The sequence below is a fragment of the Lissotriton vulgaris genome, chromosome 1_1 (assembly GCF_964263255.1).
Source record: "Lissotriton vulgaris chromosome 1_1, aLisVul1.2, whole genome shotgun sequence".
Taxonomy (NCBI): domain Eukaryota; kingdom Metazoa; phylum Chordata; class Amphibia; order Caudata; family Salamandridae; genus Lissotriton; species Lissotriton vulgaris.
The window spans coordinates 1,292,940,639-1,293,228,996 of NC_141685.1; the positions used below are offsets into that span (position 1 = coordinate 1,292,940,639).

General features: G+C 46.5%; 1 protein-coding gene across 4 annotated transcripts; it reads right to left on the reverse strand.

The window, feature by feature from the left end:
• Positions 1-44,286: 44,286 nt before the first annotated feature.
• Positions 44,287-228,292, reverse strand: PRR13 (proline rich 13). Of its 4 annotated transcripts, none has more exons than XM_086965365.1 (4): positions 227,977-228,292; positions 94,099-94,159; positions 92,814-93,292; positions 44,287-46,564 (listed from the first exon to the last, which is right to left on the reverse strand). In XM_086965365.1, exons 2-4 carry the CDS (start codon positions 94,115-94,117, stop codon positions 46,529-46,531), a joined length of 534 nt encoding a protein of 177 aa, XP_086821491.1. In that variant the 5' UTR covers positions 94,118-94,159; positions 227,977-228,292; the 3' UTR covers positions 44,287-46,528. The 4 variants fall into 4 exon arrangements, with proteins under 4 accessions (XP_086821491.1, XP_086821472.1, XP_086821481.1 ...); XM_086965346.1 differs by lacking the exon at positions 227,977-228,292 and adding an exon at positions 193,982-194,091; XM_086965355.1 differs by lacking the exon at positions 227,977-228,292 and adding an exon at positions 181,274-181,487.
• Between the last annotated feature and the right edge of the window lie 60,066 nt (positions 228,293-288,358).

The following is a 288,358-nucleotide window of genomic DNA, read 5'->3' on the forward strand; positions in this document are numbered from 1 at the left end:
ACCTTCTAAATACTCATGATTTGTAAATTTTGCAGACATTTCTAAGTCTGACATCATATTATTAACAGTCTAGAAGTACCAATCATCAGAAAAGGTACTAGATGAAACAAAGTCATTTAAGGAAATCTTGAACTGGTGTAGAATCTTCAACAGCTCTGCCGGGCCAAAAATGTCATAATCAGTTCTGTCCCAAGCTATACCCACTGGTATTGGAACAGCTGTGATGTTCACTGATAAGATGATTTGTGTGGCTTGAGTTGTAAGTTGGTGTTCTTACTTGCTGTGTCCTTTTTTACATATCTTCCATTAATCAGCATTCCTAAAGTTACTACCATAGTCAACCAAAGTTGAAGAAAAAGTACACCCAACACAATCCAAAGTTCAATCCATGGTGAAACCAGATAAGTATTTTCCAGGTGATGAAAAAGGTCTGTTGCTTGTTCTTTGAAAGTTCTTTTTTGACTGGCGTGGTTTCAGGTTCGCTGGGATCCTCCGAAAACATATCAAAGTTACTGAAATAGCCAGAGGCAGTTCTGTCAATTGTAGGGATTGCATCAGGAATCGTTGAAATGGCCTGAACCACTTGATCACTTGTTACATTTGTGTATTCAGATGATAGTGCATTGTGGACAGGTGTTTCTTGACGATCTGTAATTTGGGTCTCAAAAGGTACAAGTTCCATAGCTTTATTGCTTAGTCCTTCATTTCACACTGCAGATTCTTCAAAGGTAATGAGTCTCTCAGTTTGAACCTCTTAGATAGTAGCTAGATTAGGGGGTCTGCTACATTGTCGGAGTCCGCTTGGCCTACTGCTTATGATCGGCCACATGATGTGGTTTGACCAAGTCGATGGACATAAACCTGTTCTCCTTTTTACCAGCAAGGGGCGGTAGTAATACTGTTCTTGATCCGTGGATTGCTAGGACAGGTACTGATTGTCTGTAAGAAGGCCCAAATTCCTTCTTGTCCGCGATCTTTTCTCTGACTAGATCCCCGAGCTTAGGAATCCAGACAGGCCTTGCTGGGATGGTCAGTTTCTCTTCAGTGGTTGTTGGCTTCAGGGACACGTTACTTTGTTTCGTTCTTATTTCATTTAAGTCCTGAAAAACAGCCAAACGATCTTTGATATCAAAAGGTTTTTGGTCTACCACTGAAGTCTGACAATCGAGATCCGATATTATCATTCTGGTCCCAAAAAGGACTTCATATGGAGTGATACCCCCTAGAGAACTTCTTGGCAGGTTATTAAGACTAAATTGGACACTTATTAGATGTTTGACCCACCCGTCACCCGAGCCTATTACCCTAGCTGTTATAGATTGCTTTATGTCCCGCTTTTTTCTCTCCACTATCGAATTTCCCTCAGGATGGAATGGACTAGTGGGCTGCTGGCAAGATGGCCGCTGCTAGATCGTAGCGCCCAGTCGCAATCTCTCCTTCTCCCTCCCTGACCTAGGATGGAGCTTTGGTAAGGATGCTGTGGATCTCTGGAGGCTCGGAACTTCTGGCGGCAACGAGGCAAAAGGATCTTGGGACCGCAAGGTGGCCAGCATACCCAACAGCCTCACTAATCTCAATCATCAAGATCGGCTTTATAAGGATTGCCACATTTCTTTCTAGAACGAGTGCAGCAATCATAATGCCCCAGCGCGCCCCCAAGCAGGTGAAGGACTAAAAGGAACTGGGGAACACCAACGAGAGACTGACAAGTAAAGACACGCCAGCCCCGGGCACGGCTCAGCGCTCTTCAGGCACAGCTCGGAGGGCTCCGATTACAATTTCAAAGAAGAATGAGGAACAGCGTGGAAATGTCAGCGAGGCCGCGACTACGGATAATACACGAAACACCTCGCTACAGAAGCTCCCAAAAGACAGTAGCAAACCCAAGGACGCCTCAATGCTACAGCCTTGAAGCCTTCACCGCCAAAGTGCTGGAGCTGTTAGACGCTGACGTGGGGAAAGGGAAAAGCGAAAACGGCGCCGTCCACGAGGACGCTCAAAGCACGATTGCCAGGCAACGCCTGGACTCAGCAGTGCGAGCTCCGTCTGGTGAGCAGAGGAGCGGCAAAGCAGGCACTGGAAAGGACGGAGGAGCCCAGAAGGCGCTCCCTGATAACAATGGAACCCTGGCCATATCTCTTGCAGGCAGTAAGGATGAACTGAGAGTGCAGATCATGGTGGGAGCCGGATTTGACACACCATACCAAACTGTGAGTACTTGGGGAAGCGACCCCCTCCTGGCAAGTCAGGATGATGTGAAAGCTCTGCAGCAGCAAGGGTTACCGGGGAGAGGGGGGGTGGCACACCTGAGGGGGACTGTTTTTTCTCTCTGAACGAGGACTCTGAGTCTATGTTATCTAGTGAAGCAAGCTCAGTTGAGGACTCAGACTCAGGGACCAGTGCTTCTGATAGAAAGAACACTTAGAGGAAGCGAAGGTCTAAAATAGGAGTCAACCCGCTTGGGAGCCCCTCGAATACTGCTAAGAAATTAGTCTGGGACGACTCTGCTACCTTACAAATGTACCAGGATGGTACTAATCCACTCAGCCTAGAAGTGGAGACTGCACCACCCCGCAGGCCTCAGCCCGCCTAACTGGAGCTACTGTTTAGCACTTTAAAGCAGATGCAGGGGGAAGCAAGGATGGAGAGCTGCAGGGCTAGGCAGGCAACAAAAAAGATACAAAGTTCACTGAGGAAAATGAAGAAATTGTATGAAGAAGTGGCGGACAGAGTGACATGTCGAGGGAAGAACGGGAAGGTTGGAGGATGACTTTAGCAGCTGGCAGACTTTTAAACAAACACAAGAAAAGATAACAGAGGACTTTCAGTGAAAGCTGGAGGATTTTGAGAATTGGCAGCGGTGGAACAATATAAGACAACTAGGTGTGGCCAAGGGGGTGGAGGGGCAAGATGCCAGGTTATTTGTTTTTAATTTACTGATGGGCGCTTTCCCAGATTCACCATCCTGGCAGTGGGAGAATGAAGTTCAGAGAGCGCATCGGTTTCCATTGGCACTGAGGAAAGGGCATGGGGGGTCACAGGAGGGTAGGCCCAGGGCAATCTTGGTCTATGTGGGTAACTACCTGCTTAGACAAGAAATTATGGACAAGGCGAAGCCGGAGTCTAAGCGCTCATTTAAAGACATTACTTTTTGCGCCAGACCCGACTTCTGCCACGCTACTGTTGAGAGAAGATGGAGGATAAGGCAGTTAATAGCTCCCTTCCAGGCCCTAGGGTCGGAGGCTTACCTACTATATCCCGCCAGGCTCAAGGTGATTACAAAGGGGCAGGTTGAAATGTTTTTTTCAGAAGTTAAGACGCAACAGTACATGGAGGAATTAAAGGGACAGAAGGGTGGTTGAATTGCTTAAGCTAAGGCATAGGGCAAGGGACTCTGGGCTACACAGGGGGCTTTTTAGGCCGGGCTATAAGTCAGCCGTGCTGGTTGTTTCAGGGGTCAGGGGGTATCCACAATGAGGCTTGATTGGCATTTGGGAGGGAGAAGGATGGGATGGCTACAATCCAAAAGCGGTCACTCATAGGTCATGCTTGACCTATTTGCCTGTAAGGGGGGAGGGGGGAGGGATGCTGGGAGGGGCAGGAAGGGTGGGGGGTTGGGGGAGGGAGGGGGCTTAAGGGGGGGAACACCCAGCACATACAGCACAGCACAGCGCACGTTTCTAGTTCTTTCAAAGTACGGCTGGGAAAGGCAGGATAGCAATATGATGTATTCTAATGAGTATCCGGATTGCATCAATAAACGTCTGCAGTCTCAATGATGGCACTAAAAGGCAGCGGGTGGCAGCACTCCTTAGGTCAATGCATTTAGATCTCGCTTGCCTACATGAGACACACATAGAAGGGACGAAAGGCTACCTCCTGGAGCAGCTGGGACTCTCGGTACTGGTGCATACAAAGCAAGGGTCAAAAACTCGGGGAGTGGCTGTACTTGCTAAAAGAGGGGACACAATACTCAAGAGAAAGAAGAAGGATCAATGGGGGAGATGGGTCCTACACAAATGTACTACTAAGGGGGAGACATTCACCTTAGTACCAATCTACGGGTCTACTGAAGATGACCCTGATATTTTTGAGTTTTTGGGTTCGGAATTACCCTTATGGCCAGAACCTATCATTTGTTGTGGGGATTTCAATATTGATGGGCTGACTGGTTTGGGCACAGAGGTGGGGCAGATATATACCAGCTGTAAGAAAAAGACATGCTGCGCAATAGTTAATTTGGCATATCATAACTCATTAACAGACCTTTGGGCACGGATTAATCCGGTAGGCACTGGCAGTACATTTTATTCAGCACCACACAGGATCTCCGTGAGATTAGATAATTTTTTAGTATCTATTTCCCTAATTGCAAGAACCCGGATAGAAAAACAGCCATGGATCATAATCCTCTAATAATCACTCTTAAGCTAGGGAGGGTCGCTAACAGGGAAAACAATTGGACTTTTGAGAGGGCATTATTAAAGGATGATGAATATGTTAATCATATGAAAGACTGGATTAGAACATACTGGGAGATTAATAGAGTAAGTATCTCCTCCGGTATTGCTTGGGATGCTTTCAAAGCAGGGGTACGAGGGGAGACTTTGAGCTACACATTATATAAGAAAAAACAGGAAAAGGGTAGAGTTGAAAAACGTTTTAAAATGTTGGCAGAGGCAAAGGAGGAGCCGAATGTAGCTATACAGAAGAAGGCGACCCTAGAGCAAATCCTTCTTAAAATTGCAGTCGGTAAAGCTGAGGCAAGCAAGAGCATCGCGAGCAAAGCGGCAGCCAGTTTTTTGGTTAAGAAAGAAATGTGCTATGAATTAAGTGAGAAAGTAGGGCATATTCTGGCAAATACGTATGAGGCAGAAGATGGCGGCAGGGGAAATAAAGGAGATTTTAGATGATAAAGGAGATGTAGTCACAGGCTCCGGGGCAATACGGGAGGTCTTTAGACTTTTTATATGTGGCATTGTATAATCAAAATCAGATAAATCGATGTAGCATCCATTCAGGAATACTTAAAGGACATTCTACATCCGGTCCTCCCTGAAGAGGGGAAGGCGGCTCTTGATCTCCCTATAACTCTAGATGAGATGGTTACTGCACTAAAAAACCTCCCCTCGGGTAAGGCGGCAGGTCCGGATCAGATTCTGGCCGAATTCTACAAAGTTTTTCAAGGTGTGTTAAGTAGGGATATGCAGGTTACAATGGCACAAGCATAACCAGGAGTCTCCATACCAAGCTCCATGGGCGGGGCGATATAGTAGTAATCTGGAAAAAGGACAAACCACCATCAGAACCCAGGATCTTATAGGCCCATAACACTTATGAACACTGATGCGAAGACTGTTTCCAAAATACTCGCTATGGGGTTAGGCAGGGTGATCGAGGGCATGGTTAGCCCCACGCATCATGGCTTCATACCGGGAAAGGGCACCACACAACATATTAGGCAAATGTTTACCCTCTTTGATGCAGCGGAGGTCTCGGGGATCATATGGCCGTCTTGTTACTTGACACAGAGAAGGCATTCGATAGGGTCTCCTTGGACTAAATCTGGATGACCGTGAGGTGGAGCGGTATAAGGGAATGATATATAAAAGCTATACAGGCTCTTTATAGGAATCCTTCAGCCAGACTGAGAATCAACAAAGGATACACCACCCTTTGCAGATCAAGCGAGGGACTAGACAAGGGTGCCCATCCTCACCTCTTCTATTTGTTTTGTATATGGACCCATTGCTACGCAGACTGGAATATAACAATAGGATCTTCCCTTTAGCTATGCTTGGGCAGGAGTTTAAAACCTTTGCCTACACAGATGACGTCGCAATTGTCACATCAGCACCAGCCACTGCTATTGAAGAGGTAGAGACAGAAACCTGGGTATTCGGGCAGGTTTCAGGGTATGCGCTCAATAGGGCTAAAACCCAGATAAATAAAAATGCAATCACGGTCTGCAAGGTTAATAAGGTGATTAGGTTGTCTTTCTATCTAGGGATTAGTATCTCAGCAGATTTGAGCAGTTCAGTAGACCAGAATATTGAGCCATTGATCAATAAAGTGAAACAGGATCTTAACATCTTACGTAATCTCCAGTTCTCATCAGTGGGCGTACAAATGTGATAAAGGTGATCATCTTGCTTAAATTCCTTTACTTGTTCAGGGCGATTCCATTTTTCTTTGAGGCCAAATGGTTTCGGGCACTAGAACATATTCTGAACAGATTCATATGGGCTCACTGCAAAACCAGGAGGGCGTATGGAAACATTACCCTTCCCAGGGAAAGAGGGGGATGTGGGGCCCCCAATTTTAGAATGTATTACTTGGCGGCAGCACTTCAGTACATGCAGGGGCTACTGGGCAGAGCAGAGAGGGATTCTGAAGATAGATCTAGCTTCACCAATGTATATGCGACGGTGCTGGGGGCAGAAGCGGGGAATTGCTTTCTTAATTGCACAGATTTTAGCTATTATAAAAGAACAAGGTTCAAGACACTGCAGGTGGCGTATAAGATATGGGTAGCCTTCTCAAAAAAGTTTGGCCTTGGAAAATTCAACAGATATACTCGTATGCTTAAGAATGTATCCCTCCCAGGGGAGATATTTATGATTCCAGTGATGGTGGATTGGGGGGGAACATGGAATCCAGAAATTAGGCAACCTAATGGGCCCCAGTGGGGTACTTCAGTTCTCTGAACTACAGGCCGTTTATGGTATTGATAGGAGAAGGTTTTTTTTAATATTTGCAGGTACGGAGTTTCATCTCCAATAAACGTGGAGGGCCATTAGGGTTCAGTAATAATAAAATCTTGGATGTTATTGAAAGCGGGGTAAATTGTACTATCCGTAGATTTTATGCAGAACTTGCCACAGCTAAGCCCGATGATCTAGGGAAATTTGGCACAAAGTGGGCAGAGAAACTAGGTACTGATCAGGATTGCTTTCAGGATTAACTCTACCTGGGACGGACAATACTTTGCTCAGCAGCACTGCAGGCCCAGCACTATAAGACAATACATTCCCTATATCATAAGCCTGCAAGGATAGCTCAGTAGGGTGGTACCTCAGGCATTAGTTGCCCTCGCTGTGATTCAACGGAGGCAGACATAATTCATGTATTCGCCACTTACCCGCAGTTGTATACACTTCATAGAGCAGTTGAATTGTTTCTTGATAGGTCCTTGGGGATACAAATTACCCTCATCAGTTTTGATCATACTTTGGGTCAATGCAGGCTCTGAGGGACCCCATGAGGAATTTTTATTTATGGCCAAGTCTGTCCTGCGAATGTGTACTGCTAAGGCATGGCTAGACAAAGTGCCCCCTACGGTACATCAGTGGTTAGCCAGGCTGCTTGCTGTCTATAATCTAGAGAATGGAATTTATGCAAGGAAAGGGAAAAAGGGCAAACTACTTGGGAGATAAATTTTGAGGCCCATTGAGCAGTGGAAAGAGAGCCTTAAAAATACACCTTAGGCGTGATGTTTTTCTTTTCTTATATAATTTTTTGCTTTTTTTGTTATTATTTTCTCTATATGATGCCCTTCCTATTAGTGTATATCTCAATAGTGTTCTTTGGAATGTCTAATTGTGCGGAAGTAATGTATATATATAATGGTAATTTGATCTTTGCTGTGCTTTAACACAAAATCTTAATAAAAATATTTAAAAAAAATAGGATGGATGGAATGGACTAGAGTACCGCAATGCAACGCCCAAACTGGCCATGGCCTACTTCTAAGCTCGAGAGCTAAACGCAGGACCCTGGTCAGAATGTAGCGTGCCGACTGAGTATGTGCCGAAAAAGACTCGCAAATCTTTTATAACAGTTTGAGCGTTAGCCGAGCGCCGAGGCCACATCCAAATGATTCTTGTCCTAATATTTGTGGGACCGCATTTGTCCATAGGGACGTCTGCATGCCGAAAGTCTAATGCTGTCTAACAATGGTGTCTGTACTGCGCTGCTACACTGTAGTCAGGTATCTGGCGGCTTTCTCTGCTGCGATCTCTATTGCAGTCATGACAGTTAATTCCAAATGTGTGAATGTGAGTATTCATCCCTGGCCACCAGTACATCTCTTAATTCTAGTATAGTCTTAGAGATCCCCTGATGTATCAGACCCTCTCCCAAATGTGCTTTGTGTATCAAAGCTACTCTACGTTTCCTGTTTGGAATGAACCTATCCCCCGCTCCAGGGATTCGAGCAAAAGGAACGGAGTATGCCTTAATTATATCTGAGTATTTGAGTGGAAACGTATTAGGTAACGCTACACCGCTGCCTTTGCTTGTAGCATTGACAGCTTGCATTATTTCGCCATCTATTTTCGTTTTTGAACGAGTGATTGCAGCTACAGAAGCCGTTTGCACAGCTGCCTTCGCGGCTTCATCAGCCAATGAATTCCCTTCAACGTGAACACCATCACGTTGATGACTCAGAGTATGTATCACGTGAGTGTTTTGTAGTTCCTGTTGTAACTGAACTTCTTGTTCCCAAAGCAGTTTATGCTAGATTGTGCCACCTTTTGCATCTTTGTAACCGTTTTGAATCCAGTTCTGCAAGTATTCATTGTAAGATTGAACACATTATTACAAATCGCACACTATGAGTGTGGGGAATTCGCGATCAGTATTTTCAAGCGCCATCTTAAATGCTTGTAGTTCAGCTCGCAGAGCTGTACAATCTCCTACAGATTGAGTTTTAGTGACCATTGGTCGGAATTTGCCATCGCGCCAACAATCTTTAACGACAAGCACTATAAGCTTGTTTACCCCCGTAGCGGGTTGTGCTGATCCGTCAGTATAAATTATACATCCATACATCTCTAGAGGCAGAATTTCAGTAAGCAGAGGCATTCTTGTTCGTATTGTAGAAATGCTTGTGTTTTTAAATATTGGTCAAAAACGTATTCAACGTCTGTTGCAGCAAGAGAATTAACCCATTGTATCCATCTCGGATGTAAAGCTTTAGTATTTGGAATGCTCGCTTTTGCCACTGCTTCTAAGGCAGGTACAGGTGTAACGACCATAATTCGCTTTCCCTATGCGAGGGCTCTCTTTTTTGCTACTGCAGTTTGAACCACTGTCAGACTTTTTTCTGTAGAAGTGAATTTCTTTTCAGCTTGTGTGTACAAGTCTGATTTGTAAGCTATTGGTACTTTTTCACCTTCATTAAAAGTTAAGTACATGAATCCGCATTGTCCTGGTATGATTCGGATCACTAAGTTGCGTACGTTTATGCATGTTTGTAAATGTTTAGTTGCTAACATGTTTGTTTGCAATGAACGCAAAATTTCGGTGTGTTTTTCTGTCCAACTAGTTGTTTTGAAATCAGGTTTGATTAATTCATAGAGAGGTTTAACCCTTTTTACGTAGTTTAGAATGTATGCTCTTCCGAAATTCAGGAAACCTAGAATCGACTAAGTTTTTCAGGGTTTTGGGAGTTTAGAGCAGTGCACATTTCTCTAGAAATTTTGCTGCCAGGCTTTTGCCTTCACTTGAAAGTTCATATCCTAGAAAAAGGAAGTTGAGGTGGGCAATTCTTGATTTCTTAAAATTGAATTTATACCCTTCAGAGGCGAAGCCATGTATGATGGTGTTCACCCTGTTCAAATGCCTATCCAAGTCATCGTCTGTTAGATAGATGCCATCTATATATGATAGAGCTTCGTCATCATATGTTTGTAGTAACTTTGTTACCCTGGCTGAAAATAACCCAGGACTATTCTTGAATCCCTGTGGGAGACGACAGAAATGATGCTGTGTCCCCATAATTGAGAAAGCGGTCAAAAAGCTACTTTCGGGTGCAATCTTTTGACAGAAGAAACCATTAGAAATATCTCATGTGGTTTTATACTTTTTACGCACAATGTTATTCATTAATGCTGCACTGTGTGCATTTTGTGCTGCAAAAGTTTTGCAACAAGAGTTTAAATGTCTGTAATCCAATACTAGACGATATGTATTGTCTAGTTTGGAGATAGGAAACAAATGATTGTTCATTAACGAGGTGCATGTTTCAATCTTCCTCTGGTATTCAAGTAGATCTAATATCTCCCTGACCTGTTTTTTAGCTTCTTGCTTAACTGGGTACTGCCTTTGTGCAGTTGGTTGATTTTTTAACTGGATTTTATGGTGATGAGAATCTTCATCCCATCCTACATGATTTGCATATAATGCAGGAGCCTGGGCTACTGCCCATTTCCTGGCATAAGTATATTTTAAATGAATTGGAATGTGGTTGGAGAAGGCTGGCATAATGATGTCTTCGCCATGTGGGCACTCCCTGACAAATTGTGGTGACCAGTCTTGTTTAGCGAGAAGAATGTCATAACCCTGACAGAGTCACTCTCAAAAGAGTACTCTCACTTTTCTTGGTATGTCCCACTCCATACGGAGTGTTATTTCATATAACCTATGTGGACAACTAACTCTGGTGTCTGCAGTTTCAACTTGAATAAATTCTTTCAAGTCCACTGTCCCTAGATGATCCTTCAAGTTCTTGCGAGCTATGGTGACTTGTACTGCGCTGTCCAATATTGTCTGAGATCATTCCCCGTTCTTAAGTTGTGTCCTCAAGATCCTCAGCATGTCTGATTTTTAGACCTGCTACCTTATTTTGGTGAAATTAGGTTTCTTGTTTTTCTGAACGTGTTGATCGTCTTTGGACTTCACACGTTCTTCCTTGTTTTCTGACCGTCCTCTTCTTTCGGATTTCTGTGACGAAGTCTGAAAGGTACGAGAGGAACGTGTATCAGTTTCTTGATATCTATCAGGTTTTCTCAAATGATCCCTATTCCTGAGGTTATACCTCCTTTGAGTGGGCTCCTTTTGAGGAGACCTACCTCTGGATTGAGAACGCTTCTCCTTAGAAGTTTGTTTACTATTTTCCCACTTCTTTTTAATACTAGTAGGAGTGTTTTTATTAAAGACCTTTTCAGGACTTTCTGACGGTTGGGGTTTAACTGGTTTCCCACCCAAGCTGTCTCTGCCTAATTCTTCACAGGATTTTTCAATTATTCTGGCCAGTTCTTGTGGTTGCTCAGTTACATCAAATTTCCTTAACTTATGGCGGATCGCCACGGATGCTGCTTCACCTTTAATATTAGCTAATATTATTGTCGAGACCTGTTTGAAATCTTTCAGTAATTTCATACCTAGATTTAGAGCAGGCTCTGACCCATATTCATTCTGAATCTGTTTCAGGACGTCTGGTATTACTGCCATAGACGGAACACCATGTGATTTAGTGTAAATTGCAGCAAAGACTGTACCCCAAGTGTCGCAGTCCTCCAGGTGTGGTGCGATCCCCATTGGTAAACAGATTGTTAAAATTCGGTGTTTCTCATGAGGGGTAGTATTAGGAAATACTGCCTCGATTTGAGTAATTTTTTGAGCTATCCAGAATAGAATTTGTTCCTGTTTTGCTGGTAATTTACCAACGACCAAATGTAAAGTCTGTGGTGTCATTTTGTGTTCCCCTGTTGGGGAGGATGTTGTGGAATCATTATTGCTGGTTGGACTGTGAAAGTCCACATGGCATATTGAACCAATTGTCTATAGATTTTGATTAGCTCTTTGAGTTGATCTCGTAGTTCCACATCTGTCATTTCTTAAATTCCATTATGTGGTACATAGTTGGCTAAGACCGGCCATGTTGCTCCTGGTCTACCTAGTGGACCAAGCCTGGTAATGTGATTTATATGTTTTAGGGTGCCTTTAACCCAGAGCGCATGCTCTTGGTAAGTTAGTGGAATTTCAATATTCTCGAAAGGAATGTATTCCGCTGGTGGTTCATCTTCTTTGTAGAAGTGAAACACACATGTTCTTGGATCTGCTTCAGGGAAGATTATCCATGAATAGAATACCTCTGCCTGATGATATTCATGTGCCTCTATCACAAAAACTGCCCTACCACCTCTTGCTGATAGACCATTTTTTAAAAGTTTTCTAATGATGGCTTTCCTTAAATTTAGAGGTATGCTTATAGCATCCTCGTCGGTTTCTTGGAAACCTGAAATGTTAAAAGCTGGATTAGCTGCAGCTCCACCGGTTTCGGTGTTGTTATCCCTGTTTAGGGACGTTTTGTTGACTGAAAGTTTGCAGGGCAAGTTTCAAGGAAACAAAGATAAGGTGCACAATATTTTGGAACACTGTATCCTTCAACGTTGAACAAACCAAAAACTAATACATAGGATTTTTTCGTCCTACTCAGCTATGGCAGATATTATCCTTTTACCCACTCCAGACGTCTATTGGAGTATATACGGAAAAAGGGGTCTCTGAGAAAAGCACGACTGAGTTACTTTAGTATCTAGCATTAAATTAGTGCCTTACCAAACGTTGGGCGCCATGTAGTGTAGTTCCTATATTCCCAATAGGTTCTGCGCATTGGAATAATATATCCTATAGATTTGACGTAGGACTTATGTCAATAGACGTATGTCAATAGGTCTCTATCGAATATACTAAACTTAATAGTTAGTGCCAGCTAGCTCAGAGGTCCCTAGAAACGTTCTCGAATATACAAGAAGGGATTAGTTTCTGACAACCGCATAAACATGACAACTTTGTTTTCCAAGATTAAGAATATATCTCTCAGAGTCGTGGAAACAATAGATAACTATTTTACTCAGTCAATCGTGCATGCTTCGTTTCTACAGAGTTGAACTGGTGCTTCTAAAATACGCCTACCCCGATGTACCTAACCTCGGTCCAGTACGAAGGAAGAAGTAAGTATTGTTTAGCATAGGTTTTGTTTTTGCCAAGAATCTACCAAAGGTTTCTCTAGGTTCAAATCAACTCAATACCTTAGAATGAAGGAGGTCTGGTATCTCTGTCTCAGGACTCGATTTCCCAACACCCCGCAAGGGGAGCTGAAAACACTGGAGCTGGATTCTCGGCAGAGGACAGCTTCCTGATCAGTGCGTCTGCTGGAGAGTCGGCTTCCTTCGGCACTTGCTGTAGCGAGCTGTGTCGGGCAAGTAGGTCTTCAAACTGCTCAGAACCACCATATCTTGCTATAGCAAGTGAAGGTATATTTATACCTTGAAGGTGTTTAGGAATGCCATAGTTGACGTAAAGTCGGGCATATTAACGTCATGATTGAACCCCTGGGGAATAGTTGTTCATTGTAAAATTAACTGAGTTCTTGGAGAAATCAATATTCAAGCAAGGGGAAGTCCCTAACGGCTTAAGCTGGTTTTCCAAGAAATCGTTGTGACATTTGGTGAATGGATGGAAGTAGCCATGCCTGTATTTGGGTAGCATGGGCTATGCCTAAGTAAGGGCTTGATTTCACTTCCTGCATGACCAAAGTCTCTAACTGAATGCCAGCCAACTGTCTCAAGTTCAACACCAACAATACATAAGTAGTGATCTTCGACAATAACACCTCACCAAGGAACTATAATTGGTGGCTGGCTGAACTTGGACCCACACCCCACAAACATCAGAATAATCAGACAGCAAACTTGACACAACTACACAAGTCAACTCCATTACTGCATACTGTTTCCACACCCTGAAGATGTTGAGGAGGATCTTCAAATGGCTCCAAAGGAACACTAGAAAAACTGTCACTCATTATGTTGTCACCAGCAAGTTGGACTAAGGGAACACCTTCTACTCCAGGATCACCAAGCAACTCACTAGAAGACAACAAACCATCCAGAACTTTGCAGCCAGGCTTCTCCTCATCCTCCCACAAAGAACTTGCATCACACCACACACATATAACTCCACTGGCTACCGAAACACAAATGCACACAATTCAAACTCCTCACACACATATTCAAGGCACTACACAACTCAGGCCGACCTACCTAAACAGTTGCAGCTCCTTGCACCAACCATCCAGACCCCTATGCTCTGCAGGATCCTACTCGCACACATCCCAAGCATAAATAGAACCAGATCAGGACGGACTTTCTCTTACATCGCTCCTAAAGCACAGAATTTTTCCACTCCACATCAGAGCCTCTCTCCTCCCCACTTCTTGAATTCCACAAGAAGCTGAAGGTCTGGCTTTTCAAGTTAGCCAAACTACTATAGACAGGGCTAGGCACACACACACACCAGATTAGCACCAGGATACCCTGGCAGGTGAAAGTATGCTTTAGAAATACACATAACTGCCATGACCTGAATGTTCTGTCGGACCTAACGGTTGATTGTTTTTGTAAATCTTCCATTGTGAAAAGAAGTTACAGATGAAAATGTTGCCACCATTGGTTGTTTTTTGCTACTTAATTTCATGTTTGGTTTTAATTTAAACTTTTAAATTCTTTGGAAAAGCTTTGAGGTATCTACTCATAAATGAACCCAGCTGAATTTCGAATGTTGTCTACTTTTCAAAAATGTATAGCTTTCCGGGATCCCCCAAGGGTATTACATCTGTTTCCATCACAAACTGCAAATAGGTTGAATCCACAAAAATGAGAAAAAATGGGCTACCTCTTAGAACAATGCAAAAACAGTGGTAAACGAAATGTAGATTTTTTTATGCAGATGTGCTTGTTCCTGAAAGTGGGAAGATAGGTGGTCCAAGCACAGCAAACCTATTGTTTATGCCATTTTTAGAAAGAAAAAAATATGTATTTTGTTTGTGCAGCACTTTCTTCCCTACTTTTTGCCAAGAAAAAAAAAATCAAAACTTACCCATGTTTTGGCTATTTTCTCATTCCCCGCCAGGGGAATCCACATACCCTGTGTACACTCAGAATACTCATGGTGGTGGGAAAAATAAATAATGCTAATTTGGCATGGACATTATGTGGAAAAACGTTATGGAGGTCTAGGCTTGAACAACCCCAAATAGCCAAAAAAAGGGCTTAGGATTGTAGAGGGATGAGGCCTAGCAGCAAAAGGGTAAATTGTTATAAACCTCTGAGTACTAAAAGCAGTTAGGTACCTCATCCAACACCACTTGATGGTATGCACTTGCTAAATCCACTTTGAAAATGCAGCTATAGCAGCCAAGGTGGAAACTAGTTTTTTTAATAAAACTTTTTATTAACAGACATCAGCTCATTGATTACAATACAGAGGAAGAGATACGCCAGGCAACAGGAGACACTAGGTAAAATCAATTAATACAAATCATCACTTGGAAGATCGAGGGTGAAAAGGGGTCATCACAACTGACAATGAGGGGCGGCTGGCATATGTCCCGACAATATGAATTCCACAAGCCCCATATACGGGTCCACTTCTTAGGGCCACATACACCGCCTTCTCCCGGAACATGCACCAATCCAGATCTTTCTCCCAGTTTTCCACTGTGGGTGGAAACAACACTCCCCACAGCTGTGCGATGTTCCTCTTAGCGAGCATAAGCCCCAGAGTGACCCATTGTGTCGTGCAACCATTCAAGTCTGTCGGCTCCCAAACATTCAATAAGCATCTACGAGCTTCAAGGCTAAGTTAGGTGGATTGAACTGTGTTTATGACATCATGTATCTTATGCCAATAGGATTGAATACTGTCACATTACCAAATTATGTGCATAAAAGTGCCCACTTGGCCTCATCCCAGTCTACAATCCCCTTCACCTATTCTCCCCATCTGCACCAGCTAGGGTCCTGTCACATACACCCTATGGAGGATTTTAAGTTGGACTAGTCGGAGTAGCGCTGGAATTGCCACTACTCAGAGAGGAAATATCCATCTCAATTCCATCTTCTGACCATTTCTCCTGAAATCAATGAAGAGGGTCTGGCATATTATTTATCATTTTTTTATATATCAGTGAGATAGTTTTGTATGGGATGTACCCATCAAGTACCCTGTCTTCCAACTGGGAAGATTTGGGCAGAGTGACACCACGCTGCAAATGGGAACGCAAAGCATGTCGGACCTGTGCGTAACGGAAGTATCCCGTGTCCACTAGTTCGAATTGTTGCAGGGCGGCAAATGATTTAACATCCGTCTTGTCCCATAGATCACCTACACGCAAGATTCTTATAAGGTCCCACTTGTCAAACCCCTTGCATTTCCATAGGCTGCCCAGCTGTTCTGAGTCCCATAATGGGGTCGCTAGTGTAAGCCTGTGATCCCACCCAAGGCTTTTAGTAGCAGTGTGCCAAACCTGCACTGAGTGTTTGGTGGGGCCCGTGAGGCTGAAGGACTTGGAGTAAAGGGCTCTATTGTCGTTCCCACCAGAGAGAAGCCATCTGTCCATGGTATAGCCTGGATCCCGGGGATGAGTGTAGGTGCCATGATTGATGGCAATCATGTGAGCCGCCCAGTAATACGTTTTAATATCAGGGAGGCTGATGCCCCCATCGCACCAATTCAGGGTGAGCTTACTGAGAGCGATACGTGGCTTTCCATCCCATAACAGGTCCCGCTGAAGGTCTTCTACCTCCCTGAAATAGGACAAAGGGAGAGGGTCTAGGGAGTTCTGCAGGGCATATAGAAACCGAGGTAAGGATATAATTTCAAAAAGAGACGCTTTTCCCAGTAGTGAAAGGGGGAGCGACTTCCAATTGTTTATGTCTTTCCTCAATCTAATTAAAGGCGGGAGCAGGTTCTGGGTGTAACGGAATGTTGGATCTAAGGAGAGAAAGATTCCGAGATATTTGAAACCCCCCTGTACGTATTTGTATTGAGCATCTCTATAGTGGAATAGGAGGCTCTCCTGCAATAACAAACAGCAGGGATTTGATCCAGTTAATAGAATAACCGGAAAATCTACCGAAGATGGAAAGGATATCCAGGACAACAATCAGGGACCGTTTGGGAGAGGTCAGATAAAGTAGGATATCGTCTGCATAGAGTGAGATGCGATCCTCCCACTCGGGTCTCTGCGTATCCAGGCTGCCAATGTTTCCAATGCTAGGGCAAAAAGTAGGGGGGAAAGCGGACATCCTTGCCGGGTCCCTCGACACAGCTCAAAAGTGGCTGACTTTTTATTATGAACCACCACTTGTGCTAAAGGTTTAGCGCACAGGAGCTGCACCTATTGGATATATTTCCGGCCAAACCCTATTTTCTCCAGGACTGCTCAGAGATACGGTCATTCAATGGTGTCGAAGGCCATGGTAGCGTCAAGGGAGACTATTACAGCGGGCTCTTGGATGGAGGCTGCTATGCCTAATACTCCATACACCATACGCAAATTGAGAGCTGTGTTACGATGTGGAATGAAACCGGACGGGTCCGGATGGACTAGGGTCCCGATTACAGGAGCTTAGCCAGAATCTTGGGCTCCGCATTCAAAAGGAAAAACAGTCTGTAAGACCCACAGTCAGTTTTCGGCTTCCCTTCTTTGTGGATAGTAATTATGGTGGCTGTCCTCTGATCTGTCGGTAAGAACCCCTTGTTCCTTGATTCCTCAAACATGGACGGGAGATATGGGGCCAGTCTATCCGGCCGGAGTTTGTATAGTTCGATCGGAAGTCCGTTAGGACCAGAGGCCTTCCCTGAATTTAGGGACCTTATTGCTTTCGCTATTTCATCGTTGGATATGTCACTATCTAGAAAGTTACAGTCCACTAGGAGCTTAGGCAGCGTTATGTCCACTAACAGTTGACGGGAGTCATCTATGGAATCGGGAGCAATGGAAGAGTAAAAAGCGCCAAAATGGTCCGCAAAATTGTCAACAATGCATTGTGGATTTGTGAGGGGGTGCCCCCTCCCCACAAAGATCCGTGCACCAGCCGGCTTGCCCACTCTTTTTTGTCCAGCCCTGCTAGTAGTTTTCCCGATTTATCTCCCACATCATATAACAGTCTCTGCATGGCCCTCCCAAAGGTCCTGGCTTGGTCGGTCGCCAGTGCCCTATACTCCTGCTGTCGGAGCTTAAGATAATGGAGCTTGTCCGGTGTGACATCTGGTTCCAGGTCAGTTTCTAATTGGTGAATCTCGGCCTCAATGTCTCTCTGGTGGTCTTTTTTCATTCCAGAGATCAAAGGCAAGACCTGGCTCCGAATTACCGTCTTGAAGGCCTCCCATAGCGTAAGTAATTATCTATAGCTGCGAGAAGTTCCTTACGAATTTTGGGATTCCGGAAATACCATGGGTGGATGTGGGCCACCCTTCCCACCTGTTTATAGTTAAGAACTACGTGAAGCCAGACTGGGGAATGGTCAGAGATACCCCTGGCCAGGTGTTTAATCTCGTGAATGTGTGCGGCTTGAGATGCGGGAACTAAAAAATAGTCTATGCGTGAAAGGCTGCCATGGGCCCCGGAATGAAAGGTGTGTTGCATTGTGTTTGGGTGATAGTTCTGTCAGCCATCCACCAGCCCCATGGTCTCAAGGAATTCAGGAAGCCAACACGCTGAAGGGTCCACCTCTTGGGGAGGATGAATTTCTAGTTCTCCAGAGACTATAGAGTTTAAATCACCTCCAAGTACTAGCAGGCCCTCTGGAATAGCAAGTAAGATAGTCCCTAGGTGTCTGAAGGTGGTGGCTTGTAAGCCAGGCGGTACGTAAACTGATAGAAGAGTGATGGGGTGCCCATCCCATGTAAGCGGGACCCCAATATACCGACCCCGGTCATCTGTCCAGGTTACCTGTACCACCAGAGGAAAGGATTTTATCATCATAATACCCACTCCTCGTGAGCTAGAAGTGAATCCTGCATGAGCCAACATGATGTAACTCCCTCTGTGTAAGGCTTTGCAGGCATTACCAATGAGATGCGTCTCCTGAAGCAGTACAAAAGCTGGGGCTTGAAGCTCGATGTATTGTATAGCAACACTGCGCTTGATTTTGTCTCCCAGCGCATTGACTTTCCAGCTCAGAATCTTAATCCCACCGTCCCACCGTGTAGCCATGACAAATTAGAATACAACTCACCTTCTTCTAAGGAAGTTGCAGCGTGTGTTTCTATGTCCTCCATGGAAAATACAGTATAAGATTCTGATACAATGATTACAACTAAACTAAAACCAAACAACACCCCCCACCCAACAACCACCCCCCTCGCTGCCCTGCACTCTGGACCTAGAACTGCCCATCGAAAACTTGCAGAGTGCCTGTCGCCCTTGTAAGAAACTAAAGGTAGAATAAAAAGGGGGGATACAGCTCTCCGTTTCCCTGTCACCAACCAAGTCAAATGTACATCCCCAAAAAGGTCAAAGCGTCAAGTCCAAAAGAGTCCACCATCTTAAGTGATCAGAAACAAAAAAAGTCCCCCCTCCCAAGCCCAACCCGCTCCAGACCCCATTTACTCCGTTCAGGTTAAGCTGCCCGCCAGGCCTCCTCCTCAGGCAGGTCGATTGTCTGCACTCTCCCTGCCATTGCGGTCGTTTGGGCTCCGCAATCCACGATGTTCAATCTACTCCGCCACTGCTTTCAGATGTTCAAAGAACCATGCTCTTCCCTCTGCTTCAACCCGGAGACGCACTGGGAATAACATTGTGTATTTCAGTCCTCTTTCCCAGAGGTCTCATTTCACTAAGAGGAACGAACTCCTCTGCCTTTGTATCCTCTGCGTGAAGTCCGGGAAAAAGGATATGTCAGCGTTTTCGCAACGAAGGGGGGCCCCCGTCCTGGCCTTCTGAAGGATAATGTCTCTGTCTCTGTAGTTCAAAGCCCGAGCCAGCATTGGCCGCGGGGGAGGGCCCGGCTTGGGACGGCCGCCCGGTACCCTATGCGCTCATTTGATAACAAAGAATTTACTAAGGCCTTTAGGCTGCAAATGTTTGAGAATGAGGTCTTCAACAAAGAGGTCGGGGGACTGTCCTTCCGATTTCTCCAGAGCACCCAGAATGCAGAGGTTGTTGCACCGGAGACGGCCTTCATAGTCGTCCAGTTTTAGGTCCATGAGTTTACGGAAATCTTGGAGCTCACGGACTTCTTCTTGAAGCTGCGTGACATTCCCAATGAGACTGGTGGCAGTGATCTCTACCTGTTTTACTTTTTCGTTTAGTTTCGCCAGATCAGCCCTGATTAGATTAACGTTAATTGCCATAGTGTCCATTTTGTGCTCTAGGGAGGTTTTTTCTTCGGTGATGGCATCCATGACATCCTTCAGCGATAACTCCTGCTCCTTGTCACCCAAGCCACCTTAGGCGGCATCTCTGGACAACCGATTTAGTTGCGTATCTTTAGGTAGTGTAGCGGTCCAGTTTATTGGTTTGTGTCACCTTTATCCCCCGGGCCCCTGAGCCTTTACTGCGATCATTATGCCACTAGGTGTCCACTCTGCCCCTGCTAGGGTCACACAGGGCAGGCGGTGGTACAACCTCTCGCCGCACTCTCCCGGTAGGCGGGTCCAAGATTCTGATTCCAAAGTCTGGATACCGGGGAAACCCACACATTTTCTGGCCCCCCCAGGGGTAATGTCCACCCCTGCGCAATCTAGCCTCAGTCTGCGGATATAGTGCTGGCACAGAGAATCGAGACTTTCCAGTCCTGACAGGCCTTCCTTTCAAAACTGTCTAAAGTGTTACGTCCAGCCGCCCTCTGGGGGGCTATCAGCCCTGCTGCAGCCCCTCTGGAGTCCTTGGCAGCACCACAGGTCACAGCTCCAGCGCGATGGGTGGGCCCCGAGGGGTAGAGCCCGGCAATCAAGGCCCTGGATTATAGCCGCGGGTGGGGGAGCAGACCGAGGCGCCACAGGTCTTAATGGCGCAGCGCCGACATTTGCAGATTTTCGGCCCTATGCACGAGGCTAGTGGCGATGTCAAGGCCCCTCCTGCCCCACTGTGCCCTCTCACCGGATCTCCGCTTGTTGTAGGTGTCGACGGGCTTCAGTCCCAGCACAGGAACGCAGCACTCCACCGCTGATGCCTATGCTCACAGGGTCCAGTGCCGCTGCGGCCGAGCCTATCCCCCAGTCTCCCGCGGCACTGTGGGTCCCGGCCTCTGCTCATCGGGCAGACCTCGTTTCCCTGAGCTCCGTATCTCCGGCCTAAGATGTCAGATGCGAGCTGGGATGGGCAGGTTTGTATCCGTTACTCCTCTGATACACGGAACCACTGTCAGATGAATCGGATCAGGGAACAGGATAGATTTGGGGAAAGAACTCTACGCGGACATCATGGATCAATGCTTGGCCACGCCCCCCAGAAACTAGTTTGTTAATGTTGGGCAGCAGGTGCAAGTCCACCCTCTGAGCCTCATTTAAACCGAGAAGCTCAATGGAAAAGCAGTGCTTTCCAGTAACGTGAACTAATGGAGATACCCATGGAGTGTATTCTATGGATTCTATGACACCCCTGCTATACACATCCTACACATCTCCCTTTAGTTGCTACTGTAGCTAATGGGAAGGTGCATAACCCTATGCCTTATAGGGACAGTAGCATATTTCAATAAACTTCTATGCTTGAATCCCTTGTATTCTCATAGACACTCTCCAACTACTTCAGTAAATTCCTCCTTCAAGTGACAAACAAATATCTTCTTTATTTTCTGCCTAATTTTCCAACACTCCTTGGTGCAAAAATGGCCACCACGAAGGGTCTTCAGTACTGCTGTCATGTAGTTTCCACCCTATGGTAAGAACTGCATGTTTGTCGGCGACATAACCTTTGGGGTGGTACCAGATTGATTCTAGGCACCCCCTCAGGATATTCTGTCCTATAGGCCAGCTAGCTCACAGTGCCACCCTAAGCACCCCTAAACCTAGACAGGTAGCAAATGGTTATGGCAACCACTGAACATGACAGCCATGATCCCCCCAGTAGTTGTGGTAACAGATCTAGAACCCTTTTGGTCAGTCACTTGCGTTCTCTTATTCTCAGAGAAATATACAAGGAATATACAGCTGGACGTTTTCAATGTTTATTGAACCCACGTTATTCTTGTACAGAACATGTGCTGCAATGATAAATAGACAGAAGCAGTTGAAAGTTATTAGAAATACCAAGACAGTGAACAGAATAAAAGGTTCAACCATCATGCTAATACAGTGAATATATGCAAGCATATAAAACAATCTGGAAATCTGGCGTACTCCTACTATGCAGTCCCTAACCTAAGCTTCTAGGGCATGTATGTGTTCTGCCAAGAATCCCCATCCACCATTGCAATGTCTAAGCACTTCCACGGTCACTTGCACCAGAGCTCCGCATGGACTACAACTGTGACTCCAAACTACAGGCAGATATTAATGTGCTGCACCAATGGGTCACTGACTGTGGACCTTTCTAGAACTCCCATATGCTATAAGCGGATTCCTTACAGGCAAAACCGCTCCAGTCCCAATACAACAGGTTCTCTCTTGTCTTTGTACTTTCAGTCATCAGCAGATCTTCCCTCCTTGCTCTGTCCTCGTCACCATTGAGGAAACATCACCCTAGAAGCCAGGAAAAGTGAACAGTTAGTTGTCTTTTGCTTGCGTTTCCTCACTAGAGTGTTATGTCATGGGGTTCTGACCAGAATGTCAGGAAGCAAGAGAGGCAGTTGGAAGTGTCTGAAGAGTGGGATGGACCTGTTTGGTGCTGCATTGGAGTTAGTATTAAACTCACTTCGTTCAAACCTGGAACCTGTCAAGATTTTTCCTTACCAAGGACACAGCATAAGAATTTTTTGCGATGACTTGTGGAGGGGGCAGGTTTTGAGGAACACTGATCCCTATTGGTACTATGTGTGTTTGATCAACTTTTCCAGCCAACTGTGTGGACTGTCCAGAGATTGTACAAATTTTCGAACTTCAGCAAGTATTGGTGATTTTGAAATACATTTATAGTACTGGATGGTCAACCGTTTACCAGTGCATGGAGATGGAATGTGCAGCTGCCGTGAGGTGAGGTGAACAGCACTGTGCATGGTGAAGACTGCAGCACAACCAAAGTCCAGCCCTGAGTGAAATACTGTTGTGCTTTATGGTGACCAGTCTAGTAAACGTGGTGAAGACTAGAGCAAGTAAGTTGAATCGACTGGGATGTCGCGACATGATGAAGACTACAGCGAGCAGTGAATCAACTGGGACGTAGTGACGCTCACTTCCACGTCAGGTCCTGTGCATAGATTCTCAGGAGACAAGTAGACACCGAATTGGAGAATATTGTGTGCGTAGCTCGTGGTGGTTCTTGCAATGTCAGGATTTCGGGATGACCAGGTGTGAAGCATCATCACATGAACAATGCGGTGAGTCGCTATCTTGGTTAGGGCTTTCAGCGCCATATTAACTGGATTCTATATCGGTTTTGCCCATACCAGCGCATTATTGGTACGTTTGTGTAGCGCACTTTTGGAAACGGTGGTATCAGTACAACAGCATCCAGACATGCAGGGCATTCAGTACTGGATGGTATTTCTTTACGTCGCATAACTTCTCCTTGCATTGGATGAATGCTGTCCCTACTATTACTGACTGGTGCGAGCTGAACTGGAGGTGAAGAAGAACGCTCTGCTGCTGGTAGCCCTCCTTCCTGATTTTGTTTGTTTTGTTGATTAATAATTAGTTGATTTTCATAAGTTAACTGTTGTGTGTCAGAAGGGTGTGATGGCTACTTCAGGGGTGATGGCTATGATGCAGCCGCCACCATTTTTGAGTGAGATGGGAGAACCTATTTTGCCGTTGGTCAAATGGAAGAACATTTTTGATTCTTAACTAGTTGCCCTAGGAGGTGAAAATGTTCAACATCTAGAAAACAAGGTGTATTGTTGCATAATCTGGGTGTTGAAGGGAGGAACATATACAAAGCCTGGATGAGATACCTGTGGGAAAAGTGGAAGGCCATCCTAGAGACATTTATGATATGTCGGTGAGAATACTAGAACTACATTTTGGTACGCAAATAAATGTAGTATCTGAAAGAGACACGTTAGTGATAGATTTCTTACCTTAGAATATCCCCAGGCGTCAGACTGGATCCGGAAATTTTTGCGTAGCAATACCCCTGCGCGTCGGTAGGCGTCGTCTGCGGCTCCGCGTCCGTCGTCGGCGCCGTTAGCGCCGGAATGACGTCGTCGGAGTACTTAGACGCCGCCCATGCGCGCTGACGTCAGTTCTTCTTTTTTCCGCTAGCGCAGATCCGGAGAAGCTTTACCCCTAGTCATTTTTTGACTAAACTTTTGATCTTTTTGATCATTCTTTTTCTTCGAGTCTTCGACTCTATCGGTGCCGGTAGGGATGCCCGGGTTCAAACCCTGCTGGAAGTGCGACCGACTGATGTCGGTCACGGACCCCCATCGCCGGTGCCTGAAGTGCCTAGGCCTCGACCATGACGATCGAACCTGCTCCGACTGCCGGGCCCTGACATCGAAGGCTAGGCGGGAGCGGTCCCGCAAGTGGCTCGAGCTCCGGCAGTCGGCCCTGCGCCACTCCAGGTCCCGGTCCCACGGGAGGTCGAGGGACATGTCGCGAGGTCGGAGTCATCGCAGCTCCGGGAGTGAACACCGGTCGTCAGGCTCCAAGTCCTCAGGTAAGAGGCATGAGAGGTCGGAGAGACGTCATCGTTCCTCCGAACCATCCCGACGCTCGCACGATGCGGCCGGGGGCTCGGGCGACACCGTCCACCCGGCTCCGCGGGAGTCGCAAGCGTCGCCGCCTGCCCCACACCTTCGGGTCCCTGGGCACGGCGCGATGCCGGAGGAGATCGAGCGGTACCTCATGGCCATGAGGTCCCTCCCTCCTCAGTTGGGTTCCGCGGCGCCTTCAGGCCCAACGGTCCCGTCTGGAGGCCCTAGCGGGTCGGGTCCCCCGGCCCCGATGCCGCCGGGTGCTTCGGCCCCGGCGCCGCAGGACCTCACTGGATCCGCTTCCGGATCGTCGCCGGTCGACCTCACGACCTCGCCGGCGCCGGCCCCACGGGTGTCGCCCCCGGCGGCCGCCGACCCCAATGTCCCCTACGGTCCGACTCTGGCGCTGGAACGGCGCCGCTTCAGACAGCCTATGGAGATTTTTATTTCCAAGAGGAGACCCCGTCTGCTAATCCTGTTTTACAGGTAACGGGTGACGAGGAGGATTGGGAGGGGTCGGAGGACCCTCTGGCACTGGAGTGCCAGTCTAAACAGGACTGGACATATGAGCTTGGGGAGGCCAGTGGTCTTGACACATCGGCAGACACTGTCAGTCAGTCAATCACTTTTATTCGATTTTTTAAAAATCATAAAAAGACACAGGATACATTTCAAGAAAAATTACACACAAAAAGTAAAACAATCACAAGAAAAATATTTACATAACATATATACATGATAATTCATAGGTCATATCATCAGAGTGATGTAAAGTGACATGTGCATAAACAATTAATATATATATAATCAAAAAAGTTAAAACGATACCGTTAAAACATTTAAAACATTGATATTTCTATAATCTATTGAGGTTACACTTAAGAAATTTCGTTTATAATCAATCCATTATTGTTTTTACTGCGCTTCTTATTAATGTGTACTCCTGCTACTAAAAAATTTGCAACGTGAAAAGTGACATGTGCATTGTGCAAAAGTTGCAGGAATAAGAGTGCAGGTCTAACTTGTAGAAAGCGGGCCTCTTTAAGGATGGGAACAAGATATTTTCTTCTGATTTTATCATAGTGATCACGGAACATAATAAAATGTAAAGTGTCCTGGGGAGAAAAGTTGTCACAATCACAAGGTTTGTTATTATCAGGAATATCCCATCTATAGTATGTGCCCAATAAAAAATGTATTAAATTCAAACGAAATCTAACTAAAAGAAAGCGGTGGAGTGGATTATTTACAAATACCAGGTAAGGTTCTGGACCTGGGACAGTTTTAAGTGTAAAGTTCCTTCTCACTGTCATTTTCTTAAGTTCAATTTCCTCTCGCTGTTATAAAAAGGTTCATCAGTGATTCCTTGATTGTTTTAACATCCTCCTTCCGTATGCTCTCGGGGGAATTAAAAAGGTCGATACGTCCCACCTGCGCTAGCATATTTTTCACGTACAACATCCATGGGATCTTAAATGCTCCATCCATATTTAAACAATCTTCCAGAATTTTGTGATTTAAAGAAATCTCTTCATTTAGACAGGTTTTTAACCAGGAAATGACAGGGGCGGATTTTATGACGTCTGAGACATACCCAACCCCCAATTCTGAGTGGATGGTAAAAGTGGGGGTAGACTGGGGAACAGAAAGTAATGATCTTAAAAACCTTTTCTCTGCCCTTTGAATAAGGACAGGATTTGTGTATCCCCAGATTGAAGCCCCGTAGTTGGCGATCGCAATACTCTTAGCATTGTATACTTTGAGGATCGCGTTCGTCGGTCTTGACCCCAATTTTTTTGCAAAATTCAAGATGACTCCTGCCGATCTACTCACTGCTATTGATTTGGCCTTATGTTGGGCACCCCAAGTGCCTTTATCATCAAATAGGACACCCAAATAGGTGAAAGAAGGGACCCTCTGTACCTCCTTTCCTGTACAAACCAGGGTTATGGGTTTCCTCCCTTTACCTTTGAGTCCCATGATCATAACGTGAGATTTTTGCGTATTTATTTTTAAATCTAGAGAGGTCATGAAATCCCCAAAAGAGGCCAGAAGTTTGTTAAGGGCAACACCTGTTCTCGCCAAGAGTACCGCATCGTCCGCGTACAGGAGGACCGGAATATTAGTCTCTCCTGCACGTGGTACGCCGGCCCCCAGGGCGGAAAGCACCGGCTCCAGTGTGTTTATGTACAGAGTGAAGAGGAGAGGGGCAAGGATACATCCTTGCCTCACTCCTCTCTCGGAGCTAAAAGGTTTGGTGCATCTGCCGTCCCTAGTGACTCTAACTGACGCCTCCAAACCCTGATGCAGATCAGCCAAAAAGCCTACTAATGATTTTTCAATACCTATATCCAAGAGGACCCCCCACAGCCTTGACCTGTTGACCAGGTCAAAGGCTGAGGAGAGATCCATAAAAGCCATATATAAGGTCCCTTTTTTAACTACAGTATATTTACTAGTTATCCGGTATAAATTTAGACACTGATCCAATGTACTTCTTTTAGCCCTAAAGCCGTATTGGGCATTAGATAGAATTCCCCTGCCCTCCAGCCAAGATGTTAATCTCCCCAAAATGACTCTGCCCAAGATTTTAACAGCAGAGTCAATTAGGGAGATAGGTCTGTAACAGGCAGGGTCACTCTTTAGGCCTTTTTTAAAAATGGGTACGATGATAGATGTAGCCCAAGACTGTGGGATCGTACCTGTTCTGGCGGCATTAAACACGTTTGTCAAAATCTTTGCCCAGAATTTAGGTGCTGCTTTGTACAAATCTGCCGGGACCCCATCAGGTCCCGGGGCCTTGTTTTTGGATGTCTCGTTTATTGCATCTTCAATTTCGTCTGTTTGAAAGGCCTCAATTGGATCAGTGTTAAGATGGACCGACTTATCCTGTGATTGATTAGTTGGGGTATGTTCATAGATATTACCAAAGTGGGATAACCACAGGTCATCGGGTATGACACACTCTACTGGGTGGCTATCTGCTCCCGAGAAGTACGAGTGATTAATGACTTCCCAGAATTTGGAGCTATCCCGAAGGACCTCTGGTGATTGAAGGTCCAGCCATGCCTGTTCCTTAATGTCCTTCTTCCTTTTCCAAATGGCCTGTTTGTACTCCTTCCTTAGTTGAATTATTACGGGTTACGGCAGACACTGGATTTACCTCGCCTCCGACTGTGGCTTCAGAGGAGGGATCTACATATAGTGTAGTGTTGACGAAGGCAGCCAAGGCCTTACACCTTGAGCTTCCCGTCGCGGCCGTGAGGACTAACCTCCTCACTGAGGTCCTCAAACCGCAGTTAAGCTGCAGCGAGCCTCTGCTGCCGTTCAATGAGGCCTTATGTGACGTTCTTGTGGGCACTTGTTCCAAGCCCGCCACAGGCCCGCCTGTGGATAGGAACGTGGCCAGACGCTACCGCCCGGCCCCGGGCGACCCATGCTTTTTGTCCACCCATCCCACCCCCGAGAGCCTGGTCATCCAGGCCTCCAATTCCCAGACCGCATTCCCGTTGGCCCCGCCCGACCGGGAATCCAAGAGATACGAACAGTTCGGGAAGAAGGTGTTCTCGTCTGTAAGCTTAGGGCTGCGGTCTGTTAATACCGCCTGTCTCTTGGGCCGCTACACCCACACTCTGTGGGACATGGTTGCGGAGGTGCTGCCACAATGCCCGGAGGAGGTCCGGGCTAAACTCCCCTAAACCCTTGCGGAACGCCGAAATGCAGCGCGCTATTCTATCCGGTGTGGGCTGGATACAACGGACTCACTGGGCAGGGCAATGGCAACGACGGTGGCGGTTCGAGGCCACGCCTGGTTGAGGTCCGCCAACTTCTCGGCCGATCTCCAGGCCACACTTCTGGACATGCCGTTCGATGGCAGTCGCCTCTTCGGCGACAAGGAGACCATGAACTGGAACGTTTTAAGGACTCCAGGGCTACGGCCAAGTCCTTGGGCCTCTCGGCCCCACGCCAGCAAACGGGTGCCTTTCGCTCCTTTCGTGGCCACGGAAGGGGCACCCCCACATGTGCTGCCAGCCATGCGCCGCAAAATGTTCAACAGCGCGGTGGTGGCCGTGGAAACCGCCGTGGCGGTGGTCGGGGTCAACGGCGAGGCCAGTCCACACCTCCCTCCACAGCACCCGCCTCAAAACCTTCCTAGTCCGAGTTTTCAGGCCCATGTGACGCCTGTGGGAGGCAGGGTTCGCCATCATCTCTCCCGACGGGTGCACTATCACGTCGGACAGGTGGGTGCTGCAGATCGTCCGAAGGGGCTACTCCCTCCCCTTCGAGGCAACTCCTCCATCCATGCCACCGCAATGCCGCCGCAATGCCACCGCGTGTCGGGGGATCACTTGCAACTTCTGCAAGAGGAAGTCACGGCCCTCGAGCGCGTTCCTGGGCCAGAAGTAGGGTGTGGATGTTACTCCGACTACTGTCTGGTACCCAAGAAGGGCAAAGGGGGCCCACGCCCTATTTTGGACCTACGGAACGTCAACGGCTTCCTCCGGAAGGAGAAGTTCAAGATGCTAACTTTGGCTCAGGTCCTAGCTGCCCTGGACCCGGAAGGCTGGCTGGTAGCGTTGGACTTGCAGGACGCTTACTTCCACATCCCCGTCCTGCCGGCCCACCAGCGTTACCTGCGGTTCACGGTAGGCCAAGAGCACTTTCAGTTTACCGTGCTCCCCTTCGGCCTTACAAGCGCCCCACGGGTGTTCACGAAGGTGATGGCGGTAGTCGCAGCCCATCTGCGCCGGTTAGGGGTTTCAGTCTTCCCCTACTTAGACGACTGGTTGTTGAAGGCGGGCTCGCCCCAGACAGTCGTCAGCCACCTCCAGACTACGGCCGACCTCCTGCATGTGCTGGGGTTCTCCATCAATGTGCCGAAGTTGCACCTGTGTCCCTCTCAGAAGCTCCTCTTCATCAGAGCGGTTCTCGACTCGGCGCAGTTTCAGGTTAACCCTCCCGAACAGCGGGTTCGGGATATACAGGCTCTGATTCCCATCTTTCAGCCGTTATCCCGAGTCTCGGTCAGGTTGACGCTGCAGCTTCTGGGGCTGAAGGCCCCCTGCATCCTTCTGGTGCATCACACCAGGTGGCGGATGCGGGCTCTGCAGTGGGACCTGAAGTTTCAGTGGGCCCAGCATCACGGCAACCTGTCCGATCATGTCTTGATCTCGGAGGGCACTGTGAGACAACTGCAGTGGTGGCTCACGGACCGCGACTGGGTCAGTGGCAGATCCCTCTCCCTACCCACCCGGAGCACTTGGTTGTGACAGACACGTCCCTCCAGGGCTGGGGAGGCCACATGGGAGAGGCGGAGATCAGAGGCCTCTGGTCCCGGCTCCATATCAACCTTTTGGAGCTGCGGGCGATTAGTCTAGCACTGAAGGCATTCCTCCCCTTTGTCCGGGGAGTGTAGTGCAGGTGTTCACGGACAACACCACCGCCATGTGGTACTGCAACAAACAGGGCGGGGTGGGGTCGTGGACCCTATGCCAGGAGGCTCTGCGCCTCTGGCAGTGGCTGGAACATCAGGGCGTGACCCTGGTGGTTCAACACCTGGCAGGCTCTCTGAATGCCAGGGCGGACAAACTCAGCCGTTGAAGCATGGTGGATCATGAATGGCGTCTGAACTCGGACGTGGTGCAAGGCCTCTTTCAGCAATGGGGAGAGCCTTGGCTAGAACTATTCGCCACAGAAGAGAACATGCAATGTCATCAGTTCTGCGCGTTGGAATTTCCAAGGCGGCACTCGCTCGGAGACGCTTTTCGTTGCGAGTGGAGTTGCGGTCTATTGTACTCCTTTCCGCCTATACCACATCTGCCCTGAGTGCTGAAGAAGATCAGGCGCGACCGGGCCCAGGTTATCCTTGTGGCTCCGGACTGGGCACGAAGATACTGGTATCCCGAGCTACTCAGCATGTCAGTCGATCCCCCGATTCGTCTGCCTCTTCGGGAGGACCTTCTGTCGCAGCAGCAGGGAACGGTCCTGCACCTGAACCTGTCCAGTCTCCACCTACAAGCTTGGAGATTGAGCGGCGGCAGTTGAGGCCATTTGACTTGCCTCCCGAAGTCTGTGATATCATTCTGGCAGCCAGGCGTCCCTCCACAAAGTCGGTATACGCCTGCAGGTGGAACAGATTTGTGGCATGGTGCACAGCAAAGGCTGTGGACCCACTCTCTGCACCCCTTTCTGAAGTTCTAATCTTCCTTCTTTCCCTTGCCCAGCAGGGCTCTGCTCTGGGCACTCTTAAGGGGTATGTGAAAAAACAATCCCAGGCATACAATGAGGAAATTACACAATAGATTAAACAAACAAACTAGTTCAGTTAGAAAAATTATTCATATTTTAATTTGATAAAAAGGGGTACCTTTCTGCTCTTTCCGCTTTCTTACGGCTACCTGATCAGCCTTCCTTATTCAAGTCCCCCATTGTAAATAGATTTCTGAAGGGCATCACACACATGTTCCCTCCTGTTCCTTTCGTGATGCCCCAGTGGGACTTGAATCTTGTACTCACTTATCTAATGTGTGCTCCCTTTGAGCCGCTCCATAACTGTCCTCTCCGTCTTCTTACCCTGAAGACTGTTTTCCTGGTTGCCATCACCTCTGCCAGGAGAGTGAGTGAGCTCCAGGCTCTTTCTTCTACTATACCTTTCCTCTCTGTTCTTCCGGACAAGGTGGTGTTGCGTACACAACCTTCCTTTCTGCCCAAGGTTGTCACGGCCTTCCACATCGGGCAGTCCATCACCTTGCCCACCTTCTTTCCGCCTCCGCATCCCTCGAAAGAGGAAGAGAGGCTCCACCGTCTGGACGCAAAACATGTGCTCTCTTATTACCTGGATCGCACACGCCAGTTCTGGGTGGATGACCAACTCTTTGTTGGTTACGTGGGCACGAAGAAGGGAAAGGCGGTACACAAGATGAGCATTTCACGGTGGATCATCTTGTGTATTCAGGCATGTTACTCCATGGCCAAAAAGGAGCCCCCTGCTGGATTGTGGGCTCATTCCACTCGTGCCACGGCAACAACAACTGCCCTGGGCCGAGGAGTCCCCTTACAGGACATTTGCCAGGCAGCTACGTGGGCCTCGCTGCACATGTTCGCAAGACACTACTGCCTGGATAGTCAAGTCCGGAGGGATGGCTTCTTTGGCCGTTCCGTCCTCCAGGACTTTCTGGTGTGATATTGGTTCGCAGACCCTCCACCGGAGTTGGTATTGCTGGGGTATCTATTCTAAGGTAAGGAATCTATCACTAACGTGTCTCTTTCAGATGCACAAGTTACTACTTGTGTAACAATATATCTGTAAGAGACATTAGTTAGTGACAGATTCCTTACCGACCCACCCATCCTCCCCGTTCTGCGAACCGATATCTAGGGTTAAGGTCATCCCCTTTCAGGGCCCTAGTTTCATGGCACCAGTGTTGGTTCTATCATGGCTCTGCGTATCTGGCGCGGAAAAGCTGTGTATCAGAACTGACGTCAGCGCGCATGGGCGGCGTCTAAGTACTACGACGACGTCTTTCCGGCGCTAACGACGCCGACGACGGACGCGGAGCCGCAGACGACGCCTACCGACGCGCAGGGGTATTGCTACGCAAAAATTTCTGAATCCAGTCTGACGTCTGGGGATATTCTAAGGTAAGGAATCTATCACTAACTAATGTCTCTTACAGATATATCGTTACACAAGTAGTAACTTGTGCCTTAGAGCGTTACTAGTACTTTGCCCGTCAACAAGGCAAAGATGAAACACATTGGTAATTATGTAGCATGAGAGAAATCTAGCTAGAACGGGTGATCTTGGTGAATTGACCGACTCACTTCTCCATGATCAATTGGTGCATTGCACGAACAACGTGAAGATGCAACAGAAGCTATTGGCCAAAAATCCTAATCTGAAGGAAGCCATTACCATTATTGAAAGTGTTGAACACACAGCGGGCTGGATTAAGGATATGCAGAAGGATGATCGAGATGTTGGGGGTGTTTCCAAAGTCTCAGTTATAACGAGGGAGGATAAGAAAGAGAAGAGTGCAAAGGAAGAAAAGATGCGTTTTGATGTTATGTTATGTTAAAAGAACTTCTAGAGCAGACATACACCAATCGGTGTCATGGCGCTGAGGGCGGAGAGAAGGGCAACTTGAAACTAGATTAGGTCACCATACACTTGAGTAAACAGCTGAGTCTTAAGCAATTTTCTGAACTGTGCATAGGAGGTTACCGACCTCATCTTCACGGGGAGGGAGTTCCAAAATTGTGGAGCCAAGACGGCGAATCTTGAGCGTCCATGCTTCTTTCGTTTGAAAGAGGGAGTCACTAACAGGTTCAAGTGGGAGAATCGCAGGTCTCGAGAGGGGACGTAGCGTTGGATCCTGGTAGAAATTAAGGTTGGGCTATTGCCATGAAGGGATTTGAAGATGCATCCCAGCGTTAGAGCACACCTTTTGGCCACAGGTATCCAGTGTAGATTTTTTTAAAGAGGTCTAACGTGCTGCCACTTAAGTAAGTGGAAGATAAGTCTGGCGGCTTGAATTTCACACAACTGAAAGCGTCTCATTTGGTAGGCTGGGATGCCAACACAATGAATTGGCATAGTCCAATCGGGAGATAACCCAAGCTAAAATAACCAGGGTCAGAGCTTCCCTGGACAAGAATCTGCTGATCTTCCGTATTCTCCGCAGTTGAAAAAAACTGGCGGAAACCACTGAGCCAAACTGAGCGTTCAATGGCAAGTTGTTGGAAATCTCTATGCCCAAACTTTTGGCAGAACTGACTGGCACCGGGGACTTTCCCAAAGGGGATGGCCAAAAGTTGGAGTGCCATGGGTTGGCAGAGCCACCCATAAGAATAAGCTCAGTTTTATCAGGATTCAACTTAAGTTGGTTATTGTTCATCCAATCACTTGTAAAGATCACAATGACTTGAAAGTTGAATGCTGAGGTTGTTGAGTTGATGTCGAACACCAATTGAAAATCATCAGCGTAGTTGAACGTTCTTATCTTTCTTTCTCTCAAAGAACAAATTAGGGGAAGAAGGTACAAATTAAAAAGGAGCGGAGAAAGAGAAGAGCCCTGGGGAACCCAACAAGTCAATTCCCTTATGTTGGAGGAAAAGTTGGCAAGCGGCACCGCCTGCTGCCGGTTACTAAGAAAAGAAGAGAGACACTTAAACGCCAGACCCTAGACCCCTGCATTTCTGACACGGTCGATCAGAATGTCATGATTGAACATGTTGAATGCAGCTGACAAGTCCAGAAGGACCAGGGCCTGGGAAACACCATTGTCTGCTCCCTTTCTAAGTTCATCCAAGACAGTCAGAATGAGAGATTCCATAGAATGAGCAGGTCTAAACCCTGCCTGATGGGAATCTAAGACTTGGGAATGTTCAACAAATTAGCTGAGACAGTTTGTCACATGAGCCTCGAGAACTTTACCCAGATAGGGCAGCAGGGTAATGGGGCGATAATTACTAAGAACTGACGGATCCACACCTGGTTTCTTCAAGATAGGAAGGATTTACGCACTCTTAAATATATAAGGAACAATGCCAAGATTAGGCAAATTATTAAGGAATGAAAGGGGGGGATCAGGACAGATGGTAAAAGCTTCTCTAAGTACGTAAGGTGGACAGCAGTCAACAGGAGAGCCAAAGGCAACCTTTTTTAGTAGATTGAGAAAGGTCTCCTTTGAGATCGGGGGGATTAAATCCATCCGGGCTAAGTTCTGACAGGTGTTTGAATCGGGTGTGGGAAGGGTAGAGGAGGAGATGCTGGCTTTGATGGCAGCAATTTTCTCAGTGAAATATGACTTAGGAGAGTCGCAGAGGGACTGTGAGGGGGCTGGCTTCAGCATGACCCTCTCTGGTTTAGAGAGCTCATTTACTATAGAGAAGATCTCTCTGGATTTATTGGTCGAGTTAATAATTTTATTAGAGAAGTATTCTTCCTTAGTATGAAGGATCTCTTTTTTTATAATCTTTCAAGAGGGTTGAGTATATGGCCTTCTTGTCAGTAATATAGTGACGTCTCCAGCCGCGTTCTGCCTGTCTTAAAGAAAGTTTCTTGTTTTTTAAGTTGTCAGAAAACCAATGTTGTGCATCATGGAGTCTCAAGATCTTAATTCTCTTGAGGGGAGCGACAGTCACTTGCCCGCTCAAGCCACAACTTGATGCTCTCTGCCTGGGTCTGAAATGCCTCCTGTGCAGGGGGGGAGCTGTATCAGTTAGAAGTGAGCTAAAAAGGTCCATGTTCGCACGTCTCAAGTTTCTAAACATTAGATCCGCTTTATGTTGGGGTTTGGAGGCGGGAGCACCAGAGAGGGAAAAGTTATAATATAATGATCCGACCAAATACAGGGGGAAATCACAGGAATGGAGATCTCCAGGTTAGTTGTCCATATTTGGTCTAGGATATGACCTTTTATGTGTGTAGCAGCCCTCACATGCTGGGTACAATTTATCCCTACTAGGAGGTCCGTTAATTCCACCGAGCTGGAGCTCTACCTAGCATCGTTGGGCCAATAATTAAAATCACCAACTATCAAGATTCTAGTATGGTCGATAACAAGGCTGGATATCATTTCGCTCAGTGCCTGAGGAAACATAGGCATGTGATGGGGAGGTCTATAAAAAAAGAGTGCAAATAAAAGATGACAGAGGGGATTCAAATTTCAGGACCAGGCTGTCAACTGAAGGTAGGCCAGTGACCCTCAGAGAGGTGAACTGATGATCCAGACGGATAATGGCTGAAACCCCACCAACAGCCTTCCCTGAGGGGTGATTGGCCTGCAGGATGTAATGATTATCTGGTAATGCTGCTAGTATATCAGGAGCAGATTCCTCTGTAAGACGCATTTCAGTGAGGAGCAGAATGTGTAGCTTTTCGGAATCTAAAAGCTGAAATATTTCTAGTTGGTGTCTCACCATAGAGCGGGTGTTTAAATAGCAGACTTTAAGACCATTTGACTCCTGAGTCTTAGAGTTAACAGAGACCTGTGAGGATGTGGAGCAGGTCGGAGGGGCTTTTATATAAATTTCGGGGAAGATAGTGGACAGCACACAGCAAACTATCCTAAATAGTTATGCTAAGAATGGAATGCGGTGTGTCGCAGGTTTGGAAGAAGGGGACACTTTGCTCGTGTATGCAAAGGGTTCAGTTCATCATAATCCTCTAATGAAAGTAAACTAATGCAACAGATTGAGGAAGTCAGTGAAGGGGTTAGAATTTTGGTCTTATTGTCATGGAAAGGAATATGGAAAATGTGATCTCCAAAGAAGTGTTGTGTGACAGGGATGGTATGAGCATGCCCCACTGCAAAGTAGTGATTGGGAATAAAAAATTGACTGTTGGCAGACTCTGTCTCACCTTACACCTTGGTGGGTTATCCCGTTTGAGAGGAAGTGTATGGTAGGGATGGGGTTGAGCTAATCAAACCAGATATCAAACCTTTCAGGTATGGATGTGCCATGATTGATGTGTTGGGGTATGTGCCTATCCATGTTGATTGATTGCAAGGGAAGAAAGACATGGGGTAAGGTGTATGTGGCTAAAAGGGGGGATTGTTAGGGTGGGGGCACCAAATAGAATTGGGCATCACCCTCAATCCCAATGCACATGAGCAATTGATGCTGGTGGATTGTGGACAGGAGAACCATTATACTGTGTCAAGATTTCCTGGAGTTTTTGAAGAGAATCTAGGGAAATTGGAAGGGTTAAAACACTGTATCGTGCTTAAAGGAGCAGGACTGGTTGTGAACAGGATAAGGAAGGTGCCACATTTGATACTAGTTACAACAAGGGGTGGTGAGGGACAGAGTCTCTGAATTAAGCAGAAAGCTCTCACCCAGTCAAGAGATCAGGGCTAGATCCAACACCATTTTTTAGCTCACTGCACCATCCCAGTTTCAGAACCTGGCTGTATGCAAATTAGTCTGTTCCTGTCCCAGTGCATTATGGGAACAGGGCAAACCAAACTACAAAAGCCAATTCTTACACTGGGAAGGAAACAAGATCCCGGGGACCGGTTTCTGGCATTACAGCCGTCTTCGGCCCGGTTTGCTTGAATCCTGATGGTGCAATGAGCAAGGGTCTCACATCTGAGAATACCCTTCCACGCTTAGGGTGGACAAAAATATTTACAACAAGGGGTGGTGAGGGACAGAGTCTCTGAATTAAGCAGAAAGCTCTCACCCAGTCAAGAGATCAGGGCTAGATCCAACACCGTTTTTTAGCTCACTGCACCATCCCAGTTTCAGAACCTGGCTGTATGCAAATTAGTCTGTTCCTGTCCCAGTGCATTATGGGAACAGGGCAAACCAAACTACAAAAGCCAATTCTTACACTGGGAAGGAAACAAGCTCCCGGGGACCGGTTTCTGGCATTACAGCCGTCTTCGGCCCGGTTTGCTTGAATACTGATGGTGCAATGAGCAAGGGTCTCACATCTGAGAATACCCTTCCACGCTTAGGGTGGACAAAAATATTTACAACAAGGGGTGGTGAGGGACAGAGTCTCTGAATTAAGCAGAAAGCTCTCACCCAGTCAAGAGATCAGGGCTAGATCCAACACCGTTTTTTAGCTCACTGCACCATCCCAGTTTCAGAACCTGGCTGTATGCAAATTAGTCTGTTCCTGTCCCAGTGCATTATGGGAACAGGGCAAACCAAACTACAAAAGCCAATTCTTACACTGGGAAGGAAACAAGCTCCCGGGAACCGGTTTCTGGCATTACAGCCGTCTTCGGCCCAGTTTGCTTGAATCCTGATGGTGCAATGAGCAAGGGTCTCACATCTGAGAATACCCTTCCACGCTTAGGGTGGACAAAAATATTTACAACAAGGGGTGGTGAGGGACAGAGTCTCTGAATTAAGCAGAAAGCTCTCACCCAGTCAAGAGATCAGGGCTAGATCCAACACCGTTTTTTAGCTCACTGCACCATCCCAGTTTCAGAACCTGGCTGTATGCAAATTAGTCTGTTCCTGTCCCAGTGCATTATGGGAACAGGGCAAACCAAACTACAAAAGCCAATTCTTACACTGGGAAGGAAACAAGCTCCCGGGGACCGGTTTCTGGCATTACAGCCGTCTTCGGCCCGGTTTGCTTGAATCCTGATGGTGCAATGAGCAAGGGTCTCACATCTGAGAATACCCTTCCACGCTTAGGGTGGACAAAAATATTTACAACAAGGGGTGGTGAGGGACAGAGTCTCTGAATTAAGCAGAAAGCTCTCACCCAGTCAAGAGATCAGGGCTAGATCCAACACCGTTTTTTAGCTCACTGCACCATCCCAGTTTCAGAACCTGGCTGTATGCAAATTAGTCTGTTCCTGTCCCAGTGCATTATGGGAACAGGGCAAACCAAACTACAAAAGCCAATTCTTACACTGGGAAGGAAACAAGCTCCCGGGGACCGGTTTCTGGCATTACAGCCGTCTTCGGCCCGGTTTGCTTGAATCCTGATGGTGCAATGAGCAAGGGTCTCACATCTGAGAATACCCTTCCACGCTTAGGGTGGACAAAAATATTTACAACAAGGGGTGGTGAGGGACAGAGTCTCTGAATTAAGCAGAAAGCTCTCACCCAGTCAAGAGATCAGGGCTAGATCCAACACCGTTTTTTAGCTCACTGCACCATCCCAGTTTCAGAACCTGGCTGTATGCAAATTAGTCTGTTCCTGTCCCAGTGCATTATGGGAACAGGGCAAACCAAACTACAAAAGCCAATTCTTACACTGGGAAGGAAACAAGCTCCCGGGGACCGGTTTCTGGCATTACAGCCGTCTTCGGCCCGGTTTGCTTGAATCCTGATGGTGCAATGAGCAAGGGTCTCACATCTGAGAATACCCTTCCACGCTTAGGGTGGACAAAAATATTTACAACAAGGGGTGGTGAGGGACAGAGTCTCTGAATTAAGCAGAAAGCTCTCACCCAGTCAAGAGATCAGGGCTAGATCGAACACCGTTTTTTAGCTCACTGCACCATCCCAGTTTCAGAACCTGGCTGTATTCAAATTAGTCTGTTCCTGTCCCAGTGCATTATGGGAACAGGGCAAACCAAACTACAAAAGCCAATTCTTACACTGGGAAGGAAACAAGCTCCCGGGGACCGGTTTCTGGCATTACAGCCGTCTTCGGCCCGGTTTGCTTGAATCCTGATGGTGCAATGAGCAAGGGTCTCACATCTGAGAATACCCTTCCACGCTTAGGGTGGACAAAAATATTTACAACAAGGGGTGGTGAGGGACAGAGTCTCTGAATTAAGCAGAAAGCTCTCACCCAGTCAAGAGATCAGGGCTAGATCCAACACCGTTTTTTAGCTCACTGCACCATCCCAGTTTCAGAACCTGGCTGTATGCAAATTAGTCTGTTCCTGTCCCAGTGCATTATGGGAACAGGGCAAACCAAACTACAAAAGCCAATTCTTACACTGGGAAGGAAACAAGCTCCCGGGGACCGGTTTCTGGCATTACAGCCGTCTTCGGCCCGGTTTGCTTGAATCCTGATGGTGCAATGAGCAAGGGTCTCACATCTGAGAATACCCTTCCACGCTTAGGGTGGACAAAAATATTTACAACAAGGGGTGGTGAGGGACAGAGTCTCTGAATTAAGCAGAAAGCTCTCACCCAGTCAAGAGATCAGGGCTAGATCCAACACCGTTTTTTAGCTCACTGCACCATCCCAGTTTCAGAACCTGGCTGTATGCAAATTAGTCTGTTCCTGTCCCAGTGCATTATGGGAACAGGGCAAACCAAACTACAAAAGCCAATTCTTACACTGGGAAGGAAACAAGCTCCCGGGGACCGGTTTCTGGCATTACAGCCGTCTTCGGCCCGGTTTGCTTGAATCCTGATGGTGCAATGAGCAAGGGTCTCACATCTGAGAATACCCTTCCACGCTTAGGGTGGACAAAAATATTTACAACAAGGGGTGGTGAGGGACAGAGTCTCTGAATTAAGCAGAAAGCTCTCACCCAGTCAAGAGATCAGGGCTAGATCCAACACCGTTTTTTAGCTCACTGCACCATCCCAGTTTCAGAACCTGGCTGTATGCAAATTAGTCTGTTCCTGTCCCAGTGCATTATGGGAACAGGGCAAACCAAACTACAAAAGCCAATTCTTACACTGGGAAGGAAACAAGCTCCCGGGGACCGGTTTCTGGCATTACAGCCGTCTTCGGCCCGGTTTGCTTGAATCCTGATGGTGCAATGAGCAAGGGTCTCACATCTGAGAATACCCTTCCACGCTTAGGGTGGACAAAAATATTTACAACAATATTTATTTGATACTAGGTCTTTTGAAGACAGAACTTGAGAAGCTATTAAAGTTGGGTGTTATTGAGGAAATTGACGCCTCGGAGTGGCTTGCACTGGTGGTTCTGGCACCCAAGGACAATGGTAAAAGTTTGTGGTTATGTATGGATTTGAGGGATCGGACAGGAATATCTGGATGGACAGGCAACCTCTGCCAAACATTAGTCAAGAATTGACTTTGATAGAAGGGGCAAGGTTCCTCAGTACAATAGACCTTGCACCCGACTATGACCAGGTGCCCTTAAGTGAGGAGCCAAAACATTTTACCTCTTCTGTCACACCTCTGGTAGCTTATTGTTTTGTCCAGATGCCATTTGGTTTGGTGTCAGCAGCTGCATGCTTCCAGATGATGATAATGAAAGTACTTGAAGGGATTGAACAAGTTAAGATTTTTTAAGATGATATATTGATTTATGGTAAGGACAGAGTATACCATGACCGGAGGTTATTTGTAGTTCTTGAAAAGTTGAGTGAGAGTGGGTTAACAATGAAGAAAGAGAAATGTAGGTTCAGTGTAACCTCAGTGTCTTATTTGGGTCACACGGTTTCCAGTGATGGGATTAGTCCCAAGCCAGATTTAACCAAGTCCATTGTTGATGCCCCTGAACCTACTAGTAAAGATGAGATACGCTCTTATCTGGGGCTAGCCGAATATTACCATGCATTTATTAAGAAATTTGCAGCGGTTGTCCAGCCTAGAAGGTCATTGTTGAAAAAAGGTGAGAAGTTTGTTTGGAGGGGACAGTGAAAAGAATGCCTTTGAGTTGGTAAAAAAAAAACTATTGGGAGCATGTCTACGATCATGCATTTTGATGTTTTCAGGCAAACGATTTTGACTACTGACGTAAGCCTTAAAGGTTTGCGGGCTGCATAGTCTCAGGTTGTGGATGGAGAGGAGAAGGTGGTTGCATTTGCAAGAGGTGCTGAAGAAAACTATTCTGTGGTGGAAAGAGAGGCACTTGCGTGCACTTGGGGTGTTTTGCACTTTACGTTTTATCTGTGGGGGCTACCGTTTGTGGTGAGGTTGGACCACAAGCCCCTTGTGGTTTTGTTCACCTGCAAGGGTAAGAGAAGGCAACACCTCATATTAGCAGGTGGATGGAAGGTGTGAGAGATTACAAGTGTCAGGTAGAATATCTGAGTGGCTCTTGTAATATGGATGCAGACTGTTTGTCCTGCCTGCCTGTTTTGGATTATGGGGAGGAAGGCGAGGAAGCTAGTGTGTTCTGGGTGCAGGAGCAAGCACTCTTGGAACCAGAATGGAATGAAAAGATGGATGAGGATGTGACATTGAAGTTGTTGATGGGATATGTGGTTCAGGGTTGGCCTGAGATGAAGCTTTTGGAGCCTGATATGAATGATTTTTGGATATGTGAGGAACTATCCATTGCTAATGGGTTCCTGTGCAGGGGGACAGATTGGTGCCACCAGAAGGGCTGTGGAGGTACCTGAGAAACCGTGGAATAAGGTGGCGGTGAATATCGAGGGACCGTTTAATTCTCTTTCCCAAGCAGAGAGATACCTTTTGATTCTGGTTGACAACACATCCAAGCTCAACACTCTGACAGTGATAAGAGTCTTTGAAGGATGAATTTGTGAAAAGGAGCACCAGAGTGCTTAGTCACCGATAATGGAGTGCAGTTTGTCTAGTCTCTAATGATGGAATTTAAAAAAAAAAAGGTGTGTCTCAAGTATTGTAGAACTGAACTTTATTCTCCCCCACCAATGGCCTGGTGGAAAGCATAAATAGATTAGTAAAAGGGTGTGGTCAGCAGGCTGTGTGTAGTGGGGTTTCGATTATTAATCTTTAAGAAAAAAAGCAATGAGCACACAGAACTACACCCAATCCCATCATTAATCTTACGCCTTTTAGTGTGTTGAGAGGGAGAAGAGCTGTCACTAAAATGAATCCCCGCTGGTTAAAAGACAGGTTGCTGGAAAATAATGAGTGGAGTAAGGATGTGAAAGAGAAGATTGCCAGGCATCAAGGGAAGTATAAGGAGAGATTTGACATGAAACATTGTGTTGAAGCACATCAAGTGGTCAGTAGGTTATGAAGTGTGGATCGGGAAATCAAGGTTTCATGCTAAGGTTTAAAGTGGATATTTGTGGACGTTTTTGCATCACCGAGGTGAAATTGAATGTGGTGCGTGTACATACTGGAGAGTGGTGGAGCATGTCAAGGCTGGCAAAGGTATGTCCAACGGATGGTGGTGTGAGAGAGGATAATACTTGTGAAGGTATGGCTGAAAAAATGGCTGTGATATTAAAGAAAGCATCCGGAGTGAAGGTTTGTTTTAGACCATGCAGAGTCAAACGTGCCCCTGGGTGGATGAAAGATTACTGTGAGAAGTTAGTGTTCTTCTAAATAGTGGGTGGACATGGACTATTCTTGTGCTTACCTCCTTGTGTGGAGGTTTTACTGCAAATTGTAACTTTAATAGTACAACTTGTGTGTTCTCTATTTACATTTGTTTACAGATCGTGTAGTGTAATCTTATGACATAACATTTACGCTCTTCTTTTATTGTTCTCTTTTTATAGTTCCCCGGTAGCTTGTCTCCTTTCTGGTGAAGAATTGGCTTGGTAGTTTAGTCTGCCCTGTTCCCATGATGCACTGGGCCAGGGACAGACTGATTTGCATATAGCCAGGTTCTGAGCTGGGATGGAGCAGTGAGATAAATAACGGTGATGGATCAAGCCCTGATCTTTGGACTGGGTAAGAGTGGTCTGTTTAACTCAGACACTCTGTTCATCACCACCCCCTTTTTGTAAATCGTTTTTGGCCACTATAGGTGTGGCAGGGTATACTCAGACATGAGTCCCTTTCTCACTGCTCCATCAGGATTCAAGCAAGCCGGGCCGAAGAAGGCTGAAATGCCAGAAACCGGTCCCCGGTAGCTTGTCTCCTTTCTGGTGAAGAATTGGCTTGGTAGTTTAGTCTGCCCTGTTCCCATGATGCACTGGGCCAGGGACAGACTGATTTGCATATAGCCAGGTTCTGAGCTGGGATGGGGCAGTGAGATAAATAACGGTGATGGATCAAGCCCTGATCTTTGGACTGGGTAAGAGTGGTCTGTTTAACTCAGACACTCTGTTCATCACCACCCCCTTTTTGTAAATCGTTTTTGGCCACTATAGGTGTGGCAGGGTATACTCAGACATGAGTCCCTTTCTCACTGCTCCATCAGGATTCAAGCAAGCCGGGCCGAAGAAGGCTGAAATGCCAGAAACCGGTCCCCGGTAGCTTGTCTCCTTTCTGGTGAAGAATTGGCTTGGTAGTTTAGTCTGCCCTGTTCCCATGATGCACTGGGCCAGGGACAGACTGATTTGCATATAGCCAGGTTCTGAACTGGGATGGTGCAGTGAGCTAAATAACGGTGATGGATCAAGCCCTGATCTTTGGACTGGGTAAGAGTGGTCTGTTTAACTCAGACACTCTGTTCATCACCACCCCCTTTTTGTAAATCGTTTTTGGCCACTATAGGTGTGGCAGGGTATACTCAGACATGAGTCCCTTTCTCACTGCTCCATCAGGATTCAAGCAAGCCGGGCCGAAGAAGGCTGAAATGCCAGAAACCGGTCCCCGGTAGCTTGTCTCCTTTCTGGTGAAGAATTGGCTTGGTAGTTTAGTCTGCCCTGTTCCCATGATGCACTGGGCCAGGGACAGACTGATTTGCATATAGCCAGGTTCTGAGCTGGGATGATGCAGTGAGATAAATAACGGTGATGGGTCAAGCCCTGATCTTTGGACTGGGTAAGAGTGGTCTGTTTAACTCAGACACTCTGTTCATCACCACCACCCCCCACCCCCTTTTTGTAAATCGTGATATTAAAGAAAGCATCCGGAGTGAAGGTTTGTTTTAGACCATGCAGAGTCAAACGTGCCCCTGGGTGGATGAAAGATTACTGTGAGAAGTTAGTGTTCTTCTAAATAGTGGGTGGACATGGACTATTCTTGTGCTTACATCCTTGTGTGGAGGTTTTACTGCAAATTGTAACTTTAATAGTACAACTTGTGTGTTCTCTATTTACATTTGTTTACAGATCGTGTAGTGTAATCTTATGACATAACATTTACGCTCTTCTTTTATTGTTCTCTTTTTATAGTTCCTTGTAAAGGGGTTCTATGTTAGATAGTTTTTTGTTTTTGTTGTATTTGTTTTGTTCTTTTGGGAAAGAGATGTGTTGTGTTTTGTTTGCTTTGCCTCACTAGAGTTTTATGTCACGGAGTTCTGAGCAGAATGTTAGGAGGCTAGTGAGGCAGTTGGATGGTGGCTGAGGAGTGGGAAGGACCTGTTTGGTGTTGCTCTGGAGTTTATATTAAACCCACTTCGTTCATACCTGGAACATGTGTCGGGTTTTCCTTACCAAGGACACAGCACAATTCTTTAGTTCGACAGAAATGCACATGTTCCAGGGAGAAGCGCCAACTGCCACATCACCTAAAACCAACTGCTGACAGTATAATCTCCTCCCAACCATTCCATAATCCACTACTCACTCAAACTTTACCATGTTACCACACTTAGTACCTGGACACTCCCGAATTTTTACTCCTATACTGAAGGCATAAGAAACAGGCATCCAAAGAAAACAACACACAGTAATGAAATCAAAATTAAAAAATTATGTTTAATCATTAAGTCAACATATCCCAGATCAGAGATGGTCAACATAACAGTGCACAAAGACCAAGCAATAATTTGTAGCTGCGTAGGCTGTTTTAAAAGAGTGGAAACAGCTCTTCCTCCACCCTCTCCAATTCTACGATATCTGCCAAATAAGACCTAGATACCCTCTGCTGCTGGCATGCTTTTCTCCTGCTAAAGTTTGGAATCACAGGCCTTCAGCTGCTACAACTGCCTTTCAAAGTCGCTGTGAGCTAAACCAATAGAGTATCACTTCCTATAGATGTAGGTTAAAAAATGGTCTTCCTTTCTTGGAATTCAGAAGTCCTGGAGGCCACTTGCCAAACATTCGGGATTTACAGCAGTAAAACAAGGCTCAAGAAAATACACATAGAAATTAAAAAGAAATTAAATGTGTGCTAGCCAGGAGTTGTGAGTTAAAATAAGCCTCCTAACACCGAACGACATACCAATCGAAAGGGAAAGAAATCATAAATGACGAACATGGACAGAGCCTGGGATTACCTGAGGGTACATGTACATTCAAATATTAAAGTAATGTGTGCTCTTCTAAGCTGAATAGCAATTAAGAAAACAACATGCCACTCCCAACACAGCAATTGCACAATTAAAAATCTTCAAAATAGTGTATTGTTGCCTTTACACATCCACTGTATTGATTTAAGATCTTGATACTCTATTATGTCGTTAGTTAAAGTCCACTTCTATTTTTATTAAGAGTGAAAAGCAATCAAGGGATATTGGTGCCTAACAGCTTGAAGTCTAAAGGCTTGCGGGACATATCCAGTGATGTTTTAGAATACAACTAAAACACTTAGCTATGCACCTAATGATCTTTATGTACAAAGTAACTCTCCGAGGACTTGAGTCAGGCTCAATCATGGAAGTCTTCTGGCTGATGACAGCAGATCTGTATTTTATTTTATGTTGCTTTGTTGTTGGGCTCACTCGTGATGCTTTCAAAAGGATACATTTACTATACCAGCAATTTTTAAATTAGTGTATGGCATCAGTTCCATTAATGTGAATCGACTACAATACAAGGTTTGCTCCAACCTGCAAAACCAAAGCTCCGTACAAGATCAGTAAACATCAGCTTCGCAAACTGTCTCAATCTTAGAACGTCTATTGGAACACCAATAGTCCTGTTGCCACAAGTGACTTAGGGGGCTTCCAGTGAGGCTTGTTGAACCCTAAACAATGAGCAATATGTTCCTCTGGCTCCTTTAAGTTCATTCCGGAACTGGAAGGTTCTTCTGGTAAACACATAGTGAGCCATGTATAATAACCTTTCCTAAGATGTGACTATCACTGTTCGAAAAAGGCCATGCTCGCTATCCACATCTGTATGCTATTCTTCACTCCCAAACCTGCATTCACTGATCTAAGTTGTCTCAGGATAGTATGGATCTGTACAAAAAGGCACACTCGTAGCTGTTCTTTTTTTTTTGGGATGGGGGGGGGGTTAAGTTTCCTCCTAGACCTATTGAGGACATGGGTAGAGAAGCGGAGGATCACATTGGAAGATTAGAGAGGTACCAAAAGCAAGATCAAGCTGGCAAAGGGCTTGCTGGGAGTCTTGCAAGGCATTGAGTGACCTCAAAACCTGAGTGTCGGTTTAGAAGGAATGGATGCAGACAGACTAAATGAAGGGAACTTTAGACAGAGCATTTTTGTAGTACACATTGAAGCAAGCAAAGTGGAAGTTTAATAATATAATGTTTAGTACTATATACGGATACACCTATGAGCAAATGTAAGCAATTTTTGAGAGGGTCTCTGGAGCTGTATTTTAAATATGTATCTGCATGTATGGAACTGTAAAAAGGAAAACTCTAAGAGACTACTGACTGGTCCAGGAATGCTTCTAGGCCGGAGGATTACTGTGGGCAAGTTCTACTTTAATCAATATTTGGTACTTTGTCACCTTGGGTCAAAAGGAACACACATACAAGGTTCCCATTTCGGATCTATGCATACAATACCCATTAGAAAGCAGGAATCTGGAAAATGGGGATACAGCATGTTTCTAGCCTTGGCCTTCAATTACAAAGCAAGATTAATGGGTGGAGGGCGGAATGCCGCAACCGAGGAGCCTCCTTTGACCCATGCAGGTATTGATACTAAACACGGCAGCGATATCTGGAAGCTTCATACGGTATGGTATGTTTTGCGGAGCTTGCCAGGCAGTCTCTTGGTCCTAATCGCTGCTGGAGGAGGAGGAGGATGATGAAGACTGCAGAAAAAGGAAAGAAAAAAAAGTCAGAGAAATGCAGGAAGAAGAGTGTAACATTAAACAAACCTCCCCACCATACCAGGAGAAATCATGCGCTCCCACCAACCAAGTACACAACACTGCATTTTTGAGTGAAAGCCTTTGTTTGTGCCTCACTTGTCTATCTCAGAAAAGTACTTTCCAGACATCACTATCGCCTACCGATTTCCCCTCTCAAGAATTCCACTAATAAGAGCAAAATATTCTATAAAAATAAATGAGATTGAGTTATTATTATTGTCCACCCCTGTATCTCCAATATCTGTATGTGCATTTGTTTGCAGTGTACGCCTTATGCTAAATGAGTCAGGCATTTATGAAGAACTTTGAGGAGGCTTTATTAATAACTCTGAGAGTGTCTGGGCATTATGCAGAATGTGTTCCAAAGATTAATAATGTCTACAGCTCTACTCTGTGTTAATTATATCTTCCAGTCACAACATTAAAAATAGTATCGTAGACAATTTCATGTGATATTGTCAAAGGCAGCTACAACAATGACAAAAAAACACTTTTTTTGCCAACTGAATGGTCCACAACACAAAATCTCACAATCATCCAATTTTTAGGTCGAGCACGAGACCTCTTGTATATACTTTAGTATATACTTACTTGAATGTGGACACGAGTCGGACGCGCGCTTTTGCAGTGTCAGATTTGTCCTTGTTAGCGCGCTTTTGCTGCTGGCTGTTTGCTGTGAATGTGTGCGAGCGCTTTCGCTTTCGGTTATGTCCTTTCCCTCACCCGTAGCTGTTAAAACACTCTGCCCCTGGTTTTATAAGGCCATTGATATAGCGCTTCATTGTGACCCGTAGTTAGGCGCTTGAGCAATCGATGTTATTGGTATAGGTGGGATCTTGGGGCAGAGGAGGCTTGCTGCCGCGCCTCGCGTCATAGGTTGAGGTCAAGAAGAGCGCCTCGTGCGATCTACGGCGGATTCCTTTGTCTGCCTGAGGCGCTGCGAGAATGCAAGGATTGGGACAGCAGTGTCTAGAACTCCCCTGGGGCACCCTAATAAAGCTTGATCACCCCACCCCTGACCCGCCAGGCCCTCCCTGCACAGCACCTCCCGCCAGATGAATGCTTTTTCTGCAGCGAATGTGCCCCCTCCCGGCTCGCCCGGTTTGGAAATGGATTGCAGCATGTTCCCGCTCTGTGTTTTTGTTTATTTTGGGACTGCTACCGTTACCTCCTGGGTAGAACATTTCCAAAGTGACGTGCTCTTAAAAATGGAATTTTGAAATATTCAGAGGCCCGCGTTGCGTGAAATTTTGATTTATTTCTATTACCTTTCATAAATACTGTGTAAACATTGGGCGGGCCAGTGGAATTGATTCTGCGGCGATTCGAGGTTTATAACACACTTTTGCATTTGCCTCGCACACACACTATGCTGCCTCACACACACACACTACGTAGTCACACACTGCTGTGTCACTCACACTGCCCTATCACACACACTGCGCTGTTACACACAAACTGCACTGTGAGACACACACTGCACTGCCTCACACACACACACTGCACTGCCTCACACACACACACTGCACTGCATCACACACACACACACTGCCCTGCTACACACTGAGCTGCCTCACACACACTGCGCTGCCTCACACACACTGTGCTGCCTCACACACTGCGCTGCCTCACACACACACTGCCCTGCCTCACACACACACACACTGCCCTGCTTCACACACACACACACTGCCCTGCTTCACACACACACACTGCGCAGCCTCACACACACACACTGCGCTGCCTCACACACACACACACTGCGCTGCCTCACACACACACTGCGCTGCCTCACACACACACTGCGCTGCCTCACACACACACTGCGCTGCCTCACACACACACACACACACACTGCGCTGCCTCACACACACACTGCGCTGCCTCACACACACACACTGCACTGCCTCACACACACACACTGCGCTGCCTCACACACACACACTGCACTGCCACACACACACTGCGCTGCCTCACACACACTGCGCTGCCTCACACACACACACTGCGCTACCTCACACACACACAGCGCTGCCTCACACACACACAGTGCTGCCTCACACACACACACAGCGCTGCCTCACACACAGCGCTGCCTCACACACACACACACACACACTGCGCTGCCTCACACACATACACACACTGCGCTGCCTCACACACACACAGCACTGCCTCACACACACACAGCGCTGCCTCACACACACACACACACTGTACTGCCTCACACTCACACTGCGCTGCCTCACACACACACACATCGCTGCCTCACACACACACACATCGCTGCCTCACACACACACACACTGCGCTGCCTCACACACACACACTGCGCTGCCTCACAAACACACACTGCGCTGCCTCACACACACACACACTGCGCTGCCTCACACACACACTGCGCTGCCTCACACACACACTGCGCTGCCTCACACACACACACACACTATGCTGCCTCACACACACTGCGCTGCCTCACACACGCTGCGCTGCCTCACAAATACACACTGCGCTGTCACACAGTATGTAGTCACACACTGCTGTGTGTCACTCGCACTGTCCTATCACACACACTGCACTGTTACACACAAACTGCACTGTGAGACACACACTGTACTGCCTCACACACACACTGCGCTGCTTCACACACACTGCCATGATACACACTGTGCTGCCTCACACACTGCCTTGCCTCACACACACACTGCCTTGCCTCACACACACACTGCCCTGCCTCACACACACACTGCCCTGCCTCACACACACACTGCGCTGCCTCACACACACACTGAGCTGCCTCAACACACACACACTGCGCTGCTTTACACACACTGCGCTGCATCACACCCACACTGCGCTGCCTCACACCCACACTGTACTGCCTCACACCCACACTGTACTGCCTCACACCCACACTGTGCTGCCTCACACCCACTGTGCTGCCTCACACCCACACTGCGCTGCTTCACACACACACTGAGCTGCCTCACACAGGCACACACACTGCGCTGCCTCACACACACACACACACACTGCGCTGCCTCACACACGCACACACTGCGCTGCCTCACACACACACACTGCAGTGCCTCACACACACACACACACACACTGCGCTGCCTCTCACACACACACACACACAGTGCTGCCTCACACACACACACACACACACACACTGCCTCACACACTGCGCTGCCACACACACAATGCGCTGCCTCACACACACCCACACTGTGCTGCCTCACACACACACAACACTGCGCTGCCTCACACACACTGCACTACCACATAATTACACAGCTATCAATGCAACATACACTCCAAATACCACTCAGTGCCACATAGTTATATGCAACATAATTACACTGCACTCAATGCAACATACACTACAAATACCGCTCAGTGCCACATAACTACACACCACATAATTACACTCTACTGAATGCAACACACACTCCACACAATACCACTCAGTGCCACATAACTATATGCTACATAATTACACTGCACTCAATGCAACACACACTCCAAACAATACCACTCAGTGCCACAGAATTACACGCCACACAATTACACTCTACTGAATACAACATACACTCCACTCAATACCACTCCGTGCCACATAATTACATGCTAAATAATTACACTGCGCTCAATGCAACATACACTCCAAATACCACTCAGTGCCACATAATTACACGACACATAATTACACTGCACTCAATGCAACATACACTCCAAATACTACTCAGTGCCACATAATTACACACCACATATTTACACTGCACTCCATGCAACATACACTCCAAATACCACTGAGTGCCACACAATTACACACCACATAATTACACTGCACTCAATGCAACATTCACTCCAAATCCCACTCAGTGCCACATAATTACTCTACTGAATACAACATACACTCCCCATATTACCACTCAGTGCCATATAATTACACACCTCATACTTACACTACTTAATGCAACATAAATACACTCTATCGCACTCACTCTATCGCCATCACTCTATCTGTCCATCTATCTTTTGCCCTTCCTCTATCTATCTATCGCCCTCCCTCTATCTATCTATCTATCTATTGCTTCACCACAGCATCACTCAGCACCACCACAGCATCACTCATGGGAAATACAACATCACTAGGCGCTACCACAGCATCACTGAACGCCACAGCATCTCTCGTCGCCACCACAACATCACTCAGCGCCTCCACACAATCAATCTGTGCAACCATTCAACAACTGGTTCAAATATGTTCTCTCAATGTTTCAAACTTTATTACAAATGTCACAAAAAGATGTTAATATTTCACTTCTGTTCTTGGATTTTCATCACAATAAAATACAATTAACATAATCTTCACAAAAATTATTTACAAAAGTTTAAGCTATTGCCATTATAAATTACAATAACTTTTATTTAAGTATTAATTATTAAAAAATGTAAAAGCCATTGTTATTTGTAATATCAATACATCTAAATCACGTAAATACAACACATATTGCATTATAGATGCTATAGGTGTCACATTTGCAAAAGTTAAAACTATTGGCATTGTAAATGACAAAGCTATTCAGTTCGCTATTTTCAAAACCAACACATAAATAAAAAATGTGTCATTTACAATACCAATAGCTCAAACTTTCCTAATGCGAGACCTATTGCATTGCAAATGCTTGTTTTTTTGCCATATACCTTCTTTCACTATTTCCTAAGATTAGCACTGGTCAGCCATCATCTTTCTTCCAGCTTACTATTCTTTGGTACATTTACAGTGAAAGAGAGTTACATGTTGCTTTGTCACATTATGTGGTGCAGCCATGTGTATGTACCCACAGTAGACAACAAAGCAACGTAGTACCTGGAACTTCCGCTGTAATTCACAAGTCCTACCTAAAAGAAACATGAAATGTTGGTTGTTTTTGAAGCCGACAGTAGAGGATATACGTATGGAGAGACTTAAAACACTGTGGTATACTACATATTTTATATATGCTTTGCAGATGAACCACAGAGACCATATCAGTTTAAGATGGACTCAGACTTTGTTTTATGAAGACTATGTGACTTATCTGTAGTGGATGTAAAAAATGCACACACTTTAATGTCTGGGAGTCTTAACAAGAATTCTACATCATTTTAAAAGGTACAATGTGTTTAAAGGCTGTGAAATGGAACCTGTTTGGCGGAGAGGGGAGCACATCGCTTAATGTTCTATTCTGTTGCCTGAAGTAGGAGGGTTCACTTCATGAATACTGTTGAGGGTAAGTGAGAAGATGCTAATGTCAAGTGTGACATATACCATATGAGGAAGGTGTTCCATTACCAGTATTTCAGGTACTTATCGGAGTGTAGCATTCTGGTTAACTGTGAGACAGCAAACGTGCTTTTTGGGGCATATCGAGGTGAAGGCAGCCTCTATTGTGCTGGAGGTTCAGGTTTATGCTTGTTGGGAATATTTAACTAAATGTCATACAGATTGGAAGAAACTAACAATTAATCCAATCTGACCATTGAGTGCTGGAGAGGGAAGAAAGGGCGCTCATTCTTTTTTAATTTTTTTGTTAAGAAATCACAATTCTGTTTTGAAGCTTTTGAGGTCTTTTCCTGGGGGTCCCAAGGGCACTCAGGTGTTAAATGGCCTGAACTGTGACAGTTATTGTGTTTATCGCTGGTGTCACAAAATTGATGCATTCCAAAGAGCAAGTGCCCCATTTTATCACTTGACTCTTAGGTGGAGCAGTAAAGGCTTACTCCAGGAGTTGGTGGGGGTTTAAAAACTCATTAACAGTATGGCACTCCCAAGAGATGCCTTTAAAATCTTTCAAAAGAAGTTGTGGCCGAATATCAGGAATAATAAGGCCACGAGCATCCAGATCGGAGTTACATAGAACCCCATGGGAGGGCGGTTGGGAGTATCGGATGTATCTAGGTGTGTCCTGTCAGCCCCAATCAACCCCCAATCCCTGGGAACAGATGAAAAAGCTGCCTTGTAGAATTCTGCTAAAGCATCTTCTGTGCCTCCTGCTACGATCCCTCAAACTGATGACACTTTTATATTGTTCCACTACGACTACTCTATTCCGCTGACGGGAGGCAACCCACTCTGTCACGACATACCCCTCCCTTTACTCTACTATAATGGGAAAGCTAGATTTTCTACAGGGCAGGGTAGTATATTTTTGCAATGCAAGAGTAGTCATGACTTGACACCTAAAGATTTGCACATTGATGGTATGGGTGCAATGTGTCTCAGTCAGGACAATGTTTTTAGGATTACACAACTCCCACATTCGGCATGCCAATTCAACAGAAAGCAGTAAACTCACCAATATCAAAGAAATACGTGCAGGTGGAGACAAGAGAAAAGGGATATCACAGATCTACAGGGCACTTGAACATCTTAAACTGCCCCATGATTTCCACTTCACACAACATCGCAAACTGGACAACGGGCTTCGACACTGATATATCCAAAATCATGTAGATCACAAGTTGGCATAGGGCTGCTAAGTCACACAATACAAAGCAAGTGCCTATAAGGTACTCCTGCGTTAGTATCTAAATCCAGATCGCTTATCACATATCCAAGGAGGTGAAGTGTTGGAGAGGGTGTGACAGTTGAGGATCATACTTGCATATGTAATGGGACTGCCCAGAGATTCATCACTTCTGAGAAGAGGTGATAGCACAGATTTCCAAAATCACAGGGGTTAATTTAGAATCAACCCATGCACTATATTGATGGGTAGAGCCGATGACAAAGGTCTCTACCCTCTTAACTCCCTGCTATGTAAACTCATTTCCCAACTTCACCTCCCTGATAGATTGAAAATTGCACAAAAATGAAAAGGATCTGAAAAGCCCATCCTTACTCTGTGGGGGAATAAGGAGTGGAATCTCTATGCCATGGAACACCTCAAGGCAATAGTCAGAGACAAAATGCTACACTTTAAAAAGATTTGCCGCACCCCCTTCTTGCATTTGTTAAATTCCTAGACACTATCACCCACATGCATCAAGGGTTTTTGCATTCGCAAACGGTGCAAATCGCAATTTTCGGCCGTTTGCGATTGCAAATCCTTTTTTTGGGATGCATGAAGGTTTTAGCTATTTTCGCAATTTAAGAAATCGCAATTAATTTACCATTTCTTAAATTGAGATAGCATTTAAGAAATCGCAATTTTGCGATTTCTTAAATGCTATGCATGTTCATTTAGAAATTGCGAATTCGCACTTTGGAAGGGGTAAATTAGCATGAAGTTAAACTTCATGCTAATTTACCGAAAACTTTCAAACATACACTAGTTGCATATTTGAAAGTTAAAATGTACACACACACATGTCCTTGGGTCATGTGTGTGTGTAAATTGCATTTAAACTTACATTTCAGGGGTGCAGGGAGGGGTTCTTTGGACCCCCCCCTGCACCCTTGAAATTGCATTCACATTTTGCGAATCGCAATTTGAAATTCGGAAAATGTGAATGCCTTCCCATTGATTCCTATGGGCCTTTTGGCCCATAGGAATCAATGGGAATTGCGAAATCGCAAATTAGAATTTGCATAATATTTGCGATTCGGTAAAAATTGTGATTTTTACCGAATCGCAAATATTTTGCGAAAATATACATGCATCCCATTTTGCGAATTCCAAATTGCGATTCCCTATTTTTCGCAATTTGGAATTCGCAAACGGCCGGGATGATGCATGTGGCCGTATATATATAGAGGCATAATGTTGGATTCAGCAGGGTTGATAGACACTTCCTGATTGTATTCTATACGCACATGAATGATTGCTTCGATAGACATGTGATTGATTCAAATGTCTTATTCCATGGCAAGGAGAGTAGGAACTGTACAGTTGATCAGTACTTGATTCCAGCCTGTTGCTGCCTCAGCTCTTTGTCTTTTTGATTGTAAAACCCATACTCTCTCCTCAGCAACTGCAATGTCTCTTATGCTGGTTTCTCATGGATCCTATTGTTCAATTACTTGAAATAAATAAAGTTGTTAAAAAAGTAACAGTAGGATACTGTAAATAACAATGAATTGTAATGTCAATACAGTTATTTACATAACCAAATAATATGACTTTATAATGGGTGAATACACAGTAGATGCAGATCAATGTTGAAATCAAGCCAACACTGAGCCCAACGGCCAAGTTACTTAGCTTCGGTAACAATATATCTGTAAGAAACAGTAGTTAGTATTAGATTCCATACCTTCGAATATCCCCAGGCGTCAGTCTGGATCTGGAAATTTTTGCGTAGCAGTACCCCTGCACGTCGGTAGGCGTCGTCTGCGGCTCCGCGTCCGTCGTCTGTGCCGGGATGACATCGCCGGAGTACTTAGACGCCGCCCTCGCGCGCTGACGTCAGTTCTTATACACAGCTTTTCCGCGCCAGAAACGCAGAGCCATGATAAAAACCAACACTGATGCCATGAAACTAGGGCCCTGAAAAGGGAGGACCTTAACCCTAGATATCGGTTCGCAGAACGGGGAGGATGGGTGGGGCGGTAATGAATCTAATACTAACTACTGTTTCTTACAGATGTATTGTTACCGAAGGTAAGTAACTTGTGCATCTGAAAGAAACAGCTTTGTATTAGATTCCTTACCTTAGAATAGATACCCCAGCAATACCAACCCCGGTGGTGGGTCTGCGAACCAATAATCACACCAGAAAGTCTTGGAGAACAGAACGGCTGAAAAAGCCATCTCTCCGGACTTGGCTGTCCAGGCAGTAGTGTCTTGCGAACGTGTGCAGCGAGGCCCACGTAGCTGCCTGACTGATGTCCTGCAAGGGGACTCCACGACCCAGGGCAGTAGTAGCAGCCGTGGCCCGAGTGGAATGGGCATGCAGCCCCACAGGAGGCACCTTTTTAGCCAGTGAATAATAAGCCTTGATGCAGAAAACGACCCATCGAGAAATGGTTTGTTTGTGCACCGCCCGTCCCTTCTTAGTGCCCACGTAACCAACAAAGAGTTGGTCATCCACCCGGAACTGGCATGTGCGATCCAGATAGTATGAGAGCGCACATTTTGGATCCAGACGGTGGAGCCTCTCTTCCTCTTTCGAGGGATGCGGAAAGAAGGTGGGCAAGGTGATGGACTGTCCGATGTGGAAGGCTGGGACTACCTTGGGCAGGAAAGAGGGTCGCGTCCGCAACACAACTTTGTCCGATGGACAGAAAGGAAAGGAGGTTGTGAAGAAAGAACTTGGAGCTCACTCACTCTCCTGGCAGAAGTGATGGCAACCAGGAATGCAGTCTTAAGAGTGAGGAGACGAAGAGGACAGTTATGAAGTGGCTCAAAGGGAGCGCACATCAGATAAGTCAGAACAAGATTCAAGTCCCACTGAGGCATCACAAAAGGAACAGGGGGAAACATATGAGTGATGCCCTTCAAGAACCTATTTACAACTAGGGACTTGAAAAGAGAGGGCTGATCAGGGAGCCTTAAGAAGGCGGAAATGGCAGAGAGGTAGCCCTTAAGAGTGCCCAGAGCAGAGCCTTGCTGGGCAAGAGAAAGAAGAAAGAGGAGAACCTCAGAAAGGGGGGCAGAGAGTGGAACCACAGCCTTTGCTCTGCACCATGCCATACATTTGTTACACCTGCAAGAGTTCTGGCGGGAGTAGCAGACTGTGTAGGATCTGAGGTCACTACTCTGATCAATTGGTCTCTACAATCGGCAGTGGTACCTAAGCAGTGGAAGCAAGCCAAACTCTTGCCTCTCCTGAAGAAACCCTCGGCAGACCCTGCTACGGCAGCCAACTACCGCCCCATCTCCCTGCTCCCTGCACTGGCGAAAGTCTGCGAAAAGGTTGTCTTTCGGCAGCTGAATGCCTTTGTGGAGGAGTCTGGTGCGCTACATCCAGCCCAGTCGGGCTTTAGGTCATCTTTCAGTACTGAGACAGCCCTGGTGGAGGTGGTGGAAGCCATTAGGGAGTGTACGGATAGGGGTGGCAGAGCGGCGCTAATTTTATTGGACCTCTCTGCCGCCTTTGATACGGTTCCTCACCAACTCCTCCTGGCTCGCCTCACTGAGATTGGCATCACGGGGGCTGTGTGGTCCTGGCTGGAATCTTTTCTGGACTCCCGCTATCAGCAAGTCTGGATGCCCCCTTACTCTTCTTCGGCCAGGCTTGTTCAGACCGGGGTCCCACAGGGCTCTACATTGAGCCCACTTCTTTTTAACATCTATATGACCCCGCTGATCTACCTGGCCGAGGAGCTGGGTGCAAAAATTATGGCCTACGCCGATGACACCCAGCTCCTGTTTACATGGAGCAACTCGACTGTAGAAACTGATGTAGCACAAAAATGCCTGGCAACCGTTTTCACCTGGTTAGCCCATGCCAAACTGAAATGCAATGAGGGAAAATCAGAGCTCCTTCTATACGGTCAATTTCCAAGCCAATTTACTGAATTAATTTGGCCCCCTGACTTTCCCCGTCCCCTCACTGAAGGTGGCCCAGCCAAGAACCTGGGCATATGGTTCAATGAAGATCTGAGGTTCGCAGAGCAGATCAAGCGACTGACGGGTGCCTGCTTTGGGACCCTCAGATCTCTGAGCAGATTCTTCCCTCTCTTACCACAGCCAGCAAAAGAAACGGTCGCTAGGGCCCTCATATTATCTCGCCTGGATTATGCTAACGCGCTATATCTGGGCTCCCCTTCCTTTCTGGTTAATAAACTTCAGCTTATCCAGAATGCTGCCGCAAGACTCCTGCTGGGCATCTCCAGACGAAACAGCATAAGACATCAATTGGCTACCCTTCACTGGCTACCGGTGGCCCAAAGAGTCCAATTCAAAGCCCTGGTACTTACGCATCGAGCCCTTCATGATACAGGTCCTACCTATCTCAGGAAAAGAGTGACTTTCCATGTTCCAAATCGCCATCTAAGGTCAGCTTTCCAACGAAGGATGGCAGTTCCCCGCTTCCGGCGAACCAGATTGGGCGGGCAATCTTTTTCGGTCAAAGCCGCCACCCTCTGGAATTCCCTCCCATTCACTCTCAGGGACACCAGAGACCTTGGTTGCTTCAAGAAGCTCCTTAAGACCCATCTTTTTAACATAGCCTACTAAAGCTGCTTTGTTTGGCTGTTCAGCTCTCGACTTCTTTGTGGTTATGCTTCGCGCCAGGATACTCTTGAGTAGTTGTGCGCGCAATAAATATACATATAACATAACATAACCTGCAGGCGTATACCGATTTTGTGGAGGGATGCCTGGCTGCCAGAATCACATCGCAAACTTCAGGAGGCAAGTCAAATGGCCTCAACTGTCGCCGCTCAATCTCCACGCATGGAGGTTGAGGCTGAACAGGTTCAGGTGGAGGACCGTCCCCTGCTGCTGCGACAGAAGGTCCTCCTGAAGAGGCCGACGAATGGGGGGATCGACTGACATTATGAGTAGCTCGGGATACCAGTATCTTCGTGCCCAGTCCGGAGCCACAAGGACGACTAGGGCCCGGTCGCGCCTGATCTTCTTCAGCACTCTGGGCAGAAGTGGTATAGGCGGAAAGGCGTACAAAAGATCGCAGCTCCAATCGCGACAAATAGCGTCTCAGAGCGAGTGCCGCCTTGGAAATTCCAATGCGCAGAACTGATGACATTGCGCGTTCTCTTCTGTGGCGAATAGATCTAACCAAGGCTCTCCCCACTGCTGAAAGAGACCTTGCGCCATGTCCGAGGTCAGACACCATTCGTGATCCATCATGCACAGACGGCTGAGTTTGTCCGCCCTGGCGTTCAGGGAACCTGCCAAGTGTTGAACCACCAGGGTCACGCCCTGATGTTTCAGTCACTGCCAGAGGCGCAGAGCCTCCTGGCACAGGGTCCACGACCCCACCCCACCCTGTTTGTTGGAGTATCACATGGCGGTGGTGTTATCCGCGAACACCTGCACTACACTCCCCCGGAGAGAGGGGAGGAATGCTTTCAGTGCAAGCCGGATCGCCCGCAGCTCCAGAAGGTTGATGTGGAGCTGGGACTCCGCCGGAGACCAGAGGCCTCTGATCTCCGCCTCTCCCATGTGGCCCCCCCCAGCCCCGGAGGGACGCGTCCATCACAACTAGGTGCTCCGGTTGGGGTAGGGAGAGGGATCTGCCGCTGACCCAATCGCGGTCCGTGAGCCACCACTGCAACGGTCTTGCAGTGCCCTCCGAGATCAAGACATGGTCGGACAAGTTGCCCTGATGCTGGGCCCACTGAAACTTCAGGTCCCACTGCAGAGTCTGCATCCGCCACTTGGCATGATGCACCAGAAGGATGCAGGAGGCCATCAGCCCCAGAAGCCGCAGCATCAACCTGACCGAGACTCGGGATAAAGGCTGAAAGATCGGAATCAGAGCCTGAATATCCCGAACCCGCTGTTCGGGAGGATAAACCAGAAACTGCGCCGAGTCTTGAACCGTTCCGATGAAGAGGAGCTTCTGAGAGGGGCACAGGTGTGACTTCGGCACATTGATGGAGAACCCCAGCAGGTGCAGGAGGTTAGCCGTAGTCTGGAGGTGGCTGTCTACTGTCTGGGGAGAGCCCGCCTTCAACAACCAGTCGTCGGCATAGGGGAAAACTGACACCCCTAATCTGCGCAGGTGAGCTGCGACCACCGCCTTCGCTTTCGTGAACACCCGAGAGGCGCTGGTAAGGCCGAAGGGGAGCACGGTAAACTGAAAATGCTCTTGGCCTACCGTGAACTGCAGGTAGCGCCGGTGGGCCAGCAGGACAGGGATGTGAAAATAAGCATCCTGCCATTCCAACGCTACCATCCAGTCTCCCGGGTCTAGGGCAGCTAAGCCAGAGTCAGCATCTTGAACTTCTCCTTCCGGAGGAAGCCGTTGACGTTCCGCAGGTCCAAGATAGGGCGTAGGCCCCCTTTGCCCTTCCTGGGAACCAGAAAGTTGTGGGAATAACAACCACACCCTACTTCTGGCCCAGGAACGCGCTCAATGGCCCCCTTGGCCAAGAGGGCCTTAAGTTCCTCTTGCAGAAGTTGCAAGTGATCCCTCGACACACGGTTGTATTGCGGTGGCATGGCTGGAGGGGTCGCCTCAAAGGGGAGGGAGTAGCCCCTTCGGACAATTTGCAGCACACACCTGTCCGATGTGAGGTCGCGCCAGTGGAGGAGGTGATGGCGATCCCTGCCCCTCACTGGCGTTAAATGGGCCTGAAAGCTCGGACTAGGAAGGCTTTGAGGCGGATGCTGCGGGGGTGAATGGGGACTGGCCTTGCCGTTTTCCCCTGGCACAGCCACGGCGGTTACCACGTCCGCCGCCGCGCTGGATGTTAGTCTGCGGCCTGTGGCTGGCAGGACGTGTGGGGGTGCCCCTTCCTTGGCCACGGAATTAGCGAAAGGCAGCAGTTTGCTGACACGGGGCCGACAGGCCCAAAGACTTGGCTGTAGCCCTGGAGTCCTTAAAGTGCTCAAGCGCACTGTCTGCATTGTCGCTTAAGAGGCGACGGCCATCAAACGGCATGTCCATAAGGGTGTTCTGGACATCAGCCGAAAAATTGGCAGACCTCAGCCAGGCGTGGCAGCGAACCGCCACCGTTGTTGCCATCGATTAGCCCAGCGAATCTATGGTATCCAGCCCACATCGAATGGAATACCGTGCCGCATCCCGACCCTTTGCAAGGGCTTGGGCGAGTTTAACCTGGGCCTCCTCCGGGCATTGTGGCAGCACGTCCTCGATCGTGTCCCACAGAGAGTGGGTATAACGGCCCAAAAGGCAAGCGGTATTGACCGACCGTAACCCCAAACTAAGTGAGGAGAACATCTTTTTTCCGTACTGTTCATACCTTTTGGATTCCCGATCAGGAGGAGCTGTCAGAAATGCGGTCTGGGAGTTAGAGGCCTGGATAACCAGGCTCTCGGGGTGGGGTGGGTTGACAGGAAGCAAGGGTCGCCCGCGGCTGGGTGGTGGTGTCTGGCCACGTTCTTATCTACAGGAGGACCTGTAGCGGGCCTGGACCAAGTGCCCAACAGAACGTCAGTTAAGGCCTCGTTAAACCGCAGTCAAGGCTCCGAAGCGCTTGCTTGCGGTTTGAGGACCTCAGTGAGGACGTTAGTCTTCATGGCCGCGACAGGGAGCTCAAGAGCCAAGGCCTCGGCTGCCCTCGTCAACACCACACTGTAGGCAGCCCCCTACTCCGTAGCCACGGTAGGAGGGGAGACAAATCCAGTGTCGGGCGAAGTGTCCAAACCACTGGCCTCCCGTAGCTCACCTGCCCAGTCCTGAAAAGACTGGTACACCCGTGCCAGAGGGTCCTCAGACCCCCCCCAATCCGCCTCGCTCTCCATCTCCTGGTACTCAGGTTCAAATGATGGGGGCAGATCATAGAAGTATTGCACTTCTCTCGACGTCGAATGCGGCATCGATCGACGCCGCTCCAACGTCGGAACCGGATCGAGGGGGGGGGGGGACCTGGGACGTCGTCGTCCGGGGACGGCGTCGGGGGCGACACCCTTGGAGTCGACGCCAGCGGAGGGGTCGTTAGGTCGACCAGCGCCGACCCGGATCTGACAGGGCCCTGCGGCATCGGGACCAAAGTCGCCGACAGCGCCGGGACCGCGGGGCCCGAAGGCGCCGCGGAACCCGAAGGAGGAGTGAGCGACCTCATGGCCATGAGGAAGGCATCGATCTCCTCCGGCGTCGCGTTCTGCCCATGGACCGGCAGGTATGGAGCAGGCCGCGACATTTGCGGCTCCGGTGGAGCCGCATGGGCGGTGTCGCCCGAACCCCTGGCCTCGTCGCACGAGCGTCGGGGGGAGTCAGAAGAGCGGTGTCTTTTCTTCGACTTCTTGTGCCTTTTACCTGAGGACTTGGAGCCCGACGAGTGGGTCGACTCGCCGAGCTGTGGTGACTCCGGCCCAGCGACCGGCCCCTCGACCTCCTCCTGGACTGGGACCTAGAGCGGCACGGGGTCGACTGTCGGAGCTCGAGGCGCTTACGGGACCGCTCCCGCCTAGCTTTTGACATCAAGGCACGGCAGTCGGGGCACAACTTGTCATCGGGGTCGGCCCCTAAGCAATACAGGCACCGGTGATGGGGGTCGGTAACTGACATCAGTCGGCTGCAGTCGGCATAGGGTTTGAACCCGGGCATCCCTACCGGCACCAATGGGAGTCGTTCGACTTCGAAAAACAGATCAAAAGGATCAAAAATGTTTAGTCAAAAAATGACTAAAGGGTGCCACTTTTTCCGGATCGGCGCTTGCTTGCGGAACAAAGAAGAACTGACGTCAGCGCGCGAAGGCGGCGTCCAAGTACTCCGATGACATCATCCCGATGCCAACGACGCCGACAACGGACGCGGAGCCGCAGACGACGCCTACCGACGCGCAGGGGTACTGCTACGCAAAAATTTCCGGATCCAGACTGACGCCTGGGGATATTCTAAGGTAAGGAATCTAATACTAACCTGTTTCTTTCAGATTGTGTTTGTAACTCCTTACTGCTAGGCACTATACTTTTAACATTGAGCTCAATATTAACCAAGGGGAGACTGTTTTGGTTGGGCTTGGGCTTCTTTGGACGCGCTTGGCTCTCCTTTACCCTCAGTCTTTCTAGAAGTAAAATAAAGACAAAAACTAACAGTGCTGTTAGTTTCAATATGAAGAAATTTCTTCCGGGAATATGCTCAACAATGCACAGATTATCTAGAGGCTAACAAGAGCCTGGAGCCACCTCAATCTGGGTTCAGATCTTCACACAGCAGAGACCACTTTGGTAGCGGTTACAGACCATATCATGCTTTCTCTGGATGCTAATGCACCATCTATGCTTGTGATGTTAGACTTATCCGCAGGGTTTGACACTGTGTCTCACAACGGGCTTCTCCAAAGGCTGTGTGAGATCAGAATACATGGGACATCTCTGCAATGGTTAGGGGATTTCTACTGCCAGCATCTGCTTCTACGTGATATGCCTGTTGAGTAAAGCCTTTCCTTTCCTTCCTCTTTCGGCAAGAAAAACTTTGGTACAGGCTCTTATCAGCAGACTGGATTATGGCCATGCCTTGCTAGCCTCTGCTAATGAGATGTTGATATCGAAATTGCCGGTGGTTCAAAACACAGCTGCAAGTCTCATATGCAATCTTGCATCAGGTTTTGCCTCCTCACCCATGCTGAGATCTTTACACTGGTTTCCGGTCAAAAAAAGAATTTTGAGAAATTTGTTGTCTTACTCATAATTCTCTGATGGAGAAAGGCCCCAGCTATCGGAAAGCAAAGCTCAAATACTATTGTCCAGTTAGAATTTTAAGATCAAGCGACAAAGCTTTACTCATTGTCCCACATGTTAGAAGGTCTCAAGCAGGTGGCAGGTCTTTTTCGTACCTGGCACCCTTCTACTGGAATAAGCTGCCTCAGCACATTCAAATGTGCACAGATCATCTTAAATTTAGGAAACTGCTCAAAACAGTGTTATTCTAGCTCAGTAGTCTTCCTTGTGCCTGCAACCTGCCTTAGCGCCGAGATACCCCTCCTAAGGTGATTTGTGTGCGATATTGAATACATTTAGGATTACAAAACACACAAAGCACCTGCTCGATCCCTGAAAAGAAGATGCCAAAGAATCCACCATTCAAAGAAATTAAATGCCCAAGCTTTAAATCTTAAAGTAATAATGTTGTCTTTAGGTATTCCGGGTGATGTCTGGAGGTGCTATTGAGGGAGAGGGGTGACATAATGCCCTGCCACAGTAGTTCGAAGACCAGTAGGTTACTATGGGGACAGTGGCTGGCTAAGGTGCCAGTTCACTCTAGGTGTCCCTAGAAAGTCAGCAAGGACAGAGGGTCTGTATATCAGCACCCACCAGTTTCGTTTGGGATTTTTCTGACAACGAAGGACCCTCAAATGGTTCCATGTTGGACAAGGGATCTTGAGCACCCGGAGATTACACCTCAATATGCTTGTCCTCAGAAGATGATTCTAGCCGATGGTACAGAAACCCTGGTCAGGGGCAAAGCTATGATTTTTCAAAACCACTAATGGACAGCTTGAGAGGCACATATAAGCACCTCAGAAGTACAAGGATGTTGGAGGTGGATGATATGCAGGCTCGTGCTTCTTGGAACGCGAAGGCAATCAAGCAGTTCCTCAACCAGCCTGGTTGGGGTGACCTAATGGTTTTTAGGCTATGGTGTCTATCTTGAGTGTGCTGAGCCATCTTTTGGTGGACCAGGTCACATCTTCCTAGAAAGCACACTCCACCTACTCATGTGAGTGGATATGTTTTCCTGTCTCCCTACATGTACAGTAGCAGTTTCACTCTAGGTTCTTCTCTCTTGCGTGGTTTACTGGATGTAAGTAAATGCCTCACTCCCAAACCTCTGGACTGATGCTGCTGTTTTTTTCCACTTGGAGCGCATCAAGTACTGCAAAACATGCCTCAATGCCAGTGCTCTGAGGCTGTAAGTCTTATGCTTTACCCACAATTGTCAAAAGTTAACTTACTTATAAGTCCCTAGTATATCGTATCGGTGGTACCTAGGGCCTGTAAGTTAAATGTCTCATGTGGACTGTAGCACATATTCTGCCACTACGAGTGTGACATAGCAAGGCATGACCTCCCCACTACCCATCCTGGCAGATCAGTTTTAAAATGCTCACTCGACTTTAAACCAATAGCAAAGCACAAACCGTTCTTTTTGGTTGAGCCTGCAGGCAGCACACATGTGTGGTCACTGGCCATGACCTTTTATACCTATTTTGTTGAAAAAGGGAGTGGAGTATTTTAGCCCACCCATGTCTTACCATTTGTTCGCATCATTATCACTCTTCTGTGCTGCCTTCTAATTCCGCAGCTTGTGCGATGCGTCACTTCCTGCATCTTTGTGTGGAGCTTGAACGAAGTACACATTGATTTAACTTGATTAGTGTCTAGACGCTGCTCCGGCTTTGAATGAGGTACTATTTCTTATTTTTTTGCATTTTTAAATAGACCAAACTCAACTCAACCAGAATGTATTGGGGCACTTCACTTGATAACCAGTTGCACTACAAAAGTTCACATTCATATTTTTTTAATGTTGCGGAGATTAAGTGATTTGTCCAGAATCACAGGATGTTGAGGTAATGCTGAGACTCAAACCCTTTTGCTCCAAGTGCAGCATAAACATAGATAATTTTGAAGAGCAGCTTTTATTTAAACCCTATTTCACCTGAAGGAGGACTTCATTAAAATGCATGTTTCCTGCTAATCGCCAGTTTCCTTCTAGTGTGGAATGTCGATATATTTCTCATCATCACAACCTGCATTATCAATCCTGGTCTTGTGGGTGATATATCTGTAAAGAAAGTAGATCACCTCCAACATGCATGAATATGAATAATCGCAAAATATTGCCAGGATAGAATCAACCCACTCTGTTATCTAACCTTTTTAGTTGGATAAATGAATAGTTGAGTCTACAAAAGACTGATACTGAAATGAATAAACCATGTGGCTTCCACATTCGTTGTGGTGTCCATCGCAATCACCCACTGCAAGGTTCAACAAGCATTGGCAAACATAATAGGTCACACCTATGTGAAATGTATTGGCTTTGTCAATTTTTTTTATTTAGCCATGTTGTACGGCAGCGCTAGCTGCCACACAACATGGCTGAAAGTAAAGAACAAGCATTGAAAAGGCAATAGGTCTTGTCTTTTATTAAATTAAAGCCATTTGCTTTGCTAATGGTATCGTATAGCAAAGCAAATGGCTTTACTTTAATGAAAGGCGAGATATATATATATTTTTTTATAGTGCTAATCTCTGTTATGAAAGCGCCGCAAAGGCCGATCATGCTGGTACCCGATTCACTGTCACTCATGTCATGCCATCAGAGTAGAGAGTGAGTAGTAGAGAGTAGAGCGAGTAGTAGAGAGTGATTAGTAGAGAGTGATTAGTAGAGTGAGTAATAGAGTAGTAGAGTAGAGAGTGAGTAGTGTAGATAGTAGAGAGTGAGTAGTAGAGAGTGAGTAGTAGAGTAGTAGAGAGTGAGTAGTAGAGAGTGAGTAGTAGAGTGAAGCAGAGTGAGTAGAGTAGTAGAGTAGTAGAGAGTAGTAGAAAGTGAGTAGTAGATGGAGTAGTAGAGAGCGAGTAGAAGAGAGTAGTAGAGAGTGAGTAGTAGAGAATGAATTGAGTAGTAGAGAATGAATAGAGTAGTAGAGAATGAATAGAGTAGTAGAGTAGTAGAGAGTGAGTAAGAAAGCGAGTAGAGTAGTAGAGTGAGTAGTAGAGTAGTAGAGAGTGAGTAGTAGAGTGAGTAGTAGAGAGTGAGTAGTAGAGTGATTGGAGTGAGTAGAGAGTGAGTAGAGAGTGAGTAGTAGAGTAGTAGAGAGTGAGTAGTAGAGAGTAGTAGAGAATGAGTAGAGAGTAGAGTAGTAGAGTAGTAGAGATTGAGTAGAGCAGATAGTAGAGAACGAGTAGTAGAGAGTAGTAGAGAGAGAGAGTAGTAGAGAGTAGTAGAGCGTGAGTAGTAGAGAGTAGTAGAGAGTGAGTAGTAGAGAGTAGTAGAGTGAGTAGTAGAGAATGAGTAGAGAGGAGAGTAGTAGAGTGATTACAGAGTGAGTAGACAGTGAGTAGTAGAGAGTAGTAGAGAGTGAGTAGAGTAGTAGAGAGTGAGTAGTTGAGAATGAGTAGAGTAGTAGAGAGTGAGTAGTAAAGAGTGAGTAGTAAAGAGTGAGTAGTAGAAAGTGAGTAGTAGAAAGTGAGTAGTAGAGAGGAGTAGAGAGTGAGTAGTAGAGAGTAAGTAGTAGAGAGTGAGTAGTAGAGAATGAGTAGAGAGGAGAGTAGTAGAGAGTGATTACAGAGTAAGTAGACACAGAGTAGTAGAGATTGAGTAGAGTAGTAGAGATTAAGTAGAGAGTAGTAGAGAGTGAGTAGAGTAGTAGAGAGTGAATAGTAGAGAGTGAGTAGTAGAAAGTAGTAGAGCATGAGTAGAGTAGGAGAGTGAGTAGTAGAGAGTAGTAAAGATGAGTAGTAGAAAGAAGTAGAAAGTGAGTAGTAGAGAGTGAGTAGTAGAGTGATTAGCGTGTAGTGGAGAGTAGTAGAGATTGAGTAGAGTAGTAGAGTGAGTAGTAGAGTAGTAGAGAGTGAGTAGTAGAGTGAGTAGTAGAGAGTGAGTAGTAGAGTGATTGGAGTGAGTAGAGAGTGAGTAGAGAGTGAGTAGTAGAGTAGTAGAGAGTGAGTAGTAGAGAGTAGTAGAGAATGAGTAGAGAGTAGAGTAGTAGAGTAGTAGAGATTGAGTAGAGCAGATAGTAGAGAGCGAGTAGTAGAGAGTAGTAGAGAGAGAGAGAGTAGTAGAGAGTAGTAGAGAGTGAGTAGTAGAGAGTGAGTAGTAGAGTAGTAGAGTGAGTAGTAGAGAATGAGTAGAGAGGAGAGTAGTAGAGAGTGATTACAGAGTGAGTAGACAGTGAGTAGTAGAGAGTAGTAGAGAGTGAGTAGAGTAGTAGAGAGTGAGTAGTTGAGAATGAGTAGAGTAGTAGAGAGTGAGTAGTAAAGAGTGAGTAGTAGAAAGTGAGTAGTAGAAAGTGAGTAGTAGAGAGGAGTAGAGAGTGAGTAGTAGAGAGTAAGTAGTAGAGAGTGAGTAGTAGAGAATGAGTAGAGAGGAGAGTAGTAGAGAGTGATTACAGAGTAAGTAGACACAGAGTAGTAGAGATTGAGTAGAGTAGTAGAGATTAAGTAGAGAGTGAGTAGAGTAGTAGAGAGTGAATAGTAGAGAGTGAGTAGTAGAAAGTAGTAGAGCATGAGTAGAGTAGGAGAGTGAGTAGTAGAGAGTAGTAAAGATGAGTAGTAGAAAGAAGTAGAAAGTGAGTAGTAGAGAGTGAGTAGTAGAGTGATTAGCGTGTAGTGGAGAGTAGTAGAGATTGAGTAGAGTAGTAGAGTGAGTAGTAGAGAGTAGTAGAGCATGAGTTGTACAGAGTAGTAGAGTGAGTAGTAGTGAATGAGTAGAGTAGTAGAGAGTGAGTAGTAGAGAATGAGTAGAGTAGAGTAGTAGAGATTAGAAAGTTAGTAGAGTGAGTAGTAGAGAGTAGAGTAGTAGAAAGTGAGTAGTAGAGAGTAGTAGAGAGTAGAGTAGTAGAAAGTGAGTAGTAGAGAGTAGTAGAGTGAGTAGTAGAGAATGAGTAGAGTAGTAGAGAGTGATTACAAAGTGTGTAGATTGAGTAGTAGAGTGTCTCACACAGTCTCACACACACGCACACACACACAGTGTCTCACATACAGAGTCACGCACACACACACACACACAGTAATGTAATGTCAATTTAAGAATACGGAGGAGAGAAGGGTGGCTGGGCCTCCGTGGAAGCCTCTGCTATTTAATGTGTTTTACTAGTTGGGTTTCAGGGCTCAGATAAAAGGTTGCCCCTTCGTAAAGCAGCCTGTTTGCCTTCTCTCCGAGGTCTGGTCACAAGAGGGCTGATGCTAGCCACATGTCCAACCGCCGCCTCCTCACGGGTTACCTCAGTGCGCATTGCCTTGATTTATATGTGTGATGCAGCCCAATTATATGTTGGGTGAATGTTTCCCCATCTGTTTTCTACGCTCCCCATTAGTCAATGGCGCGCGCCAGTAAGCCACTGTTTATTTTTGCATTGCTCTTTTTAAGTGAAAGCACAATGCAAAAATAACCATGCAACCTGTTTCCTTCCGCCATGAAAGGTTTCTTGTCTTAATGGGGCCATGTGTTTTGGCCCCATAAAGATAAGAAAGCTTTCACGACTGGAGGAAGTCAGACGAGTCAGACGAGCCCGTCCAAGTAGGGCGTCTGACAGAGAGAAAAGTATACGTAGGCAAAAGCTCTTTCCCAATGGCTGGCCACCGTTTAGTATAAACGGTGACGCCGGCCAATGGGAAAGAGGGGCAGGGCTTAACTCTTTCGACGCTATTGACGGAACCGTTCCGTCACGCCCCTCGGGTGGGCTGTACTCATGACAGAACGGTTCCGTCACGGCCCGACCGCCGCGCCTGCGCGGTGCTGATTTCGCGCCTGCGCGGCGCGCTTCATTAAACGGCCGGGCCCTGACGGAACCGTTCTGTCACCCGCGCAGGTGAGCCGCGTGCCCCCCGCGACCGTTAGCACTGCGGCAGAATAGCCGCCGCAGCGAAGGTGTTAAAGCCCGCTAGTGAAAGCACCTCAATATCACTAAATCTCGCCAGTGAGACTTCGCATGCGCAGCTTACGCAGGCGAAATCTAAAAAAGTGCTATGACACGGCCAGCGTTGCTTGCGTCATAGCGCTTTTGTTTTTAACATTCAGCATGCTGCGCTTTTGTTTTTAACATTCAGCCATGCTTCACAGCAGCCAGTGATGATGTACAGCATGGCTAAAAAACATTGATAAGGCCAACAGATCTCAGGCAAAGGCGAGACCTATTGGCTTTGTCAATGCATGTTAATATTTGTAAGTCACCCATAAAGCAGGCAGGGTACATTGTATTTGAAAAAAGGGCATGTGTTTTATTAACTTTACATGTCCGTGCAGTAAAAAAAAACTTGTTTTTACTACAGAGAGGTAAGTAGGCTGGCCTCTTGGGTGTAGAGAGGAATAATGCAATGTCAAAAAGGTTTTGAAAGGGGAGTGTAGCCACCAGGTAGCCACACCTCTGGGTTGGGCTAAGGAGCACCACAAACAAGAGAAAGGTTCTGCCATGTTGGAAGTGGGCAGACTAGTGCATTCTGGGCTAGCTTGATGCCACACTGGTGGAGTGAGCGACAGAATGATGATGGATTAAACCCAGATGATTTGACTGTGGTGAGTGTTTGATTTGCTCAAGCGCTCCGTCTATCATCCCATTGGTATCGCTTTGTTCGCCCTAAGTTGGCAGGGTATGCTCAGACGTGGGTCCCTTGCTCGCTTTGCCACTGGATTCAAGATAGCCTGGCCGATGAGGGTTATGAACCCGAAACCGTTCCCAGGATGCTTGTTTCCGGTCCAGGGAAGACATGGCTTGGCAGTTCGGGCTAGACTGTACCCATGAGGCACATGGTCAGACTGATTTGCATATGGCCTTGTCTGAACTGTGGTGGTGGAGTGAGCTAAAGAATGATGATGGATTAAACCCAGATCAGTTGACTGGGGATGAGTGTTTGATTTGCTCAAGCGCTCCGTCCATCATCCCCTTTGGTATCGCTTTTTCGCCATAAGTTGGCAGGGTATGCCCAGACATGGGTCGCTTGCTCACTTTGCCACTGGATTCAAGATAGCCTGGCTGATGAGGGTTATGAACCTGTAACTGGTACCAGGATGCTTGTTTCCGGTCCAGGGAAGACATGGCTTGGCAGTTCGGGCTAGACTGTACCCATGAGGCACATGGTCAGACTGATTTGCATATGGCCTTGTCTGAACTGTGGTGGTGGAGTGAGCTAAAGAATGATGATGGATTAAACCCAGATCAGTTGACTGGGGATGAGTGTTTGATTTGCTCAAGCGCTCCGTCCATCATCCCCTTTGGTATCGCTTTTTCGCCATAAGTTGGCAGGGTATGCCCAGACATGGGTCGCTTGCTCACTTTGCCACTGGATTCAAGATAGCCTGGCTGATGAGGGTTATGAACCTGTAACTGGTACCAGGATGCTTGTTTCCGGTCCAGGGAAGACATGGCTTGGCAGTTCGGGCTGGACTGTTCCCATGAGGCACAGGGCAGACTGATTTGCATATGACCATGTCTGAACTGGGGTGGTGGAGTGAGCTAAAGAATGATGATGGATTAAACCCAGATCAGTTGACTGGGGGTGAGTGTTTGATTTGCTCAAGCGCTCCATCCATCATCCCCTTTGGTAACACTTAACTGGAAGTCGTCATCAGGTGTGGGGGAGGCTAGTTAGTCGCCACATCACATTAGGCGTGTAGCAGGCTGTACGTGGCACGGCTGCCACCAAGACCTCAGGCTATGTCAGTTCTGGACAGAGGACCAAAGAAGGACTGACTTGCTGTTCCCTGGACTCAGCAAAGAGAGGCCGCATAAAAGACTGGCCTGCCTATGCTGCACCTTGGACCAGCAAAGAAAGGTCTGGGCCTACAGTGCTCCACTCATGGAAAATGTGCCCACCTGACACAGGCTAGAGAAGGTAACTTCGGGAGTCAGTTGGCTGACTCCCTATTCATGCAACAAGGCCATAAAATCTGAGATGAGTGTATCCTTGAGAGTCCAGCACTAAGAAGCTTGACCCCCCCACTGGACGCTGAGGTGCAGCGTGGGAGACTGAGTGCCTGACCCTCAAAAGTTGCACCCAAGTCTGCTGGACCCGGAAAAGTCGTCAGAGTGCAGTTTGGTCACCCAGCATGGAAGTTACAGCAAGTTCAAGGGAACTACTAGTTTTTCTGTAACCAAAGACCAGTGGCAACTCGTCTTGAGCTGGAATTCATGGGACATGGACCCCTTAGGCCAATGTTGCCCCCACCGTGGGTGGGGGGGTCAACAGGGAGACCCTCAACAGGGCTCAGCATCTTTGAGCATCTTTTGCACCCAGCAACCCTTGCATCAGGACCACTACATTAACTTAATTTGTGGTTCGCCCACAGGACCGGGAACAGGACTGGAGACTGCTTAAGCCAACAGGTTACTGTGCAGCTGGACCGGACTCGTCCCTGTGACTCGCTCCCTATTGGAGCGGATACCCACAAGATTGCCCATATAGCAGTTTTCAAATTGGCTGTCTAGGCTGACCCTAAACCTAGATCGCAGTAGATTACAGAGATTTATTGCATTCAGTAAAAATCTGTGATATATATATTTTCTTTTAATTCATATCTCCGGAACCCTCTGGTGATTTTTGCCACTGAAGTATCTACTTAAAGATAAACATACAACCTATTTTTATGAATTGGTGTTTGATTTTTATTGTTTGCATTTTCTTCCTATTCAACTGTTTTGGTACTTCTTAATGCTTTACATTTGTTCCTATGATGAAGCCTGACTCATTTGAGCCACAGTTTCCAGAATTGAGGTAAGGTTTTACAAAATAACCTGACAAGACCCGATAAAGAATTGTGTCTGTATTACAGGATAAGGTTGCACAACCACACCATATATTAAACCACTTTTCTCACACTGGACCAACTTGGTTTCAAATTGAATTACTGAAATATGTACTAGTCAATGTTGCCTATGTTTATCTTCCATTGATGTTCCACCCGCATGGTCTGCAACTTTTGAACTTCTGCGGCCCTACAACCCTGAAAGGACATTGTCACTTCTACTCCAGGTCAGGCAGTACCACACATCCCTTGAGACTGATTAGGTTAGCTAAGGTAACATTTTGAAAACACAAAAACTGGACAGTGGACCAATTTGTTGCCACAGGCACCAAACAGCAGAAATATTTACCAATATATTAGCATGAAAACATGCATTCCTGTGTGCAAACCTTTAACAGCGCCCTCTGTCCAAGAACGCCACCCTTACCACAGGGTCAAACAAATTTTTTAACTTGTATTAAAGTTGCACCATTTATAGTTTTATATGTCTGTCAAGCACAATTATGTCAAGTCCATCTAATAAATGCATTTCTCCTTTATGGGTTTTTGTATTCTTTTTATTTGATGAATCACCAACAACGCGTTTTGTTCTGAAACCAGAACTTCTTCAGGGTATACAATATTCACAGGTACAGACACAATGGTAAGGATAGATTTAATTCCTCTTCAGATACGGAAAATTCATATTTTTCATGTGGTCCTTTTGTCTGACAAATTAACTCCGTGTTTCTACTGAAAAACAATCCTCTTCACGAATATATATCCTGATATGATAATCAAGATTTGACAGGTATTTCCGAAATAATGGATATGATGTTGGATACACGGGCCCCTGTATAAGGTACGTTGTATGATGGGTCTGGAATAAACATAGATAACGCATCTTGATTATCTTATCAGGATGGAACTAGAAAAGTGGGAATTGAAGGCTAGTCTGTCAGAGCAAAATCTGCATTGTGGAATAAAGTGGTGGGGAATTCAGATTCTCTTGAATGGCACTGCGTGTTTTAGTGATTTTGTCGGCGAAGTGAGACGACATGCTTTTTAGGTCGAGCCTAGCGGTAGCACGCCTGCGCTTCGTGCTCTGCGAGGCATGCTGTAGTATGGTATGCTGTGGCAGCCTTGTCCACTCTCCGCCCATATTTGTCATTGGCTTTGTGTCATTGTCCTTCTAAAATGCGGGCTTCTGATTGGTAAATAGCCTTTTTAGTCCCTCCTTAGTACCGCCTTGTCTCCATTTGTTACCGCCCATAAGGACTGGACCTTGTATTGGTCATGCTACACGGTCTGCATTATCATGGCTGACAGCACTATTTTGTTCATTTATTTTTATTTGCACTGCGGTCCGCTTTCACTTTTGCAGCCGCGCTTGTTTATTTAATTAATTTGCAGCACACGTCATGCGAGGCTTGGTTCTGTTGTGGTGAAAGACAGGCACTTTTACCTAAAGAAGCATTTGCAATGCAATAGGTCTCGCATTAACGCAAGTTTGAGCTATTGACATTGCCTTTTATTTTTAAAACATAAATAAAAGGCATTGTCATTTACAATGCCAACAGCTTAAACTCGTGTAAACGTGAGACCTATTGCATTGCAATGCTTTTTTTGGTGTGAAAATAAGAAAACAGAGGACGTCAGGTCGCTGCAGCTCTGCTTCACATACTCCTTCAAGACCCCACCCCGCCCGGAGGGCAGTAGATGAGTGCTGAGGGCAGGAGATGAGATCTGTGAACGGTAGAAAACAACGTTTACAGCAAAACTTTTTCCCCGCTGGGAATTACAACGTTGTATCGACCGTGTTTTAATTCCACATACATTTACTCCGCAAGTCGGAACAACGACTTGCGGAGGGGGAGAAGGTGTTGGATTTAAATCCAACACCTTCCCTACTGTCCGCACAGACTGGAGTTGGAATAGTATATTATACTATTCCAACCTCCAGCGCCCCTTCCGCAAGTCGTTGTTACGACTTGCGGTGTAATGGTATGCGGAATTACAACGCTGTCGTTGTAACAACCGCGTTGTAATTCCCTGAAGGGGAAAAAGACTACATGATAACTAGGTATATTCCTGAGCGGTGCCTTGCACCAACTCTGAAGGAAATGAGGATCTCCACACAGCACATGGCGAGGACAGGGTGATCAAGGTGTCACAGTCCGTGTAAGAGAGTCAAGCCTTGGAGTTCCGGCCCTTGACTCCACTCAGCCCTGGACATGGCGTGCGAGACTCCTTTTGAAGGGTTAGCAGGGCGCCTGGTGTGTTTTGGAAGGAGTGGTGTCACAGCAGTGGGCTCCAGAAGCTAGAAACCCTTCCGTTTTGAGGTGGCGCAGAAGCTTCTGGGGCAGTAGGGTGACAGAAGGGCCATGGGCAAGCAGTGAGCCACTGTTGATCTTGGTTAGTAGCAGGACCGTGGGTTGGCACAAACAGTCATGTTAGGAGCTTTTGCGGCGGGCATTGTTAAGACATTGGTGGCAGCGAGTTGAGGGTGGATGTAGCGTGGTTGATGTTCATCTTTATGTGGTGCGCGGAGCCCCTGGCATAGTCTGGCACAGTCCTAACCTTTGAGTATGACGGCATTCAGAGGATCTTTGCACCTGGTGAGGTCAGATGAAGCCATAGAGTAGCTGGCAGTGGCCCAGTAGATGTGACGAGAGACAGTAGACTGGGCTAGTCACAGAGAGACTTCCAAGGTTGCTAGCACTGGGCTTAGGGGGCGTTGACAGCAAGAGAAGAAGGTGGCTCGTAAGGCCATCGGTCTACAGAGGAGAGACAGTTAACAATGGCCTTATGTGTGTCATTGTTATGACATCGGTAGTTGAATACAAAGGCAGCCATGCCGGAAGAAGATAAGCTGGCCGGGAAGCTGACCCTTGGGCGCAGTGACTGCGAGATGGAAGTGGAGGCGGCAATGCTGACAGGGCACTCACAGATACGGGTGATATTCAGCAATGACAGTAGAAAGCGAAGAGGGACTGGATTATTCCATTGACACTTTCCTGCCATTAAGAGGGGCCAGTTACTGGCCAGAGCCGCATTCAGAAACTGGACCTGCACACACCGCAAGGAAACATGTAATCTCCTTGAACGTACCCCCAGATGCGCCCACAGAGAAATCAAGTACAGATATTGTATAGTTTTTTACCTGTCGGTGTAGTTTTGCAGCTTGAAGACTTTCTGGATTCACTATGCTGTGCATTATTCCGCTATCTAGTGGTTGGGTCCGGAATTGTAGTCTAATTTCTCTTTTTTTTTCGTGGCCCAGGTGGGCGTTGACATACCACCATTTGGTGTCCTTTGTGACGTCGACGCGCTTCCTCCGGAAGCTCCCACCTTTGGTCGCCATCTTCGGATTCTTTTTACTTGTTTTGTGTTATTCTTGTTTTTCCTCTTACTTTCTGTTGTGCTTACATTTACAGCAGCTCAGCCAGTTTGCATGTGTGTATGTATGGAACCTTGGAATACTTGATGACAGTGTGGAATGTTGGGACGCCTGGTGGACTGGAAGAGTGATTGTTGGTGTGAGTGGGCTGAGCTGTGAAGATGCAGCTCCTGGTGGGGCCATGAACTAGCTTGAATTGATCCTGAACCAACCATCATTCTGCTTGTAACCAACATCTATGATCCTGTAACTTATAAATAAATCTCTACTTGGATTTACCTCGTGACTACAATTATACTTTATTACATTGGCGACGATCTGGCGAAGAAACCCTGCTTGCTGGCTACCTGAGGTACAATTTTAACCTTTCATGAGAATATATATATATATATATATATATATATATATATATATATATATATATATATATATATATATATATATATATATATATATATATATATATATACGGAAACTACATGAAACTACTTCAAGAAAAGAAACTTTAAAACAAGGAGTAGAACGCCCGTCTAGCCCCACCAGTGTCCATTACCATCGGGACAGCCTGCCTGGGGGCTTCAAACTCCTTATATTCATTCTCTTAAAAGAAGTAGAAGATGTTGTTGATTTAACAACAGTTGTGCCCCTTAAAGCCAACCTGTTCAACGAGTTTAACCCCTTCGCTGCGGCGGCTATTCCGCCGCAGCGCTAAAGGGGCGGGGCGGCCGCGCGGCGGCCGCATGCTGGTGACAGAACCGCTCCGTCACCAGCCGCGGTTGAGCTATGCTGGTGACGGAGCGGTTCCGTCATGACCCGCCCCGCTCATTAGAACGCCCGCGCAGGCGCGAAATCAGCGCCGCGCAGGCGCGGCGGCTGGGCCATGACGGAACCGCTCCGTCATCAGCACAGCGCACCCGCAGCTGATGACGGAGCGGTTCCGTCATCAGCATGCAAAGGGTTAAAAGAGACATTTGCAGTCTTTATGAGCACTGTGTTTGAAAACGCCCTGCTTTCATTGGTGCATTCTCAATGGATTATAGTGTCCATTACCGGACAGCCGAAGAACCGATGTTTTGCCTCTAAAGCCTTTAATGACACAAGGAAGTCCGTGCTGCAACAAGGAACGTTTTGCAATACATAAATAAACCACCTGAGAGGGGTTAAAGTGACATTTTGGAATTTTGGAGAGAGACATCCAATTTTGTGGCTGTACATTTAAAGTGAACTTTGATACTGCTTTGCTCTGTGAGTCTACATTGAAAGAGGCTGGCAATATGTACGTCATGGCATCTGCGGCGAGTTTCTGGAAATTTCTGGCAAGTACTGAAGTGTCATTTTTTTTTTAACATGTGTATTGACAGTTTGGGTGAGTTTTTTCACGCATTTTCGTTGAGGCAGAACTGTCGGCAAATTCAATTTTATTCTGGTCCTAGAGACACTTTGTTTATCCTGTGCAGTGGAATTTATTCGATGGACAAAGTAGTGTTACTTTTATTTAAATGTCAACATTTTCATATTCTTTACTTCAAGGCCAGTAATATCGACAGTTGGGCATTGCTTGCTAATTTAAAAGAGCTTGCGCTTCTCACCTGTACAATAACGTTGCGTGGAGTCTCTTCAGCCTTTCATGACGTCTTCTTTCCTTCACGATCTACAAGGATGCTGATCAACTTTTGGGAGCAAGAGCGCGCTGTTAGCCACCCAGCTTGTGTCTCTGTACGTCCTGCCATCTTGTAATGGGCAGGTTCAGGCTATTGTTATCCTGTGTTGTTGAAGGATGATAGTTTCCACGTTTTCTCTGCCAACCATTGTTCACCTCTTCACCTAATAAAGTTTTGTCTCAAGCGCAGCACCTTACGATCTTCCCCTCAAGTGTCAGCCTTTTCTATTCATTGTTCTGGCAGTCAACCTAATTCATTGGACATTCAACACTGCCTTCTGTCTTCGGCTTCAACGTTTGGGCAAAGTATTCTTCTTTTCAAGAAACCGGACAATCTACACCGGACTCTCTCTTCAGCTTCAATGTTTGGGAAGTATACATTTATTTTTCCTGTCACTGAACTGTGCCTACATTCTTCATGTACACTGTATAGCTTGAAGAATACTTTTTTTTTTTGGCAGTGTAACATTTGCGAACTGGAAAAGGAATAGTTTTATCTCTTCAGTGGAAAACGAGTTATTTAAAAAAAACATGAACAGTTTTATGATGCACCAAACATGGTCATACTGCCATCTACTGGAATTAGTTGGTATTCAACTTTAATGTTTATTTTAATGTTTTCTGGAGCTCCTTCTTATTTTAAATAAGACTGTACTGCTTGCGATGATTTATATAGTAATTTAAGTAAAGCTGATATGTTTATAATGATATGTGCAGCAATTTCAGTTACACTGTTATATTTGTAATAATTCTCACAACAATTTTAAATAAGACTTTACTGTTTGCAACAAGTTGTGCGGCAATTTCAGTAAGACTGATTTATTTATAGTGATATAAGCAGCAATTTAAGTAAGATTGTTATGTTGGTAATGATTTATACAGCTATTTGAGTAATACTGTTATACCTTATAGTGATTTATACAGCAATTCAGTAAGACTGTAATACTTATAATGATTTATACAGCACTTCAGTAAGACTGTAGTATTTATAGTGATTTATACAGCAATTCAGTAAGACTGTAGTATTTATAGTGATCTATGCAGCAATTCAGTAAGACTGTAGTATTTATAGTGATTTATGTAGCAATTCAGTAAGACTGTAGTATTTATAGTGATTTATGCAGCAATTCAGTAAGACTGTAGTAATTATATAGATTTATACAGCAATTCAGTAAGACTGTAGTATCTATAGTGATTTATACAGCAGTTCAGTAAGACTGTAGTATTTATAGTGATTCATGCAGCAATTCAGTAAGACTGTGGTATTTAATAGTGTTTTATGCAACACTTATTTTTGGTTATTCACACTTCAATTGTGTGTTACGTGGTACAAATTTTGTGTGAGTTGTTTATGTTCCTCTTTGAGACCATCTTGGTATTGCTGGCGCATTAAGTTTATATGGTTGTTTTTTCTGATGTAGGGTGGTTGTATTTAGGAGCTGGTCTCTATACTCTCGAACTAGTCTGCAGTGTGGGTTGTGCGCACATCGTTTTCACTGTTTTCACTCTACGTACCTATGTAAACTTTGCGTCTACATTACTTTTTACTCACCTGTACCCGTTTTATTGTGCTATGCCTACTCTACACTTGATTATCTCACATGTTCTAGAGTGTTTTCTTGGCGTGTGTTTAGTTTATATCTCCTCACATTATTTTATTATTACTCTCTGAGCATGTTACTTTTTGCATGTTACCATCTTCATATTTTCATGATGTTCCCTAGGGAAGGGGTGGTGTGTCTTGCTTCGTCTTCCTGTTAGCATCATTTCACCTATATCTTGTTGCTCGTCTGTACTTAGTTTTCCTTTCTTTATATTTGGCTTTCTGTTCTTTCCTTCGTAATTCGTTGTAACTATTTGGTTATATGTTCTCTTTGTTTCCTTAAGGAAAGAGGATATGTTGTGCTTACATTTACAGCAGCTCAGCCAGTTTGCATGTGTGTATGTATGGAACCTTGGAATGCTTGATGACAGTGTGGAATGTTGGTAGGCCTGGTGGACTGGAAGAGTTACTGTTGGTGTGAGTGGGCTGAGCTGTGAAGATGCAGCTCCTGGTGGGGCCATGAACTAGCTTGAAGTGATCCTGAACCAACCATCATTCTGCTTGTAACCAACATCTATGATCCTGTAACTTATAAATAAATCTCCACTTGGATTTACCTCATGACTACAGTTATACTTTATTACATTTTCTAAAGTCCTTTCATGTTTTAATCCCTTTCCTCCTGTCTGATCTTTCTGGCAGAGGAGGGTGGGTTCGTTAGTGAATCCAGAAAGTCTTCAAGCTGCAAAACTACACCGACAGGTAAGAAACTATAAGTTTTGCAGCGGGAATCATTCTGGATTCACTATGCTGTGCATAGACTTTGTAGCGGTTTGTCCTTATTGTGGTGGCTGATGTGGAAGATGAGCACTGGTTACTGAATATGTGTTGTAAGGCCTTCTGTCCCACTTGCACTTCTTTGTTCATTTTGGATATCTACACAGTAGTGCTTAGTGAACGTGTGCACTGAAGACCATGTTGCAGTTTGGCAAATGTCTTGAATTGGTGTGTTAGCTAGAAACGCAATTGTTGCTCCTTTCTTCGTAGTTGAGTGGGTAAGAGCACTGCTCTTTGTAACAGTTGCCCTGCTTGTTTGTGGCATAGTTGTATGGCTTGTGCAATCCACTGTGCAATGGTATTTTTGGTAACTGGGCGTCCCCAAAAACTGCTGGCGAAGGAGACAAAGAGTTGCTTTGTTTTTCTGCACTCCTTTGTCTTTTGTATATAGTGCATCACAGCCAGTGTGTGCAGTGCCCTTTCTGTGCTTGTGGTTGGTTTTTGGAAAAAACTAGGTATTTGGATTGTTTGGTTGATGTGGAACCGTGACACTATCTTTGGCATGAAGTGTGGGTCTGTTCTCATTACAATCTTATCAATGTGTATCTGTAGGTAAGGCTCTTGAAGTGTTCGTGCCTGCAACTCACTTACTCTTCGTAGTGATGTGATAGCCACTAAGAAGGCCGTCTTTTGCGTGAGCATGTGCAGTGTAGCCTTGTGAATTGGCTCAAATGAAGCCTTCATCAATTGAGTTAGCACTACATTGAGGTTCCATGCTGGTGCTGGCATTCTGTTTGGAGGTGAGATCCTCTTTGCTCCTTCTAGAAATCTTTTTACCACTTAGGAGGTGAAGAAACTTTCCTGTGTCTCCTCTTGTGTAAGCCACTATCGCCGCTTAATGTACCTTTAGGGATATGTAGCTTAGTTTACTTTGCAGTAGATGTGTTAAGTATTTTAGTACTGTTGACTCCTTTGTAATTTTCCTCTGCAGTTTCTTCCTAGTGCACCATTTGGAGAATCTTTTCCATTTTGCTATGCAGCCTTTCCTTGTGGTAGGTCTTCTTGCCTCTCTGAGCACTGCCATTATGCTCACCGGTAGTTTGAGGTGTGCAAACTCTAGGTCCTCAGGAGCCATGCAGCTAGGCTGAGGCTCTCTGGCTCTAGGTGCAGCACACTTCGGTTCTGCATTGTTAACAGGTCCCTTCGTTTTGGGAATCTTGGTGCTGGTGCATGCGCCATCTCTACTGTTTGTGAGAACCATGACTGTCTGGCCCACTGAGGTGCTATTAGTATCAACGAGATGTTGCTGATCCTGCATTTGCTAAGTACCCTGTTTATCAGTGGTATCCGGGAAAAGCGTATGCAAATGTCTTTGACCAATTTACCATAGCGTATTCCCTTGTGACCGATGGTCCGGTTGTCTGGATGCAAAGTGTTGGCATTTTGGTGTGTTGCAAATAGGTCTATTTGAGGTATACCCCACTTCCGGAATACTTTCTGTATTTCCTGTTGGGTGATCTCCCATTGTGGGATGCTGAAATCTGCCTGCTGAGTCTGTCGGCTTCCACATTGTCCCTCCCTGGGAGAGGTATTGCTAGTAGGTCTATCTTTAGTGAAATGGCCCATGACCATATTTCATGTGCTCGCCCTGATAGTGCTACTGATGGTGTTCCTCCTTGTTTGTTGATATAGAACATGGTTGTGGTGTCTGTTTGGATCAGCACCCTGTTTGTGTACAGCTCCTTCTGAAAGTCTTTTAAGGCTAGGAACACGGTCTTTAGTTCCAGATAGTTGAAGTGCTTGACCGTATCCTGCTGCGACCATGGCCTCCTCACCTTCAGCTTGTTCATGGGTGCGGGAGACGTCCGTTCTGATGGTCACTGTTGGAGTTGGTTGGGTGAATAGTTTTCCTTGTGATATGTTTTCTTTTTTCCACCATGCTATTTCCTTATGCACTGCGTGTGTGACAACCACTAGATCTTCCCAACTCCCTGTTGCCTGTGACCATTGCTGCTGTATCCATTCCTGGAATGGTCTCATGTGTAGTCGAATATTTTGGAATAGGTGAATGCATGATGCCATCATTCCCATCCGCTTCCTCACCGTCCTCACTGTCAGAACTTGCCCCTTGTGGTAATTATATCTTTCCCTCAGTATCACCAATGTCCTCTTCCTGCTGGGGAACACTTTGGCCTGTATGGTGTTGATCTCCCCCCTAAGAAGATGTTGATTTGCTCTGGTTCTGTTGACGATCTTTCCCAGTGGATTGAGTAACCCAGTTGTGTCAGTGTTAGTATGACCTGATGTGTTGTTTGCATTGGCTGTACAAACTTGCTTTAGCCAGTCTTCAAGGTAGGGGTATACGGGTATTCCTTGCCTTCGTAGGTGTGCTGCGACAGCTGCTAGGCATTTTGTGAACACCCTTGTTTGCGGATTTGAGTCCGAATGCCAGTACTGTGAACTGGTAGTGACTTTGGTTGATCACAAACACTAGTAGATGTTTTTGCTTGTGGTTGATGGGGATGTGTAAGTACGTGTCCTTTAAATCTATAGTTGCCATGTAATCCCCTTGTTGTATTTGTGGTATTACCTCTTTAGGGAAGTCATTTGGAATCCTTGAGTTTTTATGAATGTGTTCAAGAACCTTAGATCTAGAATAGGTCTTAGTGTTTTGTCCACCTTTGGCACGAGGAAGTAAGTTGAGTAGACCCCTTTGTTCCTCTGGTTGTGGGGCACTATTTCTATTGCCTCCTTGCTGAGCAGTTCTTACACCTCTAGTTGCAAGAGCAAGAGTTCCTTTGATGAGTGTGCCTGGCTTCTTAGTTTTCTGTTTGGAGGTTGCTTCTCTAGCTCTATACAGTATCTGTATTGTATGATGTTTAGTATCCATTTGTCTGTCGTGACCTTCCTCCACTCCTGGATAAAGTCTCTTGTTCTGCCCCCTACTGGTGTTGTGTGTTCGAGGTCCTGTTTGCCGTGGAACGTCCGGTTGCTGCTTTTCCTTATGTCTTTGTGCCCACCCCAAGGTGTTACTGGGGTGGGTGTTGGCTTCATGGTGAAGTCACTTGGAGGAAGGCTGTTGGCTTCTTCTTCGTGTCTGTCCTCGTCCGTTTGCGCACCCTCGAAAGGACTGGCCCCGGGGCTGGTACTGTCAGTTCTGCTGCTGCTGTCCCTGCTGCTGCTGGCCTTGGTTGTTCACTTGATAGCCTTGGTGAAACGTTTAGTGCGATGTGGTAGGCACGTTGCCCCCCTATCACCTGGTCTTCTTGTGGGTGTAACCCTTCTCATTTCTCTGAACTGCAGCATTCCTATGGACCTTGCTGTCTCTCTGTCCTTCTTCAGCTGCGTTAACTTGTCGTAAACTGGTGTGCCAAACAGTTGCTCTCCGTTAAAAGGTGTGTTCACGATGTTGCTTTGCACCTCTGGCTTGAATTCAGAAATTCTGAGCCATGTGTGTCTTCTCTTGGTCACTCCTATCATCATTAGTCTGCTGGACGTCTCTGCAGCATTCAAGGCCGATTTCAAGCATGTGTTCGCCATGCTTTTTCCCACTTCTACCAGGTGAGCCCCTCTTTGTTGGTACTGGTCTGGTAGATGCTTTAGGAGTTGCCCCACTTCCTCCCAGTGCTGGTATGCATGCCTGTTGATCAGGGCATTGGAGTTTGCGATGCGCCAATGGATTGCTACATTTCTCTCCACATTTCTCCCTGTGAGATCCATCCTTCTACTCTCCTTGTCTGGAGGTGGGCCGGCATTAGTGGGTACATTGACCCTCTTCCTAGCCGTTGCTGTGATTATGGAATCGGCTGGTACTGACCCTTGGACGTATGCAGGGTCCTTTGAGGAATGTTTATACTTCTTTTCCGTTCTTGAGTCACAGCTTTGCATACTGCTGGTTCCTTGAAGGCCTCTCTTCCTTGGTCCAGCACACTAGGGAGCATGGAACTGGCTCCTAGTTTGTTGAGGCAGCAGAGTTTCCAGGAGAAAACATGCCTTGGGCTTCTCCTCCTCCATCTTTACCCCATCCGTCTGTGCAGCTTTTTGGACGGCCATATTGTAGATCCCTATGTCGTCTGGTGGCGAAGGCCTCGAAGGGTAAGTGTCTACCCCTTCTTCCGGCGATTTGGCGTTGAGAACATGCCATTCCAAGTCTTGTGCCTCCGAGGACGTCGAGTCCCAGCAGGACTGCTGCTCTTCGTCGTTTTCGCCCTCGAAATAATAGGCTTCCTCCTCCTGTTCCTCGATCGGTTCAGGCGTTTTCGGAGGTTCGGCGTCCTCGTCGTCGCTTTCGACTTCGAGCGCGGGTTTCGGCGGGATGGTATTTTGGCTCTTTTCGTTGAAGTCCCTTTTCCGCTGCCGGATGCTTGCCATTTCGGCCTCGAGCCTCCTCGTCTTCCTTTCCATCTCGGCGGCATGTTTGGCATCCAAGGTTGGAGTGCTTCGCTTCGAGGCTGTCGAAGTCGATTTTGGCCCTTCTTTTCTGGTCGCCGAGGTGTCCTTTTTGAGGGCAACCTTCGACGACCTAGATTTTTCGTGGGCTTTCGCCACCTGGGAGTCTTTTTCGAAGGATCCGCTCAGGTGACTGTCCTTGGTTGCGGTTGCCTTCAAGTGTTTTGGCTGCAATGCTCCCATTGAGGACTTTGCTTCACTCCTACAAGTGTCGCTCGGGGCCTTAGCTTCACCCTTTCACATGTCGCTCAAGTGTCTAGGGGTCGACGACCCCCTTACCTCCTTCGACGTCTTCTTATGGACCTAGACAACCGTGCAGTGCTCTGGTCCTTCGGCGAAGTTGTCCTCCTCTCCATTGGAGAGGCCCAAGTCTCGGAGCGATGGAGGTGGCCTGTGCATGGTGTGGTTCGCCCTTCTCTGCCTCTCTCTTACTCTCAGGGTCTTGGGTGTGAACGCCGAGCACGGGTTGCAGTCCTCCCTGTTGTGGTTGAGCGGCAGGCAGAGGTTGCAGACTGGATGCTGTTCCTTCTGTGCGTATTTGTGGTGGCAATTGGTGCAAAACTTGAAAGGTGTTTGGTCCATCCCAGCGCTCAGGGAGCCCCCTGCACGCGCATTCTCAGTTGAACCTCGAGATTTCGGTCGAAAACCTTCTCCCTCGTCGTCCCGTTTACCTGACCTGTAATCTGCTGTAGCTGAAAACTTTCATTTTCGTCTATTTTCTTCTGTTTTCCTTGATTCCTCTGTCAAAACTCTGGAATTCTTCCGTAACGATCCGGACCCAACGGCAGAAAAAAGAATCTGAAGATGGCGACCAAAGGTGTGAGCTTCCAGAGGAAATACGTCGACGTCACGAAGGTCACCAAATGGTGGTATGTCGACGCCCACCTGGGCCACGTAAAAAAAGAGACTACAATGCTGGACCCAACCACTAGATGGTGGAATAATGCACCGCAAAGTGAATCCAGGCAGATTCATGCTGCAAAACCGAGTGTCGCCCGGGTAAAGAATGGGTGGGGGGGGCAGGAGCCTGGGCAGTTGTTCCCACACATTTGTGTAGAGCGGGGGCCGCTCCCGAACCTTGGGCCCTCATGAAAGCGCTGAACACCTTTAATTGAAAGTATAGTGGAAACATGCTAACTTATTATAATGTCACAGGAAAGCTTTTCTGGCACGGCTCAACCCATCTTTGAGCGGGTGCCTGGCATGTTGAGGGGCTGTGCTAGGAATGTGCCCTTGTGTAAAGAAATCTTATTTTTAGGATAAACAGATTTAATCTGTAACTGAGGAGAGGAGATGTATTATTTGCAAAAGACGGTATTAATGCAACAAACCCAACACAAACAAATCAAAAAACAGTTATACTTGATCTCTCTTTTATATAACAAATTTATTTACATGTTCCTAAAATAATGGATCAAAAGAGAAAACTGCGAGATGCAGTAGGTAAAAGAAAAGGGGGTGCTCAAGTGAATTGAAGAGAGAAAAATAGCTCAAAGAACAAAGTTAAGATAATTATGTACAACTAAAAATACAAATTTTCCAATTGAACAACCAAAAGCCTACCCATACACTTATATATACATAGTTTTACCATACAAAAGGGGGGACAAGGGCAGGGAACATTAAAAGTGTAGGCCTAAAAATGATGGGGGCATAATCGTCGACGTTTCGACCCTTGCACGAAAAAGGGGAAATTCAGGCCTCCGCTGCGGATCTTCTTCAGGACTGGGGTCAGAAGGGAAGGGCAAGGGGACCTGATTAAATCTGTTTATCCTAAAAATAATATTTACATCAATTTTTTGAGTTGTGTCAAGGGCCACTTTGTTTCTATATATAAATTGATACCCAGGTCCTTTGACTCACTGGGTCAACCCCATTGTTTTAATGGTCTTGTGTAGAGAAAGGCTGAAGCAGCCTGCCCTGTACAAAGATGAGTGTGAGCAAAGACAGGTATTATGTGAAGACAGTTTTAGAAATGTATGCAACATGCATTACAAAGAAAGGAAAACCAAGGAGTCAAATGCTTTTCAGAAAGGGTAATCTTATTTTCAAAAGCAAAAGGAAAAAACTTTCGAGGGTCAATACAGTTAAAGCAGCACTGTACAGAGTGGATCTTGTGACAACCCGGTGACACTTGGTGCAAGTGCTATATACAATCAGTGACAAGTGAGTGTGCAAGTGTTAAAAACAACAGCAAAGGCGACGCATTAGCCAGGGTATAAACATCAAATAATGGCTCCAACAGAGACAAGTTGCAATCACTTAAAACACAATTATTTATATGGGAGCACAAGACGTGATATGCGTCGTACAATTCAAGCTGTCTAGTCGACGGCGTTTCGATCCCCTTTAGTCGGGATCGTCATCAGGACGGGGTTGTCGATGGGAACAGTGACTTAAGCTCAGGCAGGAAGGCGTAGTTGAAATCCTGTTTTAGAAACTCAATGGTCCAAAGTTACTGAATGTTTCTTCCGTCTGGGCAGCGAGTAATACTGGCAAGGCCTGACTTAATCAGGGCTGTAGGCCGTAACCGGCCGTAACCGGGGCTCTGCTGTCAAGCGGGCTGCAGGCAATGAATCGCGCATTCATTGCCTGCAGTCCGCTTGACAGCAGAGCCCCGGTTACGGCCTACAGCCCTGATTAAGTCAGGCCTTGCCAGTATTACTCGCTGCCCAGACGGAAGAAACATTCAGTAACTTTGGACCATTGAGTTTCTAAAACAGGATTTCAACTACGCCTTCCTGCCTGAGCTTAAGTCACTGTTCCCATCGACAACCCCGTCCTGATGACGATCCCGACTAAAGGGGATCGAAACGCCGTCGACTAGACAGCTTGAATTGTACGACGCATATCACGTCTTGTGCTCCCATATAAATAATTGTGTTTCAAGTGATTGCAACTTGTCTCTGTTGGAGCCATTATTTGATGTTTATACCCTGGCTAATGCGTCGCCTTTGCTGTTGTTTTTAACACTTGCACACTCACTTGTCACTGATTGTATATAGCACTTGCACCAAGTGTCACCGGGTTGTCACAAGATCCACTCTGTACAGTGCTGCTTTAACTGTATTGACCCTCGAAAGTTTTTTCCTTTTGCTTTTGAAAATAAGATTACCCTTTCTGAAAAGCATTTGACTCCTTGGTTTTCCTTTCTTTGTAATGCATGTTGCATACATTTCTAAAACTGTCTTCACATAATACCTGTTGGGAACTGTCTTTGCTCACATGATACACCCATCCCAACGAGGTTTATGGGTCTTCTCCTGTTGTTCTTACACACTGTACAAAGATGAATCACACCCAGCAAGGAACCATCAAAGTGTATGGTTGATCTCAATGAGCGCGTGCTGGACCAGAATTATTCATGATGGCATTAGCGCAAACCCATAGCAGGGGTCAAAGGTTAGCTCAAGCCAGAACCAGTGTAATGTTACAGAGCATTGTTAAATGTTTTCGTGGATCAAGACGAGTTCTCTTGTAGTGAATAATTTTACATTGTTAACGAGGTACAGTAAAAGAATGTTCATGATGATTGATACTACCGAGCCAGCCAAACCTCCTTGTGAACTGAACGGCCGCTGCTGGCATCCGCTAGTCTGCAAACCATGAGCCAGAAACCATTTAGGATTTCTTGCATACACTTTAGTATATACTTATTTTGTGGGCTTAAAGCCACCCCTGCCTTTCATTTGTTTGTTACAGTGTTTTTTAAAAATTCATGCTTGCTCTTGGGCAGTCCTGCTTCTTTATCCCTCCTTTTTCTCTTTCGTTCCTTACATAGAGCAGGGGCAAAGTACTGTATCGTTATACTTTGTTTTTTTATCTGTTCCTTGGGGATTATTTTGTTTTATTTCTTTCCTGCTCGTGCTACACTGTGGGTGCATGTTCAGCTTCGCCGTATCTTCTTGCATCTTAAGTTAGGTGTTTTGGGGCTTTGTTTTTCATTACAAAGGTGGCGCTACCAAAAGTCCTACTTCCCGCCATTCTTACTAATGGGCCGCCCCTTCCAAAGCCATAGCTCTCATCTCACCAGCAACATGAAATGCACAGATACAGTTGGCTGGGAGCCCGGTGTGTTCTGGTCAATCAGCTCCTTGTAACTCAGAACACTAGACAACAGTGTTCCCGCTGATGCATGCCTAAACTTATCACCCCATGCGGCCCTTGTTTTGCTGGGGACGCTCCTATTACCAGCATACTTCAAGCGCGCTGGTATTAACCCTTTCCATGCGGCCGCGATTCCCCTGGTGTGCTGTAAACAGCACGAACAGGGGTGGGCCGTGACGAACCCCAGACGTCATCAGCACACGAGCACCGTAGTGCATGACGGCTGGGGTTCGTCATCAGCATGGAAGGGGTTAATAGTGTCTCCCGGTTTCCAGATTGCTGCACCGCATCTGCAGGGATGTGGAATTCCTATAGCCCAGGACATATTGTTAGGGGTCAAGGGTAACAAGTTTTCATGTGCATTTTGTCCTTGGGACAAGTAGGTCCACCCCTGCAGCGCAAACCCTTTAGCTGCCAGTTTGCAGTACCATATTATGAATCAGGGAAGGGCACAGTCTGCAGTTAAGGTAATCTTTTTGTTCATAGGTTTATGCTGTTCAAACTTGTATTTATGGTTCATTAATTGAAAACCTTTATTATTAGGGTGAGCTTTCAAAGTAAATCTTGTAAGCACTAACTGCACTACCGACAGTGCTTCCAGTATAAAAACGTGCACACACCTTTTTAACCCCTTCCATGCTGATGACGAACCCCAGCCGTCATGCACTACGGTGCTCGTGTGCTGATGACGGCTGGGGTTCGTCACGGCCCGCCCCTGTTCGTGCTGTTTACAGCACACCAGGGGAATCGCGGCCGCATGGAAAGGGTTAAGGTTTAGCAATATTAGGCTATGTATAATCCTCCCAGAATGCTCTCTGATTTGATGCAAATATTTAAAGAAGCTTGAAAGCAAGATTGATGATACTTTGCTTTCAAAATAAAATGTTCATTAAAAAAATGAAAGTAGGAAAAAAAACATTTCGCTAAACTACTGTAAAATGTCTGGTACCATTTCTTTGAAGCATCATTTAGTAACATGTTTTTGATGCATGCTAGTATTTCCCAAAAATATTCATAATGGAAAATCAGTGTAACCAGTTACAATAAGATTATGAGAAACAAAAAGAAACAAGCATTGGCAAAGACAGTCGGTCTGAAATTGGTGGGCAGCTTTAAGTTTTGTCAATGTGGGACTTGTTTTGGCATGGTTTTGTAAACCTTTATTGGTGTAGGAGCTGCCGGGCCCTCACCATTATTGCAAACTCTGGCAAAAGCAAAAATTGTTTTTGGTCTCAAAAAGCACACACTGCCACAGTCAGACCCTCCAGCTTATCGCGATTTCGCGATTTGCAAAAAAATCGCGAAATCGGCCGATCTGTGGAAGTGCAGCGATATTTGGGCAAAAGCCCGCGAAATTTGCCGTTTCCGCCTTAGATTTCGCGGCGAGAAGGAGCGAGGAGGTCGAGGGGGGTCTGACTAGGTCGCAAAGATGCATCACATGATCGCGTGGTGCACCACGGCAGGCTCTCGGCAGGCATGAGGTACGGTAGTGATTTAACTGTGAGCAAGGGTTTCAACTGCACCCTCTTCTGCAGCCGGATATTAGGGGGCCTGATGGAGGATTCTTAATAATGCTGCGGGTGATAATGAACGCGGCTGCTCGTCTCGCCTGCTGGGAGCAGACAAAGCCTTTGTTGGCCCAAAAGGCGAGCTTCCGGCTCCGAGCAGCGCGTCCACGTCCAGGTTGTATTGGAAGCGCCTAAATAAACCCAGAATGGCTTTGAACGGCAGAACAGCTGCTTTTGGTTTTTTTTCCATTTCAGAAGCGAGGCAATCGGAGGAGTGACATTGGGAGCTCATTTGTAAGGGGTGGCAAATGAGGCTGGAAACATTAAGCATTGGCAAGCAGTTTGTAGCACCCGGGGGAGGGATAGGCAGTAGTTGTCATATGGAAAGGGGGGGGGGGGTTACGAGATACAAAACAGGGAGAGGTGAGGAGAGAGAATGGAGGGAGAGACACAGGAAAGAGAAACAAGAAGAGGGGGTGAGTTACAGAGCGGGGTGGGGAGGGGAGAGGGGAAGAGAAGGAAGTGAGGATAAAGAGAGAGGGTATGAGATACAAAATGGGACAGGGCAAAGTGAGGGGAAAGAGTGGAGGGAGAGAGGAAAGGGAAACAGAGAGAGCGGGAGCGGGGGTGAGAATGAGAGAAGGGAGGGAGAGGATGGGTGAGGGGAACAAGGGGAATTGAGGAGAAAGAGAGAGAGAGGGTAAGAGATACAGGGCTAGGGGGTAGTGAGGAAAAGGAGAGTGGAGGGAGAGAAAGAGGAAACGGAATCAGAGAGAGGGAGAGAGAGAAAGGAAAAAGAAACAGAGGGAGATGGGGTGCGACATATGGAGGACGGAGTGAGGAGAAAGAAGGGAAGAGAGAGGAAAGAGAATCAGAGAGCGAGAGAGTGATGTGAGAAAGAGAGGGAGGGATAGAGGTGAATGAGGGAGAGGGAAAGAAAGGGCAGTGAGAAGGATCAGTGAGAGTGAGAATGAGAGAGGTCAGTGAGGGACAGGGTAAGGAGAGAGAGAAAAAAGGAGTGGGAGAGAAAGCGAGAGAGATAATTGGGAAAGAGAGGTGGGAGAGCAGCGAGAGAGAAGCAGGAGATAAGCACAACCGAGGTGAAGGTAAGGCAGGGGATAAGGAGGAGAGAGGAGTTGGAAAATGGGGAGAGCGAAGAAGCAAAGAGAAGGTGTGGGTGATAGGAATGGGACATGAAGGAAAGAGAGGCAGGCGAGAGAGGGGGAGAGTGTGGAGGGAGGGGAGAAAGGGGGTGATAAGAAAGAGATAGAGAAAAGCGAAAGAGGGAGACAGACAGAAATGTGGGAGAGAGAATGGAGAGAGAGGACAGGGAGAAAGAGAAGAAGAGAGCGGTCGAAGATGAGGGAGTGAGGAAACAGAAGGGGAAGAGAGAAGAGGGCACGAGAGCGGGTAGAAAGGAGAGAGATGGTAGAAGATGTGTGTGGGGGTGTGTGCGTGTGCTTCATGTTGTTAAATAACTAAAAAAAAGTAAGATATTTGTGTTTGTTGTAGGAAAAATGGCCACATAAAATGCCGCAAAATTGCCGCTAAATTTCCATATTTGTGCCGCTAAATTTCCATTTTTGTGCCGCTAAATTTGCTAATTCATGCCGCTATATTCTGGGGGGTCTGCAGTAGTTACTCGCACTGAACAAAATTACTTCGTGTGCCAATATGCTCCATCTGAAAAAGCAGAATGCTGTCACTCACAGTGAAGCCAGTCAATACAGAGAGAGACAGACTTTTAATAAACCAAAAGCTCATGGTCAACACCAGACCAAATTAGGGGCCCAATTATTAAAGAAAGTCTCAGAAGGGCACCCATGGTATATGTCCTTGCATTAAGTGCAGCTACATGGCTTTCGTGAATTCCCAAATATTTACAGAAGTAGGTCTCGAAATAGTACTCCTAGAAAATATTTGTGAACTGCATTTTAGCATGAACAAATATGCATGTGTAGATTTGCTCATGTGAAAATCTTAGTGTTTGAAGTTCACTTTCCCTCCAACTACTTTTTTCCCAACTCTGGAAGAAGGTTTACATCTGTCATTGTCAGGAGTAAATTTCCCACATTTGTCAGTATGGGAAAAGATTAGAGAGGAGTTGTTGAAAACCCTTAAAACATGCACGTTAGTAGGCTTGCACAGACTCAAACGGGCTTTTTAACCCTGGAACTATTGCTTACCACTACCTTCAGCCCCAGTATGTAGATCTGCGGAAACGTGGCAACATAAGGGGACTGCAAGTATTCAAACACTACTATGGTAGGAGCCCTGGTATAATCAAGAGAGACTATATCAGAGCTCTTATATAATGCCATAATTTGTCGCTGCACTATTTGGAACCAAAGGGACATGTGGATTTTGTTACAGGACAAGTAGATTTATGAAGCAACCTGCCCCATGGACAAGTAGATATTTGATTACATTCCACACCCCTGATCTGACAGTATGGCGCATACTCTTGCTTCCCTGGGGTTTACACATAAGGAATGTAAAGCACGTGGAGAGGAGTATTCTATACTTTTTGTGGCTTTTTATTACAAAGTTGAATAAAAGTAAGGATACACACCTGTTTTTTCAGTGTACAGCGTAGATTAAATTGCTTTCCCATTCATTGCGAAGTTTTCATCGCTCCAAGATGGCCGACATACATGTAGTTTTATCAGGCTTTAGTTTAGGTTTTACTTACCATTTTTTCGTTATGGTTGGAGTTTGTCTGCTTTCTTTTGAGGAACTACCAACGACTACCAAGACCTTTCTATAGTCTATTTTTTCTTTTCTTTTTGTGGAATTAGTTTGTTTATTGTGTGAACTATTGTATCCCATTGAGATTTGTTTTGAATTATTCTCTTCTAAGATGGCTGCTGTTTTTTTTCTTCAGAATCATCCACAGGTTTTCCGTGTCTGTTTCCAGCTCCTGTTCTTATTGATCACTTAGATGCCTAGGCGGTGCTTATAACCCTCCTATGTCCCTTCTTGCTTTCTCTGTCCCATAAGCCCTGCTTGCTTCCACTATGGCTGCATGCAAGTCTCTGCTTGACATCTCCCAGTCCGGTCATTCTTTTCTGTCCCTGTCCTTCATTGGAATGTCACCCCTTACAATTCCCTAGTCTGCGTTCTCCCCTGAATCAACTTACTTCCGCCTCTGGATGCCCCCAGCCTCTGTCTTTGCTTGCTCTTTGCTTGCTCTCTCTGACCCCGGATGCAACCGTCCCTTTCCAGTCCCCCTTTCTTGCTCTCCCTTGCCCCTGCTTTCTCATCCCTGCTCTACCTGTCCTCCCATTTGTGAGCGCTCCTGCTCTTTACCTCTCTTTCCTTCTATTCCTTCTTACTTTCCCTGCACCAGGACTCCTAAGGGCAACAGAAATAAATTCAGAAAAATAGGAGGGGTGAAGGCAAAAAGTTGGGGGGGGGGGGGGGGCTGCAGGGAGGACCAAGTCAAACAGCTACCATGGCCCTGAGATTAAGGAATTTCACTAATGCCCTAAGTGTACGGTGAAATGTAATAACTCGAAGCACATCACAGACCTCCACACCTTACGCTCTATGCTGACATCCTTTGCCTACCTCTTTCAATAAATGCAACCAACCCACATTATCTTGTCCCAACCTTTGCCTTCCAACTCCTGCCCAGGCACAGCCCACATAGTGCATAAAACTTCCTTCATGACACCTCTTAGTGTCTTCAGTGTTTTATGGCACGCACTCAAAATGCTCAATTTCAACCTCTTTCGTACTACGCTACTTACATCCCTTCCACCTACCTTTCTGTGCTTGTGCTGCTTATGAGCCTTCTTTTGAGCCTTCTTCATCTTCTTCCTCGTCTTTTTGTCCACAGGTCCCACTACAATAGCTCCGGGCATCATGGGATTAACCCCAGGCATTGGGTAGCCAGGATGGCTTGGGTGAGGGTGTGGATAAGACCCGCCGTGGGGCCCAGGAAAGGCCGGCTGCTGGCCTGGAAAAACGGGCCCCATGGGCTGTCCAGGAGGATACATTGGGTTTCCTGGAATCCCTCCAGGTTGACCAGGGTAAGCACAAGGTGGGGCAGTGCCAGGAGGGAAAGCAGGATTAGTGCCGGGAGGGTAAGCGGGATTAGTGCCGGGGGGGAAAGAGGGATTCGTGCCTGGGGGGAAAGAGGGATTCGTGCCTGGGGGGAAAGCTGGGTTGTGGCCTCCTGGAAATGCTGGGTTCTGTCCCCCAGGAAAGGCGGGATTCGGCCCTCCAGGATACCCCGGCTGTCCTGAAATTAATATAAAAAATTAAGGTTAGGGGAAGCAAAAATAGATTTAGAACTAATGCACCCCCCGTTCATGTATCTCCCCATCTTTCAGGGGGGCTCTCACACATACTTAACACTTCTCTTTTTTTCCCTCTTCTCTTTTGCCCATCATGCTGCTGCATCTTCACCCTACATATTCTATTTATCTTTTTTTCCTTTTTGATCCTCATCCATGTACCTCTTTCCTTGTTTAATCTCTTTTCCGTCTGACTCTCTTCAATGCCCTCTCTTTATCGTGCTTGGGGAAGTCTCTCTTATTTACACACTTCTGGCTTCTTTTGACTTTTAAATATCCTCCTGCTTCTTTATCTGCCTTTTACTACACTTTAAGATTCTCTTCCCAACCCCTTTTGATCTTGCCTATCCTAAAAAAAACAAATTTAACTCATCGCCTCCATTGCTAGCTGCCGAGGAAGTCTGCAATCGCTTTCTACTGCTTTGCCCTTTGGGTGCGCAAACATGCCCGCTGGCCTGTGGGCATTTTCCTTTCTGGCATCACATGGTCAACACTTTCCATAGAAACAAACTGCTACACCTTAGAAATAAAGAATTAACACCATAAAATGTGTGTTACGCAACAAACTTCTCCAGCCCACTGATTAGGAGTCTACATGGTATCAGGCACTCGGTGCAGAAGTTACAAAATGGACAACTACTGCACACAAGTAGTATTACATGGCATGGATCCAGATACAATGGAAGAAATACAATATCTTAGTTCTGCTGATCATAGGTACGCTGCATGGCATACACCAGGAACCACTCACCTGGCATGCTGGGATACATGACTTCTCTTTCGCGTGGAGAGCAAGAGTTCTGTTACTTCTTCTGAAATTGAAACCATAACAGGTCAATAATATTAGGGCTATGGCACACCTTCACACCATCTGGCGACATCGTAAAAAACTTGTGCCACAGTTAAAGAACATTTTCAGAACAGCAGCATAACTGTGGAGTATATGTAGAAGGTAACTTCCTTGAGAAATAATCAGGTGATCCAATGCTCAGTTTCTTGAGAAAGGAAAGTGACTGAGCAGAAAGAGAACAAACATTTTTGGACTCTGAACCCTAACCTATAACCAAGCAAGCTGAACTCCTATCCAAGTCTAATCAATAATCTGACCCTTTAAGGAAGTATTATAGGCCACTGGGTATTAAAGGGATGTGACTGAGCAGAAAGAGAACAAACATTTTTGGACTCTGAACCCTAACCTATAACCAAGCAAACTGAACTCCTATCCAAGTCTAATCAATAATCTGAGCCTTTAAGGAAGTATTATTGTCCAGTGGTTATTAACCTGTGGTCTCGGGACGACTTACTTTACATCACCTACACAGGGGGTCCGCGATGGCTTAGAAAACTAAGATTCTCCAAAGATCCAAAAATTTATTGTACAGTTATTTAAAATCATTACAATTATTTTAAAATCAATATAATAAAAAGAGCATTAAGTCCACAGCTTAGAGGGAACCAATGGACACTATTTGCAACAGAGAGGCACGCAAGCAGTTTATCAATGGCAGGGATTCCTGTAGTGCTCTACGTTCAGTGCCTGTTCTTAAGCGTAGTCTAACCATGTTCAAGTGTCCCCATTAGGGTCCAAGGTGAACTATGGTCTTCTCTAGGAGATACTGCTTTGTGCTACTGATCCGGAGTCTTCTGACATAAAACCTTTCGCGCCTTTCTAACAGCAGAGCATCGCATCATGATGTGGGACATTTGATGCACGCAGGTGGGAGCACAGCCAAAATATCCTCCATTGGAGCAGCAGTTTGCAAATACAGATTATATGTATTAGTGACTCTACTTCTGCTGCGCACAATCTACATAGCCTACTTTTGTCCCCTTCTCTTCCTCCATGCCAGTAAGCTTTAAGCGGGATGAAGCGAATCTTTATCTTCCTTAAATTTGTTTTTGTATCCTTGGCCAGTGTTTGGAATAGATAAATGGTAATTGACACTGGCTCATACAAGTTGGTGGCCCAACTACCCTGAGCCTTTCCTTTCAGTGCTTTCACGTCTTGGTGCCGGAATATTAGCACTGAAAGCAGTTTTGCTATGTGTTTTGCCTGGAGATCTGCAGCCCACATATCATGTGCTTCTAAATTTGTCAATGAGCTAGTCAGGTACTGACACCAGTCTGATTCTTCTCCATGTATTACTCCCATAGGATAGGTTTTAATGTGCCAGAGGGGGCTGCTTTAGTTTTAGACAATAAGCTAAAAACCTGGCATTTGTTAGCTGTTGTGAAGTTAGATTAAATTCTAAGCGTACTTGGGCATGGGTTGTACAGTTTAGTAAGGCAAAGAATTTCCTATAGCTGATTAATTGAACTCTGTCTAGACATTTGGCCATTTTACCTCAGAAATTACTGGCACCGTAAGCGTTGGTAGATAGCAGTTTTCTAGGCATTCGAAGCGCTTGTGACTGAACTCTGGATAGATTTTTTTAGTTTGCAAAAAGCCCAAGTTAGGGAGTTGGCAGCAGCCTGCTGTGTAAGCATTTGTGCTGTATGGCGCCCCAGACTGTCTTACCATACGCCTAGATATTTATATGAGGAAACAGTCTTGATTATATTCCCTCAGCAGAACCATGCTCCAGTCTTGATTATCTTTCGAATGACAGTTATCACTTTCGTTTTTGCTGTGTTAATCGGCAATTCATTTCATTACTTTATTCGACAATTAAGTCATAAAAGCATCACAAAACATACATTTATCACAATATAAAATCCTTTAAAAAATACATTTACATAAATATTTAAAATGTTTAAGAAAAGATTAAACTCCACAAGACTAATGTTGAATATTCCTTAAAAATATGGGATGGAAGGAAAATTTACAATAAGTATAAACATCAAGTTAATCCTCTCAGCTCAGTTAATCATAACAATGGCTTCCCCCTCATTAAATGTTTTACATCTAACCATACTGCTGTCAATTCATTTTTGATCGAATGACCCACGCCCATTTTAGAAATTTTGCCATTGCTATTGCGATTGGGAGGCTGGAATCAGTACATAATATTCTTATCGCCTCTCATGTTTTCGGGAACCAATTAACCGACATATTGGTTTTATCCATTTATCCTGCGGGGCTGAATATAAGGGACAAAAAAACAAAAAGAGACTAGTCGATTCTTTTTTGTCCCAACACTTAGGGCATTTATCATCATTTATCACAGCCCACCTCGCGGTAAACGACCTTATGGGGAGGGTGCCTGCCCTAAATTGAAAATAGAGCTTACGATCTAAGTGTTTCTCAATAGCATCCCAATATGGTTCCAGTGCTGGGTACGCCTTGAACTCAAGAAATCGCTCTGTGAGATGGGATGAGATCCCCTTGGCACACTTCTCTGTGGTGACCATCTCCCAGTATATCAGCTTCATTTCTCTTTTAGATGGGAATATAGCACTTACTGGGTCATCCCACAGTTTACTCAAACCCATTCTAACTAGCAAAGATCTAATCGATTTCAGCCGGCTAATATTATGAAAACGATCCTTCTCAATAATTTCCTTAAGTCCCGAGCACAATGATATAATTCCTCTGTTGTCCATATTCTGCGCCAATATAATACAGGTCGCAGAGTGGCCAGATCTTGCACTGTTCTTTTACCGAGATCCCAAAACAGACGAATTAAAGGGGTACTTTGGGGGACATAAGTAGCTTTTCTCAAGAATTCATTTTCTACTGATATTAAGTTCTTTAGATTTGCGAACCCACATAGTTCGGAGCAATAGAGGACAGAACTTAAGACTTTCATCCCATAGATCTCAAGGAGTGGTCTTACAGGTTTAGTAAGAGATGTTTTGAATCTTTTAAGGAGGATACCTGCCTGTTGCTGGTGCCTTAATACAGACACATCTAACTGGCTATTCCAGCACATATTACTCTGTAGATTGACCCCTAAATACGTGAAGTCGTCACCCTGCTCTAGTGGGCAATTGTTCATATATATACTTCCCTCGAACCATTTAGCTGTCTTGGGGCGTTTAGGTTCAGTAAGGACCATAAATTTTGTTTTTGAGGTGTTTATTTCAAGCCCGCGCTGCCGGCAAAAGTCTAAAGCGCTGGAGTGCCCGTTGGAGACCACTAGGTGTTTTTGAAATTATCAGAGTGTCGTCAGCGAACATAAGGATCGGGATGCACTCTCCGGCCATCACAGGAGCGTCAGTAGGGACCAGGGAGAGGTAGTCTGCAGCCCCGTTCACGAAGCGTGAGAACAGGGTAGGTGCCATAACGCAACCCTGCCTCACTCCCCGCTCAACAGGGAAGGCATCTGTAACCTCGCCCTGCTTACCCCACCTGACCCTAGCATAGGTGTCCACGTGTAAGCGGACAACCAAGGACAGCAGTTCCGGGGCCATTCCTAGTTCCTCTAAGACTTGCCAAATCTTTCCTAGAGGGAGAAGGTCAAACGCCGCCCTCAGGTCGACGAACACTGCATAAAATACCCATTTTTCCAGGACAACTGTCCGCCAATATAAGATGATAAATCGAAAGACCTGGTCTATCGTGCTGGTCCTGGGGCGGAAGCCGGCCTGCAATGGGCTCAGGATATCCCCTTCATCCATCCAATCCTGAATTTTTCCCAGAACCAGGCGACCCATTATTTTTTGTATGGAGTCAATCAAGATAATAGGCCTGAAATTGCCTGCTAGGGACTTATCCCCTTTTTTGTTAACAGGCACAATTTCTGCTCCCTTCCATGAGTGCGGAACAGCCATCCCCTGAGCAATAGCATTAGAGAGATAGGCGATATATATTCGCCATCTCTCCTTATCATTTAAATATAGGTCCGCGGGTATACAGTCCATCCCTGGAGCCCGCCCCTCGGTTACTGAGTTCAGGGCTCTATCCACTTCCCCTAAACTAAAAACAACACCTCCATAATATGTAAAAACGAAAGCCGCCGCACTTTGGCTATCTTCTGTGTTCTCATACTGGGGCTTAAAGTACTCAATCCAGGAATTTTGGGGGACGTTATTTTGCGGGCTGTTCGCCCGCCCACCTCCATCCCATTTATAAGTATCCCAGAATATTTTCGGGTTTTTAGACAGACATGCGCTTTTAAGGTCCTGCTACATTTGGTCTTCCCATACTCTTTTTGCCCCGCTAGTCACTTTTCTATAGTTACATCGGGCCGCTTTTATCATTATTGGATTTCTGGTTTTTAACGCTAGGCCCAACTCAGCCCGAGTTTCCCTACATAGTTTGTTGTACCACCTCTCTGGTTTTTTCCTTACTTTTACCTTGGCAGTACAAGGTTTACAAAAATGGGCTTTAAGATTAGAAAAGAGATCAGCATGATCTTCTCCAAATGGGTTATACCTCATCCCATCAATTACACCTAGCCCTATTTTACCAAGCACCTTATCTACACTATCTTTGATAGCATTTAATGTTTCTGGTTGGTTAATCACTTTACACCACTTAAGGTGGCGCTCATCATTTGCTAGACTGGTTTCAGGGGCTAATAGATCTTCCGACATATCTGCCATTCCCTCAAGACCTAATCTAAATAATGCTGTCAAGGGATTATGGTCACTCTCAATACGAGTCTTCACTTCCATATCAACAAGGGAGTGGCAAAGCTTCAAATGGACAAGCAGATAATCTATTTTACTTGACCGTATACCATTATCATATGTTTTTCTCCCCACCCTATCAGACGGTGTTCGGCCATTTGCAGCCCTTAGCTGATTGCCTAAGCAAAACCCATTAAAATGCAATGCAGCCTCAGTCCATTTGGCTATAGGGTTAGTATCCAATTGGGGTACCCCCCATCTAGAGTCTTCTTCTTCTTCTGACATATTTAAATCTTCCAGTCCCAGGGGTTCAGAAGTTGTGTTAAAATCACCCGCAATTAGTGGAATTATCCTTTCTGGCAAAGATCCTATCAATGATTCTAATGCAACTAACCCCTCAGATTTTTTCCCACTGGGTATACCTCTGTGTGAGAAGTTGGCCTGATATATGATGTTTCCAATTCTGAAACCACCTTGTATCAGTCCAAACAATCCCTTATGGTGTCTGGTTGTAAGTCAACCTTATTAGACAAGCTATCCTAGGGGTAGCATGGACTAAGCAGCCTGAAAGGCTAAACTCAAGAGGTCGTGTTAAGCGAGCTGTTTTACCAATCACAATCCTGTAATATCAAATGAAAGGACACCACACAAGTTATATATTATAAAAATATATGTATTTATTACTAGAATAATCCCTAGTACTCTTTATGAGTAAAGGGGCACAAGCGTTTAAACAAAAGCACAGTATAACATATGAAAGTTGCACAATTATGGATGAGGGCGGGTGGCCACACAAACCTTATATTAAGAAAGTGGTATAAGAGATACCAATCGAACAGTGGTTAGGCCTAGGGCCTAGGGAATCGCTGGGAGCAGTCTGGAATAGCAATGCTGAAGTAGTGAAAATCCCGCGGGATTCGGGTGCAGCGCTTAAAGCGCACGCATGCACCAATGCAAAGTCAATGGTGCGTAAAAGTTATAAAGTTACTGTTTTAGGAGACTTCCGCTTAACCTAGAAGGATGAAACTTAAGACACATACACTAGAGGTGTGTACCAGTGTGGGAACACCGACGTGCTGAATTACCTCACCCACAGGAAGCGGGTGCATAGGGTCGAAGTTGTGTCTTGTTTCGTCACGCAGGTTGTTGGTGCTTGAAGCTGAAGATGCTGCAGGCGTTGTGAAGGAGAAGTGTCCGGTGTGATCCAAGGGTGGATCAGAGTTGTAGAGTACCTGAAAGCAGAGGGAACAGAGTCTGGGTGACTCAGCAGTGACCAGGGTGGAACCAGGACGGAACCAGGCAATGTCGGGCGCAATCAGGTGGTTGTCGAGGATCTTCTCTCCGCTGCCACGTGGGCTCTAGGGCATCTGGGACGTCCAGGAGCGGATCAAGAGCTGTCCCATGAAGGCTCTCGCCGTCGGCGCTGTCGGCTACAGGATTGGAGCAAACAACACTTGGCAAGAGCAATCCATGCAGGACTGGAAGATTGCTTCTCACTCGAACCAGGAGGGTCAGAGCAGGTGCTCCTTTTCAGAGGAGCGAGTGGAAGTCTGGAGTAACCAGAATCACAAGTTAGATTTCGTAGTTCGCTGGCACAGGGGCCACAAGCCAACGGGCAAGTGACCGGGCCAACGCGTTGAGCCAAAAGAAGCAGAAGGGCCCCACGCAGCACTCAGTGAGTGTAGAGGGGTGAGCTTTGGTGCACAAGTGGCTCAGGGCTGGGGCTTCTCAAACCCCGATGTACAGCTTCGAGGGTCACTCGTGGGCTGCACGGTCAGCGTCTCGTGGTCTTTCCAAGATGGCGGGCCCCACGCTTCCTGTCGCCTCCACGGGTCTCAGCTCTGCAGGGACTGTGGATCGGGCTGTTAGAAGGCAGGCACGCTTGGTCTTGTCGATCTCTGTCGCTCGAGTTCCGGCGGGAACTGCAACAAAGCAAACGTCGAGGTGCTGGATGGTGCCTGTTTGCACAGGGTGGACACTCCTTGACCACAAGGGAGATTCTTCAGTCTTCTACGTCGAGTAGGATGTCGAAGGGTCCAGAGTTTCGTTTCTTATGTTTCACCAGGATAATCTGAGTGCGTTGGCACTGCTCCCATTCTTATACCAATCTAGGGGGCTGGATTACCTGCTAGGTCCCCTCCTATGGGTGGGACCCAGGAAGGGGTTGGTTACACCCCTTTCCCTTTGTCCAGGGTCGCGCTGGGACTGGGGCTGGTGAGCCCCAGAACCGGTTTGACCGGATTATGCAAGGGGAAGCCTTGTGCTCCCCAGGCAGTGTCTGGTTTCTTTCAAAACTCCCTGCTACAATCCACTATCTCCTGTCTGGGGTGGTGTGACACCTCCCTGTGACAGGAAACCCTTTGTCCAGGCCTCCTTGGCTGAGTTTCGGTCAGCAGCAGGAGGTCAGACTCGTGTCTGTGGCAGAAGCATCCATTTTGTGGATCTGAGGCTCTTTTTAAAATCAACCGCATTTTAGCAAAGTAACATGTTGTCTCCCTCTAGAGGGGTGGAATGCTATCCCCGTCGACAGGACTGTGGTGGGGATAGTATTCCAAATCGTATGACACCTTACACGACATGTTTTGATAAAGCCAAACCAAAGTTAACATATAACCGCGAGGATTATAATGCACTTAATAGTATATGGTATGGCATTATCCCGGAACAGCTTAGGGAATTGGTCCCGACAGCTGCAGACAGGCTCAGCTCATGCTAGAGCACCATCTCACATAAAACCAAGCACTCTGCCTCCAGGATTGTTAAGGCCTGCCATAGGAGTGACTGATAGGTATATATGTGTCCAGATAGGTTTAGATATAGGCATACTATATCTAAGCAAGGGGTGATTACACCACCTTGCCCCAGCTCAGTGATCAGCCAGTTGTGTCAATTTTGGATAGCCAGCCAGGGGTGGCAAAAGATATGCTGCAGCCCCTGGTAGGCCTTGGATGCACCTATGCCCTGGGCACCTATAGTGCACTGTACAGGGGCTGATAAGGTGACCCAAGCCAATTTAGTTATGCACCTAGGGTACATGGAATCCATTTTACAGAGAGAGCAGATAGCATGGGGCCCTGATTAGCAGGGAACCAGGCCAACTAAGTCGAAAGCCAGCTAAACACAAGGCAAAAAATCTGGGGTAACCATAGTCAGGTAGCCACCTTCCTACACTCTGGCATAAACGTTAATAATGTCAATTTTTATGCCACCCGGGAGGCTGAGCATAATTGCAATTATGTCACAATGCCCAACTGGGAGTAATTGGATGTTGCAGCTTAAGTGTTGTTTAACCCAAATCACTATTCCTCCCATTGGACATCCCTTTAGCCCTCTCACAGCAGGAACATAAAAATTCAAGTAGCTTGGTCTAAATACTGGTTCTACAGACCAGGTCTCTTGAAAAAGGCAAATATCGAATTCGTCAATAAAATTTAACCAACATGGTGACGCTAACTTTGGCCCCATACCCGCCAGGTTCCACGATATTAACAAAGTCAAGGAAGCTGTACACCTAGGCCCTCTGTCTACATCATTCCTTACAACAGTGGAGGTAGATTGTGGCAACGTGTTAGAATCAGTAGGGAGTGCGGGACTTACCCTACATGCAGTGAACTGAAAAGGGGGATTGCCACCATTCTGTAGGGTAGCAGTTCCATTATTTACCTTAGATCTCATCCCACCTACATCTGGTCTAACATTTACATTCACCTGTCCCTTATTTCTAACTACATATTCGTTGACCGTTCTTATTACGCTCTTACTGGAACGCCCTTCCTGTATTTGTTGTCAGTCGCAATCCTCCAGTCCCGATAAGGCCGAAAATCTATTATATAATTTTAAGCTCTGTGCAATAGGATTACCTACTACCTCGTTCCATGAGAGGGTTTCTCTATGTGGGTCCTGTACTGGTACATAAAAATAAATCAGTGGAAGTGACTGAATCTGGGACCTAAGATCTACTTGAGGCCAGTTACAAATATGCTCCACACATCTCCTATCCCTAAAGTTAATAATGACACAGTCGCCCCCAATTGTCTCCGTGCTTCTGCCCACCCAGTTAACCCTTCTGACAAATAGTATCTCTGCACGTATATGGGTTGGCAAAGGCCGATTAGCATTAAGCCAAAAAATGAACTTATTTTTTTATTCCATATACGTCTCCCTCTTTCCCTGTCCTAATGATGGAACTCCCGCTAGTACTACTACATAAGGGGCTGACCCGGGGGGGGGGGGGGGGGGGGGGGGGGGGGGTTCTATAGTTGGCAAATTGGATACTACATGGTCTGGAGGGCCACTGGATGGTGGGCGTGATTGCACAACTGGTATACTAGTCTCCACTTTTTTTATCCTTGGCTATCTGAGCAAATTGAGTTGCCCCTTCAATGTTGGTTAGGGGATTGACAATACAGGGGACTTCAGATGTATTTGCTGTGGTACTAATACTACTTTTTGGTAAAACATTAGAGACTGCACCCACAGTAATTTGCCCTGCCGGCTTTGGCTGTGTACAGTGTAAGCCACTACCCCCATTCCCCACCCGCTTCGCCCGAAGCCAACGAGAGTTCCAGGCATACCAGTCTATTCTCAATGCAGTCCAGTCTCTCATGTATCGGGTGGATTGTTTTCTTGAAAATAAGTTCCAGCTTTTTCCAAAACAAAACGCCCGGCTCGCCCGATGAATCACCCTCCACACTTGGCAATGGATTAGCCTCTTTAATAGCTGGAGTCAATGAATCTTGACAGTCTACAATGCTAGATGTGGCATTCTCCTTAGCCTTCTTTTCTTTTCCTTTTTTGTTAAAGCTTGTGCTTGAGCTTGAACCCTTGGGCGTTTACTCATTGGTGCCGTACACTTTGATTGTAATACTCGGGCCGTATTGGCACCACTTGCTGACCTGGTCTTGATACTAGATGAGGTCAGCCTTTTCAAAGGGATACCTTGGTTAGTCTTCGCTAATAATTCTGTAGGCCGTTGTTCGGGGATGCAGTATATCCATCTGGCAGAGAATTACAGCTACTGAAATCATCCTCCAAAGAGCATAGTTTGTCCTCGGGATCAACCTCATTGGAGACAGGCGACCTAGCTCTAGCCAGCCTTCCCATTGACGACCGCTTATCAAAGAGAGGGTCTAGAGATAGTCTTTTTTCGGTCAATTCAATATCTTTTGCCAAAGCTGACGACACTCGTATAAGAAAATTATCTAGAGTACCCATTAATGCCCCACCAGTATTTTTCCCACTATGTTCTCCTACAGTAGAAGAGGTGGCCATGGTAAATCAAGCGGTGATGACAAACTTTGATTTTCTTGCCAATCGCTTTAACAAATCCGGCCCTACAAAACAGTCTATGACTACTCGAAAATTCACTGACCTGATTTCAGCGTGGGTGTTAGAGGGGTAGCCTGTCCAGTCCTTGCTCGAGCTTGAACGGGCTTAAACGGGCACGCCCTTGGCCTGGGCTTCGCCCGGCTCGTCCCGCACGCATCCCGCGAGGCGGGAGTGGTGAGCGGATTAGATGAACCTGAGCAGTTCGTGGCGGGAAGGCGTGTCTTTGCCCGGCTGGATTGTGGGTGGTGTTGTCCTCCACCAGCTCGTGGCCTCCACTGCTACCGAAAATAGTCTTCGCTGCGCTGCTAGCATTTCCCGCGAAACGGGAAACACGAGAGGTAGGTTCAGAGTCCCAGGATGAGGAGCGTCGTTCTCCTCAAACGTAGTCCCCACTGCTGCTCTTCGACGTGGACCAAAGATTGCAAAAGCGTCACCCGAGGTGCGGGGAACAAGAAGGGTTTAAGTTGCTGCACCTGAGCAGTTCGTGGCGGGAGGGCGTGTCTTTGCCCGGCTGGATTGCGGGTGGTGTAGTTCTCCACCAGCTCGTGGGCCCCACTGCTACCAAAAATGGTCTCCGCTGCGCTGCGAGCGTTTCCCGCGAAGCGGGAAACGCGAGAGGTAGGTTCAGAGTCACAGGATGGGGAGCGTGGTTCTCCTCAAACGTAGGCCCCACTGCTGCTCTTCGACATGGACCAAAGATTGCAAAAGCGTTCATTGACTTTACAGTATTTGGTTACGGGTTTGAAAATTCTCTGAAGATCGATGTCTGTCTGATCTAATTGCACAATATCGTCAGCATACTGCTACAGGTGTATTTTGTGGGTGGCAATTTTCAGGGGGAATGCTCCTGCTTCTTCTATGTAATCTTTTAGGTTGGCCAGATATAGGTTGAGCACTAGGTGCGCTCATGTACAACCTTGTTTTAAGTCCTTATAAGTGTCCACCTTTGTAGATGTCGTCCTGCCCTTCTGTCGCTTTTATTTTTATTGTATGTCTGTGTATATTTATATTATGGCCTTAAGTAGGGGAGCTGGGATCCCCACTTACTCAATTTGACCTAGAACTTGCCCTGTGAGATGCTGTCAAAAAGTCAACTAAGCCAAGATATGAAAGTGCTTAGAAAACAAAAGAATGTTAACAGATTAATAAATTTTTTATACATAAAATAAAGATGCAAAATGTACATTTTAAAACATTCCTTGGGGAGTCTTAACTCACTTTGGCCGCTTGATCTTTCTTGCTGCATACTCTGCACGCCCTGGTGGGACAGGAGTCCCAGGGCCAATCTTCTCTGCACCAGGCATTCCCGCGAGGGGTCCAATACTGCTGAAGACGTCTACAGGTCCCACAAACAACCCTCTGCTGCTGCCACAGGTGTTGCCGTGAGTGGGAGCTTTCAGTCATCATGCTTACAGCACTGCCTCTCCCACCGCAGCGCGGGACATGCGCGGGACTTAGCCCGGACGATGCCCGGACCAAGGGCGGGCCAGTCTGTGCCCGTCAGGGGCCAGAAGAGGCTGAGCTGGGCCACCAAACTGACATTGACCATCTAGCATCCACCGCACTGTCCCAGCCTTAAGGTAATGTGAAGTAATTTGTAACTCCTTGTTTGCTATTGCGTTGTCTCGTGGCTTTGTAGTTGGGCTACTTGATTCTGCCACTACAAAATGAGTAAACGTAGAGGAGTAGCCAGCTAGATGCATTTACTGTGAGGGCAGAGTATTTGTTAAACCACGAAATTGAAATAACCAAGGGACGGTTGTCCTTGGACCCTTGGTCCCACTCCTGACAATGTAACATACCTAACCCCACAAAACATTTCACCAGCGAAGATCTGTCCTGTTCCCTCAAATTCGCCTCCATTTAGCTTGGATACATCTAACACAGCTGTCCTAGGTGCGCCCAGTATAAGAAATGTCAAAACGAACGCTCAACTCACCAAAAGGAAGAGAAACGTCGGAACATCTAAGACTAAAAGTAAAAACCCAAAAGGCTGCTAATCTGCTAGCAATGCAACTGATCACGTAGATATGTTGCTTTTGTAGGGCCTGCAATGAAAGCCCTTGAAACTATACTGGCTAAAGGAAGTGATTGATACGAACTTTAACCTACTTTGGGGGAAATTAACGTGCATGGACTCTGTAATTAACAACTTAAGTGCAAGTAAGGTGAACCGTGTTGCCAATTATGTTGGGGGGGGGGCTCCTATAATTTCTGTGGCTAACAAAGAAGGGTCTGACCTACAATTGATGAATTCTGTTTTGCTTAATTCACTACTCTAGTTAACCTTCGCCACACTTGTCATAACCCAAATGAACTTCCTGTGTTGAACTTCACTCTTGAACAGAGGAATAGACAAGATATGCTTTGAGTGTATAATGCAAATAATTTAAACTCAGATTTAGGAAGTAGCCACCACAATCAGTTACAGCCCGCACCTCTGTAAATGACCCAAGTGGGGATACTATAAACTGTCCTAGGAGTGCCTGTTTGAGAACAAATACTGATGTCTTGAGCCTCATGTCCTTATGTGTTGGTCTTGGCTGGCGTTCCTAATCTTGCTGAGGATCAGAGGAAGTCCTGGGCAGACCTGTGCAATAAGTCTGTAGACTGGCTATGTAAACAAAGAATTTCATCCTTCTGATATGAATGAAATCCTTATGGCCAGAAGAGTTGGGTGGGAACATAAACGGCGACTGTATTGTTCTTAATTTCCGTAGACCCCATATGGTTCGCCGCTTATTAAGTATTCGTGAGCAACCATTCATACAAAGCTTCGGCATCTGTGTGCTCCCCCTAGGTTATTATTACAAACCTTCATCTACACCTATTAGGGATGCTTATGCACTGCTTCCAGAAACCAATAGGTTTCATGCACTTTCCAGTTTAGATGCCCAGGAATGACAACCACCATTGATGGTCGTTCAGCAGCATCATGTGGAGTACTCCCTAGGCATTAAATTCACAGCTCATATTAATAAGCAACTTTTAACTAGGGCTAATGCTGGAACCCACTTGAGTATTTTAAGTTGGAATGTAGCAGGGCTACAGTCTAGGCTTGGCGACCGGGACTGGCTGCGTCTAATAAAGGAACAAGACGTAGTCCTGTTCCAGGAAACCTGGGCCACTCACGACCTACATATTGAAGGGTTCCATTGTTTAAGCATAGCAACCTCCAGCCCCAAATCGACCGGCCATCGGGCGGCCTATTCATTGGGATTAACGTTGCTGCTGGAGGGAGCCTTAAGGTTTTACCAACCAATAGCTGCAACTATCAAGTTGTGTTTTACAAAAGGAGAGTTTCTTTTTATTTGGTAAATTTTTATAATAATGATTTCCATTCCATCCCTAACAGGAATTTTATTGAGCTTTTTGATTTTATTTCCAACTTTGATTGCCAGCAATGCTCGGATGGGTCTGCTGGAATCCTTTTGGGTGGATATTTTAATGTGAAACTTACTGATATACAACATGATGCGGGGGCATGTAATTTAGGTCCCCCCTTTCGCAGGTGTGTAGAGTTGGCCGCGTTCTTGAGCTCAAATAACTTGGCTAATGTTATGGATTTGGTGGGCTTTCTAGATGTCATTAACCACCAATTACCAACATTTAGAGGAAGGGGTTGCTCTTCAATCATAGATTTTATCTTTATTTCCCCTCTTCTTGCGGATCACCTAACGGCCGCAGAGGTCATTGCTATGAACCACGGGGACCATAATCCTATTAAAATAGTATTGAGATTGGCACCCCGGCCCTTGTTTCTTTCTGAATATGGGGCTAAAAATCTAATGCATTCAAATGACAATTTAAGACTAACATGGAGGGGTGCTGGCAGTGGCGAATTGTTTAAGTCACTTGTGAAGGACAACATGTACCTTATTAATTCTTGCCTGTCATTTGAAACCCCGCATCCAGAGGTAGTCCATGACTTTTCTAAACTTTGTTTGGCTACTAAAACCCTTCTGTTGAAATCCACACCTCTGGTAAAACATGGCCCTGGATGGTTTGATCGTGAGAGTTTCGAGGCCAACAGGAACCTGCCCAGGGTTTTATCATCTGATCCAAAGTGCGCTTCAGATGTGATAATGGCAAGGCGGAAGTGTATAACACGGCGATCACCAACTGGAAAGGAGCACTCCTAAATCATCGCTGGGACGCCCTAACACAGGCTGCCACTACTAAAAAGGGCAACATATTTTGGTCCGGTGTGAGGGATCTGCGATCCATAGGACAGCTATTAACCCCTATTAGTTGCATCATTTCTAGTGAGTCTTGGGTAAATAATTTTTCAAAAATCTATGCCACGCCTTCACCAGAAATAGATCAGCATGAATTTGGCCCACTAACCAATATACCATTAACTATATTTGAAGTAGAAGAAGCTATCCATCAGAGCATTGGGAATAAAGCCCCTGGCCCTGATGGGTTACCAACTGATTTAATAAAATGGAAACCAGACTTCTGGTCCCGCTTCTTTTGAACGTTTTTAATAACTTAACATATGCTTGGTTATCTGGTACGTGGGCTAAGAGTATTATTGTTCCAATTTTCAACAAGCATTTGCAATGCAATAGGTCTCGCATTAGGAAAGTTTGAGCTATTGGTATTGTAAATGACATTTTTTATTTATGTTTTGTTTTTGAAAATAGCGAAATTAATAGCTTTGTCATTTACAACGCTAATAGTTATAACTTTCGCAAATGTGACACCTATAGCATTTGTAATGCAATATGTGTTGTATTTACGTGACTTACATGTATTGATATTACAGATAACAACAGCTTTTAATTTTTTTCAACAATTAATACTTAAATAAAAGTTATTGTAATTTATAATGGCAATAGCTTAAAGTTTTGTAAATAACTTTTTTGAAGATTATGTTCAGTGTATTTTATTGTAATGAAAATCCAAGAACAGAAGTGAAATATTAACATCTTTTTGTTACATTTGTAATAAAGCTTGAAACATTGAGAGAACATATTTGAACCAGTTGTTGAATGGTTGCACAGATTGATGCTGTGGTGGTGCTGAGTGATGTTGTGATGGTGAACGAGTGATACTGTGGCATTCAGTGATGCTGTGGTAGCGCATAGTGATGTTGTGGTGCCCCTGAGTGATGCTGTGCTGCTGCTGAGTGATTCTGTATGCTATGCTATCTTTTGTTTTGCTATCCTATGTTTTGTTTTGTTATGCTATGTTTTGCTATCCTATGCTTTGATTTGTTATGCTATGCTGTGTTTTGTTATGCTATGCTATGTTTTGTTATGCTATGCTATGCTTTGCTATGCTATGCTTTGTTTTGCTATGGTATGCTATGTTTTGTTATGATATGCTATGTTTTGTTGTGTTTTATTATGCTATGCTTTGTTTTGCTATGCTATGTTTTGTTATGCTATGCTATGCTTTGTTGTTTTTTGTATGCTATGCTATGTTTTGCTATGCTATTATATGTTTTGTTTTGCTATGCTATGTTTTGTTGTGTTTTGTTAAGCTATGCTATGTTTTGTTGTGCTTTGCTTTGTTTTGTTATGCTATGTGTTGTTGTGTTTTGTTATGCCATGTTTTGTTATGTTATGCTATGTGTTGTTATCCTATGCTTTGTTTTGTTATGCTATGCTATGTTTAGTTTTGCTATCCTATGCTTTGTTTTTTTATGCTATGCTATGTTTTGTTATGCTATGTTATGTTTTGTTATGCTATGCTATGCTATGCTTTGGTATGCTATGCTATGTTTTGTTATGCTATGCTATGCTTTGTTGTGTTTTATTATGCTATGCTTTGTTTTGCTATGCTATGTTTTGTTATGCTATGTTTTGTTATGCTATGCTATGTTTTGTTATGCTATGCTATGCTAAGCTTTGTTTTTTATGCTATGCTATGCTGTGTTGTGTTTTGTTATGCTATGCTATGTTTTGTTGTGTTTGGCTATGCTTTGCTATACTATGGTTTGTTATGTTTGCTATGTTTTGTTGTGTTCTGTTATGCTATGCTATTTTTTGTTATGCTATGCTTTGTTTTGTTATGTTATGCTATGTTTTGTTATCTTATGCTATGTTTTGTTCTGCTATGTTTTGTTGTGCTGTGTTATGCTATGCTATGTTTTGTTATGCTATGCTATGTTATGTTTTGCTATGCTTTGTTATGTTATGCTATGCTATGCTTTGTTTCTTTATGCTGTTGCGTTATGCTATGCTATGCTTTGTTTTGTTTTGCTATTCTATGCTTTGTTTTGTTATATGCTATGTTTTGCTATCCTAAGCTTTTTTTGTTATGCTATGCGGCGTTTTGTTATGCTATGCTATATTTTGTTATGCTATGCTGGTGAGGGTGTGTGAGGGTGTGTGAGGGTGAGGGTGTGTGAGGGTGAGGGTGTGTGAGGGTGAGGGTGTGTGAGGGTGGGGTTGTGAGGGTGGGGTTGTGAGGGTGAGGGGTGTGATGGTGAGAAGGTTGAGCGGGTGAGGGGGTGAGGGTGAGTGAGGGGTTGTGAGGGGTTGTGAGGGTGAGAGGGTGTGAGGGTGTGTGAGGGTGAGGGGGGTGTGAGGGTGACGGGGTGTGAGGGTGAGTGAGGGTGTGTGAGGGTGAGAGGGTTGTGAGGGGTGTGAGGGTGAGTGAGGATGTGAGGGTGTGAGGGTGTGTGAGGGTGAGGGTGTGAGGGGGTGTGGTGGTGAGGGGGTGAGTGAGGGTGTGTGAGGATGAGAGGGTGTGAGACAGGGGAGACCTAAAAAGGGTTACATGATTTTTGCAACAGGATTTGTATGGATTAGGTAGAGTTGTTAGATGCTTGGCGGTGTCATAGCAAGGGTGCCAGTGGCCCCCTGTTGGAAAGTATCACAATATAGGCATTGTTAGGGGGATTAAAGGGCCCCTATTGCTTTATTCCCCTGTGACACTGCACCTGCAAGACCATTTGCTAGCAATGCCCCTGATACCTGACCGGATACTGGAGGGATGGTGGAGAGGAGAATGAGCACTGGAGCGAGGTTGCCGGGGGAGGTATTGTGGGGGCTGAACTGCTGTGCTCCAGAGGGTATCTTGGGCATGGATCTGACACCGAGATTTGTGAGTGGCGGGGAAGGAACAAGGACTATTAGTTGGACGGATATGATCCCAAAAGCGTTTTGGGCTGTTAGGCCTTGAAGGGGAAACATTTAAGACTGGTAGGATAGTTTACATGTATATTAACGAAGCCTTTGGCATAGGCTGTGATTGTGAGGCCAGGATATTATACAAGTCATTAATGGGGCATTTCTCACAATTAAGAAGTTCCCTGTCGTGACTGTGCTGAATGCACTAGGGTAAGCCCTTAACCCCTTCGCTGCTCATGACGAGCTCAGCTCGTCATGCAGTACACTGGTCGTGTGCTCATGACGAGCTGAGCTCGTCATGAAAAATGGGATTTGAAAAAGATGAGCACCAGGGGCAAATTGCCTTAGCATTGATGTGGTTAATCAACAATGGGTAAGCTGGCCCCCACCCCCAGGTTTCTCTCCAGTGGCTCACTCCAGGCACCTGTGTCCCCGTCACGCTGCCTGTGCCCATGTCCTGCAGCCCGTGGGTGACGACGCGTCACACACCGAAGGCCGTTAGTCTGTGACGTCACCTCGGGTTTGTGTTGTAGGTAGAAGGTCTCGCAGTGCATCCGAGGCTGGCAGGAGGGAGAACCCGAGCCGGCCCGGACACGGTCATGTGCGGAGGGGGAGGGTTGCTCCAGCAGTGTCCGGCTACCGTTAATAACATGCACCGGCGCTTTCCACGGCTCCCGTGTACCTGCGGCGCAGAACGTCGGCTTCTGGGCCTGAGCCACGGGGGGAGGAGAGGGAGGTGGGGAGCAGGGAGACGTAGGGAGCCGCGTGGAAGTAGGGGGGTGGGGAGCAAGGGAAAAGCCGGTGGTGAGAAAAAGGAAGGAAGGGCGAGATAACCGGAATTTTTGAGGAGTGGAGGGGTGGGGGAGCAGGGTCGCGGTGCTGGGCAAGAAGAGACAAAGTAATGGGTAGTTGTGAGAAAAGCGTGAGGGTTAAAGGAGAAAGAGAGGCGATGGACCGCCGATGCACGTGCGGGGCTCCCATGAGCGAAGGAAGCCCTGCGTGTGCCAGGTGATGCAGAGATGATACCAGCGCAGCGCCAAGAGCCTGTGAGGTAAGCGGGGGGGTGTTGGTGTTGGTGTGGGTGTGGGTGTGTGTGTGGGGTGTGTGTGTGAGTGCGCGAGAGAGTTTGCAGGAGGCTGAGAGATTGCAGGAGGCTGACTTGCCTTAGAAACGGTACAGGAGATGTGCACAGCGCATGGCTGTACATGCGCGCACACATGCTGAAATCGCAGACGGCCCTGCGCGTGCCCATCCCCTGTCCCACTTCCAGAGCAAGTCGCTAAAAATAGAGGCTTCGCTGGACAGCAGCTCGCCCTAAAAAGGGGGACCGGTCTCAGCCTAGCAACTATTGGCCGATCTCATTGATTGACAATACTCTAAAAATATTGGGAAGAGTTTTATACAATAAGATTTTAGGATGGTCAGAGGAAAGTGGCATTTTAGAGTCCTGACAGTTAGGCTAAACCTCAACCTGGTAATTGGGAAATATACCATTGCGCGGAAATCCCCAGTCTATTTGGCTTTTATGGATTTGTACTCAGCATTTGACCTTGTCAACATGTCAAAGCTCCGGACTATCCTTCTGGCCTACGGGCTGGATGAGCCTTTGGTACATTTCTTAGCGTACCTCCACAAAGATCTTCAGGCCCAGGTGAGGAGCGGCAGTGGTGGAGAGGTCTTGGGAGCTATTAAAGTAGGAAGGGGGGGTCTGACAGGGTTGTGTCTTGGCCCCCCTCCTTTTTATTATCTACATTAATGGGCTGAATAAATCGTTAAAATTCACGACCCAAGATGTTCCTACAATTAAGGGGAAAACTCTTCCTGTACTATTATACACAGATGATGCGGTCCTCATAGGCCGCACCCCAAATTCTCTGCGTTTACTAGTACAGACTTATGTCAAGCACATGGATAGTTTGGATCTATCTGTTAATTTAAAAAAATCGTTCTTAATGTCTTGTGGACTCTACCGGCGTAAGGAGGAGATGAAAGCGGTCTTTAGTTGAAGACTTGTTTATTAGTCTAAATAAGATACAAAGTATCAGGACCCAGAGCAAACGGCTGTTCGCATCAGAGGTTGAAGGCAGGAATGAATCGAAGCTGGATTCTAGAACATAGAATTAAAGAAGAATAAAGGAAAGAGAGAAAGGGCAAAGTAAAGAGAAAGAGAAGAAAGATAAGAACATTACACATCTTCCCTTTTACGGAGAAACAAAGAAAATATAAAAACATTTTAAAATAGGAAGTAATGTACAATTGCTTCAAGGTAATATAATAAAATAGGATAAACATAAAATATAATAAAACAACTAAACATGTTCCCTATTGCAGAGAAATTATGACATAACAAAATCTTTAAAATGAGTAGGTATCTACAAATTCTTCTTGGTGGTAAAACAGAATCATTGTAAGAAGAAAAAGTAGTAACAGGAGAGTTTACAACATCATTATGAACAACAGATGCATTAATGTTTGAAGATAAACAAGGCATTTCAAACAAGATGGAATCAGAAGTTACAGCAGTTTTTGAATGAATAACAGCTTGTTAATTGGAGATGGGTACAAGTCTTCTTTTGTTCCACCATCTTCCGTCTTGAAGTCCAACTTTCACAATTTTGTAAGGAGAAGTGAAAGAAGATTCTCCTTTTTTAACACAAAAAGATTTCTTGACAAGTACCCATGAACCAGAAGTAAAATCTTTAGTCTAAACGTGTTTGCGATGATCAAAATAAAACTTTTGTTTATTTTGTGCTAAAGTGACAGATTAGCCTAAAATATGATCTTTAGAGATATTTGAATTGTTTGAAAGTGAAGAACGTCGCTCCAACCAAGAAGGTAGAAGTAAAGTGCGACATTTTCTGCCTCTCAACAATTCGAAAGGAGTGAAACCAGTAGTTGAATGAGGAGAATTATGACAAACATTAACCTTGTCTTTAAGAAAAATAAAAAAATCTAAACCAGAAGAAAGGGCAATTTTGAATGCCTTCTTTGAGAAAGCGATTAGCTCTCTCAACAGGGCCATTCGCGGCAGGACTATATAGAGCTACTTGAAGATGTTTAGTGTCCATACACTTTAAAAATTCTTGCATGGTATGAGACGCAAAATGAGTTCTATTGTCCGTGACTAATTCTTTTGGAGGACCTTCAAGAGCAAAAACATTCTTCAAAAATTGTAAAACTGAATGAGTGGAGGCTGACTCAACAAAAGAAAAATAGATCCACTTTGAAAAGTAGTCAATGAGTACCAGTAAAAATCTAGATGAATTAGGTAAAAGATTGAAAGGTCCAGCGAAATCTAAAGCAACTTTCATCCAGGGATTGTCTGATAAAGAGACTGGACGAAGAGGATTCTGCGTCGTCTTCCAATGTTTATCTGAGACAATGCAATGAGGACATAAATCAATAAAAGAAGAGACTTGGGAATTCAGGGAAGGCACCAATAATTTTCCCAGAGTTTTTTACAGGTGGCAGTAACTCCCAAATGTCCACTATGTGCAATTGAAATGAGTTTATTCCGAAGAGAAGATGGAGGAATAAAACAACCATTTCTGGTACAAATATCATTTTCTAAAGACAACTCTGAACTTACGAATGGGAGGCCGCCCTTTGACAATGAAATTGGAAATTCTTTTTAAGTCATGATCAGTGGAAGTAGCTTCAAGCCAATCTTTTTCCGATATGACACCATTTGAGGGATAAGAGGCATCAATAGAAGCTACAATCAGCCCTGAAATGTTTTCCGCCTTGTATATATTTAATAGTAAAATTGTACTCTTGAAAGAATATGCACAAGATGAACAGAGGCTTTGCCTAAACCGTCTCCTTGTAATAGATAGACAAGAGGTTTGTGATCATGTATATCGTAAAAGGACTACCCCAAAGATAGGTTTTAAATTTGGAAACACAGGCTAATGCCTCTCTTTCAATTGTACTATATTTGGACTCTGCATCAGACAAAGATCTAGATGCAAAAGCAACAGTATGATCCTTACCAAAATTTTGTTGACCGAAAACAGCACCAAGACCATTTAAACTGGCATCAACTGTGACAGTGCAATGATGACCATTAACAAAAGGACTAAGTACATGAGCATTAACAACTAGATTTTTGATGTTAATAAAAGCTGTGTTAATATCATTTGTCCAAACAAAAGCAGTACCTTTTTTGAGAAGAGATCTCAAAAGTTGAACAAAAGAGGCATAATCAGGTACAAAGCGAGCGTAATATTCGCAAAGACCTAAACAAGCATTTGCAATGCAATAGGTCTCGCATTAGGAAAGTTTGAGCTATTGGTCTTGTAAATGACAATTTTTTTATTTATGTTTTGGTTTTGAAAATAGCTAAATTAATAGCTTTGTCATTTACAATGCCAATAGTTATAACTTTTGCAAATGTGACACCTATAGCATTTGTAATGCAACATGATTTGTATTTACGTGACTTAGATGTATTGATATTACAAATAACAATGGCTTTTAATTTTTTTAAATAATTAATAATTAAATAAAAGTGATTGTAATTTATAATGGCAATAGCTTAAACTTTTGTAAATAACTTTTGTGAAGATTATGTTCAGTGTATTTTATTGTGACGAAAATCCAAGAACAGAAGTGAAATATTAACATCTTTTTGTGACATTTGTAATAAAGCTTGAAACATTGAGAGAACACATTTGAACCAGTTGTTGTTGAATGGTTGCACAGATTGATGCTGTGATGGCGCGAAGTGATGTTGTGGTGGCGACGAGTGATGCTGTAGCGTTCAGTGATGCTGTGGTAGCGCATAGTGATGTTTTGGTGCCCCTGAGTGATGCTGTGGTGGCCCTGAGTGATGCTGTGGTGGCCCTGAGTGATGCTGTGGAGGCCCTGAGTGATGCTGTGGAGGCCCTGAGTGATGCTGTGGAGGCCCTGAGTGATGCTGTGGAGGCCCTGAGTGATGCTGTGGTGGCGCAGAATGATGCTGTGGTAGCACATAGTGATGCTGTGGTGTTCCACAGTGATGCTGTGGTGGTGCTGAGTGATGCTGTGGTGGTGCTGAGTGATGCTGTGGTGGTGCTGAGTGGTGCTGTGGTGGCGCTGAGTGATGCTGTGGTGGTGCTGAGTGATGATGTGGTGGTGCTGAGTGATGATGTGGTGGCGCTGAGTGATGCTGGGGTGGCGCTGAGTGATGCTGGGGTGGCGCTGAGTGATGCTGGGGTGGCGCTGAGTGGTGCTGCGGTGGGGCTGAGTGATGCTGTGGTGGTGCGGAGTGGTGCTGTGGTGGTGCTGAGTGGTGCTGTGGTGGTGCTGAGTGATGCTTTGGTCGTACTGAGTGGTGCTGTGGTGGTGCTGAGTGATGCTGTGGTGGTGCTGAGTGATGCTGTGGTGGTGCTGTGGTGGTGCTGAGTGGTGCTGTGGTGGTTCTGAGTGATGCTGTGGTGGTGCTGAGTGGGGCTGTGGTGGTGCTGAGTGATAATGTGGTGGTGCTGAGTGATAATGTGGTGGCGCTGAGTGAATCTGGGGTGGCACTGAGTGAATCTGGGGTGGCGCTGAGTGAATCTGGGGCGGCGCTGAGAGAATCTGGGGTGGCGCTGAGTGAATCTAGGGTGGTGCTGAGTGATGCTATCACCCTAATTTAGATCCTGGCCACAGTCCACTAGAACACCCTCTGCTAAAATAACAATGTTACTGGGGGTGGAGGCACTAGCAGGCATGCTAGCTGCTGAGCCTCCTGCAGTGCCTGTAATGTGCCCCATCTTGTTGGAGCAGTTGTTTGCAGCCTTTTCAGCACAATTACATACAGAACCACAGGACGCATTTACTGAAATTATATTACAGATAACAGTTAAAGATGGCATTGGCTCCATTGTACACATCTGTCTGCCTACTCCTGCATGGGTGGTCTCAAATTGTGTGGGGCAAAGCCAACTCCATAGTCCCTGAAGGGTTTCTTTTGTAATAATTATACTGAGCTGTAAAAAGAATGCTTTCTTGGGAAAGGAAAATGTCTTAGTAAAATAGGGATGGTTTGCTTAAGGTCAATATAGTCAGCATTACATCAGATTTTCATTTAATTCTTTAGATATTTAATCATGTAGAGATGGTTTTAGTAGGTGCAAGTTGTATGTTACACTTACGGTATTGTTATATTATTATTTCTGTAGTATTTATTCATAAAGTTTTATAAGTATGAGGTTGGTTCAAATTCATGTGACCTCAGGTAACCTGGTGCGTTATGGTAGTGTCAAATATGCATTTCCCTGCTCACACTAACATACAACTTTTGCTCTTCATTTGGTTTATTCTCCATAATGCAAGCAGTAATCTAACGACTTCGCCTCTTGTTTTGGCTCATTACTTAGTTGCATTTTAAACGGTTCTGTAGCGACCTGATCATGATCTGGCTAAGTTGATAACCCTTGAACATGGATACCTGGGTCTGTCCTGCTGCGTGCCCTTAGTTGGACATCTCTCTGTGCCTGCTATGCTCTTAATGTAATATCCCTGTGCCTGAATTTATATTATGAAAACGAAGACTAATTTTATTTAGGGTCAGTAAATTTAGTGATAAAGTTCTCAATGTAAGAATAAAAGCGGCCGCAAAATGAAATGAAAGCATCCGGGAAATGCTCTCGGGATTGCGGTGGCGGGGGGCGCATTCCTTTGAAGTGTCAAGCAGGGGGCGGGGGAGCGGATCCCTTTGAAGTCTGGAGCAGGGCTGGGGGGGGCGAGGGAGCCAGCGAGTGGGAGGGAGGAAAGCAGCATATGGGGATGGGGTGTGAGTGAGGGGGAGCAGAAGCCTTTGATGGTTGTGTGCGAGGCCAAGCGCGCGCCTGGGGAAGCTTCATGCTCGAGTGCACAACATGCATTGTAGGAAATCTGCTGGTTCAAGAGACTTTGGTTCAGATGTAATAGGTTCGAGTATAAATACTCGACCTAAAAAGGATACAAATATGGTTGAGCCACCCAAACCCGGTAAGAATATCTTAGAGAGTTGGTATTGAAGAATTGGAGAGGGGGTCTTCATTGAGCAGGCAACAAGATACGGAAGCGGGCGGTTGCTTGGCACCCAGGAACAAAGAGATCGAGAGACATCACCACTAGGCTTATAAGTTCCTAGCCCCTCAAAGCTGCCTTTTCCATATATGGCATTGCTCCCATCCACTTTCAGGCTCTGCCATAACATTTGACATCACTACCTGCCCACCCGAAGCCAGGAAGTGACAGCCATTACCAGTTCGCTATCAGCACGACCCTCTCAGCTCAGGCTCTCTTCTCTCAATTGGCTCAGTTACACTGTAGCATGAAAGACGACAATTTCTTGGAAGATGCGTCTGTATAGGATTCAACATTGGAAAGATGACTTTAGCTGCAGATGAAAGGGTTTATCCAGCTTAAGAGCGTTTGCAGAGTGCCTTTACCATGGCCCAGTAGGATGATAGCCAGGAGTTTCTAAGAAGAAATAAATGCCACCTAGAAAAGCTATCATAGGAAAGAATATCTCCGTACGCTACATTTTTAGTGGTAAATTCCAGAACATGTGGTTGATTATTAAACGGAACATTTATGGGAGTTTCAGACAGTAAGATTAACTATTTTTCTTTCTTCCATTCTTCCGTTTATTAAGCTAATAACTTACAAGAAATAATAAAGGGGATAACTGGCAATTCTGTGCCTCCATCTGTGATTTATCCGGAGTCTCAGGTTTCAAACCCTGCACACCTCTAAATAGTATGGGACTTTTGGGGTAACTGGAAATCCTCGTTGACAAAACAGATGGAATTTACAGGAAGTCAAAACGTGTACCATTGTCTCTTCTCTCTGCCCAAAGATGAGCTGACAAAGTCATCAGGATTAAAGGGATGGGGTCCAGTATTGCAATGCTGAACTGCACATTTGCGTATAAAAGGGATAACATTTAGTTATGACCTACCTTTCTGATAAACCCAGTACGGATTTGAGGTAAATCACAATATCAAAGCCAAAATAAATGTCTCCCCTGCCCACCCTACCTCCAGGGGAGCTGTTTTAATGTCTTGGACAGGCGGATACATAGTGTGAGTCAGTTCTAGGCACAGTCGCTCAACCACAATACTTGTCAACCTTGTTAGGATGAAATCAGGGACAAACAGTCTGCCAGTATTATCCCCCACAGTGCTTCACAATGCCCCATGACACTTATGTTACAATGCTTTTTTCTTCTCTCGAAGACCTCCAGCACTGAAACATCTGGACCTGATGAGGTTAGAAGAGTGGCAGACCATTTCTGCTACTTTGCTACGTCATTCTTCCAAGAAAACTACAAAGGGAGCTCGCAAAACAAAATTAAAAAATAAGTGGACTGCCCTTATTACACTTCAATGAAAACGGTGATCAGAATATTGTATAAAAAACTGATGGAGGATATATTATTTTGTTGGGTAGCTAGCTTTGGTAGATATACATCTAAAAGTTTCTAACTAGGCACAATTTTCCATTACAGGGGATTTTACACTACCCTTGGATATGAGAGTGGATCAGATTGCTCCACGTTCATTTCCTAAAAGGAGATCTAACAATAAATGATCCACCCACGAATTACTACACTTGAGGGGAATGCTTGTACAAGTCTTGAAGGGGGGAGGATTAGATGGTTGGTAAGAGGGGGAAGGACTCACCTGAGATGGGTCTGAACAGTCCAAGGTCTTGAATGTGCTAACTGTATATTACTATCTGCCTGTACTGTATGAAAACCTTAGCGTGCACACCAGTATTGAGTTTTATTCAAAATAAATAAATAAAGTCAATTTTTAAAAAAATCAATAAATGATCCAAACGCTGTGTTACAGGAACGAAAAGATGAGAGTGGAGAGGGCAGGCTTCAACTAGATTTTGGTGCTTTAACGTGTGTATAAGGTTTAAGGCAATGTTTTCAGCAATTTTATTAGATCAGAGTCCACTTTCACCTAAGCGGGAATTAGACAGTAGACTGTAAGGTTCCAGTCGGTGTTTCAAGCATAAAATAAAACAAGCATTGGAAATGCAATAGGTCTCGCACCATTAGAGTTAGTGCTTTTAGAATTGTTTATGGGGTTTTTTTGTAAATGTTTAGCATTTTTGTTTCCTGTAGCCAATGCTACAGAATTACAAATAAAAAAAGCCATAAGTGAGGGTGAGGGTGAGTGAGGGTGAGGGGTTGAGGTTGAGGGTGAGGTGTTGAGGGTGAGTGAGGTGTTGAGGGTGAGTGAGGGTGAGTTAGGGTGAGGGGTTGAGGGTGAGTGAGAGTAGTTGAGGCTGAGTGAGGGTGAGTGAGAGTGAGGGTGAGTGAGGGGTAGAGGGTGAAGGTTTGAGGGTGAGGGTGAGGGGTTGAGGGTGAGGGGTTGAGGGAGGGTGAGTGTGGGTGAGTGAGGGTGAGGGTGAGTGAGGGTGAGGAGTTGAGGGCGAGTGAGGGTGAGGGTGAGTGAGTGTGAGGGGTTGAGGGTGAGTGAGGGTGAGGGTGAGGTGTTGAGGGTGAGGGTGAGGGTGAGGGTGAGTGAGGGTGAGGCTGAGGTGTTGAGGGTGAGTGAGGGTGAGTGAGGGGTTGAGGGGGAAGGGTTGAGGGTGTGAGGGTGAGGGGTTGAGGGTGAGTGAGGGTGGAGGGTGAGGGGGTGAGGGTGAGGGTGAGGGGGTGAGGGTGAGGGGGTGAGGGTGAGGGGGTGAGGGTGAGGGGTGAGGGTGTGGGGTGAGAGTGAGGGGGTGAGGGTGTGGGGTGAGAGTGAGGGTGTGAGCGTTAGGGGGTGTGAGCGTTAGGGGGTGTGAGCGTTAGGGGGTGTGAGCGTTAGGGGGTGTGCGGGTTAGGGGGTGTGAGGGTGAGTGTGAGTGAGGGGGTGTGAGGCTTCGGGTGTGTGACGTTGCGTGAGTGTGAGTGTGTGCGAGGGTGAGTGTGAGTCATTGTGAGGTGTTGAGGGTGAGTGAGGGGTTGAGGGTGAGTGAGGGTGAGGGTGGGTGAGGGGTTGAGGGTGAGTGAGGGTGAGTGAGGATGAGGTGTTGAGTGAGGGTGAGGCGTTGAGGGTGAGTGAGGGTGAGGGTGAGTGTGGGTGAGGGTGAGGTGTTGAGGGTGAGTGTGGGTGAGGGTGAGTGAGGGTGAGTGAGATTGAGAGTGAGTGAGGGGTTGAGGGTGAAGGGTTGAGGGTGAGGGGTTGAGGGTGAGTGAGGGTGAGGGGTTGAGGGTGAGTGAGGGTGAGGGGTTGAGGGTGAGTGAGGGTGAGTGAGGGTGAGGGTGATGGGGTTGAGGGTGAATGAGGGTGAGGCGTTGAGGGTGAGTGAGGATGAGGGTGAGTGTGGGTGAGGGTGAGTGAGGGTGAGGGGTTGAGGGTGAGTGAGGGTGAGTGTGTGTTTCCTAAACCACTTTTGGGTTTGTATGTAGAGGCATCATAGGGGTAGGCGTTCTAAATTTTGGGGGACAAAGCAGAAATATAATGTAGAAAAAGATTGTACGATACACTTTTCATACAATACACACGCTGACCTGAATCATCTTTAATGCTAGGGCTTCAGTGCTTACAAAAATACACTCACATTTCTAGCATTGAAAGCTTCACTACAAATACCTCAAAGTGGAGTTAACTTATGGTCAATAAGCACATTTCCTAGAAATCCCTATTTGGGAGGAAAGCTCACTATGTGTGGACAGAACATTGTTCAGAGATATTACGTGCTCTTAGTTTACTTATCCCCAGACTCCAATGAAAGTCACTGGACAACACCCTATTTTTTCGCGCCCTTTTAAAAAGTATAAATGCAAAACAATCTCAAAGCAGGCACTACGAGGAAGAATAAGCAGGCAACGTTTGAGGAAGAGTAGGGAAACTCGCAGAACACCTGAAAGCCACACAATGAAAAGATCTCGCCTTGGAACGAGCAAGCTGGCCCTAGTAAATGAATCAATGATAACATCAAAACCTGAAAACCTGGCTTGGCTATAGGACGTCAGCGAACGAAGTGTTCCTGGAATGAAGACTCCTCGTTTCTGGGTCTCGAAAATAAGCCACCACTTGCCCAGAATAGGGCAGGAAGCAACGAAAGCGGAACCCACCCGCAAAGGTCAGAACAGTATAATGGTGGCCGCCAGCTAGCGCCGCCGAGACTTCGTGCAAAGCGGAGCCCACCTGCTATAAACTAGATACGTTGCCCCAACACTGCGAGCGCGCCAGAGGTTGTCCCCTTAATGAAGCAGGACCAGCGGAGCCCACCCGCGGCCTGCCTGTAGCGACCCCTGCCCCCGGTGCGCAGCGTGTGACCAAAGCTGCTGCAGCGGTGGAGTGAATGAGCCCGCAGCGTGAGGAGAGTTGCCGGGCTCTGAAAAATGAAGCAGAGCCTACCCGCAAAACAAGTGAATAGTGTCCTTAAGCTACGTCGCACAGTGCCCTGCGACACCTACTGCACACCCTCACCCCGCGCAGCAGTGAACTGAAAGAATTTGCTGCAGTGGGGGTCAGAGCAGAAAGTCAAAGCATGCCGCCCGCGGCTGACGGGAGCGGCGCCAGCACCTCTGCGTGTGCCGTGGAGGAAAATGCCTGCTGAAGGGGGTGAGCAGTACTACTGGCAGGCCGTTCCCAGAGTATGGGTGAAAGAAATCCGTGCCCCAAGAGGTGTATGCCAGCAAGGTACGTTCCCAACCCAAGCGGAAACGAAGACCACAGAAAAGTAGCGAGATCTGGGAGTTTCCGAAAAGCAACTCCTGCCCCTTCTCCCCACGCAGCGTGGGTAACGAGCGATACAGCGACGGGGCAAGGAGGGAGACAGACGATGCGCCGGTATAGCAGCACGAGTGGCACAGGAAGACGAAACAACGCCTGCCATTCCTGACGCCGCAGTGGAAGGCCAAATTGCTGGGGGGTAGGGCAGGGGAGGGGGCGGAGCGGGGAGAGGGAACAGACGGAGGGAAGGCCAGATAAGGGGAGGGGGGAGGAGAGTAGGAGGAGGAGAGTAGGGGAGGCACGGCCTAGCGGCCGTGCAATCAAGAAGTGAGGGGGCGGGAGAGTAGGCGAGGCAGGCGGCTGGGGGCATGTGCACGCGCTTTTAAGCTCAATGCGCATGCGCATTGAGCTTAAAAGTCACGGGCACTGCAAGGAATCGCCACGATTCCTTGCAAGTTGGACAAAGAGTGGATTAGCCCCCATAGTCTCGCTTGCTCGATGCGCATGCGCATCGACAGGCGAGACCTAAAAAGATATGAGGGCATCTTTGTCAGATGGGAGGTGGAGCTTTGACAATAGCTTCCACGTTGCAAAATTTGGGTTTGATACCTTCCGGAGTAATGGTGTGACCTAAATAGTCAATTTGTTCTGCTAAAAGTTTACATTTATCAGGTTGAACAGTAACACCCCTGGAATTCAAAATGGAAAAAACTTTATGTAATGTGTCCAAATGTGCTTTTTTGGTTTCAGTAAAAACAAGGATATCGTCCTAAAACACCTGAACATTTTCAACATCTTTAAAAAGGACATCCATGACTTTTTGGAATACTGAGGCTGCCGAAGCTTAGCCGAAAGGCAACCTCAAGTATTTGTATGCTCCAAAAGGAGTGACAAAGGTGGTAAGTTCCTGAGAATCTGCATTCAAGGGTATTTGGTGCTATGCCGAATGCAGGTCAATGGTCAAAAAATATTTAGAGTGACCAATGTGTAAGAGCATTTGTTGGATGTGAGGAAGAGGATGGCAGTCAACAATAATGTTGCGATTTAGGGACATGAGGTCTACACATAGACGAAGATCCCCATTTTTTTTTTTTTAGCAAAAACAATGGGAGATACCCACTCAGAGGAATCAGTAGTGGTAATAATGCCATCTTCAGTGAGTTTCTCCAATTGTTTTTTTTAAGATCATTTTTGACACTAATTGGAACAGGTCTGACCTTGTGGGTGACCGGTGTAGCATTGGGCTTAAGTCTAATGACATGTTCAAAACCTTTGATTGTACCAATGTTGCTACTGAATACAGAAGGAAATTATTTTTTGAGTAAATCAATAGGACAAGACTTTTCAAAACAATCATTGTCAATAGCAAGAATCGGAAGATCTCCTAAAATAATAGGATTTTTATGGGCAGGTTTTAAAATAATGCCTAATCTGGCTAGATCTCCCCAACCCACCAAATTTCTGCCTCTGACTGCAACATAAATCTTAGTTTCAGTGGATCTGCCAAGAATTTGTAAGGAACCAATAAAGAAAGCAAGAAGATGTTTATGTTTAGGTTCATGGGATTTGTAAAGTGCGTGACTACCCTTAGGCATCTCAGCGCTGCATGAATTAAGGTCGAGGGGGGTGAGCGCTTAGTCTTGTGGAAAGAGCCATGTCTTAAGTTTCTTCCTGAACAGTACTTCGTTTTGAGTGAGTCAAAGGTCTGGATCTAGACTTTTCTAGAGCGTAGGTATCAGATGGGTTAAAGATCTTCCACCCCATCTGGCTCTTTTTATTGTGGTATTTTTCATGAGAAATTGACCTAAGCTGTCGGTGGGGTGTATAGTGGGCGACCAGGTTTTGAATGAGTGCCGGACCCCTTCCGTGCATAGCACGATGAGCCAGGTTAAGGGCCTTGAATTTAATTCTGTCTTGAACCAGGAGCCAATGCAGTTCCTTCAATCTTGTTTTAACTGATTGCGTCTAGGTATGTTCAGTAATAGTCGTGCTGCTGCATTCTGAACAGTTTGTAGACAGTTTGTTACGTATTTGGGAGAACCAAGAAAGAGGGAGTTTCCGTAGTACAGCCTCGAAATCACCAGGGCCTGGACTACTGTTCTCCTCGCATCTTCCGGGAGTAGGGATATGATTTTCCTGACCAGGCGTAGTATCCCAAAGCAGGTACCAGATATTTTTTTGGCCTGTATCTCCATTGTAAGATTTTGGTCCAGCCACATGCCAAGGTTTTTTATGGCTGGCTTGGGAGGCGGGGGTGGTCCCCAACTAGTTGGCCACAGGATCTCTGAGCGAGGATTGAAATTATTTCCCAGGATCATCAGTTCCGTCTTATCGCCATTCAACTTGAGTCTGCAGTCTGCCATCCAGGATCCAATTTTCTCAAGGTGGGGAACAAGCTGCCGATGATCTGAGTTGAGGGTGTCTGAAATTGAGAATACTAGTTGCGTGTCATCCGCGTATGACACAATGGAGATACCGAATTCCTGGATGATATGAGCTAGGGGACTGAGGTAAATGATAAAAAGGGTTGGGCTCAGGGAAGAACCCCGAGGCTCTCCCCAAGGTGCTGGAAGGGGGTCTGACTTGAAACCGGCCTCCATGCATTGGAAGGTCCTGTCACTCAGAAATGAGGCAACCCATTCCTTCGCTGTTTCGCCAATTCCAGCACTTTCCAACCTCTGGATCAGCACTGAGTGGTCTACCGTATCGAATGCGGGACTCAGGTCTAAGAGCACCACTGCTGCCGTTTTTCCTTGGTCGAGGATGGCTTTGAGTTTTTCGGTGACCACTAACAGTGCTGACTCGGTGCTGTGCTTGGGTCCAAACCCCATCTGTGTCTGATGAATGACATTATTGTTTGAGAAAATTGGAGATTGTGGTGTTCACAAGTTTTTCTGCCATCTTGCCAACTATAGACAGAAGTGATATTGGGCGACAGTTTGATAACTCGTCGGGGTCCAGGTGTGTCTTTTTCAACAAAGGTTTAATGATGGCGTGTTTCCATTCCTTGGGTACCCTGTCTTTTTCAAACGAAAGATTGATGAGATTGCCTAGCTGAGTAAAGCGGATATATGGTCTGGGTTTGTCAGGGGTGATGGTCATGAGAACGGGTACGACCAAAGGTGCTAACTCCATGTGTTCGATCTGTGACTCGTTTTGTGGGATGGGGGTAGTTCCTATATTTCTTTTGGGCTTGGGTTGGAGAGAGTTATAAATATTTTCAACTTTACTTCTAAAGAAGGTGGCAAGTCCGTTGTACTGATCTTTGGAGTGTTGGGGGCTATTTGGCCTTTGGTCTGTGGTAGTAAGTGATTTTACAATTTTAAAAAGTTCCCTGGAGGAGTTGGAGGATTTGGCGATTTTTTCTTCATAGAAAGCAGCCTGCGCTTTCCTGATGCTTTTTTGATAAAGATGTATACCTGTTCTGTAGTTTTTTTTTTTGTTCAGGATCATAAGACTTCCTCCACTCTCGTTCCAGTCTTTTGCATTTCTTTTTCTGCTCAACTAGCGTGGGAGAGAACCAGGAGGATCTATTGGTATTTTTGTGAGATAAGGGGCCTGGCTTCCTGAAGTTCCTAATAATGGAGCTGTTTATCCATGTTAGCCAATTACCATGGGCTTCATTCAGATTTTTAGTGTCTGGGGGCGTGGAGGATTCCAGATCAAGGATCCAGGCCTCAGGCACTATCTTAGGCCATTTTCGTCCCATTACTATAAGACCTTTGCTTTGTCCTACTATGGGTGTCTGGAGTTGCAGTGGGATCAAAGCATGATCAGTCCATGGCATCCATATTGGTTGTAGTACCTTCAGTCTCTGATCATTTGAAAAAATGGGGTCTAAAAGGTGACCTGTCTCATGTGTGGCGGAGGGCACCAGCTGTGGTAGCTGTAAGGCTTCCATGTCAGCTAGACACCTCTTAGCGGAAGGGTCATTGAGATCATCTAGGTGGATGTTAAAATCACCTAACAATGTAATGGTGTTTTTCTCTATAAGCATACTAGCCAGCTGGTCCGGGGCTGAGTCTAAAAAACGGGTACATGGGCCCGGGGGTATATAAATCAGTCCTGCGAAAGAGCATCTGGCGGAGAAGGAGATTCTAAAGCTACAGGCCTCAGATTTGTCGATATTAAAGGAGGATAGCGTACATCCTAACGGCCTTGTAGATGATCGCTAATCCTCCTCCCATAGCTCCAACGCTGTCAAGGCGGGAGATTTTATAGCCAAGGGGTAAGGCCTCTACGATCAATATCCTTTTCACCAAAAGCTTTGGGAGAGATGTCTGGAGCTTGAAGTGGAATGGAATGACCCCAAATGTTAAAGTGGTATCAGCTAACACAGTGATGGAAGCTCCAGATTCAGCCATGACTTGTAAGGATTTGTCATCAATGAAAGCCTGGCAGAGGGGCCGTTCATAATCACTAGAATCAGAAGGTTCTTCTATGGATAAAAGAAGATTAGAACATGTATTAGTGCAGTCAGAGACAGAAGAAACAGAGGCTGAGGTTGATGGAGATTGTAGTTCTCATTAATCAATTAGAGGGGAGGGATCACTTGTCCTGCTAACCTGGGTGTTCAGGTTGGTTGTATGTCCCTTGGTAAAAAAAACCCTCATGCACGTGAGTTGATGTTCGTGATAGCGGTATATCTTGGTTCTCCGCTCCTTTACTCACGTGACTGCATAATCATTGGGTTAGTTGGTATGCAGCCTCCACCTGGAGGTGATTTCCCAAGGTTAAAAGCAGTAGTGTCCAGTGATAAGTGGTGATTGTGAGATTTAAAAAATAACTCTGACAGCCAGATGGATGAATTTATTTTCCTGGATTCGAGTTAATGGTGAAAATATTGCAGATATGCGTGAGGAGAATGATTAAGATTCTTACGCTATCTATTTTCGTGATCTAAAAGGTCGACATGTTTCAGCCCTTATTGCCTAGGCAGGTCAGTTGGGCATTCTTCAGGACCTTGTGATGTGTGTGTGGTAAAGCAACGTACTAGTCCTTTACTTCATGGAGGTCAATCTTGAGCCTGTAAATATAAACAATGTGGGTAACCAAGGGGAGGGTTGTGGGACATAAATAAAATAAAATAATTTGATTGTGTATTACATTTAGATTCTAAATGCAACATATACGAATGGCAATACTTTATCGATCACTCCGTCCTGCGGTCAGATACCACATACTTGCACTCCTGGTGACAACACTCGTGTCGTCTAGTTTACAAAAAACATCTCATGTAGTTCTCATTATCATTTCTCATTGGTTTGTTGACAAATTTCCCTGCTCATTATCATCTGTCTCGTACAGCTTCCAAAGTGGATGGTCTACAGGTTTTAGAGCCATGTGACCAGTGTGTATTAGAAGTAGAGTTCTCATATAGAGAGGCTCCTGCTTGTTCGCGGTGGCTGTGAACAAAGCACTGGAATGACTTATGTTTAGAATTATATAGGAATAGAGGGGTTGTGCTCTAATTGTATGGGTGAGGACCTTTAATTGACTCGATTATTAAAAAGTCAGTTTGTCACGAGGTGTAGATGCAGAGCTCTGCTTGTGCCGCGCTAGTCTGTTCTTAGTTTCCATAACCTGAAAGCATTATAGCAAGCCCCGGAGGTAAACACCTCAACCGGGTCCAGGAACTGCAGAGTCAGCACAAGTGGTGCGGGAGGCCACGAGCTACATGTAGCAGTGGGAGCGAAATCGGAGGCGCCTCTGTATCGGATAAGTATTGCATCCCTTTACTAACTTGAAACCATTTATTCTTAGAAGGCGCCCCCTCCTCCAGACTCCCTGGCACCCGTAGAAGCACAGCAGACAGCGCGCAGAGGTATGTGGAATGACGCTTATACAGGTTCACCCGGCGAATGTTGTAAACTCGTATGAATGTACAAAAACCATATACGAGTTAGATGTGCAGACGATTTAAGCTATAGCGATATTAGCGTCGAGACCGAGTTGATATTAATACAAACGCACTCACGAATATTGAATCGAGTCTGGATAGCGCGGCACAAGCCGTTCCTGGACCCGGTTGAGGTGTTTACCTCCGGGGCTTGCTATATTGCTTTCAGGTTATGGAAACTAAGAACAGACTAGCGCGGCACAAGCAGAGCTCCGCATCCACACCTCGTGACAAACTGACTTTTTAATAATTGAGTCAATTAAAGGTCCTCACCCCTACAATTAGAGCACAACCCCTCTATTCCCTATATATGTCTAAACATAAGTAATTCCAGTGTTTTGTTCACAGCCACCGCGAACTGCTTTTAACCTTGGGAAATCACCTTCAGGTGGAGGCTGCATACCAACTAACCCAATGATTATGCAGTCACGTGAGTAAAGGAGCGGAGAACCAAGATATACCGCTATCACGAACATCAACTCACATGCATGAGGGTTTTTTACCAAGGGACATACAACCAACCTGAACACCCAGGTTAGCAGGACAAGTGATCCCTCCCCTCTAATTGATTCATGAGATTACATTCCAAGGAAATTGGATGGATCACATTTTTTCTTCTCCCTCCCAAGTGATTCAGAAGGAGATTGTAGTCCCACATTGTGAATTCTAACATATGGAAAAGAACAACGAGATTTGCAAAACTCCTGAAAATGACCTGTTCTTTTACATTTACCACATTTCTTTCCCAAAGCAGGACAAGAAGGAACATTTGTAATATGGTTTTTAGAACCACAGCGAAAACAAAAGGTACGTTTAACTTTCTTGTTAACTCCGATGGCAGAAATAGTTTAGCAAAATCCAGAATTATCTGAAACATAAGATATGGGAGAATGACCCTCTTGACCTGATAAAGCTTGGGAAGAAATTATGGAACGTTCAGTACTTTTTCCTATATCAATAACTTCTGAAAGATAAGGATTACGACAGGTTAACAGACGTTCCTGCATTTTTTAAAAAAAAACAGTTGAAAACAAATTGGTCCCTAATGGAAACATCTGTATAATTATCAAATTCACATGTAGAAGTGAGAACCCGAAGAGCGACCACATATTCTTCAACAGATTCATCCCTGCTTGTTTACTTATAAAGAAACTATGTCTTTCCAAAAGAACATTGGGTTCATCTGAAAATAGTTTAAGTTTTTCTTTCGATTCAATGTAAATATTCCAGGTACCATCACCAGAAGGTCTAGGAAAAGGAGGTAAATTATCCCAAAAAAAATGTGCAGCTACACCCACATGATTGTAGAGAAGAGCGTTTTTCCTTGCAGGAGAATATTCTGTTCCATCAATAGCGAAAAGGTAATTTTCAAAAATATGAATCCATTGTTTCCATACTATTTCAGGTTTACCCGGTTTTTGTAGAAATGGTGAAGGGTGTAGAGCTCTGTCCTAAGATGACAGTCTCTTGTATATTTTAAAATAAAAATGAAAAGTTTTCTTAAATATGCTAACAATGGACTGAAAATCCAAGTCACAATGCAACAAGAAACAAATATTTGAGAACAGCTGGAACAATAAGCAAAAATATCCTCCAAAGTGGTATTAGAATGCGGATAAGCTGAATAAAGTAAGAATGTCCTCCGAGGTGGTACAAATGTAATCAATAATGGAACTGTGTCTCTACCCTTTTTGACAAAAAGAAATGCTGAATGACATCACAAAGTAGCTCTCTGTAAAATGTTCATGCGTGTTAATAATAGGCTTTGTCTTGAGCAGGCAGCCAACATTCGACAAGATAAAGGCTTAAAATTGTTGATGAAGTTTGGAATGCGTCACTCGCAAGTCTTGAACGAAGAACTTGCCGATGATGAAACACTAAGGTTGCTGGGTAACGTTTGCGTAACTAAGCGTGAAAAGCAACTTACTCAGAAGGCTTCAGTTGCTTGGCAACGCTGACGCTAAGAGACCAGACAAGATTGCGCTGAACAGCAACACACGAGGAACGCTGCCGTTGCTTGGCAACACTAACGCTGGGCCATAACCAAACTCGCGCTGACTCGTGCAATTGAGTGACGGCGCTTCAGTTGCTAGGCGACACTAACGCTGGGCCATACAAACTCGCGCTGACTTGTGCAAAGAAATGACGGTTGTAGAGGGAAGAGCAATGCCGTCAAAGAAAAGTAAAAAAAAACACAGACCTGAATGCCTGCGGGTCCCAAATCGAAAGGAAAGACTCAGTCCAGGAAATAGTAGCTTCTGAAACAAAGTTTTTGATGTCCGTAGAGACAGTTTTAAAAGAAACCGATGTCCATTGGTGGGAGGGGAGAAATGTAGCAATTTCTCAACCCCACTCCTGGTACCAATTATGTACCGGCGTAAGGAGGCGATGAAAGCGGTCTTTAGTTGAAGACTTGTTTATTAATCTAAATAAGATACAAAGTATCAGGACCCACAGCAAACGGCTGTTCGCATCAGAGGTTGAAGGCAGGAATGAATCCAAGCTGGATTCTAGAACATAGAATTAAAGAAGAATAAAGGAAAGAGAAAAAGGGCAAAGTAAAGAGAAAGAGAAGAAAGATAAGAACATTACATGGACCCGGGAAACGCCAGCACAGCTCCATTGTCGTGGGTAGCCAGAAACTGACAAGCACTTGCACATCCCCCTACCTCGGGGTGGTCTTTGCTGTGAACGACTCCTGGACTGAGCAACTTACCCACTCCTGGAGCAAGTTCTCAAAGGCCATCAACTCAATCCTTAGCCTTCCCCGCCCAAAGACTACTGGTGCTATTTTAGCTATTTTAAAAGTTTTTTAATTGCAATGTGTCCCGGTAGCCACGTACAGGGCTGAGATTTGGGCATTGCAAACAATTCCTGCATTCAGCAGGAAGAAAATAGGTTCTGAAGAAAACTGTTGGGTATCCCAATCTCTACTCAATACATCTGCCATAGGGAACTCAATCTAAATTATATAACAGACTTTATACGTGCTTGACCGGCTCTTTTTTGGTTATCAGTTTGGAAGAATCAGGCTGCCTCTTTAACTAGAGAGATTATTACTTATTGTGTTAAGGGTGAGAAAGGGATGGATATCCCTTGGCTGTCTGGAGTGTACCAAAGCTTGTACAGTGTTAACAAAGACTGTATTTTCACAAACCCTAGCACAGCCGAAACCTTGCATAAAAAAAAAGAGTTCAGAGGTGCCCTCAATTTGCTATATAATATAGAAAGGATCAGCGTGGAATCTAAGAAATCTTCTGTTCTTAGATATATATCCATAGAACAGTATTGCCATCCGCCAACTATTTATCTCACCTTACCTATGAGTCATTGGGAAAGGAGCCTTTTATTTCGTCTAAGAGCAGGAATTGTCAAATTTGTATTGTGCTTCCCTCTTGGCTACCATCCCAATCTGGATAACATACCATGTCCATATGATGGGGTGAGTGGCCAATTAATTCTACATTTTTTGTTTTTCTGCAAATTTTATATGAAATATATTAAGTGGCTTTTACACCCATTTTTTAAAAAAAGGAGGCCCATTAGTTTGGATACTGCTTATTCATGCATACTCACTCTGGCTGATGAAGAGTTGGTTTTTCGTACAACCACATTTCTGAGAATTGCCACTCGAGCATGTAAGACAATGTCCAATCCCTGAGCTTTTAATTATGCACAAACACATTTTTTTTTTATAATCGCTGGATGAATTGGTATTTTATATAACTATAATCATTTGTTTCTCTCCATCTGTTATCTAACTTGTTATAATGTCGTGTTTCATATAATTGTAATTTATTTATCACCAATGTATTTTTACTCTCCATTTTACTATTTGATCAGTTATGATGCTGTGCTTTTATGGATACCAAGTTATCTGAATAAGGTTTATGAACTGAACTGAACTAAAATAAAGAAGCAAAATGTACATTTAAAAAAATTCCTTAAATGTGAAGGAATTTGAAATTAGGGCTAAAAATTAAGTTGGGCTCTTCAAACTGATTCGTAGGAGCTGTACAAATGCATGAGACAGATTATAGTATGCAGATGGGTGTTCTCAGTTGAATTTAGAAAATCCCCAACCTTCTAGTTAAAATGAACATTTAAATTTTTTATATTTGTGAAACAAATTAAATGTTTCATTATTTGTGTATTTATTTGATGAATGCCTGTTTCTGTATGTCTGTGCATTGTTTTAAGGTTCAAATCATCAAAATGGCTTAAGCTGGGATCCCTGGCTTCCAGTAATGGCTCAGTGGAGGTTCCAGTAATGATTAAGTGGTGAATCCACATAAATAACAAGCGTTGAAAAAGCCAATAGGTTTCATCTTTGTGGGATGTACTAGCTTTGTCAATGTGTTTTTAGACATGATGTACAGTAGCGTAGGCTATTGTGCAACATGGCTTAATGTAAGGAAAAGTATGAAGATATTCTGAGGGTTAAGGGATGCACGCATGTAGACGCCTTTGGCGGTTTACAGAATACTCTGGTGTGCCCGATTAGAGTGCAAACAGCACCTGTTTAAGTGCTGACAAATGAACTAATGTTAAGAGTACAACAGAATATGTAAAATATGCAAGGTTGGCAAATTCACAGTGGGGAGGAGAGTGTTGTAATTATTCTAAGAGGATTATCATCAAGAGGCTGAGGATGAATAGTTAAAAAAATAAATTATGCCCATACAGAAAAGTGTGAATATATGGTTAATGTATTTATATAAAAAGATTTCAAATGCACTAGATCTTTATGAAGGCACAAAAAACAAACCTTTCAAAATCTAAAGATGTAGGGGGATCCATGCTATCCAAAAATTATAGTAGAAATGCTTTTGTGGATGGGGTTCTGGATTAGTCAATCTGTCTCCCTTGAAAAGTATACAAATACAACAAACATACCTACAACATTTTTAGGGCAGCAAATTTAACCAAAGTGTCTACAATTCACCTGAAACGTTTCTACTATAAAAAAATATTTTCTAAAACAGAGTGCAATACCAGGACAGGGAAGAATTCTGGAGCTCAAACATTACATTGACCCATAGACTACTCCTTTTCTACCGCTTTCTCTGAAACACACCCACGTTTCCCTAAAAGCAGTGCCTTTAAAAGAAAATGCTTTGCTTGTATGGAAGTTTCTTTCTGATGTAATTAGAAGTACTCCTGTAACCAAAACCAACCCTATTCAATTTGCCAAGCTCAGAAATTGGATTTTCAAAATATTATGGACTGTGTGGATGGTGGCCCTTTATACATGGCAGTACTCTCAATTTAGCTGAATACTACCTACTTTTTAAATGAAACAATTGTCATTTAGCAATTGTTGTACCTCTCAGCGTCACAAATACAGTGAAAGCAGATGCTTTTGGGTGCTGCTGCCAACTCTCTTGAACCAGAGAGGAGCAGGCTACTTAGCACCTGGAACGAGTCAAAACAACAACAAGCGCGTGGAGGGCGCTGATGAAAATAACGGCATAAACATCACAGCGTGCGGGAGGGGAGATTCAAAACAAGGCCGAGCAGAAGGGGGTGTATCAAAACAGCGAGCGGGAGGACAAAGGAAGGAGGTGGTGTATCAAAACAACAGCGAGCGGAAGGAGTGGGGGGGTCAAAACAACAGTGAGCAGGGGTAGAAGGGGTGGGTCAAAACAACAGTGAGCAGGAGTAGGGAGGGGCTGGGTCAAAACAATGGCAAGAAGAAGGGAGGGGGTTGGTTTCAAAACAACCGTGAGCGGGAAGAGGGAAGGGTGAAGTGACTGAAGAGGCATGCACTCAATGAGAGTAAAAAAAAGTACTTGCTAGAAGCTGCTGGCTAGTGGAAGGACACTGGCCATAGGAAGTAGTACTTGGTCCATGCTCCATGGCATGGACGAAGGCTGGAAGCCCAAGAGGAAGCGGAGATGAAGACGGGGCGCTGGCGTAAAGGAAGCAAGGAAAAGAAAGTAACATGAGAGTGAAACAATGGTAAGTAAAGGTAAGTAATGGGTGGACTCTAAGCACCTTCCAAGATTTGTATGCCCCAGAAACAATAGCTTTCGCTGACAATGTATGCGCGCTGTAGGCGAAACCTAAAAAGGTAAAGAAACTCTGTCCAAAGCTATTTGCTCAAAATCGATTCATTTCAAGGATCTGGAGTATTAATTATTCCGATTTCTGTGTTTCTACTTCAACCTCTAAGTCAACATCACTAACATAAAAATCCCAGTACTTTCAGTCTTCTAGGTTAACTTCTGTTTATCCTTTCCCTAGTTCCTCTATTCACACACACCTGTTAGTCAAAACAATCACACCAACATATAGGACACACAAAACCGGAGTATTGCACTAAAACCTACTGACACACAACAGTTCTACAGGTAGCAAAGTCAAAAGATACTATCCACCCAATCTGATAGTTAACAAACCAATGACAGAAAGCAATGCCTACAAACAAATCCATCTCACTAGCAGTTGGCAGGGCATGAGACCCAAACCTACATCTTGAAAAAGAGAATGGCAGGAAGATGCAAACAATGTGACTGACTGGCTGTCAAATTAAATTATTATCGACAGGCAGTAGAATCCCTAGAAACAAAACACTTAACAGATGTAAAACCTGTGGCCATATCCACAATCTGCTGAAATTACCATCATTATGAAAGGAATCTGTAATGAGTGGGAAGGGGGAGGGAGTTTGTTTATTAGATTGAATCTTCAGATACTAGTAGTATTAATGTCCTTCAACAGTTAATATGCCATAATTCTGTGATGTATGCACTTTCCCACTGGAAACAAATGAAATGTCCTTATTTTGTAAAAACCAATAGAATATGTTTTTTTTTTAAAGTGAAAGGAATCTATAGATAATTATGAATTGTATTGATAGGCAGCACAACTATCTGGCAAAACAAAACCACATATATAGTCAGAGAAAAAGGAGAACATTTAATGTAGGAGGTTGTCTTTACACCTAATCAAAATCCGTCACTACTTTGTCAGATGTAAACTCAAAGGAAAAATACACTTTCCTCATACTATTCAAACCCTCTAAAGTTTGAAAGACCGTCTCTTTGCCATCGCCAAATAGCCACAACAGTGACAGAATTGTTTGTTACTTTTGGTAAACGAGGGTATTAGACCATGGACATGCAACTGCAAGTAGGTTGAATTTGATAATGTCCTGAACTGTATTATCACTACTTGGTTATACTACCTAGATTTTACATTGGAATAAAGCTATCATTAAAGATGATGGATGGCAAAGTGAACAAATTCCATCCCTAGCCATAAAGAATCTTAATAATGTTTTTGCCAGAACCAGTATAAGTTCTTGTTTCAGAAATTACAAGGCAGGGTTCAGTAAAAGCTTTCAATTAAGTCCATCAGTCAGCCTCGTCAATTCCACAACTTAAAATGGCCTGTAATGTTCTTCAGTGAACCTTTACAGCATCAGGTACAAGCAATTTAGTAAATCCACAGCAAAACTAAAGTAATATTTATAATTCAATCAATCAATCAATTACTGAATCTGTAAAGCTTTGAGAGCTGTACTTGTTCTTATGAATAAATCTTCATTAACCTACAAAGCGGATTCTGTCTTCTCTGGATGCAACAAAAGCGCACTACATACCCGTGAGGGGCTCATGGCGCTGGGGGGGGGGGGGGGGCGGGGGGTCAGCCGCTACTGCTCGAAGAGCCAGGTCTTGAGAAGCTTCCTGAAGGTGAGCAGGTCCTGGGTCTGCTGCAGGTGGGTGGGGAGGGTGTTCCAGGTCTCGGCAGCGAGGAAGGAGAAGGATCTGCCTCCGGAGGTGGTACGCTGGGTGTAGAAGCTGAGTCTGTTGTTCAGGTAGGCTGGTCCGGAGTTGTGGAGTGCTTTGTGAGCATGGGTGAGGAGCTTGAAGGTGATCCTCTTGTTGATGGGGAGCCAGTGAAGGTCTCTGAGGTGGGGGGTGATGTGGCAGCGTCGGGGGAGGTTGAGGATCAGGCGGGTCGAGGCGTTCTGGATGCGTTGTAGTCACTGTAGGTATTTGGTCAGGATTCCTGCGTAGAGTGTGTTGCCGAAGTCCAGCCGGCTGCTGACGAGGGCTTGGGTCACCGTTCTTCAGGTATTGATCGGGATCCACTGATCTAGATCCTGCGAAGCATGCGAAGGGTGTTGTAGCAGGAGGAGGAGACGGCGCTGACCTGCTTGGACATGGAGAGGTAGGAGTCGAGGATGACTCCCAAGTTGCGTGCGTGGTCCGCGGGCGTCGGTGCTGTTCCTAGTGTTGTCGGCCACCAGGAGTCGTCCAAGGCAGATGGGGTAGGGCCAAGGATGAGGACTTCCGTCTTGTCTGAGTTCAGCTTCAGGCGGCTGCTCCTCATCCACTCGGCGACGGCCTTCATACCCTTGTGGAGGTTGGTTTTGGCGGTCTGCGGGTCCTTGGTAAGGGAGAGGATGAGCTGGGTGTCGTCGGCGTAGGAGATGATGTTCAGGTCGTGTTGGCGGGCCACTTGTGCGAGGGGGGCCATGTAGATGTTGAACAGCATCGGGCTGAGGGATGAGCCCTGGGGTACGCCGCAGATGAGGTTGGTAGCTTTGGAACGGTAGGGTGGGAGGCGGACACTCTGGGTTCTGTCGGAGAGGAAGGAAGTAGTCCAGTCCAGGGCTTTTTCACGAATTCCGGCTTCTTGGAGGCGTGTTCTTAGTGTGTGGTGGCAGACCGTGTCGAAGGCGGCTGACAGGCCCAGGAGGATGAGGGCTGAGGTACCGCCGTTGTCTAGTTGGCGTCGGATGTCATCTGTGGCGGTAATGAGGGCTGTCTCGGTGCTGTGGTTCCGTCTGAATCTGGATTGTGAGGGGTCTAGGATGTTGTTGCCCTCGAGGTGGCGGGTCAGCTGTATGTTGGCGATTTACTCAATGACCTTCGCCGGGAAGGGGAGCAGGGAGATGGGGCGGAAGTTCTTGAGGTCCTTAGGGCCCGCCTTGGGTTTCTTGAGGAGGGCGTTGATTTTGGCGTGCTTCCAGCTTTCCGGGAATGTTGCTGAGTCGAAGGAGATGTTGATGACCTTTCGTAGTTGGGGTGCGATGGTGGTGTCTGCTTTGTTGAACACGTGGTGTGGGCAGGGGTCTGCTGGTAATCCAGAGTGGATGGAGATCATGATCTTTCGTGTCTCGTCGTCGTTGACGTAGGTCCAGGATGTCAGCTGGTTGGTGCAAGTGGTGTTCGGGGTGGGGTCTGTCATGGTCGCGGCTGGCGGTGTGTTGAAACTGTTGTGGATGACGATGATCTTGCGGTGGAAGAAGGTGGCCAGTGAGTCGCACAGTCCTTGCGAGGGCAGGATGTCGTTGATGTTGGCGCTGGGGTTGGAGAGTTCTTTGACGATGCTGAAGAGCTCTTTGCAATCTTGTGCGTTGTTCTCCAGGCGGGCTTTGACGGAGGATCTCTTGGTTGTTCTGATGAGTTGGTGGTGTCTGCGAATGGCGTCCTTGTGGGCAGCATGGTTGTCTGACGTGCGGTCTTGGAGCCATTTTTTCTCTAGCATCCGGCATGTGTGTTTGGAGGTCTGGAGTTCTTCGGTGAACCAGACGGCTTTCTTGCTGGAGTGGTTGATGGAGGGCTTCTTTAGCGGGGCTAGGGTGTTGGCGCAGTCTTCGATCCACAGTCTGAGGTTTCGGGCGGCGGTGGTTGGGTCGGTTGGAGGGTCCAGGGCGAGGGCGAAGGTCAGTTGGTTCTCGGGATTTTGCCCCAGCAGCGGCGAGGTAGCTGTTGAGTGTGGTGGTGCGTGGTTGCCTTCTTGAATGTGAAGTGGATGCAGTGGTGGTCGGTCCAGTGGAGTTCGGTGGTGTGCTTGAAGGTGACGTGGGTGCTTGTGGAGAAGATGGGGTCGAGCGTGTGGCCGGCGGCGTGGGTGGGTTCGGTGACGAGTTGTCGGAGGCCGAGGTTGGCGATCAGGGTGGCGGAGTTGGTGTTGTTGTTGTTTTCAAGGTGGTAGTTCAGGTCCCCAAGGAGGATGTAGTCCGTGGAGGCGAGTGCGTGGGTGCTGGCGAGGTCGGCGAAGGAGTCGCTGAACAGGGCCCGGGGTCCGGGAGGTCTGTAGACGAGTGTTCCTCTGAGAGTGGTGTTGGGGGCCGGTGTGGATCCGGAAATGAAGGTGTTCGGCGGAGTTGAGAGAGTAGTCGGCGAGGGTGTGGACCTGGAGTGTAGACTTGTGGACGATGGCTATTCCTCCTCCGATCCCGTTGGCGCAATCCCTGCGGGTGATCTTGTAGCCATTCGGGATGGCTATAGCTATGTCCGGTGCCGAGGATTCGTTTCACCAGGTCTCGGTTAGGAATGCTACGTCTGGGGCCGTTGTGTCGAGTAGGTCCCAAAGCTCGACGGCGTGTTTGCGTGCGGAGCGGGTGTTGAGGAGTATTCAGCAGAGGTAGTTGGGTCCGGTCCTTGGAGGTTTGGTGGTTCTGTCACAGGAGAAGTTGCAGGTGTGGCAGGAGAAGGGTCCGTGGATGCGTTTCGTGGAAGCAGCCGTGGTCCCAGCCGGTGTTGAGAGCGAGGAGGTCGTTGGCGTTGTATCGGAGTCTGGCATTGCGGGGGGTGCGGGGTCCAGGGGTTCTGGCGCGGGGCGCGGTCCAGGCGCGGACAGGCGCAGACGGGCTTGCCTTTGGCGTGCCTGTGGCGCGCCATTGGCGCGGCGTCCTCCATAAAAGGCGAAGTGGGAGGGAGGAGCAGCTGGGAGCGGGGCGGCCAATGGGCATTGGAGGACAGGACGGGACACAGAAGGCAAAGGGGACGGGGCCGCAGGGGTGCAGCAGCGGGAAGCGGGGGTACAGAGGGCAAGGGGCGCTAAAGGGCTCAGAACCGACTACAATATAAAGATGAAATAAAAATAGAGTACAGAAATAAGAGCAAGCAGTCACCCGACCACAGACACAGGAGCACACCAGCGGCGAACTCTCAGCAGCGGCAGCAGTGGGGCAGGAGTCACAGGGACACAGGAGGAGCCGTGCGGCGTGGGGAGCGACCTGACCTGCGAGCAGGTTCAAGGGTCACACTCACTGCCGCGCGGCGTCCTCCATAAAAGGCCAAGTGGGAGGGGGGAGCAGCAGGGAGGCGGGAGCGGGCGGCCAATGGGCGTTGGAGGACGGGACGGGACACAGAAGGCAAAGGGGGCGGGGCCGCTGCGGCGGGAAGCGGGGAGCGCGGGGGTACAGAGGGCAAGGGGTGCTAAAGGGCCCAGAACCGACTACAATATAAAGATAAAATAAAAATAGAATACAGAAATAAGAGCAAGCAGTCACCAGACCACAGACACAGGAGACACCAGTGGCGAACTCTCGGCAGCGGCAGCAGTGGGGTAGGAGTCACAGGCGCACAGGAGGAGCCGTGCGGTGTGGGGAGCGACCTGACCTGCGAGCAGGATCAAGGGTCACACTCACTGCCGCGAGGAGTCCTCCATAAAAGGCCAAGTGGGAGGGAGAATCAGCTGGGAGGCGGGAGCGGGGCGGCCAATGGGCGTTGGAGGACGGGACGGGACACAGAAGGCTAAGGGGGCGGTGCGCAGGGGTGCAGCGGCGGGAAGCGGGGAGCGGGGGGGTTACAGAGGGCAAAGGGCACTAAAGGGCCTAGATCCGACTACAATATAAAGATAAAATAAAAATAGAGTACAGAAATAGGAGCAAGCAGTCACCAGCCCACAGACACAGGAGCACACCAGCGGCGAACTCTCGGCAGCAGCGGCAATGGGGCAGGAGTCACAAGCACACAGGAGGAGCCGTGCGGCGTGGGGAGCGACCTGACCTGCGAGCAGGGTCAAGGGTCACCTGGCCATGTATTACCTCGTGGCTGCTTACCCAATAAAATTTGGCCAAAATCCACAAATGACTACTCGGATCTTATACAACAAAGTGGTCACCAAGCCTTGTGCCTTACCCACAGTAATCCCAAAATGAGTCTTGAGAGATTCCTACTCAGAATATACATAGATAATGCCATTTCTCGCTCTTGGATTACACAGTAAGGCAATACAAATCATTTGGTGGCACTAAGGTATATGGATGTGTCAAAGGATAATAAATTAGAGCCGAGCCTTCCAATGCGACGGCACCACTGAAAGAACAGAATTTTATAAGCAGTAAGGTAAGTTTTGTACATAAAAATAAGGTGGCTAATAGGATTTCAGAGAGGAGCCAAAATGCTATTTTTACGTCAAAATTCTAATTTAAACATTTTGAAACAAGGAAGAGTGATTGACTTGAAAGCTCAAGACTCTATCAGTGTTTGTGTCCAGAATATTTGTTGCAATCTAATTTGCTGTTCCAAAAACCAGTCGGAATTATATGCCAAAAACAGCAGGAGTACCAATCTGTACTGCTTCCCTGAGTCTGTCCAGCAACTGTCAAAGACAGACTATTGTCATCTAGAACTCGCTTTGTTGTCTAACTGGCTTAACATACAGTAACTCATTTTTGAAGGGCAGAAATGTAGAACCCTGTACGCATATCTTGTTGATAAACTATTGGTCTCTAAGTTCAGTGGTAAAGAGCTGATACAAGCTAAATCTAGAAGTTATAATACAATCAATCCATGATCTTAGACGCACACTGTAGAAATCTGTGTGTAGCCTACAGCAGTGGTTCCAAAACTTTTGACTCCTGAGGACCCCCACTGAATCACTACTGGAAGCCGGGGACCCCCAAGCAATTTGTATAATTTAAATTTCTTTTTAAAAACACCTTTTGAAGCAGAGGCAATTTCAAGAGGGGGACAGCCTGAATTGGGTCTATTGGCATGGACATGTATGCATACAGCAGTGTATTATTTAGTGGTACAAGTCTCCTGCTCTCAGCCATAGCAGCACCTCTACATTCTCATTCCAGAGCCTTGGAGTGGTGCCCCTTCCTTACAGCAACATGTTGAATGATTGTGAATTATTAGCATTTTTACCTATTCACAGTTTAAGAAGGTCTAAAATATTATACAATTATGAAGCATTTTATAATAAAGACACTATTGAAAGCATTGCCATACCTCGTGGAGCACCAGGAAAGGACTTCTGTTTGCCGGCTCTTCAGCCCTCTGTCAACCCAGCACCTCGCCGGACCCGCTTCGCGGGTCCCGCATCGCGGATTGGACTCGGCGGGAGAACGCTGCTTCAGGGTTCGTGCTCAACATGGCTGTCCAGGGGAGAACTGTGTTTGCTGCAGGGCTGCGAGCGCTGTCGCAGGGACTCCATTGCCCAGGAGTCCCAGCTTGACTAACCCTCAACAGCTGGGACGCTCTCCCTGCTTGCCCCGCCCCCTCCCTGGCTGGTGAAAAACCCGTGTGCCTGATTGACCTGCGGAACACTATTGAAAGCATTGCCATACCTCGTGGAGCACCAGGAAAGGACTTCTGTTTGCCGGCTCTTCAGCCCTCTGTCAACCCAGCACCTCGCCGGACCCGCTTTGCGGGTCCCGCATCGCGGACTGGACTCGGCGGGAGAACGCTGCTTCAGGGTTCGCGCTCAACAGGGCTGCCCAGGGGAGAACTGTGTTTGCTGCAGGGCTGCGAGCGCTGTCGCAGGGACTCCATTGCCCAGGAGTCCCTGCTTGACTAACCCTTAACAGCTGGGACGCTCTCCCTGCTTGCCCCGCCCCCTCCTCCACCCTATTTAGTAGGTTTACAATACCGCTGCGAGGTAGCGCCCGGGGCTAAGCCCGGGCAAAGGGCGGGCCGTTTGAGGCCGTTCGAGGACCGGAGAGACTGGACTGGGCCACCCCTCTAACAACCTTTTTAATTAATTTTTTGTCTTTCTCATTTTACTAAACAGGATGCTAACTAGAGGAAATAAATCTAAGGCCTCTGGTAGCGCGGGGAAACTGTTAGGTCCCATGGATGATTTTATCACCAAGGCTAATACATTCATAGATCAAAGTATCTCCCTGATGGAGGAAAGAGTTTCCTTGGACCTAGCGTTTGCCAAAAGATCCTCTATGGGTAATTTGGCTGACGCCAGAACCCCTCTGCCTGACAATACTAATGAAGGGCAGAGGGCTCTCTGTGACGGTAGGCGTAGTTTGCATAATAATGTGGATCTGTCGGCTTCTCAGCTCTCCGATTCACACTTAAGCTCAGATCTTGAAAGAACACCCGAACTACTTCCACATACCCTTCCACAAATGACATCAGATGAAAGAGTGAAAGCAAGGGGAAGGAGGGAAGGCGCAATAAGGAAAAAAAAGACCCACCCAAAAAATCCTATATCTAATGAGACCGATAATATCGCTAGTATTTCACAGAATCCACCCCCTAGCATAGAACAGTTAGTAGTTCCTGCGATGGTCCATCATCCTGATCACGACATCCCCACTCCTATCAATTTGGAATCCCCTATTCTTTTATCTAGTAGTAAGGTACTAATAGATAGTAGTAACTCCCACCTGATAAAAGAGATTGCTGACCTTCTAAAACTCTTTCTTCAACCAGTGGAAGCAAAGCTAGCCCAGATGGAGATCCAACTATCTAAACTGGCTAATCTTCCACAGTACAACCAATCGTCAGGGATACTAAAAACGGGGGGAATTAACCACAACAAACAACCCTCCATTAAGCCCGGGAATACTCTCCCGAAACCCACAATCACTCAAAAGAATGTATCCTTAGCTGTAACTCCCATATCAACGAAAAGAAAGACCACAGTGATTCCATCCACCAATGTCACGACTCTGCCACAGGGAAATGCCACGCCAACAATAACACCTGTTCCTAAGACAGTGGCATCAAATAAAGTAACATCCAAAACCCCGGCAATTCAAATTCCAGCATCAAAACCCCCGATCCCTGTCTCTAACAAAGACGTCCCTAGAGGATTCGCTGAAGCCAGATTTCCAGTAGACCTGCCTCTGGACGCATCTCCTTGCGTAGTGGTAATGACTGGGGTGCCCGAGTTAGCGGACCACAACGCTGAACCTATGTGGTCCCTGAAAAATAAGGCACAACATTGGCTACATACCAACCGTCCTATGCCTCCAACTTGGTATGGAAGGATTCTGACTGTACGTAGGACCCCATGGGTGGGAAAAGGTAGAAAAACGATTTCAGGAGACTGCATCGTGATTACCTTTGAAGATCCCCGAGTCGTAGATTATATCTGCTCTCGGGACCACCCGAGGGTAAATGGAGAGATAGATGTTAAACCTCTTTCTTTTTTCTACCCCTCCAGACAATCCCATGGTTCTTATCATGGTCATGACTTTCCTTGGGCTGCACCACCTCCCCGCCAGTTCGATCACTTTAATTCAAGACAATTTGGTGGCCCTCGTCATCGTGACTATGATAACTCCTGGCAGCTAGTGGGTTCACGTTACCAGGGAGGAGGATGGGAAGAATGGGGACCACACATGTTGAGGACGACCCACAGAGAACCACCCCGCTGGGACCCATGGTACAGTATTCCGTTGAGTAATAGATTTAGCGGCCTTGAAATGGTCGACTGACCATCAATGGAAACTGAATCTAATAACTCTAACTTACCACAGTTGTCTCTAAAAACAAGTACACCCTCGTTAACTATCGAACCTGAAGCTATAAAACCTGATACTTTCTTAATACCTATTCTTGTCTAGAACGTGGCGGGCCTACGTCCAAAGGTAGAGGACGGGACGGCCCTTCACTTTTTGAACCCATGTAAAATAATTTGCCTTCAAGAGACATGGACGACAACAGAGCTCCATCTCTTGGGCTATAAAACATATTTTATTCCAGCCGTCCGTAGCTCAATAGGTAGACCCAAAGGAGGGCTAATAACATACATTGCAAACACCTTAAAACTTTTAAAAGTGTTCAACGTCCACTCAGACCCAAATTTTCAAATTCTCTCTCTTTCCTTTGAGAATAAGGAGACAATTCTCTTGGTCAACTCCTATAATAATTTAGAGGACGACCAATTTTTGACCCTTCTACGTAATGTCCAGGAGAGATTAATACAACCCTACCGGCTAAAGGATGGACACGGGGCAACTCATCTTCTATGGGGAGGGGATTTCAATCTTCATCCTTGCCCGCAGACAAAATCAGCCTGCTGTGGGATTGTGGATGAATTTGATGCCCCACTAGTGCATTTTGTTCATACTAAGGCGGGAAATGCCTTGAACAATCTGCTTTCTGATCTAGATCTTGTAATAGCTAACACGCTATATTCAGACCAAAACACCCTCCATCCGACCTACGTGGGCAGGGGCCATCAAACGACAGTTGATTACATCTTCCTGTCACCAGGCCTGTCGCACACAGCTAGAGCCTTTCGGGTCATTGTAAACTCATTGAGCGATCACCTCGCTCTGAGGATGGATATTAATCTAAGTGACTATAAGCCCCAAAACACAGTAATAGCAAAAACCCTCGCCCAGAACAAGTTAGATCTAGGCAAACACAATGGCTATACATAAAAATGGGGAAAAATTAATCCAAATGAAATCACAAAGAAACTGGTGGACGTGGCATATCCTAATATTATTAAATGTTTGGACCTATCGGTAAATCATGAAGAAGTTTTAACTAACTTCGGTCAAATACTAGAAAAAATCAAGGGACTATTGACTGCAAAATCGATGCCCAAGCCCCTTATTAAGAACGACTGGTTCAATCATAGTTGCACCAGGGCCCTCACTAAATTAAAACTCGCATTACATAATAAACCCAGAGATGCGGGGCAGATTCAATTCCTTAGGTCTCAATACGGAAGGGCACGTAAACTAAGAATCCAGGAATTGAAACAGAAACTCTGGGAAGATCTCCACACGAGTGCTGTCGAAAAAAATAGCGAGGCCTTTTGGCGAACTGTTAGATCCCCCTATCTCATCGACAACAATACCCCAAAGATTGAAGTGGCCATTGATGAAGAAACATGGGTGGCTCACTTCACAAACATTTTTAAAAATAATTCTATCATAACCGAGCCTGATAACATCCTCCCAATTGTAGAATACCCAATTTTATTGCATTTTGATATACCCGATCTACTAGTGGCCCTAGAATCAAGCAGGAATGGGAAAGCCCCTGGCCCAGACGGGGTCCCAGTGGACCTTTTTAAATTCAACTTGGAGCTCTGGGCTCCCATTCTTTCTAGAGTCTGCACAGCAGCTGCAAATGTGGGTCTCCTAAACTCCTGGACTAAGTCTATCATGGTCCCCATTTTTAAAAAAGGGGACCGCCAGGATGTGAAATGCTACCGCCCCATCTCAATGCTGGACTCATTGGGCAAGGTTGTCGGGAGAGTCATACTTGAGCGACTTCAGCAATGGGCGGATGAGAGAGCCATTATCTCCGATCTCCAGTTTGGTTTTCGAGAGGGGTTCGGAACGGTAGAGCAGGCCCTAAATCTCAGTCTGATTCTGGGGAAATACACACAGGCAAAGAAGAGTATGGTGTACATGGTCTATGTCGACCTGTCCGCAGCTTTTGATTGCGTTTCGCACACAAAGCTGTGGACGGTCTTAAGGCAAATGGGTGTGGATCCCCCTCTCTTAGATTTCTTGAGGGAACTCTACTCTAGAGCTTCGGCAAGAGTGCGCTTTGGCCTGAATGGAGAGTTGACGACGCCTTTCGGCGTGGAGCGTGGAGTCAGGCAGGGTTGTGTCCTGGCCCCCTTCCTCTTCTCTCTGTACACCAACGGTCTGGAGCTGGAGATGATGAGGGGGGCCAAGGACCTCCCACGCGTAAAACAGCGCCTGATCCCTGCCCTGCTCTACGCGGACGACGCTGTCATTCTCGCGCGCACACCGCGAGAACTACAGAACTCTCTGAATAGGTATACGGCCTTCATGGGCGGTCTTGACTTAAAAGTGAATGTTAAAAAAACGTTTGTCATGATAACTGGTTCTAAGAAAAAACGAGTAAAAGACATCTATCTCGATAACCAAAAACTTGAGGTTACTGCCCAGTACCCATACCTTGGAATCATGATAGACGAAAGTCTGTCATGGAGACCAGCAGTAGAGGCAAGATGCCATCTGTTCAGAAGATCTACAGCGGCCCTAATGAGCTTCTCGCAGAGACTGGGGAGGAGGGCACCAGTGGAGCTCCTGAAAATTTATAGCGCCAAGTGCCAGGCCATCGCTTTGTACGGAGCAGGAGTCTGGGGTCATACTGATACTAGTGCACTCCAGGTAGCAGAAAATACATTTTTAAGATTTCTTCTAGCCACCCCGAGAGGCACGTCAATTTATGCCTCTCATTTGGAATTAGGAATCCCTTACTTAGAGGATCTGCTAAAGATCCAACCATTGATGTTGTGGAGGCGCGTTTGGACCTCGGTCAAAAATGCGCTGACACAATCAATTGTGGCTGATACAATGGCTCTTGAGCAGTCCTCAAAAGTAAAGTGGCTTAGTTACATTAGAAATTTCCTAAAAGATCTTGGTCTTGAGAATTACTACCTCCAGCCAGAGACAATGGTCTATCTTCCTAAGAAAGCCTTAAAGAATTTAGCACTCAGACATCTAGAGACACTGAGACTGACTTCTGAGTCGTCAAAACCTTCGGTTCTGCATGCGAACATGGTTCAGACAACATACTCCATCCAGCCGTACCTAACACTTCAGCTCACTACATACGAGAGGATGTTACTGTCAAGATTCAGATTGGATAACTTTTTTAGACTGGTGACATTCCCCGTGAGTAACAGTTGGGACCCAATTCTTCCCTTTTGTCCCTGTGATGGGGAATCAAAACAGTCTAATATGCATGTTATCATGTTTTGTAAATTCCATCACCCTCATAGGAGAATCTGGATTTTACCAACATTGAGGCGTTGGGGACTTAGGCAATGCCGCCCTGCAATGCTTCGTCTCCAAATGTTAGAATCTGAATCAGTTTGTTATATCGTTCTTAACTTTCTGAAATGTATTAGGAAACACAGGAGAAACCTATAAAACCTACCTCGGAATTAGTTTTAACGAGAATAACTGAAATGAAATATTCTTTTTTAAAATCTTATAAAATTGTCTTTGTATGAATTTCTTTGGAACAAACTACTGTAAATTGTATTTTTGTGTAAATATGTAAATGTGTTTTTTTAAATGTTCCTTTTATGGTTTTCCTTGTGAAAAGCCGAATAAAGAAATTTATATATATAATAAAGACATGCCCCAAGGAGCAACGAATATTGTGAAAATTCCAACAAGATAGTGCACAAAGCGATAAGTCCAGTGTACAGAGCAAATTCAAGGTCTATATTAGGAGTTCATCATGGAAGTGCAAAAGATGGCAGGAAGGTATCTGCACAGGAGGCATATTGTTTCAGCGAGATCATGGAACAATGCCATGCCAATTACCATAAACCTGTTAGACATAATCTTTAGTCACAGACAGCAGAAAAACATTTTACCACCAAGGGATGAGCAGTGCAGTTAAGGAATATTTCAGAGAGGCCTTGCGTGGCACCTGACATGACCCTCTCCTGTTAGGATGCCCACTGCCCCGTCCCTTGCCAACAACAAACTGCAAAGGCCACACAGAATAAGAGCTTGATATGTCTGAATATGAAAGCTTGACAGCACACATAATTCACCCAAGGGCTTGTGGAAAGTGAGCAATCAGACAGCAGCACGAAAATCCTACTGCTGATCATGGCTGCATCTATTTTCACCTGCCTGTCAAGTAACGGTAACCTATACACATGTGCCTTTCAACGCTTTATTGCTTTTATTGTATTGCCAGTATTTTCATTGTTGTGTCCGTTACTGCTGTTGTCTGTCTTCCCTCGCCTCCTGTACGAGGTCCTTGCCCCTTTTTCTTCCCTCTGTGCACTCTCTCTGCACGGTCTTTCCTTCTGTACCCCTTGCTGCACCATGTCTCTGCCCGGTTTTCCCTTCTGTTCCCCTCGCTGCCCCCGTGCCTCTCTGCCCGTTCTGCCTTCTGTTCTTATCTTCCCCTATATTTCTCGTTTTGTGCACGTCTGGCCTCTGTGCCACTCGTTTTTCCCTCGTTTTTGTGCCCCTTTTGCCTTCTGTTCCACTCGTTTTTCCCTCATTTTTTGTGCCTCTGCCCTCTGTTCCCCTTGTTTTTTGTGCATTTCTGCCCTCTGTTTCACTCATTTTTTTGTGCCTTTCTGCCCTCTGTTCCACTCGTTTTTCCCTCGTTTTTTGTGCCTTTCTGCCCTCTGTTCTACTAGTTTTTTGTACCTTTCTGCCCTCTGTTCCACTCATTTTCCCTCGTTTTTGTGCCCTTCTGCCCTCTGTTCCACTCGTTTTTCCCTCGTTTTTTGTGCCTTCCTGCCCTCTGTGCCACTCGTTTTTTGTGCCTTTCTGCCCTCTGTTCCACTAATTTTTCCCTCGTTTTTTGTGCCCTTCTGCCCTCTGTTCCACTCGTTTTTTGTGCCTTTCTGCCCCCTGTTCCACTCGTTTTTCCCTCGTTTTTTATGCCTTTCTGCCCTCTGTTCTACTAGTTTTTTGTGCCTTTCTGCCCTCTGTTCCACTCATTCCCTCGTTTTTGTGCCCTTCTGCCCTCTGTTCCACTCGTTTTTCCCTCGTTTTTTGTGCCTTCCTGCCCTCTGTGCCACTCGTTTTTTGTGCCTTTCTGCCCTCTGTTCCACTCATTTCCCCCTCGTTTTTTGTGCCCTTCTGCCCTCTGTTCCACTCGTTTTTTGTGCCTTTCTGCCCCCTGTTCCACTCGTTTTCCCCTCGTTTTTTGTGCCTTTCTGCCCTCTGTTCTACTAGTTTTTTGTGCCTTTCTGCCCTCTGTTCCACTCATTTTTCCCTCGTTTTTGTGCCCTTCTGCCCTCTGTTCCACTCGTTTTTTGTGCCTTTCTGCCCTCTGTTTCACTCATTTTTTTGTGCCTTTCTGCCCTTTGTTCCACTCGTTTTTCCCTCGTTTTTGTGCCCTTCTGCCCTCTGTTCCACTCGTTTTTTGTGCCTTTCTGCCCTCTGTTTCACTCATTTTTTTGTGCCTTTCTGCCCTTTGTTCCACTCATTTTTCCCTCGTTTTTGTGCCCTTCTGCCCTCTGTTCCCCTCGTTGTGCCTTTCTGCCCTCTGTTCCACTCGTTTTTTGTGCCTTTCTGCCCTCTGTTCCACTCGTTTTTCCCTAGTTTTTTGTGTCTTTCTGCCCTCTGTTCCACTCGTTTTTCTCTCGTTTTTTGTGCCCTTCTGCCCTCTGTTCCACTCGTTTTTTTGTGCCTTTCTGCCCTGTTCCACTAGATTTTCCCTCGTTTTTTGTGCCTTTCTGCCCTCTGTGCCACTCGTTTTTCCCTAGTTTTTTGTGCCTGCCATCTGTTCCACTTGTTTTTCCCTCGTTTTTTGTGCCCTTCTGCTCTACTCGTTTTTTGTGCCTTTCTACCCTCTCTTCCACTCGTTTTCCCCTCGCTTTTTGTGCTCTTCTGCCTTCTGTGCCACTCGTTTTTTCCTTGTTTTTGTGCCCATTTTGCCTTCTGTTCCACTCGTTTCCCCAGCCGCTGTGCCCCCTTGCGCCCCCCCCCCCCTGACTGCCCACTGCCCATTCGCTGCCCCCGCCTCCCGATTGTATTGTTGCGGTCTCGCCGCCCCTGCACCAACATTCACAGCTCTTGTGTGCTGTGAGGACGCATGGGCGTTTGATTTTTCACTACAACGACGGGCACTTGAGTCCTGCTGACCCCCTGGGAATGGGAATGTCTCACGGACCCCTGGGGGTCCACGGACCAGTTTGGGAAACGCTGGCCTACAGGGTTTATATATAAATTCCAAAGTTGGCATAGGTTGCCATTCACCCTATAGAGTTCCTTAAAGTGAGTACTACTTAGTTCTGTAAAAGCAATTACTTATTTACAAAGTCGAGTAAACTGCAAAAATGTGGCAGCAAGTCCCGCATTTAATGATTTTTGGTATTTCTTTTTTTAAAGCGCTGCAATGTTGCATTTGTGTCCATGTCAGAGAAGTAACCCAGAAAGTGGATGGTGGACAGGTAGTTGTACTAATTTTACTGCAACTGTTCTGATATAGGTGAAGTATAGTTCCACAATAGAGGGTTGAGAACTTTACTCACTTGACTAGAGACATGCTGTATCTAATTATACTAACTGCACACACTGGAAGTGCTTCGAAACGGTCTGGTGAAGCACGATATAAACAAGCATTTGCAATGCAATAGGTCTCGCATTCACGCGAATTTGAGCTATTGGCATTGTAAATGATAATGGCTTTTATTTATGTTTTGGGTTTTAAAACATAAATAACAAGCATTTGCAATGCAATAGGTCTCGCATTTACTTAAGTTTGAGCTATTGGCATTGTAAATGATAATGCCTTTTATTTATGTTTTGGTTTTAAAAACATAAAGAAAGGCATTGTCATTTACAATAGCAATAGCTTAAACTTGCGTAAATGCAAGACCTATTGCATTGCAAATGCTTGTTTTTTTAAGTGGATGGTGGGAAGCAACATAGGGACTGAAGCAACATAGTGTCCGGAAAAGGAAAAGCGACACGGGTGCTGATGAGGAGAAGCAACATGGAGTGTGCTTGTGGGGGAAAGCAACAGAGAGGGCACAGGTGCGGTCAAAGAAAAGCAAATGGGAGACAGAGAGAGAGCAACGTGGAGTGTGGGGATGGGGTAGCAAACATTTGAGAGACAGACCAACGTCGAGCTGGAGGAAGAAACACAGAGAGAAATGAAAGGGAGGGGGGAGAGCACACAAAGGTGAGCACATCATAGATGGGTGCAGGGGACACGCACACAAGAGCAACATGGAGCATGGAAGGGGAACAAAAGCAGACTAGGTAGACAGCTGGAAAACACATGCAATCTCGTGGAGTGCTTAAGACAAAAGAAACAAGGTCAAACAATGGTTAATTAACTCACCACCTGGTTATTCTCTGAGCCACGCAAGCTGTACAACAGACGGCAGATTAATACATTAAACTGATCAAATACCACTACAACGGCAGACCACTGGGGGTAGGGAGGAGGTGAGTGTTTAGACGCCATATATGAATGACCTCATCATTCTTAATGGTTAAACTCATCTTGCTAAGTTTGCTCTCTGCCCACCAGCCAAAAACGTAAGCTGTATTTTAATAATCAGCAGGTGCAAACAGATGGAATAATTACGTACGTTTTAAAGACAGCTGTATATAATCTAATATTCTAAACAAATAATATTCTCACAATGCATCCTTTGAAAAAAGATCTATTCCAGGCTGGATATGGCTATAGTGCTCTTTCATTTAAAAGGGCCAACAACTGTGCTTACGGTCTTTCAATAAACTTATATTTGCACTTGTTGAGTAGCTGCAATACTTTTTTGCCACGACAATCAGGTATTGAGTCTGTAAAGCCGAGGTCGTGAATTTGCCATACATGTTTAGTCTCCTCGCCAAAAGCCCAGTATTGTAGTCTACTGTATGGATGTTGAATGCTTAGGAATATTCCCGCAGAAGATTCTCGCAGATGTTCTCCGAACATCAATAGGAAAATGTTTGCTTTGGTCCGTGGAAATGACACAGAACAAGCTGTTACTAGTACAAAAAAATGAACTTTACAACTAAGGAAAAAAACAGATTGGCCTCTCAGTCTCTCTGTCAAACACACATTTGCCTTGGAAAAGAATAATTTACAACCCAGCAGATTGGAAGAATCAACTATCCAAGTTTCAGGATAACACATGTCTAACTCGGCTTGCCTGTCAAGATACGCACGTTCAGATCTCTATTATGCAAAGCAACAGTGAATCTGTGATATTCCAAACGGATCCTAAAAAAATCAAATCATGCCACCTTTCAACACCCACCTGTGCCCTTTAGCTGTATAATGACCCCACAGTGACTGAACACTAGCTTAGACATCCATCCACACCAACATCTACACAAGTACCACTAGAATCTAAACAACATTCAGCATTGTAATTCAGAAACACATCTGTCTTATGACACTCTTCCCAAGAAGCTTGTGCTGCACCCATTGCTCAATTATCTGCCATAACCTGTCACACTGCATGGAATTTAGTTACATGCAGAACAAGTCACTTATTGAGAAACTCACTGCCGCAGTTCGGCTTGGACAGAAAGCCAGGCAACCTGTTTTGGGACGGGGCGGGGCCGCAAAAAGACAGGAAGCAGACAGGAGCCTACCCCACACTCCTATGCCCGTGAAGCCAGCCGGAAGTGAGCGTGTGAGCTAGCGGGGCTCCCGTGCTTGTGGAGAGCCCCACCTGCTGCCGAGACTGACCCGCTGCCGAGGGAGAGAGGGACACGTGGAAAGAGCCCGGTGAGCTGGGGGGGAGGGGATGTGTGCGCGTGTGTCTGTGTGTGCGCGTGTGTCTGTGTGTGCACGTGTCTGTGTCTGTGTGCGCGTGTCTGTGTCTGTGTGCGCGTGTGTGTGTCTGTGTGCGTGTGTCTGTCTGTCTGTGTCTGTCTGTGTGTGTCTGTGTGTGCGTGTGCGTGCGTGTGCGTGCGTGTGCGTGCGTGTGCGTGTGTGTGCGTGTGTATGTGTGCGTGTGTGTGTGTGTGTGTGTGTGTGTACGCGCGTGTCTGTATGTGTGTGTGTGTGCGCGTGTCCTGATCCATTGGGACTGTAAACAGCATGCCGGAATCGTAGCGCGTGTTCACGAGCGACCTGATCCAATTCCGGCATGCTGCGCATGCCCATCTCCTCTCCTGGGAAGCAGAGCCGGTGACTATAGGTCTTGCGGCGAGACAGCGCTGTGCGCTGTAATCGCCAGGGCGGGACCTAAAAAGCATTGTCATTTACAATACTAATAGCTTAAACTCTCGCAAATGCGAGACCTATTGCATTGCAATAAAGGGCCTTCTTGACCGCTTGTTAGGTTGTAAATATCAGAGGAAGAGACTGTCCTGCAACGTCTTCAAAGTAGTGATGAATAGTGCAGTGAAGAAGATGTGTAAGTGTTGTAAATTACACAAAGTGTGAAGTGAGAGTTACATATGATCCGAGCTATAAACACTAACAAAGCGCTCGAACACCTTTCGCTCTGCGATTACACTGTCGCGGCTCAGGAGGAAGAGCGGAGGGGGGGCTATTTCTTGCCCTCTCCATGATTTGAGTGTGAAGTGTGGCATTGCATAATGCCATTGCTATCTTTGGCCTAATAAAAAACACCCCAGCTGTAGTATGGCCCTGGCTTCACCTCCTGGTGCAGGGCTGGCTGTGCTTTATGGAAGGCATGGAGGAAGGAAGGGATGGTCTTGACTGCAGCTCCAGCCTCATACAGTGCCCCTGCTATTACTAGTGAGCGAGAGGCCCTGAGGTTGTGGTATTGGTGGTGGTGGCATTGATGGTATTGGTGGTGATTGTATTGGTAGTGGTGGTATTGGTGCTGACGGTGGCCTATTGGTGGTGGTGGTACTGGTATTGGTACTGGTGGTGGTGGTATTGGTGGTGGCAGTATTGGTGGAGGTGGTATTGGTGGTGGTGGTGGTGGTGGTACTGGTGGTGGTATTGGTATTGGTGGTGGTGGTATTGGTGGTGGTGATGGTATTGGTGGTTGTATTGGTACTGGTGGTATTGGTATTGGTAGTGGTGGTGGTATTGGTAGTGTTATTGGAGGTGGTTGTACTGGTTATGGTGGTATTGGTGGTAAGGTATTGGTGGTGGTATTGGAGGTGGTAGTATTGGTAGTGGTATTGGTACTGGTGGTATTGATGGCACTGGTATTGGTGGTGGTGGTACTGGTATTATTGGTGGTACTGGTATTGATGGTGGTATTGGTGGTGGTGGTATTGGTACAGGTGTTGGTGGTATTGGTGGTGGTGGTACTGGTATTGGTGATGGTATTGGTGATGGTATTGGTGATGGTATTGGTGGTGGTATTGGGATTATTGGTGGTGGTTGGTATTGGTGGTGGTGGTATTTGTGGTGATGGTGATATTGGTGGTGGAATTGAGGTGGTGGTATTGGATTGGTGGTGGTGGTATTGGTGGTGATGCTTTCGGTGGTGGTGGTATTGGTGGTTGTATTGGTGATGTTGGAGGTGGTGGTATTGGTGGTGTTAGAGGTGGTTGTATTGGTGGTGGTGAAATTGGTGGTGGTTGTGTTATTGGTGGTAGTATTGGTGGTGTTGGTGTTATTGGTGGGGGTTGTGATATTGGTGGTGGTATTGGCGGTGGTATTGCAGGTGGTGGTTATGGTGGTGCTGGTAGTGTTGGTGGTGGTGTTGGTATTGGCTGTGGCATGGAGGGAGGAAGGGATGGTCTTGACTGCAGCTCCAGCCTCATACAGTGCCCCTGCTATTACTAGTGAGCGAGAGGCCCTGAGGTTGTGGTATTGGTGGTGGTGGCATTGATGGTATTGGTGGTGGTTGTATTGGTAGTGGTGGTATTGGTGCTGACGGTGGCCTATTGGTGGTGGTGGTGGTGGTACTGGTATTGGTACTGGTGGTGGTGGTATTGGTGGTGGCAGTATTGGTGGAGGTGGTATTGGTGGTGGTGGTGGTGGTGGTACTGGTGGTGGTATTGGTATTGGTGGTGGTGGTATTGGTGGTGGTGAAGGTATTGGTGGTTGTATTGGTACTGGTGGTATTGGTATTGGTAGTGGTGGTGGTATTGGTAGTGTTATTGGAGGTGGTGGTACTGGTTATGGTGGTATTGGTGGTAAGGTATTGGTGGTGGTATTGGAGGTGGTAGTATTGGTAGTGGTATTGGTACTGGTGGTATTGATGGCACTGGTATTGGTGGTGGTGGTACTAGTATTATTGGTGGTACTGGTATTGATGGTGGTATTGGTGGTGGTGGTATTGGTACAGGTGTTGGTGGTATTGGTGGTGGTGGTACTGGTATTGGTGATGGTATTGGTGGTGGTATTGGGATTATTGGTGGTGGTATTGGTGGTGGTGGTATTCGTGGTGATGGTGATATTGGTGGTGGAATTGAGGTGGTGGTATTGGATTGGTGGTGGTGGTATTGGTGGTGATGCTTTCGGTGGTGGTGGTATTGGTGGTTGTATTGGTGATGTTGGAGGTGGTGGTATTGGTGGTGTTAGAGGTGGTTGTATTGGTGGTGGTGAAATTGGTGGTGGTTGTGTTATTGGTGGTAGTATTGGTGGTGTTGGGGTGATGTTATTGGTGGGGGTTGTGGTATTGGTGGTAGTATTGATGGTGTTCTGGGTTATGGTATTGGTGGTGGTAGTGATATTGGTGGTGGTATTGGCGGTGGTATTGCAGGTGGTGGTTATGGTGGTGCTGGTAGTGTTGGTGGTGGTGTTGGTATTGGCTGTGGTGGTATTGGTGGTGCTGGAGGTGGTGGTTATTGATGGTGGTGGTTTAGTGGTATTGGTGATGGTGGTAGTATTGGTGATGGTGGTGGTATTGGTGGCAGTAGTGGTATTGGTGGGGGTGGTGGTGTTAATACAACTGGCTTTTGAAAACAAACCGTCAGGTGGCTTTAGTACAGATGACATGTAACACAGATGTGCTGTTGTCAGCTTCAACCCATTACCAGAGGATTATGTGGTACCTGGAATTCACATGACTTAATTTGCTAATCATTTCTAAAACCATTTTACTTGGGGAGAGAGGGTTGAAACAGACACAAGATAATGCTGGGATAAGGTGATTGAAAGCAGGTGCCCGTGTTACAGGGATGGCCGTGCTGCTTAAAAAAACACAAGCAGTTTCAGCTGAAGCAGTGCATGTCCGGCCTGCAGTAAGAGAAACTTAAGAAAAATCCTAAACATTTCACTAGACCTGCAGGTCTAGTGACATGAATAATCTACTCAACCAAATTATAATGCTCTTGACCCTTAAGCTGGTTTCAAATTGTGTGATCCTGGGCAAGTATTTTAATTCACTAAGGCGCCATTTTCTTCTTTATCATATATGAGAACACCGAGTTCAGCATGTCTGATGTACAGAAAACTCTGGTTTAGTTTAATAGACTAAACTTTTGTTTCATATATAATACAAATCTAGCCACATATAGGATACACATGACCGCTGACTTGCCTCAGTTCATTAACTGCATTGTCATCAGTGCAGGGGTAGGAATGTTTCTGAACTCATGTTTAAAAACGGTCACTTTTAATAAACACATAACTAAAGCATAAAGTAGCAGCACACTGTCATTTGCAATCAGCAGTTTTACATTGGAATGCCCACAGAATTTCCCACTGACATTTGGTTTGAAAACTATATAGTACAATGTCTGGAAATTGAGTTCCTGCAAATATTTGTCACTTGCATATCACCAAGTAAAGTGTTGCGATTTGTTTTGCTTCTATGTAAACTTTGTTTGCATCACACTGCTGGATTACAAAAAAAGTTATTTCATAATTCCTGATATATGTTGAAATAATTGTACTACTCATTTACAAGCTGTTTAAATGTCCTGTTAGAAAAAAACCTGACATTTTACAGCTTTTTTATTTCACAATTATAATCAGACAACTCACTTGACAGAAAACACTAACTATAATAAGAGAAAGAAAAGTAAAACTTATTTTCCATGAACAGATAAGCAACAATTAGTAAAAATATAAACTGACATTTGACCTCTGTCCTTAAACATACAGCAAATATGTGTGAAAAGATTTAAGGGTGTCTTTATTGCTCATTCACTTTCTAAATGAACAAAACACCTGTTCCTTCCACTTTAAATTAACTTGCCAGCAAGGTCGAGTAAATGCTGAAAATTGCTCGACCTGCTAAAATATCACTCGACATTGTGAGTGGGCCAATGGATTTTTCAAGGCCTGAATAAAGTAAATAGTGCTTACAGACTAAATAACAGGTCCCGTGAAACAACCGAAGTAAAGGGGCCAGTCGCCATGTGAGGGAACAAATTAAGACAAGGCCGTACTAAGGAGGGACTAACAAGCCTATTAACAAATCTAGGGCAGCATTTATGAAAGACAATGCCACAAGCCAATTAAAAATATGGGAGGAGAGTACCATATTCTAGTACAGCAGTCTCGCAGAGAGAGCAGCGCATGCGCGCTGCTGCTAGGCTCGACCTAAAAATTGCTGTTTACTTGTCATCATGGGGCCTAAAGTGTTCACTAGACTTAACAAGCCCTATTCCATTCTCTGCCACCTCTGTTTGGGCTTTCACCCATAGCATCTTGCATGATCTTAGCTACGCTTCCCATGAGACTTCTGTGCCTGTTCGGAAAAGTTAGAAAGGAGCTGTGCTACGTCCTAGTTGTGCCCAAAAGTGGATACCTCCAACTCAATTCCTAGCACATAGGCACACATGAAAGCTGACATTGTAAATGGATTATGAGGGTGGGATATAACACTCCTAAATTAGAGAGGCCTTTGTCTGATAGTTCTATGAATGTCAAGCCTTCAGCCTGGGTTCAGTGGACTGTGTAAAGGGCACAGGCTCGCCAGAGAGTCGTCGATCTCCTGAGGCCATTCTTCAAATCCAATTGTGAATGTTTAAATATGGCTGCCCTTCTTGACCATCAGTTCAGCACGCTACAGCATATGAGTACGGTGCACTTAAATCAGATTATACATTTGTTGGGGCTCTTTGGTGACTCGAGGTTGTAAGATTTGCTAAGGTAAGTGACTTAAGGGAGTATGTGATGCAGGAGGGAACTCAAAAAAGCAATTAATCAAAAACATATTGATACAATTATTTTTGCGTAGGTAGTAACATGTTTTTTCAACTTAAAATGATTTTCTCATTCACAAAATATAAACTTGTCTGGCAGTTTTTAGGTAAAAAAACATGAAATTTAAAAGCAATTCAGAGTTGTAAGTACTAATTGACTGACTGACTAAACGATTTAGTATGGTGGATAAACTTTTTACTTTCAATGATTCAAAAAAAAAAAAAAGCTCAGGTAATTTTCTAAAGGCAATGTTATTGTAGTTAAAACGAAGATGTTTCTCAGTGAAAAGGTCTACCTTATCACAGCTTCTGATTTGGGGGTGAGCTATGAAGTGCGTGTAGATTGAAAGAAACTAAAAGGCATTGTTTTTTAAGTTACACATTGCAGACCTTGTTTCCCTTTAATTTACTCTACAAATTAGTAAAACAGTTATGTTATAGAGATTAAAATGCATCACATGAACATTCAAAAAAGGTCAGAAGAAGTACCAGGGATATTAATAACGAATAAAAGGCACTATATAGAGTTAAGGGAGACTTGGTGACTTATGAGTTTGGCTTATACTGGACATCCGCCTTTTTAAAAAGTATATGTAAGGTACCAAAACTCATGGTTTCCACAGTTTCAAATAAAATGGTATAACTAATATGGCAATATCACGGACATAAGTGCCAAATATCATGTAGAAATCAGCTACAGTCCCAGCTGTAGCTGCAATTTACAGGAAGGTATTACTAGGGCAGGATCACCATGTCTGATGAAGAACCCCTTTTTAGGTTTTGCCTGGCGAAAAGATGCGCTCTGCGCATCTTTTTCGTGCAGGCGAAAACCTAATGAGAATAATACGGGAGACAGGGACGGCCCCCGTCTTTCATTGGCTAGCTCCATAAATGGAGGCTAGCCATTGGAAGACAGGCCTGTCCGTCAATGCCGGACCAGATTCGGGGGCGTTCCCGAGAATTTTTGGCTTTTGGCTACGTCAGCCGAAAGCCTGTTCTTGGGAACGCCCCCGAATCTGGGTCTGCATTGAGCCGACACCCGCCTTCCTGCCGAAGGAAGCAGCCGTCCGTCTACAGCCAGGGCCGCGCTGGGATTGGCCCAGCCGGCCGAGCCTCCGCCGTGTCATCGGGAGGAGGAGGAGTGGAGAGCAGGAAGCAGCCTGCATCGTCTGTCCCGAGGCTCCCGAGCGAAGGAGGAGCCCCGGGGAAAGAGCAAGTCCCGCCTCGGCCCTGGAACGAAGTCCAGGTGAGTGCTTTGTTTGCTGGGGCTAGGTGAGGCTCCCTCCCGCTACCCGTGTGTCCGTTCCCGCCCCCCCCCCCCTACCCCCTCTCCGTGTGTCCGTTCCATGAGTCAGTGTTGGTGTTTTCTTATTTTCTTCCGGCCCCCCCCTTCTCAAGCTCTTATTGGCGCCCCCCCCCCAGCGCCCGCAGCACTGAACCCCATCACAAGCTGGCCAGGAGGAATGAAGGGCCCGTGCCGACGCCCATCCGTCCGCCCCCCCCCCCCCCCCCCTTCCAACCACTGCTCCTGGGCACAGTCGACTCTGGACCCCGTCGGCAGCTCCACTCTCGGATCCAGCCTCCCCCTGCCGCCCCTATTTGTGCTGCTCCAGACACCCTAGCAGCTCTTCTCCATCTTGCGCGACGTCCTTTCCTGAGCCCTGATACGGATTTGCTCTGCTAGGAGCCCCCTAATGGCCACCAAGTTCCACGTTGACACAATCTATGCCTACCTCCTTTAGTGCCTATTCACCACGAGTGCTGTTGCTACATGTATGACTCCTTATTTTTTGTTCTCTTTGCATCGGAGGCCTAATCTCCGCATGGTACCGCAGTTATTCTTTCCTTCCCCTTATTGTTGAGGGCCACTGTCTGGGCGGCACCCCACGTCCTCACCCTCGTGTCGGCAGTTCCGCCCACAAGCCCTCGTACGCCCCCCTACCGAACACCCTTGCCCCCTGTCCTGCCAAGCCACCCTCGCGCTCCCGACCACGCATCCACTATCCTCCCCTGCGCCCCCCCAACACTTTACAAGCAGGCACCCTTTCCCGGGCGCCACTCCCTGCGCACCTGTCCCGAGGCCCACTTCTCCCATCCTTCACACCTACTCTCATGCACTCGGCCTTGCCCCTCTGCTGTTATTATTGTTACCCGAGCACCAATAGCAATCCTGCCCCATTCCGACGTGCGCCACTCCAAATGCCGACCTTTTCTTAAAAGTAATGACACCAATCTTGTCAATTCCAATCCATCCATGAAACCTGGGCACCCCCATTATCAGGGTGACGCAACACTTAATTAACCAACCCGCACCCTCTGAGCAACCCTCATTTGTATCCATGCGGTGGAATCCAGGACGCTATACCTGTTCTTTGTATGGGCAGTAGAGGCCTTCTTACATCGTGTTCTGTTGCTGGCTTTTCCCTGCCTTTCCTTCTCATTGACATTGCGCGTGCTTCCCGCTCAGAAGGCCTTTCGTAACCAAAACCCCACGAGCCCGCCAGCCGGGGTGGCCTGTGCGCGGACGAGGTAGGTAGCAGAGGATCTCCCTTTCGGCTAATTAAGCTGGAATATGCATCCAAGCAGCCTATTAGCATGGCACGCTCAAAGATGTATCAAGGCCTTTAGAGTAGTATGTCGGGGAGGGCATGTGATGAGCCCCCCGCCGTCACCACCGCCCCCCAATCCCTCGGTGCCATTGGACTTTATTTTTAATTTATTTATTTCTTTATTTTTTGATGTGACGATGTTTTTCTCGCTGCCTAGTAACCCTCAACCTTTATGTAAGTCATGTAATCCCTAGTCCTTATGTTTGCAACTAGTTCTTTTGTAAAGCGCTCTGACACCTTCGGGTAAAGTTCGCGCTATAGAAAATCGCATCAAATAAGTAAATTAGGGCCAGGCAGTTCTGTCTGTTGTCTCGTTCATTAACCTCCGCAAGCACAGGAGGGGTGGGGCAGCTCCCTGGTGTCGACCCACCATGCTCTCGTCCCAGCCGCACCCTCCTCCTCCCCTCCTTCTGTTGTCCTGCCCCTCCCCCAACGCATTCACTGCATCGGGCAATTTCCGAATGGCGCCAACTGGTCATCCCTCGCCCGCTCTGATATCCTTATCTCTATCCATTCATTCTCCTGGACAGCCCCCCTACCCCCAGCCTGTTTCCTCCCTCCTTTACCCTGCAATCCGACCCGACGCTGCCTCTTCGTTGGTCCCTACTTAGTGCCTCTGGCGGGCTTTTTACTATCTTTTACAGTGGCCTTGAAGGGGCGTTCTCGCGCATCCAATACTCACTCAGCACTTTTACCCGAGCAAGTTATCTCTATCTATCCATCGACATTATAACGCTATGCATGAAACATACTACAGGACCCAGTGAGGTGTCTTATCTACCCGGTGTTCCTGCACCTTTGCCTACCTTAATCGGCACTTAATGAGTGATAATAGTCAAGAGGTGAAATCGCCCTCTTATTCAAATTCCGTTACCAACCAGTGTAAAGCAGCAACCGAGGCATATGTCCACATCTCACGCATATGCATCCCAATCCCCTTAAACAGCCTTTTTTGCATTTTCGTATTTTTGTCTAGGAGTAGACCCCACCCCACCGTGACTTGCAACCACCTCTGCGTGCTCCCGACCCCCCACCCCCCCTCCACCCCCGTATTCCTTCACTTTCCTTGCACCCCGCAGTCCGGGACACCCTCACCCCACCGGCGCCCACCCTGCCCCCATCCCCCCACGTCCTTCAGACATCTGAGCCCCCAGCTCCATGCATAGCCCCCCGTCTTGTCACGCCACATCCTCTGCTCCTGAGCTCCAGCCCCGTCTCCGCAACCCTCAACGAGCCTCTAACCATTCGCCAGCGCCCCCCCTTTTCCGACCACCCGTTGTTAATGTCAGCAACAGAAAACCTGTAAATTGGACTGCAGTCTAGATTAGAAGTGGATGCTACAAACTGGCCGAATACAATATACTAACTGAGAATGTGTGGCATGCTAGTGAAAATCAAATAATAAAGAAAACATAACACGGCGTGCTAACCGAAATGCACTATTCTGTAGTTTTGTCAAAAAACAAGTGTTGCGAGTAGCCAACTCAAAGGTATGCTTTCTTTGAAATCTAAAGGAACTAAGGAAAAATGCCCTCAGTTTTGTAAAGCGCCGACTTTCATCTTGCAATCACGTAGTAAATAAAGTCAGTTACTAACGGCAGCCCGCGTTGAACACCATCCGACATGTGAAGGGTATAGAGTGAACGGTCCTAGGTAGTTTACTAATTCGGAAGCAGTTTCGTTCAACTTGCAGAAAGTCGCGTTGTATTTCACCAGCACATCCAGGTTACACATAGGGTGCACACGCCCTCCGTACATGCCTTTCTTACACTGCTAACTCTGAAGTGATCCTTTGGACTTCACACAATCTGATCTGTCATGTGCACTTTCGTTGTACTATATATAAAGTATTCTGGTACCCAATCTTTTCCTTAACTGAGAACGTAATTTGTGCACTCCTCCACCCATCTCCTGCCATCCTGTCTCCCTCCGTTCCCAGCATGCCCACCCCGAAATGCAAACGTACTCCTCCGCATTACTCTTGCCACTGTCATAACCGCCGCCAATACACCCTTCCTGAAAACCATTCTTCGGACTTTAATTTGTTGTTCATTGCGCTCTCACTGCCGGGAGGAGGAGTGGGATCTTGGGTGGTATAAGCGCTCTCCCCCGTTCGCCCCAAACCCAAAGGACAATTTCACAGGGACAGCGCATCTGGGCTTAACGGCGCTGTACCCTCTATCGGACCTCCATTACCGCCCTTCGGAGCTACCTGTTTGTCTGCTCGACGCTGCGCAGGGACGGGGGTCTCCTTGAATGTATTTAGCCTGCGCTTGTGGCGAATGCCCCCCCACTCTTTACCTTCTGCTGAGTCCTTTCCCCCAGCCTTCTCCCCTCCGCCCGCATCCCAACCATCCACTATTCCATGCCATTATTTTCTCAATCAAGACGACCCCCCTCCTTGCGCCCCCTTCTGAACTCCCAAGCCCCGCGCATCCCCCCACCAGCTCTGTCATTTACTGTCCGCACTGCAACCCACACAGGACCCCCCCACCTACCCCCACCCCACCTCACCTCACACTCTGTAGCAGCAGCACCTCTCTTCTCCAGACAAAATTCCCCAGAGAAAGAGGGCCTTGTGCCCGGTGCCCACCCTTAAATAGCGCTTATCTCCCTACCACATTCCGACCTTATATTTATGGCTGAGCTGGCCCAGCCCCAATGCTTGGTGGGCCCGCTCTTTCTCTTTCCCTGCCTTTGCTCCCCTTATCTTCCGCCAATCATTGGGTGCTCGGGCTCTGCCTCCCGGCGGTGGCCTCCACTGAGACCCCCGGTCCAGCCACTGTCCCCCTCCCCCTGCGGAGTGGGGGGGCCGAACCAAGCGGCATTGTTTGCTGGGGCTAGGGGAGGCTCCCTCCCGCTACCCGTCTGTCCGTTCCCGCCCCCGCACCCCCCCGCCCCCTCTCCGTGTGTCCGTTCCATATGAGTCAGTGATGGTGTTTGCTTATTTTGTTATGCTGCTGTTCTTTGGTTGCATTGATGTTACTGTGCAAGCGTGTTCCTATGCGGATCGTTATCAGTCAGCAGGTTTTTATATCTGGCCCGTAGAGTTTCTTAGCCCCACTAAGCTAGCGCTCCAGAGAGCAGCTGAGTAGGACACACTCCACGCGCAGTACTGTCTCGTGTCGACAGACGTCACTGCCAACCTCAGAGTGACGCGTGCGTCAGGCCAGTCCCGGCATGCACCTCGGAAGCCGTCGTTGAGAGTGTCTATGGGAGGCGGGGGCTGCTAGGGGAGGAGAGTCGAAGTGGAAATTTCCATGTAAGCCGGCTCCTTATAACACTAGTGGCTGCATCAGATCGCCTGATTGTCGTTGAAGGGAAAGTGAGGCATCGTTTGTGCTCTTTACACTGTCAGACGGCAAGCAGCACATCACAAAAACCGGCCAGCTGGCAATACACGGACAGTACAGCAGGCAACATTTTTTGTACCCCCTAAAACCAGAAATACCTCAAAATTAACCGCTTCGCCCGCGCCACCCTGCTTTGCTTCTTAAGACCCACTATGTCACATTACATTCACGTCCCTACCGGCTCCCCAGACGTGCCCAGGATGAACCTGACTGTAGATGAGCGCGGGTGCCGCGAAGGAGCGATGCGGCTGCTTAAGGAGCTACGGCCACATTGGAAACCGGAGGAGGTTACCACGCAGGTAAATACAAACTAATCGCCGCGGACTATAACGCCAGCAACCCGTTTGACTTTCGAGTTGGGTTACGTATAATTGGAAGTCTCGGGCACAACCGTTAGATTAGGGGCGCCACGCCCATCCCCCCACAGGATCCGCAGAGAAAGTGTCTCCTTGGAGGCCCCACCTCTCGAGTCTGAAGCACGCATGTATAGACAGCGACAGAAAATTTTTAATAATCATTGTTCTTTATTTTGTCAAAGACAATTGTAGAGAGATAATCTACCCTCCACCGTTGTGAAAACGTTATCAATTGTAACTCCTCTGCTTTAAAAAATAAAAAAAATATTGCACCGATTTATCCGGAAGCATTGTTTGGAGGGTACGTGTAAAAATACTGTAAAACGTAAGATTAAAGTCGGATGCGGTTTCCGATAGTAATGACTCATTGTAGCAAGCCGACTAGCAATCGTGATGGGCGTGTGAGGCCATTGAAAAGGAGCGCTGCATTTACTTCCGCCTTAGTAACGCGTTGGACGGTGACGTCTTCTTAAAGCCCCAGCCATGTACTGGTGTCCATCCCCGTTGTATTGAAAAACGTGTTGCTATAGCTTGTCAAGTTTACTGTGTATGAAGTGGCATGTTTTCGATGTGTTATGTCTTAAATCACTTTTAAATGCTCGAACTCCGTCCAGATCGTGGGTTCTGGTAGCAAGGTGAATGTAATGCATTTTGGTCCAGTAGCCCCAGCACCATTTTGGTCACTTTGTATCACATCTTAATGCCAAACAATACCAGGCGCACACACGGAGCATGCGCAATAACACATTATAATCTTACACATGACGTGTCATTTTGACAAAATTACTCATTTTAAGTACCTTATACTTGGGGGGGCTTTGTGTGGCTGTGTGTGTGGGGGGCTCTGTGTGGCTGTGTGTGTGGGGGGCTCTGTGTGGGTGTGGGTGTGTGTGTGTGTGGGGGGGCTCTGTGTGTGTTTGGGGGGGGCTCTCTGTGGGTGTTTGTGTGTGTCATTTGCGAGATAAAGCTAGTGGCATTGTAAATGGCAATGCCATTTATTTATGTTAAAAAAAAACATAAATAAAAATAATGTCAAGAGCAATGCCAATTGCTCTAACTTTAACAAAGGCAAAACCATTGCATTGTAAATGCTTGTTAGGTCTTGTGCATGCGCTGCTCTCGTCATACGAGTACTTCTTGGAATCAATACAGATTCCAAAGCACTCAGAGGCAGAGTTGAATCCCCGGCCATCTTCCTCATTCGCTGGCGTCATCCTGCATGCAAAACGCAGGCTCATGATTGAAAAGGAGGCTTCTTAGTCCCTCCTTTTTGCCGCCGTGTCTCCTTTTAGCCCCGCCCACCGGTATTGGCTCTCTCAATTGTGGTGTTACACACTCATTATCTGCTATGCACTATATTTTTCCCAAAGCCGGCAGCTTGTTACAGTAGCACTGATGTGACTTGTGATATTTTCCTCAGCAAAAAAAAGGAAAACACTCTTTGGGCTCATAATGTGTATCCACGTGAGCAAGTCCTTTTGCATTTAAACGTCTTTACGCCAAGATGTATGTTATGTTTACTTTACAACGCGTATTGCTATGCTTTGCTTTTCATCAGTCAGCATTTCCAAGCTTTTGCTATTTTATTACTATACTCTAATTTCAATATTTTAAGTTTCCGTGGGCTTGTGGCTCTTTCTTCCTCCGTCTTTTCGGTATGGCTGCTATAGTTGTATATTTAAACAGTTTACTTTAAATTATTCGTTAAATTATTCTTATTTTCTACAGAGCACTAACCGAGCAAGCAACATTTTACATTTTTTCCTCATCGCGTCATGTAGGTCCATCCAACACATTCACTTGTGATTTAAAGTGTCCCTAATGGGCACATTTCTTCCAAAATGCAATGTAAGTTTGCCTTTGTTGTTGCCTTTGACAAGTGTTTACATGGCTGTATATTAGGTGAACGCAGACACAGCCCGAAGAGTACACATTGCACAACACACTCCAAGAGTACTGTATCACCCGGACGCAGAGGGCACTCGGACTCCCGCCGCCACGGAAAAATAGTGGATTGTGCATTTCTGACAGAGAATGCCGCTCCTTCACCCAGAGTGCGCCCTGTGATCAGTTCAACAAGTGTGAGTAACCCCGGGCAGCAGGCACGCACCCCATTGAAAGGCATGCTTCAAAACATTACCGAGTGCTCAAAACACATGAAGCACAACTGTACTTGTTAGTGCAGATGTGAAACTTTGTCTCTTTTTTATAGCTGACAACGACAAGAGCATTAGAACGGCTTTACCTTTCATTCAATACATCCAACACAATAATCTAGGTTGATAACCAACCGTGATAACCATATGAGAAATTCAGAGTGACTGTGCACACAAGCACCAACACAAATCGATTGATATAGGGAGCAAGCAAACAGTACGTGAAAACGACGTGATAAATCCGTTAACCGCAAAGTTTGTATAGTTGCTTAAATCCATTTTTAGGTTTCGCTGGGGGACGGAGCTGTAAGCTCCGCCTCCAGAGAAATCTGTAGTTTCTAGTATGAGTGCCTTGAATACGCCCCTCTGATCATTGGCTAGCTCCATAAATGGAGGCTAGCCATTGGAACAGAGAGGCGTCCGTCATGGCCGGACCAGATTCGGGGGCGTTCCCGAGATTCTTTGGCTTTTGGCGACGTCGCGCTACGTCAGCCAAAAGCCCTCGGGAATGCCCCCGAATCTGGTAAGGCACTAGTGGCACCCCGAGCGCTCTGCCGCCTCCTACTATGGTGCAAACGCTGCCGCCCTGATTGCCGCCGCTGCCCGGGGCCGAGAATAACTTTAGGACCTCGCCGGGGCCACGGAGAGCAAGAACGAAGGAGCTGCCCTCCCATTGGCTGAGGCGGTCGAGCCCCCTCAGTGCCGCCGCGCTACGAGTGGTTCTCGAGCCGCCGCGTCATCGCTGGAGTATCCCCTTATTATACTTCTAATATGCTTTGTACACCTTTCAGACTTGCAGACAGGTCACCCTTTTGATCTCGATTGTAGGATAAGTGGCAGAGACCCGACCCGAGACAAGCACCCCGCCAAGGGCTTGATGTATTCTAGGCACCCCCCCCCCCCCCGTTCTCACGTTGTCCCCGTGGCCCAAAGGGAAGTGAGTGCCTCCTCTAAATCAATGTAATTCTTGTGTGCACCTTTGGTTAAATCCCTCGGTAAATTGCATTCTAGCAGACCCGAGACTAGAACCCTGGTCTGCAGTGGGACATGCGTATCCTTAGTTCAAGAACGAAGGAGCTGCCCTCCCATTGGCTGAGGCGGTCGAGCCCCCTCAGTGCCGCCGCGCTACGAGTGGTTCTGGAGCCGCCGCGTCATCGCTGGAGTATCCCCTTATTATACTTCTAATATGCTTTGTACACCTTTCAGACTTGCAGACAGGTCACCCTTTTGATCTCGATTGTAGGATAAGTGGCAGAGACCCGACCCGAGACAAGCACCCCGCCAAGGGCTTAATGTATTCTAGGCACCCCCCCCACGTTCTCACGTTGTCCCCGTGGCCCAAAGGGAAGTGAGTGCCTCCTCTAAATCAATGTAATTCTTCACCTGGCGATGCCACACATGAAACACAAAAGGGGTGCACCTTTGGTTAAATCCCTCGGTAAATTGCATTCTAGCAGACCCGAGACTAGAACCCTGGTCTGCAGTGGGACATGCGTATCCTTAGTTCAAGAACGAAGGAGCTGCCCTCCCATTGGCTGAGGCGGGCGAGCCCCCTCAGTGCCGCCGCTCTACGAGTGGTTCTTGAGCCGCCGCGTCATCGCTGGAGTATCCCCTTATTATACTTCTAATATGCTTTGTACACCTTTCAGACTTTCAGACAGGTCACCCTTTTGATCTCGATTGCAGGATAAGTGGCAGAGACCCGACCCGAGACAAGCACCCCGCCAAGGGCTTAATGTATTCTAGGCACCCCCCCCCCCACGTTCTCACGTTGTCCCCGTGGCCCAAAGGGATGTGAGTGCCTCCTCTAAATCAATGTAATTCTTCACCTGGCGATGCCACACATGAAACACAAAAGGGGTGCACCTTTGGTTCGTTGGCCTCGGTAAGTTGCATTCTAGCAGACCCGAGACTAGAACCCTGGTCTGCAGTGGGACATGCGTATCATTAGTTCCCGGGATGAAGCGCTACAAATCACAATTTTAACTCCTCAAAGTTGTTCTGTTTCTATTTACTGACTGTTCGTAATTTCCTAATAATTAGGGATTCGAACCTGTGACCATGAGGACGGACACAGGCCCCTACAGTGGATGCATTCGTCCACTACGCCACCCGACCCGGCCATCCGAGCCTCAAGCGCTGTAACACGATGCCTCGCGCCCCGAGGGGCCGCCCCATAAAATTCCAATCAGGCACAATCGGGGTAGCTGAGGTTGTTACCCTAGTGACCAAACATCGAACCCGGCCTACAAGGCCCATGTGTTGCAGTAATCCGCTTTACTTCAATTTGTATCCCTAGCAACTTACACCCATGTCGCCTCGTTTTTATCCTTTAATGTACCCTTTGTTAACTCCTGTATTTTGTTGGCTCAACAATGGCACTATTGCCCCCTGTAAATAACGTTTGCTTTTCCCTATTCCGACGCGCTCTAAGACCTCCGGGACCGGCATCCTGGTCTGCAGTGGTGCCGAGGCCTAGCACAGCCCCGGAGATTCTCCCGATAAATCATGCCATGGAGGGCGGCATGCTTTCTCGCGCCTACCTCCCGCCGGCTTCCAGCCCCTCGGAGCGTGTGTGTCAGCAGGCAGGTGGGGGGGGGGGACCCGAAGGGGATAGCTTTAACAGGGAAAAGGCAGATTTTATTGCCACGCCAGAGTCCCCAGAACCGGCGATGTAAAGAAACCCACCCCCCCCTTCCTCGGCCTCCTGTCACTCTGCCTGCGAGTACCAGCCAGCCCCTGGGCTGACTTAGGGTAGAGGGGCAGGGGGCACATGTTTGCACGTCTCTGCTTTTACTAGCGTCACCCTGTAGTGGAGCCCGCGCACACAGGCCTTCTTTGTGCCTCTCGTAAAATAGCATGATGCAAAAATGCCCAACCTGGGTCCCCACGGTTAGAGAGACTCATTGTTCCGAGCAGTGAGCATGGACGCCAGCCAGAGGCGGGAAGCTGAGCTTTCGCACACAATACCTGTTCAGTCTGCTCCATGAATCCTGTCTGTGGATTGTTGTTTCCATGGATGTGGGGAACAGGTAATGGCGGGAGTGTTTAACCATTGTGTTTCCAAGGCCTCCACCACCGCTAAAGGCACAGTCTGCACAAAGCATGTTAAAGCACCACAACCATATTCCAGTTCCTGCAAGGAAGATGACAAACGAGGGTGATTCTGGCAGGGGCATCCACTGTGGACCACCACCCACGAGCACGACACATCTCCAAAACACATGTCACAGTGCAGTACATGGTATAGGCCAATTCTACTACAGTACCTGCTTCAGTGCACACTTGCACTGAGAGCAACTGCTGTGCTGTGACAGCTGTGTGGGCGGATGGCTGTGAGAGCTGTGTGGGCTGTGAGAGCTGTGTGGGCTGTGTGGGCTGTGAGAGCTGTGTGGGCTGTGTGGGCTGTGAGAGCTGTGAGAGCTGTGAGAGCTGTGTGGGCGCTGAGAGCTGTGTGGGCTGTGTGGGCTGTGAGAGCTGTGTGGGCTGTGAGAGCTGTGTGGGCTGTGAGAGCTGTGTGGGCTGTGAGAGCTGTGTGGGCTGTGTGGGCTGTGTGGGCTGTGAGAGCTGTGTGGGATGTGAGAGCTGTGTGGGATGTGAGAGCTGTGTGGGCTGTGAGAGTTGTGTGGGATGTGAGAGCTGTGTGGGCTGTGAGAGCTGTGAGAGCTGTGTGGGCTGTGAGAGCTGTGTAGGCTGTGAGAGCTGTGTGGGCTGTGAGAGCTGTGTGGGCTGTGAGAGCTGTGTGGGCTGTGAGAGCTGTGTGGGCTGTGTGGGCTGTGTGGGCTGTGAGGGCTGTGAGAGCTGTGTGGGCTGTGTGGGCTGTGAGAGCTGTGTGGGCTGTGTGGGCTGTGAGAGCTGTGTGGGCTGTGTGGGCTGTGTGGGCTGTGAGGGCTGTGTGGGCTGTGTGGCCTGTGTGGGCTGTGTGGGCTGTGAGAGCTGTGTGGGCTGTGAGAGCTGTGTGGGCTGTGAGGGCTGTGTGGGCTGAGAGAGCTGTGTGGGCTGAGAGAGCTGTGTGGGCTGTGTGGGCTGTGAGAGCTGTTGGCAATGTAAATAACAATGCCATTTATTTATAAGTTAAAAAAAAAAAAAAGAAATGTCATGAGCAATGCCAATAACTCTAACTTTTCCAAAGGCGAAACCATTGCATTGTAAATGCTTGTTGTTTTATTTGCGAAGAACAAGATCTTCAGTGATCAGAAGGGTAAACTTCCTCAGACAAGTTGGTGTGATACATAAAGTGCATGATGTAATACGTGTGTTTATTGTTTCCGGTAGCTTTGATGGGGCTCGGTTTTATGACTGAAGCGGATCCAGTTGATTGTCTCGTCCATGTGCCACTGACAAAGAAGACAAAGCGCAGATTGTGCCAGGTCCTGAGCGCAGACTGGGCGCCTCTGGTCAATGGTAAAGTTTATTCCTTGCAGCAGTATAAGGGACTCAGTTGTTGTCGGGCACCACCAGGTGTCAACCCGAGGAAGTTCAGGTTCAGGTAAATCAAAGCTCGAAGCTCGCAACCCGGCGGCGTCAAAGCTGCGTCATCCTGCACCAATCGCCCATCCGCAGACCTGTACCACAAACCGCATCTGCGCAGCGGCCAAGCGTTTTGATGGACACAATACTGCAAGAGGCAGAGCTTTAAGTGGGCCGAGTCTCACTGGGTCTGAGCACCAGCAGTTTTTTTTAACACCTTGGCTGCTAGAGGTTTTCGACCCTGGTGCTGCATTTCCAGATTTACCATTGTTCATGACGAGCTCAGCTCGTAATCAGCACAGCTCAACCGTGCCTCATGACGAGCTGAGCTCATCATGAGCATCGAAGGGGTTAAGGGGGCCTCGAAACAGATCTCTATCGGGCTCTGTTTTGTGCCTTGGCGCAGGCGGTCCGTTTTTTTTTTTCCGGACTGCAGTGACAGCAGGTACATCGATGTGCGCATGGTGAGCGTTGTAGAAGAAGGGAAATCCTTTAAAGAGTAATTTTCTCTCTGGATTTCCCTTCTCTTTTTGAAACTCTGGAGCAGCAACATTGTCGTGGGGTCACCAGGGCTTTAAGAGGACGTTTTTTCAATATTATATGCAAGCCATAGTTGCTGCTTATTTATCTTATGCAACTAGCGACCATTGACAAAGCCAATAGTCCTCCTGACTTGTAGGTATGATGTGACTTGTTGTATCATATATCTTGATGCAGTGACAAAAAACAGCACAATTCAAGTCGGGCGGCACACTATGGTAAACACAGATTTTTACCTTTGGGTTTTTAAGCTACGCCCCTAATTACATGTACCACACTCCTTTGAGACCCCCTAATTTTTAAAGGTAATTGTTTTATTTACTCCCCCAATAAACTGAAATTGTCTGGAGGCTCAAGACCCTCTCGGAATGCGGAAAAGTTCCTTCTTGAGCCCCCCCCCCCCCCCTCCTTCAAAAGGGAAAAATTGATGGCACAATCGTTCTCAGGTAATGCGGTGAGAATCTGGAACTCGCTTCCTCCTTCGCTCCGTGCCATCACCTCCATCCAGATCTTCAAAGCGGACCTCAAATCTCTTTTATTCCAAAGACACTTTCAGAACTAATTCCCTCCTTCTCAGACCCCACCAGGAAGTTCTTTAGTCATTGGAAATTTGTCATATATATTTATAATTTTGTTTGCACATCCTGTGCTTGTTGCGTTTGATATTGTGTTCCTTTTGCCTGTGTTGTTTTGATTCTATGGCCTGCTATTTTTCGCCAGGAAGTTCTTTAGTCATTGTAAAATTTGTCATATATATTCATATTTTTGCTTGTACAGTCTGTGTTTGAGATTGTGTGCCTTATGTCTGCATCGCTTTGATTCTATGGCATGCTATTTTTGTTTGTTCCATTCCTGTAACAGTTCTCTCATGTAACGTAACTGGTTCTATTGTACAGTGCTCTGACACCTTCGGGTAAAGTTCGCGCTTTATAAAAATGCATTAAATAAATAAATAAATAAAAAAGCCATTTTTAGGTCTCGGCCTGTCGTGAGCAGCGCATTTATTTATTTATTTATTTATTTCTTACACTTATAATGCGCACAGATACCCACAAAGGGTTTCCCGGCGCCATGGCTACGAGAAAAAGATACTGAAAGGCAAAATACTGTCACAGATCAACAACCATTGGTAAACACAATTATTTATTAAACAGCCAGGTTTTGACTTTTTTCTTAAAACTGGCAAAATTTTCCTCTTTGCGCAAAGCTAAAGGGAGAGAGTTCCAAAGAGCTGGTCCCAGGTGGGAGAAAGATTTACCTCCCATTCGGGCCAGTTTGAATCTGGGAACCACGAAAGTTGCTCCATTTAAGGAACGAAGATTCCGTACAGGAACATGGGGCCTGACCAAATTCTGCAGGTACCGTGGTGCGGTTCCTGCCCTGATCTTGAACATAATGGTCAAGGCCTTAAACCGGACCCGGTTTTCAACTTTCAACCAGTGTAGATCTCTGAGGTGCTTCGAAATCCTTGCTGTCCTAGGGATCTTACATAACAGCCTGGCTGCGGAGTTCTGGACCAATTGTAGTCGTCTGACTACGGCTAAATTGGAACCCAGATAGAGAATGTTACCGTAGTCAAGCCTAGATGTTATTAGCGCGTTGACTACGGTCTTCTGGGTATCCACAGGAAGCATCCAGATAATCTTCCGCAGCCATTTAATGATGGTAAAACAAGTGCCAGCCACTTTGTTGGCCTGCTGCTTCATGGACAGAGAATCGTCGATACACACCCCAAGGTTTCTAACCTGGGTAGCCGGACTAGGGAAAACACCCATAGATGGCGGCCAATGTCTATCTTGCCACAGCTCACGATTTTTCCCCAGGAGAAGAATCTCTGTCTTCTCCCCATTAAGCTTCAGCTGGTTAGTTGACATCCAGCTGAAGACCTCCTGTAGACCAAGTTTCAGGACTGAAGGGGATGAAGACTCTGAATTAGTAAGGGAAAAAATAATCTGTGAGTCATCCGCGTAGGTCATGAGTTCCAGACCTACTCGCTCTGCTAGATCAGCGAGGGGGCGGAGGTAAAGGTTAAAGAATAGTGGGCTTAAAATTGAGCCCTGGGGCACGCCATGAGGTGACCGAAAAATGTCCGACTGTGCGTGTGAGGACGAGATCTGGAAAGTCCGGTCGCTCAGATAGGATCTGATCCAGCCCAATGCGGTCCCTCCGACACCATCCACGCTCAGCCTGGCAAGCAGTCTGTTATGCAAGATGGTGTCGAAGGCCGCGCTCAAATCAAGCAGGACGAGAGCCACCGTTTGCCCGTCGTCTAATAGTGCCCTGATTTTCTCCGTAACTCCCAGGAGGGCGGATTCAGTTGAATGACCTGCCCTAAAGCCCGATTGGGAGAAATGGAGCAGGTTGTTACTCTCCGCGTGCGATGATAGTGCCCCATGGATATGCTTCTCCAAAATTTTCGAGAAGGCAGGTAGCAAAGATATCGGCCGATAGTTTGCAAGGACCTCTGGATCAGCAGATGGCTTTTTCAGCAGAGGGCTGACCATAGCGTGCTTCCAGGACGCCGGAACAGTTGCCAAACGGATGGAGGCATTAAGTGTCTCGGCAATAGTTCCTAGAGCACCATCATCCAATTGGCACATGATATTAATAGGAAGGGGATCACACGGAGAACCTGATTTAATAGAGGTGGCCAGAGATTTTAAAGTGTCCCCAGAAATACATGGCCAGGCATCCAGCCGATTTCCTGGAGGGCTATCTAAGGGAAGAACTTCCCTATCCACCCCCGCCGAGGGATTTATATTTGCTATAATGGTGTCGATCTTTTCCACAAAATATGTGGCAAGGTCTTGGCATTTTTTCGAGGTGAGGGGGCGTGCAGCCGCCGAGGAATTTGCTCCGGCTAAGTTTTTCACTGTGTTGAAGAGGGTCCGAGCTTTGTTAGCAGCCATGTCGATGGTCTTAGTTACATAAAGAGCCTTAGCTCTAGAGCAGGCCCCATGATAGAGGTTTCTGGCCTTACGGTAAAGTTCCTTTGACTGAGAATCATAATGCTTGCGCCATTTTCTCTCGAGACCCTTGCACTTAGTTTTTTCAAGTTTTAGTTCTTCCGTGTACCAGGGGGCCGGAGGCCGATGGACATTCCCTGTACACCTGGTAACGGGCAGGCAGATGTCCACTGCTCTCTCTAACCAAGTGTGGGCTTCCAATGCATTTGCCTCCATGTCATCACCCAAAACTGGGGGAGATACCTGTAGTGCATTCTGCAACTCAATCAAATCAATCTTTTTCCAGTTTCTCGTAAGAACTGGAGGCCGGACAGACCCTGGCAACTTAGATTGTGTGAGGGTGATGCAAAAGAGCGTTAAGAAGTGGTCCGACCAACAAACAGGGTAGGTTTTTAACCATTTGAGCTCCTGTATGTTAGAGACGATAGGGTCCAACAGGTGTCCAGCCTTATGCGTTGGGCCCTCATTTCTCAGGGACAGATTTAAGGCATTAAAATCATCCAAGAGGTTAGAGACAATACTATTAGATTTGTCCTCGAAATGGAGATTTAGGTCCCCTAATATCGTCAAATTTTGGGCATTCTAAAAATAGGGTAAGATAGAATTAACTAAATGTGTAGCCCATGCACTGGCACTACCCGGGGGGCGATAAATTAAGAAGCCTGAGAACATAAAATTTGGATTCAAAGATATTTTAAAAAAAGCAGCTTCGCATCCAGGGATATCAACCATAACAAAATCACAGTTAAAATCACGATCGAAGATCACAGCAATGCCCCCTCCAACCTGGCTATCTCTATCAACCCGAACGATAGCATAATTGGCGGGCAGGGCGGCGGCAATATCAGGACCTGAGCCCTCATACAACCAGGTCTCTGTTAGAAATACCGCACAGGTTTTTCTTCCATTAGGAGGTGATGGATATCTGCTTTATGTTTGGGCAGTGATCTACAATTAACTGTATAAAAAGAAAAAGTACGAGGGCTTGAAACAGAGGTTTGAATGGGTGGACTAGGCTTGTGTGGGACCTCTGAGTAAGGTTGAATATTAGTTAGTGCAAAAGCACAGTGAGGGCAAACATGTGTACCTTTTAAAGAGGGCTTAAGAATGACACAGTTACTGTTACTGTTTGGGCGCAACGCCCGTATCTGATCCGCTGTGATATTACCTATATCAGCGTTTCGTGCCCCGGGTCCCGGCCAGGCCCGGACGGGCACAGACGGGCAGGTCTTAGGCTCGTCTTCGGCGTAGTCAAAGGCGCCTCCCCTGCGCGCCATCGCTGCGCGCTGAGGCCGCCGAGTGGCTAAATAGTCGCCAGGAAGCGGAGGTCTAGAGCGCTAACCGCTCGACACTCCGTCAGGTGACTGTCCCTGTCCCGCCCTCGACAACCCGCGATTGGCTGGGATGCCGGTTGCCTGAGAAACTAGGCGGAAAACAGTCCCCGGCTAGGAAATGCTGCAGACTGGTGAGTGCAAGTGTGTGCTCTTTCAATCAGAGTGCTTCTAAAATCACTGTATACACAACAACAGTACAGACAGTTATTAAAAGCGAGCTTCCGCTCTAAGTATCAGCGCAATGTGCGTTTTTTAAAAAGTTTGTCAGCCTCTGACAGCAGTTAGCAATTAGTGATAATTCGTGCTCGACGCCCAGCGGGGAGTTGCTGCCACCCACTCTTACCGCGTGGAACGTCTGCCTCCTCGCAGCCTAAATAGTCGCCAGGAAGCATGCATTGCTCTTGCCATGTGAGGGCTTCTTGGAATCAATACAGATTCCAAAGCTTTCGGAGGCAGAGTTGAAGCCCCGCCCATCTTCTTCATTCGCTGGCGTCATCCTACATGCAAAACGCAGGCTCACGATTGAAAAGAAGGCTTTTTAGTCCCTCCTTGTTGTCACCCTGTCCAGATTTTGGCCCCGCCCCTGGGACTGGATACTTTACTTGCGGCAGTACACTCTCTCCTTGATTAGTCATTTCGGCACAATTTTTTTCCAGTCGCCTTTGGCAACGGCAGCTGTGTGTTTATTTGTGCCTCACGCTTTCACTTAACCCCTTCACTGCAGCGGCTATTCTGCCGCAGTGCTAAGGGGGCGGGGCGGCCGCATGCTGGTGACGGAACCGCTCCGTCACCAGCCTCGGTTGAGCTGTGCTCATGACGGAGCGGTTCCGTCATGGCCCGCCCCGCTCAATGGAACGTCCAGTGCAGGCGCGGAATTCGCGCCGCGCAGGCGTTCCGAGCGGGCCATGACGGAACCGCTCCGTCATCAGCACAGCGCACCCGCAGCTGATGACCAAGCGGTTCCGTCATCAGCATCCAAGGTGTTAAAGTGAAAGTGCGATGCAAATATAAGCAAGCGCTCTACTCATAATGTTTTCAACAGTAATCTGCCCCCACTTGCTCGTTAGTGTCTAACGTCCTTCCAGTATGAAATTGTGGTAGAAAATGATTGTGTTGTGGCGCCTTCTACCCAAAGACAAAAAGTGGTATCGCTGTAGTGTTCCGAACGGCATGTCTCCGACACTAGCACTTTATCGAAATTGTATTTTAAGACCTGAACTTTAACAGAAATCAGATTCTGGAATGTGTGTATACCCTTGACTCTTATTCAATGTGGGGCTATTACTCATACCATTTTCGGCACCTCTTTGTAATGTTTATTTTCCTCATTCTGGTATTAGGAGGTCCAGCCCGTATTAAATCACTAGCGCATGTACTGCATGTGAGTTTATTTCTGACGCACCCACCATTTCTCGATCTTGCTTTAAAAATAAATGCATTGCGGGTTACGATGTTTGTTCTTTTGCAATTTTGTGCAGCCTTATAAGGCTGAAAGTGCAGGTGCCTCGTTTTCATGCTGAAGATTAGTAAACACCAAGATGATGTGATGTGCCTCCATGGAGCCAAAACCATTGTCTGATCTAGGTCGGGGTAGATATCGTGAGTCACATATGCCTTTACCTTTCAGTAGTTAGAGTGAAACGGTGCACGGTTTTATTCCCGATGGGAGTCGCAGAATATGGCGACTCTCTCTAATGGATACTTAATGTTCCGGTCATATCCTGTTAATTTATGCTCTCTGGTACAACACAAACTAGTAGTTAGTTGATGGATGGATAGCTGTTGCAGACTACATCTGCAGTGACATTGGAGTCCTCTGCACAACCGCAGCTGGACAATGTAGAAGACTCCACCATCTGTGAATTTGCATCCACAGAGCTGCAACAGAAGTGGAAGTTCTACCTCCACCCCCTTCCTCCACACTATGGTGACACTGATTGAAACCAGTGTGCCCCCACCCCTCTATCACTAAGTACTTTTCTAATACAAGTGCACCAAAGTTAACCACACTGAATGGAATACACTCCAAATGCTCTGTTTGCATGTGCCATGGCATTTCTGTTGTGCCTAAATGGTATTTAGTCCTACTCCTTGAACACATCACCACATCCATTACAAACCAGCCACAAATTCTGCCAATCAGTAATTCACATTTGCGTACAACATGCAATACAACATATCATGGAGATGTGGGGGTACTCCTCTACCTACTGATGTAACACCCAAACTGTTGTTGATCCAACATCTTTGCCCCCACCGAAGAGCTGGATCTATTTTTGTTGCTGCATCTAATTTTAGGCGCTGCTTGTCTTGTCCCATGGGATCCATCAACGTGTGAAGCACAAGAAAAACAAACAAGCATTGAAAATAATAATAATGATAATAATAATTGAATTTATAAAGTGCCGGGCTACACTGTACTGGTGTGTCCCCGCGCTGTAGGACGGCCGAACCAGAGCCTCTATACTGCTATTTCTTCCCACCCAGCCGGAACCTAGCCCCGCCCTAATCTTTGGGAAATAAGTGAGTTTTCAGCTCTTTGCGGAATGCCAGGTCTGACTTCTCCAGCCTGAGCCTCAGTGGGAGTCTGTTCCACTGTTGTGCTGCCAGAACACAAAAGGAGTGCCCTCCCATTCTCACTCTGCTAAGTTTCGGAACCTGAACCTGCCCCGTCCCGCTAGATCTCAGGTGACGGGTAGGGTGGTACGGGGTTAGCAGGTTATGAAGGTATGTGGGTCCTTTCCCCTATAAGATTCGGTGGCCAACACAGAGGGCTTTGAATGTCACACGTTCCTTGATCGGAAGCCAATGTAATGTTTTCAGTGCTCTCTTTGAAGAAGTTCTCTTGGGCAGCATCAAGACCAGGCGGGCCGCCGCATTTTGTATGCGCTGCAACCTCTAAGTGCACTTAGTACTGGCTCCTAAATAGAGGACATTCCGATAGTCCTGCCTCGATGTTATTAAGGCATGGACCATGGTCTTTCTGTTTGTCAATGGAAGTAAGTCCAATGTTTTCCTGAGGACCCTCAAAATGCCAAAGCAGGTGCCTGCCACCCGTTTGGTGTGGTGCTCGAACGAGATTTTGTTATCGAGCCACACCCCTAGGTTCCTCACTTGATCGCTGGGAATGGGTAGAGGGCCCAGCGCTGGAGGCCGCCATGCCGAGGTCCATACTGATGGAGCTTTCCCCACAATCAACACCTCCGTCTTATTTCCATTCAGTTTGAGGCAGTTATTTGCCATCCAAGACGCTAGTTCCTGCAGACACAAACTGAAATTAATAGCGACCTGCTCCTTTGGCTGTGTCAAAGCCACAACCAGTTGCGTGTCGTCTGCATAGGATAAGACTTCCACCCTGAATTTTTCGGTGATCTCTGCTACTGGTGCCACATACAAATTAAAAAGGGTTGGGCTAGGACTGGACCCTTGTGGCACGCCCTATTTCAGGCTGATGTCTTTGGACTGGAAGGGCCCCTGTGCCACTTGGAAACTGCGATCTGACAGAAAGGCAATAGGTCTCGCCTTTGATTAGGTTACAGCCATTTGCTTTGCTAATGGTATTGTATAGCAAATGGCTTTAACTTAATAAAAGGCGAGACCTATTGCATTTTTAATGCTTGTTAAGTAGATGAGGGCAGTGGGCTTAGTCACACAATATTTTACAGAAGGTGAGCTCTATTGCTGTTCCTGCTCAGAGTCTGATAGCCACTGGCAGATACAGGGCCCCAGCACTCTGGACAACATCATCACCCCCTGCTTACAGGAACAATCACGGGGAAACTGGGAGTGCCACACAACCACATAAACTCTGACCTGACGCAGATAATGCATTGTTTTAATCTTCTGTCAAGGGCAGCAAATGAGAAAGAGAGAAGTCCTCTTGGCTAGTTGTAGAGGTCGAGCCTCAAGCAGACTAATTTCAAACCTTGCTATGAAACAGGTCAAGAGATTTCAGCTTGCGACCCCCTAAAACACACCTGCAGGTAAAAGGAGCACCTTTCCTCCTTCTCTTAATATGACCTTAACCCAAGTCTAACTATCTTCAAAACAGAACGGTATTACCTGTGATTTCTGGTAACACTCACTGGTCCATTTAGACCTTGACAGCATGGGTTCTATGGTTACACAAAGACAAAAAGTGCCTGCTTGCTAAAGTCTGTAAAAGTCCCTTCCTTTCTCTGTTTACAGCCTCTGTTTTCCTCTCTCTATCTTACGCTTTGCACCCGGTTTTCTTCTCTCACCCTACACTGCCACTCTCAGCCCACCTGCATTTTCTAGCTCTGCTTCACTTTCTTTGCTCCACTTTCCCACTTTGCAGCCTCTGCTTCCCCGTGCCTCTGCTCTCTCTACTAACTTGGCTCTCCAAGGGAGAGTAAGGGAAAACAAGGGATCCCCGATTTGCGAACCTGGGGTGAGTATATGTTTGCCCCTTAGGGCCACCTCTGAACCATTGTTTTTCAAAAACAACTTGGCTCTCCAGTCACAGGCCCTGCTGACGACCTGAATCTGCCCAACAGCTGTGCACCCCTCTGACTATAATCAAAGTGCCTTTTTAGAGTCACAGACTAGCATGTTTGATAACAAACGGAGTATGTGTTACTTCTAATTTTGTGCAGTTCTGCCCACGGTACAAACTTTTCCTGCTGCAGACCCATGTTTTCTGACCGACCTCCCTCCTCTGCCCCTCCATTTTCCCTCATTCAACCTGCTCTCCTTGGCACCGTTTGAGAATTATGAAGTTCAACACACCCCCTCCAGGTGCTCTCAATTGGGGATTCATGGGAAACCACCGAATCAGCTAGCTTTTACCGCCCCTTCCCCAATTAGTCCATGCCGGTTTCCGAGGGCTGAACTCATTGCCCCTGCCTCTCCCCTACTCACGCTTCCGGAAGTTAAGGCCTGGGGGAGGGGCTGGGGAAATAACAGATATTGCCGGGGATGCTCAGTTTTTTTCTATCACTTGCATATTTTCCATATTTCTATATTCTTAAAAGACATTGCCATTTACAACTCAAATAACTCTAACTTCAATAACATGCTAAACCTATTGCATTTCTAATGCTTGTTTTCTTAGCCAGCACTCCACTGTAAAATCAAGTTTCAGCTCACTTCAGAACCTTGGAAAGATTCATGACAAATGGGGGCAAAGTCAAAGTTGCAGCCAGAGGCAGAGTGTGTAGGACTTTCCAGCGCGCGCCCATATTTACCTTGTCAGAGAGAAACAGGAAATGTGGAGGAAGCGGATCCTGCCTGCTTGTTACAGCTGACACAAAGAAATCCAGAACAAACCTGTGGTGGCTTCAGATCTCCGATCCCACTCGTTACTGTATGTGACAGAAGGTTGTCAGAAGGATTCATGCGCTGTACCATCTTCTGTGCAAGTGCCAGAAGCTTGCACTGCACACGGTTAAAGAAGAGAATAGTGGAAATAAACAGAAAAAAACGAGCAGCAATTTTGTAGTAAAGGAAGTGACAGAGTCCACTGTAGATATAGGTTCCTTTAATGTAAGTTCCTTCCAAGATTACAGGTACAGAAGTAAGACAGATAAAACCCCACCAGGAGCTAGCTCTCATCAGCTCAGCCTGAGTAGATCAACTGACGTTAAGAGTCAGAGAGTCACCCCAGGCATTCTATGATGTCATCAACATTCTAATCAGTAGAGCACCACAGAGAAGTAGTTTACTACACATCCTCTCTCCTTAGAGAATGAGAAAAGAAAGAAGAAAACATAGACAAAGATACCTCAAGTGTGACATTTGCATAAAAGTACAAAAATGAAGTACACAAATAAATAATGTACAACAAGTACTGCATGAGGTATGATTAGCATGAACAGAAATACTATAATCATAAGTATGAGCAGAAATAGAATAACATGCTAAATTTTGGATGGAAAGAAACCACTAAATGCTACTATATGCCACATCCCCTTCCCTTAGAGTAAAAGCATGGCATAGATGAATAAAGAGCAGAGTAGCAAAGAAAGATGGTCACGCTCACAACTGAGTACACCAGAGAGAAAACCCCCTGAAAAAAACAAAGGCGAGCGTAGACACAGACCCTTTACAAGCTCCCCTAACAAAACAATCTGACAGAGAAAAATAAAAACTCCTCACCCAAAGTCCCACCGACATGAAACCCTTGGCCACGAATCTCAGGCAGGTAGACTTTGACGGAAGCAGAGTGTCAAAAAGCAACGATGTTAAACAATCTCCACCAAAAATAGGGAACACAGGGTACTAATACTTAAAAATCACAACCTCCCCAAAGTAGGGTACACCACAGGAAAGACAACCTGGGAACTGAAATAGGGCATTGACTACCCACAAATCAACAACCTCCCCTCAAAAGGGTACACCGCAGGGTAGCGAACCTGGGACATGGGGCATGGGCTACACGCACACACCACTACCACAAAAAGCTAAAAGAAATGGGCTTTGACTACCCACAGACACAACCTCCCCTAAGTAGGGTACACCGCAGGACAATACCTGGGAATCAAAATGGGACATGGACTACCCACACAGACAACTTCCCCTAAGTAGGATACACCACAGGATGATACCTGGGAACCAAAATGGGGCATGGACTACCCACATAGACAACCTCCCCTATGTAGGGTACACCACAGGACAATACCTGGGAACCAAAATGGGGCATGGACTACCGACACAGACTACCTCCCCTATGTAGGGTACACAACAGGACAATACCTGGGAACCAAAATGGGGCATGGACTACCCACACAGACCACTACCCCAGGAAACTAATAGAAATGGCATTGACTAGCCACTCAAACACACAACCTCCCCTAAGTAGGGTACACCGCAGGAGTATATTCCTGGGAACAAATGGGGCACGGACCACCACCAAACATAAGACGCAGACTCAAAGAACCCCAAAAAAAAACACATTGGGGCATTGACTACCCACACACAGACCACCTAGGGTACAATTGAGGAAACCAACCTAAAAGATATGGATAAAAATTGACTACCCACAACCCAGCAACATCCAACCAGGACATGACCTAACACAGAATATAGAGTAAGAATAAGAGCAACACAAGTTTGCCACACACCATACCACACCACCACAAAATAGAGCTATATTCAATAATGTGCAATGGTAAATTAGCTGTCATAAATAAATAAAGAAAGAAAACTTGCTCCGGTGAGCGACCTCTCACCCGGGATCCAAGCATTCAGACCATAAGCCAAACAGGACATACGAAAAGTCAACTTGCTGTGTCCCAGTAGAAGACTTGCAGGTCGATGTAGTGTTGGTAACGCTGTCCGCGCAGCCATCGCACCTCCAGAAGCAAAGTCCATGCCACTGCTTACATAGGCAACATCGCGTGAACTTCGACAGGAGCATGGTGAAAAGGAGCAAGAAAGACCAGGAAAACCGGACAAAGCACCTCGGCGAAAATAAAGTTTTGCTCCAAGTACTGTTGAAGGAATGCAGTAGACAATACCAAAACGCTGGTCAGCTCGAAGGAAACTCCAACACTGAACTGGCAAAAACACGGCAGTTTGCGCGAAGCGCGTTCACCACAGCCTTCAGATTATATGCAAATGCCAAACACAGATGACGAGACGCTGCCTCACGCCGCGCTGAGTGGCTCACGGCACGTCTGTGCGCATGAAGACGTGAGACAATAGGAAACTGCACGGAGGAGACGAAGGAACATCAATGTGGTACCATGGGAACTGGACTGAGAAGAGGTAAGAGCGCGCGCCGGTAACACACGCTGAGAACACTTTGAAAAAGGCAGCTCGCACGTGGTTGACAAAGTAAACTGCCAAACAGCTCCGCAGAAACACGGCTCTCCGTGTACACAGTAATGTGCAGAAACGCACAGCAAGGCCACAACAATCCAGTTACCTCACATGACGCTGCAATACACGAACCAGGATATGTCCTCTTGTCATGTTAGCGGTTCCTGCCAAAGTACGCTGTCAAGCACAGACCCAAGAAGTGCTGGCAGGGACGATACACCTCCGCAGGTTTTTGTTAAAGAGTGTAACAAAACGTCTAAACATTTCCTCTGAGAAAGATTAGAAAAGTTCACCGCAAATGTGAACTTTCAGGCTGTGACTGTCACTAAAACTGCCAATCCAGCTGACGCATAAAGAGTGCTCCCAGTTGCGCACTGCCAACATCCTCATATGTGACTCATGAAGTAGATAAAACCAACTGTGATACCAAGACGCTTCCCACTCAGAATGAAGGCCAGATAAAATAGATAAATACCACAGGCCTCAGGGAAGAGCGTTGCTGGAAAGACTTTATCCAGACAGCAGCAGGGTGACAGCAGGCTCATCAAGTAACTTACGCCCAGATTGTAGGCTGTCCAGATGGTACAGGACACTGGTGGGGTTGGCTGGGGCGTTGCCTTTGGGTTACCATTTGACATTTGAAAGTTCAAAAAGTCTTTAGTACCTTGTCTTTTAGTTCCTTAGTAGTCCTTTCTCCTTAGTTCACGCGTAGGTTCATCCTTTTAAGAAACGTCGCCAAAATGTAGTAAAGGAAGTGACAGAGTCCACTGTAGATATAGGTTCCTTTAATGTAAGTTCCTTCCAAGATTACAGGTACAGAAGTAAGACAGATAAAACCCCACCAGGAGCTAGCTCTCATCAGCTCAGCCTGAGTAGATCAACTGACGTTAAGAGCCCGAGAGTCACCCAAGGCATTCTATGATGTCATCAACATTCTAATCAGTAGAGCACCACAGAGAAGTAGTTTACTACAAATTTCATTAAAGGGCAAAGTAGATTGTCGGGTCGAGAAGGAGTCAGTCAGGCTGTACCAGAGCTCACAAGGGGAGGAAGACTGGAGTCATCTTTATTGCTTTAAGATTGATTTCCTGCGCGCCTTGCACGTATGAACCCAGATAAAGCAGCATTTACGTGTGAGTGAAAGACACAATAAAATACCAATGGAGGAGCACAAACTAAAGGGGCGGGCATAAGGAGGATAGATAAAAAATTCCAAAGAGAGTGTGCACCGCTCTTTGCATATAAGCTAGGAGCATTTTCTTAATGTAGGAGTAGCTAAAAAAGTCATATTTTGAAAGTAAATGTATTCAAGTTTGTGTGTCAGTAATGTCAGCCGTTAGTGAGCAAGGGACCCACTGGCTGAAGACGGCTGATAGCCAGAAACCGGTCCTAGGATGCTTGATTCTGGTCCAGAAAAGACATGGCTTGGCAGTTCGGGCTGGACTGTTCCCATGTGGCACAGGGTCAAGACTGATTTGTAAATGGCCATGTCTGAACTGGGGTGGCTTGGTGAGCCAAATAACGATGGATTAAACCCAGATCTGTGACTGGGGGTGAATGTTTTGCCATTGTGCAACATTCCGTCCATCATCTTGTTTGTTTTGCTGTTCACACTATGTGGAAAGGGTTTGCCCAGACATGGGTCCCTTGCTCACTACGCCACTGGAGACAAGCTATCCTGGCTGAAGATGGTTGATAGCCAGAAACCAGTCCTAGGATGCTTGATTCTGGTCCAGGAAAGGCATGGCTTGGCAGTTCGGGCTGGACTGTTCACATGAGGCACAGGGTCAAGACTGATTTGCATATGGCCATGTCTGAACTGGTGTGGCTTGGTGAGCAAAATAACCATGGATTAAACCCAGATCTGTGACTGGGGGTGAATGTTTTGCCATTGTGCAACATTCCGTCCATCATCTTGTGTGTTTTCCTGTTCACCCTATGTGGGAAGGGTATGCCCAGACGTGGGTCCCTTGCTCACTAACCACTGGAGTCAAGCTATCCTGGCTGAAGACGGCTGATAGCCAGAAACCAGCCCTAGGATGCTTGATTCTGGTCCAGGAAAGACATTGCTTGGCAGTTCGGGCTGGACTGTTCCCATGAGGCACAGGATCAAGACTGATTTGCATATTGCCATGTCTGAACTGGGGTGGCTTGGTGAGCACAATAACGATGGATTAAACCCACATCTGTGAGTGGGGGTGAATGTTTTGCCATTGTGCAACATTCTGTCCATCACCTTGAGTGGGGGTGAATGTTTTGCCATTGTGCAACATTCTGTCAATCATCTTGTGTGTTTTCCTGTTCACCCTATGTGGGAAGGGTATGCCCAGACGTGGGTCCCTTGCTCACTAAGCCACTGGAGTCAAGCTATCCTGGCTGAAGACGGCTGATAGCCAGAAACCGGTCCTAGGATGCTTGATTCTGGTCCAGGAAAGACATGGCTTGGCAGTGTTCCCATGAGGCACAGGGTCAAGAATGATTTGCATATTGCCATGTCTGAACTGGGGTGGCTTGGTGAGCAAAATAACAATGGATTAAACCCAGATCAGTGACTGGGGGTGAATGTTTTGCCATTGTGCAACATTCTGTCCATCATCTTGTGTGTTTTTCTGTACAGAAGTCTGCAGCATGCTGAAAAGTTATGTGTCAGAAGCAGTTTTGTTAACGTATATATATCCAAGAAAGCATTATGTACAACCGAACGACCATATTAAAAAAGTATTAACAATAAATAATGTCTTGAGTATTTTTTGTCCTTTCAATGCTGGCATCTTCTGTCTGCCTGTCCCAATGTGTGACCAGGAGGGCCGGACTGAGAACAGAACGTCCTCACTTGAAGGCAGGGTGATGTTACCAACTCCCTTTCCCCTCTCTTTTCTCGGCAGCAGGATGAGTGGACAGACCCAGATTAACAGCCAAGCCACGAAAAAGAAGATGGGTGCTGTTTCTTTTACTGGGGAGAGTTCTCCCTAAGCCACGCACCAAGCGATGATGAGGAGGGGGTTTGGCTTTCAAAACCAGGAAGAACACAGAGGCCGGTGTGTCTGACACCGGAGGAGTCGGAGAAGCCGGGAGTATCGAGTGTCAATCTGAACCGAAAGAAACCAAAGAAGAGGCAGAGGAGGAGCGTTTGCGGGATCTCCAGGAGCCAGGAGGCCAACGTTCCAGGAGGAGCGTGGCTCTCGCAGGTACGCAAGCTTGTGACGGGTTGGGTGGGTAAAAGGAGAAAACCTCGTTCTTGAATGTTGAGCACCTGGTTTCCCAACATCCCTATCCTGAGCACCATACCCACACACTTGAAAGCTGAGCACCGTGTGACTCCTCACTCCCTTTCCCTCAATACATTGCATAAGTTGGACACCTCACTCAAAACGCGTCCCTTCTTTTTCTTTCCCCGCCATAACTCTTTACATCCGCATCCCTTGGAGACATCGCCCTGGAGTGGAGACGGAGGGGGAGGACGTCGCAGAGGGATCGCGTCGCACCAGAGAAGGCTACTGAAACACCTCTACCCTACTACAGACTGTTCACTCATAGGAGACGTGTGTTAAGACCAATAAAACCTGCACACACCCCATCTAGTCTCCCTGTTTATTCTCCTACCCCACAACACAATGGTTGCTTGTTATGGTTTTTTTCTTATGGGGTGGGCATAAATAACAGTCAGTCAGTGAGAGTCAGTCAGTCAGTGAGAGAAAGAGCCAGTCAGTCAGTGAGAGTGAGAGAGTCAGTCAGTGAGAAAGAGATTGAGGGAGTGAGTTAGTCAGTCAGTGAGAGAGAGAAGGAGAGGCAGTCATTAAGTCAGCAAGAGTCAGTCAGTGAGACAGAGTGAGAGAGTCAGTGAAAGAGAGTCAGTCAGTGAGAGTTAGCCAGTGAGAGTCAGTCAGTGAGAGTCAGTCAGTCAGTGAGAGAGAGTTAGTCAGTCAGTGAGAGAGAGTTAGTCATAGAGTCAGTCAGTGAGAGTCAGTCACTGAGAGAGTTAGTCAGTCAGTCAGTGAGAGAGTGAGAGAGAGTCAGTCAGTGAGAGAGTGAGAGAGAGTCAGTGAGTGTCAGTCAGTCAGTGAGAGAGTCAGTTAGTGAGAAAGAGTGATAGCCAGTCAGTGAGACAGAGAGAGAGTTAGTCAGTGAGAGAGTCAGAGAGTCAGTCAGTTAGTCAGTCAGTCAGTGAGTGAGAGAGAGTGTTAGAGAGTCAGTCAGCAAGTGAGAGAGTCAGTCAGTGAGAGAGTCAGTCAGTCAGTGAGAGAGAGAGAGAGTGAGAGAGTCAGTCAGTTAGTGAGAGTCAGTCAGTCAGAGAGAGCGAGAGAGAGTCAGTCAGTCAGAGAGAGAGTCAGTGAGATAGAGATTGAGAGAGTCAGGCAGTCGGTCAGTCAGTGAGAGAGAGTCAGTCATTTAGTTAGTCAGTCAGTCAGTCAGTCAGTGAGAGAGAGTCAGAAAGTCAGTGTGAGAGTCAGTCAGTCAGTGAGAGAGTCAGTCAGTCAGTCAGTGAGAGAGTCAGTCAGTGAGAGTCAGTCAGTGAGAGTCACGTAGGGAGAGTCAGTCAGTGAGCCAGAGTGAGGCAGTGAGAGAGAGTCAGTCAGTGAGAGTGAGGGTCCGTCAGTTAGTGAGAGTTAGAGAGTCAGTCAGTGAGTCAGTCAGTGAGAGAGTCAATCAGTCAGTTAGTGAAAGTCAGTCAGTGAGAGTCAGTCCGTTAGTGAGAGTCAGTCAGTGAGAGAGAGTCAGTGAGAGAGTCAGTGAGTGAGAGAGTCAGTCAGTCAGTGAGAGAGTCAGTCAGTCAGTGAGAGAGTCAATCAGTCAGTGAGAGAGTCAATCAGTCAGTGAGTCAGTCAGTCAGAGTCAGGAGGTGAAGGGCACAGAGAGCACAGGTGGTGGAGGGCACAGAGAGCGCAGGTGGTGGAGGGCACAGAGCGCAGGTGGTGGAGGGCACAGAGCGCAGGTGGTGGAGGGCACAGAGCGAGGAGATGTTGGAGGGCACAGAGAGGAGGTGGTGGGGGCACAGAGAGGAGGTGGTGGAGGGCGCAGAGAGGAGGTGGTGGAGGGCGCAGAGAGAGGAGGTGGTGGAGGGCGCAGAGGAGGTGGAGGGCAGACAGAATGTGGAGGGCACAGAGAGGATGTGGTGGAGGGCAGAGAGGAGGTGGTGGACGGCAGAGAGGAGGTGGAGGGCATAGAGAGAGGAGGTGGAGGGCATAGAGAGAGGAGGTGGAGGGCATAGAGAGAGCGGAGGTGGAGGGCAGAGAGAGCGGAGGTGGAGGGCAGAGAGAGCGGAGGTGGAGGGCAGAGAGAGCGGAGGTGGAGGGCACAGAGAGCACAGGAGGTGGAGGGCACAGAGAGCACAGGAGGTGGAGGGCACGGAAAGGGCAGGAGGTGGAGGGCACAGAGAGCGCAGGTGGTGGAGGGCATAGAGAGCACAGGTGGTGGAGGGCACAGAGAAAGAAGGTGGTGGAGAGCACAGAGAGAGGAGGTGGAGGGCACAGAGGAGGTGGAGGGCACAGAGAGCGCAGGTGGTGGAGGGCACAGAGAGAGGAGGTGGTGGAGGGCCAGAGGGGAGGAGGTGGTGGAGAACACAGAGAGGAAGTGGTGGAGGGCACAGAGAGAGAAAGTGGTGGAGGGCACAGAGAGATGTGGTGGAGGGCACAGAGCGCAGGTAGTGGAGGGCACAGAGCTAATGTGGTGGGGGGCACAGAGCGCAGTTGGTGGGGGGCACAGAGCGCGGAGGTCTGTGAGTGCGCTTTTTCACTGATTGCCTTGACGATCATGCTGTACTTTTGTTCAAAACAAAGATTAGCTTCCTTTTTTTTCCGTCTTGTTGCCGATCGAAAGTTGAGCTTCCCTCAAACCACCCTTTTCATGTTGTTTTCCTCAATACACAAACTCATTGTTTTTCCCTCTCTTCTCATCCTTTGTAACGCTTCCTCCCACCTGGGCCTTCTGTGTAGCTCCTCCACACCCACACATCAAGAAATAAAAATGATTTGCGCGACTTATTTTTTCTTTTTATTTAATGTTCCAACACAGTAAATGTAAAAAATAACTAGAGTCTTGTTTTACTTTATAAGCTGTCGCATGTGTGGTGCATGCCTACAAAATGATGTGTCACAGCACCATAGCGCCTTTTTTTTCTTTTTTTCTTTAGCCATACTGTACAGGTTCGGGGATGTTCTATAACTATGCTACAAAATGATGTGTCACAGCACCATAGCGCCGTTTTTTCTTTTATTTAGCCATACTGTATAGCTTCGGGGATGTTCTATAGCATAGTTAAACACCATTGGCAAAGCCAATAGAATCCAAAAGCTTAGACTGTTGCCTTTGTCAGTGCTTGTTGCGTGAGGGTTTGTTCTCTTTGATTGCAAAATGCTCGTTTAAACACAGTCATTGATCTTTTGGTATTGTCCTGCAAAACGTCGGTGTGTTTGTGAGATTTTTAGCTAGTGGATAAAGGTAATGGAATTAGCACATCTAAGTCATAGTTAATCAATGGTATAAGTAGAGATGACTGTTATGCCAGCCACTGGTGTATTAATAAGGACAGAGAATAAAGTGGTATTGAGTGCAGTGGAGATTAGAGTGGCGTTCAGTGGATTGGCATATAGTGCAGGGTCGTAGGGGTTGGGTGTTAAAGAGTAAAGTACATTGGCATAGATTTTATTGGCATAAAGTGCAGTAGCGTAAATTGCAGTGTTGCAGATTGGCGTACAGTAGAATTGTTCAGAGTAGATTGGAGTGGCCTACACTGATATGGTGTAGAGCGCTTTGGCGAATAGCACCTTAGTGTAGAGTAGAATGTCACCAATTACATTGGCAAAGAGCAGAGTAGAGTGGTGCAGAGTGGAGTAGAGCGCAGTGGCATGGAGTGGTGCAGAGTAGAGTGAAGTGGCATAGAGTGGAGTATGAATGGCGTTGAAACACACTGCCATTACAGACAACACATTTTCATTTGAAATTACCTTTACGTTTCAATAGCCTTAGATTTACTAATAAACCCATACAGCGTAAAAATAACAATAAGGTGCTGAAATGGCATCACCTAGTGTATTGATTTGTTTTGATCATATGAAAGTATTTTTTTCAAAAACGCTTTGGAATGGAAAAAAAAAGTGCTTAATTTGTGCGCTTATAATTTGGATACATTCTGAAATACTCGCACAGTTCATTTAAATGTTGTGTTTGAGGAAAAAAGACCTTTCCTTGCCCCCGTATCCAGCAAGATTGTCACGTAAATCCGAAGTCCGAGAAAGAAAAGTAAAAACCAAGCTCCCTCTGAAGACAAAGTTTGACATTTGACCTCTGTCTTTGAATGCACAGCAAATGTGTCAAGAAAAGAACAAGATTTACAGGCCTGTTTACATAAAGGAGCACTGTGGAAGACTACAAGGGGAGTTGGTGTGAAAAGGTTGGTTCCTTGGAAGAGACAAACTCACCCTTAACAGCCTAAAACAAATAAAGCCAGCAAATAGAAATCCAGAAATGGGAGTAACAAACCACAAAGCCAATGGTAAGCAACGAGCGGACTGCATTCTCAGGGAAGCTTTCTGAATGTCCGCAATATGTCTTTAGCAAACTAGACAGTTTGACTAACTGATCGACTTCGACCTAAAAAAAGTGACCACTGTTTTGAGCAAAATATTTTCACAGTGGGCATAATTCCATCCTGAAAATAAAATGCAAATGAATGTTCAATAAGATCCTTCTTAATTAAGTCGTATATCCCAGTGGGACGTTTGACATATCCTAAGTAATGTACTTCATGTGTATCACATGAACTTGGCATTATTGTTTTTACCCAGATTTGTTTCCAGGTGGAAAATAAACAATTTTGTTTTTAACAATATAATTCCAGCATGAATTATTGACACGTGTGGGTCAACAATTTGTGGGGTCTCATATACAGTACAGCTACTCCTGAATTAGTCGGGAGTCCATTTTGTCAACTCAACGTCCCAAATAAATACTTGATCAAGCTCTCCAATTTCTGACCATAACAGGAAACAGCATATATCTTTGGAAGATGTACGAAATTACAATTTCAGTTTCTGAACATATTATTAACATGTTGCAGCCCATGAAGTAGTGCTGCTATGGCTATTCTGACATTTTAAATCCTGTGTATTGTCTCTCCTCATACCTTGCCCCTACTTAATTTTCCTCTAACCCTTTTCCTTCCTTCAACCTTGGTCTCGCTCTTAGCCTTCGCACTCAACATCTGAAAACGTCGGCTCTCTCCAAGGCATACCGTCCATCATTTAGAAGCTTTCCTGTCTTGAAATTCAAGTACCTTATTTCCCATAGCCTTCATCTCATCATCTTTCACAAGCCATGGCCTTTGTCGCCATAGAATCTATTTCATATCCCATCACTCTCTTCTGCACTGTTTCTCACAACGTGTCTCTCCTCCTAACAACTAATACTCTTGCTTTAAGGCCTTATTCTCCCACTTCATCTCTTTGGACCCTCCTCGTTTGGCCTCCCTTCTTTCCAGTGAGTTTCTCTCCCCAGTGCACCGACCTTCCTCTAACTTTCCAAGCTTTCAGTCCAGCCTCTCTATCTTCTGCCAGTTCCTTCCTCTCTCTGCCTCATGCTCTCTATCCGTAGCCTCAATATGTCGAACTAATTAGTTTCTCTAATGCCCTGTGGTCTTATTCCGTCCCCACCCACATCAACTGTACGCCCTACGCTATGTTAAAAACTGGTGACTCAGATATATCTGATAAGGCCAAAAGGAGGGGCCTGTCTGCCTTTCAATTGGTATTTACCCATGGTGGCACACGCCATGTACCACGCCCTCTACTATACTCTGTCTGCCTTTAAAAGGGTAGTTGCCTTAGTAGCAACTGCCGCCTTTCCCTGCTCCTCAAGACTGTGCACTCATCCAGCCTTCTAGTGTAAAACAGCGACTTATCCAGTGCCAGGCTGAAATTGTGTTATTTTACTTCTAGTTGAGTGCCCTTTGGTCACACCAAACATCATATTAGCTCATTTTGCTCCCTCTTATCCAACCCAACGCAATAGTTTCAACTTTAGAAGCATGGAGGTTTGTGCCAGACCTCATGAGGCATATGAAGAGGAAGACTAGAACTCTGTGACAGGGGCACAAGGACACCAGGTGGAGGTGGTCTTAGAATGTAACTGAGTCGGGAACAGCAGTGCTAGAGTAAATTACACCAGTGCAATGTGATGGAACTCTTCAGTTATTCCATGTTGTTCAATTGGTGATGGGTGGTTTATTGCTGTGGACTGGTAGAGTGTGTGTGTGTGTGTGTGTATGTGTGCGGGGGGGGGGGGGGATGAACTCGATCCATAACGTTTCTGTCTTGTGTGAGTGTAGGAGGATCAAGCAGTATAAGGCAGTTATTATGCAGTCGGTTTGAACCACAATTAACCGCCAGGCTGCTGAGCATCGTGGTCTTAGTATGTGTTAAAGTCTAGAGGGTTATATATGAATTGAAATTATTTAAATAACGACCTGGCTAGACAAAGATCAGCCCTTGATCACATAAGGATTATTACAATCGGTACTGCAAAATAATAACAATACTGATGTTTCAATTATGAGCATTTTCTGTTGCATTATTAGTATTGCAGTTTTAGATAGCGTGAGCACCAGTTTTCTTTCACTGAGCACCAGTTACATGACTCAGGGACACATTGATTTTTGTTTTGAAGGCATGGGGAGATTGCTTACATGATTTGCCCAGGATGTTGAGCAGACGCCGAGACTTGCACCTGGTTCCCCAGTTCCAAAGTGATGGCAGCTCTGGCCATAACGTCGCATCTTGTCCCATATCTCCCAAATCTTCCTTACTGAAACTAACCCAACCCACCGAGCTATATTTCTGCCACGATCGTAAAATTTAGAAAAGAACGAAACAGGAGCACCTAAAGCAGAGCTCTGTTCGTAACAACGGTGTGCCCAACATCCGCTGGTAATTGCCAAGGCACCCAGAAGGGGCCGCGCCCTCCCCCTTTCAAGTCCAGCATGAACAGCAATTTAAGAGCTTCTTCTCTCAAAATGTAAAACTACGCTTCTAAGAAACTCGCAAAGAAATTGACCCCTCAAAGCATACGGAACTCATTAGAACGCACCAAAGTACACACCTTTTTTTTCACAGTACACAAGAATAAGGGCCACTGCTCACCTTCAGAGATGTCCCTCCAGGCTTGGTCACAGGCTCTGCTGAGTGGAAGAGCAGTTCCTGCAACCTTTGCTCGAACCACGCCCTCGGGCATGAAACGTCAGATCTCTTTCTGGACGACTATTGGACAGCGGAGGCGTCCGTCAGAGACCAACCCTTGCAGCACATCCCGGAAGAGTTGTTGTGCTATTCTGTGGAGCTGCTGCAGCTGATTGGCCGCTGGGCCTGTCTGCGGTCGCTCAAGAAAGAGGGGAAGAAACAGGCGCTCCCTCAGAAAGGCATAACTTTGGTTTTGAATGTTCTAACCAGTCACACATATTCACTAACTTGCCACAATTCAGGGAGAATAGGGACTAGCTTCATTTAGAGGTGTCAGGTGCCCCCTCCCTTGCCAGAGGACGAAGGATCGTATTCCTATTTATTCATTCATGGGTTTTTATATTGCGCTTACTTTACCCGAAGGTGTCAGAGCGCCGTACAATAGAACCAGTTACATTACATGACTCCAGATTACATGAATTACGCACAAAATACGAAACAGATACATGTATCTAAATACAAAAAGAAAACGTTACAATGGTGTGTACCTGAGATGTGCAATTAAAACTAATGGCGTAAATATAATCTGCCAACATTGGGAGTGAGTGAGCATAGAGAGTATTGGCGGGAAGTGAGTGGAAAGAACATAGATATAGAATAATTATATTATATAGCATAGCATTATGATTTAGACAGCTTGGTCAGTTTGTATGTCCAAAAAGCATCCAAGGGCCCCAGCCGCTAGCCCTGTCCCTGTGATCAGCCCGCAGGACGGGCTCACTCTACGTAAGGGGATCAAAAGAACATATAGGCCTGGTATAACATAATAGCCTAACAATAAGGGCACAAATGACTCGCTACTCCTAGTCATGACTGACATCACCTCCTGGTCCATCCTCCACTCTGCTCTTTGCATGCAACGCAAAGTATGCCAGATTTGCATACATTTCACAATGTAAAGTCCAGTATGTTGCATCTTCCCCTCTAGTGCTCTTAACTGCAGACTGTGTAAACAAACGAAAACATTTGCTTCGAGTGGTAACTAAACAAATTGAGGGCTCTGGTTGGCAGCAGCAAAGGGGCGGAGTCATGAAGAGCTGTTTATTGACATTCATTTTATGAATTACTCTACCACTTAAGTATTTAACAACATTAAAAAATTGAGACTGCAGCTCTTCTATATTCACCGGTCACGAACTGGCTGCAATTTAAGATAACTCGTGGGTTGAGGTACCTGCAGCAGCAAACTCTACTGTAGGGTTTAATGTAGGGTGACCAGAATTTTAAAGCCAAAAAAAGGGGACATATCCCAAAAATAGAAGAAGGACTACAATTTGACTTCAAGCGATGAGAGCGCTCCTCAGCAGAGAAATAAAAATTTGCAAACATTTGTGACAAGAATTTTCAATTCTATTAAGGACACGGAGGCGAGGATTATGCTTTCTCAATTTCTTTACTACAAACAGCAGCCAATAGAAACACAGTAAAGAAAAAGAAAACTACAAATCCCATGAGCACTTAGGCAACCATAGAGACTACATCCCTATATAAACAACCATAGAGGGAAAGACTTCCTCTTTCTTTGTCCAGTAAGGTTAATCAGTCAAAAGTCAATTCAAGAGGTACTGAAGAACAGCCTGGAGGAAATATCCGAAGGCAACAGGAGAACGACCAGCAGGAGACATCCCAACGAACCAAGGACCTGGAGACCGGAGCAGGAGAACACTGCAGAGCCAGAATCCGAAATGCTGGAACCGAGGCAGGAGAGTAGCGATGAAAACTCACTTCTGGTCAGAGCCTGAAAGAAAATCAGAGCCGTAATACACCATCCCAGTACCATGGAAGGTAAAAGTACAAAGGGTAGGGAAACAGTGCAAGAAAACATTCTAGAGCCATGTCATAGCAATGGTAAAATACATGAGCAATGCAGTATAATACATTCGGGTGGGATAATCCTCGACTCCGTGTCCTTAATAGAATTGAAAATTCTTGTCACGAATGTTTGCAAATTTTTAATTCTATGGCAGGACAGGAGGCTCAGATTATGCTTGTTCAAAGCTGAGCCACCACAACAGAAGCAATATCCACAATGGGTTTGAAATAAAATGTTTTAAACACAGAGTCGGAAGACCAATCCGCGGCCTTCATGATGTCTGTCAGACTCACCCCAACAGTAAAAGCCTTAGAAGCCATGGCTCCCCGATCGGAATGGGCTCCAAAAATGGAGACATCAATTCCAGCCTCAGACATAAGCCAACGCACCCAGCGAGCCAGGGTAGCCGGCGCCACAGGCTTAAAAGGCTTTTGCAAAGCAATTAGCAATTGACCAGACAAATTTTGCCGAAAAGGAGCAGTACTTACCTCATAATCCTTTATGCATTGGACCACACATAATTGCGGATTCTGCGGAAAAGATGGATATGTCACAGAAGACATATTACATTTGGTACGCCGGGAAATGGTAAAAGTCACCCCGTCCGGCGAGAACGAACTCCCTGCGAGATCCAACGCCCGCACATCCGAAATGCGTTTGCAAGACACCAAACAAAGTAACATCGTCAACTTTGCTGAAAGCTGTTTTCGAGACAGAGAGGAATTGGTGGCCAAGCCTCCAGAAAACGTAAGACAATTGAGACATCCCAAAGAGCAATATACTTTGGACAAGTCGGTTTTACCAGCCGAATGCCACAAAGCAATTTAGAAACCAAGGGATGTTCCTCAACAGGCTTTCCGTCAACAAAATCGTGGCCATCCTATAAGCAGAACCAGAAGAGGCGATGGAAGCCAGAAAATTAACCACTAAAGTAACATCTGCTGAAGCGGGATCCAAGTCCTGTTCAGAACACCAACTACACCATCGCCGCCAAGCTGATGCATAACGCTTGTGCGTGTTGGGGGCCCAAGCTTCACCGATAAATCGTGCAGCGTCTCCAGATAAGCCTGGGACTTTCCAGCGTTCCCCGAAATTCGCCACGCAACCAACCGGAGCTGACCGGACAGAATCAGAGGATGCCGATTGAGCAGAGGGTCCAACAACAAGTTCCACTTCTGGGGAAGAAGGAACGGCGTCTAGCAACTCAGCTCCAGAAGATCCGGAAACCAAGCTTGAGCCCTCCAAAGAGGAGCTATCAGAATGATCTCCGACTGGAAGTGCTTTGTCCGAGCCAAAACTCGCGGAATCATCGCGAACGGGGGAAACGCATAGCAGAGATGAGGAGGCCAAATCTGAAGAAGCGCATCCGTGGCCAGAGCCTCCGGATCCGGACGCCAGCTGTAAAACTTGGGCAATTGGGCATTGAGGCGAGAGGCGAACAGGTCCATCCAAGGTTGACCCCAAATGCGAGAGAGACTCCGAAATACCCTGGGGTGAAGCCGCCAATCGCTGAAGTCCAGCAGATGGCGAGAGTTCCAATCGGCCACCTGATTCTGGCGACCCGGGAGATACTCTGCAATAAGAGTGATCTTCCTCTGGAGGCAGAAGTGCCAGAAGTCCTTCGCAATTTCGGACAAGAGTTTCGACCTCGTCCCTCCCAGCTTGTTCACATACCGAACCGCAGAGACGTTGTCCATGCGGAGGAGTATGCAACACTTGGTAGCCTGAGGAGCCAGACTGCGGATCGCAAACGAGCCCGCCAGGAGCTCCAGACAATTGATGTGAAGACTCAGTTCTTCCCGTGACCAACGGCCGCCCGTCGTCACGGACCCGCACCGGGCTCCCCAGCCCCAAAGACTGGCATCCGATTTCAGCACCTCATCCGGGGTAGACCCGAACAGGGCTTTCCCGTTCCAAGCCTCCATGTGGTTGAGCCACCACATCATCTCCGACCTGGCGTCCGTTGACAGAGGAACAAGATCGGAATAGCGAAGACCTTTCTGTAAATGTCTGATTTTCAGCCGTGGAGGGCCCGATAGTGTAAGGGACCCGGAAAGATCGCTTGAATGGACGAAGCCAACAGGCCGACAATCCGAGCGATCGACCTCAAAGACACACTCTGTTTGGATAACAGTAATGTCAACTCCCGCTTGATAGACCTGATCTTCTGGGAAGGCAAGAGCAGTTGGCAAGAGACTGAGTCGACCAGGAAGCCCAAGAACTCTATAGACTGAGAGGGAAGCAAAAGAGATTTTTGAGGATTCACTAGAAATCCTAGAGATTGTAAGAGTTCAATCGTCCAGGCCAAATGGGTTTGTAACCCGGCAGGGCACTGAGCCATCAGGAGCATGTCGTCGAGATACACTATGAGACGAACCCCGCGTGCCCTCAACGACTCCACTACCGGCCGCAGAAGCTTCGTGAAACACCACGGAGCGGACGAGAGGCCGAACGGGAGAACCGTGTACTCGAACCATGTTCCCAACCATTGGAATTGGAGGAAACGGCGATGAGGTTTGAAGATCGGGACCGACAAATAAGCGTCCTTCAAATCCAGGCGAACCATCCAGTCGCCCTCGCGAAGGAGATCCTTGAGAAGATGGATGCCCTCCTTCTTGAAGTGGCGATAAACAACTCCGTTGTTGAATTCCTTGAGGTGGAGCACTAAGCGAGAGCCACCCCCTTTCTTCTCCACCAGGAAGACATTGCTGACGAACCCCTGAGGATGCAGGGAGGTCCGCACAATGGCCCCTTTGACTAGAAGGGACTCGATTTCTGTGGCGATCACGTCCTGATCTCGTTGGGAAAAAACAAGGGGAGAAGGGACGCGACTTTGAAGGGGAGGATGATAAAACTCGATTCGATAACCTTGAACAGTCTGTAACACCCATGCATCGTTGGAGATCGTACACCAATTTGGAAGAAAATATTGCACCCTGCCCCCCAGTACAACGCTGTCGTAGGGAATCAATCTCACCTGCATTGGAGAAATCCTGACGTCCTCCCTTTTTTCCTCCATAGCCTCCTTTGTTGGCCTGTCCACGACCTTTGCGGGAGGGGTAGAAATTAGTCTTAGATCCGGAATAGGATGAATGCTGACCTCCTCCCTGCTGGGACTGATGGCCCGTTGCTGGCCAGAGCCACGGCCGGACGAACGTCCCCTGGAACGTCCGGCCCTGCCAAAAACCGGGCGGAACGCCCTACGGAGTGAAGACTGCGCCTTGTCCAGGCTGCTAAAGGTGGCAACAAACTTGGTCAACTCCTTAAGGAAGGGTTGACCAAAAAGGAGACCCTGAGCAAGGGGCCCGACTCCGAAGAGGCTAACTCCGTCAATCTGGGGTCCATCTTTAACAGAATGGAATGACGTCGCTCAGTGGACAGAGCACAATTTGCGTTCCCCAGTTGACATATAGCACGCTGGGCCCAACCAATCAGTTCATCGGGATCGATGCCAGACGCAGACCCTTGAGCCTGGTAACGCAAATCTAAAATCTTGGCAAGCGGGCCAAGGAGATCCAGCAATTTATCCTGGCACAGGCACCAAGACCTATCAATGCCCTTTTTGGGGTCCTTAGTGAATTTTTTAAGGTAGGTAAGAATAGTGGGATCCACCTCTGGAGTGTCCGAGAGTTTGTCCGCCAACTCCGGGCGAGGACACTCGGACCGGAGACGAGAACGTACCTCCTGATCAAAGGGCTCACAAATGTGTGCCTGGACGTACTCCGCGACCTCAGGAGCAGGGAGCCAGGATTTCGAGTTAGGGTGAACTATGTCTAATGGCTCGAAGGTAAGGACTGGTGGATGGGAAGAGGCGTCAACAAAATGCTCCTTCCTAGACTTTTTAGCAGGGGGAGGACCAGTGGGACCTGAAGAAGAGGACGTATCATCAGTGTCTGGTGGAGGCAGACGAGACTTCTTGGAAACACTGGAAGTAGCCAAGGACTTAGCCAATTTAACAAAATCAGATTTGTGAGGATTTTTAGGGGATTTAGAGGAGTGTTTGCCAGTTGAAGAAGGTATCCAACCCTGTTGTTCCGCGTAATCGGTCAAATGACGTTTTAATGGTCCAATGGCGCGGACAAGAGCAGTATTGACCGAGTGTTGTACCCCCTGGTCAAGGGCGTCAACCAAATCATATTCAAAGGATTCCTCAGGTTCCTCATCATAATAATATTCCTCAGAATCTTCATAACCAGCCATGACTGAAGAAATGGCAGAACAGTTGGAGGGAAAAATGCCCACAGAGTAATGAACCAAAGGCCAGACACCAAGGAAAATGACCCAGTCAGGGGGAGTGACAACCCCAAGCAAGCCAGACAGGCAGAGCAACACCCCACCCAAACAAACAAATTAAATGTGGAGGGACAGGCTTGCAAATATCAGCCACTCTAGGCAACGCCTCTATTAGTTATCCAGCCCAAACCTTAAGTAGAGGAAAGGGCGTAAACTGGGGACTCTCCGGCAGGCAGTGGGCACAGGCTGTGAGGAAACGCCACCTTAATGCATGTTGGGGCTTCGTGAGAAACACGGAGCGTCAATAGGGCTAACGCGCATGCGCAGAAGCCCGCCTGGTATCCCGGAAGCGGAGCGATGCGCGACTGCAGCGCGCGACCTCCCGAGTCCCCGGTCCCACTCCACAAGCAGACGCGGGCACAAAGCGCCCGAGTACAAGGAGAGGCGACCCGCGCTCTCCGCGAACAAAGCCGGCAAAGCAAGCAGCTGCAACAACCGGGACTACAAAGTCCAGACGAGCGCCGTAAACAAAGAGACAATGCGTCGGAAGGCGGGCAAAGAAGCGGCGCAACAGCGCTAAAGTAAGCAAACTACACAAAGCCTTATCATGCAACAACAATACAAAGAAGTATAGGCAAAAGACTTAACTGGCTGCGAAGCAGCAAAGAGAGAGGAAGTCTTGCCCTTTTTGGTTGTTTATATAGGGATGTAGTCTCTATGGTTGTCTAAGTGCTCATGGGATTTGTAGTTTTCTTTTTCTTTACTGTGTTCCTATTGGCTGCTGTTTGTAGTAAAGAAATCGAGAAAGCATAATCTGAGCCTCCTGTCCCGCCATAGAATTGCAGAACAGGCAGTAAGAACATACATAAAATCTAATTTTTAAACCCAGTAGCTTGCCTGTTAATTAAATTGCTTTCTTGAAACAACTGCTAACTATCCCTGCTTTGTAAAACTTAAAAAACACCTCCCACAGTTTTCAGTCGACCCTCTCTAAAAACCGGGACATGAGCTAAATTTCTTGAAATCTGCTGTGACAGCAGGTGAAAAACTGGGACCGTCCTGGCAAAACGCTGACGCTTGGTCACCCTAGTTTAATAGTGGTAGATAACTAGCGGAGTGGGGCTAATGCGCTGGCTGGATTGCCCTTGCTGGAGTTGTCTGTGTCTGATCATAGGTTTGAATCATAAAATAGTTGAAATGGTTGATGTAAGGCGCAAATTATTATTTGGAACGTCTAGCCATAGATATAATATTTTATGTCATGTATGATGGCTCAGTCAGTTAATGGTTTGTTACAGAAGTCCTTATCTATCATTCAAGTCAAAAAGACCATTAAGACCTCCCAGTTTCTGCAGGTGCAGCGCCACATGGGAAAGGGAACTGAACATGCCTGCGCCCCTGAATGTTTTCCGTTGTCAACTGGGTTAACCATCGCACTCCAGATCATTAAGAACACAATGTATGAAGTTCTCAATCAATCAATCAATCAATCAAGCACATTTGTAAAGCGCGCTACTCACCCGCAAGGGTCTCAAGGTGCTGGGAGTGGGAGGGGAGGGGGGTGCTGCTACTGCACAAAGAGCCAGGTCTTGAGTTGCTTCCTGAAGGAGAGATGGTCCTGGGTCAGCCGTAGGGGGGTGGGGAGGGAGTTCCATGTCTTGGCCGCCAGGTAGGAGAAAGATCTTCCTCCGGTGGTGGTTTTGCGAATCCGTGAGACGGTGGCGAGGGCGAGGCTGGCGGAGCGGAGCTGGCGGTGGGTGTGTAGAACGTGAGGCGGTTGTTGAGGTATTTGGGGCCCATGTCGTGGAGAGCTTGTGTGCATGGGTGAGGAGCCTGAACGTGATCCTCTTGCTGACGGGGAGCCAGTGCAGGTCTCTCAGGTGGGCAGAGATGTGGCTGTGACGGGGGATGTCCAGGATGAGTTGTGCAGAGGCGTTCTGTATGCCCTGGAGTCTTTTCTGTAGTTTGGCTGTGGTTCCCGCATAGAGGGCGTTCCCGTAGTCCAGTCGGCTGCTGACGAGGGCCTGGGTTACCGCCTTTATGGTTATGGTGGGGATCCACCGGAAGATCTTTCGGAACATGCGTAGGGTGTTGAAACAGGATGACGAGACGGCGTTGACTTGCTTGGTCATCGTGGGGGAGGAGTCCAGGATGAAGCCCAGGTTGCGTGCGTGGTCCGTGGGCTTGGGGGCGGTGCCCAGTGCAGGGGGCCACCAGGAGTCGTCCCAGGCGGAGGGGGACGGGGGACGGTCCGAGGATGAGGACGTCCGTCTTGTCTGAGTTCAGTTTCAGACGGCTGAGCTTCATCCATTCCGCGACGTCTTTCATTCCTTCCTGGAGGCTGGCTCTGGCGGTGGCGGGTTAGTTGGTGAGGGAGAGGATAAGCTGGGTGTCGTCAGCGTAGGAGATGATGTTTAGGTTGTGTTGGCGTGCAATGGCTGCGAGGGGGCTCATGTAGATGTTGAAGAGGGTGGGGCTGAGCGAGGAGCCTTGATGAACGCCGCAGATGATCTTGGTGGCTGCTGAGCGGAAGGGGTGGAGGCGGACTCTCTGAGTTCTGTCGGAGAGGAAGGAGGTGATCCATTCCAGAGCTTTTCCTTGGATCCCGGCGTGGTGGAGGCGGGTTGTTAGGGTGTGGTGGCAGACTGTGTCAAATGACAGTCAAATTTGTAATGGAGAACTACAAAAAGCTCTTTGGTCTACCTCCATACCTCACCAGTCCTACACAGAAGGCAGCCCTATGGCAGCAGTTGGCTAATGCAGGGGAGGAGGATGTCAGTAGCATCACTGACATAAAAAAGAAGTGACAGGATGAGAGGAAACTCGTGAAGGAGAAGTTCTCCAGGATAGAGGTGACCTGAGCTCTCCCTGGTGAACAAAGTGGAACCCGTAACCATCTTACACTACATGAGTAGGACGTCTTTTCCACTGTTCAACCCCAGCATGGGCTGCTTGTGACTGAAGACCTGCCCTTTGTGCACCATCACCCACTATAACCAATGAAAGAGTGGATGTTATGCTATTCCTTTTTTTTTTTATAATTTCAAGCAGCCATTTAGAATAAACATTCCGCTTATAAACAACACAAACCATTATATAAAGAATATACTGCAGCATAATTCAATATACAAAAATTATATCGTTGGTCCATAAATTCAAATCCATTTTGACAAAGGAGACCAGAGATTCTGGCCAAATAGCTTTCTTCTTGCCCCTTTTGATTTGTATGCTGCTATCTCCAAATAATATGTAGAGAATAATCTAGATAGCCAATTGTTAAAAACTGGTGAATCTGGATCTAATCATTGAGCAGTGATACATAACTGAAAAATTGACATACAGATAAATAAGAACCCTTCCTCTGCTTCCGTCCTGCATCCAGCTTGATTTGCCTGCAAGCCCAAAATTACCATTTCTGCTGACAATTGCAAGCGAATCCCTAAACTAACATTTAAAAAATTTTGAACATCAGTATTAAATTGACTCAATTTGGGACTGTAAAAAAACTTATGAGCAGAGTCTGCAGCAGTACACCCACAACAATTGCATTTATCACCTCTTTTAGATTTCCATTTTGCCAATTTCGCAGGGGTGTAATATAAATCAAATATGGACATGAAATGTTGGCTTTTTAATGGACCATTAAATAAAACTTTGGTTGATAATTTGATTGCTCTAGTCATATCTATTTTGTCAGTTTCAAACTTTCTTTGCCATTTGACCTCAAAGGAACATAAATCATCGTCCAGCCTATTTAACAAAAGTTGGTAAATTGGGCCAATTTTAAGTTTAGCTCTTATAGCTTCCAATATGTCTATTCTATCCATCATTATTTGATGCATGATCCATCTTTGATGTAAAAAACTTCGTATTTGAAGATACTTGAAAAAATCTGTCCTAGCCAAATTATGTTTATGCTGCAAACAAATAAAAGAGGCAATTTGATCCCCCTGATGTAGATCTCCTAATATACGTATCCCTGCTGAGTACCATCTATCCATCACCTGATCCCTGAAGACATCCGGTAATACTATACAATTATTTGAAGGTGTGTAATAATTCAGGTTGGAATTCCAACCAAGTCTGCCTTTTAATTTTTTCCAAATTTCAAAAGCAGTCAATAAAATTTAGAATTTTGTTTTTTTGTAATAACTGGGCTCAATTATTCGAACTAAGCATTGTCTGGCCTCATCACCCAGTACCATTTCATAAATTGAAGGGCTGACAGGTTCTTCTATCATTACATCGTGAAAAATCAAAACACCCATGTGTTTCAAAAGTACAGCCCAGTAGTACAATTGAAAATTTGGGATCCTCCAACCTCCCCTGACTCTAGGTAATATACACCACTTCATTGCTCTCCTGGACCTACGATAACCCCAAAAAAACCTAGAGCAGTCTGTTGATCTTAACAAAAAAAGACGTTGGAAAAAGAAGAGGAATCGTGCGAAATAAATACAAAAATTTCGGAAAAATTAGCATTTTTAAGACATTGCTACAACCATATAAAGATAGGTGAAGGTTATTCAACCTTTCCAGCGTTTTGTTTACCGAACCTAGTATGGGATCCAGATTCAACCGCACTATATCATCTATTTTTGCTGAGATTTTGATACCCAAGTATAAAGCTTCAGAAGAAAGACACATATCTTTTTGACGACCTGCTTCTGAATGAATTAGCTGCGTTTTGGAAATATTTAATTTATAACCCGAATATCCCCCACATTTTTCAGCTGCTTCCACTATCTTTGGTAACGCGGTCTTAATATCTGAAGTTACAATAGCAACGTCATCTGCATATGCAAACACCTTGTATGCTATCTGATGTATCTGGACCGGGATGATTCCTGCTTCCCTTTCCAATCTATTTTAAAAAGTCTCAATATATAAGGCGAATAACAAGGGGGAACAAGGACAACCTTGACTCGTCCCCCATGTTATTGCTAAGTTACCCAAAAGATCTCCGGAGATACGAATTGCAGCCTTCGGATAGCTATACAATGCCTGTATTGCGTTAATGAATTCCTTAGGGAATCCCTTCCAGTTTAAGGTAGACCATAAAAACTTCCAGGAAACCCTTTCAAATGCTTTTTCCGCATCTAACAGGGCTACCGCAACAGGAGATATTGTAGCTTGTGCCCAATCCAGGAGAGAGACAATCCTTATCACATGGTCTATTGTATCTCGATTTAAAATAAATCCATGCTGTCTTTTTGAAACTAGACTAGGCATGAAATCATTCAGTCTGTTAGCCAGTATCTTTGAATAGACCTTACTGTCCGCGTTAATAAGCAAAATTGGTCTGTATGAAGCCATATCAGTATCAGCCTTACCTTTTTTCTTAAAAACTACGATAGTTGCCTTAGACCAAGATTCTGGGGGATTGCACAAAAAAGCTTGTTGACATAGTTCTATTAATTCTATTTTTAGTGTTTTTCTAAAAGTGCGATAAAATTCGAGGGGAATACTATCCGGTCCCATAGCTTTGCCTCAAGCTAGACCTAGTAAGGCTGCTTCAATTTGTTCCCAGGTTATAGGAGTGGTTAACAATGCTTTTTGTGTTTCTGTAAGTTCTATAGTATCTAGATCCTCCAAATATTCCACAGCCCCGTTCTCCCCTAACACCTCGTCTACTGGTTCGCTATATAATAATTGATCAAAATCTTGAAAAGCTTCTAATATCCCAGCTTTCGTCTCTTGCATGACCCCGTTCAAATCCAGAATCTTTCAAATATCATTAAAGACTGCTTTCTGACGTAGTCTTTTTGCCAAAATTCTTCCAGTTTGTTCACTAAATTCATAGGAATCTGCCTTATATTGTCTATATTTAAGTGCAATTTGATCAGCTATGTTAGAATACACTGTAGCCTTTTTAATAGTTAAATCTCGTTGTGCCGCTACAATATCGTGACCTAGTCTAATCTCATCAGCAAACTTACGCTCTGCTAACATAACCATGTCTGTTTCATTCGCAGGGGTGCCGCTACTGCTCTTCGAGCAGTAGCGGCACCCCCCTCCCCTCAGCGCCTTGAGACCCTCACGGGTAAGTAGCGCGCTTTAAAGTACTCTGATTGACTGATTGATTGATTCTTGAATTTAGTACATCTTATTTTACGTCGAAAATTCGTATAACTAAGGGTTTCTCTCCTAACTGTCGCCTTAAAGGCACCCCAAACTATCTTCTTTGATGCAGTGTTTTTACTGATTTTAAAAAACTCCTGTATGACTTTGGCCATATGTTGACAATAATCTTCATCCAATAATAAATTTCTTTCAAAAGACCAGGTGCCGCTCCCATCTCTTGTGTGTGAACCCAGAGTTAATTCAAGTATTAAAGGGTTATGGTCTGATATGAGTTTTGGCAAAATCTCTATATTGACTTTTGTGAGAAATTGCCTGATATGCAGTGCTCACTATTCTAGTGATCACTATGTATCAGTCCAAATAACCCTTATTGATGATTGGTTGTAAGTCAACTTTAGACCAGCTATCCTAGTAGCATGGACAAGAGCAGTCTTTTGGCTAAACTCTAGAGGGCGTGTTAAGCCAGCTGTTATACCATCACATATACCCCTTGAACAGCAAGTGAAAGGACACCACACAAGTTGTTATGAAAATAAAAGGATATTTATTATAACACAACAGTCCTGGACTCTTTATGAGGACAGGGCGCTAAGCACAATACAAAGCTCTTAAAGAAATACTGAAAGTCGCACAATTTACACAAATGCCCGAGGGGCACGAAAAACCATATACTCTGAAAGTGGAATGCGAAATTACTAGCAGGTAAGTACTACTCTAATAGACTTTAGAAACGCTGGACCTACAATGCTGAACCCTTAGATTAGAAGCAGGAGGCCTAGGGACGTTGTGTGCAGAGTGGAAACTCTCACGCGTAATGCGGGAAAAAGTCTATGGTTGCTAGAAATTACAAAGTTAGTGTTCTCGGGCGAACCCGACTAGGTAGGTCAAAAACGAAAGTGGATCTAGACACTTAGAGAGTTGTTCTACGCTGGAGCACTGTGGTACTCGGTTTACCTAGCTCAGGGGCTGCGGCTGCATAGGGTTCAAGTGTCGTCGGAAAAACTCATTGACGAACCAGGAGCCTGAAGTGGAAGTTGCTGGCAGGCGACCAGTGAAGATGTTCCGGGCTGATCCAAGGACTGGGTCAGCTGAAGAAGAGTACCTGTAAGCAGAGGGGACCAAGTTCTGAATCTCTAGCCAGTGATTAGATGGGCACCAGGATGGCACCGGATGAAGTCACCTCGACCAGGTGAGTGGGCGACGCTGGGCTCTGCAGTCTCTCGGACCAGGAGGCGTTGTCGGTGACCAGGATGGAGGTGCGAGCTGTCCCACGAAGGTATCTGCTGTCGGCGATGCTGGACCCAGGATTGGGGCAACAACTCTTGGCAAATGCAAGCCCACGCGGTGGACTCAAAATGGCGTCTGGAGTGGACCAGGAGGGTCCGGGGTGCTTCTCTGTTGGAGGGAAGCAAGGGCCAGTCTGGAGCAACCAGACCAGCGATGGAAGTGTCGTCGTTCGTCGTCAAGAGGGCAACAAGCCAGCAGGCAAGTAGCCGGACAACGCGGTGAGCAGTAAAGAGCAGAAGGGCCCCACGCAGATCTCGTGGATGCTGGGGGGCTGGACTTCGGTGCTGGAGCTGCTCAGGGTTAGGGCTTCTTAAACCCCAAAGCACTCACTCAAGGATCCATCGGCGGTCGTGCTGGATAAGTGTAGTGCAGTTCTGAAGATGGCCGGTCCCTCGAGGTCTCGTCACACCCACGGATCTCAGCTGGGCTGATGATGTAGGTAGAGGTCAGAGGTGCCAGGGAAGCCAGGTCTCGTCGTGGTGGTCGGTCTGGTTCCGGAGGAAGGTCGTGCAGCAAACCGCAGGTTACTTAGTTGGTGCCCGCAGATGCAGGGTGACTACTCCTTAGTCACAAGGGAGAAATCTTGAGAAGAAGTCTTGAGTTCCTTTCGTAGAAAGTAGTTTCAGGATTCAAAGATGATCTAATTTGGAAGGGTCCCCGCTCCTACCTTTATTCTAAAGAAAGGGGCTGGTACGCGACTAGGTCCTGCCCATGGGTGGGACCAAGAAGGGGGGTGGTTACACCCCTCTCCCATGCCGGACTTTCCCCAGCTCAGGGGCTGGTGTGCCCCTGGAACTGGTTCAAGCCGGCCTATGCATAGTGAGCACCGGGGTGCCACTTGCAGTCACTCTCCTCTAAAGCCCTGCCTACCCAGGATACACAAAACCCTGTCTGGGATGGTGCTAGCACCGCCCCTGACAGGAAACCCTTTGTCCAAGCTCTCTTTGCTGGAAGGACTCCCAGCAGCAGGAGGTCAGACTTGTGTCTGTGGTGGCAGCATCCATTTTGTGATGCTGAGGCTTGAGTTAACTTTAACCGGGGTTCACAGATACATACATGTCGTGTCCCTCTAGAAGGGTGGAATGCTAACCCCGTCGCCAGAATTGGCGAGGGGTTAGTATTCCAATTCGTATGACACCTTACTTGACATGTTTTGATAAAGCGATACCAGAGTTGGCATATAACCTCAAGGATTATAATGCACTTAAGAGTATATGGTATGCGTTATCATGGAACAGCTATTAGGACTTGGTTCCGCAAGCTGCAAACGGGCTCAGCTCATGCCAGAGCACCATCTCACATGATTCCAAGCACTCTGCCTTCAGGATTGTTAAGGCCTGCCATAGGAGTGACTGATAGGAATCTGTGTGTCCATTTTAGGGTTAGATATAGGTATACTATATCTAAAGCAAAGGGTGATTACACCACCTTGCCCCAGCTGTCGTGCAGCCAGTTGTGTCAGATTTAGATGGCCAGCCAGGGGTGGCATAATACATGCTGCAGCTGGTAGGCCCTGGGTACACCTATGCCCTGAGTTACAGGGTCTGATAAGGTGGCCCAGTACCAATTGGTAAATGCACCTAAGGTACACGTGTCAATTTAGTGAGAGAACAGCTAGGCTGTGGGTCTGATTAGCAGGCCCACAGCCAGGGAAGTCGTAAACCAGTGAAGCAAAAAGCAAAAATCTGGGGTGATCATAGGATTGCAGACCCTACTCTCCTACAACTTTTCCTATAAATTGCTGCGAAATGAAAAAATAATCCAAGCGAACAAATTTTTTGTGCGGGGCTGAGAAAAAAGTATATCCTGATTCTTTTGCACGAAGTGTATTCCACACATCATTAAGCCCATGTTCTAGAATTAGTTCACATAGGGCCCTAAAAGTCCGATGTTTTCTTCCAACATACCCCACATTCTTTTTAATATCAAAATCCGCCTCCAAATGAATATTCAGATCCCCACACATAATCACTGGTTGAGGCCATTGAGCTAGTTCGGAATTGATAAAATTCATAAGCTCAGAATCGTCCAAATTCGGACCATATATAGTACACAACGTGAATCTAGTCTCATTAAGCTTAAATTCTCCCATAACCCATCTCCCTCATTTATCTTCCAAAGTCTTTAAACAAGCCCCTAAGCCCCGTTTCATAAGAATAGCTACCCCTCTCTTAATCCCTGTTTGTTTTGAGCATACAACTAACTCTAACCCTACATTTTTCAGGCAACCCCTCTTTTTCCAAGCAATATGCGTTTCTTGTAAGCATAATATATCAATTTGTGATAATTGAATTATTTTGGAGAGTACGTCCCTTTTCTTAGAGTCATTGAGCCCACTGATATTGAGCGTGCATATCCTTAGTTTCCTATCCATTTTTCAAAAAATCGTAAATTCCTTCTTATCAAAATATATATTTGTTCTAAATATGTAACATGCCTCTTTTTAATATCTGTGGAGGAATTCACCATACAATGTAGCTTCAAAAAAACGAATTCAAATTTCCTACAAGAAAGGACTGCTGCTGACTTATCACCCCCCCACCACCATTCCCTCTCCTCCATCTCCCCTCCCTTCTTCCTAACCCCCTCCCCCTTCTCCTCCCACCACACCCAACCCACCATATGAGGCACAAGGACTATTAGTCCCTGAGTATATGGAGTGCCCCCCGCCCCCTTAGCTAGGTTGAGAAAGAGAATATCATTTTCATTAAACTTAGCTTAGAATACCCTTGAGCTGGGTGTTCACGCACAAAACCCACATGAATTGCCGGCTAATCACATCATAAAGAAAACAAATATTCCTTAGCCTCAATCTCAGAAAAAAAACCTAGTTTGTCCTTTTACAATAATCTTTAACTTAGCCGGGTTCTGAAGATAAACCAGCGCTTCCTTTTCTTGAAACCCCGGAATAAGCTGACGTAGATGCCAACGTTTAGATACAGTAGCCTGACAAAAATCAGGTCAAACAAAGAAATTACAGCCTTTTCCCTGTCTTTTTTTGTCGGGCCTAGCTAGCCCAAAAACCGCTTCTCTCGCAAAAAAATTGCTAAACCGAACAAGGATAGCTCTTGGGCGATCATCCTCTCTTTGTACTCCTCTTTTAATGGTAAACGGAAACCGGTGCGCCCTCTGTATCTCTGTGGTCCAGTTCCAAAGAGTCAGTTCTGGAAATGCCTCTGAGAAAAGTTCGCAAACAAATTTACAGACATCAGACTCTTCTTTTCTCTCTGGGACCCCCAAAATTCGTAAATTTTTCCTGCGTGCTTGGTTTTCCAAATCTGAAAGCTTGAAACTAATATCATCTTGTTGGGCTTTTATGGAATTCATTTCTAGCTTCTGAGTGGCCAAATCATCCTCCAATGTCGATATTCTTGTTTCTGCTTTCGTCATTCTGAGCGAGGTATCAGAACATATTTTAATAACTCGCTGTACAGCATTCTGCACCTTACGACACGTCGCATGTGTGCAAGTATTTTCCAGTTTTATTTCCGCTCTATGTTCCATCATGGTCTGATAAATCATAGACAATGTTACTTCCTGCTCCGGGCTCTGCTCATCTGGCCTCAGGATTTCGTCTGACCTAAGAACTTCTTCAGAAGGAGCACCCAGTGAATTAAGTTCTGGGGAGGCCACGCCTATATCCAAGGATTTATTTTTAGTGTTCCGGGTCTTTCTGGCTCTATATTTCTTGACTGTAGTTATAATTGTTCCTGGAGAAGTCTCGCTTATTCTCAGCTCATCATCCACACTGCTACCATCATCTTGATAGTCAGCCCAATCTTTGCTTATACTTTCATCCGATGAGTGATCTGACATTGAACAGAAATTGTCAGCAATAACCTGAGAACCTGTCAGATCCTGTAAAGAAGCACCCTCATTTAACACCAGTAAGTCTATCTCAGAGACAAGATTATCCAAGCTGCCAGTGATTCCTTCCACCGAAGAATTCATGGGGACTCCAGCTCCCATAATGCCACTCACTGGAGCTATTCCATTAATAACTTCTGCTTCTCTATCTTTTCCTAGGTCAGTGGATAGTGAATTTGCTGCAACACTTAATGAACCCGCATCTCGAGGGGGATGTGCCCCCAGAACAGGGGAGGGAATCAAACAGGTTTCTTTATTTGCGATGCTAGGAGCACATTGTGCTGAGGTCTCAATACTCAGTGACTGTGATTGTGCGTTCTTAGAGAGCTGTTTTTCAAATAACGCTGGCAAAGTTTGTGCCCCTGGTTTACCAGAACGAACAGCTATACTTGCCTTTGCAGAACGCTCAACCCCTTTCTTTTGATTTATGAGTGAGGGAGTCTGTGCAGCTGTCTTCCCGTATTCTCCCATCCCTCCCGTCTCTCCTGCTACTCCATCATTGCTATTTTCCATACCTTCAATCAATACAGGCTGTGCTTTTGTTTTCCCGCTTCTGGTAGTCAGCTTCGGAGGCATTCTTCTCTGTGCTCCTCCACTCCCACGAACTACTCGCAAGTGTAGTCCCACAAAGAAAGCCGGAAAACGCCAGACCGGCGCTCTCAACGCTCCAGAAATCAGAAGCATGCAAACCATCCGACACTCTGCAGTGGGCGGTGATATACCTCAGCCTTCGCCGGCAGACTTCTCTCAGCAAAGCTGGTAAGTCAGACAAATGTTATGCTATTCCTGAAGTGACTTATTCGGTCACATGAATAATATGCACAAATTGTAAATTGAAACTGTCTCTCTTCTGAGGAGACAGATACTGTGAAATGTGTAATCGTCACCTTTGCGTACTACACAACACTGGGAGAGCAAGGAGCACTTGACCATCCAGACACTGCGTTACAGGCACGTAATTCTTTTGCTTGTGATTGTATTTTTTGTCTTTGCAGGTTTTTTTCCTTTCTCACACTGGACGAAAGGACACCAACTGTAAGTACACGGTTGGGTTCCTGTGATCGAGGGTTGGGTACACCTTATCGTGAGTACACCGCCCAGGTCACGCACACTTGGTCCTGACGAAAACCTGGCAGTTCCTTATACAGTTTGAAACATGTAGAGCGTTTTTCTTTGCAATATTTCTCCACCTTTTACAGATACTAATGGTCAATTAAACAGATACAAGTATATTAGCAACTTTTTAACATTGTCCAGTAGCTCCAGAATAAAAAATGTTCAAGCGAGTTATATCTGGCCAATTTTTAACTCACTTATTCACCTACACTCACAAAAAAATAACCAGCTCCACTGTAGTCGGGTGTCGAAGCACACCCGGATGGCATTTAGCTGTTCGGGTGGGACCCCGATGATGAAGCATGTCACCAACTAGGTTGGTGAGTGAGGGATCTTCTAAAAATGATTTTAACTAGCGCTCCGCTGCACAAAGCGCAGAGGCGCTCTTTTAATCTTCAAACTTTTTGGTTCTTATTATTTCCCCCGGATTCTTGGACGCTTACCTGCTCACTCCTCCTGAGTGCACCGGCAGCCGGCTGAGCGCTGATCGCATCGGCGGGCTCTCAGCGGCTGGGGGCGCCATCTTGGGCTGGGTTGCTCGGGTGAGGCGAGGCCAGGGTCATCTTCGCCACACCCCCCGAGTACCGCCCCTACTTAGGAGCACAGAATCCTGCAACCCGCGGCTATAGCAGGCTGGTGACCCAGTGGCAGGGGGTCCACGCCTGTAGCTGAGGAAGCTGCAATACGTACTTTTCAGGAAGAGACGCTGATTTTAACTAGCGCTCCGCTGCACAAAGCGCAGAGGCGCGCTTTTAATCTTCAAACTTTTTGGTTCTTATTATTTCCCCCGGATTCTTGGACGCTTACCTGCTCACTCCTTCTGAGTGCACCGGCAGCCGGCTGAGCGCTGATCGCATCGGCGGGCTCTCAGCGGCTGGGGCGCCATCTTGGGCTGGGTTGCTCGGGTGAGGCGAGGCCAGGGTCATCTTCGCCACACCCCCCCCGAGTACCGCCCCTACTTAAACGGTCCATTATGTGTCAGCGCAGCGAACAAGCGCAGCGGGCGCGACGGAGGCGCGCCGGAGTTGCGCCTGAGTTAAGCCCGTCTGCGCCCGTCCGCGGCCGACCGGGACCCGGGCCCACCCCCCCTAGCCATTTTGTCAAGTACTCGTCTTTGAAACTTTTAAGCCTGCGTTCTCATACTCCCTACGGTCCTTGCCAGTACTCACTATCTCCACATATATTGACACGTATCCAACGGCTAGGACTCTCTCCCCCCCCCATCCCAGCGAACGACGCTCAGCCTCTTTTACCATCTACTTCTGAGCTTCAAACTGTACCCTCTGCAACGCACAGTTTGCGCTGTTACTACCTCAACACCCGGTCCTTGGTCTAAAACCAAATTGACATTTTCCTATTCCTGAAGGAGGCAAAACCTGACATCCTTTTACTTGCTGAAACTTGGTTAACCCCTCACTCCCTCCCCGATATTCTTGTAGCACTCCCCGCAGAATATTATATGTTGACAGCCAATCGTACATCCGGGAAGGCGGGAGGTGGCGTAGCAGCTATAATCCTGAAATCCCTTCATTTTAGGGAACTACCCTCTCTGACCCTTCCGGACACTGAGAACCTGGTGATTAAGCTTGACACTGAAAGTGGGTCCCTCATCCTGGTGCTGATATAACGCCCTCCCCAATACATGGCCAAGTATCCATCTCTTTTGGCTGAGCAGCTGGCTTCATACGTAGTCAGCTACTCTAAAATCATCCTTATTGGGGACCTAAACTACTGGTTCGACAGCACTGACACAGACACTCAAGCTGCCGAACTAAAAGACCTGCTCACAGACCTTAATTTAACCCAGCACATTCACTCACCTACCCACCAGAAAGGTCACAGCCTTGACCAAATCTGGATGCACAACTTACCACTACCCAACCCTGTTATCAGTCCATGTATATGGTCGGATCATTTCGTTATTCATTTCACATTAGAAATACGAGGGAATGTCAAGTCCAGACCATGCAAGGGCAAAGAATTCCGTAAATGGAAATCTATGGACCTTCCGGGATTCATTGATGCTCTAAGCAAAACTGTACCTTTGCCGCACGATGACCTGGACACTGGTGAGAGAGCGCTGTCAAATTGGCTACGCCACGCAGCTGATCTCTCAGCCCCCTGGTACTGGTCTCTAGTATTAGAGGGATGACGCCCACAAATAGTTTACCCAAGAACTGAAAGATCTTAAATTAGGGGTACGACAAAAGGAACAGAAATGGAGACAAAATTACTCCTAAAGTAAAGATGTATTTAATATAGTTAATGAGCTCTGCGACGATGATAGGACAGCTCCCTCAATAGCTCCCACCCAGAAGTTGTGTAACTCTCTGAATGAATACTTCAGAGAGAAAATCGTAACTATAAAACGCAACATTGCAAGTTCTCCTAAATCATCTCCTTTGGATGATATTTTTAATAATCCCACTACATTAGATGCCCTCCCTGCCATAGACTCTAAAACTTTTTCTGCTCTCCTGGCACGTGTCAAGTCTGGCTCGCCCGACGACATCTGCCCACCCTACATCTTCACAGAAATAGGGCATTCTATCCCTCATGGGATCCTTCCTCTGCTTAATGATTCACTCGATCAGGGAAAGGTACCTGCAGGGTTTAAACATGCTCTACTCATTCCCTTGATTAAAAAACCCGGCCTGGATCCTCATGATCCATCAAACTATCGCCCGATATCCTTGTTGCCATTCCTTTCAAAGATCCTGGAGGCACATGTTGCTAGCTGTCTCTCTAGTTTCGTTGAAACCACTGGATATCTAGAACCCAATCAAGCTAGGTTTCGACCGGGGCATTCTACCGAGATGGTGACATTGGCGGTCCAGAATGTACTAAGATGCAACGCGGACAAGGACATTCACCAAGCACTAGTACTTCTTGACTTGTCGGCCGCGTTCGACACGGTCGACCACACCATCTTGGTCGACCGTGCCGAACAGGCGGGCCTTAGAGGCTCGGCATTGAGATGGCTGAAGTCATTTATCTCGGAACGTACCCAGGCAGTGAGATTAGGAACCTTTACAGCCCCTAAAATTAAAAATGAATGTGGAGTCCCTCAGGGCTCGTCCTTGTCCCCACTTTTATTTAATTTGTATTTACGACCCCTGTTGTTTTCATTAAAAAAGTTTAGAGCCTTAATTTTTAACTATGCAGATGATCTGCAACTGATCTTCCGTCTGGACTCCCCTGGTGCGGCCACCGAATTTCGGGAGGCCATGGTCCACATTCAGAGATGGATGAGCCTAAATCACCTGAAACCCAACCCAGGCAAAACTGAATTGATTTTGCCTGGGAAGAGTGAACTGTACTGGGGGCCACATTTTTGGCCTCCAGAAATGGGAAATCCTCCAGCTAAGTCCCAAACAGTAAAAAGCCTAGGGGTCACTTTTAACGAAGATCTTTCGCTTAAAAGTTAGGTAGGGATTGTGGTATCTTCAAGCTTTTTTCAACTTCGTAAGATCAAGAAGATTGCCCACCTATTAACCCACCCTGCTCTGATCCAAGTCATCATCGCTCTTGTGCTGTCCCGCTTGGACTATTCCAACAGCTTGTATTTGGGTCTTCCAGCTGGGCAGCTCAAGAGACTTCAACTGGTTCAGAACCAAGCGGCCAGGCTGATTTGTAAGATTCCCAAATGGCAGTCCATCAGGCCGGGACTGGCCAGTCTCCACTGGTTGCCAGTAGCACAGAGAGCAACATTTAAAGCTGGATGCATTATCTTTAGGGCTCTACAAGGTAAGGGCCCTGGATTTATTAGCAGCCTGCTTGTTAGTTACACCCCCTCTCGTGCTCTCCGCTCAGGTCAAAAGAACTTGTTAGTGGTGCCTCGTATTAGGAAACAACGCCAGGGAGGCGGATCTTTTCACTTCTTGGCCTCCTCCCTGTGGAACTCTCTGCCAATGACGCTGAGACTTCATGAAGACCTACTAGCTTTCAGACAGGCTTTTAAAACTTGGCTCTTTAGGCAAGCCTACCCATAGTTAACTCTGTCTCTCCCTGCTATATGTTATGTCTTTGCAAATCTTCCTACAGCGCCATGAAGCCTATGGGCGTACGTGCGCTTAATACATTTAATTTAACATAACATAACATAAAAAAGGATAATTTCCTTTTTTGTGCAGTTTCTCTCCCCACATTCTGAGACCTTGACAGGTCTTGTGGTGGTACTCCTCCTATTGTTTGTTTATTTGACCATTAAGGGGACCAGGAGTATTCCCCTCCACATAGTGGAAATTCCATTCTCTCTCCTGTTGTTTTACAGACCTTATTGTGATGTCAGGTAATTTGTGATGGTTAAACAATGGCTCAAATTCACAAAGAGCCTCTGCACTCCAGACAGAATCTCCGCAATGAGAAACTGCAGTGCGAAGATTCCATCATGATTTCGGAGGCTCTTTGTGAATCAGGCCTAATTACTTTATGTTTGTGCAAATATTCATGGTGAATTCTACTCTCAAATGTTTCATTTTGTGTGTCACACTACGAGTCCCACAGAATTTTAAATTTTACCTTCCAATTTCTTCTTCAGAAACAGTTGACCATCTCTGCTGGTGATTTCAATTAAGTTTTGTGACAGGCACATGGCATTGTGAATGAATTAGTAAACATCATTGTTGCAATATAAATGTATAAGTAAGAAAGTTTAACCCGTTGACCACGGCGCGAATTCTGCCGTGGTGCGGGTGATTTATGGAGTGGGCGTGTTTCGGATGGCCCCCGGCTGTCCTCTGCACACGCCCACTGTGACATCAGATGGCCGGGGCCATCTAGCGCACGGAAAAAGTTAAAGTCATCATTTGTCTGATGACTTCTTCATTTAGTTTCCACATACAGCCAGAGTAGATGATCCACAAACTCGAGCAGATGTTCCTGCAATTGCAGGAAGGCAACGTCATGGAGCAGATGAACTACTACCACCAGCACAAACTGGTAAGTAAATATGCCCAGAAGCGGGTTCCAGGAACTAAATTATTATCAAATAACCTATTGATATTTTTTTCAACTGTATTATTTGTTTCACATGTGTGATCTTAACTAGTATATGTTGGTTATAAAGTGTCAACTAGAATGATCATTACATTATACCCATATCCTTTTAGGCCCTGTGACGTTGGCCAAGAAAACAGATACTGCAGTGACCTCTGCTGCACGTATAGGTGTGACAAATGGTAAGGCACCACACACTGGGTCGATTGTAGACTCTGGTAAGGTCACTTACATATACCTTTATATAATGCTCATAGGCTAATATATAGGATGATATGTTAGCAGTATGCAGTGTGTTTCAAAAATCCCTGTTGTCACCCATCTCCATATGCTCAGATATGGTTCATAAAGGGACACTACTTGATTTTTACTCTTGTTCCATGTAATACGTTATTATCACAATAATACAATGAGAACAGGTCTCCGGTTTCGTTCGCTACTATACCTATAACCCCCTATTCAGGGTTTTTTAGGTGTACTGCCTTGGAACCCATTGGGTTTTTAAAAGAACCCTCTTCTCGCCTACCTAGTAGGTGACATGCTTAATCATTGGGTTCCCACCCTGGTCACCGAATGCTTCCAGGGTTTGCTGCGACGCCTGATTACAGCAGAGCTGTTCTTTTTAGCGGGAGAACAGTGATGGTGAGTTAATTGGGGAAAAGTGCAGTTTTAAAATTGGCTCAAGAATTCCAGTCAACTAGACATACATTTTAATCAGGAAAGTCTTGGTCAATGTTAAAAAATAAATAGTGGAGGATTTATGTGGGATATTAAATTGATCCAACGTATCCTCAAAGCGGTCTACATGTTTCAGGCTTCTTCTAATAGTGCATCTCAGGGTCAGAATGGCTTTCGTCAGGACCAAAAGGAAAGAGTCAGCATGCGCACTAAGGAATGCAGGGAATTTGTGAGTGGATTGTTCTTACAACCCACTGATTTGTCAGGAAAATCACAGTTTGTTTTTCTTCCTGAAAGAGAGTATCAAAAACAGGCAGTGGTAGTGAATAGAAGAAGTTATAGATGAGGAGCCAGATGGATACCTTCTCCTCTGGTTCCTTATCGTGACTCATTTGTCACGTTATATTTCACACGTCTTGTTTAGCATTTATGAGAAAAGAAAATACGTATGTATGATCATACAAGATTTCTGTTTCATAGACATACCATACAACCAGATAGTGTCTCAGGTATACATACAGATGGGTTGTTTTACAGACAAGACATACAAACAAACAGTATCTCTCATGGGGATTCTAACATAGAGACTGTGCTTACTATTGTTGACGCATGTCTAGGCTTATCAATAATTCAATATACATCTAGACCGGATATTGGTCAAATGTGCTATATTGTTAGAGTTAGTACATTTTTGCTCAGGTTACGTGCATTAATCTGACATTAGTTTTGTTTCCGTTGGGCCAGAGAAAAGGAATTTCAAGGGTGTTCGACGCTAGCGTACAAAATTTGTCCGACAGCGCTTATCACCAGTAAGTTAAAAAAGAGCTCTTTCATCACAGTATTGTGTCTATTTTTAAGAAAATTTAATAAGGAACTGACTTTGCGATGGTAGCCTCTTGTTACGTGGGATAGGCCAAGGGGGTGGATCCTGTAGTCACACTCTGTAGGTTTTAAAAGATGAGAAACCCTTTAGTCAAGGTCAGTCTCGAAGATTTTTAATTAGGCTCCGCCGTTGTCTTTTTTGCCCATTTACTTCAGCAAGGCATCTCGCCCTCCGTAGTACCTCCTGCGCCTCAGTTGTCCCGCATCTTGTGGACTACCTTTGGAGGCTATGCTTTTATGTGGGATTTAGTTTTTTGATCCGTGGTGATTACGTGTGTCGGTGCTTGTCTTGAGTGGGGCAGAGTTTGACCCTTGCACCCGTGTGCTTGTTATGTGCGAGACGTCATCACGCGTCTTGTTCATTCCTAAAGGCGTTTTCCGTCTAGATTTAGTTTTCGCATTGTCATGGATTACGGACTTGATTTCAAGGTGGCAGCATTGTGTTACGCTATCTGTAAGGAATGTATATGGTTACAAGTACTGTTTCTAGGCTAATCATAGCCTATGTCCATATTTATTCGCATTGTATGTTATTAGGTTGTTAATATTAGGTATAGTATTGTTATTTTTGACTGATGGTTCTAGGAGGTATTCTCTGTTTTGATTGTTTGCCCTTTTGTAGGTTTTTTGGATGATTCTTTCCGGGTAATTGGGATGTTGTAATTTTTCTTTTAGTTCATTTGCTTGTGTGATAAAATCTGCTTTCTTTGAGCAATTTCTTCTTAGTCTGAGAAATTGACCATAATGTAGGTTTTCCTGGAGGGCTCTCAGGTGAAAGCTGTCAAATTTCAATACTGTAGTTTTATCAGTTGGTTTATGATAGGTTCTTGTTTCTAGTTTTCCACTCTCCGTGTATATCGTGACATCTAGGAAAGTGATGGATTCTTTGCTGTCTGTGTAAGTGATTTTTACGTTGGGGTCACATGTATTGATCCAGGTAAAAAAAGTTATGCATTGATAACGTGCCCCCTTTCCATAGCACTAGGATGTCATCTTTATATTGTTTCCAAAGTTGTATATTTTCTTTGTGTATGTTTCTGCTATGTAGTATGTATTTGCTCTCAAAATTGTATACATACGACTGATGGAGCGCATTGGTGCTCTTTCATTTGTAGGGGTGCATCATATTCACGAGTAGTCAGCACCTACATTTATTCTTTTGTTGTATTAACATTTGGCCATTGGGATGTACTTGGTAATAACATGTGAACGTGAAATGTTAGGATTATTATGTACCATGTAAAGAAATAACGTGGCAGTTGTGTTTTGAATGATGTAACCTATAACTTTTGTCTGCAATTGATTAACGAAGTTGCTCATTTGTAATGTAATGTAATGTATAGTTTAAACGGGCACCAGATTAAAGCTGCACAAGGATGCGCAACTCGAGTTTAAATGTGTGAAAAGCATAGAATGCTAGTAATGATTTGCGTATTCAAATGTGCTCATGTAACATGATGATTTAGAAATGCTTAAGGAAAACTGTTCATTTATGTGAATTTTGCTTAGGGCCTATGTGCTTCATTCTTATGTTAGTCGATTTCTGTAGGCCTGAAGTTTATTCTCCCTGACGGCTCTCGCAGTAGGGTAGAGGAATGAATTTCATGTGTATGTTGGATTTGTTCTGTTGTCACGTTTCTGTTGCAGGTGGAGAAAGTCGCCTTTGTTAGTTAGAATAGTCTTTTGTTTTAGGAGTTAGGCTCCGTGCTAGGGAAAGGTGCTCCCAATCCAAAGTATTGAGGTGGGATTGCTTGTTGGAAAAATGGTTGTTATGGTGCTCCCATCGGTTTCATGTATAGGTTTTGTCCTTGCCATGGTTGTTGCCACTTTCTTCCTCTTTGTTTGTGTTTGGTTTTATTCCTATTGTCATCATCACTGGACCAACTCCCTGTATCTCAGGTCCCTTCCTCTAAGGTATAATTGTAGGACGAATGGCCTTCTTTCCCCATTGTGGTGAAATCTGGTGTAGAGTAAGGGTAGACTTTCACGAAGGCAAATTTCTTTCAATCTTTCTAATTTTTTTAAATTTTAGATTGGGTTAAGTAGTCTTTGTATTCTGTCAGTTCTTCGTTCATTTCTTCCAGTTTCTTTTTTGTGTGCAGAGATTGTGGTTTTTAAATCTGTTTCAGTGAGTTGTATTCCAATTAGCATCGCTTCTGAGAGATGTTTTGCTGTTCAAAATAAGCCAATCTCTAGTGCAATGGCAGGCGATTTGCGCCCAATCCTTCTGAAAGGCAGGATCTTCTAAGAAAATTCTAGGGGCATTTATATCTATTAGCCCTCTTGGTGCTGGGCTTGCTCTTAAGTATTCCGTCATTATGGCCCCCAGTGGCGTAACAAAACTTGAGGGGGGCCCCCAAGCAAAGCATATGGAGGGGCCCCCCCAGCGGCCTGGCCCACCACCTACCACTTTGCCCCACCGACAAAAATAAGCAGTCACCTAAAGCTGTATTTTCAGCACGTATCTGTGCTTACTTCGAACAGAAAATATAAATAGAAAGCACTTTTATTGTGTTCTAGGGCTGCCTGAAGAATGAGATCCATGAGCGATAATTAAAGGGAACAAAGATAGAAAAGTCACATTTCAAATGAATACATACTTTCTTATTTATAACCCTATTTAGTCACAAGACAAGGTCTTTCCAGGCTCTTTAAACACATGGCTGGCATTTTTCTTTTGGCAACCCTACTTTATATTCCTTTTCATGAAATGCATTCTCACACTTCAGCAGTAAATGTACATTTCAAATGCAAGGAATAGGCAGAGTGGGGGCCCAAGGGGTACTGGAACCAGAAAAACTAAGCCTCTGTAACCAGTTTACAAAGGTATGTTGACTGTGCACCTCAGATAGAGCATACAGCTGACTGTTCTGGTGCACTGTAGCACCCAACAACACTTTTTGATAATGTACATCAAACACAGACATGTAATAGCGGAAACTGGGTAGAGCTTATATAGCATATAGCTCAGAAATACCATCTAGCTGGATGGCACGCAACTCCTAAGAGCATTGTAAGTAGTGTAAAAAACCCATGCAAGCATCAAACAGAATGCACTGAACAGACCTTGCATACACCCCACATAGCACAGATATACTATACAGCTGGCTGCAATGTGGCCCCGAAGAGCACTTTTCAGTAGCATGGAACACACACAACCGTCCAACACAACACATTAAATAGAACATTTTGCTTACATCTAACTAAGCACAGACATGGCATTTGGGCTGTGGGCCATATTTTTCATAGAATGCAGTATATAAACATAAATAACGTAACATAACATGTAATTGCTACGCTTATAGTAGTGTAGCTCTATCTATAACTTGGTCATCAGAATGTGCTGAAACAAAGACAATGATGCTGGGCTGGTAAACAGGTGAGAGGGCCAACTCATCTTCACTATTGAGAGGCTCAGACGCGCACCATTTAATTTATGAGGCAGGCTGCCTAGCTGCAGGACTGATATGAGGCAACTGGTGCACCTATGCTGCAGCTGCGCGCTACAACTACTGCGCAGATGGCCCGAACTCTACGCCACTCTTCTCTATGCCACTGCACTCTACTCCACTGCAGTCTACTCTGCACTTCTCCAAACAACTCTAATCTGCATCACCCTTTCTACACCACTGCACCAATGCACTCTGTGTCAATGCAGTCTATACCACTTTACTCAAAACCAATCCACTCTATGCCAATCTACTCTGCACCACTGTGCTTAATGCCATCTCTGTCTAGGCCACTTTACTCCAGTCTGCAACACTCCACTCTTTGACGCTCTTCTCAACTCTACGTCACACTATGACACTACCTGCGTCATTCCACTCTACTCCATTCCACTCTACGCACTACAGTCTACTCTGCACCACTCCACTCCATTCTGTTCTGCACCACTCTACACTGCACCACTCTACACCACTCTACTCTACTTCACTGTATGCCAATTACTCAAAATCAATGCACTCTAAGCCACAGCACTCTATGTCAGTCTACTCTTCACCACTGTACTTTATGCCACTTCATTCTAGGCCACTCTAATCCACTCCACAACACTCCACTCCATGATGCTCTAATCCACTCTATGCTACTCTGCAACACTACTCCACTCTATGACCCTCTATGCTACTCCCGCTACACCACTTCAGGCCATTTTACTCCACTAAACTCTACACTACACTCCAGTCTACTCCACTACTCTACGCCACTACCCTCCATGCCAGTCTATGCCACTTTACTCTACGACACTACTCCACTCTATGCCATTTCATTCTACTACACTACTCCTCTCTATGCCACTCTACTCTTCGACAATCTACCACGCTCTACACCACTCTATAACACTGTACTGCACTCTACGCAACACACTCTATGCAACTCCACTCTACACCACTCCACTACACTCAATGCCACTCCATTTTATGACACTCTGCTTCACTCTACAATACTCAACTATATGATACTCCAGTACACTCTACACCCTTCCAATCTACAACACTCTACTACCTCCATGACAATCCACAACAGTATGCCAGTCCACCCTATGCAACTCCATGACAGTCCACTCAACTCTACTCTACAACACTCCATGACTCTATGTCACTTTATAACAACCCAATCTACTCCACGACACTGTGCTTTACGACACTCCGGCAGAAAAGCAACGTTCACCTTGTCTGTCTAAATGCCCCTTCCATACTGTGTAGCAAATGGGGAAGGGTCAAATGTGAACATGAATCCTACCCAGATAATCTAATTAAACAAATCACTGGCTTAGTGATTTCTCATCACCCAGAGCTGTCACCCCATTACAATTGGTGTTCTCAAAGGGTATGCCATGTGTTTCTAAATTATCCCTACTGAATAAATATAAGCAACTGATAATGAGCCCTTAAATGTACATTATCCTGTGAAAAACGAAATATCGAATCCAGTGCTTAATTTGAGCCTGTGGTTTCCGGTGCTCAGCACCAGAACTAAATTGTCAGCACCTACACGTATGACCGCCTGCCCCATGGCAGAGCAGGTGGCTGAAATAGGAATGACCACAACAGCAGCCGGCCATTAATTCAATACACATTAACAATGATTAATAACTGCCACGCTAGCCATTCTTTGAGCTTTGGGGGCCGGGAATATTATTAATTGTAATACCTGCGAAAGTGAGAGGGTTAGTAATTGTCTTGGTACTGTCATTGGTAGCAAAAATGGATAGTTTAAGTTGCAGTAGCTTTCTGGCAAGGGACCTGGAACCTAATTGTTTACAAATTAAGCACTGCATGTGAACCTTAACTATAAGGGGGCCAGATGAGACCAAGCAGTACAGGAAGGCATATGCATGTTAACACACACTTCACTGTATCCACATTTTAGGAAAAAAGGCCACCTCACACATTATAACTTCTTCATGATACTAAATAGTACCTGTAAACAAGTTTGTATTGCTTTATTCGTAGAATGACTTCCTGCTCTTCGTGTCCTCTAATTACTAATCAGGGATAATTGACGGAGATGTAGAAGCCCTGTAAAAATACTTTCCATTTTTTATTTGCTGTTTGAAGTATGTGCTGATAATGCAGCTTTACTTCTCTAAACATTTAGGGCCATATGTATCAAGCAAATTAGCATTCGCAAAGGCCGAAATTCGCAGAATTTCGGCCTTTGCGAATGCTAATTAGCTAAATGGTATGTATGAAACATTTTGGCAGCAAAATAAGGAATCGCAAAATTTGCCATTCCTAATTTTGCGATTGCACTTAAGGAATCGCAAATTGTGCGATTCCTTAAATGCAATGTATCAAAGGAAAATTAATTCAAAAATGCCCATAAGGATTCGCAAATTACCACCAACTTCTAGTTGGTGGTAAGTTGCGAATTCTTTTAAAAAAGCAATTTATTTAAATTCCAAAGGTGCCATATGACGCTCATACATGCCCTTAGGGCATGTATGTGCGCCATATGCCCACACATGTCATTTTCAGGGGTGCAGCAGGGTGTTCTTGTGACACCCCTGCACCCTTGAAAATATTCCTAAATTGCGATTAGCAAATTGCTAATCGCAAATTTCCCCTTCATTCCTATGGGCCTCCTGGCCCATAGAAATGAATGGGAAATTTGCGATTAGCAATTTGCTAATCGCAATTTAGGAATGTTAAGGAATCGCTAAAAAGAAGCGATTTCCTACATACATACCATTTTGCGATTTCTAAATAGCGATTCCTTAAAAATCGCTATTTAGAAATCGCAAATGGTCATGATGATACATATGGCCCTTAACTCTTTGTCAGGGGTGTAGTTGCATTAGGCTCCCTCCAAGAAAGCAATCAGCAACGGAAAAACGCCTCACCAGCCACAGGAAAACGACTTGCAATGTGTTTCCTTTTAACTTCCTTATTTCCTCACAAAACCCTTTCTCGCAATGAAAAACATTTGAAACCTGGTGAAGATTATTCCTTCACCAAACCATGAGCGCAGCCATGAGTTTCTATGCTGTGGCCGAACTTCCATCGGTTTTAATCTGAGAACAGAAGACAATCTAAAGGCGTGCTAGTGGCAGCCAGCAGGTAATGATCATGCCCGAACACAAACAATAAAAACAAGTTAACATTGCATTAAAGACAAAAGGGAAAACCTTTTAAACCAATGAAATCATGGGTTGGGCAATTACCCATGGCCGGCAAGGTTAGCATTGGCAATTAAATTAAGGCCGCACCAGTCCGACCTGGGCCGCACGGTTCTGCTCAGCCGCCTGACATCTCAAGCGCATTTTAAATTGCGCAAAGTGGCAAGCGCATGAGAATGACCAGCCCCACCATAGTTTGCTCCACCCTAAGGGTGAAGACCGCGCATACGAGGGCGCAAACCAGCCGCTCCCAGTGGAAATCGCACATCTAATTGTCACTGTTTCCTGAATTATGTACCGTCAATTTTTGCAAAGTGCCTTGCTAAAATACAGTATAGACATAGCTGCCAAGTTTTCAGATTGCTTTTGTGTGCCATTTTCATAATTTTAGTGAAATTATGAGTGACATTCAACGCCTATGAGTGACACTTTCTCGCGAGCAAAATCAGGCAATGAAGACGAGGGAAATATATAAGTATCAGCAATTACACCCATTTGAGCTTAAAATTGATGCAAAGCACCAGTGCACAACATAGTTTTCTTGAAGTTCGTGGTTCTTACTTACTTATACAACAGCACACATTCCTTTCTGAGGCACTGCACAATGTTCAGCCTCTTCATTTCTGATGCGCACAGTCTGTTATAGCTGCCAAACTTTTGCAATTGCTTATGTGTAACATTTCAATGGTTTCAATATACTTATGAGTAACATTCAGCTGCCAGAAATGACACTTCGAGTGACACTTTCTCTCCATTAAAACTATTGAATGAAATGCATTGAAAGAGCTAAATATCAGAAATTACAATATTTTGAAGAATGAGAAGCTCTAAAGATATCTTGAAATTAATAGAAAACTCCTGAAATCTCACTAAGCTATAGCCTCTTTATAAGATGACCATACTGTAAAACAATTGTGGCAAAGCCTTTCATGGCAATGAGGACACATTTGGAGGAAGTTTGCAGGGGGCTGTGAGCCACTAGCTTAGCCTGATAAGACATCAATAGTGGATCGACACTATGTAGCAGGCACCAAGTACATTTTGGAGGCCAGTCCGTCTGAAAATATACTGAGATTAAGAAAAGCATACAGCGGGCTCTCAGTACAATATGACTAAAAAACTGAATGGTGACGTAGTAGGGTAATATAGGATGAAGAGCTGGAGACAGTCCAGTCCGGAGCTATCAGAGAGCTCACCTGTGTCTGTCAGTCAGACTGGGTAAGAAACACCCCCTACTCCAGGGCATCACTGGGACAGAAAATAAACCTGGGCAGCAGACTAAAAGTGACCCCCATTTAGCAAACTAGACAATTAAAATGAGCCCACATTTGCAAATCAAAGCAGTTTTGAACTTGTCAAGACACGCTCTATAGTATTTTGCAATGTATAGAAAAGACTGCATGCATCTAGGCTTGCTACAAGTAATCTTTGTTACATTATGAGGGAAATCAACAGTAATACCTGGTGCACTAGCCACAAATAGCCAAATGAAATTAGCCCACTCACTGACTGGTCATATAATCTATACTTCCAGCCTGGCAGATGGGGTCTCAAGGAAAAAGAAAGCTGCAGCCCGCTAACTCCACTGATTTCCAAGATACAGACTCCCTCATTAAGCTGCGGGCAAGGTTTGGTAATTATATGAGGGAGATAAACAGTAAAACCTGACGCTGCACAGCAGACCTAATAGGCCCTGAAACAGTCAAAGAAAGTCAGCGCATATGAGGACCTATGACGGTAACATGCATACTTTGGGTAAGCACTGCACTTGCAACAGGCACACAAAAAAAATGGAGCAGCCAAAAGCCAACACTATAAAATCTTCCTTCCAAGAAAACCTCCTCCCCTATTTTAATTGTGTGCCGCCTCTTGAGCCTTGCGCGCATGTGAATCAGCGCACTGAATGTAGACTTAGTTCCATGCACCCAAAAGACGGCCCAGTTAATCCGAATCACTTTTGCAGAGATGTGGCCTATACAATTACACATCCTCCAGAATCGGCTGTTATTATTGGTTCAGAAAACAATTATGCTCAATTTCAACATCGCTATTCTAAAACACAGACTGTTATTTCCTAGCCAAGTGGATTCTCTGCACACTACGTGATTATTCCCTGCCAGTCAATTGGCAAGGTACGTAATTGTGTCTAACTAACACAAGGTTTAACCAAAAATAACATTGCCATGAAGTAAGTGAGACATAATAGCTGCAACCCACTGGGCACTATGATACAAACCAGCAGGAGGTGTGAACTGCTTGGTTCATGCGTTCACACTATAGATAAATAATAATACCATTACATCTAAGATGATTGAAGCTCACCTGACCTCGATGGACCGAGTCTTCCAGGGCCAGGCTTGGTTCTCTTGCCAGCTATTCCACAAGAATGTGGCTGGCATCCTTCTCTGAGCACACCCCTTTGAAGGGTGGCTGACTGTCTGGCAGCGTGGTTGCTGGCCTTCGAATTTCACCAGCGCTGTGCAAGTGTGTCCTCTAAACCGTCCGTTTAATTTGCTTTTGCAGCATAATAGTAGCAGCTGCAGCGGCTCCACCGGCAGGTGGACATTGGTCTCCAGAGTGACTGCTAGACCAACGGCCTCGATGAGGAGCCTCCAAGTAGCCTGGTCCGGTCAGTCACAGCAGGGCACTGTGATGAAAGGACAGGCGGTGGTGCGAGTATTGGCGGGTTCAAAAACGAAACTAACTTTCAAACATAACTTCCGCTTGCTCGCACAGCCCAGGTTATGACTTAATTTTCTGGCTCGGGCGGAAAATGAACAATATTGCAAACGCCCCAGTGAGATCACAGCTGAGCCAGCCTGGACGATCGGAGGGACCAGAACAACCTCCTGGCAGACGATGATGTATATTAAACATCAAAGCAGTGCAGTTGCACTACACAGTGAAGTAAGTGGTTGCTGGCTGTGAAGGGGGCCCCTGGAGCGTGGGGGCCCCCGGCACCGCGGGGTCTGCGGGGACCTGCGTTACGCCCCTGATGACCCCATGTAGAATGGTATGGATTCTGTTTCTATTCTGTTCTGTTAGTGTCTGTGCAATAGTGTGGGTCACGTTCAGATCTGCCAATAACAGTGCTCCTGAGAGAATCTCTTCCACATTGACATCTGTGAACGTGAGACCATGGTTGTCTGTCATTGTTGGTACTGTCACGGTATGTGTAAAGGTTAAGTATAAAACACAAGATGATGGACGGAATGTTGCACAATGGCAAAACATTCACCCCCAGTCACAGATCTGGGTTTAGTCCATCGTTATTTTGCTTACCAAGCCACCCCAGTTCCTCAGAAGCTTGTTTCCAGTCCAGGGAAGGCATGGCTTGGCAGTTCGGGCTGGACTGTTCCCATAAGGCACAGGGTCAGACTGATTTGCATATGGCCATGTCTGAACTGGGGTGGCAGAGAGGGCTAAAGGACGGTGATGGATTAAACCCAGATCTGTTGACTGGGTGTGAGTGTTTGATTGGTTCAGATGCTCTGTCCATCACCACCCCCTTTTGTACCGCTTTGTTCGCCATAAGTTGGCAGGGTATGCTCAAATGTGAGTCCCTTGCTCACTTTGCCACTGGATTCAAGCAAGCCGGGCTGAAGACGGCTGAAATGCCAGAAACCGGTCCTCGGAAGCTTGTTTCCAGTCCAGGGAAGGCATGGCTTGGCAGTTCGGGCTGAACTGTTCCCATGAGGCACAGGGCCAAGACTGATTTGCATATGGCCATATCTGAACTGGGGTGTCCATCACCACCCCCTTTTGTACCGTAAAGGTTAAGTATCTCAGGGTGTATTCAGTATGGTACTCCCTGTGGTACTCTTCTGGGATGTGTTCTTATGTTCAGAGGTTATTGTGTATGGATTCTCTAATAAGGATTGTAGTTAGTTTTCTCTCACAACTGTGCGCTGCACTAGTATGTCTAAACATCAATCAGAGGGTGAGAAGCAAGAAGGCTAGACCCATTCCTCTTCCCAAATAATGAGTACAATAACACAATGAAAATGGATCTCCTGTTTCGTTCGCTACTATACCTATAACCCCCTATTCATGTGTTTTTTAGGTGTACTGACTTGGAACCTATAGGGTTTCTAAAATGACCCTCACTCGCCTACCTAGTAGGTAACATGCTTCATCATTCAGTTCCCACCCTGGTCACCAACTACTTCCAGGGTGTGCTGCAACACCTGATTACAGCAGAAACAATAGTCATGCTCTGCTGAGTACACACTTTTCACACTATAAAGGACAAAGTGGATATACCGATATGGAATACTCATCATTTGGATTCATAAGAAGCTTGCCCAACTACGTATTTTGACATAAAAAATCGTTTGTCTGTAAATATGAAAAAAAGAAACAACAAATCCAATTTGCTAAAAACCTAACACTGCACACTTTTAAACATGTGGCATACTGACCAATAATCGTGGAGTCGTAAGTCCATAAACAGATATAGAATGAACATTACGAGAACTTATGCGATACCTGCCCATCCATGTACTCTGACATCAGTTATAAAAGCCAATAATAATGTGAATAAACATTTTGCTTCGAGTCAAACCAACTGCTCAAGTTGGCTAACAATCAGAGTGGAGTGTGGTCTTAATATTAACAACCTAATAACATACACTGTGAATAAATAGGGACATAGGCTATGATTAGCCTAGAAACAGTACTTGTAACCATATACATTCTTTGCAGATAGCGTAACACAATGCTGCCACCTTGTAATCAAGTCCGGTATCCATGACAACACGAAAACTAAATATAGATGGAAGACGCATGTAGGAATGAACTAGACGTGTGATGATGTCTCGCACACACGCAGACGGGTGCAAGGGTCAAACCCTTCCCCACTCAAGACGAGCACCGGCACACGTAATCACCACGGAGCAAGAAACTAAATCCCATATAAAAGCATATCCTCCAAAGGTAGTCACAAGATGCGGGACAACCGAGGCGAAGGAGGTAAAAGGGAGGGCGAGGTGCCTTGATGAAGTAAATGGTCAAAAAGAACAACGGGGGGAGCCTAATTAAAAATGTTAGAGACTGACCTTGACTAAAGGGTTTCTCATCTTTTAAAATCTACTGAGTGTGACTACAGGGTCCACCCCCTGGGCCTATCCCAGGTAGCAAGAGGCTACAATTGCAAAGTCAGTTCCTATTTCTTATTACATTTTCTTAAAAATAGACTCAATACTGTGATACTTGTTTACCCTTCGCGCGTTGCTGCGATCTCAGAAGAAAGGAAATTTAAGGAAACTTGTTATGATAACATTCAATTTACATTGTGTCATTTTTATTGAAACTTATTCATTTTAATATGGAAAACATTTTAAAGTATCGTTTTAATTCTGTTTATTTATTCGAGTGCTTGTGGATACACAGTATTTTTTGTTTTTCCGTCTGGTGCGTACACCAGTAAATTAGAAGGTTTTCCGACTCGTGAGCTGGCCACATACAGTACGGATTCTCCAAATGTAGTGCACACACTTGCAGCGATTGTCCTTGTGCTTTGTTGATGCTCATTGCAAAAGCGATTCGCACCGTAAACTGTAAATGTTCAGTATTGGAAAGATTATGAGGGCCCTGGGGGTCCGGGGCGCCGATATTTAACACATTTTTCTTTTTTTGCCAGAAACCTTCGTGGGAGTGTACTTAACAACTTTTAACAAATGTTGTTGTTTTTTTGCCAGAAACCTTCACGGGAGTGTACTCAACAACTTCCCAAAGTTTCATGGCAATCGGATGAATGGTGTAGTAATGCATAAAGGACAAACAGACATACTTTTGTTTTTATATATATGGATAGACTAGTGATAAGCGCTGTCGGACAAATTTTGTACGCTAGCGCCGAACACCCTCAAAATTAATTTTCTCTGGCCCAACGGAAACAAAACTAATGTCGGATTAATGCACGTAACCTGAGCAAAAAAGTACTATCTCTAACAATAGAGCACATTTGCCCAATATCCGGTCTAGATAAATGTTGAACTATCGATAAGCCTAGACATGCGTCAACAATAGTAAGCACAGTCTCTATGTTAGAATCCTCATGAGAAATACTGTTTGTCTGTATGTCTTGTCTGTAAAACAACCAATCTGTATGTGTACCCGAGACACTATTTAGTTGTATGATCTGTCTATGAAACCGAAATCTTGTATACTCATACATACGTATTCTCTTTTTTATAAACACTAAAAAAGACGTGTGAATATAACGTGACAAATTAGTCACATTAAGCAACCAGAGGGGAAGGTACCCATCTGGTTCCTCATCTATAACTTCTTCTAATCACTACCACTGCCTGTTTTTGATTATCTCTTTCAGGAAGAAAAACAAACAGTGATTTTCCTGATAAATCAGTGGGTTGTAAGTACAATCCACTCACAAATTCCCTGCATGCCTTAGCGCACATGCTGACCCTTTCCTTTTGGTACTAATGAAAGCCATTCTGACCGTGAGAGGCACTATTAGAAAATGGCTGAAACACATAGACTGCTTTGAGTATACGTTGGATCAATTTAATATCCCACATATGTCCTCCACTATACATTTTTTTAAATTGTTGAGCAAGACTTCCCTAATTAAAATTTATGTCTAGTGGATTGGAATTCTTGAGCCAATTTTAAAACTGCACTTTTCATTATTTAACTCACCATCATTGTTCTTCCTTCAAAAAACCAGCTCCGCTGTAATCAGGCATCGCAGCAAACCCTGGAAGCATTCGGTGACCAGGGTGGGAACCCAATGGTGAAGCATGTCACCTACTAGTTAGGAGAGTGAGGGTTCTTTTAAAAACCCTATTGGTTCCAAGGCAGTACACCTAAAAAAAACCATGAATAGGGGGTTATAGGTATAGTAGCGAACGAAACAGGAGACCCGTTCTCATTGTGTTATTGTACTAATTATATGGAAAGAGGAACAGGTCTAGCCATTTTAGACAACAGGATGTGGGAGCACATCGCTGACCTCTCAAGCAAGGTTCGCCCCTGGCATTCTGGGAAATGCAGTCTCTTGTAGCTCGCTCTGATATTTTTGAGTGTTTCGCCAAGGTTGGCGCAGATAGTGCTGATCTCTAGACACGTGTTTCTGGTTTATTAACCATCACCAGTAGAGAATACAGTCTTGTATTTTGGGGTTTGCTGAGTAGGCTGCCAAATATTATATCAGTTCCGTAACTCTCACTGGCACGCACGTGCTTCTTCCACGAGCTCGTCAGCTCAATGACTCACAGGAGTACTTCAAATAGAAAACAGGATGTGGGAGCACACCGCTGACTTCTCAGGCAAGGTTCGCCCCTGGCATTCTGGTAAATGCAGTCTCTTGTAGCTCGCTCTGAAATTTTCGAGTGTTTCGCCAAGGTTGGCGCAGATAGTGCTGATCTCTAGACACGTGTTTCTGGTTATATTAACCGTCATCAGTATAGAATACAGTCTTGTATCTTGGGGTTTGCTGAGTAGGCTGCCAAATATTATATCAGATCCGGTACCTCTCACTGGCGCGCAGGTGCTTCATCCACAAGCTCGTCAGCTCAATGACTCACCGAACCATGTTTGAGAATGCTATTAACATAGAGACGCAACATGTTCCATATCAGAAATGGATTACTGTATGTTGAGATTGCCTTTCATCCTGCAGAGGACACCGTACTCTAGTTGCCTACTTCACCAGCTGTCACTTCTGGAATGTTGACAGATGACAGCTGGTGGCAGGCTGTGAAGGCGATGCGTTCTGTTCCTCGGAGCGTGTGTTGGTGCATTACATAATAAAGGATTCTTGTAACAACTACTCTGCCTACGGAGATTATCTTAACAGAATTTGGCGACGAGGCACCAACACTCGAACCCACGAATCACAGCATAAGGAAAAAAAAAAGAAGACTATAAAAGGAACTTCAACACAAATACGACATTAAAGAAGTTGTATGTGCAGGAAGAATAAAGAATGGAAAATAAATGAGGGAAACGTCACAGGAAATCTGGTGAGTGAGCGTCTTGAGAACTGTGGACTTGAACGGCTGTGGAAGACCTGTGAGAGTGAAATACGGTGAATGGAGGAAGAGAGCGTCATGCGCTAGTGAGCAAAATATCGTGATCAGTTTAAGAACTGACAAAAAGAGCTTGTGGAAAGTGATCCTAAGGAGAGGCGTTTGTGTCGGTTGCGTTTAACTGCCGATTTCCAAAACACATTTTTATTGATCAATTGCACACAAGGTGCAGCCCTCCACATTCAGGAGAAACTGCAAACAAATCAACAGTAGCAAATGATAGGCAATCCATACATTTTTTGGCTTCCCTCTCCTCCCTCCCCTGTCCCCAACCCCCACACTGCTAACTCCGCCCCCCTCAGATCCCTCCCTAGCCCTCTGCACGGTAACGTCTCTTTTCTCGTGTTGCATGTAAAGTCGTGTACACAGATCCTCAGTTGCGACCCCCTTACGCTATCTCTGAAGAATTCTCACGTTCTGCCAGTGGTTCTAACCATAGACCTCTATATTCTGCCCACCTCTTCCATATATTGTAGTGTTTCCTAGGACAGCCCCAGGCCTCAAAAACAGGATGCTCCAACCCCATACAGAAATCCAGCCCCTTTTTCCACACCACTACTGGAGGTGCCCGTGGATCTTTACAAGCTTAGGCCACATCTCTCTTGGCTACGGTGAGGCCCAACAGCAGCAGATGTCTTTTATATATGTTAACCCCCACCCCCTCTAGAACATGCAGAAGACCTAATTGTGGGGTACGCAGAAGTTCCCATCCCATACCTCAGACAAACAGTCCCACACCCCTTTCCAGAACCTAACCAAGACACTACAGCTCCATACCGTGTGGAGTAGGGTGCCCACCTCTCGACCAAACCTCAAGCAATCTGGAGACGCAATCAGACCCGCCCGCCACAGCCTCTCCCTAGTGTAATAAGCTCTGTGAAGATATTTGAATTGGATGAGTCGTAAGCGCATGGCAATAGCTGCACCTCGGGGAGCTTCAAGAGCTTCCCGCCAATCTTCCTCTTCCAGCGTTCCGACATCCCTTTCCCAGGATTCCCTCAATTTGTGTAGGGAGGAGGAACAGTGTGTAACTAGAGTCTGGTAAATGCGGGATATTTTCTTGTCCTCTAGATCCCCCATAAAAACCTTTGCCTCTAGAGGGCTAAATTCGGGTAATGAGTCAAGTCCCTCTATACTAGGTGCAATGGCGTGACGGAACTGTAAATATTTAAAGAATTAGGTTCGAGGCATGCCATATTCCTCTCTAAGGTCCTGAAATGACTTAAGGGTCGTGCCAGACATAACATTACCCAGTGTGGAAATACCTATGCAGTCCCAGCCCCTAAATCCCTGCAGGGACGCCAGTGCAGGCAAACGGCCATTACGCCATAGGGGGGTCTCCTCTGTTAACGTGCCCCACCATTCCATGCGACGCAGCGCCTGCCTCCAGACCTAAAAGACTGTCTGGGTTGCCTGCTGCAACTGTCTCCTCAACCGCGCTGAATATAAAATTGTGTGCAGCGTGTTTGGATCCCATAAGGTAGCGCTCAAGAGCATAAGAAGGGTCCCCCCTATCGCCATACCACCATTCATTCTGGATCAAAAGATGGGAGGCCTGATAGTAGGACAGGATATCGGGCGTCGCCAGCCCACCCCAGTATGTCGATAAAAAGCAGGTGCGCAGCGCAACCTGCACTGCACCTCCCGCCCAAAGAAAGAGCCCCAGCACCGAGTTAACCTGCCTAAACCATTGAGGTGAAATCGGGTAAGGGTGGTTCTGCATTTGGTATAGCAGGCGTGGAGGGCGACCATCTTAAAGATCGCCGATCGGCCATAGATCGTCAGGGGCACACAGGACCACGTCTTTATCTCTGTTCGAACCCGGTCCCAGACTGGCACTATGTTGCGCTCCCAGGAGACCGCGGGGGATTCAGACAGGAACACTCCTAAATACTGGAGGCCCCCCACCGCTACTTGCAAAGCGGACACCCATGATCCAATTCCCGTGCGATCTCCCAGCACCCACAGGGTGGATTTACGTGGAGATTTTCAAGTAGAGTCCAGATGTTTCACCAAAGATTTGTATTATCTCCAATATGCGCGGTCCTGACCTATTGACATTAGTGGTGAAAAACAGGACATCATCCGCGCACAGCACGATTCTATCCGAAGGGCCAGCCTCCCATTCAAAGCCTTTCAATTGTGCGTCTAAGCGCACTTACACCTCCAACCGCTCCATAGCAAGGGCGAACAAATACGGCGACAGGGGGCATCCCTGCCGAGTACCTCGCCCTATGTGGAATTTGGTAGATGTGGACCCGGCCACCCTCACCGACGCCATCAGGTCTGTGTACAACAGTTTTAGGTACGACAAAAATCGGGGCCCAAGGTTAAGACGAGGCAGGAGCGCAAACAGGTAGACCCAACTCAACGAGTCAAATGCCCTATCTATATCTGCCAACAGGAGTGCTGCCTGCTCCCCAGTGCCTCTAATGGCCTCCACCGCGACATGAGCACGTCTGATGTTGTGTCTCATTGCCCTATGGGGCATAAACCCAGCCTGATCCGGGTGGACCAGCTCAGTTATATAAGGAAAGAGACGATTCGCTAGCGCCTTGGCCAGTATCTTTGCTTCAACATTTAGGAAGGAGATGGGTCGGAACAACTCATGTCGGTCCGGAGGCCTACCAGGCTTGTGGAACACCACCACCTCCGCATGCCTCCAGTCCGCCGGCAGGCGACCCTGCACTCTAGCCGCTTCCAATGCTGCCCTGTAGTGCGCTCCTAATTGGAGGTGATATTTCTTTAAAAACTCACTAGGGAACCCATTGGGCCTGGGTGCCTTCCTGGTGTTGAGCTCCCCCAGGGCTGTGCCCAGCTCCTCAGCAGTTAGGGGGAGTTCGAGACGCTCCTGCGCCTCATCCGACACCGCCCGAGGTGGCAGATCTGCTATAAACTTATCCACTACCGCCGCAGGGAGGCATTCCTGCTGAGTATATTGTGCAGCATAATATTGTGCAAAGCTGTCCGCTATCTCCTTGGGGTCTGCGATCGAGGCTCCGGCCGCATCTGTGATCCCCGGCAGCGTCCGCGCCTGAAGCGTATTTTGGCAGAGCCTATGAAGCATAGTGCCCAACTTATCCCCCCATTGATATATTCTGCTACAAGTCGCCAGCCACACTTGCCGAGCCTCGTCCAGCAACAAAGACGTATAAGACTGCTGTGAGAGTAGTAGCTGTTCCACCTCTCTACCCTCCCCAGCTCCACTGCATCGCCACTCCAGCGTCTCAATATGTGCTGCAGCCTTCACTAATTCCTCTCTGCTCTTTTTACAGGCTGCTGCACACCAGGCGATGTCCACCCCCCGCAGAGTGGGCTTCAGGGCCTCCCAGAGTGTCACAACATCCGCAACCGACCCCACATTAATAGTGGGCTATAGCCCCCTTCATGTGCTTTCTATATTCCTCCTGCTGAAGATGCCACGTGGAGAGACGCCACCGGAATGGTTGCCGCCCCTTATCTAGCCAAATGTCTACTGCTACCGGAGAGTGGTCCGAGAGCCCCCGTGGTAATATAACGGCTGATTTCAATCTACCGATTGCTGCGCGGGGGACGAACACATAGTCCAATCTAGAAAAGGACTTATGAACAGCGGAAAGATATGTATATTCCTGATCATGAGTATGAAGGTATCGCCAAACATCTACCCAGCCCATTCCCTCAACCATGTCGCCTAGTTTAGTGGGTGTGTCCACCAACTGTCCACCCCCTGGTCTATAGCGATCCATCCGACCATTCATAACATCATTCCAGTCGCCCCAATCACCGCTAGTGCCTCAGGAATTTCTGCCCACACCGCAAACAACTTTTCCACTCGCGACCACTGCAATGGGGGCGGGGCATACACACTCCCCAACACCAGGGGCTCCTCACCAAGCATCCCTTTAATAAATACATAACATCCCTGCGGGTCAAACCACTGCTTCGAATGGATGTATGACAACCTGCGATGCACCAGAATGGCCACCCCCCTGGGCCCCATAGTAAATCCAGCGCGATAAACCTGTTGGTATCCGTAGCGCTGTAAGCTAAGTGTTTTGTTGCCTAGTAGATGCGTTTCTTGCAGTAGCAGAATGTCCGCTCTTTCCCTTTTCCCCAACCACAATACTGCCCCTCTCTTCACTTTATCAAGCACTCCCCGCACATTCCAGCTAAGGATCCGTATAGATGCCCTGGGAATCATCTGCCTGGTTCCTTTAACCGCCCTCCAAGGGGGTGCATGTCAATAGCCCAACAGGCGGGCCTAGAGGGCGTATACACACCAAGTACTGAGACCTCATATTTACCGTGCAGATCAGACCAAGCCCCCCCTCAACTCCCCCCCCCCCTAAAAAAAACCACCCACACCCATACCTCAAAAAACGCTGAAGTACCTGTCGCGGCCTGGGCGACCCCCGATCCCAAACGCAGGACCTGAGGCCGTCCACACTAAGGGATCCCCAAGAAACTACCCATTTACCCAACTCCCCCCCCAACCAACCTGAAACCCAGAGAGGTGGTTCGCCCCTTAGCTACCTCCCCACCCAATCCCTGACTGCCCCATATCCTCATAATCTCTGTCATTTAGTAGTCACAATTACCCTTCTCGGCCCTGCGGCCACTCCAGCCGAGTGTCCCTTACACTTACAACCACAGGAGTATATGAACACCCATGTTCCATCTCTCGCCTGTCAAATGTTCATGGATCTGTGGTCGGATGCTCCTGGGCTGCCCCTCCGCCGCCTGCGGCGCCCCCCGGCGAGGAACGCCTCCTGGATCTGGACCTCCAGTTCTCTCTGCTCCACGAACTCCTGGCAGTCTGCGCCTGTGATCTGCTCAAGGAGGAGTCCGAGTCATGGCCCGGCGGTGTATGTGCCCTCACCTTCACCGTTTCATCAGTCCAATGGAACACTTCCTCCGGGGTGTCAAAGAAGTGAGCACGAGATTTAAACACCACTCGCAGGCGGGCCGGATAAAGAAAGGCATAGGGGAGCTTGAGATCACGGAGGCGTGCTTTGGCCGCAGTGAACGACTGCCTCTGCTGTTGGACAAGCCTGGGGTAGTCTGGAAATATGAGGATCCTTTGATTCTCACACATGAGAGAGTCCTTCGCCCTTGCTTCTCGCAGAATGGTATGACGGTCATGATAATTTAACAGCTTGGCTATTACAGGCCTGAGACGGGCCCCCACTGGCGGCTTCTGTACCAGAGCCCTATGGGCCCGCTCAATCACGAAGAATCGTGATAGGGACTCGGGGGGAGCCAACTCTCCAGCCACTGGGTCAAGAAGCACTCCATGTTGCCCTTCTCGCAGCCCTCCGGAAGTCCCACAAATCGTAGGTTATTTCGCCGGGCCCATCCTTCCGCATCTTCCACTCTAAGGGCCAACCCCTTCTGAACCATCTCCATGTCGGTTACTTTGCGCTTAAGGGTCACCACATCGTCTTCCAACCCCGAAATCCTAGCTTCGGCTTCCGTGATGCGAGCCACAGCGTTCCGTAGGTCTTGACGCAATAAAGTGACATCCGCAGCCACTGCACCAATGTTTGCGTCGAGCATATCCCTTGACTGGGTGATCGCCTCCATCAACGCCGCATTATCAGGTCCCTGGCTGTTCTGGCCTCCAGCGGCTCCAGCTCCACCACTCGGCCTGGTGTACTTATCGATGGGCCCCTGCTTTGCGGACCCTCCACCACTCCCGCCTCTGGTCATTGTCTTTGGCGACCGGAGACACAGTCCACCAGGATCAGCCAATCGTATACCGGGATGCCACCTCCTATGTCTCCGGTGAGCACTGCGTGCCTGGACCCCGGGCGCCTCTCCAGACCGGTTGCCCGATCACTCCCTCAATGCCTTAGAAATTGTGCGTCTGAGATGTGCACCGGCCACCCTCTGCAAAGATGTCGCTCTTCTGGCCTCACGCTGCTGGGCAACTGACCACGGCCACTATTTTGCGCTCAGAGCACTCACACTGCCACTGCCCGCACCAGGGCCAATCCGCCCCGGAAGCACCTGCTGGCGCAGTCCGGTATATGGGCTGTCCACGCGGATATCGCGTGGCGCCGATCTTCAGCGGCTCCACCAGTCACCGGGCCTCACTATGTTATAGCCCTCGCACCATGGGCCAAATGGAAACAGCTCCTATCACCTCTGGCGAGCCCCTCTGCTGGTCTTGTACACTCCCGCCGTACCCATCGAGGGCCGACCTGCCCCCCGATCACCTGCTGATGTTGTCTTCCGTCTGTGTGCACCTTTGCGGGTGGCGCCAAACTCCAGCTCCCGGCTGTGCCCTTGACACTAGGCCTCGCAGCAGGAAGGCCCCGGCCCCATTCGCCTGGGCCGCGCACTCCTCCCCTCAGCAATGTCCCACTAGCAGCCGGGCTACCACTGCAGGGGGCCTCCGGCTGCTTCAGGAGCGTTCCGGCCTTCCAGCCCCTTTCCGCTGCTCTCCGCCGCGCGCTGCCGCCCCCGCGCTCCCAGCCGGGGTGCACGAAACTCGAGGTCCCTGCCTCACATGTCCGACCAGGCCGCAACTCGCTCCTCCGCTCTGCTCGTCAGCCAAGGCCCCCAGAGCTCCGCAAACAACACAGGAGCACAGCCGCTCGATCCAGGGCACTGGGACGCCCTCTAGGGCAGCGGGATCCGGAGGGGAGACAGGATAATTAGGCGGATATGTGGCGGGCTGGACGGAGCCACGTCCGCCATTACGGCCCGCTAAGCCACGCCCCCTTAAATGCCGATTTCAATATGTCACTGACCTGTCAACTGTCAGCTGTGCGCGCGTCTCCGAGGCAGCGCTCACCACAGGTGACAGGACCAGCGCGTTTACGTCACGCGCAGGCGGCCATCTTAGTGGATTGGGAAATGCTGTGCCAGCAACAACAGACGCTGCTGAACTGGTATCGATAAACGCAGCGAGGAACAGTATTCGGAGAGGAACCTTTCCACCTAAGGAGATTAAATAAAGGAAAACAAATACAATTACACAGTGAAGGTTTCAAATGCAAGCTTTCACAGTGGATGTGTCCACAAGGAAAATAAAATAAGAGTACACAGTGCAAAAACAAAATAGTACACAGATACGAAAGTGAAAAGAAATTGAATTCACTGCACAGTCAACCAGTACCATCAGTAAAGGTAGGGCATCTTGAAGGAAGTACATATAAAATAAAAGGAAGTGAGGAAGAATGTAGGAGTAAAGACTAGTTTATTAACAAAAGACAAAAAGAGGTATAAGGCACATGGCTTCAGGGTATCTATGGAACCTAACTCCACCACTAGCATTCCTCCCAGGGAAAGGAGAACCAGAGGTAAAGTGGGAGGAATGGAGGGAGTATTTTTTGAACTACATATCAAACTTTGAGGATGATGATAAATTTAATGCAGAGAAAAAATACAAAATATTATTACATAGTCTTGGAGCAGGAGGAATTAAAGTATACAAAAACATTTACAAAAAGACTAGAGGAGAAGGAGAAAAGAATGTGTTTGAGAACGCGATAGATGACCTAAACACCTACTACAAGCCGACGATGTGCGTGGGTGTGCATAGATACAAGTTTTTTCATAGAAAACAGGAAAAAGAGGAGTCAATTGATGACTATGTCTCAGCATTGAAAAAGTTGGCGATAAACTGCTGCTTCGGGGATTTACATGACAAGTTCATTAGGGACCAGATTGTTATGCTAGGGTCCAACAGTAACATCCAGGATAATCTGTGGGCAAAGGGTGAGTACCCACTACAAAATATAATTGACATCGCGAAGAAGGCGGAACTTACAGGAAGATGCGCAAAGGCAGTTATTGCAGAAAACAGTGAGAAGAAGGAAGGAGGAACAGTAAATAAAGTGACTGATGTTAAAAAAAACAGCAGGACAGGCCAGACTTACAAAAATTATAAACCAGTTCAAGGAAGAACGCAGTACAGTGACAGACGGCGCTGCTACAGATGTGGGAGCACAAATCACATGGCTGATGACAAAAGGTGCCCAGCACATGGTGCAAAGTGAACGAACTGTGGCATTGTCGGGCACTTCCAAAAATTTCGCTACAGACGTGGTGCAAGCAAAATAAAAATGGTGGAATGTGAAGAGACAAACAGTCGAGACACGACTGAGGACGAAGAAGAAAACATATTCATATTGAATATTGATGATGAGTGTGTTAAAAGTGTAGGAAATGAAAGGAAGTCAAGAACCCAGAAACCTATATGCGAGATGACAATAGGAGGGATTGAGATCAGCATTGTGGCGGACTCTGGATCTCCGTACACGATAGTAAATAATGAGGTATGGAAGGAGAAGTTTGCACCTCAATTAGGGAAATACTTAGATAAAGCAGACATCACAATAAAGACATTCAATGGTGATCCTATCGAAGTCTGTGGATTCAGGAAGTTGAATTTTGCGTTCAAAGGTAGAGAATCCGTTTGCAAACTCTCTGTCAGCAGTAGGACGGTCTGTTTTGGGCTGGATGGACCAAGGGGATCTGGGAATTAAACTTGATCCCAGCAAAGCGGACCCTGTCCTAGTGGTGAATGATAGTGAGAGTTACAGTAAAACCTTGTTGGAAAAATGTCCTAGTGTCTTCAATGGGGAGATAGGGGCACTCAAGGGATACACGCACAAAATAGTAGTCAAGAAGGATGCCGTTCCAGCAATGCACAAAGTGCGCAACTTGCCGTTTTCCTTGAACGAAGAAGTGAAGGAGCAACTAGACAAACTACTCATGGAAGGTGTTATAGAGTGTGTCGAAGCATCGCAATGGTAGCACCTTTAGTGTTAGCAAAACGGGCCAACGGCAGTTTGAGATTGTGCATTGACTTGCGCGATCTTAATAGAAACATTGTGGTGGAACAGTATCCATTGCTGAGAATCAATGAGATGCTAGCCAAAACCAAAGGGGTGAAGTGGTTTTCGACAATAGATTTGAAAGCCACCTATCACCAGGTTCCCCTCCACCGAGATAGTAAGAAACTCACCACATTCATAACACCTTTTGGGTGTTATCGTTTCAACAGAGTCCCTTTTGGTTTGGTGTCTGCGGCCGCAATGTTTCAGGGACTGATGCAGAACATCTTCTCAGACATTCCGGACTTGTTGACGTTCCAGGACGACATCCTTGTCATGGGGAAATCCCGACAAGAGCACGATGAAAAGGTTAATCAAGTTCTGTAAACTCTTCCAGCAAAGGGCTTGGCAGCGGAGTACAAGAAGTGCAGGTTTGCATGTTGCAAGGTTAATTACCTGGGGCATGAGATAACAGGAGAAGGTATTTGTCCCAAGAAGGAGCTTTTGGAAGCCATCAGCGATGCGCCTGAGCCAAAAAGCAAGGAGGAGCTAAGGTCCTTCCTAAGATTGATTGAATTCTACGCGAGGTTTTTAACCCCTTCCATGCTCATGACGAGCTCAGCTCGTCATGAGGCACGGTTGAGCTGTGCTCATGACGAGCTGAGCTCGTCATGCAAAATGATAATCAAAAAAAGTCAGCATGGGAGGGGAAAACACCTAGCAGCCAAGGTGATAAAGAACTTCTCACACAAGACTTACCCACTGAGACAATTGTTAAAGGAGAAAAACAAGTTTATATGGGATGATAAACAATGTGAACCAAGGAGTGTTCAAGTAGACCAATGAATTTTTAGCACAATTTCTGATTTTCAAAAGTAGACCAAAAATTCTCAGCAGGCTTGCTTGATGATTTCATTCAACAGTCTTTTTTATTTTTGATTATTTCATAACATCCACTTGCATTGAAGAATCAATTTTCCGTCATTCATGGAAATTTGTTCAAATGGTAAATATTATTATCCCATCGCTACAGCCTACGAGTTTCGTCCCCTCCGGGACATCATCAGGGCTTAAAACAGTATTATGAAGTTCCCAGAATCACGTTAAGACCCAATAGGTCGTCTCATTCATAACAGGTCCTTAAATGTCACCACTTCGTATATTCAAACTTCCCCTAAATTCCAATCAGGCGTAGTTTCCTTCCAATCAGTGTTAATTAAGAACTCGAATTTCAATTCTATTCCATCGATTCCCAATATACCTGACATATACATATATGCATACAAATGCATGTTATGTACATGAAAGTTTGAAAGACACTAATGAAAGCAAAGCTAAAAAGCCACCTCATTACAAACAGAATTGCTTTAACTTAAACGAGGGCGAGACCTAATACATTTTCAATGCTTGTTGACTATTGAGTACTGGGTTAATGACTCTGAGAGTGCACTGAGGTCTACTAACCATACCTCAGTCCCAGGGCTCTGACCCTCAAAAGAGTATGTTTAATTGGTTTATGCCCCATTGGCATAGGTTAACGTACTTATACATCTTTATTATATGGTGCTAAGGGTACTCACGCCCTGTAATTTGAAGTTCCCCTTATGGCTGCAGCACTTATTATGCCATCATTGGTGTGACAAAGCAAAACATGTCTACCAGCCTGCTACTGCAGACTGGTATAGCAGTTTTAAACAACTAACTGGACTTTGCCATTTAAAGTAATGTCAAAGTTCAGACCTTCATTTTTAATATATATGTCAGCCCTAAAGTAGGCCTGTTGAGCCTAAAGCAGGGTGCTGTATATAAAACTTTGTAAATTTATTTTTATATGTCCTAACAGTAAAACCCCCAAAATGTTATTTTTACTGTGGAAAGACCAGTAGCCCATCTGGCAAGTACATGGTTACACAATTACAACCCATATGTGCTAACTTCTGAATGGGTTACTAAAGTTAATACTTCAAGGTATCATAAGAATAATTACATTAAACCAGACTTGATGCCCATGCCAAATATAATATAACGTTTGAATACAAGGCAACTTTAGGAAGTTCAGGTACGAACAAGTTCCTATTCCTAATCAACTTGTAACCCTGGGTACAAGTGTGTGCTGAGTAGCCAGCAAGAATTTTTAAGACAGTTTTTCAGATATCCATAAGGATGATTCAATTTATTGATAATCCAAAATGCATGACGAAATCCATAATGTTACTTCACATCAAACGTCATAGTCAAGTAATTCTCAATCTGATAATCGCGATGTATTAAACATTTCACTGGCCACCCTTGGCCTCCCAATGCATTTCGGCGCGCGCCGGCGCCTTTATCAAGGGATCTGTGGGTTGAAACAATGGTAATTAGTACTACTACTGGAACGCCCACCACAAATATTATTTAAACGGTAATTACCAACATATTAAACATAAAACCTTAGGCTACATAAATGACATTCTCATACATTTAAATAATGGTGCATATGAGAACAACATAAGTTCGGTAAGGGTCCATGACTCATGCAAGCACCCATTGCACCCATTGCACAGTTTATACCTCACGCTAGTCACGGAACCTCTCCCTTCTACCCTCCGCGTTACTAATACTCCTCAGCTGTTAGCACCATATAGAGCAGCCGAATATGTGGGTAATTTGAGTTTGTTCTCATATGCACCATTATTTAAATGTATGAGAATGCCATTTATGTAGCCTAAGGTTTTATGTTTAATATGTTGGTAATTACCGTTTAAATAATATTTGTGGTGGGCGTTCCAGTAGTAGTACTAATTACCATTGTTTCAACCCACAGAACCCTTGATAAAGGCGCCGGCGCGCGCCAAAATGCATTGGGAGGCCAAGGGTGGCCAGTGAAATGTTTAATACATCGCGATTATCAGATTGAGAATTACTTGACTATGACGTTTGATGTGAAGTAACATTATGGATTTCGTCATGCATTTTGGATTATCAATAAATTGAATCATCCTTATGGATATCTGAAAAACTGTCTTAAAAATTCTTGCTGGCTACTCAGCACACACTTGTGCCCAGGGTTACAAGTTGATTAGGAACTTGTTCGTACCTGTTGTTACTGTTTCACACCCCAGAGTGGGGGGTGTCCTTGGAGCACAGTCAGTTCACTATCAACTTCGATACAAACACGCAGTGCTCAAATCATCCAATTCTTTTGAACTTTAGGAAGTTGCCACTTTGTTGCCCAAGTTTCCAGTGGCCATTTGCAGGTGCTGGACACAAGACTGCCTTCTGCCATCATAGGAAAAGGATACAATAGAGGCCCACTGTTGGAAGAGGTGTTACCTCTCCCTGGCAGGAAGTCAAACAGGGTGTGAGCTCAAAATAAATCCGAGCTTCAATGGGGAGGCTGAAGTTGAAGGGAAAATGGTGGACACACACTAGAAGGGTCGCTCTTTTGTTCTGGTAGACGGGTTGGTATCGGGGACAAACCAGTTTTTCCATTGCTGTGTAGTTCGTAGCCTTCAGGTAGCCACGCCTCTAGCGTGAGCTACCAAGTTCCACACACCAAGAGAGGGGTTCTGCAATCTTGGGAGTGGGCAGAATATCGCATTCTGGGAAGCTAGATGCCTCACATTGCAGGATGTCGTCTTAGCTGGGAGGAGACCTGTAGCTCATTGATTAGTAGTCACCGCGTCCCCTGACAGCAAGTTATGGGAAAAAAACTGGCACCCCTAGCAACCAGAGCTCAGATTACATCTGTACTGGAGAGCGGACCGAAGAAGGAAAGCCCTGCTGTTATGGACCTGGCAAAGAGAGGACTCACCAAAGACTGGACTGCATCTCCTCGGCGCCCCCTCCGAGGAAGAGTTGCCCCTGACCAAAGGTAGAAGATGTGAACTCCAAGAGTCAGTCGGCTGACCTAGTGTTACAGCTCTAGGGCCACAAAAGCAGAAGAAGCCACCTTGGCCAGTTGGTAACCACAATCCCTTAGTAGCTGCCGATCATCAAAGCACTGCCCAAAAGACCAAGCCCTGACACTCAAAAGTTGCGCCTGAGTTTGCTTGATCCGGGCGAGTCGTTGAAGTACAGTTAGGTCTACAAAGATGGACACTAGCTGCAGTCAAAGGGAATCGCATGTTTCACTGTGACTGGAGACCAGTTAACCAGTGACAACTAGTTTCTGGCAGGACTTTACCTAGACTTCGAGGGACATCGAACTCTGTGGCCAAAGTTGCCCCACCGTATTTGTGGACCAAGGGGTGGCCCCGGGAAGACTCCCTTCGACTGGAGGCGTATCCTAAGAATCTTCAGTATCCTGTATCACTTGCATCAGGACCACTCCATTGATGTCTATGGCGTTTTGCCCAGATGCTGGAACTGGGCTGTGGACTGCTTTGACTGCAAAGTAACTGTCCTGCTAAGCTTTATTGTCCTCTGTGACTTTCTCCCTGTTGTAGTTAGTTGCCCACAGAGGGCCGGAATACCTGAACACAACCTTATGAAAAGTTTTCAAACGTTTTCAGTGTAACCACAAACCACGGTGGTTGCCAATGCTATTTGCATTTTATGTGAAAAGCAGTGATTTACAATCTGCTTCATAATTTATATTTCTGGTGCCCGCCTATGGATTTTGTTAATGTTAGTGTTTAAAAATGTATTAAATAAAGAACTATTTTTATATATTGGTGCCAGAATTCCTTTTTGTCGTGTTTCTTTCTTATTCCGTTGTATTGGTACTTCTAAATATTAAACACTTCTTTGTTTTTTACAAATGAGCCTGACTGAATTCAGGACAGGTTTGTGAGTTTATTAAATAGAGAGGTTGAACAACCTTATCATATAATAAACTTAGGGCCATATGTATCAAGCCAAATTGACTTCGCAAACGCCGAAATTCGCAGAATTTCGGCGTTTGCGAATGCAATTTGGACTAATGGTATGCATCAAGGAAATGTGCTTGAAAAATAAGGAATCGCAAAATTTGCGTTTCCTTATCTTGCGATTGCATTTAAGGAATCGCAAATTTTGCGATTCCCTAAATGCAATGTAAGAAGCCAAAAAAAATAGCAAATTAGCCTTAAGGAATCGCAAATTACCACCAACTTCTAGTTGGTGGTAAGTTGCGAATTCCTTTCAAAATGCATATTTTTTCGTTTTTCAAAGTGCCATGTGACGTACATACATGCCCTTAGGGCATGTATGTGCGCCACATGTGCACCCATGCAGATTTCAGGGGTGCAACAGGGTGTCCTTTGGACACCCCCTGCACCCTTGAAAATATTCTCAATTTGCGATTAGCAAATTGCGAATCGCAAATTTCCCCTTCATTCCTATGGGCCTCCCGGCCCATAGAAATGAATAGGAAATTATTCCTAAATTGCGATTAGCAATTTGCTAATCGCAATTAAGGAATTTTAAGGAATCGCTAAAAAGAAGCGAATTTCTACATACATACCATTTTGCGATTTCTAAATAGCGATTCCTTAAAAATCGCTATTTAGAAATCGCAAAACGGAATGTTGATACATATGGCCCCTAATTTCCTTACAGAGGGCTTACAATCTTGAATATTTTGAAGGTCAAATGTTAGAACTTAGGGTACTGGTTAAGGGGGTGAAACCCTTCTCAAGCAGGAACCACAATCCTTGTCAGGGTGAGGTCACAAGGAAACCGTAAATTAACCTGTGTTCAACCCTCTATTAGCTTGACACAGAGCAATCAAGCTTAAGTCAGTGGCAATGTGTAAAGTATTTGTGCAACAATTCAAACAGTAACCCAGTGAAAACACTGCACAATTCGTTCCTATGCCTGTTTATAAAAATAACAAATCAACAAGACCAAAATGACAGAAATCCAATCAGTAGAACCATAGATATGCAGGTTTAAAGATGTCAGTGAAAATAGCACCAAACAGCGCAATGTGCCAACTGTGGATATCTAGTCACGCTGCACCAGGACAAAGTCAATAGTTCAGGCCGACTGGGATGCAGCGTGGACTGGTTACAGGGAACCGTTATCTCTGCTGAACAAGAATACCTTAAGTCTTGGTTGAAGAGCGTTGCGAGATACTGTGCAGAGGATGCATCGCACAGCTGAGGCGATGCGTCGATTCTGAAGTGCTGTGAAGCTGAGATACCAGGTCCTGCCTCGTAGTAGAGGTTCCTGGGGACGACGGCTTACGATGCAAAGTTCGACATTGAGGATTTATCACACAGTCGAGGCGATGCTTCAGTTGCGATGAGCTATGAGGCTGCTATGTGAGAACCTGTGTTGTTGTCGAGGCTGCTCTTGACAAGAGATTTCCATAGGCGAGGGCCTGCATCGGGAAAGCTTCACCCAGGCAGCGCATCTGATGTGTGCTACGAAGTCGATTCGGAGTCCTTTGCGTAAGGAGAACCATTACAGCAGAGGAGGTGTATCGGTACTGCTCGGGATTGCACGCTCAGCAGAGGCAATGCGTTGGTTCTGCTGGATCTGCAGATGGGATGATTGAGCACCTTTAGGCCGTTCTGTCCCTGACACTCTAGTCAGAAGACCAGCCAACTAGCTCTTTGAGTCACCTTGGGGTCCTGGGGTTAACAGAAGCAGGTCCAGTCCTTCTCACCCAGGCAAGAGGGATGCAGAGCAGGTCAGCAGTCCTTCAGAGCAGCAGACCAGCAGAGCAACAGCCCTTTAAGCAGCAGAGCCATCCTTCTTTCTAGCAGAGTATTCACAAGTCCAAAGTGTACTGAAGAGTTTGTGTATGAGGGTTAATATTTATACCCAGTTATGCCTTTGAAGTAGCAGAAGCTTCAAGAGGTTTCCCTTTTAAGTCCCCAGGCATCCTACCATTCCTGTCCGGGCTCCAGACTAACTTCTGGGAGTATGCAACCCTTTGTGTATAGGAAGGACACAGTCTAAACAAATATAAGGAGGGCTGTGCTCAGCTCTGCCTTCACATCCTGCCAGTGATGGCCCAGCCAAGCAGACCTAAGCTCTCTCTTGTGTGTGACTATCTAGGAGGAATACACAGTTTAAAACTGCACTCACAGGCGGCAATGGCAGGCCCAAGACATGTTTAACGAGCTACTTAAGTGTGTGTTACAATAAGTGCTGTAGGCCCACTAGTAGCATTTAATTTAAAGGCCCTGGGTATATGCAGTACCACTCTACTAGGGCATTATAAATAAAATAAATATGCCATTTGGGGATAAGCCGATGTTACCATGTTTTAAGGTGGGGGCACATGCACTTTAGCACTGAATAGCAGTGCTAAAGTGCACAGAGCCCTAAGGCCAGCTAAACAACATCAGCAAAAATGGAGGAGGAAGGCAAAAAGTTTGTTGGAAGACCATCCTGAGGCTGACAGGTCTAACACTGAATGTGCACAATCCTATAATCTCAGCTTCTGCACTGCTATAGTCCTTTGTTTTAGTTTCATCACATGATCGTCATTGGCACGGTGTAGAAAACATACAATATTGCCTTCTATACATGTGCACTTTTAGCATTATGCTTTCGAGGTGCACAGGGATTTCCATGTCGCCCAACACTTTGATTTATTTTTGTTAATAAACATTTTGAAATTTCCAAGACCAACGTGAGCACAGATTTCTGTTACAATTCTATGGAGCTATTTACACAGTAAAAATGACATACAAAGGGATAATTTTTTGATTAAATCTCACATAGGGCTTCGTATCGCACTACTGCCATTTCGAAACCTCGAAAAATACCATATGGTACTCTTGTCTCTTTTTAAATGGTAAACCTTTTTATCACAACATGTACACTTAGGTTTGATAAGGAATTCGAGAATAACATACTTTTAACTTGATTGGCAAAGAGATGTATTAGATTTTCTAAGTTGCATCTGATTGGCAGAAGAAGAATGATTTTCTTTTTGTGAACACCATTGCATGGTTTTGAAATCGCCAAGACAGATTCAAGAACCTTGTTAGGCAAAAAAAATGGGAATCATGGGGGTCAAGGTCTCCATTCATAACCATTAGGGAAAGAAAACCCACTAAAGAGCGGTATGAGCCAACATTTGGAATGGCTGAACAAGTGAAGATTAGAGAAGTCTGACACGTACCGTAAGACAGAGAGGATTGGGAGGACATATATATGGCTGCACTGGAATGAGATGAGGGGCAGGCAAATCATGGCTGACTGCAAGGTAAGTGTTGTGCCTGCGTCTGATATACGGGGCCGAGGAGGCAGATTTTTGGCCAGTGACCTAAGTGGGTGGGGGCTGTTGGAGTACTGTCTTTTTAAAAAAACAATACAATACGGTATACAAAAAGTATGATGTGCATTCGTTCGCTGAAGAAAACAAAATAACTGTTCTAAATGTAAGAATCCATGATCTTTAAACAATAAATGAAATGCTTTAAAAAGGAAATGAGATTGTATTTTTCACATATGGGCTGTGGTTGAGTGGAGTTTAGAGGGCTTGGATGGAGGCTATTCTTATTTTTGAATGCATAGCTTATTTTTCTGAAGCTGTCCTCTCACACCCCTCTTGGGGAAAGGAAGTAAGAGAAGAGTGGCCCCAGGTGCAATAACATGCTTGGGGCCTTATGATGGCCCAGGGGGTATTTTGGGCAATTTCTCCACCTGGGCAATCAATGGGAGGGTGAATGAGGTTGGAACAATACTTTTTTGGAGGGGGTTAATTGTATACAAAATTTAAAGTTAAATACTAATGAAATTAAGACAAAAGTACGTTTCCTCAAGAACGACTTTATTCATCGGTCTCCTCTCCACCAGTAATCCAGCAACTGCCAGATCACCAACATTCTAGAGGAGTCTCCCAGGAACAACAGGGAGATACCAATACACAAGCAAGGGAGGGGAAAGGGTAGGAAGCAGAAAAAACTGGAGATAAACATATATGTATATATATTAAATAGGAATAAATAAATACAGAATATAACACATCGTCCTTCCCAAACAAATGAGCAAATAGGGAAAAAAAGATTGGAGGAAGAAAACAAAGAGCAACATGCTAATGGGCGCACAATAGAGTTCTAAAGGCGCCAAGAACAGATTATCCAGACATGTTGTAGTCTTGGTGTCATATGGGTGCCCTGCGGGTTCTCTGACTTCCAGAAGAATTGTGTGTAGGGTATGTGTGCGAAAAGGATGGGGTAGGATTACAGTTGGGCACCCCATTGTAAAAGGATGGGTTTTAGACAGCCTATCTATGCTCCATGTCTGGCCATTTTACATGGTGGCTCTATTTTGCTTTACAGGTACAATCTGCATGGGTTTGGAAAACTTGGAGTCAAGATTTAATTTCCTAGGATTCTTGACACATACCCAACCTAATACAACCCACTGCTGGATTTTTGTGCCATGTTTGAAGTCATAATAAGACTTGTATTTGGCTTGGTGTGCGGTGATCTTGTTTCTGGTGACCTGTATGTTGGGCTTACACCAACACCACCTCCCAGCCATTTGGGATAGAATCTTGTGCAGGGCTTTCTCTCTTTAAGGGCTGAGAAAGGGGAAATGCCTGTGACTTGGTTGGGAGTGGTGTGGTATGCCCATAGCATTTCTTGTAAGGCCCGTTCCAAAGGAATCATGTTTGCTCATGCTAATTGTATGCATTCTTTGATCATTCTATTCATTCTCTCCACTAGGCCATTTGTTCTAGGACAGTAAATAGAGGTATCAAAATGAATGATATTTAAGTTCCTACGGAACTCCGTCATGACATTTGAATTGAATTGAACTCCACTGTCCGTGACAATGGTGGATAGAATACCTTCCGTAACAAAGGTGTCTTTCAAAAACTGAATGAGAGAATCAGTGGTGATTTAATTCACCATTCTCATCACAGTCCATTAAGACTTGCAGTCAATTAAAACAAAATCAAATCGTTTCAACACCCATTCTGGATTCATAGGACCAATCATGTCTAAGGCAATCTTCTCCTATGGCTTGTATGGAACAGAAACCGGAGAAATGGGGGATTTGCAGGTTATTTGGGACTTGTCAATGTTAGCACAAACACAGCAGTTTTTGACTTTTGTTTTCTACCATGGAATCCATGTTGGGAAACCAATAGCGGTCCCGGAGTCTGGCCTTGGCCAAGCTTCTTCCAAGATGACCCTCATGCACGGGATCTACAATTCTGCACCGTAAGGGTTCCGGCGGTATTATTTTGTTGTTTCTTAGTAGGAGATTCGGGTTAATGTTAAGTTCATGACGGACTTCCCAAAACTTTCTGACATTGTTACTAATGGAACCAATGGAATTGGGTCAACCCTGTAAGGTGTACGATTTGAGTTGATTCATGGTGGTGTCCTTGCTCATACACTTCTGTAGTAGGGGATCTCTGTGTATAGTCATAATCTAGTGAATAGTCCCGCCCATGTGCGTGGACCCCTGCAATCAAAAATAATCTCTTAAATGTCAAATCATGCAGAAACTGCAAAGACACTTAAGAGAGAATTTAAAGACAAATAATGCAGCCTATATCCACAGGCTACACTGTCCAGTACTTCAACTAGAAATTCCACCAAACAAAACCACACACAACAGAGCCTGCCCAGTTTCTTCCATAGAGAAACTTGCCTCTACCAGTAAAAGACTCTGGAATGATAGAGAGGAAGGCATGGACAGACAAGCCCCATAGGCTGCCATTATGTGGCTTAAATAGAATACTGTGCCTTTAAGAGAACTTTCCAGAACTTTCTCCCAGTATCCCAGAATGCACAGCAGGTCCCTTTTACTTTCAGTTCTTTTTTCGGCTCCTGCTAACAGGACCCTGGCATTGTGCTCTCCCTTTTTTCAAGGGTTTATATTGGATTAAGTTCACTTTTTGATAAAAGTGTTTGCAGTATATATTCTTGGTGTTTCCCTTCTTTCCTGTGTGTTTGTCAGGCTTTTTAGGGCTCTAAAACGCCTGCTCTTTTCGACAAATGCCCAGCATGTGGAAGGAAGAAGGCCAAGACTGATCCACACGACGTCTGCATTATTTGTCTGCCTGAGTCACATGTCCCTGAAGACTGTGACATCTGCCAGAACCTCTCAGCAAGGACCCTGAGGGAAAGGCTGAAGGTTAGGCTCCAAGGCATGGAAGAGAGACGACTGCAGGCTGCATGTGGGTCTGGGCAGGCTGGGAAGGCTCCCTCTGCCTCTGCTGAGGCCTCTGGGGGGCTCCCCAGAGGCAGGAAGACCAGCAAACGGTCCCGGTCTCCGTCGGCATCGATTGCATCGACGACGACGTCGAGAGGGATGACGGCGGTGTGTTCCCCTTCTCCCCGGCGCTCCAGGTCGAGACGGCGTGAAGATTCGACGACAAGGAGCCTGGTTAGGCCTCCGTCGAAAGCACTGTCTACGGCGTCTTCGTCGTCGACGTCAACGTCGAGCTACCGGCCTCGAAGGAGAATCCACAGGCTTCGGCGCTCGTCGTCGAGGCAATGCCGCCGGTCGCCGTCGAGGGGATCCTCGGCGTCGAGGGGATCCTCGGCGTCGAGGAAGAGGACGGCGTTGAGGAGGAGTCGACGCTCGTCGTCGAGAATGGAACGGTCGAGGTCGCGGAGGCGGCGTTCGGCGTAGAGGAAGGAGAGTTCGACGTCGCGGAGGCGACGTTCGACGCCTGAGTCGCGGAGGCAACATCCGACACCGGAAAAACGACGTTCGAAGTCGAGGAGAAAGAGGTCGGAGTCGAGGAGTCGTTCTCACTCCCCGAAGCGGCGCAGAAGGAGTTCTGGCGCCAGAAGTCACGCTGAGTCTGGTGGAGGGCGCCGGAGGCGCGATCACATACTGGAGGGGCTGGTTCACAGTCCCCTCCTCCGAAGAAGTCACCGGGCTCGGTGTACTCAGTGGTATATACACCACCTCGGCCAAAGACACCTCCTCCCCCTATACCAAAAGAGAATCCTCCCGTCAACCCTCCTCTACCACCACTTCCTCCCTCAGGACAGCCACCACCACCGCTCCCGCCGCATGGGCCCGCCCCTCGGCCGGAGATACCCCCTGTCCCCCCGCCAAGATCGGTGTCACTACCTCCTCTTCCTACACCACCTAAGGGGACTCCTAAACCACGACCCCAGGATAGGCCACGGAAAACGCCTCCACGGAAACCTGCGGAGCGCCCACGGACCGGGAGGTCACGCTCTCGCTCCCGGAGGAGGGAGAGATCGCGCAACAGGTCGTCCACGCGGTCGGGACGCCGCCAGAGGAGGCACAGATCTCGCTCTCACACGAGGTCCTCAGGGACCAGGGACTACTCTCCAACTTTGTCGGGATCGCCGGACACAAGGGTGTCACCGGTTGATGACCTGGTGGCGTTCCATGATGTCCTATTGAGAGGCGCTGCCAAATTGGGCATATCCTTGACGGTGCCCACGCCTAAGACATCGGTCATTTTCGAGACACTGCACCAGAAACACCTGTCTTGTCCACTACTACCTCTGGTGCCGGGCCTGGAAGAACCGGCCATGGACCTTTTCCTCACCCCTGCGGTGACTAAGGCGGCTCCATCGAGATGCAGAAAAAATACCGGGCTCCCGACTCGGATTCGGCTTTTCTAAGGGCGGAACCTCTTCCGGATTTTGTGATTGTGACGGCGGCCCGCAAACAGCATGCCACCACCCCGTCATCCACAGTCCCCCCAGACAAAGAGTCTAGATGGATGGATTCAGCTGGAAGGAAAGTATGTGGAACATCGGCGACCTCTATGAAGGCTGCGAGTGCCACAGCTTTGTTGGGACGCTACGACCGCGCCCTCTGGGACTCCCTCCAGCAGTTTGCGGAACACTTGCCTCGCAAGAAGTGGGAAGATTTCCAGGAAGTGCTAAACGAAGGGATGCTGGTAGCGAATCAAATTATCAGCGCTGTAGCAGATTCATCCCTCTTGGCGGCACATGGCTTTTGCCATGGGATTAACCAGCGACGACATGCCTGGCACTGCTTTCCATCACTGAAACCAGACGCACAGCAAAGGGGGGTCAATCTTCCATTCTCTGGCGAAACCCTATTTGGGAAACATGCGGATGACAAAATGGCCCGCATGAAGGCGGAGGCCGAAACACTCACGGCTGTGGGTCTAGAGAAGCCCAAGGAAGTGAAGAAATCGTACCGCCGGTTCCAACGGCGGTTCGGTGGGCAGGGCAGAGGACGTGGCCAAGCTTCGGGACAGTCACAGCAACAACAACAGTTCCGTAAGCCGTTCCAGAAACGCCCGAAGGGCAGAGGAGGCCAACAGTCAGCACCAGCGACCAAAGTCCCGGCCGGGTCTAGTCCCTGAGCGCTTACTTTCCCCGGATCTGTTACCCACTCTGGTAGGGGGAAGCATTCCATTTTTTCTGGCAGAGTGGAGAAAAATTACTCAGGACAAGTGGGTGCTGAATATTGTTTGCAATGGATACAGTCTTCGGTTCACCAGCCCACCTCCAGCAATTCCACCGGTCAGCTCGCAGTTTCAGCTGAGCGAGCTCCAGGCGGAGGCAGATATCCTGTTAAGGAAAAGGGCGATAGAAGACGTACCTCTGTCTCAGAGAGGAAGAGGTCTGTACTCCCGTTTCTTCCTGGTTCGCAAGAAGGACAAGAACGAGTTCAGGCCCATTCTGGAATTGCGACAAGCAAACAAGTGGATTCGCAGAGAGAAGTTTTGCATGCTGTCGTTGCATCAGATTTATCCTCAGTTGCAACAGGGAGACTGGCTATGTGCTATAGACCTACAGGATGCTTACTTCCATGTGCCCATTGCACACAAACACAGGAAGTTCCTGTGGTTCCAAGTCGGCGCCAATCGTTATCAATACACAGTACTCCCATTCGGACTAAAGTCTGCGCCGAGAACATTCTCGAAGTGCATGGCGGTGGTAGCAGCACACCTGAGGAGGAACAAGGTGTTTGTCTACCCGTACCTGGACGATTGGTTGATCAAGGCATCCTCCTTCTCGGAAGCTCGAGCACACTTCCAGAAGACGTGCGTTCTCTTGAACAAGCTGGGGTTGCACATCAACATGTCCAAGTCTGTCCCGACTCCGGTCCAATGCATACAGTACTTGGGAGCCTCCATCAATACGCTGTTAGCAAGCGTGTCTCCTTCGGAGGAGCGACGATTATCACTCCTTCGGAAGGCTCAGGCTCTTATGACCACTCCATCTACAACAGTGAGGACGGTGTCTTTTCTACTGGGATCGATGGCCTCTTGTATCTTCCTGATGCCACACGCATGGCTGCGCATGAGACCGCTGCAGGAGTGCTTGGAGGACCAGTGGGATCAGAGGAAAGGATCTTGGGACGACAAGATACGACTGTCTCAGCATGCTTTTTAGTCACTGAAGTGGTGGTGTTCAGCGGAGAATCTCCTCAGAGGGAATCCCTTCCACAAGGACATTCCCACTACACTGTCGTGACGGGTGCTTCTCTCCACGGGTGGGGAGCGCACTCCGGAAACCTACTGATTCAAGGAACGTGGTCCCCTATGGAGGCCACGTATCACATCAATTTCCTGGAACTCAGAGCGGTTCACTTGGCACTGAAGGCCTTTCTTCCGTCTTTTCAGTACAACTCTCTGCTTGTACAGACGGACAATACGACCACAATGTATTACCTCAACAAGCAGAGGGGGTCGAGATCACACACTCTGTCACAGGAGGCGCAGGCGATCTGGCACTGGCTTCTCGCCAGAGGACTGACGGTAATGGCTAACCATCTGCCAGGTGTGCAGAATGTTCAGGCGGACGCACTGAGCAGACTGATTCAGGGAAACCACGAATGGGTCATAAACGATGAGATATTAGGAGAAGTCTTCGCAAGGTGGGGGACTCTAGACGTAGATCTGTTCGCCACTGCCGAAAACAACAAATGCTGAGACTTCGCCTCCAGGTACTACCAGCAGGGGACGCTGGGGAATGCGTTATGGATCAACTGGTCGAACAGCTTTCTGTACGCTTTTCCACCCATTCCCCTGATTCCAGCGGTACTCATCAAGCTGGCCCGATCCAGGGCTCGGATGATACTCATCGTCCTGGAATGGCCCAGACAGTGGTGGTTCATGGACCTGCTTCACCGGTCTCTCCTTCCTCACATTCGGCTGCCGTGCAGGCCGGACCTTCTCACGAAGTTCGGGGGGCAGATGTTGCACCCCAACCTCTCGTCTTTGAGTTTGGCGGCATGGCTTCTGAGATAGTGCAATATGGCCATCTAAATCTGCCCGAAGATTGCATGGACATACTGAAGGAGTCTAAGAGACCTTCCACTCGGACTTCCTATGCTTACAAGTGGAAGAGGTTCTGTATATGGTGTCAGTCCAAGAACTATGACCCGACGACGTGCAAGGAAGACGTCATCCTTCCTTACCTTCTACATTTGGCGCAGTCTGGCCTTAATGTTTATTCCATTAAGGTTCATCTTGCTGCATTGACTGCCTACAGGAAATGCCCTTCACAGACTTCCTACTTCCAGATCCCTGTGATCAAAGATTTTTTGGAAGGCTTGAAAAAGTGTTCCCTCCTGTCAGGCTTCCTTCGCCTTCATGGGAATTGAATGTGGTGCTATCCAGATTGATGAAGGAGCCTTTTGAACCTATTCATAAGGCTTCGTTGCAGCACCTGTCCTGGAAGGTGGCGTTCCTCGTGGCCATTACATCGGCCCGCAGGGTGAGTGAAATTCAGGCGTTGTGTTGCCAAAAACCTTATGCTGTATTTCATGCTGCTAAGGTTATTATGCGTACTCACCCTAAATTTCTTCCCAAGGTTATTTCTGATTTTCATGTCAACCAGACAATAATGTTGCCTACGTTGTTTCAGAATCCTTCGTCTCCAGCGGAAAGGTCTCTACATTCCCTGGATGTTAGGAGGGTGTTGACATTTTATCTGGATAAAACCAAAGATATTCGCAGGTCAGACCAATTATTTGTCAATTATGGATCGGTCAGGACGGGTCTTGCTACCTTTAAGCAGTCCATCTCTAGGTGGATTGTGTCCTGCATACAGTTGTGTTACCAAAAAGCTAATAAGACCTTAGGGGGTAAACCTAAGGCTCATTTCACCAGGGGAAAAGCTACCACGACAGCTTTACTCCGTAATGTTCCGATTGCAGAGATCTGCAAGGCGGCCACTTGGAAGTCGGTTCATACCTTTGCTAAGCATTACTGTCTGGACACTGATGCCAGGGCAGATGCTCAGGTTGGGCAGACTTCGCTGCAGAATTTATTCGCACAATAGTGGTGTTAATTTCTTTTCTCCACCGCCGCTTTGGTGTGGGGATGGGATTGCCATTCTATTCGCTAGATTATGACTATACACAGAGATCCCCTACTACAGAAGGAGTAGTTTCTGTCCTGTAACTCCAGTTCTGTAGTAGGGGTATCTCTGTTATAGTCATAAGCGCCCGCCCTCCTCCCCGGTGGAGATAAATATTCATGTAAGGAATGCTACAGGTCTGGCGTGCTACGCCTTCAAAAAGAACTGAAAGTAAAAGGGACCTGCTGTGCATTCTGGGATACTGGGAGAAAGTTCTGGAAAGTTCTCTTAAAGGCACAGTATCCTATTTAAGCCACATAATGTCAGCCTATGGGGCTTGTCTGTCCATGCCTTCCTCTCTATCATTCCAGAGTCTTTTACTGGTAGAGGCAAGTTTCTATATGGAAGAAACTGGGCAGGCTGTGTTGTGTGTGGTTTTGTTTGGTGGAATTTCTAGTTGAAGTACTGGACAGTGTAGCCTGTGGATATAGGCTGCATTATTTGTCTTTAAATTCTCTCTTAAGTGTCTTTGCAGTTTCTGCATGATTTGACAATTTAAGAGATTGGCGGGACTATTCACTAGATTATGACTATAACAGAGATACCCCTACTACAGAACTGGAGTTACAGGACAGAAACTACTCCTTCTAACTAATCTTGAGATGTGATAGTTGAAGAGGTGGCTTGCAGAATATGATATTCAACAGTCTCAAATTGCTCCTGGGAAGGAAATCTGATGCAGAATTTAAGTTGCCGGGAATATATTCTACCTTGAAACAGAAGCTCTCTAAACCTAAAACCCATCTCGATATACGGGGGTACTGCAAGATGTGCCTTTTGGGTTGAACATGAATATGAGAGGTTTATGATCTGTATGTATGCAGAATTGTATGCCCCATAGGACAAACTTGAAATGCTTGATGGCCCAAAAACAAGCTAGAGCTTCCCTTTCAACAACGGAGTATTTCATTTCAGATTTAGTGAGAGTGCGTGAGGCAAAGGACACAATTTTTTCTTTGCCATCAATTATTTGGGAAAGGATGGATCCTAAGCTCTTGTTGCTAGCATCAGTAGTTATAATCGTTTTGTGATTATGTTCAAAATTGCATAAGTAGGGAGCTGAAAGAATAGCATCCTTTATTTTCATGAATTTATTAAACAGTTTTGTATAGTGCGTGGTTACCCTGGAGCATCCCAGCGCTTCACCAAACAGAGTAACAATAAAAGAAAAGAAGCACAGCAATTTAGCAGAAGAGAAAAGTTTTCAGTTGTTTACGAAAACGCAGAAGACATGGCTCCGAGCGTAAACCTAGGGGGAGTGAGTTCCAAAGGGTTGCAACCTTTACGGAGAATCTCCTCCCTCCTGATCGGGCCTTTTTGACCCTGGGGACCACGAGTAAATGTTGTTAGTCAGAGCGTAGAGTTCTACTTGCTTTATACAGGGTCACCAGCTTTTGGAGGGCAGGAGGGCCTTTGCCTTGCATGATTTTGTGTGCAAGGCAGAGAGATTTAAATTTAACCCTTTCTCGCACTGGCAACCAGTGCAGCGCCCTCAATGCGGGTTTGGCCAATCGTGACATGGGGATGTTATGAAGCATTCGTGCCGCCTCATTCTGAACTTGTTGAAGTTTGTTCAGAGTGATCTCAGGGGCACCCAGGTAGATTGCATTACTGAAATCTAATCTAGATATAATCAGGCCCTGGATCAAAAGCTTCCGAGATAGAAATGGAATCAGAGGCAGCACTTTGCGCACCGATCGGAGAAGGCCGAAACAGACACCAGCTAGTTTGGAAGCCTGGGTCCTGAAGGAGAGATCTTGCTCCAACCACATACCCAGGCTCTTGATCTCGGCCTTGGGTTTGGGAGGGGGTCCCAGGCAGCTAGGCCAAGCCGAGCAGGGGAGTGAGGGACTTTTCATTCCCATCAGCATTATCTCAGTTTTTGAGCCATTCAGCTTTAGTGCTGAATCCCCCATCCAAGAGTGGACTTTGGATAGGCAGGAATGTAGCACCTGGGAATTATCCGTGGCCTGGGAGAGGGCGGACACCAGCTGGGTGTCGTCGGCATAGCTCACGATCTTGATGTTAAATGGAGCCACCACATCCTCCAGGGGGGCCATGTACACATTAAATAATGTGGGACTCAGAGAGGAGCCCTGAGGCACACCACAATGGAGGTGGGTGGATGCCGATCGTGCGCCCCCTTCCCAGACCTGGAAGGTCTGTTCGCTGAGGAATGACCTAAGCCATTTCAACGCTGTCCCCCTCACTCCGGCATCTGACAGTCGCTGAAGTAACACTCGATGGTTGACAGTGTCGAACGCTGCACTAAGGTCCAGGAGGATCACTGCCACTGATCCTCCTGAATCCAAGATGCAGCGTACCTCCTCCGCGACTGCCAGCAAGGCGGTGTCAGTGCCTTGGCCCGGGCGAAAGCCTGTTTGTGAGCTTCTCAGCACACCGTTGGACTCAAGGAAATTGGATAGCTGGAGATTAACCAATTTTTCCGTGATTTTACTTAGTCCCGGGAGTAGCGAGATGGGCCTGTAGTTCGTCATATCAAGGGGGTCTAGGCTAGGTTTTTTTAGGAGGGCTTTTACTATTGCACCCTTCCAGTTGAGTGGGACTACACCAGCACCTAATGAGGCATTAATTACCTCAGTAATAGGCTCCACAATGGAAGGGGCAACCAGTTTGAGAATCCTCATGGGGACAACGTCCCGGGGAGAGCCACTCTTAATGGACAATAAGACTTTAAGAGCTTCATCCTCAGTGACTGGTCCAAAAGAGTCCAGGGTCCTCAGAGGTAAACCCTCATCCTCCAGGGGCTCAGCTCCTATGTTAATTTGGGGCAAGGTGATCAGGATTTTTTCAATTTTAGTGTGGAAGTACTCTGCTAGATCATTGCATTTGTCTTCCAGATTATCCGTGGGGGCAGGACGTGTGGGGACCCTCAAGAGCTCTTTGACCACCAGGAATGTTTCTCTAGAGGAATTGGAGGCATTGCTGATTCTCTCCTCCAAGAATTGGGTTTTGGCGAGCCGGATTGAGAGCTTGTAATTCCTTATCGCCACTCGGTATTCAGTCTTACAAGCTACTTCCCAGTTCTTCCTCCAGGCACGTTCTAGTTTTTTACATGCCCTCCGCATTACCCTCAGCTCTGGCGTGTACCATGGAGCGGTGCGCAATCTTTTCTCCTTTCTTCCTGCCGATCTTACAGGGAGGATGGCGTCGAGTGTGTTCGACATCCATCTGCAGAAGTCTGCTTCTGCCAGGACAGGGTCCTTCGCTAGTAGTGGGCGTGAGGCCTCCAGACTACGTGAAAATTTTTCCACTGATAGCCTGGCCCAGGGTCTTTCCGGTGCACAGACACTGGTGAGGGGGGTGCTCTCCGACTCGGTCTGCGAGGCAAAGGGGATCATAAAATGATCCGTCCATGGCAGAGGGATCGGGGGGGCTGCTTTCATAGTGGAAATGTTTGAGAAAATAGGATCCAGCAAGTGGCCCTTGTTATGGGTAGCCTCCAAATTTATAAGGTTAACCCCGCAGATTTTCAGATTTGGAAGGAGAACTTACAGCTCTCACAATCTTCCACCTCACCTTTTTGGGCTCTACATGCCAACGAGTTCTTATACAGAATAGCAACACCTCCCCCTCGACCCAGCGGTCTGTCCTGGGTATGGATTAGAAAACTAGGAGGAAGGGCGTTCACTATGTCCGCTTCTGAACCTTGCATGAGCCATGTTTCTGTTAGAAACAGGATGTCTAACTCGTGTTCCAGAATAAGGAGGTTAACCTCCAGTGAATGCCTTGGAAGAGATCTACAATTCAAAAGAGCAGAACGTAGTGTATGTTTTGCCTCTACTTGATTAGGGGGATGACATAATGCACAGTAAGTAAAAGGTTCAGTGCCCCTCTGTATTAATGTACAGTGCGAAGGTGTTAAGGAGCGAAACCGAAGTAGTTCAGCACGCGAATAAGTGAATGCAGAACTTACTGAAATCGGCAGAGTGGCTGGCCCTAGGCTCGTCTGGGCTCGGACGGGCGCAGACGGGCATGACTCTGGCACGACTCCGGCGCAGGTCCGGCGCGTCCGCAAAGCGCGTCCGCAAAGCGGAGTCATTGCCGTCCTTTATGCGCGCTGCTAGAGCACGTCACTCACCAGCCCCCACCCAATATGGCCTTGATGTTCATCTAACCTCTGATAGTGTGTGTGGCTCTTTATTAGTTCCCTGAGGTTAGAGGTCAAATCCGCAAGGTGTGATACCTAGCTAGTCATATATTCTGCTAGACCTAGGAATGATTTGAGTTCTTCCTTGTTCTCTGGTGCAAGGACATCTGTTATAGCTCCCAGTAAGCAAAATTTGGGTTTAAAACCATCTTTGGAAATGGAATGTTCCAAATATTCTACTGCACCTACACCTAATTAACACTTCTCTTTCTTCAAGGTTAAACCTGCATTCTTGAATTTAGAAAGTACTTCCCTTAAGGTCGTGTCATGTTCCTCGTTAGTAGCCCCGTAAATCAAGTCATCGTCTTGGAAACATAGGGTCTTAAATATACCATCTAAAACTTGCTGCATAATCTTTTGGAAGACTGCTGCCGCAGAGGCAAGCCCAGAAGGGGTGCAGAGACAGAATATCGAGTAAAAAATATTGAATTGCACAAATATCGTGTCAGAAATATCGTGGGTCAGGAACATTGACAGACAAATTCTCGTGGTCAAGAATATCGATTTTAGGTAAGTAATATCGATGTAAAAAATATCGAAGTGTTTATTATTGTTTGCAAAAATATAGTTGTTAAAAATATCGATTTTTAAAATGAATACTAATTGTGTTATTAGTATAGCGGGTGGATCGCCACCACCCGTATGATGGTGGCGATCCACCCACCAAATGTCACCGCCGGCGTGACTTTTCCCCGTCACATTAAGATGGCGGGGGGACCCCAAACGGGAAGACCGTCCGCCTGTAGGCAATCCGCCCGATTGCCTATCGGGCGAAAAGGCACAGCAATATGGTGGCAGTGCCTACTGTTATGGGAGAGAGGTGCCTTTCCATGGCGGTGACTTGGCCATGGAAAGGCATGCAGTTTTATCTTTGGGGGCCCATTGCGGGCCACCAGGGTGTTGGGGGGTGCACATTTGCATGCACAAGGTGGCAGTTACTGCACTGTGCCTTCCATGTTGTGCATGCAAATGCCAGACATGCATATATTGCATTGTGGGGGGTGCTGCTTCCAGCACCGCTCGCGATGAATTGAAGGACTTGATTTCACAGATGCCTGATTCTCCGGATGAGATAGGTCTTTTCATCGATCTGGTGGTCAAAGTAAATTACAGGATACAGGAGCGAAGGAATGAGAGAACCAAAGGAGGAGACAACCGGTTCCTGTCCTTTAAGGACAAAGCAAAGGACGAGTCAGCCCCTTCCAGTGACGTGCCTGAACCGATGCAGATAGGCGGTATAAAGGGACCTCTTACTAACGAGGAAAGAGAGAAGAGGAGAAAACAGAACCAATGCCTGTACTGTGGTAAGAATTGGCACTTTGTCAAGGAATGCTCAGTAAAGCCTACCCGAGCTAAAGAAAGAATACCGTTTGAACTGCCTGTATCCAAGATCAACAAGGCGGGAAACGGGGAAACCCAGAAGGTAGCAGGGCCCAGCTACTGGGTTGTTCATCCAGCACGACAACGACCCTTGCCTTTTCCAGTGGCAGCTACCACCTGGGTGTTGAGGTGGTCCTACGAAACTGGACAGGGCAGGTGTGGCAGGTAACCACCCTTCTCAATTCAGGAGCCACCGGCAACTTCATCGACACCCGGTATGTGAGGAACCTGATGATGGCCACGTTAATGAAGATGAAACCTGGGACAGTAAAGGCAGTGGACAGTATTGATATCACTTCTGGTCTTTTCCAGTACCAAACCAAGGATTTGGTTATGTCGTTCGAGCACGAACACACGGAAACCATTGCCATTAACGTAATCGATGCACCCCAGTTTCGAGTCCTTCCGTGGCTGGTGCGCCACAACCCACGGATAGACTGGGCATCCTGAATCCTGGTCTTGGATTCAGCCTCCTGCATCACCTCCTGCTATAAGCCTCCCGACTCCTCATGTGGTCGTGCCATACAGGCCTACACCCTACACCTGACAGGAACTGGCATGAGAACACAGGACAACGTACCAGAAGCATACCTTGACCTGGCTGCAGTGTTCGACAAGAAGGGAGCCAACACCCTTCCTCCTCACTGTTCGTTCGACTGCAGGATCGATCTGATCCCTGGCTCCACGCTTCCTTGTAGCCAGATATACTCCCTCACCGAAAAGGAGAATGAGCACCTCTGCTCCTACCTGAATGAATACCTAAGGAATGGGTTCATACGCCATTCTAGATCCTCTGTATCCTCTCCTCTTTTCTTCATGGCCAAGAAGGAGGGGGATCTTAGAACATGTATGAACGCCATCACCATCAAAAATAGGTATCAACTGCCTCTGATTTCCAACCTACTGGACCAGGTGAAAAACGCCTCAATTTTCACCAAACTAGATCTCAGGGGGGCTTACCATCTAGTCAGAGTCCGGAAGAGTGACAAATGGAAGACAGCATTCCGGACCAAATTCGGCCTCTTCGAATACCAGGTCATGCCTTTCAGACTCTGCAACACCCCCGCGGCCTTCCAGTTCTTCATTGACGAGGCACTGAGGGACTACATTGACATATTCTGTATAGTGTATATCGATGATATTCTGATCTATTCACAAACCATGGCAGACCACGTCCAACATGTACGTGCCGTCCTCCAACAGCTGGGACAACATGGTTTGTACGTCAAACCGGAGAAGAGCATCTTTCATACCACATCTGTCGAGTTCCTGGGACATCTCATCACTCCAGCTGGTATCCAAATGGACAACAAGAAGGTAGAAGCTATCTTCCACTGGCCAACTCCAACCACCGTGAAGCACGCCCAGAGATTCCTGGGATTTGCCAATTACTACCGCTGCTTCATCACAGGCTTCTCCAGGATTGTTACTTCCATCACTCGCTTGCTACGCAAGGGGGTCCACTTCTGCTGGGATACGGAAGCTGAGCACGCTTTTCAGGAGCTGAAAAGAAGATTCACCACAGCTCCCATTCTGAGGCACCCCGACTCCGAACAATCGTTTACTGTGGAGGCCGATGCCTCGCAGGACGCTCTAGGGGGAGTGTTGTCTCAAAGGGAATCTGGGACAGGTCTCCTACACCCTGTAGCGTTTTATGCCAGGAAACGTCTACCAGCCGAACGCATCTACACCATCACAGACCGAAAGCTCCTGGCCATCAAGACAGCATTCGATGAGTGGCGCCACTACCTGTAGACGCCAAACATCCCGTAATAATCTATACGGATCACAGGAACCTGCAGTTCCTTCGCTCGGCCCGTGCACTCACATCCAGACAATTGCGATGGACCCTGTTCTTTTACGAGTACAACTTCCGCTTCATGTACCGACCAGGAAAGGAGAACGCCAAGGCTGACACCCTATCCCACCTTGAAGACACCGACGTCTCTGTGTTTGCCGCTGAGCCATTGCCCATCATTCCCGAGCAGTGTTTTCAGGGTGTTGTTCTGTCTTTTGAGTTCCTCAACCATCTCCATGATGACATCGCACAAATCGATCCATCTTCCTTGGTAGAGTACTACAAAGATGTAACCACACGGAACGGGTTCTTGTACAAAGAAGACTAGTACTACCTTCCTCTGGCAGCCCGCCAACTGCAGGCCTTGTATATGTGTCACAACCAAGTTCTGCCCAACCATCCGGGATATCACAAGACCGTGGAACCATTACAGAGATATTTCTGGTGGCCCACGTTGGAGGACAACACTAGGGCCCATATTGCACGTTGTGCCATGTGTGCCCAGGGAAAAAACAGTCTGGGCCGTCCGTTGGCCTGTTACATCCCATTCCTGTTCCTCCTCATCCCTGGCACACCATTTCCATGGATTTCATAGTGGAATTGCCAACCACCGCTTCAGGGTACACTACTGTCCTTACCATAGTGGACCACCTCACGAAAATCGCTCATTTTGTACCACTGAAGAAACTACCTTCGGCAGCCGAGCTGGCAGTGGTGTTCTTGCAAAACGTGGTTAGACTGCATGGCATACCGTCTGTGGTGATAACAGACCGGAGTTCACAGTTTGTGTCTCGTTTCTGGAATGAGGTGTGCACTGCCATGGATTTGGACGTTCGTTTGTCATCAGCATAGCACCCTCAGACCGACGGTCAAGCCGAGAGAACAAACCACACCATGGAGCACTATCTCCATTGCTTGCTTCTGTCGGCAGAAAAGGAATGGGCAGAAGAGTTGTGGATGGTGGAATTCGCTTATACCAACAACAAGCATTCCACCATCGGTATGTCTCCCTTCTACTGCCTCCAGGGCAAACATCCCAGAACTATGCCATGGGAAGAACCACAGAATAGTCCCTTGCCCACGGTTCAGGCTTACCATGCCAGCCTCTGCACCCTCTGGCAGCAGGCCCAGTTTGAACTAATCAAGCCTAAAGAGTACTATAAGAAATACGCCGACAACTGCAGGAAGGAGGAGCCCACTGTTAGAAATGGGGATCTCTGGTTGGCTAAGGCTTGTGCCAAAGACAGGCAGAGACCACAATTCTAGTCAGGGCTTGGTAGTTACACCTCAAAGATAACCCCTGCACACCCCCTTGGTAGCTTGGCACGAGCAGTCAGGCTTATCCCGGTGGCGATGTTTAAAACATTTGCACGACACACACAGTAACAACATACTAGGCACACCACAAAAGGAACTCCACAGAAGGTTATATATAAAAATAGCCTTTGTATTATAGTAAAACACATTAGATAGTAATCACACAATATACATTGTGCCAACTGGCACAGGCAATATTTACAGGGGAGTATTTACAAAGAACAGGGCCACGTGGACCACTGTCAAAATTGTCAAGTGGAAAAATAGTAAATGAAAGACTATATCAGGAACATAGAACACAGCCAGTAATCACTGGCAGACACTATACTCAGCGTCAACCTGTACCATAAATCATAACAGGCACAGTATCTCATAAAGCGAGAACTCTATTCTGCGCCAACCTCATAAGCTAAAGTCTGGTAGACCATCATCTTCTACACATAACTCGCATTAGGAAAGAAACTTAATAACATAACCTGAGATTGGCAATAATCACACCTAGACCACAGTAGAGAATCACAATAAAACCTAAGACAATAGGTAAAACCTAACAATCATTAAAAGCACATCTATAAGCATAAAATAAAGGTGCATAGCACATACTATAAACATCACATTTCCTAGCACCTATAAAAAGTACACTAGGGCCTTGCGCCCTACAAACCTAATAGTCCCCTGGGCCAACTGGCCATCTATAAGGGGTCAAATGCCCTCTGTCCAAAGTCAGGGCGCATTGCCAATGCAGCGACAGTCACGGGGGTGCACTAGGCGCAAACCTAAACGTGGCTTCTGCACACTACTTGCTGGGCAGCTGGGAGTCTTAGTGAAGGCCTAAACATTGCAGCTGGCACTAAGTGCTGTGCAGCTGGGCAGGCAAAGGTAGGGGCAAAGGAGTGAGTCTCACTCCTAGATTAAAAACATGTCCCTTAAAAGAAAGTAAGGCCTAAATAGTGCAGCTGCTTACTACTTGCTGGGCAGCTGGGGGTTGTAGTGGGAAAATGCGTCATGGGCTCTCCGTAGCCATTTAGACAAAATGCGCCAAACGTTGGAGCCATCTGGCTCTAAAAATAAGCATGTGCCAGGGAGCACACTGGCTCCTCAACTAACTATGCACAGGCTGGGGTAGCACGGACCCCTGAGGACCCCACTGGGCCCTTTTAAATAACTATGACCAAATGTTAGAGCCATCTAGGCTCGGGGGGACAAAAATAAAATGGGAAAAAAAAATTCAGGCCCAACTAGGCTACCCGACTGGTACTCCCTAGTTGTCCACGGCCAGGACCAGGCCCTAGGCCACCCAGATACCACTGGTCCTTGCCACACCTTAGAGTGGGGGGCAGTAGCCCCTGGCATACAGAAGCCATTCTCCACCCTCCCTCTCAGTGTAGTTCTCCACTACCACTGATCCTTCAACCTAGGATCCGCACCCTCAGGCTGACCAGCGGTCACGGGCAAAGCATCACCTCACCCTACCTCTACATCTGGGGTTCCGCACCCACCAGAACACAACTCTCCCACCAGATCAGGACCTCTCTCCATCAACTGGTCCACCACCTGGGATCCATATTCACGGGCTGCACCGGGGTCAGAGGCGAGGACTTCCTCCCTCTGCACCCCCTTCCAGAGTTCTGCACCCTCCCACTGTAGAGCAGGGTCTCTTCACTTAAGATGGGCCACTCCTGCTCTCAGGGGTACCCCTAGAAGGCAAACCGGCCAGGACACTGACTACAGCTACCCTGACGTTCAGATCCAGAAACACCGGCTACTGGCTCCCCAACCCAGGGACGGACCCTTTGGTCAGATGCCTGGCGAACCAGGACTTCACGAGGGTGACACATAACTAATGTGTCGTGTGACAGTCTGCCTGGCGCGGACCTCACGACCTCTTGCCCAACTGACAGCGCGTGCAGATCCCCCAGGACAGAAGTGGCGCCACCACGGCCTATCATTGGCGACCCAGCCCTTCTGGCTGGCCCCTGGCCTACTGGTTACCACTGGGGACTTTTTCCCTCTCTCACCCCTCAACACTGGACCCACCTGCGTTCAGGGGGTTACTACCTCACAATTGCCCGGCAAACCAGGACTTCCTGGGAGTACATCTACCCTCCCGAGGATGACACCTGACTAATGTGTCGAGGGACAGTCTGCCTGGTGCAGAGCTCACGACCTCCTGTCCCTCTGACAGTGCGTGAAGATGCCCCAGGACAGACATGGCATCCCCATGGTCACTCCTATGAGGCTCAGCCCTTCTTGCTGACCTCGGACCCAATGGTTCTTCCACGGGGGACTCTTTCCCCCTCTCACCCCTCCAACTGGACCTTTGCACCCTCCACCTAGGAATGGCACTGCTAGACACCGGAACTAATAAGGGCCTGACTACAGACACCCCCAACTCACCAAAACAAGAAGAACCACCTCGAAGAGCGGTCCAACAGGACAGACTAGGCTCCCTACCTGGTGTTCCCTCATGTAACAAACCAGTCCTGGAGACGGAGGTTGGGGTTCGGAATACGACCCAGCCTTACGCCCTCGGCAAGTTCAGGCGTGAGGCCACACAACCTCCTCACAATAAGGGTACCTAGCTGGGCTACTCTGAACCATCTCCAGCTGCGAGGGCGTAAAGATACCTGCACCACTCTTCTAGGGTCACTCCCCCATACAAGCTTCAAAGATTCAAAGAGAACTTACACCCTCCAAAAGGTGTTGGTACTATTCCGGAAAAAATTTACTGGCCAGGCTCTTTCTGACAACAAAGACTGAAGAGTCCTTCAACACCATTTAAAACCCAATCGTTCAGTGTAACACAACATTCATCCACACACCCCCCCAATACTGGTGAGACAGCATCTTACTGCCCCTAAAACACAACCTGTACCCCTCATTGGCAACCAGGTACCATACTCTGGGAACTGGGAATGGGACTTCTTGCACTGGACTACAAATTGCTGCCACCACTGGATCCCACCCTACTGGGGATACCAGAAAACAAAATTACATAACTGCACTTAGGGGATAATCTAGCCTCCCGAGCTAGTGACTCCATGCCAATTAAGTTACCACTGTAGGCCAACCCAAGAAATAGCAGACAGTACAGGGGCAGTCACTCCTTCAGCATCAGGCCAACCCAAGAAATAGCAGACAGTACAGGGGCACTCACTCCTATAGCTTACGCTCGGGCCAACCCCATAAATAACAGTCTGCTCAAGGGCAGTCACTCCTTTAGCATCAGGCCAACCCAAGAAATAACAGTCTGCACTAGGGCAGTCACTCCTTCAGATTCTCTGGTTTTCCACCTTGGCAGGACATCCAACTCATAGTGCAACAAGAAACATATTTCAAAAGAAATTACACTTAAAACAACTCAGAACCAATAATCTCCAAACATGTGACTATCTAAAAATGCAGAGCTTGTAGACAAGCCAGTTGTCACTGCGGTATTGAGCAAACGCAAGTCCTATCCTCACCGCTGACCACCAATGTTAGAAATGGGGATTTCTGGTTGGCTAAGGCTCACACCAAAGCCAGGCAGAGACCACCATTCTAGTCAGGGCTTGGGAGTAACAAGCCAAAGATAACCCCTGCTTACCCCCTTGGTAGCTTGGCACGAGCAGTCAGGCTTATCCCTGTGGCGATGTGTAAAGCATTTGGCCAACACACACAGTAACAACATACAAGGCACACCACAAAAGGAACATCACACAAGGTTAGATATAAAAATAGCCTTTGTATTATAGTAAAACACATTAGATAGTAATCACACAATATACATTGTGCCAACTAGCACGGGCAATATTTACAGGGGAGTATTTACAAAGGACAGGGCCACGTGGGCCACTGTCAAAATTGTCACGTGGTAAAAATAGTAAAGGAAAGACTATATCAGGAAGTTAGAACACAGCCATTAATCACTGGCAGACTCTATACTCAGCGTCAACCTGTACCATAAATCATAACAGGCATGTATCCCATAAGGCGGGAACTCTTTTCTGTGCCAATCTCATAAGCTAAAGTCTGGTAGACCATCGTCTTCTAAACATAACTCGCATTAGGAAAGAAACTTAATAACATAACCTGAGATAGGGAATAAATCACACCTAGACCACAGTAGAGAATCACAATAAAACCTAAGACAATAGGTAAAACCTAATAAGCATTAAAAGCACATCTATAAGCATAAATCAAGGTGCATAACACATATTATAAACATCACATTTCCTAGCACCTATAAAAAGTAAACAAGGGCCTTGCGCCCTACAAACCTAATAGTCCCCTGGGCCAACTGGCCATCTATAAATGTTTCAAATGCCCTCTGTCCAAAGTCAGGGCGCGCTGCCAATGCAGCAAAAGTCACGGGGTGCACTAGGCACAAACCTAAACCTGGCAGCTGCCCACTACTTGCTGGGCAGGTGGGAGTCTCAATGAAGCCCTAAACGTTGCAGCTGTAACTAAGTGCTGCGCAGCTGTGCAGGCAAAGGTAGGTGCGAAGGAGTGCGATTCACTCCTAGATTAAAAACATGTGCCCTAAAAGAAAGTAAGGCCTAAATGGTGCAGCCTTTATCAGGCACCAAGCAACATGGAGCCCCCACTCACCGGACTGCTCAGGGGGGTGCTCCTTCCATGCTGCGGAACTCGGCATACACAGGAGAGCCCGCTCCTCGGGGACTCCCTTCTTTGTACACGGAGGGTGCAGGCACCGGCAATGTGCCTCGAGCCCCCTCCGCCTTCACGCTGCACTTGGTGGCACCTGCGGGGCTCTCCCTCTGTCATGGGGGCCCCGCGCAGGCAGGTGCCATGGTTCTCTCTCCGGGCGGCCTCTCTCCTCCCCAAAGGAGACTAGCGAGGCACGGCACGGCTTCCGGTCAGTGGATGGGACTTCCCTAAGGCCTTACGAGGACAAGCCTACGTCCCACAAAGGTTGCCTGACTTTCGGGTCACATCTCCAGCGGCCCGGCAACGTTTAAAAAAAAACAGCTGAGGCTGCGGCGGTGCTCGCTTCTCTCGGGGCAAACGAGGGGTAGGCTTCCTCTGAAATCAAAATATAAAGCGGGGTAGGCACCCGCGATAAAGGTCGCAAAAAATGCGGGGTGGGCACCTGTAATTATGAACAATGAGCGGGGTGGGCACCCGAGCAATTTACATAAAAGCACCATAAAGCGGAGTAGGCTGCCGCTATGTAAAATATTAAAATAAGCGAGGTGGGCACCCGCACTGCCATTATAAATGCAGCAATGAGGGGTTAATTAAGATTAGGCGCTCCCAGGCGCTAAGGGAAATAAAGTCCAAGGTTTCTAGGGCAAGGAAATAGAGCAGGCAGTTCCCTGCAAAGCAAGTCCCCCAGTCATCCTAGGCAAGGCAGAAGGGCCCCAGAAAGAAGTCCTCCAGGTATCCAGGGGCAGGGCAGGGCCCAGGGAGGCAAGCCTTCCCCTGAGCCCCAGTGTCAAGAGTTGATGCTCTTCTTTCAAATGCACAGGAGCCAAATGCTGCAAGTTCCCAATGCCCCTCCTAAACCTCTCCACACCAGATTCTTAATTATCTGAATGCAAACGAGGCCCAAGGGGGGAAAAGGGATTGGATAGAGAAGAGACTGCCACACAGCGTCTGATTCTTTCTTCAGCTTCAGACGTCGTCCTTTCTTTTCTTCTTATGCTACTGGCTTGTATTCAGCTGTAAAGGAATACACAATTATCACAATGACCTTTAAACACTTAATATACTGTATCTTCCATCTCTCTGTGTACCTTACCCAATGCTGTTGTGACCTTTGCTTCTCTTCTGTATGTAAAGCTATCTTTCTGCAGTGCTAGAAAGAACTAAAAACATAGATCTATTTGTCCTATGATATATTGCTTCTTCCTAATTGTGTTTGTTTTGTGTATTTCTCAGGTTGTGCTTACCCACTTTCTGCACTGCTGTAGCTCAAGGGAGGACTCTGAAGGTAAGTGTAAATTAAATCTCTTTCACTGCTTCACCTTTCTCTGTTTCTTTTATTGCTTCTTAATTATTATGTCTTTTAATGACCTTGCTGTCTTTCCTTAAAGAGATGCTTCACTCTAATGATTAATGGCTTCAAATAACTAACTCGTCTAATAACCTTGCTTGAAAACTTATAAACATAAGGGTTGGGTCTGTCCAGTGATTGTTCACCAACAATTTTTTTAAAAAACTTTTCTATTTATGCTCTAGAGAGCTAGCCCAAAATTACCCACTACTCGTGGGTTTCACCATTTAATGAGCATGAACGGCCTCAGACACTAATGTACACAAAACTTCTTTGAGCATGCTTGGAACCTTAACACTTATTTTGCCGCTAATGTATTTAGCGCATGCCTGAAAACACTACTTCCTGCGCATGATCAAAGTCGGACAACTGTTTCCTAATGTTGCGCGCATGCTCCGCTAAAATTCACAAATTGGAACAGGCTTACTTCGTCTTCCGCTGATTTTGGACCATGCTGCTCCCAAGGGTAAGTTTATTTTTCATACGCGACGCTATATCCCTAGCTTACTTTGCGACGAGTCTTCTGGAACGTCTGTTATCTCCTCAGATCCAGGTGAAGTGCACAATAGAGCGGACTCTGCACCTGGTTCAGCGCGATTGTCCTACAACACTAGAGCGCTCGCTTGTGAACTCCGACTTAGCTTTCCTGGCGGCCATCTTAGGTTTCTGTAACGCTGTCTGTCTGCTTGACCTAGTCCTCTTCTTTAAACATAACTTGCTGGACACTACGTTAATACTATGCCTTCTGCCCTTACTTGATCTGATAGCCCTGACACCCAGCCACAGCACGCCCCTGGTAGATTCTAGTCCAAGAACAAGAACATTTTTCATGGGGTCACAGCCCCTATATTTAAACCACAAAACCCTTTGTCTAAAAGGTGCAGGCAAGGGGAGAATAAGATACAACTGTTTCTGGAGCACTTTGTTTTGCTCAGCTCCCCTCTCTATTCACAAGGCAGGCCAGGGACATCAGACACACCACAGAGGGTGGAGCCAGCATTGTGGAGGGTAAGGCACAGCCCTATTCAGGTCCCAGGTGCAACTCCTCCCTCCCATCTACATGCAGATCTCCCTATTCACCACCGGGCAGACTCAGCCTTGCTCCTGGAGCCCACCACACCAGCCAGCCCGTCACTCACAAGCCAGACAGGCAATTCACATCTCACAGCACACAGAAATGCCAACTTCTAAAAGTTGCACTTCTCCACTAGACACAATAAATCTGATCACACCATCGCGCAGCATTTATCCTCACAAGCTTGCACAAACCAAACTCGACCCTGCACTTCCCACATATCAGGAACTACCATGGACACACATAGTCCCCATGCATTCCTATGGGAGGGCAGGCCACTCTCAGCACACACACTCAGAATGCGCACACACGTTACACTGGGCCAGAGTGCTAAAGTGCGCAGAGGCCTAAAATCACTAACACCATGCCAGAGGCTGAAGGCAAAAAGTCTGGGGGCGAACCTGCAAAAAAGGCCCAAGTCCAACACCCACCTACAAGAAAGGAGACAGGGTGTGGCTCTCCATTCAGAACCTCAACGCGCACGGCCCCAAGAAACTGCTGCCCCGTTTTGTGGGACCTTATGTGATCGAGAAGGTGATTAACCAGCTGTCAATGAAGCTCTTGTTGCCTCCTCAGATGAAGATACACCCTGTCTTCCATGTCTCCCTTCTACGTGCCATTCACCAGAGTGCAATGCGCCTCGCCTCCTTCTCCAATCCTTAGGGATGATCACATTGAGTAGGAGGTCAGGGCTATACTAGGTTCCCGTCGTACCCGGGGGAGGCTTTTTTACCTGGTTGACTGGAAGGGTTATGGTTAAGGAGGAGAGGTCCTGGGAGCCCTTGTCTCATGTTCGCCACGCTTCCAGGTTGGTTTGCGCCTTCCATGTCAGTCACCCGCTCAGTCCTCGTCCTGCCACCCCTGTGTGAGTCTGCTGTGGCGGGTGAGGGTTCTGTTTTGGGTGGGGGTGCTGTCATGGTTTGTCTGTTAGCCCCTGTACCCCTGTCACCGGTATGCCTGTGTTGTGCAGAAACCATGACTCATGCGGAAGCGAGCCTCCTCACTTCCAAGTTTTCCTGGTGGTTAGCGGTCCAGCCTCCTTGCCGGAACCGCTAACCGTGTCACTAGCGCTTCCGGAGTAATCCGCATAACAACAGCGGCTTTCCTCTGGATCGGCGCTTTGTTTTGATGCCTGTACCTGATGCCTTCGCCTTTCAGAACGCCTACAGGTAATTTCGGACCCACGCAGAAGCGTTGCTCTGCCCTCTTGTACCCATGTTTGCCTTCTAGTATTTCTGCGCTGGAGCGCTTAACTTGCTGGCTGACCTTGGTTCAGCCTCATAGCGCAGGAACGCTTGCCTCACCCTTGCTTTGCCCGTGTGCAGCTTCATAGCGCAGGAACACTTGCCTCACCCTTGCTTTGCCCATGTGTAGTCTCATTGCGCAGGAGCGCTTGCCTTGCTTTTGCCCTTGATACTGCCTTATAGTGCAAGTGCACATGCTAGAGTGTTGCATATAGACTAGCATCGCCTCATATGAGCACTTGTAGGCGTACTTGTCGTACTTGTCCTTACCTTGCCACCCTGCGCTGGAGCGCTTGTTGTGTTTTCCGTGACATTGCCACACCGTGCTGGAGCGTCTATTCTTGAGTTCTTTTCTTTTCTTTTCTTTGGTTGCGCAGGAGCGCTTATTTTGTGTTTTCCGTGACATTGCCACACCGCACTGGAGCGCTTATTCTTGGGTTATTTTTCTTTGATCGTGCAGGAGTGCTTATTCGTTCTATTCAAGGATGGCTACAGGCTTAAGATATCCAGATATGAGGTAAACCCTAAACTTCCGCATGAGTGTATGTTAGTGTCAGAAGAGGGTTGTCTGGATTGAATGTAATGGTGTTCTCTTGTCTCCGTGTCCAGCTGGTGCCCACGGTTACTCCAAACTGAGGGACGTCCTCCACTGGTCTTCCTGACACCATCCTGTCATTTTTAGCTACCTTCCCCAGTCCCATCTTCATCCTAGTTTGTTATAGGTTCCAGATTGGGATAAAGTGGGCGCGGGTGCGATAGCTCATGTCGTCTCTGCGAGATCTCTCCGCAAGAAGCAGGTAACTTGTGTGGTACCCGACACTCCTCATCCTCATCGGTATCACTGTCATTGGATGTATTCTCGGGTTCCGGTAAACACTCAAATATTTTCCTTCCATGAGGACCCAAACTGTGTAAAAGGATATGTTGTTTTCTTGTAGAACTTAATGTCTCACCTCCAAAGGCTATTAAATATGATTCAAATATGTTTTCCCATTCCTTCCATGGAATATTGGGTTCACCAAATTCATTCACGAAAGGTGCAAATTGGGACATACTGGTAGCTGCCATCATAGTATAAAGGTTAAAAAGCAGGGAATAAATTACTCTCTAATAGAAAATAAAGCAATGGCAATGAGTAAAGTCAGAATTGTCACTGCATATAACTTTAAACAACAACCCTAAGAATGTAGGCCATAGAGAAGTAATAATAAACTTGAAGAAAAATACGGTGTGCATGTCACCGTGTGATATGATATGTTTTAAAAGAGCAGGCGAGACATGTTAAACACTGCATATGTTGGTGGGTGATGATAAAATGACACTTAGGATGCGAAATATAATGCACCAAAAACAAAATTAACAGTTAGGTGTGCGCGTCACCGTGAAATGACACATTGGAAATGAAGGCTGGCTAAGCACATTGAATTGTGATGAAGATGGTAATAATGTGTGTGTGTCACCGTGGAATGATACGCTGGAGATGATGACAGGCGAGCACATTAAATGTTGGAGGTGTAGGTAGGCGATGGTGAAATGACACCTACAGGTATGAAAATGGCAATAAGGTGTGCGTCTCACAGTGAAAATTAATGCCCCAAAAGATACACATTTAGTGTACGTGTCACCATGAAATGACAAGCTGGAGGTGAACGCAAGCGAAGCACGTAAAATGCAGAAGAAGCTGATAATGAGGTGTGCGTGTCACCGTGAATTGACACGCTGGAAGGAATTGAGGCGAAGCACATAACAGCCGGAAGAAGCTGATCATGAGGTGTGCGTGCCACCATGAGTTGACACGCTGGAAGTGAATGTAGGCGAAGATGTAAAGGTTTGAAGAAACTGATAATGGTGTGTGCGTGTCACCGTGAATAGACCCACTGGTAGTGAATGAAGGCAAAACCATAAAATGTTGAAGAAGTTGATAATGAGTTGTGCGTGTCACTGTAAATTGAAATGCTGGAAAGGATGAATGGCGCATGATGCATGAAGCACTGAGATTAGAGGAGTGATTTCCACAGGATAGCCACACCCCAGGGGAGGCTTGGAGTACGCCCCTTCATATGGAATCGAGTAGGTGGAACCCCACCAACGGAGAGACCTCAGCAAAATGGCCACACATCAAGGGAGGCAGGGGTACGCCCACAGTGCGAAGATCCAGCAGTTCAAGTTCAAGTTCAAGAATTTGTATAGCGCACTACTCACCCAGAGGGTCTCAAGGCGCTTGAGGGGATGAGCGGTGCATTATTTATCGAAAAGCCAGGTTTTTAGCTGTTTTCTGAAAGAGAGGTGGTTCTGTGTAGAACGGAGGTGAGAGGGGAGAGAATTCCAAGTCTTGGCCGCTAAGTAGGAGAAGGATCTTCCTCCCATGGTGGATCTATAGATGCGCGGAATTACAGCGAGGGCTTGATTGGATGATCGTAGTTGGCGGGTGGGTATGTAGAAGGATAGTCGATTGTTGAGGCATTCTGGACCTAGGTCGTAGAGGGCTTTGTGTGCATGGGTGAGGAGACGAAATGTGATTCTCTTGTTTACGGGAAGCCAATGGAGGTCTTTCAGGTGGCCGGAGATGTGGGTATGATGGGGGATGTCCAGTATGAGTTTGGCTGAGGCGTTTTGGATGCGTTGGAGTTTTTCTGTAGTTTGGCTGTGGTTTCGGCGTAAAGGGTATTTCCATAGTCCAGTCGGCTAGTGACCAGTGCGTGGGTGACTTTTTTTTCTAGTATCGGTGGGGATTCAACAGAATATTTTTTGGAGCATGCGTAGGATGTTGAAGCATGAGGATGAGACGGCGTTGACTTGTCTGGTCATAGAGAGGGAGAAGTCCAGGATGACGCCCAGGTTACGTGCGTGATCAGTAGGTATGGGTGCGGTTCCCAGGGCTGGGGGCCACCATGAGTCGTCCCAGGCAGAGGGGGATGATCCTAAAATGAGGACTTCCGTTTTGTCCGAGTTTAGTTTTAAACGGCTGTTCTTCATCCACTCGGCTACTTCTTTCATTCCTTCGTGTAGATTAGTTTTGGCGGTGTTAGGGTCTTTGGTGAGGGAGAGTATCAGCTGGGTGTCGTCTGCGTAGGAGATGATGTTGAGGTTGTGTTGTCGCACGATGGAAGCGAGGGGGCTCATGTATACGTTGAATAGAGTGGGAATGAGCGATGATCCTTGAGGTACGCCGCATATGACTTCGGTGGCCTCTGATTTGAATGGGGGGAGGCGGACTCTCTGGGTTCTTCCTGCGAGGAACGAGATGATCCATTCCAGACCTTTTCCTTGTATTCCGACGTTGCTGAGGCGTTGTATGAGGGTGCTATGACAGACTGTGTCGAAGGCTGCTGAAAGGTCAAGTAAGATAAGGGCAACTGTTTCTCCGTTGTCCAGTAGTGTTCGGATGTCGTCTGTAGCTGCGATGAGGGCGGTCTCGGTACTGTGTTTGGCTCGGAAGCCGGATTGTGATGGGTCGAGTGATTTGTTGGATTCGAGGAAGGCGGCGAGCTTTTTATTGACGGCTTTCTCAATGACTTTGGCCGGGAAAGGGAGGAGAGAGATGGGGCGGTAGTTCTTAAGTTCCGAGGGGTCTGCTGTGGGTTCCTTCAGAAGGGCGCTCAGTTCGGCATGTTTCCAGCTTTCCGGGAAAGTTGCGGAGTTGAGGGAGCAGTTGATGACATCGCGGAGATGGGATGCGATGATGGAATCTGCTTTGTTGAAGATGTGGTGGGGACAAGGGTCGGTTGGTGAGCCTGAGTGGATGGAGTTCATCAGGCGGATGGTGTCTTCTGTAGTGATTGGGTTCCAGGCGAGAAGGCTGTGAGGGTGCTGTTTTGGTTCGGAGGTGGGTGGAGTGGTTTGTTGGTCGGTCTGGTTTATGAAGCTGGTATGTATGTCAGCGATTTTGTTGTGGAAGAAAGAGGATAAAGAGTTGCAGAGTTCTTGGGAGGGAGTGATGTCGTTGGAGCTGGCGGAGGGGTTGGTAAAATCTTTGACGATGTTGAATAATTCCTTGCTGTTGTGGGCGTTGTTGTCGAGTCGATCCTTGAATACGGATTTCTTGGTGGATCGGATCAATTGGTGGTGTTTGCGGGTGGCGTTTTTGAAGGTGGTCCGGTTGTCCGTGGTTGGGTTTTTTCTCCAGGTTTTCTCGAGGGTATGGCATAGCTTTTTGGATTTTTTAAGGTCATCATTGAACCAGGGGGCCTTTTTGCTACTTTGTTTGTTCTGGTGGTTTTTCAAGGGTGCTAATTCGTCAGCGCTGTGGGTGATCCATTGTGTGAGTATGGTGGCAGCTTGGTTTGGGTCTGATGATATGGTAGGAGGGTTTTGGTTAAGTGATGTGAAGAGTTGGTCGGTGGTGGTTTTGTTCCAGTTTCTACGAGGAATAGGTTGTGGGGGGTTGTGGGTCGAGGTCTTTTTGTAGCTGAAGTGGACGCAGCCGTGGTCCGTCCAGTGGAAAGTTGTGGTGTGATCGAAGGAGATGTCTTTGCTGGAGGTGAAGATAGGGTCGAGCGTGTGTCCGGCTAGGTGAGTGGGGGTGTTAACAAGTTGTTTGAGTCCGAGATTGGCCAAGTTGTCCAGAAGGGTGGTTGTGTTGCTGTCGTTTTTCTTTTCCAGGTGGAAGTTGAGATCTCCCAGTAGTATGTAGTTCTCGGATGAGAGGGCATGTGTGCTGATGAAGTCAGTGATGTCTTCGTTGAATTTTGTGCGGGTTCCTGGTGGTCGGTAGATGAGGGTGCCTCTAAGTGTGGTCCTGGGGTCGGTGTGGATTTGGAAGTGAAGGTGTTCGGCGGCCGCGAGGTTAACATCGGAGCTAGTTGTGATTCGGATGGTGTTCTTATGGACGATGGCGATACCTCCTCCTGTTGGGATGGGGCGGTCTTTTCGTATGATCTTGTAATTGTCTGGGATGGCTATGGCGATGTCGGGTGCTGATGAGGCGTTCATCCATGTTTCAGTAAGGTAGGCGACGTCTGGTGATGTGGTGTCGAGTAGGTCCCAGAGTTCGGTGGCGTGTCTGTGGATCGAGCGGGTGTTCAGCAGGATACATTTCAGGTGGTTAGAGTCGGATGTGTGTTCGGAGGAAGAGGATTTGGTGTGTGTCTTGATGCAGGAAAACTTGCAGGGGTGGCAGGCGAATGGTCCGTGGGTGAGTCCTGGGGTAGCTTTACAGCATTGTGATGTATGTCTGGGGTTGAGGGCAAGTAGGGTATCAGCGGCGTACTGTATGCAAGTGGAGAGGGGTTTGCGGGGACCAGGGGGACGGGCGCTGGGCGTGGTCCAGGCGCGGACGGGCGTAGACGGGCTTACCTTTGGCGCGCATAGGGCGCGACCGCTGCGCGTGAACGCTGCACGCAAATGCATCTGTCATATATGGATAGTGGGGGGGGAGGGGCGAGGGAGGGTCAGCTGGGAGGCGGGGGCGGGGCGGAGGTCCGGGCAGGGAGGGACAACAACAAAGCACAAAATGGCAGCAGGTCAATAACGAAACTGGAATGGAGGCAGAACCTGAAATGGAGGCTATGCACAATTGCACTATTGCACCAATGCACCCAAATGTAGCCAAGCACAATACAATCCTACTGGCTGCGCGCTTTCTGAGTGTAGCGCGACGATTATTAATAGGCTAGGCAGCAGGCAGGCTCAAATGCGCCTTAACGAGCTCAAGCGCTACGATCACTAAATTAACGCAGACGGGCAGCTGTAAGTAGGAATAATGCTAGTCAGCGCTGCGATGTCCCAACAGCAATAGCGCGCTACGATTTCACAATGCTACAGCGTTACGGTACAATTAAATAATTAGCAGCAGACAGGCAATCACCGTACAAAAATAATGCAGGAGCAACACGGGTGAACGCAAGCAGACAGGCAGGCACAGTGCTAAATAAAAGAGGAGCAATGCGGGTGAGCGCTACGATACCACGGTAGATAGTATGGGGAGCTGCGTGGGGAGCGACCGTAGCAGCAGTGAAACCCTGCCCAAGGGATGAGGGTAAAGCCTTACGAAGCCACTGGTAACGATGAGGCGAGAAGGACGACTTCCGAGTTGATTGCCAGAGAAGGAAGGGAGAGTGCAGAACCTCCGTTGGCGAAGGAAGGACAAAACAGTATCTTGTGGCGGGTTCAACGTAGAAGACGAAGGTAGGTGAAGTGGTATGCCAAAGGGTAGGAGCTGAGGTCTTCTGTTCACTTACCAGTGATGAAATTAAGACAAAAGTAAGTTTCCTCAAGAATGATTTTATTCATCGGTCTCCTCTCTCCATCAGGAATACAGCAACTGCCAGATCACCAACATTCTAGAGCAGTCTCCCAGGAACAATAGGGAGATACCAATAAGCAAGCAAGGAGGGGGAAGGGGAGAAAGCAGGAAATACCGGAAATAAACATATTGATATAAGTGAATTTTAGAATTTTTTTTCTGATTGAAATCATAAAAGAATCAAAAACAGAATTGCAGGCTTTACTATAATTTGCAAGCTTCTTTAAAAGCAATAACAAACTACTGGGGTGGGGAGGTATAGAGTTCTGAGTCAAAAATCAATTCCATTATTGATTCTTAATTTTTTACATGAAATTTTAAAAAACAATAGTTGCAGAATAACGCTAGGACAATGGCACATTAATTCATCTATAGGAAAATTTGCTTTGTGGGCAGGCAATTTTAAAAGAGTGACAGGTCAATGTTATAGGTGTAAACTGAATGTTCTGGGCGACTGGTTACATTTATTTTTTACGTGTCAAGCATTGCAGGATTTTTTCAATAGTATTTTCAAAGGTTTGAATAAAATATTGGTGATCAATATTGAACCTGAAGCAGTTTTGCCATTGTTTGGATATTCAATAAATACAAATATACTCCTGAAATCTGTTCCATATTTTATTTTTATTGCTATGTCTATTACTTGTTCCCTTATTCTACAGCATTGGAAAGATCTGCCAAGCATTGAATACTGGTATCTTAAATTGACTCAAATTAGAATTTTTGAATATTGTTATGCCTTGAGAAACAAGAGTGTATCCAAATGTTATGCCATCTGGAAGGCTTTTGATTTTAGAATGCATTATAAATATTTAAATGAATGAGGAACGTGGCCTGCATGCCATGGCGGGCTGACACTAGGAGCCGGAACACTGACAAGGAAGCTCAGCACTGCTCGACCTCTGCTCTCTACTGCCGCTAAAACCACGGGCCCCAGCAGTGGAAGGTGTGGAGACTGTCCAGATGCGTGGGGTGGAAGGGAGAGTGGGGGGGGGGCACTAACGAGCGGAGACCTGGTCTGATCCTGAGCGCCCAGTGGCTGTGGTTAAAACCATGATGGCGGCCACTGGCTGGGCCACCAGCAATAACAGACCTGGGGGTCGAGTTGGTGGTGCCAGGGGAATCTCCTAGATGGTGCCGGGTGACTAGGTGGAGTCCCCCCCAGAGAGAAAGTCTGATCCTGTGAGCGCAGCGGCCACCGCCACTGCAAGAGTCAACCTCCAGTGGTGGCCAGACGCCAAGGGGCCAGAGACACTCTTGGACTGTCCAAATTACACTAAGACTAGCATTAAGGGGGGTCCAGGGACCTGATGGGCAATGGCAAGAGTGTGGTGCAGGCCCACATGAGCACTAAGCTCTATGCCTTTAGAAAGGGCCGCAGGTGCCTGGAGACCATTCACACAGCCCGGGAAGGAGCACAGACAAGGGGCATCAGAGGCGTGTGCCCCCTCCCCTGAAACTGCGCAACACCAAGGATGGTCTGCGACAAACGAGTGAAGTCCCTGCAGGTTAACAAACTGGACAAGTATGCCTTCCGCAGCCAGTGGGACCGGGGACACGAGGGGTGCTTACTGGGAACCAAAGAAGACCAGCGGGAGGGCAGGGATCCCTCTTTCAGAGAACTGCTCCTCACGATTCAAGACACCCGCAGAGCACTGGAGAATAAGATCGACTATGTGGATGTCTCACTTATCCGCACAAACATGGGAAAGATCTCCAAGAGTGTAAACACAGATTAGGTCACCTTTACGGACTATACAGAGGGCATTCAAACTTTACAGGCTGAGGTGCGTCACTTGAGGGAGATTACCACTCACCTCCACGCACGTGTTGAAAACGCTGAGGGCTGCTCCAGGCTCAACAATATTTGCCTGTTAGGAGTACCAGAACAGATGGAAGGTTCAAAGGCAGAGAGCTTAGTGGAGGGCCTAGTGCCCCACATGGGCACTAGGCCCATGTGGGCCTGATGATCTATCTGCCCAGCCTGCAGTTGAACAAGCACATCGAGTCCCTAGAGCCCTGCCAAATCTAGGTGCCAGGCTGAGACTTCTCCTGGCCCACATCCTAAACTACCACATTAGTCAGGGTGGCACGCCAGAAGAGTATTATACACATCCACAACTACATTTACATGACCTTTGCCGACTATACCAGGAGGTCCAGAAAAGGCTTAGATCCTTCGACAAGGTGCTGGGAAAGCTTTGGATATGCAACCTGTGGTACATGATGATCTTCCTGGAACGCTTGAAGGTACGGATGGCTTTTCAATGCCCCGGAGAAGGCCTGAGAGTGGCTCAAAGGCTGGAGACCAGTGTTGATAGGATGGCAGGGGAAAGACCACATATCACCACTGAGGTAAAACACGAGGAGCAGCAAGCAGATGACGCAGGGTGGTAATGGTCAAAGCTGAGTGACCAAGTGGGGTGCGACTCACAGCCTCCCTGAATGGACACTTGGACACTGATGCTGGGGGACAAGCTGCTGGCTGACACATACTACATTTTAACAACAGATTTTATTGAATTTTCAGCATACCAGGAAGGCAAAGCCCAGCAAGAAAGAAACAAAGGAAAGACGTATAGTAATATCTCTGGATGTATTATACAAACTCCAAAAAGCCTGCAAAACATCAGACTACAAACCAAGGAAAAAAACACCCCCCTAAAGCGCACAATATATACTAAAGGAACATTGCAAGTATACACCATGGAAGTTCCCAGCCACAGTTCATATGCAGTAATACACTAAACAGGTAATGTCTTCACCACTAATTGTTCAATGGGATCACATGCAGCAGACTGCGACACAGGGGGCAAATCTATACCTCTGTAACCAGCCCAACAACCCCAGATCTTTTGAGCTTCTGTGGACATCCACTCGCCTGAAATACTACTACCTCTGCAGACATGCACCTATCCAGTGCCTTTTTCCAATTGGAGACACTGGGTGAGGACGAGTCCTTCAAGTGTTGGGCTATATCACGTTTAGCTAAGGTGAATCCTAAAAATAAAAGGTTTCTCTTATACTGGTTTTCCCTATATCCTCTGTGCTACGTAGGAGCTCCAGCCTAGGGTCGGCTGGGATATCCCACGCCAGGATGCGACCCAGGCAGGACAACTCCCTGGACCAAAATGGCTGTGCCAGGCACCCCCACACCGTATATAAAAATGAACCATCATCCGCCTGGCAGCGAAGACAGATCAGAGATTGAATAGCTCCCGTTTTCCAAAGCCTCCACATAGCTCTGAGCGGGAGCAGGTAAGTGTGCACTACTGCGTGAAGGCTATGCCCTGACACTGGCACATAAAAGAGGTATGCAGTGCTGGGGATTGATGTGGTGCACAGACAAAATATCGACTCAAAAATATCGAATGGACAAAATATCGAGTTAAAAATATCGATAACAATAAAATATCGATAACAAAAATATCGTTGGTCAAAATATCGATTAAAATAATGTTAAAAAAATATCGAGTACAAAAATATCGACAAAATATATATAAATAGTCAAAGTAAAAAATTTCAATAATATGTAGAAAAAAGGTTAAAAAAATTTTAAAAAATTATTAATAGTAATCTAAATTGTAGTTAATGTTTAGGAGCGGGATGTTGGGTTAATAGGGGATAAGGGTGGGGAGTAATTTAATAATAACTAATTAATTAATATATGTTTGTAAATATTTTTAATTATTAATTAATTGGTAATTAATTAATATTAATTAGTTAATTAATTATTATAATTTTGTACATATTTTTAATTAGTAATTAATTGGTAATTAAATAATATTAATTAGTTAATTACATTAATTAGAGTAATTTATTTATATATATAATTTTTAGTTATTGTTAATTAATTAATTGGTAAAAAATAATATTAATTATTAAATTAAATTAATTACAGCTAATATGCTAATATATTTACTTTATTGTTACTGTTAATAATTAATTGGTAATTAAATAATATTAATTAATTTTGGGTAAAGGAGTATTTTTAGGGTTCAGGGTCAGTTTTCAGTTTTTGGGTAAAGGGGTATTTTTAGGGTTCAGGGTCAGTTTTCAGTTTTTGGATAAAGGGGTATTTTTAGGGTTCAGGGTCAGTTTTCAGTTTTTGGGTAAAGGGGTATTTTTAGGGTTCAGGGTCAGTTTTCAGTTTTTGGGTAAAGGTGTTTTTTTTAGGGTTCAGGGTCAGTTTTCAGTTTTTGGGTAAAGGGGTACTTTTAGGGTTCAGGGTCAGTTTTCAGTTTTTGGGTAAAGGGGTATTTTTAGGGTTCAGGGTCAGTTTTCAGTTTTTGGGTAAAGGGGTATTTTTAGGGTTCAGGGTCAGTTTTGGGTTTTTGGGTAAAGGGGTATTTTTAGGGTTCAGGGTCAGTTTTGGGTTTTTGGGTAAAGGGGTATTTTTAGGGTTCAGGGTCAGTTTTCCCTACTGTTGCACCCACTGGAGTGGGAATAGTAATTTTAACCCCTACGCTATCCAAAGCTTTCCCTACGCTTGCAGTCTTTGGAGTGGGAATAGTATTTTTTAAACTTCTGGTATCGTACGGTAATATAATAGTATATTATTTAATTATAGTATGTTACTATATATATATGTTTTAACAAATAAGATTGTCATTTTTTTTTATTATTTTCATTTATTATTTAATTATTATAAGTTAATGTAAGTATTTTTAAGTATATTTTAATAATTACATTTTAATATTAATTTAATTTAACACTGTTTTTAATAAAGTCGATATTTTTTACATCTATATTATTGTAAACGATATTTTGTACTCGATATTTTTGTACTTACCTGTTTGTAGATACAAACTCGATATTTTGACTGTCGATATTTTGTCCACGATATTTTTGCAAGTCGATATTTTGTCCCTCGATATTATTTCAGTGATCCGATTGATGTTAGTGACCGCTGGTTTTTTGTTTGAAATCTGTTTCATTTTCCCGATGAAGGGTAAAACATAGGTCCAGATGTACACAGCGTTAAGCCCACAACCCATTTAGGGCCGGCCACGTTTCATCAAAGTGTCTCCAATAATGTGAAAAGGCATCAGCAGACTATTTAGAACACAGCATGTCGCCTACAACCCTTGGTGGGCCGGCTGCGTGTCATAGTACATATAGCGATATTAGCTTGTTGTGGGAAGGCTCAGGACCTTTTTTAAAAAAATCAATAACATTGAGAACACGGGCAAGGGGCCCATATAAATTCTATGTGTTGGTCCTCCAGGCCGGCCAGGCGTTGCCAGAGTTGCTCCTGTTCCTCCATGCGGGCGTCAACCGTCTTTTCCAGCCCGTCCACTCGTTTGCCTAGGTCCGCAATTTCCTTCCTGAGTTACCGAACACAGTAATGAACCTCAGTGCGTAGAGAGCCAATAGAAATGGATTACATATCACTAACAGGAAGGAGCTTGGTGTGAGCATCCCTTCCAAACTGCACTTGGTACCCTGATGAAACAGTGGTTAGCAATTGTATCTCCAGTTGCAAACTATTGATCAGTTACCGACTCCCAAGTTGTAATGGCAACTGTTTCACAAAAGGAAAATGTGAATGGTGAATAAACTCCCAGGGATAGTAGGGAGTTGCAACATCACAAAATAAAATGACAGAGTATAGAAACTTATCAAACAATCACCCTCAGTCACAGATCTGTGTTTAATCCATCATTTTTGCTCGCCATGTCACCCCAGTTTGGACCCAGACATTTGCAAATCAGTCTTGACCCTGATCCCCATTGAAACAGTCCAACCTGTACTGCCAAGCCATGTTCTCCCTGGACCGGAAACAAGCATCCTGGCGCTGGTTTTAGGGTATCACTCCATATTTTAATCCAGTGATGCAGCAAGCTACAGACCCACGTCTTGGCATACCTTTAGACACTTAGGGCGCACATATCTGGGTTTAACACATCGTTATTATGCTCGCCACGTCCATCCAGTTTGGACCCAGCCATATGTAAATCAGTCTTTACCCTGCTCCCTATAGGAACAGTTCAGCCTGAATAGTAGGGAGTTGCCCATGAACCACTGCTGACTATCAGTGAGACTTAAACATTTTTTTTATATGAAGTCCCTTTTCCTATAAGGAAAACTGACTGCATGTAAAAAAAATAACCTTTTCTTTATTCGAACACAAACACAGATATGGTGGTCTGCTGATCCTTGCAGCCTGCCATCCATGTGATTGTGGCAATCACCAGGGGCCTCATTTATGAGAAATGACGCATCGCTGCGTGTCCTCAAATAGGAAAAAATTATTGTCGAGAATTAATCTCGCCATTTCCAATAACATCTCTGAATGTTCTCTCAAACTCGCATTCCTGCATCCCAAAAAGTGTTTTAATGCCACCAAGCCCATTTCTGAATGAATACAGGTGTACAACCCTACCACATCCATAGTGACAAGGATGTACCCTTCCTCCCATGAGACATCCT

Excerpts from the sequence above, each read along its gene's own strand:
- PRR13 (XM_086965365.1), bottom strand. Across the intron at positions 46,565-92,813 it reads AGCAGCACAAGCACAGAAAG|TCTTCATCATCCTCCTCCTC; the intron begins GTAGGTGGAAGG and ends CTTTTTCTGCAG.